At 40.2% G+C, this 288,358-nt stretch overlaps 1 protein-coding gene across 3 annotated transcripts; it reads right to left on the reverse strand.

The window, feature by feature from the left end:
• Window positions 1-23,006: 23,006 nt before the first annotated feature.
• Window positions 23,007-143,118, reverse strand: C1qtnf7 (C1q and TNF related 7). Of its 3 annotated transcripts, XM_045161370.1 has the most exons (4): window positions 142,900-143,118; window positions 35,556-36,069; window positions 30,181-30,426; window positions 23,008-24,171 (listed from the first exon to the last, which is right to left on the reverse strand). In XM_045161370.1, the coding sequence occupies exons 3-4, from the start codon at window positions 30,416-30,418 to the stop codon at window positions 23,540-23,542; spliced, it is 870 nt and encodes a 289-aa protein (XP_045017305.1). In that variant the 5' UTR covers window positions 30,419-30,426; window positions 35,556-36,069; window positions 142,900-143,118; the 3' UTR covers window positions 23,008-23,539. The 3 variants fall into 3 exon arrangements, with proteins under 3 accessions (XP_045017307.1, XP_045017305.1, XP_004656123.1); XM_045161372.1 differs by lacking the exons at window positions 35,556-36,069; window positions 142,900-143,118 and adding an exon at window positions 109,401-109,513 and having other exon boundaries at window positions 23,007-24,171; XM_004656066.2 differs by lacking the exon at window positions 35,556-36,069.
• Between the last annotated feature and the right edge of the window lie 145,240 nt (window positions 143,119-288,358).

The raw sequence follows: 288,358 nt of genomic DNA on the forward strand, positions 1-288,358 counted from the left end.
TGTGGTATCTTTAGCAATGATGACTTACCTTTTAGCTTAGGCAGCTAATCAAATGATTTGATAGAAGCCTACTTTGCTTTAGGAATCTTATAGATCTCTCTGACTAACAGCTCACTATGGGGTAAAATCCATTTTTGGTGTGGTGAGTTACAAGGCAGAGCCCGTGGTTTTAGAATTAGGCTTCTTCCCACTCTCTCCAGGGCCCTTCTGCCCACATGACCCTCCCACACTCAGATTGATGGTTATATTTTTTAGTTTTCTATCTAGGAGAAAGGCTTGTATGATACTAATTCATGTTGGCTTTAGTTTTGTGTACATCTCTCCCCATCTTACCTTCTCCTCCCTCCAAACTTTTCTCCGTATTATCTGTCCCTTGAGTTGCCTATCAGGTATGCTTATAACTCAAGCTGTTCCAGGTAAGGAACCACATGTGAGGGAGAACATGTAGTATTTGTCTTTCTGTGCTCATGTGAGTTTGCTTAGTAGGATTTTTTTCCAAGCCCATCCATTTTCCTGAAAATTTCATTCTTCGTTACTGCTGAGTAGAGTTTCATAGTGTGTTTGTACCACATCTTCATTAACCATTCATCTGTTGATGGGTATACGGGCTAATTCCAGATACTACTTATTGTGAATAGAGCAGAGATGTACATGGCTGAGCAAGTGTCTCTGTAGTAAAGAGTATGGTCTTTAGGGTATATGCCCAGCAGTGGTGTACTGGATCAAACAGTAGGTCTATTTTCAGCCTTTTGAGGAGTCTCCATATTGATTTCCATAGCAGTTGTACAAGTTTGCATTCCTACCATCAGTAGATGAGGGTTCCTCTTTCTCTGCATCCCCACCAGCATTAGTTATCAGTTAATGTTTCTCTTACCTTCCTTTCTTTCTTTCTTTCTTTTTTTTTTTTTTTTTTTGGTCTTTTGAGGTAAGGTCTCACTGCAGCCCAAGCTGACCTGGAACTCACTCTGTGATCCCAGGCTAGCCTTGATCATCCTACTTCTGCCTGCCAAGCCCTAGGATTAAATGAGTGTGCCACCATGCCTGGATTCAATTGAATTTTTGATGGTTGTCATTCTGACTGGGGTAAGATGATTGTTTTAATCTGCATGTTCATGATAGGCAGGGATGTCAAATAACTCTTAGGTGTTTATTGGCAATTTGAATTTCTTTCTTTGAGATCTTTCTGTTCAATTCCTTAAGTGCGATGCTTGGCTTTTCACTGCTTAGGTTTTTGAGCTCATAATAAATTATAGATATGAAAAATCTGTCAGATATATAGCTGACAAAGATTTTATCCCATTTTGTAGGTTGTCTATTGACTCTGTTGATGGTTGGCTTATCTGTAGAATAGCTTTTGAGTTTCATGAGATCCCAATGGTTGAGTGTTTGTCTACTGGGGTCTTGTTCAGAAAGTCCTTCCCTACACTTATATCTTGGAATGTTTTGCTTATTTACTTATTTTTTTTTTGTAGTTGTTTTAGAGTTTTAGCTCAATTTGGAGTTGATTTTTTTTTTTTTTTAAGGCAGAGTCGCATTCTAGTTCAGACTTACCTGGAATTCACTATGTAGTTTTAGGGTGGCCTCATACCTTTGCCTCCTAAATTCTGGGATTAAAGGCATGGGCCACCACACCCAGAAGTCCATTTGGAGTTGATTTTTGTGCACAGGAAGAGAAGAGGCTACTAGTTCTACCTGTGGCTATCCAGTTTTTTCAGCACCATTTGTTGAAAATGCTGACTTTACTCCAGTGTGCATTTTTGGTCTCTTTGTCAAAGATCAGGTAACTGTAGACACAACTGTGTTTTGTACATGGTATTTACAGTCCTTGCTGACTGGAACCAAGAAAGACTGAAGTCCAGTTAGCAGCCACTTTCTAATCTGGTCTGACAAGTTAAGCACAGCTAAGCCATGTGTAGCAGTTATTTTCTTGTTGCTGGGTCAAAACATCTGACCAAAAAGCAGCAGCATGTGGAAGGAAAGGGATTATTCTGGCTTATAGTCTGGAGAGGAAGTTTCTTCATGATAGCAGGGCAGAGTAGAGTATGGGCCTCATATCTTGTCACCTCAGCTAGCCAATAGGAGCACCAGTGAGTGAGCTCTGAACAGTGATTAAGCTGCACTAATAACACTCAGGGTCCAACCCCAGTCAAGGCTCCACCTTTCAAAGGCTCTGCCATCTAGGGCTTGAAAATGCAACATAGTCACAAACACATGGCACTGTGGGAGACATTTCACAAACTAACCACCATACATGGGATCCTCATTCTGAAGGATGTGACTGGATATAAAGAAAGAATCATGTAGGGAATGAGAAATTATTGCCAAAACAAAAACAAAAAAAAAGATGTCATGAACTCAAGAAAAGCCAGGAGGACCCAGGAGTGGTTGACAGTGTGGGAAAGCAGGGATCACGAAGTAGAAAAGATACATAGGAGATGAAGAAGTCAGTTGGATACTGAGATAAGCTAAATCAAACTATGGTGCAGAGTGGATGTTTATTGTTAGGGGCCAGAGTCAGTGTCTCTCATGTCTTCCACTTGAGCGACTGGTGGAGCCATCCAACTTCTATGAGGCCTGGGCAAAGCAGTATGTCAGAACCATTATGCCTGCTATGATTTGATAAAAAATAATCTCTCAGAACAGATGCTGTGCTTTGCTTTAACAGAGGATGAAAAACTAGGTATGGCCTTGCCTTTTAGAATAAATTAAAATATAAGACATTGTAAACATTCACTAGAGCTGGAAAGAAAACCCAAAGCTCATTTAATTAAGGGAAAAAAATTGATTTCCTTCCAAGAGTAGAATCTTTTTACTTATTTATTTTTTGTTTTTCTTTTTTTTAATTTATTTTATTTTATTTATTCTTATTTGTTTTTTTTTTTCGAGGTAGGGTCTCACTCTAGCCCAGGCTGACCTGGAATTCACTATGTAGTCTCAGGGTGACCTCGAACTCATGGCAATCCTCCTACCTCTGCCTCTTGAATGCTGGGATTAAAGGCGTGCGTCACCATGCCCGGCTTATTTTTTGTTTTTCAAGGTAGGGTCTCACTCTAGCTCAGGCTGACCTGAAATTCACTATGTAGTTTCAGGGTAGCCTTGAACTCATGACCATCTTCCTACCTCTGCCTCCTGATCGAGGGTAGATTCTTATTGATAGGTGGTGGTCTCCTGGAGGTTATGAGCACCCTGAATTTACCATGGACAGAGTGAGAAGGAATTCTGGGATTGACTAGCAATGTTTGCCATGAGTCCAAAGAAAGAAAGGCAGCCACATACTATCTACCTCATATCTAAAGAATGTAAATGTTTCCTCCAAAAGTCACAGAAAGGCTGGAGAGATGGCTTAGCAGTTAAGGCACTTCCTTGCGAAGCCTAAGAATGCATATTTGAATCTCCAGGCCCCACATAGCCAGACGCACAGTGATACAAGTGCACAATGTCGCATATGTGCACAAGAGGGCTCATATGTCTGGAACGTGCTTACAATGACTGAAAAGCCCTGGGATACCCATTTTCTCTGTCTCCCTGTCTTTCTCTGCCTCTTTCTCTCTCTCACTCAAAAATAAAAAAAAGTCACAGAAGGATGATTATGAAGTTTCTGGGGACTAGACCTTATATTGTCTGACTTCCTTCCCAGCTTTTGGGCCTTTAAAATGGTATCTTAAGGAAAGGTACTTCTAATTGTATTTGAAGTTATATTTACTGACCCCTTGTAGATGATTTATCATATCTTTACAGATGAGTTCTAGAGAACAGAGTTGTCATATTAGGTAATAAATAACATGGGATACCTATCTTAGATATTTGAGACATACTTATACTAAATAACTACTTGAAGTATAATCTGAAATTCAAATTTATATTTCCTGAATTTTATCTGCCAACATAAAGGGAGTCAAAAGATGTTTTGTTTGTGTCTCTTGATATATAGATGCATAGGTATTGTGATGGTTTAAATCATCTGTCTCTCATAAACTCATGTGATTTGAGTGTTTGGTCCCCAGTGGGTGGCAACTTGGGTGGTGGAGACTTGCTAGAGAAGGTCTGTTGCTGGGGGTCAACCTTGAGGTTTATTAGCCCCTAGCTTGTCAGTGTTAATCAGCTCACTCTCCTGCTTCTGTTTCTACCTGCTGTGGCACAGATGATGTCTAGTTTCTGCTCATGCTATGCTTTTCACTACCATCATGAAGCTTCCCCTCAAGACTGTATGCCAAAATTAAAAAAAAAAAAAAAAAACAGAAACATAACTTTTTCCCATCAGCTGCTTTTGGTTTGGTACTTTACCCTACATTAAAAAAAAATTGGTACCAGAGGAGTCCAACATTAAAAGACCCCATAGTTCTTTTAATCCCAGTACTGTTCTGTTCAAACATCCCTATAGTCCAAGATCTCTTTACGGCTAATAGAAGGCTAATAGAAAGATTTGGTCTTCTGGAATTGATTTGAGGGAGGAAACATTGGTCCAAGAGTTACCTTATAGTGTTTTGAGCAAAGTTTGATAGATTATTATGGTCAGAGATTGAAGATATAAATGCAGTGAGAACTATGCAGACTTGGTTTATCAGGGTAAGAGAAATTTTTCAGAGCTGGGAAGTTTGTGTGGGAGGCTTGTTGTGATCTTCCTGTGTTGTGAGAACCTGAGCATGGTTGAGTTTAGAAGAAATGAATTGCTGTAAGCAGATGGGTATGGCATAAGAAGAAAATGAAAGTTTCAAGCTGGAGACATTTTTCCATTCACGTGAAGTTGTTTGAGAGGTTACCATGATTGAGATCAGGCCAGCTGTTTTTCACTGGGATAGTGGAAAAAATATCCTGATGGCTTTGAAAGTAGGGGTCCTGAAGGCTGAAGGAATGTCCTGCTCTTCAAAATTGGCTTTATTTCCTCCTGAATTAGCAAATTTGATAGACCACCTGGTACTATAAAAGCAGAACAAATTCAGGAAATAGTCATTGGATTTGCAACAGTTATTTGAAGATACTCTCTAGGCAATGTGGACCAAGGTCACTGTTCCCAAATAAAAGCCATTGAAGACATGACATTCATGAACCATGGGTTGCACTGGAGACCCCAGGATATTTTTCCCCCATGATTTATTTTTATTGAGATGTCATGACTATGGAACAGTTGCCAAGGAGAGCTGCCAGCTTGGGATGGAGTTTCCCCAGGCTGTGGGCTATTCAGCTGGAGGGGTATATGTGGAATCCCAGAGAGTTTGTCACTAGTTACCAATGTCAGACTTGGAGGTATAGGATTTGTTGCTTGCCCTACTTTTTTTTTTAATATCTTATATTGAGTCAATGTTTTCTTCCAATGCTATCTGTTGCAGTGTGAAAATTTACTCTGTGCCATTATGTGATTTTGGTTTTACTGGATCACCGTAAAGAGATCTTGGACTATAGGGATGTTTGAACAGAACAGTACTGGGATTAAAAGAACTATGGGGTCTTTTAATGTTGGACTGAATGAATTCATTTTACAGCATGAATAGTTGGGCATTTATGGGACCAGGGACAGAAAGTGGTGATTTGATTCCAATGTCCCCCCATAAACTCATGTGTTCTGAATATTTGGTCCCAGGTGGTGGCAATTTGAGAGGTGGAGCCTTGCTGGAGGAGGTATGATATTGGAGGTGGGTTTAGGAATGTTATAACCAGAACCCCCTTGCCAGAGTTCAGCTCACTCTCCTGCTGCCATTTTTCACCTGCTGTGGCAGAAGTGATGTCCAGCCTCTGCTCATACCGTGCTTTCCCCTGCCATTAGTCAGTTCAAGACCATAGGCCAAAATACACTAACTCTGCTCCAGTTAGTTGCTTTTTATCAGGGTCTTTATTTTGTCAATGAGAAGGTAACTGCAATGGGTATGTAAGTCCTGATTGTTTCACATGCCAAACTTCTAATTATTGTTTGCCAATAGTCTGACCCACCGGAATGTGTGGGTTGGCTGCATTTGTAGTTCTGGATATAGTAAGATCTAAATATTGTCTGTAGGAAGCCTTTGGTTCCAAGTCATTCCTGTAACTGCAGAGGAGCAAAGAGTGCCAGCTTTCTCATCTGAAGCTGTAGTGGAGAAATCACAGGTAGCTTCCCTTATTGATTTCAAGGTAACATCTCTCAGATAATCTTGTAAAAGAGTGCTTCTATATGAAAAGGCAGCAATGAAATCCCTAAGAGTTTATTGGTTTCTACTTCCAGTGCTTTCACATCATTTCCTGGCATTCTGATTATAATGGGCAAGTTTTCATGTCAATAAATTCTTCCACCTCAATGATGGCATGGAGTTAATCCACAAACTCAGTAACCTTCATTCTGCAGCTCATAAATGGTTTGCCATCTGACCAATACATTTGTTCTGAGTGACTTTATACTGTGCTAACCCATTAGGTTTATAAATCCTGACCAATATAAATCCAATAAAGTTATGTCAATTCAAGAATCACTTCCTTCCCTGTTCAAGTTAGTGTTGGATCATTAAAAAGTATATATAAATTAGAATTAATTTTTCTTATTATTTCTTTGAAACATAGGCAGACATACAGGTATACCACCAGAAAACTTTATGGATGGTTTCATTTCACATTTCAACCTATAGTCTGGATACTTTATTTTTGCTTTCTTCTTAAACTATTTTCCTTTGAAAGTAAAATGATTTGCAATAACATTATTATCCAAAAGCTTATTAAAAAAAATGCTACATGGGAATGGAGAGGTGGCTCAGTGGTTGAATGTGCTTGCTTTCAAAACCTGCCAGCCTGGGCTTGACTCCTAGTACCCAAATGTAAAGCACATGGGTCTCGAGTTCATTCACATGCTTTCTTTCTCTTTCACTCTTGCTCTCTCAAATAAATAAATAAAAATATTTTAAAAAGTGGTATATAAAATAAAAACAATCAACAACCCCCCCAAAATAAATGAAATGTCTTCATTTATGAAAAATTGAAAGTAAAAATCAGAAGAGTAGAAGAATGCATTTTCATTACTTGTTTGTACTCAATTTCTTTCTATGCACATGTGGAACCACACTTTATAATAGGATAACTGCTACACATATTGTTCAGGAGACATTTAATATTTCATGATTGATGCTGTTGGCACATTCTCCTGTGATGTATAACCTATCCCCTCACAACAAGAATGGCCTGCCCAGTGCCAACATTTTGAAGTTAAGAATCTCTAACATAGAGAAAAAAGTACGTACACTTCTTCTGGAAACCATAGAATAGCATTGTGCATGAATTTCTGTTTTTACTTTTCTAAATATGTTACCTCAGATATTTAACATGTATTGCATTTGATCTTCAGATGCCACTGGGGGATAAAAAAGGAATGGGGAGAATGTAGTCCTTTCTTCTCTTGGCTTCTGTTAGGGTTAATTCTAGGACAATTGTATTGCTATATGTTTGCTTTAGAGTGGACCGACTTATGAGGAAAATGGAAAGGATTCAGACAGAATATCTGTGTTTTTAAAATCATAATGATATAATAATGTTGCTAAATGTCTTATTGGATTTTCCTTGACAGAATGAGACCTTATATTCACTAGGTCTGTACTGGCCTTTGAGGATGATGTTTTTCACTGCTGCAGAGAGAGATGGCTAGATTTTGGTTAGGTCAGTTTTACATAGTGGCATGTCCTGTATACACTGAATTTATATACATACATACATATATATGTAATATATACCTATATATGTAATATATATGTGTGTGTGTGTGTGTGTGTGTGTGTATGTATAATTTTTTGAGGTTAGCCTAACAGATTGGCCCCTTTTTTATGAGGAGTGGGAGTAAGGTGGGGAGGGGCAAGAGAGAATTGTCATGTTAGGGCCTCCAGCCACTGCGATCAAACTCCAGACGCATGTGTCACCTTGTGTGCATGTGTGACCTTGTGTGCTTGTTTTACCTTGTATATCTGGCTTACAGGGGACCCGGAGAGTCAAACATGGGTCCTCAGCCTTCACAGGGAAGCACCTTAACTGCTAAGCCATCTCTCCAGCCCCATACTAACTGCTTTGATCATGAATGAGCCAGTCCTGATGGTGACAGTCTTGATAGAGCCGAGTCATAGAAATTAATGCTAATGAGGATCAAAGTAAGAGGAATGAAGACAGGCTGTCCTGCCATAGAAGCATGATCCATCTCTGAAACTGCAGTAGAACAATGGCCTTGAGACTTGGCATGCAGGCATGTGGGCTCACACAGGGCATAGATTTACAGGTGGACAAGCAGGAGTTGGAGCCTACATGTACAAAGGGTTTGCAGTGGGCAAATGAGTAAAGAGCTGAATTCAAAGTTCCCCACATATAATAGGAAAGGAAGATCACTTAACTCATAGTGAGATGGAAATTTTTTTTTGCATGTGCATGTGTGTATTCATGGCCACATATGTGCGTGCGTGTGTGTGTGTGTGTGTGTGTGTGTGTGTGTGTATGTGTGCTAGTGGAGGCCACAGGTTGATATCAAATATATTTCTCAGTTGTTCTCCATCTTATTTTCTCAGACAAGGTCTCTCATTGAACACAGAGATCATTAATTTGGCCAGAAAACCCCAGAGATCCTTCTTTCCTTCCTCCTCACTGTAAGGATTACAGGAGCATGCCCCCATGTTGACTTTCATGTGGGAGCCAGGATCCACACTCAGGTCCTCATACATATGCGTAACAAGCTATTTGCCAATCTCTTTAGTGTCTTAAAAAGCTATTTTGTTAGAATTCTGAATCCCTGAGTGCCCCCGCAGCTGCTTGATGCATGCTTAGATAGGGGACTTTTAGGGGGATTGATGTGGTTCATCATTCAAGTTTTTGACAGCACATTCATACAATTTTCTGGTAAGTGGAGCTGGACCATTCTTGAGACCTGAAGGCTCCTTATTGCATAAGTTGTATGCAGCCTTAAGTAAGGTTGAAAAGTGTCCCCGATGCCCTTGTGAGGATAGGTTGCACTTTTTATTGTGCCTGTTCTATGGAATTTTAGAAACTTAGGTGAGTAAGAAGTGATCTAAGAGGGAATACTTGATCTGGTTAATTTCCACTCACTCCCACACACACCTGGCTCCTTGTACATTTTGTGCCCTTCTCAATTCTGGTATTTGTGTGGAAGCCCATGTCTATGTAATACATCACCAGAACTCATTTTCTCACTGCACAAAATCAACAGGGGCACAAGCAGGAAACAGAATGTAAAGGGGAGTGTGATCAGGTGCTCTTCCTTTACTTGTGTTTGGTCATAGCCGTGGGTCCCATGGTGGTCCCTATTCCAGTTGATTCTTCAGTGCTCCACACACTTGGCTCAACATCACCATTGCCTTTCAGTTCCTCTAGAGAAGACAGAGGTAGGTTCCTGCTATGGCCTGATCTTTGATATCTCAAGGTCATTACTTGGTTCTTTTCACCCTGCCTGCATATCTGAACAGTCTTTTCATTCAGGTCTCCACAGTCGAATTAGGTTGAGTATGTCTTGCTGTTTCATACTTCATGTAGCACATTTTCAGGAGAGAAGTCAGAGACCTTGATAAGCGGTCTCAAGAGACATTGAGCTCACGCAATTTCAGGAACTAGGGCTCCTAACATACCCATACTACTGTTCTTTTTATATTTATAAGGAAGAAAGTGAGAGAGAGCAGGACAGAGAATTGGTGCACCAGGACCTCTAGCCACTGTAATCAAACTCTAGATGCGTGTGCCATCTTGTGCGCATAAGTGACCTTGTACGCAGGTGTCACCTTGTGCTTCTGGTTGATGTGGGTTCTTTGGAGGCTTTTCAGGCAAGCACCTTAACCACTAACACATGTTTTCAGCCCTTTTAAATTAATTAATTTTTTAGTCATTTTTTGACAACTTCCATAATTGTAGATAATATCCCATGGTAATTCCCTCTCTCCCCCTACTTTCCCCTTTGAAACTCCACTCTCCATCATATCCCCTCCCCACTCTCAATCAGTCTCTTTTTTATTTTGATGTCATTATCTTTTCATCCTTTCATGATGGTCTTTATAGGTAGTGTCAGGCACTGTGAGGTCATGGATATCCTGACCACTTTGTGTCTGTAGGAGCATGTTGTGAGGAGTCCTACCCTTCCTTTGGCTTTTACATTATTTCCGCCACCTCTTCAGCAATGGATCCTGAGCCTTGGAAGGTGTGATAGAGATATTTCAGTGCTGAGAACTCCTCTCTCACTTCTTCTCAGCAGCATGGTGCTTTCTGAGTCATCCCAAGGCCATTGCCATCTGAAAAGAGAAGGTTCTCTAACCACAAGTGAGAGTAGCATAAATATGTGGGTATAAACATTAAGAGAAGTGCTTACTGGGCAGTTTGGTGAGCAAAGTATATATATTTGGCCAGACACCAGCAGATGTTTCACCCCTAGGGCTCATGACTACTCCTGTTGTAGGTTTTCAGTATCATGGATATCTTCCCTCCCATGGAGTGGGCTGCCAGCCCAATTAGAGAGTGGTTGGTTTCCTCCATAACAGACATACCACTGTTGTACCCATTGGCTCATTTGGCCTGGCTGGCCGAATTTAAGGCTTGCAGTGTCCACTGTTGAGTATCCCCACTGGTGATTTTTTTCTCTTTACCATTGAACTGCATGCAGCATAGCTGTTTCCAGCTTTCTATCGGCTGGACTACATGGAGGAGGTTTTAAGCTCAGCTCCAGCAGGATTTCACCCTGACCTTGCAGCCCAAGTATGTGGAGTCTTCAGCAATAGGGTCTTACCATCTATTCCTGGTGGGAAACCAAGGGCCTCAGCAATGGCCTGTAATGTTTTGGGGATATGAGGGAACTTGCTGGCCAAAAACTCACTGGAAGGTATCCCATCCCTGGCACTGAAAATTTTTTAGTAACAATCTATGTCTTCTGAGTTCAAAAAAGTAGCTTTCCATATGACTTATTTATGTCCTCTTAGATTTTGATTAGCCATCCCTCCACCATATATATATATATATATATATATATATATATATATATATATATGTAGCCATCCTGTTAAGTCCCTCCTCCTTTTCTGTTCCCTTTATATCCCCTTTCTAGCTTACTTGCCTCTGCTACTAAAGTTTATTCCTACTCACATAGAAGTCCAATTATTTGTTGCTAGGACCCACATATGAGAAAGAACATGTGATGTTTGGCTTTCTGGGCCTGGGTTATCTCATTAAGTATAATCCTTTCCAGATACTTTCATTTCCCTGCAAATTTCAAAACTTCATTTTTCTTTACCAGTGAGTAGAACTCCATTGCATAAATGTACCTCATCTTCATTATCCACTCATCAGTTGAGGGACACCTAGGCTGGTTCCATTTCCCAGCTATTATGAATAGAGTGGTAATAATCATGGTTGAGCAAGTATCTCTAAGGTAGTAAGATGAAATCTTAGGATATATGCCTCGGAGTGCTATAGCTGGGTCATATGGTAGATCTATTTTTAGCTGTATCAAGAACCTCCATGCCAATTTCCATGATAACTGGACCAGATTGCATTCCCACCAACAGTGTAGAAGGGTTCCTCTTTTTCTGCATCCTTGCCACCATTTATGGTTATTTGTTTTCATGATGGTAGTCAATCTGACAGGAGTGAGATGGAATCTCAAAGTCGTTTTAATCTGCATTTCCCTGATGATTAGGGATGTAGACCATTTTTTAGATGTTTATATGTCATCTGTATTTATTCTTGTGACAACTCTATTTAGTTCCATAGTCCGTTTTTTAATTGAGTTGATTGATTTCTCATTATATAATTTTTTTGAGTTCTTTGTATATCCTGGATTTAACCCTCTGTCAGATGTAAAGCTGACAAAGATTTTCTCCCATTCTGTAGGTTGCCTCTTTGCTCTATTCACAGTGTCCTTTGCTGTATAAAAGCTTTGTAATTTCATGAGTTCCCAGTGGTTGATCTGTGGTTTTATTTCCTGAGAAATTGGGGTTATATTCAGAAAGTCTTTGCCAATATCAATATGTTGAAGGGTTTCCCATACTTTTTCCTGCAGCAGTTTTGGAGTTTCAGGTCTGATATTAAGGTCTTTGATCCACTTGGACTTAATTCTTGTGCATGTAGGGAGATAAAGATCTATTTTCATCCTTCTACAGATACATATCCAGTTTTCCCAGCACCATTTACTGAAAAGGCTGCCTTTTCTCCAATGAGTATTTTTGGCATTTTTGTCAAAGGTCAGGTGGCTATAGCTACCTGGTCTTACATCTGGGTCCTCTATACTGTTCCATTGATCTACATGTCTGTTTTTGTGCCAGTACCATGCTGTTTTTATTATTATGGCTCTGTAGTATAGGTTAAAATCAGGTATGGTGATACCACCAGCCTTACTTTTGTTGCTCAGTATTGTTTTAGATATTTGAGGTTTTTTGTGATTCCAGATGAATTTTTGGATTGTTTTTTCTATTTCTGTGAAGAATACCTTTGGAATTTTGATGGGGATTGCATTAAATGTGTAGATTGATTTTGGTAAGATTGCCATTTTCACAATATTGATTCTTCTAATCCAGGAACAAGGGATGTTTTTCCATTTCCTAGGGTCTTCTGTAATTTCTTGCTTGAGTGTTTTAAAGTTTTCATTGTAGAGATCCTTTACTTCCTTGGTTAGGTTCATTCCAAGGTACTTTATTTTCTTTGATGCAATTGTGAATGGGGGTGATTCTCTGATTTCATCATCTGTGTGTTTGTTGTTAGCATATAGGAAGGGTATTGATTTATGTCTATTTATTTTGTATCTAGCTACATGGCTGTTGGTGTTTATCAGCTCTAGCAGTTTGCTGGTAGAGTCTTTAGGTATAGAATCATGTCACCTGCAAATAATGATAACTTGATCTCTTCCTTTAAAATTTGTATCCCTTTTATGTGTGTCTCTTGCTTTATTGCTATGGCTAAGACTTCCAGTACTATGTTAAATAAAAGTGGGGACAGTGGACAACCCTGTCTTTTTCCTGATATCAGTGGAAAAGCTTCAAATTTTTCTCCATTTAGTATTAGGTTGGCTATAGATTTGTCATAAATAGCCTTTATTATGTTGAGACATGTCCCTTCTATTCTCAGTCTCTAAAGGACTTTTATCATGAAGGAATGTTGGATTTTATTGAATGGTTTGTCTGCATCTAATGAGATGATCATGTGATTTTTGTCCTTCAGTCCATTTATGTAATATATTACATTTATCAATTTTCATATGCTGAACCATCCCTGCATGTCTGGGATAAAGCCTACTTGGTTGGGGTGAATGATCTTTCTGATATTTTCTTACATTCTGTTTGCCGATATTTTGTTGAGAATTTTTGCATCTATGTTTATGACCGAGGTTGGTCTGTAATTTTATTTTTTTTGTTGTTCTATCTTTTCTGGTTTTATTATCAGGGTGATGCTGGCTTCATAGAAGGAGTTTGGTAGGATTCCTTCCTTTCCTATTTTTTGGAAAAGTTTAAGAAGCCTTGGTGTTAGTTCTTCCCTGAAGGTCTGGTAAAATTCACCAGTGATTCCATCTGGGCCTAGACTTCTTTTACTTGAGAGATTTTTCTTAATTGTTTGGATCTCCATACTTGTTATAGGTCTATTTAAGTGGTTAATCTCATCTTAATTAAATTTTTTTAGGTCATATAAATCAAGGAAATCATCCATTTCTTTCAGATTTTCAAACTTAGTAGAGTATATATTCTTATAGTATGCCCCTATGATTTTTTTAATATATTTTTAATATATATATATTTTTTATTTGAGAGCGACAGACACAGAGAGAAAGACAGATAGAGGGAGAGAGAGAGAATGGGCACGCCAGGGCTTCCAGCCTCTGCAAACGAACTCCAGACACGTGCACCCCCTTGTGCATCTGGCTAACGTGGGACCTGGGGAACTGAGCCTCGAACCGGGGTCCTTAAGCTTCACAGGCAAGCGCTTAACCGCTAAGCCATCTCTCCAGCCCCCCTATGATTTTTTTTTGAATTTGTGTGGTATCTATTGTGATGATACCTTTTTCATCTCTAATTTTTATTAGTTTATTTATCTTTTTTCTTCTTTTGGCCAAATTTGCTAAAGGTTTATCAATCTTGTTTATCCTTTCAAAGAACCAACTCTTTGTTTCATTGATTCTTTGGATTTTTTTTTTTTTTCCAGTGCTGAGGACAGAACCTCAGTGTCTTGTGCTTGCTAGGCAAGTGCTCATCCACTGAGCTAAATGCCCAACCCTGGATTGTTTTTATGGTTTCTCTTTCATTAATTTCTTCCCAGTCTTTATTATTTCTTCCCATCTACTGATTTTTGGTTTGTCTTGATCTTATTTTTCCAAGCCCTTAAGGTGAAGAATTAAGTTGTTTACTTGTGACCTTTCTACTATCTTAATATTGGCACTTAAAAGTATAAATTCCACTCTTAGGACTGCCTTCATTGTATCCAAAATGTTTTGGTATGTTGTATTCTCACTATCATCTGACTCTATGAATTTTTTTATTTCCTTCTTGATTTCTTCATTGACCCATTTATCATTTAGTAGTGTATTGTTTAGTTTCCATGATTTTGTATATGCTCCTAGGCTTTTCTTGCTATTGATTTGTAGTTTGACTCTACTGTTATCAGATAGAGTGAAAAGAATTATTTCAAGTTTCCTGTAATTGTTAAGCTTTGCTTTGTGACCTAATATATGGTCTATTTAAGAGAATGTTCCATGTGCTGCTGAAAAGAATGTATATTCTGCAGCATTTGTCTTTCTCTTTGTTGGACTATATTAGATCAGCCAGCTGGTCTTCTAGTTTAGATATTCTGTTCTCTCCCTCATCCATTCTACTGGTGAGATTTTCTACAGTTTTTTATTTCCCTGACTTTGTTATTCATTGCTAGTATTTCTGACTGGTTTTTCTTTATTATTTATATTTCTTTATTCATGTCTTATATTGGCCTCCTTATTTCATTTTTTTATGAGAGAGAGAGTGAGAGAAACCAATGTTATTTTAGTGAGGAGGGAAGGTGGAAGCAGTACTGAATTCTTTCTAGGAGTTAGAATATGTTACTAACCTGGGTCCTTTTAAGAATAAAATAGAATAAAATAAAGATGGGACCATTTATGAAGGGTGCATCTAGTAAATAGTCTCTGCTGGCATTTCTTAGACATTTGTTTTCTTTCAAAAAACAAGGAAGAAAATCAGAGGGCAATGTAGTTCATGACCTTGGCTGGTTTTCCAGTGCAATGGCTAGGATTCACAAGCCCTTTTTAATTCTATAAAAAGACTAGTCTCCAGTAATGCTTCCCTTCTTTATATATATAACTATCAGAGATAATTGCTACAACTTTTGTGTTTGATGTAAGTAGTGAGAGGATTTGAAGGGAGAAGAAAGACAGGTGCTGAGAATAACATATTCTCTCATTAAAAGTGTCAGTTGGAGGCCAGCATTAAGAAAGACTATAGGATGGGGTCATCAAAGAGGCCAGGACAGAGAGGGTGAAATAGTCAGTTTTAACCAAATGCTATCAAACTCAGATTATCTGAAAGAAATACAATTCTAGTCACATATTTATTGTGCACCATGAACAAAGCAAATGCTTTAGCATGGAAAAAGGGGGGGGGTGGCAAGGAGGAGGGAAAAGATGGTACCAACATGTGATGCTTACATATAAAATATGTCCATATGTAATAATAAAAATAAATAAAGAGGAAAACAAATTTTAGAGAGAGTGACAGAGAGAAAGAGAGAGAAGAGAGAGAGAGAATTGGCACACAGGGTCCTCAGTCACTGCAACAGATGCTTGTACCACCTAGTGGGCATGTGTGACCTTACGCTTGCCTCGCCTTTGGCTTAATGGGAATCTGGGGAGTCAAACATGGGTCCTTAGGCTTTGCAGGCAATCCTTTAACTGATTTTTATCTTTAACTACTATGTCCAGCCTGCAAATGCATTTTGATTTTGTAAGGAAACAGTCTAGAGAAGTCTCTCTCTCTCACTCTCTCTCTCTCTCTCTCTCTCTCTCTCTGTGTGTGTGTGTGTGTGTTCATATGCATGTGTGTGCATCTGTGTGTTGAGGCCAAGGACACTTTGGGTATCGTTCCTCAGGTGCTCTCAACCTGATTTTGAGACTGGGTCTCTCACTGGTCTGGAGCTCACCAAGCAGTCTAGGCTGTCTAGTGAGCCCCATGGATCCAATGTCTCTACCTTTTTCAGCACTGGGATTACAGGTGTGTACCGCTACACCTAAATTTTATTGTTACATGGGTTCTTAGGATCAAATTTGGGTCCTCATATTTTCACTTTGCCAGCAGAACTATCTCCCTAGTCCTCACCTAGCCATCTTTCTATGGAACAAGAGGCTGCTGGAACTGAGGCCAGTACAGAGAAGAGCTGATCTAAAAGGTTGGGACAATAAAGTGTTGGTGCTAATGCCTGGATGACCAGATGTGACCCCACATTTTCTGTTATGCTGCTCCTTCTCTCTAGAGCCAGTATGCTCTGGAACCTGGAAACTGTAAGTGAAAGAAGCTGAATTAATGTACAGGGTGACTACCAGGCTGTTCTGTTGGTTCTGTCTCTCTCTTCCTCTCTTTCTGTGAAGGCGGAAGATCTTTCCATTGATTAATCATCATGTTTTCATTGAGCACATATTAAGGCAAAGGAAATTTGGGGATATAAAGATGAATGGTACAAAATCTCCGTTAGACTGATAAGTAGAGACACCATATATGTTTCCATTAGGCAGTGAATGTGACACTGGGTGGGACCCTCATGATGATGAGGAACATGAATTTTGTAACCAGACTGCTTAGGTCTACTGTGAATTTATAATATGCTTCACATATTTCTTCTGCTCTCTATTCTTCACTGTTGCAGTCAGGTTCACATGGCTGGCAGAAAACACCCAAACCAAGAGCAGCTTGTGGAAAAAGGGTTTATTTTGGCTTACAGAATTGAGGGGAAGCTCCATGATGGCAAGGGGAAATGACGGCATGAGCAGAGGGTGGTCATCACCTCCTGGCCAATATCAAGTGGACCACAGCAGCAGGAGACTGTGTTAAACACTAGCAAGAGGAAGCTGGTTATAACACTCATAAGCCTGACCTCAACAACACACTGCCTCCAGGAGGCTTTAATTCCCATATTGTCATCAACTGGGGACCTAGCATTCAGAACACCTAATTTATGGGGGACACATGGCTCAAACAACCACATTCTATCTCTGACCCCAATAAACTGATAACCATACATGATGTAAAATACAATACATTCAGTTCAACTTTAAAAGTCCCCATAGTTTGATCAATCCTGATGATGTTCAAACATCACTATACTCCAAGGTCTTTTAACTTAGAGCCATAATAACAACAGCAGCAGCAATAACAACAACAACAACAAAAACATAATGGTAGGCATACGCCTTTAATCCCAGCACTTGGGCGGCAGGGGTAGGAGGATCACTGTGAGTTCAAGGCCACCATGAGAATATAGAGTGAATTCCAGGTCATCTGGTACTAGCATGTGACCCTACCTTAAAACAACAACAACAACAACAACAAAAAACCTAAAAAACAAAGAAACAAACAAAAAACCCAAAAAAGAAATATCCATCCAATTCAAGATTTAAACAGAGCAAACATCAAACTCTGTGGCTCCAGGTCCAATAACTCTAGTCTGTGACAAATCTCCAAATATGATAATTCTAACCAGTGACAAGTTTCTGGAGTTCCAAATCTGCCCCTCCAGCAAGGCTACTCACAGTTCCAGAAAACTTCATCTGGTGCCGGAGCTCTCCTTGGCAGCCATCTTATAGTCCTGTCATCTTCACTGGGTCTCCACTGCAACCCATGGTTCATCCTAATGGCTCCATAAGGCCTTCACATAGGTAATCCAACAATCATGCTTCACACTGCCCATGGCCATTCCCAAAAAACAAAACCATGTTGCAAATTTAATGACCCTCTCTTACATTTGCTATACTTCATAATATCAGGTGAGCTACCCACTTGTTAATCCAGGGGGGGAATAAAGCAGACTTTAAAGAACAGGACAATCCTTCAAGCATTCTGGCCCCTTCAAAAGAGTCTGTATTCTTCTTCTTGTCCCAATGCAGCTCAACTGGCCCAGTCTCAAAGGTTATAAACTCTCATGCAATTACAGCTGAACAGGCAGAAGTTTTGGCCCAAATATTTCTTCTTGTGTCATATCCCTCTGTTCCCACCAGTCCATTTTTATGCAATACAACCTTGCACAAGTTCTCAGGGCATGGGCATAACAGCAAGCCTCTCTCACAAAGTACTCCTATCCCAGTACAGTCAAAGCTCTTTTTCACTCTCAATCCTCACAGTCCTTAGTTCTTACTATGTTCAGGCCTTTCAACTATGACTGGAATAGTCAACCAAGCTATATTTATAGCACTGCAAAGCATCTCTTAGGTCAAAATTTCAAATCCTTCCACATTCCTCTCAAAAATCTGTTCCAAAAGGCCAAAGATGCAGTCAGGTTTCTAACATCAGTGATCTTACTCTTCTGGTACCAATTTTACTGTTGGAGTCAGGTTCACATTGCTGGCAGTAAACACCCAACCAAGAGCAGCTTGTGGTGAAAAAGGGTTTATTTTGGCTTACACACTCGAGGGGAAGCTCCATGATGGCAGGGGAAAATGATGGGATGAGCAGTGGGTGTACATCATCTCCTAGCCAACATCAGGTAGACAATAGCAACAGGACAGTGTGCCAAACACTGGCAAGAGGAAGCTGGCTATAATACCCATAATCCAATACCCAATAATACACTGCTTCCAGGAGGCTTTAATTCCCAAATTTCCATCAGCTGGGGACCTAGCATTCAGAACACCTAATTTTTGGGGCACACCTGAATCCAACCACAACATTCAGTTTCTCCATGGGTAAAGTGAGGAGGACAATTGGGACATTAGCTCATTTAGGCTGCTATAATAAAATAACAAAAAATGAGTACATTATGAGCAATAGGATTTATTTCTTACACTTCTTAAGGTTGTGATGTCCAAGGCCAAATTTCTGTCAGCTTCAGTATTGGCTAAAGGCATTCACAGTTGGTAGCACCTTAGTTCTACCATAAGGAATGGGTGTTGAAATTCTCTGGGACTTTTTCTATGAGAGTACTAATCACATTAATGAAGGTAGAACCTTTGGCCTAGTCATCTCCCACATATCTGATCCCCTAAGGCTAGCACATTGGTGATTAGGTTTGACTATATAGATTTTAGGGAAATAGAAATATGCTTATTATAGCATGGACCCATGCTATAACATGTGAAAATGCTTAATTATTGCTGTTATGACCAGGCACTAATTCCAAGGTAGTCAGAAAGATGCATGAAATCTATATGAGTCTCCTTGAACACAGGAAGGGGAAGATTAGAGGATACAGAGTACCTTTTGAGCTTAGCCTTGAAAGATGAGCTATGCAAACATCCATGGCATCATTAACATAAAACTGTATATGGATCTGAGGCATGCAAATACAAAGCTTCCCCGACTGTATTTTCTTGGATCTTGTACTGTATGTGGGTGATAAAAATAGAGACTCAGTGTGCTATGCCAAAGGGTGTTCGTATTATTATTAAGTAGAATTATATCCTTTATTATTGTAATACAGAGAGCTAATATAAAGGAAGATTTGACTGTAGTTATGATTACATCAAGGTTCAACTAATGACGCCAAGGCCATCCCTTCTCTCCTTATCTCCATCTCTGTGCTTCCTTAGTAAGTGACTCCATTCTCAAGGTGGCAGCTGGAATTTATAATCTCATGTCCAATGAAAGAGAATAAGATTTTCTTCTATGGACATCCCAATAAAGTCCCATTCATTGGCTCTGACTAAGTCACCTGAACTAATTATTTTGGTGAGTAGAATACTATGATCTTGTTTGTCATGCCAGAGACTCATTTTCTGTAAGAGGGAGTTGTACTGAGGATCTCATAGATTTAGCATGCACAGAAGGATCATCTGTTGGATAACAGAAAAGGAATATGGAAGTCATTACTTGATAGGCAGCAATGACATTAACATATGTTTCAGACACACACATATATATATTTTGGTTTTTTGAGGTAGGGTCTCACTCTAGCTCAGGCTGACCTGGAATTCTCTATGTAGTCTCAGGGTGGCCTCAAACTCATGGTGATCCTCCTACCTCTGCCTCCCTCTGAGTACTGGGATTAAAGGAGTGCACTGCCATGCCTGGCTTCAGACATTATTTATATTTAAGTGATGACATGACCATGGCTCACTTTTAAGTTCTGTAGTGACATGAGTAGATTTGCATTTTAGAAATATATATTCAGCATAGTATAGGAGAAGGATTGGAGGGATGTGACTGGAGGCCAAGGGTCAGCTATCAACTTTTGTACTAATCCAGATTGGAGATGATGAATATATTAAGCCTTGGCTTTGGGAATGGAAAGGTGTGATGAATCAGAGATATGCATTTAAGGTATAGAATCATAAGAATGCTACACTGAGCAGTTTTTAGGGGAGAGAGGAAATGAAATTCCTAGAAAATATATTGCATTTTGGCTTTGGAAATAGCATGGGTAGTAGAGCAATGGTGGGGTGGGGGAGAGAATAGCTAATACCGATAAACTTTTATATTCATAACCTTTCTATCAAGTAGTATAGCAAGAGTATATCTAGAGTTTGTGAAATCCGTTTTATATTACAAGCAACATGATTCACAATGATGGATGCTCTGGTCATGCCCTGTGATGTGGCCCATGAGCACATAGGGGCTCAAGTCCACAGTTTTATGTTTAAATTTTACTTTTTTTGTTTGTTTGTTTTTCTATATGCTTACTTGATTCTTGTTGTAGTTTTCTTCCTGTGTCTTGAATGTCTTTCTAAAAGATTCTAAGCCTTTATGGAATGAGATAATATCTAATCAATAATATTGTTTAATACATATGCATTGCAAGGTAGTCTTTACAAGGAATGAGTGATATGAGTGACATGTGCCTCCAACTGCTTTTTAGAACAAAACCAATCTACATGTCCATAAATATGAATAAATTATACATGATAATTTTTTAAGGAATAAAAGACATGAGCATTATTGAAGATTTTATTTGGTTTTTGTTTTGAGGTAGGGTCTATCTCATTCTTAGTCCAGGCTGACCTGAAATTCACTATGTAGCATCAGGGTGGCCTCAAACTCAGGGCAATCCTCTTACCTCTGTATTTAAACTGTTTTTCATTTCTCATATCAGCTTTCTAACTCTCATTATCATTCAAAAATGTTTTCAAAGTAAATATATTTTGGGGCCAAGACCAATGAAAGAAATTTCAGTTTTAAGAGTTACTATTTTGGCCTTGTAATGAAGAAACACTTAAGAGATAAGTAAATAGTATTTTTCAAAAACACAAAGAAAAAGAAAGAAAGACATTTGTAGATTGCAGAGACAGGTGTTAACTACTCTACAAGCTTGCAGGTCAAGACAGTATGCTTAACTGACTCCTCCATTTCCACATTTCCAAGATTGGCTACTTCCACTGTCTGCTTCTTATACTTCAGAGCATGAGATTCCAGCTGTGAGTTCTCTGCTCGCAGGCGACTTTTCAAAATACCCTGATATTTTCTTCTTTATCTAATTCTTCTTGTTCTTAGTCTCTAGGGCCTCTGACATGACTTAGCAGAACATGAAGTAGGCAGAGAAGAGCTTCAGATGAATACAGTGCAAGCTAGGTAGATCAGAAAAAACAGGAGAGTGGAGCATTGCTATCAGATGCAATTGCTTGGTCATGGAAAATGCAACCTCTAATAAATGCAGCACCTACTCACCCCACAAACAGACTCCACACTTTCTCATAAATATGGTCTTCCCTCCTCAGACTAGCTGTTGAGGCCCCTACACATCTAGTCCACTGATTGCTTTCCATGGGCTGTGTTCTCATGCTCATGTTTCTGCATTCTTAATAGCCTTTTCCCTTGTCTATACTTTGGCCACTCCACATCCTACTGCTACTTAAGGACAAGAAGGAAGATTCCCCACACCACCATTATCATCCTAGAATTTGGAAGTAAACACATATTCCACTTTCATAGTGTTTGTATCTATCTCTAGTTAGCAGTTAGCATATTTTAGCCTGTTCTTTTCTAGGACATAGAAAATGGTGTATGGATGTGTATGCCATTTCTTGTATCCTTAGACTTCTGATGGAAGCTTACCTGCAATCATATTGATGTTTCTCTGTATACAGAATCCAGTAAGGTGATCCACTCCCACTCAGTATTACAAAAGAAATATATAATATAAAATAATATAAAAGAAAGAAATGCATAGAAGATACCAGAAGGGGAAAATAAAGGAGACACCATTACTATAAAGCCAGCAAATAGGAGATGGGAGAACTATGGATGAGAACACTGAAGGAATGACTGCTAAGTTATCTACAATATAGCGGTGTGGCTGAGAGAGAGGACTAATGGAGGTGTGAGACTTGGAAGCCACAGAATTGCTTCAGACATTTTGTCTCTGTCCCTCCTCCCTTGTTATTTCTCCCTTTATCTTTCTCACAGATCAGAGACTCATGTTTTGTTACATTTGAATTCTAAGAACCCACGAAAACAGTGTCCATGTGCTAAGTGGTGCTTTTATTTCTGAGAAAGCTATTGGGACAAATATTTGTCCTGGGAAACTGTAAGGTTAAAGAATAAAATACTGGTCATCTCTTTCTATTTCTATGTTCAAGTACATTTTTCCTCCAAAATCTTCCCTGTCTCTAGGCTTTTCACTCCTTAATTTAAAATGCCAATGGTGCATTATAAGTGGGATGGGGAAAGGAGATCTGATTTCTTTCTTTCGTTTGAATCCCACAGAAACACAGACCATGGCATGCCTTGTGCTTTTCCTTGTGTAAAACCTACTTTGGCTTCCAACCCAGGAGTAATGGGACCTGTGTACTACTCATTTAGAGTCAACCTACTGCCATCATGTTCATCCTACTCATTTGTGGTGGAGTGCTCTCCACATGCCAGCCCCAAGGAAAGCCAGCCTGGTCTTCCTACTCAACCTGCTTTGGCACCATGTTGGCCTATTCAGTCTCATCAAGAGTTGCTGAAGAACATAAACACACACATGAAGTAATGAATAATAGAACAACAACATTTACCACTTCACTTTAATTTCCTTGAAAATATTTAGTACCTTTTACCTTTGTATTTTGGCTCTAGAAAATTGTCAAAGACTTTCTGGGGCATTACAATTCTCTGAAAGAACAGGCTCAAATGTAATTTGGTAAAGATTTAATGAGGCACTATCACTGCCAGCTGGTTGTATCACTAAGGGCATTTAAAATTTGTTAACATTATTTTAAATTTGTTTAAATATTTATTAGTATTATTTTCAAGAAAATTCATATCTGGGGTGGGCTATTTGATTTGGTTTGGTTTCAACTGGTGGTTTGTCTTGCTTTTAGAGATTCTGCCAGGACTATCTGTCAATGCTATGGAATATGAGTAGGAGTCTCTTTGGATCCCTTTATTTCTTGCTCCATCTTCCAGCTTCTCAGATTAAAGTGTCAGCCACAGTAGTTTGGGAACATTCAGGTCTGCAGGCAGGATCACAGCTCATCATCCTCTGATATGGAATCAAGGTAATCTGTGTCAACGTAGAGGAGAAATCCAGAGAATAAGCTGTCTGCCCAACCTGGGTCTGAGAAAAGGCCATTTTGGTCATTGAAGAAGATCTCCAGCCAAACTTCATCCTCAGGCTGCAGGTAGATCACTGTGGATCCTGAAGCCACATCATGGTTCCCAGTGTTGGCATCAAAGGTCCTGATCCGATACTGGCCATTATGCACCAGCCCAATTGCCAGGTGCTTATTAGCCAATGTGATATCATAAGAAAAGTAATAGATCCCTGGGAAAGCACAGATGAACTTCCCTGTCGCAGGGTTGTAGTGCTCCCCCTCGTTGAAGAGGACCTTGTTAAATATAATGGGTAATCTTTCTTCTGGGTAGCTGGTTGTGATGCCAACGGAAAAGGCAGATTTCAGTACAATGCTTCCACATCTGCACACTCCAGGCAACCCTGGCTCCCCTTGGTCTCCTCGGTCCCCTTTTGGTCCAGGAGGCCCAGCAGGACCTACTTCTCCTTTCTCTCCCTCTGGTCCCATGGGTCCTTTCTTCCCAGTCTCTCCTTGGTCCCCTTTCTCACCAACAAGACCCAATGGTCCAGTCTTGCCTCTTAGACCTTTAAAAAGAATTAATAACTAAATTAATGCTTCCCCTAGAGAGTTACAAACAGTATTCCTACACAATTCTAGTACACCAGAACCTTATGTTTTCAGTCAACTTTCAATAGAACACTGCTAAATAATAAAGCACTTGAAAATCATTGAGGCATTAAAATGTAAATAGAAAAATTTCATCAGAAATTCACATCAATTTTCCTATATAATACTTCATTTCGGTGTTGACTAAAATATTAGCCATTATTTTGATGATGGATCATCTACTTATTTGTCACTATAGGAAGTGTTAAGGGAACAACATAAAATTATTCCCCAGAGTGTAGGAGAACCAAACAATTCTTAGAGATGATTTAGTCTCAGGCCCTATTCTATATTAACACTAGAAGTAACTGTTACTGTTGATATTGAGAAAGATCAATCAAAATTTGCCTGTATTTATCAACCATTTGCTACATACCAGGAACAATATTAAATACTTTCATTGCATGCATTATCTTATTAAAACTCTCACAGTGATTTTATGAACTAAGAATTGCTATTACTTCCATTGTAAATGAACAAATTAAGCCATAGATAAGTTGTTTTGCTCAAGAGGACGGAGTTCAGAGGACAGTGAGTGAGGGAGTTGCAATCTGAACTCAAGCCAGCATGGCTCTGGAGCCTGGCATTCCATCCTCCAGGGGTCAGTGGCTTGAGTATGAGCTGTCACATAGGATACCTTATGCTTTAGTAAGAAAAATATGATAAGCCACCACCACATACCAGGTCTTTTTGCAGAGGAAAGTTAAGTCCCAGAGAGATAAAGAAACTTGCTTCTGCATCAAGGTTAGAATCAGAATCCAAGCCTTTCTAGAACAGCAATGCCTTCCTCCCCCTCCCACCCTCCCTTTGTCAGAATGTTTCTTGTCTTGGGGCTGGACTCAGAGCCCTAATTCTGTTTGTCCCTGCTACTACCTGGTTGTATACTTTTAGGAAAGTGTCTTAATTTTACCAGTTCTCCTTATACACAGACAAAAAAAAAAAAACAAAACAAAACAAAACAAAACAAAAAAAAAAACCAAGTTGTGAAGGGATTTCAACTTTTAAGTCTCCACACAGGATTGCTATCTGTCTGTCCAGATCTTTCAATCTGCAGATAACTGCAGGCAAAACATAGAGAAGTAGAAATCGTGGTTGAAAACAACAAACAAAATTGACTTGTTTTTCTTCTTTTTAAAGATTTTTATTTTATTTATTTATTTGTAAGAAGAGAGAGAGAGAGAATGAGAATGGGCACACCAGGGCCTCTAACCACTGGAAACCACCACATTGTGCATCTTGCTTTATGTGTGTACTAGGGAATAGAACTCAGGTTATTAGGCTTTGCAGGCAAGTGCCTTAACCACTGAGTATTCTTTCCAGCCCTAACTTGTTTTCAAACTAGCAATAACTTAATATAAGAAGAATATTTTATGTAATTTTATGACTACATCCATTTCTCAAATAGTGCATATATAAGGATACATTCCCTTAAAGTATCCAAATTATTGACCATGCATAGTGCACTTTTGTACCCAAGGAAAACATACTGTTGATGCATTAATTTCATTTCCAACTATATATTTTTGTTCTTAAGAAGTTTTCTTAACAAAAGCTTTTTATAATGATCATACTTTGATGTTATATATTTGAATGTTGAACATACATCATTGTGGAAGTGTCATAACTTGAGGGTTCTTTTTCTTTTGTTTTTGGTTTTTCGAGGTATGGTCTCACTCTAGCCCAGGATTTCCTGGAATTCACTGTTGTTGCAGGATGGTCTCAAACTCATGGCAATCCTCCTACCTCTGCCTCCCAAGTACTGGGATTAAAGGCACGGGCCACCATGCCTGGCTGGGGTGTTCTTTTTCTTTTAATTGAATGAAGTGAATGTTATGGTTTGAAAGTAAAATGTTTGCTGTAGGCTCATGTGTTTCATTTGGTCCCCAAAGGTGATGCTGTTTGGGGTAGTAGTCGAACCCTCAGCCGTTGGAGCCTCATTGGAGGAAGTGGTCACTGGGATTTTACAGCCCAGCCCCACTTCCAGGTTATCGTCTTTATTTTCTGACTGGCTGCATATGACCAGCCACTTTCTGCTCTTGCTGTTAAGCCTACCCCACCATGATGGATGATACCCTCTCAAAACATAAGCCAAAATCAATTCTTCCTTTCCCAAGATGCTTTTCTCAGATATTAATATGAGTAAAGTGACTGATGAAATCAGCAATGAGGAGTCTAGAGATGCAAATCTCAGGAAAATAAAGTCAGTGTCACGCTTTCCTGTTAAGACCAGTGCTCTAAACCGTCCCGGTCATGACTCCTTGCTGAAGTGATTCTGTCAGTTGAGACTCTACCAGCCCCGCAGATCGGACTCTGATATTTATTTCTTGAAATAAGATCACAGTAGTCTCAACTGCCCACATTTGTTGTTTTTTAGTAGAAATGGGATAGACATACTATTTTCTGTTAAACTAATAATAGAGTTAAAAGACTATCAGTGCTAAATTGGTCTTTCTTTCTCTCCTCCTTCCTTCCTTCCTTCCTTTTTTTTTTTTAAACAAGCCCAAAAGACTGGCCTTTTTTTATGAGAGAGAAAGAGAGAGAGAGAGTGGGAGAGAGAATTGGCCCACCAGGGCCTCCATCCACTGCAGTTGAACCCCAGTCATGTGCACCCCACCTTGTGCTCGTGTTTGGCCTTGCACACTTGCATCACCTTGGCGTCTGGCTTATGTGGGAGCTGAGAGTCAAACATGAGTCCTTAGGCTTTGCAGTCAAGTGCCTTAACCACTAAGCCATTTCTCCAGCCTGGTATTTTATTTTCAATAGGAGTTTATAGAAATTTAAGTTTTTCTATCATCATTGGTCTTTGACACATTAATAAAACAATTTGGTCTCCATACTAATTTTAACCATAGGAATTATGAGGCAGATTAAGGGTAACAGGACTCCAAAATCTCTGCCCCTGTGGGGAATCCTTCTACCCCTTTTGAGAAGGTCTTTCCTAGCAAATTAAGATTCATAGGAAAACTAGTCCTTTTCCAGAAAACTCAACACCACCCAGATACCTGGGATCAAGAGCAAACTGAGTTTTTTCACCTGTAGAATCACATTGTTGCATATTACAAGTACTAAATATAATAATGGTGGATATTAAATAAAAAGTTCCCAACACATAATAACTTCTTGATAAATGGCTATTATAGGGGCTATTGTAATTATGTACATTGGTTTTTCCTATGCAGATGTCTGATTCTCAAGGCAAGGACAATGCTGCATTCATTTCTGCTTTCCCAGGATCTAAAACAATTTTTTAAGTACTCACAACTTTGTAGTGCCTGCCTCTACCCAAGGAACAATACTTGGAGACATCTGCGATGTCTGGAGATGTTACAATTGGAGGGAGGTATGGCACTGACATCTAGGGAAATGCTCCAATCATTCCACACAGCACACAGGAAGTCCACCCTGCAATAAATAATTTTTCTTTCTTTCTTTCTTTCTTTTTTTTTTTTTTTTTTTTTGGTTTTTTGAGGTAGGGTCTCACTCTGGTCCAGGCTGACCTGGAATTAACTCTGTAGTCTCAGGGTGGCCTTGAACTCATGGCGATCCTCCTACCTCTGCCTCCCGAGTGCTGGGATTAAAGGCATGCGCCACCACGCTCGGCTCTTTCTTTTTTTTTTTAAAAAAAGAAATTGTTTTAATAATGGAAATTTTGTTCAGACAATTTTCCCCCTTCCATATTATTTATTCGTGCCAGAAAGATAAACACATCTGGTATTTTACTTAATTTGAATTTCCACATATTTACAATTTAAAAAAATATATTTGGCTGGGCATGGTGGCACATGCCTTTAGTCCCAGAATTTAGGAAACACAGGTAGGAGGATCACTGTGAGTTCAAGGCCAGCCTGAGACTACAGAGTGAGTTCCAGGCCAGCCTGGACTAGAACAAGACCCTACCTTAATAAAAAGAAAAAAAAAGAGCCAGGTGTGGTGGCACACACCTTTGATCTCAGCACTCCGGAGGCAGAGATATGAGGATTGCCATGAGTTCAATGCCACCCTGAGACTGCATGGTGAATTCCAGGTCAGCCTGAGATAGAGTGAGACCCTACCCTCAAACAAATGAACAAACAAACAAACAAAAAAGAATTCCACTTCGTGGGATAGAGAGATGGCTTAGCAATTAAGTCACTTGCCTACAAAATCTAATGACCTGAGTTTGATTTCCCAGTACCCACATAGGGCTGGATAGATGTAGAGCCAGAATTTTTCTACACTATCATTGGTATATAGGTAAAGAAACACTGCCCCAGAATCATAGTTGATAGTAATGAATGCACAAAAATGTTTCTGAGTAAACAGCACATGAGTACATGGAGAAATAAATAGATTGGTATATATATGGGCATGCCTGACCCACTGAGTTGAGCTCTGTAGCAATTATGAACATTTGATTTAATCTGAAATAATGCTAGAACTACCTTATGAGCACATTAACCATTTTTATTTGTAATGTGTGGTTTTGGGTAGTCATAGATTTATCTAGGTAGGACCCTAATTGTAGATTAAAATGTAATAAGTAATAATGGCTACTAGTTGCCAAATATTCCACATGGCAGGTATTCTGTGGAGGGTATTTCATGTATTACTGGCATTAAACTTCATAATTACCCTGACTACTGGCATTTTACAAGTGAGCTTCAAAGAGGCTCTTTGTCTAAGAGTGTACTATGTTAAGTAACTGAAGGAGCAAAAATTAGAGCCTGTTTTTCTGACTCCACTGCTTGCTTGTTGAGGCACGACGTTATTGTTTCCAGACAGTCAACTAAAACATCAGTCATGTGCAATCCTTGTGTTACAGAATTTCAAGGATATACATAATCAAGGCTCAGTAGTTACTTGCATTAACATGAGCTACACTATAGGCAGACACCTTTGAAAAATCATGCTTAAATTTCAAGTTCAAGGTTCTTTACCTGATGTTGAACTTTTACCTGAGGTTCTTTATCTAACATTGGAAAATGTTCATACATTTGACAGTTAGTCATTTGCTCAGTATTTTCTGCACCGAATATTCAGGATGAATCATTATCCAATAATCTGTGATATCGTTTCACAGAACTCCAATAAATCACATACAATGACTAGATAGAAGCTTATTTTTTAGATTTATGAATTTTCTCTTCTTATCCTTTGTCCTTTCACACTCAGAAATTTGTTTTCAAAGATTGGTTCCAAATCCCTTCCCCTTGTAGAGTTAACACCACCTCTGTAGAATTTCAAGTTGGTTTACTCTGGAAAACGGGAGAGTCTGGCAAGCTTCACTAGTGAAATTATTTGTGGATAAAACTAGTGAGAAGTACTTAAGGACGAGAGACCCATTGCATTACTGTAAAGATGTATGAGCAAGCCACGGTCCTGCTATAATGGGAGGGAGAATGATGAGCTACTAAAGGCAAGCAACACAATGCATTGCCCTTTCCTCTATAAAAATGAATATTTAGAGGCCCTTGAGTTGTCTTTGTTTAGAATCATCAGCTCTGAGAAGGACGCTCCTGAGTGTCTGGCTTCTAATTCCTGCCTGTACTTAGTTTCAACTCCCAGCTGCCCATCTGTCTGTCTGTCTATCCTGACACTCATGCATCAGCTTTTGTCTGGAGTTGGGATAGTTTGGTAATTTCGGCATCAGGTGTTTGAGTTCAGCTCTGACATTCATGAGTCCATCTCCAGGAATCCACTTAGTCATGCCACAGTCAGTTTTCACACCTTCCCAGTATGACAGTAGCGCAGTGGAAGGAGCTGTCACTACAACCAAGTAAGATGTAAGAAAAGAGAGAAAGCTACATTTGATGCATAGTGAGGGCTTAAGAAATGACTGTGATTGCCAAGGCACATGAGATTTAAGGAGGAATTTCCATTAGAAGAAGCAATGAAGGGAGCACTTATCAGGCAGACAGAGTGTTTCTGGGGATTTCATCATCCATTACCTGCAGTGCCCTTTTCTCCTTTCTCTCCTTTCCTGCCATCTCTACCATCTCTTCCTGGGAGGCCAATGCGACCATGGGGCCCAGGGGAACCATTTGCTCCAGGAGGGCCTGGGGGTCCAGGTAAGCCAGGGATGCTGCAGATATACTTCGGGGAGTAGCTCTCTCCTTTGGGCTGATTACTCCGAGGTTGTCCACTTGCACAAATGGCAAAACTTGTGACGTACAGCAAGACAATCATCTTTGGTTCTAGAAGAGAGACAAAGGCATCAATGCACTCTCAGGGTGAGGGTTTGGTGTGGTTCACTCAGTGAACACTGGAGTAGGCGTGTATATCTCACTGCAGTGTTTGCTTTTCCTCTCATCTCAAACCATACTTTCTTCATGCTTCCAATGAAAACTGTTAACACAGTGTTGACACTGTTCTCAGTGTTCTTCCCCAATTGATGTAGATGAAGCATTTTAGTTAAAAAATACTTTGTGTTGCATTTATTCTGCAAGAATTATGAAAAAATGTCCTGTTCTTTCATTAAAAAAATTTGCACATATATACATGGGGTGGGTGGGGCACCAGGAACTCTTGAAGCTGAAACAAAACTAGATGCTTGCACCAACTTTTGAGTCCAGTTTACATGGGTGCTGGAGAATTGAACCTGAGCAGTCATGTTTTGCAAGCAGGCACCTTTACCCACTGAGCAATTTTCTTAGAAATTTGCTTTCAACACACTAATGCATAAAAAGAATGGCAGATGCAAATGACTCAGATAAATGTTGGCATTAATAATTATCCTTTGCAGTTTATTACATTTTGTCATTCTTTTTTAATTAATTAATTAATTTACTTTTATTTTTACATTTTGTCATTCTTTTTGTCTGCATTATGGACAAAAGTGATTTTGTACCTTTCCTATGTTTATTTATTTATTTTCACTTTACAATGTATTATAAGCATCTGATACCAATGATTATTTGTAACATTTATTATTGCTTTTGTCTCTACTATTTTGTGTGTATGTATAATCCCTATTACAAACATTTGTTTACAGTGTCCTAAAAACATAAAGACTATGCTAGATATCATTCTAGCAAATCTTTGCTTTCATTCATGATCATTTTCTTAGAATTCACAGATTTTTTTAAAGCAGGAGAAAAGAAGCAACATCTTCAAAAAACCATGTTTTTCATTTGCTAATCATGCATAATGCCAATTAGTGTTAATTGGAATACTGTATATGTCCTGAAGGGAATTTCAAACTTTAATTTAAAATCTTCAGAATATAATGTCATATGTCCCATTAAGCCATTAGCTCTGAGGGTCAATTAAATAGCTGTGTGAAATTAAACCTTGCATGGTGCCACATGCTCTGTTTGAAGCAGTCAGCAGGTCTCTTCAGCTCTAATCTGCAAGACTTGGAATTTCCATCCACAAAGTATAGCAGTTGGGAATATATTTTTTTTAATTTTTTATTTATTTATTTGAGAGTGACAGACACAGAGAGAAAGACAGATAGAGGGAGAGAGAGAGAATGGGTGCGCCAGGGCTTCCAGCCTCTGCAAACAAACTCCAGACGCGTGTGCCCCCTTGTGCATCTGGCTAACGTGGGACCTGGGGAACCGAGCCTCGAACCGGGGTCCTTAGGCTTCACAGGCAAGCGCTTAACCGCTAAGCCATCTCTCCAGCCCGCAGTTGGGAATATTGTTAGCATGATATCCTGGCAGATAGGCTAAGGATGGGATGTGGGAAGGGTGGCGTAGGCTGGGCATACTTGACTGCTCTTAGAATAAGCAGGTGCTTGGCTACAGATGGTTCTGTGTTTGGGTAAATAAATAAGTTTTAGATGGCTGGATCTGTGTTTTAACAAGAAATCTGCAAAGTGCTTGATCTGAACTATTCCCTCACAAGGGGAATAATAATGCAAACTTAAAAAGTGATCAAATAGAGGAGATAATTTTTGGCAGCCACATGAGAAATTTAACCAGGTACTTCACACACATACCGCTTCTATGGTACCCATGAGGATATTGAAACATAGTGGGTTTTAACTAAAAATTTTGCCAGAGCCCAAGAATGACATTTCAAATGAGATTTCAAAATAATCCTTGTTCCTAGAATATATATATATACATATAGTATATATATAAATGTAAAGCTAAAGCAATTTTTCCAAGTAGAGGCTTGACCAAATCTGTGGCGTACCACTGCAAGGGAGGAGAATGTCTGCCATCCTACTTCCGGGACTTACTATAGAACAGCATTGGCTTGTGTTTTGCTACTAGTGACATACCCAAGGCAGGCCACTCACAAAAAAAGAGGGTGTTTGGGCTGAAAATACGGACCTGAAAATGCCACACAGCACTGGATCTGGCAAGGGCCTCTTTCTGCACATCATGGCAGATGGCATGGAGGTGTGAATTGTGTGAGAGGAAGAATTCCATGGTAAGACAAGAAGCCACAGCAAGAGAGAGTGGCCTGTCTTATGACTTTCCACCAGGCTCTACCCCTTGGAGCTTCTATGTTAGTTACCACACTAAAGACCAGAGTCCTTAACACACCAAACCCTCATTGTGTATACTTAAACCATATTCAAACCAGGGTAAGCACAAATCCGCAAATCACAGATTCTATTGTTCAAATAGGATCAAGACAGTTTCTGACAAACCTCACAGATTTGAGAGATCCCAGATCTAAAAAAGCCTCAAATGAAAGAAACTGAAAGGAACATTCTATGCATATTTCTCACCATAGGACATCATCTAGTGATACATTGAATAAAATGCCAGGTCCTTGCCCCTGCAAAAAACTGAAGAGTGGGTCCCCGAGGAAGATGCAAATAAAATAAGTTCAAAGATGATACTGGATAGGAGGCTGTAGGCTGAGGCAAGAAGATGTTTCTGAGAGGAACTTGGAATCTGGAGACAAGGAGCTTTGGGCAGAGGCCGCTCAGGCAGTGTGGCAGTGTGCAAACACAATGAAGAGTAGGGAGGAAGAGCGGGTGGAGGTTCTGGCTAAGAGTGGACAGAGGAAGCAGGTAACTTAAAGATGTATTTTGGAGAATGGGCACTCTGCATTGGTGATAGCAAACAACAGATGCTCAAAAAAGAGGTCAATTAAAACAATCCCAACAGATTTCTCTCGAGCTCATCTGCTTCAAATGAAAACAGCAAATCATTTTTTTCTACTTTGTGTTTTCTCTGTTTAAAGGTATCTTAAAAATATTTTACTGTGAAACGATTTTAAGTTAAATTTATTATGTCTAGGAGGGTTTCCTCACATTAAGATATTAAAAACAATTTCACTTTTCTTTCAATTTGATCCATTAGAATTTTTCTGATGACTAAAAGTTGTGAGGTGGGAACACAACCGTATATTTCCAGCGTCTTGTGTTGTCATCAACCATTGCCCACCACTTTGTATTGAATGTGGTTATTTTGATTGGGAATGAAATACATGAATCACCACTTTATAAACACTGTAATATTTTTGACAGCTTTACAAAGTAAAATTTGAATATCATAAAATTAATGAGAATATACAGCTCAATACACACTATAATCCAACCTTAGAATATTTTGAAAATTCTCAAAAGAAAACACACCCATTAGCAGTCACTTCTCATATGATACACTTTAAAGTGTTGAATTGAATTATGCAAATTTATGTAAAATGTGTGCTGACATGCATTTTCCCCTGCTTTTATGCTTCTTTGGAGTTAGAAAATCAAAGCTCTGGAAAAGATGCTAATCTGGCGCAGGTTTGTCCTCAATGTTAAATGTAAATGACTTTCTATCCAATTTCTCTTTAGGAATAACAAAATAACAGGATTTTAGCTTTTAAACATATATTTAAAAATATGTGTGTATAACAGGACTTCCATGTTAATGTATTTTGAATCTATAAGGCAAAAAGCTAGTATATAATGCTTTGCACACTTTTAAAATCCTTTGTTCTTTTGAAACTAGCTATGAAAAACATTAGGAGAAACTCTGATTAAGCCAATGCCCAAATTGGACTTCCAGAAAGTATGTTCATAAATTGAGGTCACTTTATAAATAGCATGGTTTTTGTTCTAAAAATAAAAGATATTTACTCATATGAATGTAAAATAATGAAAACAGCATAATGATTCCTCAGAAACAATTAAATGTAGACTTCCTCAGCAACATCAGTTTTAGGAATATAACCACAAGAAAGCAGGGCTCACAGGGATATCTGCACCTCCGTATCTGCAGCAGCATTACCCACAGTAGCTAAGAGGTCAGTCAAATGTTCACCAACAAGTGAGCAAATAAACTTGAATTATACATATGATGGAGTATTAGTGAAGGAAATTTGAAGCGTGTTATAAGAGATAAACTTTCCAGGTTTAAGGTATGTGAAATAAATGAGACAGCAAATGACAGATTTTCTGATTCCTTTTATATGACTTCCCTAGACTAGTCACATTCATAGAGACAGAAATTTTACTTTTCTCCATGGACTCATCTACAAAGCTTTAAAATGAATTATCAGGATTTGAACTGAGTTCTTTTTTTTTTTCTCTAAACACTGGAGTTTTCATATCCTACTTCATCACAGAGGGCTGGATTCAATTATTATCAAAGTTGAAAATGTGCTTGGCCTGGAAATCATTAGGGAAGGGATAGGTGACCACAAGGGCCCAAACAAAACATTTCCTTGACCTCTGAATAGAGATTTCACAATGGCAGGATTTGTCCTTCTAGCTTCACTGAGCTTTGGGCACTGAGCTTTGAAAAGGGTGGATATCTCAGCTGGCCACAGCCCAGTTTTTTTTTTCCTGTGGTCAGCTACCCAGCATTTCGCTTTTGGGGTTCCCATTTCCTGTACAGAACTGATTTTCCTGTTTAAGATCTCTTCTCCTCCTACCACTTCTCAGTGCCTTCAAGGCCACACACCTGACTTATGCCTATTTGCTTGCTCGCTCCCCAGCAAAACGTAAACTCAGTGTGACACAAGTGACAGGTGTTGATCTGCAGTAGAGGCTCAACAAGGCTGTATAAAAAGATTCATATTCCAGCAATTCACAATTTATAAAGTTTTGGCTGTTTTATGTAAATTATCTTGATGGCAGAATAGTGATTAAAAGAAAACAACCCTTGGCATTTGCAAAAATGTTTATAGTCCACATCATCTATCCACAGACCCCTTTGTGGTAGCCTGCACAGGGAGCCAAGGGTCAAAGATCACTGCATGCTGAGAAGCCAGAGTCAGACCAGAGATTTGGAAACAGATCTTCATTGCCTGGGTTCTTCCTGCAGAACCATCTGTTTAACAAGCTAAAAATCCACCTCAACAAAAACAGGCCCCTGCATTTAGGTTTACCAAAGTTTTGAAAAAGAGAAAAAAAACAACACCATACCGTGCTCTGGAAGGGTGGGCCACTGCAGGATTCCCAGCGCAAAGAGTCAGGGGATGTCATGAAAGCTCCGCTGAAAACTTGCTTTGGTACCAGAAGGAAGAGCAGGTTCAAGTTCTCAAATATTTCCAAATAGTTGTGCTAAAAATATTTTTTCTCATTCAGTCCAGAGCCACAGGCCCTGGAAGTCATTTATCCAGCAAGGCTCAACTCAGAAACCAGTTAAAATTATAGTTTGGGATAAGCTTTAAGTGCTTGCTTTTGTTGACTGGTAAGTTTAGATGCTCACCATGTCTGTTGTGGTGGACATTTGTTTATTTAGCTTTTTCCTCTTCATTTGTTTTCCATTGAGTGGATAGTTCTGGGAAAAATTATTCACTGACTGGAAATTGGTTGTTAGCTTTGAGAAGAGTCATTTCTTACTTGAAAGTTTTTGAGGAAGAATCTTTAGCTTGTAGACATATGTTGTATCTGTCCTTATTCTTGGTAAATATCACAGAAAAGTTGTCCCTTTATCCTATGTCCATCAAGAAGAAAGAGGATTATGAGAGCTTATTAATGTTTTCTTTGTTCTTTGCTGAATGCATGAAATATTATTGCTTGGAAGACAAATGTATTTCTGCTCTCCTAGAGAACAGCTCATTACAACTTAAAGGGCAGACTGAGTCCTCAAAGCATAAGACTAGCCAGTTTTGATGTAATCAATGTCTTTGTTCCCATAGAATATGAGTTTCTTATATCTCCTTGGCAACAGCAATTTATAATGCATGACATTACTTATGGAATTCATATGACTAAAATAATTTCACCTTGCTTACACCCTCATTCTTCTCAATCCAAAAAAGCTCCAATTAAAAGAATGATTCCCAAAGTCTGGACCATCAAGACTGACCACAGATGTGCTTGAGTGTATTAGTGTCTTTCCATTACTATGAGCTTTGTTCTGCTTTAGGCAACCATCCTCCTGTGTAAGAAAATGGCTTTTGGAATTTGTTGACTTTCTGAATCCAAATGTCGTGATGGCATAGTAAGACAGTCTGCAGCATAGAGTCTAACCATATGCTTCCCCCTAACTTACAGTCTTATGCATATGCAGCCCTCTCATTTGTTTTCTCATCTTCAAGATAAAATAGTTGTCCTTAATTATTTTTCCATTTCCTTGCAGTTCCCAATATTCTCAAAAAAGTGCAGATATTGACTATCTGCCAATGACAAGCTTGATTTCAGGTAGCCCAGAGCTTTTTTTTTTTTTTTTTTTTTTTTTTAAGAGAGAGAAAAAGAGAGAGAGAGAGAGAAAGAGGGGCGGGGAAGAGTCAGAGAGAGGGAGAATGGGCACACCAGGACCTTCAGACTGATGTGAATGAACTCCAGAGGCATGCGCCCCTTGTGCACATGTGCAACATTGTGTGCTTGCATCACTGTGTATCTGGCTATGTGAGAGATTTGAACATGAGTTCTTAGGCTTTTCAGGCAAGCACCTTAACCACAAAAGCTGTATCTCCAGCCCCAGATTTTTAATTAATTAATTTTTGTAAGTGATGATTTTTTTTAATTCAGAGGGGGGGTAGATAGAGAATTGTCATGCCAGGGCCTCAGCTACTGCATTCAGACTCCAAACGCTTGCACCACCTAGTGGGCACATGTGACCTTGCACTTGCCTTACCTTTGTGAGTCTGGCTTATGCAGGGTCTGGAGAGTTGAATATGGGTCCTTAATCATCTCTCTAGACCATAAGTAATGATTTCTTAAATGGGCTTTGCTCCCTCCTTCTTTGGAATAGCCCAATCTTTGCTGAGAACTGGGGTGAAGTAGTTGAACAACAATAGGAGACATATGCTTTCCACTCTTGCACTTACTTGGCCTTATGATTTAATTTATACATACATACATAGATACACACACACACATATATGTGTGTGTGTGTGTGTGTGTGTGTGTGTATAATCTCTGTGTGTGTGTGTGTGGTGTCATTTACAACTGATCCAATTCATTTTTAGTGTTGTTTTAAAGATTTTATTTTATTTCAAAAACATTTTATTTATCTATTTTATTTATTTAAGAGAGAGAGAGAGAGAGAGAGAGAATGGGTGCATCAGGGCCTCCAGCCACTGCAAACAAACTCCAGATGCATGTGCCCCCATGTGCATGTGGTTTATGTGGGACCTGGAGAATCAAACCTGGGTCCTTAGGCTTCTCAGGCATATGCCTTAACCACTAAGCAATCTCTCTAGCCCAAAGATTTTATTTTTAATTAACATATATGAATTGAGCACATTAATGAGGTGCAGTGATATTTCCATATACTTTTCCTTTTCCATCCTTCCTTGCGGTCATGGTTCCAACCTCTATTAATCATAATTCTACATTTTTTTTGTTTAAATAAGACATCACACTTTTTTCAGTTATGCAACATTTGATTTTTTAATCCTTAAAAATTATTTTTCAGGGGCTAAGTAGATAGTTTAGTGGATAAAGTGCTTGATGTGCAAGAATGAGGACCAAAGTTTGGGTCTACCTTTAATACCAGCACTCACCAGCCTGAGGCAGGAGAATCCCAGGGCAAACTGGCTAGCTAGACTAGCCCAATCAATGACTTCTGGGTTCAACTGACAGACCTTACATCAGTAAATAAAGTGGAAGGCGACTAAGGCAGACTCCCAATATTAACCTCTGGACTCCATATGCACACACATGCACATGCATGTTCACCACCACACACATGCACTCATACACACATAACTGCATCCCACACACATACAAAATTATTCTTCATTCCTTTTTTTTTCTGTTCTTCATTTCTTATAACTTAATACAATCTATGTATTTCTCAATTTATTTTTCTTTTTGGAGAGAATGAACCTTTGAAATAGACTCATAGCACATTCAGACCTCAGATGTGGATAAAACCTATTAGTGTTTGTTTCATTCAGTTATTTTCACCTTTATTTCAGAAGCAGTGGTAAAAGTTATGAACAGAAAAACAGGCTGAATGGAACAGTGACTCAGAGAAAAAAATCAGATTCCATATTCACCTGTGACTTGCCCCAAGGACAAGGTCTTATTCTACTTTTCCTAGGCAGACAATTTTCTCCTCTCAGCTTGGGTTTTTGTTTTTCTCAAGTTTCTACCCACTGTTCTAATAAATTCAGTTTAACTCATTCAAATCCAGTCTGTGTTCCCAGACCGGGTAAACCAACTGTCATGAAGTTCAGAATTGTGGGTTTTCCAATTTCGTATGTGTTTCAAGTTACCAGCCTGATACTCACTGAGTGCAAAGTTGGGAGGCTGTGGACAGGATTGGCACTTGCTGGCTGGCAGGTCTAGGCTGGTTCTCTGTATCTCTCCTTCTCCCTGTGCCTCTCTCATACACACTTACACAAAATTTTGCTAGCCACTAGAGTTATTTTAAAATCATGCATTTTTTGAGGCAGGTTCTCACTCTATCCCAGGCTGGTCATGAATTCACAGTGATTCTCCTACCTCAGCCTCTGAAATACTATGATTAAAGGCATGCAGAATAATTTTTAAAAGGTGATTCTAAAGCTTTTTTATAATGTACAAGTATGGTGTGTGTGGTGGTTTGAATAGAATAGATGGCCCCCAATATTGTTTATTTGTTTGTAGTTTGCATCTTTAGCCACCTAGCTGGAGACAGTGTCACTGAGTGGATCTTAAAGTGTGGTGGTGGGTTTCAGATTTCACTCTAAAGATATGCAAACTGTGCCTAGCTGGAGTTCCTAAAGTGTGCTGTGCCCTGTGGCTCTTTTGGCTTTTGGCTTTTGGCTTGTGCTTATCTCTGTCTCTGCTTAGGCCTGCAAATGCAGGCCAGTTTCTTCTGCCATTATGGAACTTCTCCTGGATCTGTAAGCTTCAATAAAAATCCCTTCCTCCATGACTGCGCCTGGTCTGGAAGTTCATCTCAGTGAACCTGAAGCTGTCTGCTACAGTGTGCCAGCACATTCCAAGCATTTATTCCTTTATTCCTCACCATATTTTCTTTTTTTTAAATTTTTTTGTTTTTATTTTCATTTATTTATTTGAGAGTGACAGAGACAGAAAGAGGCAGAGAGAGAGAGAGAGAGAGAGAGAGAGAGAGAGAGAGAGAGAGAGAGAGAATGGGCACACCAGAGCCTCCAGTCACTGCAAACGAACTCCAGATAAGTGCACCCCCTTGTGCAACTCACTAATGTGGGACCTGGGGAATTGAGCCTTGAACCGGGATCCTTATGCTCCACAGGCAAGCGCTTAACCACTAAGCCATGTCTCCAGCCCCTCACCATATTTTCTTATTCTCCTTCTATAGATAAATAGTTCAGTTGGATCCATACATAGCATACCACAGTCTCATACATTTTTTTTTTCTCCCTAGGGATGTTGCTGATTTTATAAGATGAAGTTTCTGCACTCAGACAGGGGCATCTGCTGCTGTTTCCTCCTCCTGCTGAATGGAACAGTGGTTCTCTTAGGAATCAGATCTTTTTCTAGTCTCAGAGTTGTCTTCATGACTCTCTCTGTCCATTTACCTTCATCTTCCTCTTTCATCCATCTGCATCCCCAGAAAGTCCCCCCTGATATTCTTGCTATATATGAGACTCTCCTTGAAGTCGCCTAATGTATTATTTAGATCTCTTAAGCACTCTAGTTCACTGGTTCTTAAGTAGGCCCATGAAATTAAGTCTAAGTATTTAGTATTGTAAAAGCTCTTTGGATGATTTTGATGGGCAGCCAGGCTTTGAACCTCCTACTCTCTTGTTCAAACAATGTTCTGTTAGCCTTTCCAAACCACAGAGCTCTCTGGTGCCCTTGTTATTTACCCCCTTTTTTGTCCATTGTTCCAATATGTAGTTGTGCTGTCATTATATGGCAGGTGCTGAATGGTTGGACTTAGAGGAAACATATAGAACATTTATAGAGGCGCAGTTTAATGGAGAAGACACACAGTGAGGAACCAAAGCAGAGAAAAATGCCTGCACATCTAGGTAGGACTTCTAAAAATCAGCCAAACCTGGCACTGATCATCACCCATTTTCACACAAATGGGAAATACCAGAGAGAAATCACAGGACAGATCAGGGGTGCTGACCAGAAGAGGTCTGAGGATTTAATTTCCATTGCTTGAGGATGTTACCTGAGGTAGGATGGAGCGTCTTGCAGTGGTTGCAGGTCAGGAAAAGGTGTGAAAGAAGCTATGGGGAACTTAACCCCTGCCAAACATGCTGCTACCTTCTCTTATTACAGACATGAGGGAAGTCTTTTCAGTTTTTATCCTTTGTGTGTATATGTGTATGTATGTATATGTGCGCATGTGTGTGTGTGTATGATGCATGTGTATTTATGGGCATATTCATGTTTGTATGTGAGTGTGAGTGTGCCCACACCAGAGAGAGAATTTGTGGAGGTCAAAAGAAAACCACAGGTGTTAGTGCTTACCTCCCACCCCTGTTTTAATGACAGAATCTCTTGTTCAGCTCTGACTACACTAGTTACCTTACCTGGGAGCTTTCATAGATTCTCCAGTCTTTGCCTTCCATCACCTTGTGGGAGCAGTGGGATTACAGATGCATGTTCCATGTCTGTGAGAGTAATGGGAGTACAGATGCATGTTCCATGTCTGTGGGAGTAGTGAATACACATGCATGTTCCATGTCTGAGGGAGTAGTGGGAGTACGCATGCATGCTCCGTGTCTGTGGGAGTAGTGGGAGTACACATGCATGTTCCATGTCTGTGGGAGTAGTGGGAGTATACATGCATGTTCCATGTCTGTGGGAGTAGTGGGAATACACATGCATGTTCCATGTCTGTGGGAGTAGTGGGAGTACACATGCATGTTCCATGTCTGTGGGAGTAGTGGAAGTACGCATGCATGTTCCATGTCTGAGGGAGTAGTGGGAGTACGCATGCATGCTCCGTGTCTGTGGGAGTAGTGGGAGTACACATGCATGTTCCATGTCTGTGGGAGTAGTGGGAGTATACATGCATGTTCCATGTCTGTGGGAGTAGTGGGAATACACATGCATGTTCCATGTCTGTGGGAGTAGTGGGAGTACACATGCATGTTCCATGTCTGTGGGAGTAGTGGGAGTATACATGCATGTTCCATGTCTGTGGGAGTAGTGGGAGTATACATGCATGTTCCATGTCTGGTTGAGTAGTGGGAGTACACATGCATGTTCCATGTCTGTGGGAGTAGTGGGAGTACACATGCATGTTCCATGTCTGAGGGAGTAGTGGGAGTACAGATGCATGTTCCATGTCTGTGGGAGTAGTGGGAGTACAGATGCATGTTCCTTGTCTGTGGGTGTAGTGGGAGTACAGATGCATGTTCCATGTCTGTGGGAGTAGTGGGGGTACAGATGCATGTTCCTTGTCTGTGGGAGTAAGATGCATGTTCCCATTTCTGATTTTATGTGTGGCCTCAGTATACAGACCTAGGTGCCTATGAGTGCTTGTTAAACAGTTTATTCATTGAACCATCTCCTCAGGTGCAATACTTAGTGAGTCTGAAGGTAGAAGGTAACTGGAGGACAGAAAGAAGAACAGGTTGGTTGTGCACTGGCTAGTGTCCCAGGAAATGGCATCACAGGGAAGGCATCTGATATGCCATCCATATGTAGCCTCTTGAGCCATTAGAATATTTTCAAGAAGATGGAAAGCTTAGCTGGTATGCAGGGCATGACAGGTTTTAGCCCACAAGTGAATTCCATGTCATGAAACTATTTTAGTGCGGGGGACACAATTCATGTGGCCTATTTATCAATGTGTTCTTCAACAGTGCAAGAACTTAATTTAGGTTTGAACCTGAACATGTCTTTATTGTGAGAAAAAGGCAGGGTCAAATGATATGATGATTCTGTACTTTTAAATTTATTGTTATTTATTTATTAGAGAGAGTGAGAGAGAGCAAGAGAGAAAGAGAGAAGAAAGAGAAGAGAGAGAGAGAGAGAGAGAGAGAGAGAGAGAGAGGGAGAGAGGGAGAGAGAGAGAATGGGTACACCACGGCCTTTAGCCACTGCAAACAAACTCCAGATGCATGCGCCACAATGTGCATCTGGCTTACATGGGACCTAGGCTTTGCAGGCAAGTGCCTTAACTGATAAGTCATTTCTCTAGCCCTATCCTTTACTTTTATTATTTATTTATTCATTTATTATTATTTTTTGAAATAGGGTCTCACTCTAGCCCAGGCTGACCTAGAATTCACTATATAGTCTCACAGTGGCTTTGAATTCATGGTGATCCTCCTACCTCTATCTCCTGAGTGCTGGGATTACAGGTGTGTGCTACCACGCCCGGCTATTCTGTACTTTTAAAGAGGCAATACATCCACTTAATGACCACTTACTATGTGCAAGACATTGTCCCAATCCTTGGGAATAAACTTTGAGAGAATGCAGTTTCACACCATTACTCAAGGAAGGGTCCAATTTTCTTAGTTGATAGATGAAGTTGGGTGAAAAGTAATTTTATTCACATCCATCATGTTTCTATTCTATGACAGAACCAGAGCTCAGGTTAGAGCTTAGATCCTGCATGGTGGCAAAATCCTCTCCACGCCACACCCCCTGTCACCAGAGCTCAGATTCTTCATCGTGACAAAGGTCCTCTCCACCTATACCATGTCTCACTAGACTTTGTTCCTTATTGTGATTAGAAGTTAACAAAATAGCATTTATCTCAGATCAGAATACTTGATATTTGTTCAAAGCAACACTTTTTGAATTTGAAAATATAGGAAAATTAAAAATTTACAGAAATTTTCAAACATGTTTGAAAGTAGAGCTAAGTAGATAATAAGCTCCATGGTTCTGACACTGAACTTCAGGGTAACCAAAGGCAGTACTGTTTCATAAACACCTCCATTCTCTTAATCTATTTTTTCCTTTGCATGTATTTTGTTTATTTTTGAGCAAATTCCAGACATCTGTCATTTGGCCCAAAAATATAAATATAAAAGTGTAAGTCTTTTCATCATCTTGGGCATTAGTAGAATGGTTCAAACCGTGTAGACTCCTTGGCTCTAGAGACCTTTTAGCTAAACTAAGTCTGTATTGGACAGGTGCTTAATGTCTTAAAGAATTTTACTTAACAACTACTATTTTCATAAAGATTTTAGTTTCTGTTAACCCTCCTCCTATCCTCTCATCTCTTCTATTCCCCTCCCCACAGTGAACTTAAATCTTTCCACTCCCGTATTGCCTTCTACTCACATATTTACTTCTCCTCCTCTTTAGCCCTTCTCTCTCACTCCTGTCATGGCTTCTTTCTTGCTCCCTGACTTCTATTGACTCCAACTTACATATAAATATTTAAAAAATGAAGTTAAGATCTGCATATGGGAGAGAACATGTAGTCTTTGTCTTTCTGAGCCTCCGGGATGGTGGGGGGAGTGCTATGAAACACGGTCTTTCAAACACGAGACAACCATTACATGTATGACCTAACAGCTATTGCCATTACTCACACAATATTGGGTCCATTAGCATTTTTTTTATGGATGAGAGAAGAGGACAAAACAATGACAAAGCAGAAAATTGAAGAGATGACCAAGCTGAAAAGATGAAAGGATTCAGTGGGAAGATGACATAAAGAGTATAGAAACAGGAATGGAAGGATATTATGATCAAAATATATTTTTCACATGTATAAAAATTTTCAATAGAAAGTTTTTAAAACCCTTTACTTTGTGCACTGAAAATTTTGAAATGTGATTTTTATGTGGCTGGCAAAATTTTTCAGTGAAATTTTCTGTGTTCAGGGAGAACTCTGTTTACTTGTTATAGAAACTTCAGGAAGCCTTGGTTTCTTGACAAGCCTAGCTTTAATCTGAGGACTCTGGGAGGGTAAATGGAGTAGAATTTGTCTTCAGTTCCCCAATGCTTTGAAGATGGGTAATCTAATAAGTATCCAGGCGTTTTTTCACCCCCAAATCCTGCCAGAGCATTTCTGGGTTGTTTAGGGAACACTATGGAACCAGCCCTGCTTTTATAATGCTACATTATCCTAGAACCTCAGAATGCAAAGGCTAAGTGGTGAACTGCACTGTTTTTAGGGGATGAGGTGTAGATGGCCACACACTGGAGCATGTTAGTCCAGAGTGTCTTAGTAAGGCGGACATTGTGATTCCCATCCTCACCTCTACACACAGAAAATAAAGGCAGGATGAACACCTGTGCAGATTGACAGCCACCAGGACAGACCAAAAGAAATGACCCCCCCTTTGAATTTTCCTTACTATGTTTTCTGACTTTATTTGCTCAGTTTAGTTTTGAGAGATGCTGTCTTTGAATGACAGAAAATGAAGCATAGCTACTAGCTTAGCAGTTAAGGCACTAGCCTGCAAAGCCAATGGACCCAGATTTGATTCTCTAGGACCCATGTAACCCAGATGCAAATGGTGGCACATGTGTCTGGAGTTTGTTTGCAGCAGCTAGAGGCCTAGCATGCCCATTCTCTCTCTCCCCCTCTTTCTCTCTCTCTCTGTTAAATAAATAAATAAATACAATAGAAAGGAATTTATTGTGGGGAGAGGCTATTGTGATGGTGAACTAAATTATGTGTGTGAACTTGACTGGACCAGAGTATGACTAGATATCTGACAGAACATTATTTCTTTCAGAATTTTTTGGATGAAGTTATCATATGAATTAGTAAGCTGTTGGCAAATAACCTCCTCAGTGCAGGTGGGCATGGTTCAATCCACTGAGGACTTGAAGAAAACAGAGATGCAGCGGGAGGCTCGATTTGTTTAGTGACTGACTGATTAGGCTGGAGTGTAGTTCTGTCCTCGGAAGACTGGATTGATCTTTTGGCCAACCAATTAACTGGACCATAGATTTTTCTGCCCTTTGTGTTGCAAGATATCTTTTTATTTAACTAAATTTAATTTTAAGGGTTATACTCTTATATCCCCTCTCTCCCATCCCCATTCCACTGAGGGCCCTCTTCAGTGATGTTATTGGTATTCATTGTGGGGTCCCAAAGGCTTAGTCAGTCTCTGTGGTAGAGATGGGGGACTGGTGCCTGGAGATATTCCTTTTTAACCGTGGCTTTTACAGTCTTTCCACTCCCTCTTCTGTAAATTTCCCTGAGCCTTGATGGGTGTGTTAGAGTTCTTGTTTGGTGTTGAGTTCTCTGTAGCCTCTTTATTTCTGCTTTGATGAGTTTTAAGTGACCAGTGTCTATCATCATCTCCTTGGGACTAATAGTCAGATTAGCAGTGGTAGCACATGTCAGTGACAGCAATGTCTCTTGGTCCCTGACATATGAGGCACAGGTGACCTCTGTTGTGATAGGTAGTTGACTATCTTTTCTTGTCATATTAGTGGATCTTGGATCTCCTTAATATTCTCTGTCATCTGTGAGATAAAAAGATTATCCAACCAAAAGTGAGAGCAGCTTGGATTAAACATGAGAAGCATGGTTATTTGAGATTCTTACTCTTCTTAGTGAAAGAGTGGTGGGGACTTCTCTGTAGAGTCTGTAAGTTTCCTATCCATGGGACTCTGACTTGGTTCCCAGTAGTAGGTATGAGTGCTGTCCTACTGAGAGGGTCTTGTGTCCAGTTCAAGAACAGTTGGTACCTGCATAGGCTCTGTGCTACTATTGCACGGGTGTGTGCATCTTGTCTGGCAGGTTGATTCTGTAGCTGATTTTCAGGATCGCCTGCTTATTCATGCTGTTGCTGATCATATCTCCTAGAAGCTTTAATAGCACTTTCCAGTGATTTGAAGAGATTTGAATTCAAGTCTTGGCTATCAATGTTCTGGAGCTTATGAGTTTGAAATCACTGTCTTTCCTGAGTCTCCAATTTGAAGATGGTAGACTATGGTACTTCTAATCATCCTTAAAGACATGAACAAATTTTCTGTATCTATTATCTATCTATATATCTATCCATCCATCCATCCATCCATCCATCCATCCATCCATCCATCCATCCATCCACCTATCTATCCATCTTCATCATCATCATCATCATCATCATCAATCATCATTATCATCCTCATCTATGTATGTTTTTCCATGAACTCATGAAGATGAGGCTATAGCTTCTCTGTAAGTGATTTAAGTGAGGTGACTGATCATTAGCACTCACATTCTCTACTTTCTCAGTGCAGATGCAATGTGACATTTGCTTCTATTTTTTGAGGTATGTTCTTGCTCTAGCCCAGAATGACCTGGAATTTACTATGTAGTCTCAGGCTGGCCTCAAACTCATGGAGATCTTCCTACCTCTGCATCCCAAGTACTGAGATTAAAGGCGTGTGCTACCACACCTAGTTTGACATTTGCTTCTTGCTCCCGTCACCATGCCTTCCCTGCAGTGATGGACCATATAGCTGTGAGTTGAAATAAACCTTCCCCCCTCTCTTTTTTTTGTTTTTTATTAAGTTTTTTGAGGTAGGGTTTCACTCTAGCTCAGGCTAACCTGGAATTCACTGTGTAATTTCAGGGTGGTCTCGAACTCATGGAGATCCTCCTACCTCTGACACCCAAGTGCTGGGATTAAAGTGTGCTTCACCAATCCCAGCAACCCTTCCTCTCTTAAACTGATTTTTTTTCCAGGTATTTTGTCTCAGTACTGAGAAAGATAACTAAATGTGTGAAATTCAAGAACTACCTAAAATTTTTAGGAATCTATCTTCATGACCTTTATTTTCAATAGAAAACACAAATTAATTTTTTTTAAATTTTTATTTATTTATTTATTTGAGAGTGACAGACACAGAGAGAAAGACAGATAGAGGGAGAGAGAGAGAATGGGCGTGCCAGGGCTTCAAGCCTCTGCAAACGAACTCCAGACGCGTGCGCCCCCTTGTGCATCTGGCTAACGTGGGACCTGGGGAACTGAGCCTTGAACCGGGGTCCTTAGGCTTCACAGGCAAGTGCTTAACCGCTAAGCCATCTGGGTCCTCAAGAGATGGCTAAGCAGTTACAGTGTTTGCAGGCAAAGCCAAAGGACACAGGATCAGTTCCCTAGTACCCATGTAAGCCAGATGTACAAGATGGCACATATGCCTGCAGCTTGTTTGCAGTGGCTGGAGGCCCAGGAGCACATATTCTCTCTTGCTATCACTCTCTATCTGCCTCTCTCTCTCTTTTTCTCCAATAAATAAATGACAATAATTTAAAATGTGCTATTTGGAAGTTTAGTGCTGAATGAAAGAATAGCACTAGGAGAGAATGCATTTTCCCTGGTTTCTTTTGGTCAGGCCTGTTCTCTCACACCTGACACCTTGCAACAGCCTCCTTCCAGTGCCTCTGTTCCTGGCAATTGTTTTGTCTTCAAGTCTGTGGGAAAAGTAATTCCAACAGCAGATATTTGATTAATATTGCTTCCTTGTTTATACACAGTCTAATAATTGAAAATGCTCTGTTCTTATTTGGCCCAAAGAAAAAATAAGTCTATGATGATAAAGAATACACAATGAAAAATTGTGAGAATCTAATGTTTGTTAGGAATTTGCTTAATTTCATAAACTCATACTCTATGCACATATGGAATGCAGATCTAGTTCATAGGAGTACCTGTTAGAGCACAGCTGCAGTCGCTTTAAGAGCTGTGCTGCCCCAGCCAGGGCAATTTCAGTTGTGACGTAGTACATTCACCCAGCACGTTCTTACCCCCTGCAGTCCCCTCCCATAAGCAGGAGCAGTTAGGGGTCCTCTGATCCTCTTAGGAGTCTCCCAGACAACGGGGCCTTTTTATTGCCCACTCTTCTCCATGGCCTCTGTGACTTCTTTAACTTCGCCTGTGTCCAGACCCTCCATTTCCTCAGAAACTCATAAAAAGGGAGACTTTGTGTTATTTCTTAGATTTATAGTACTTATCTCTCTCTCTCTGTCTTCTCTCACTTTCTCTGGCTCAAACACCACCGTACTGCCTATGACATGAGCTACAACTCCCTTAATTAAATTACAGTTACAAAAAGGGCATTTCATCTCAGTGCCTCCCATCAAGGCAGCCTTCTCACACACTGTAATCTTTCTCAAAATTATCAGTGCCACGATCCAGTTTGAAAAAAAAAAAATTCAATTGTTTGAAATTTCATTTAGATTCTAAATGAATAAAATCATTCTCAATGATGATGAGTGTTGTGGTTTGATTCAGGTGTCCCCCATAAACTTAGGTGTTCTGAAAGCTAGGTTCCAAGTTGATGGAGATTTGGGAATTAATGCCTCCTAGAGGGAGTGGATTGTTGGGGGAGGGCTTATAAGTGTTATATATATAGCCAGTTTCCCCATGCCAGTGTTGGCACACTCTTCTGTTCTTGTTGTCCACCTTATGTGGGCTGGGAGTGATTTCTACCCTCTGCTCATGCCATCATTTTCCTCTGCCACCGTGGAGCTTCCCCTTAAGTCTGAAGGCAAAGTAAACCTCTTTTTCCCACAAGCTACTCTTGGTTGGGTAATTTCTACCAGCAATGCGAACCTGACTGCAACAGTAAAGAGGTACCAAGGAGTGGGGTTGCTGCTAAAACCCTGACTATGTAGCTTTGACCTTTTGGAGCTGATTTTCAGGAGGAATGTGGAAGAATTTGAAACCTTGGCCTAAGAGATATGTCTTGCAGTGTTATAAGTATAGCTTGATGGACTGTTCTGGTAAGAGTTAAAAGACCTGAATGAAGTAGGAACAATGGACTGTGAGGTTTGGCTTATAAGGGTGAGAAATAGCTTTACTTAGACTGGGCTAGCAGTTTGTGTGAGAAGCTTGCTCTTATGCTTATGTCCCGAGAATTTGTGCAGGGTTGCTTTGCATAGAAATGAACTGATATGAGCAGAGGGACATGGAACAGAAAGAAAAATCTGTGTGAATTACTGCCCATTCAGTTGCAATTAAGAAATTATAGTCTTTGAGATTGGGCTAGCTGACCTGCACTGGGGCCACAGGAAGAATGTATACTCTTTTTGAGGTGTCTGAGTGCTCAAGAAGTGTCCTGTTTTTCAAAGTCTGCTTTATCCCCACCTAGATTAACAAATTGGCACCTTCCCTGGTATTGTGGAGTATAAGAAATGCCGGAAAGAGAGGGTCATTGAGTTTGCAACATGGTGTTCTGTTTTGGAAATGGCCATGGGCAGTGTGAAGCAGGTTTGCTGGATGCCTGCATGGAGACCCCATGGGGCCATGAAGATGGACGATGAATTGCAGCCGAGACCCAGTGGCAATGCTAGTACCACAAGATGGCTTCTAAGGAAAGCTGCCAGCCCTAGATGAAGTTTTCCAGCACTGTGAGTAGCCTAGCTGGAGGGATGGAATTGAAATGCCAGAGACTTGTTGCTGGTTAGAATTAGTGGACTTGGAGATTTGTCACTGGCTAGAATTGTTGGACATGGAGCTGCATAGTTTGATGTTTGCCCTGTTTAAATCATGTATTGCTTGACTATTTCTTTGCTATGCCCAATGCCATCTTTTGCAGTGTGAATGTTTATTCTGAGCCATTATGTTTTTTGGGGGGATTTTTTGGTATTATGACTCAGTTAAAAGATCTTAGATTATGGGGATGTTTGAACATCATAGGGATTGATAAAAACTATGGAGACTTTTAAAGTTGGACTGAATGCATTGTATTTTACATAATGTATGGATATCAGTTTAGGGGGCCAGGGGCATAATGTGGTGGTTTGATTCAGGTATCCCCCATAAATGTAGGTTTTCTGAATGCCAGGTTCCCAGTTGATGGAGATTTGGGAATTAATGCTTCCTGGAGGCAGTGCATTGTTGGGGCAGACTTATGTGTGTTATACCCAGTTTTCCCATGCCCATGCCAGTGTTTGGCACACTCTCCTGTTCCTGTTGTCTACCTTAGTGGGCCAGGGTGTTAGGTCCTCCCTCTGCTTATGCCATTGTTTTTCCCTACCATTGTGGAGCTTCCCCTAGAGACTGTAATTCAAAGTAAACTTCTTTTTTTCCCCACAAGCTGCTCCTGGTTGGGTGATTTCAACAAGCAATGCGAACCTGACTGCAATAGTGAGTATTGTAATAATGTTGCTAATAAGAGGGACAGGTAATTTGTGTTTATGCTTACTATGTTCTAGGTACTGTGCTCAGAACCTTTGCTGGCAAGCTGGGCATTGGGTTTTTTTCCTAAAAGCAGGTTGAAATCAGTGTTACAACTACCTCTCATTGCTGGGACAAACACATGAGCAGAAGCAGCTTATGGAGGAAAGGGTTTACTTCAGGCTTACGGTTCCATGGAAAGCTTTATCATGGTGGAAGAAGCTGCCTCACTTTACCATCCATGCATAGCAGAGAGAGAAAAGCCAGCACCAGCAAGCATGAGCTGACTCTGAACACACGCACAGTTGTGCTCAACCCCAAGCTCTGCCCCCAGGAACTTACTTCCTCCAGCAGAGCTCTATCTCTCAAACACTCGACTAGGTATCTAAGGAGGAAACATAATCACATACACCTGTGGCTATGGTGACATTACATTCAACAGCACCAGGCAGTGTGCACATCCTAGCTCCATGGGGACAAGGAATAAGGGCTTGCTTATCAGTGCACAGATGACGGGACAAGACACTCAATAGGTGACCATCTAGTGAGTGAGTGTGACTGTTACCTCTGCACAGCTATATAAAGTACAGACAGCTTCAGGAGGGTAAGAAACTGGTCCTAAGGCTTGCAGCTGGTAATTTTTGGAACAGAGGTGTGAAGGCTTGAGTTTCAAGTGGAACATCCTAATGCCCAAAGTTTCCTCAATAATTGCTTCTCCTAAATATCCAGGTAGACTCTTAGTGGGACAGGAGCAGCCAAGAAATACTTCCGGGATTTTCATTCTGGCCAGAGCCCAGTGAGCTAATGCAAGGTGAGGCACAAAAGAAAGGAGGGCCTCTGTGTCCAGCAGGGCAAGTCTGGCTTTCAACTGGTACCTTTGGGCAATGCCCTTCATGAAGGAAATGAACGAAGCCAAAGTTGAAAGAGGGATATGGAATCCCACCTCTAGTCAGGCCAGAAAGTAGGCAGTTCCTGGCAGTCAGCTAGCAATAACCTTCGGCTTTTTAAAAATAAAAAGGGAATTGTTTGCAAGGTCTCTTATTATGTAAGGACTTGGTCAGGAAGCTAACATAAGGGAAATAGAGGTGTAAATGGGAAGAGGGATTATTTTCCAGTACATGGGTGGCATTGGGTGGAATGGTGAGGCCTACTTTACTTTTGGATTCCACAAGTACAGTAGCAGCCAGAAGTCTATGAACACTTCCATCTGGCAAGGGGCTCCTCCTCCTGTGGTGCATAGGCATGGTCACTGCAATGCCCACGTCTGGTCTCCTGGGACATTCACCAGTGCGCCAAGACAAGGAGTTCTGAAGGAATGCAGCTACAAGCCCAAAAGTCTTCAAGGGCTAGTAGTCTACACTATTGATTAGGGCTCCTAATTTGAAGGCAGCATATAATGATGACCAATTATGAAGCACTTTCATTTGTGTGGGTATGCATATGTGGTGTGTTTGCATGTGTATTCGTGTTCATGTATGTGTGAGTACATGGGTGTGCACGATATGCATGCACATGTGTGCACTTGTATGTAGAGGCTAGAAGTTGATGTCAGGTGTCTTCTTCAACAATTCTCCGCCCTACTGTTTGAGACAAATTTTCACACTGAACCTAGAGTTCACTGTTCAGTCAGGCAAGTTAGCTAGCAAGCCCTTGGGATCTTTCTGTCTCCACCTCTAATATTGAGATTATATGTACTACCATGAATAATTTTTTATTTTTTAATTCTATTTTATATATAACAGGTTATACATGTCCATCCCCTAGTCCTAGCCACCACCACCCTGGGGGTCCTTCCTCATGGTGTCATGGTCTCCACTGTGGGGCATGGAGGCCTCAGTTAGTCCCAGTGGGGTAGAAGGGGAGGAGGGACTGTGTATCAGGGTATTCCTACCCACTCTGGGGCTCTTACAATCTTTCCTCCCCCTGTTCTGCAATGTTCCCTGAGTCATGGAAGGCCATTTGAAAGTGGGTGCTGGGATCTGAACTTACAGCCTCATGCTCATGTGGAAGGCACTTTACCAATTGAGCCATTTCCCTAGCTCCATTAAGCACTTTTGGTATGTTAGCCATAGCAAATTCTGAACATTTAGCAAAATATGTTTTATTATCATCTTATTGCAAATTTGAAAACAGGCTTCTAAACGAAATTGCACAAAGTCAGGCAGGTAAGCAGTGATGGCTTTGGTACTGAAGTCACATAGTTATTCAGGGATAGATTTTGCACTGAAGTCCTGCAGATTTGCAGTGATGGATTTGGCACTGACACCCAGACTTTTTGGAAAGTCCTTAGCTTAAAACTAGGGTGAGGACCCTGTTCAGCTCCTCCTTTCTTTGTTGAAGATGATTCAGGGTCATTCACAGAAAATGGTAACCTCTGTCAGCTGATGAAGGTGTGCAGTAAGTCACAGGTGTGTACGTAGTGTCGCTTCACTGTGGCATGACAGCTGTGCCTACTGCCCCTTGCTACATGACACTATCTGTCTCATGCTCTTTGGGCTGCTCTTTTTGCTCCTGTAAACCATATAGAGGCTCAACCTCTGCTACAGGAAGCAAAAGCCTGGAAAGCAAGGACATTTGATGGTACAAACCTGCCTACCTGGAATGTGTGATGTTATACATAATTATAGTGATAGCAATACCGATATGTCACATGTATTGTTAATAGGAAAACCTACAAAGCACACTTGTTTTCAGACATGTCACATCCAGTCAACTGTTTCGTGTTTTTGATATCTGCCCAGTGAAGGGAGAGACACATGTTCCCTGCTTGATTTCTTCTGCAAGCATGTGAGTAATCCTGGAAAGGAGGGCTATGGTTAGGAGCCAGGCAGATCAAGAGCTGCCTTAGACCCAACAAAGGCAGAAACTTAGCAGCGGGTGCCATCTCTTACATAAATACCCCTTCCAACCCAAAAATATCTTCAGTAGACCATGTCATCATGGGGAGGGCTGGGAGATCCAGCAAAGACTCAGTGTGCTGAGTATCAGAACATCACAGTCTGGTACATACAGACAAAAGGAATGGGATATTTTCTCGGAGTCCAAATCAGTGGTCTCTCCATTCCTGTTTTCCCATTGACATGTCTTCATGGCAGCTAATGAAGAAAGACCTTTGACCTTAAATCAGAATCATTATTGTCCAGTCATGGGACCATGGGCAAAGGACTCTGAGCATCACTCCTCTGGAAGCCTGGTGTTCTTTTCCATCAGTTGAAGATCAAAAAATGTCTAAGCCAGTTTGAGTGTGTGTTTGTATTCCCTTTTCAGCTATAATGAACAAACTTATACCATTTTCAAAATAGTTGCAGCTAGAGATTCTCATGTGATATTTAGTGAATTAAACCAGTCTCAGAAAGGCAAAATATTTTGTATGTTTTCACTTATTTGTAGTTGCTATTTTATTTAGATATAGAAAACCATATGTAAATATATCACATGAAAGTAGAAGTGAAATGTCTAAGGGACAAAGGGTACTAATGAGAGCTGGGGACAGAAGACAGAGGACAGGCGGAGGAGGCGCTTGGGGGAATGTGGTAAATGTACAATGTTGAATGTATACTTTATGTGCTTTTGTAACACAGAACTGTGAACAATTAATGTACACAGTGAAAATTTAAAAATAGATAAATAAATATTTAAAAAGTATGGCAATGATAAATGTCCAAACCAAGTGATATGGCTATACAGGTCGGGGAGATAATGCATTTTATGGGTAGACATGTTTGTGTTACTCAGGATCTATAGGTTTCTATTGGTGGGGGAAGTAGTATCTTTAAAAAAATCCATGATGCGGGTCCAGCTCAGGGCCTTACATATGTGGGACCAGTACTCTTCCATTGAGCTGCATCCTGCTTAAGGAACAGCTTTAAGTCAGGAACCTCCATCTGTGCCTTTGCTGGGAACAGGACAGATACTCTGCTTGGGGCCTGGATGTGTGCTTGCAGAATCTTTCACCTATGCAGTCAGAAAACTCTCCACAAGAAATAACTTCTACTCAACTTTTTTGAGACCTGAAGGATGTCTATATATTTTCTAGGAAGATAGTTACTGGGTGGGATAAAGAGGGCTTTCCAGGCAGAGCTAAATAAGAGATGGACACTGATAGACAACAGGCACTTTGGCAACAGTGGGAGGAAGGTGTTGAAGTTGGAGGAGAAGGTGGGATGGAGATGCTGGAGAATGAAGACCATGACAGAAGCTGACTGTATTTGCTGAAAGTGTGTAGGGGGTCTTGGATTTGGACTAAGGGACAGTAAGAAGGCAGTGTAGGTCATGTATGAGAGTGAAGAGACCATGCATGTAGTTTTCAGTGATTTTGGGGGGGGGGAGGGATTGCCATTTGGTGCAGGAACTAGAGGAAGCAAGGATGATGGCCATGCTTCTCATTTAACATAACTCTTACAGGCCATTTGCCAGATTGATTTCTCTCTCTCTCTCTCCTCTCTCATTCTCTTTCTTTCTCTCTCTCTCTCTCTGTGTGTTACTCCTCATATTATTAGCACAAAGTTTTTTGTGTCTAGCATGTATATGTGGTATGTTTACATCCACATGCATTCACCTAATGCATACAGTTATGGAGGCCACAAGTGGATGCTGGGTATTGTCCACTATCATCTTCTGATTAATTTCCTTGGGAATAAATCACTCACTGAGCCCGGAGCTCACATAGTCAGGGAGATTCAGGAATTCTCCTGCCTCTATCTTGACTCAGGGGTAGGATGCAGGCATATGTGGCCATATCTGGCATTTTATGTGGGTGCTGGGGATCAAACTAAATTCCTTATGCTCGCAGAGCAAGTGCTCATTACCCACTGAGCTATCTCCCCAACTCCATATTATTACATACTACGTATGCTGCCCTTTACCTCAACATTTAACTTTTGTGCTCTACAAGCCCAGAAAAATTGTCATGGGGAATTGTTCATATTTTAGTTTGAGTGTATGATCATCAAAGAAAAAAAAAATTGTTTTTTTTGAGATAGGGTCTCACGCTAGTCCAGGCTGATCTGGAACTCACTATATAGACTCAGGGTGGCCTTGAACTCTCAGTGATCTTCCTACCTCTGCCTCCTGAGAGCTGGGATTAAAGGCGTGTGCCACCATGCCCAGCTATCAAAGAAAAATTTTAAGGTAAATATGGAGGAAGGGGAGGAAGGGTTACTTGACAAGCAAGTTGAGAGGCAGAAAAATGAAAAAAGTTAAAGAAAGATTACAGGGGGGTATTGTAGACTGCTTTACATTGCTGGGATGAACATCTAAACCAGATAGTATTTGGGAGAAAGGGATTTATTTCAAGCTTACAGATCCAGAGTAAGTTCCATCAAATGAAAGAAAGTGGCTCCCTTTCTTAAGTCCAAGCAGAGAGACACCACCAAATAGCCAGCATTGAAAGCAAGCGCAGCCAGAGCTCAAAACTTCTTGTATGCCTTTAGGCTGTAATTTAGATCTGCTCCCATTGACACATTGCCCCTTTCCCACCAGCAGGAGCCTATTGTCTGCTAGAGGCTGAAGCTGTAAGCTCAATTTTAATAAAGTACCTGAGGCTATGGGTTACTACTACAGGGGTATTTTAGGGGGAGGTTGGTAGGGGAAAGGGAGGATGGGGGAATTACACAAACTAATGACATGAATCAGTACAATAGAAACCTTCCTCTCGGATAGCATTCTACAAGATATTACCTCAATAAGGGGACAGGGGACCTGGACAGAAGTGCCCCATAGTGTTGGGTCTTGAGAAGCCCGGGTGTGAGGCCTAGTGGAACTTCTTAGTGGAACTTCCTGAGCCTAGCCTCAGACCAGCTACACCTCATGGCTTCTGGCCTGCTACTTCTGCAGAGGAGTTGGAATTCCCGCGGGCTTAGGACCAATCATCTCAAAGGTCGCGGTTTACTATTGGCCTTTACCTCCCCCCACACTGCCCTAAAATCCCCGCCTTCATTCTCAACATTATATAGGCAACTGCTTGTAACAATAAAGCAAGTTCCTGCTTCAACAAGACTCCTGACTCAAGTGTGTTTTTCTCCGGTGACTAGGAGAGGTTCTGAGTCCCCCACATTCATCCCTTCTTCCTCAACCCCTTGGGAGGAACCAGCGGGCCTGGACCTTCCCCAGCACTACCTACCCACCGGGGAGGAGCCCGTCACCATAGAAGACGGAGAAAGCTTAACACTAAAACCACAGGCTCTGGCTTGTAAATCCCACTGCCAGAATTGGGTTACCCTCTTCACATGGGAGATACACAAAATTTTCAAAGTAATGCAGGTCATTGTCAAAGCATTTAGTTACCTGCCATAGATAAAAGGTTAAGACCCCATTGCTAAAGACACCACAAACTGCATTCACAAGACATTGAAGTACCAGCTGGATCTGGGAGGAAAAAAGATTGTAAGAGCCACATCGCGGGTAGGGTTAGCTTGAGGCAGGGTGTCCCTTCCACAGACTGACTGTGAGGCCTTCAGCACCCCGTGGTGAATAGCAATAACCCCACTGAGGATGGCCCTCCATGGATGGGGTGAAGGAAAGGGGATATAAATGTATAACCTTTAAAAAATACTATTTACTGGGCTGGAGAGATGGCTTAGCAGTTAAGCGCTTGCCTGTGAAGACAAATGACACTGGTTCAAGGCTCAATTCCCGAGGACCCACATTAGCCAGATGCACAAGGGGGCGCACGCGTCTGGAGTTCGTTTGCAGTGGCTGGAAGCCCTGGCATGCCCATTCTTTCTCGCTCCCTCTATCTGTCTTTCTTTCTGTGTCTGTCGCTCTTAAATAAATAATTTAAAAATGGACAAAAAATATTAAAAAATACTATTTATTAATTTTTTAGTAAGACAAGGTGAAAAATATAAGTAAAATTATTTCCAATTCTTTCAGATAACTCCTTTTAATTTCTCTCTGTTAGTTTTGTTGTGTATGCACACATTTTTTTATTCAAAGACTACACTGTTACTGGTACACTGTCACTACTTGTCATTTCTTTGAACTAATATTAAGTCATAAGCATCCCTGTGATAATTTTGAGCTATTAATGTCCAAACAATATCCATAAGGTAGTTGCTCTATAATTCATTTAATTTCTTCTCCTTCTATTTTTTTTTTTTTTTTACAATTAAGCTGTTTCTATTTTTTTCCTATCATAAATAAGGTTGCGTTGAATGTTTTTGTTCTCAAGTCCTTATCCCTATATAGGATTATTTCCTTAGGATAGAGTGACAGAAGTGGAATGACTGGATCAAAGATTTGTATGTTCCATGTCTGTCCTTGTATGCACTGCCAATCTGCTTTCCAAAAGGTTGTGTGAAATTTATACTGCCCCATTCCTGTATAAAAAAAGAATTTAGGGAATGTAAGCTCCTTAGCAGTCAACCTTTTGTCTCTGGAACATAGAGCCATAGAATCTTAGATTTAGAAGACTTTAAAGACCAGTGACGCTAATCTCCACTGTGCAGAGAACATCTGAGCTTGTTCCACATTGCTTTTGGCAATTGTACCTTCTCTGGGTTGGGTGACATCTCACACATCACTTTTCACAAATGTCCCAAATTCCCAACAACCTCAGCCACGGGCCAAACCATGTTCATTTGTAATCTTGTGGGGCTCTGACCCTGCCTATTTCATTACAGAATTGGTCATAGAAGAAGACACAGTGCTTGGGTGCCATTATCACCTCTTACTTTGCACAAATCACAGCTCTGCAGGGAGAGCACCAGTCAGAACAGCCACCCTCTGATGAGGCCCTGGCTCAGGGGAACTTAGTGTAGGGATCCCCTTATATGTTGATTTAAATTTTTGTGTAGTTTGAAGAAGTTGTGTACAAGTATGCAATGTACATTGAGTGTACCCTTTCCCATTCTTCCCCACCTGACCTTTCCCCTTCTCCCTGTTTTTCCCCTTCATCCCACTAGACAAATTCAATTTTACTTTTATTTTACATATACACACATGGTTTTATGTGATTGCAACATCTAAAAATAATAAGAGCTTTTTGCATGTGTGTTTGCATGTTCATGTGTGTGTGGACAGATGTGTATATGTGTGGTGTGCATATGTGAATGCATATCATCTGTGTGTAGACACATGTGTGTATATGTGTGCATATGTTTGGTGTGCATGTGTGTGAGCACATGTGTATGTGTACATATGTGTGGTGTAGGTACATGTATGTTGAACATATGTGTATAGCTGCATGTGTGTATGTGTGTATCTGTGTAGTGTACATATGTGTGTAAGTGCATGCATGTGCATATGAATATGCAATTGTGTGCATGTGTGTGTGTGGAGGACAGTGGTTGATATTAGGTGTCTTCCTCAGTTGCTCTGCACCTTGTTTCTTGAGACAGGTTATCTCACAGAACCCAGAGCTGACTGATTCAGATAGACTAGCTAGCCATAGACCCCAGAAACTCCATCTCTGCCTTGACACTGCTGGCATTCCAGAGGCAGCAACCCATTCCTCAGCATTTATGTGGGTGTTGGGGATCTGCTCCCAGGTCCTTGTCTTGCACAGTAAATGCTTTTGCTGTTGACCCATATTCCTAGTTCCCATTTGCTTTTCTGAGACCACCTTAACTTGATTATTATTATTGCCTCCAGCTGCATCCATTTTCCTACAAATGATAAAACTTCATTCTTTATGGCTGAAAAAAAAATTGATTGTGTGCATGTACCACTGTGTTTTCATCTATTCCTCTTTTGGTATACTCCTAGGTTAGGGTTATTGAATCAGGGGACATGCGATCTTCCTTGGAGCTTGTAGCTGTACAAACTGATGAGAAGCAGGTGTGACAAAGAAGAATAGAGGTTAGTGGCAGAGATTGGAAGAGAAAAACCTTCAGTTTGCAAGTACAGTGATGCTCATTGTAAGGAAAGCTCATTTAAGCAGATATCCCAATGTGACTTCATCTTTCTTTGACTTTGTCTCTTCTGAAAGAAGCTCCAACCTTGGGGCAGAAGATACTAGGAATCCTGGAACACAAGAGACAGAGGGCTGGAGCTTCTTTCTAGAAGAGACAAGTCAAAGAAATAGACAAAGTTACATTGTTCTAGGGCTTCAGGAGTTGGGTTTTTGCCTGAAGAATGACAGGAGCCATAGAAGGTCATCAAGCAGTGGAGGCCCATGTTCTTGTTTCTGACTGCTCTGTGGAGGTGGAATTTCAGAGGATGAGGAGAAGAGGATGTCCAGGGAGGAGGTTGATGTAGCTAGGCCAGCAAAGATGACCATATCTGGGAATGCAGAACTAAATGTTTTTCTTAGGTCCTGATGAGTCAGCTATACTGCCTTTTAGGAAGTCTCTCCCTTTCTCACCTACTGTGACTAGAACTGCAGCCTTGCCCTCTGCTCCCATCGTATCCCATCCCAGTGCCTCATGGCTGAAAAACTGTACATCGTTTAATCTGCTTCATGTCAGGACCATGAGCTTATTCACTTGTTTGTCTGGTTAGTTAGCTTCTGTGTTCTTCCCCTGCAGTGGGGGTCGCCATGTGGTAGGTGCTTGTTTTCAAATGTGTTGCATGATCATGAACTGTGGACAGCTCACCACAGATTTTTTTTCTAAATGTGTGCATAATCTCCTCTACTATGCTCAAACTCCATGTGAATCGTTTCTATTCCATCTCCATTTACAAATGAGGAAGACAAAAGCATAACAAGGCCAGTTGTGCTCAACACACTCATGTGACTATGTAATGCTACAATAATGGCTTAACCCAAGGAGTACTGGTGACAAGAACCTCATGAGTAAGAACCTGGCTGTTCTACATAATTCCTGTGCTGCCTGCTAAGTTTATACATTAGGGGAGAAGGGTCCTTGCTTGTATTTTCACTGGTTAAAACCAGAGCATCAGGCAGCTCAGCAAAGCTCAGGATATTATTGTGGAATGTGAGCAAGCCTCAAAAAAGAATGATTACTAATACACACTGCAGCATGGATGATTTTCAAAACTCAGTACCAAGTGAAAGACATGAAAGTTCCCATACTGGATGAGTCCACTGATATGGAGTGTCCACAATAGGTAAGTCCAAAGACTGAAAGTGAGTAACGAGCTACCCAGGGCTGGATGGAGTGGGGCACAGGGAGTATTGCTTAGTAGGTATGAGTTTGTGCTAGGCAGAAAGAACATATCTTCAAGCTTGACAGATGGTGCTGTACAACATGGTCAATGTAGCAAATGCCAAAGGACTATTCAGTTTAACATAGTTCATTTTACATTATGTGATTCACCTCAGGAAAAATTAATAATTAAAAAGAGCACATAGGAATGAACTGCTATGGCTTAAGGCTAAGGGTTGCCTCAGGGTCATGGAATGGATAGGAGCTTAGTAGAACCTATAATTTTTTATTCTCACTCTCTGCTTTTGTTTCTCTCTCTCTCTCTCTTTTTCTTCCTTTCTTTTTTGACTTCCTCTCTGCCTTCCTCCCACTTTTTTTGTGTGTGGTTTTTGAGGTAGGGTGTCACTCTAGCCCAGGCTGACCTGGAATTCACTATGGAGTCTCAGGGTGGACTTGAACTCATGGCAATCCTCCTACTTCTGTCTCCTGAGTGCTAGGATTAAAGGTGTGCATCACCATGCCCGGCCCACTGCTTTTTGAAATATTTTATTATTTTGAATGAGATGAGTGAGAGAAATAAAAAAAAAAGCAATGAGAGAGAGAGAGAGAGAGAGAGAGAGAGCATGCCAGAGCCTCTAGTCACTGCAAACAAACTCCAAATGCATGCCACCTTGTATATCTGGCTTTATGTGGGTCCTGGGGAATTGAGCCTGGGTCCTTAGGCTTTAAAGGCAAGTAAATACCTTAACCACTGACCCATTTCTCCAGCCATTGCCTCCCCACTTCTTTCTTTTCTTTCTTTCTCTTATTTTTGATATGGTCTCCAGTGTAGCCAAGCCTGGCCTTGAACTTGTGATCATTCTATTTTAGTCTCCCAAATAGTAGAATTAGAGTCATGTGTTACAATTACAAGCTCAAATAAAACAATATTTAATAGCTTATTAGTTTAGTAGACAAAAAGTCTAAAAATTGTGCAAGTCGTTTATCCTGACATTTCTACTCATAGAATTTAATTTCTAAAGAACAATAAAAATAGCCAAAGTTGTTTGTATTAGAGTGTTGACCACAGTGAAATGTTATTTTATTCTTACTGTTGTAAGTTGTATCTTCCACAATTAGAAAATAAGTCAGTGATACATTAACACATAGACTATTTTGTAGCCATCAAACTATGTTCTGTCAGCACATTTAATGGCAGAGCAAATATTTATAATAAGGCACTTAATGGAAAATATTTGTTATAAATAGTTTGGAACATTCATTTTGGTTTAAAATACTATGAACATTACATAAAAAGATGAGAAAGCCCAGTAATAAAATATGACCATGGCTCTGTAGCCCTGTGATAGTCTATGGAAGATTTATGTTTTCTATGCTAATTTCTATTATATTTTCCACAAGAGGCAATGAGCATATTCCTTAGAAACAAGCCAGTAAATGCTACATAAAGATAGAATAAATCCATTATACTCACTCAGCGGAACATGTACTGTATGAAAAGAAATAAATGGTAATATAACAGCCATTTGGAGGATATTTCTTAGTGTTTTTCCTTTTCTACCTCTTTTTTGCCCTACCCACGCAGTACCCACTTTTTTTTTTCTGGTCCTTCAACGAACAACTCTAGTGCTTTTAGTGCCTTTTTTTGGCTGGTGCTGAACACTTGGTTAAAGTCCCAAATTCTTTTCTTTCATATGCTTTCTCATTGAGGAATTTGAAAGCAAAGAGTCTTGGGTTGTGGACATCTGGGAATGGAATTGCTTTGTGAAAAGATGTATTTGTTCAGTCAAACAAGTGTGAAACAAATGCTTTCAACATGTCAATTAATCTCAGCAACCCGAGTGATGTAAGGTTCTCTTCCTTATGTTTTATGATGTTTGGTTTCAAGGCATTGGCCCCTGTTCTTTGTTGACTAGAAACAAATTTGGAGTATGGAAGGTATGTTGAATTTTGTCCCAAGCCTAGCTTGATTTTAATCATCAACTGGAACTTTATAATAGCTGAGTAAAACATTTTGTGAGTTCATGAAAACATTTATTTTAGTAGAAAAAAAATAGTGAACTTGAATCAGAGTGACTGACACTTTGTTTTGTAATGGAGTCTTGCTGGACCCTCGGAGGGGTTTGGTGATAAGTTTAGAAGAAAGTGTTTGCTGATCACAGTGAGGGGGACTGGAAAGACTATACTTAGGGAACAGGTACAAAATACAAAGGAAACAAAATAAAAGGATTTCCTAGCTGGGGAACCTCAGCCAGATTTGTCACAGCTGGATGCAAGCAGAATTTTCTTTTGATCACACCATAGTTGAAATTAATAATGTTCTCAATGAAGCCATAGAAAGCATACTAGAACATCCTTTGGCTATAATCAAGCTTTGGGAGTATGGACCATCATGGGGTAATGCTTATGGTGCAAAAGTTCTGGCCTGGCATGAAATATATGCATGTAATTTTGTAAGGGGAAAATAAAATAACTCCACTTATATAGAGGAAACAAATAAAGAGCAGAGATGAATATGGCAAAATGTTATTTGCTTTGTTGTAATTTTGGATCTATGTCTGTTGCTTTTCCTTTACCTCTATTTTCTGAACTTCTTACAATCATACATTATTCCCACATAGAGCTATTAATCATCAAGTTTAGAGATCTGGAAATGTTAAGTTACCTGTCTGTCCTGAAAAAGCTTGCACTCTAGGAGAGAAAAAAGAAGGCTGAAACAAATTGGTGCCATGAGATAGCTCTGCCTGAGTTCAAGTGTGCATGACACAGGCAGTGACCACTATTGGGTGCAGAGTTAAATATGAAAATTAATTCAATGTCCATTCCTGTTATAACAGCATTCCATATACATAACCAAAGACTATCATCTCTTAAACCAATGGGTTGGTTTTGTTAGTTACATGTGTGTTTGAAAGAATAGGCCCTAAAATCTGGCCCATCCACTTTGTTGGGACTGAGTGGGAGTATATAACATTAGGATTGTGAATTTATAGCTTGTTAATTTGAGAAATAAATGGAATCATCTCTGAATGATGATCTCTGTATATAGGATGAAACTTGATGCATCTCTTGAATTCTATTGTACTGATGTACCTTGCTTCCCCATCCGTCCTGTTAATTTTAATTCAGGCTCACTTGAACTGAACTTGAACTAAGTTTAACAGTTAACTTTAACTGAAGCATATCTCTTAAAGAGGAACTGAGCTGTGAAAAGCTCAACAAATGGGCTAGAAATCAATTTTTAAAGAGAGAGCACAGGTTTTGGATTAGGTCTGCAAGGATTATTCCAAAGAAATTATGCATTTGCTTGGACTCAGAGCTGTTTATTTTGGCTGTTAAGAAGTTGTTTTTGAGAGTGTTTGTTAGCTTTTAGCATCCATCCTATTTATGATGCAATGACTGGGTTTGCTCATATTGGTTGTTCCTGGGGTCAAGAGTGGTTTTTTTTTTTTTTTAGTGTTTTTCAAGGTAGGATCTCACTCTAGTTTAGGCTGACCTGGAATTTTCTATGTAGTCTCAGGGTGGCCTCGAATTCTTGGTGATCCTCCTACTTCTACCTCCCCAGTGCTGGGATTAAAGGTGTGTGCCACCATGCCCAGCTAAGGGTGTGTTTTTTATTTATTCCACAAACATTTACTTAGTGCCTACTACAGAGTTTGTATGACAACAGTCAGCACAGAATGAGACCCTTTCCTTTTGTGGTAAGGGGGTTAAAGAACAGGCAGGTAGCTTTAGTGGTGACTGGGAGAAATGTGTGAAGCAAGCAGCCTCTTGTGCTGTAGATCTCCTGCCTGCTTGGCTTGGTGTATTTCCCATGACCTTCTGGTCTCCACCTTCCCAATGTTAGGAATACAGGCTCTAATCACCATGCTAGTTACTTGGTGTTTCTCCAAGATGTTTAGATTGTATTTGGTGTCAGTTGTCTCAAAAGGTGGACAGTGCCTGAGCTGCCCGGGCCCTAATCACAGGCTGCGGTGCCCTTGAGAAAGCTACTTCACTAACCAGAGCCTTAGCTTTCTCATCCCTGTTTTGGGGACAAGGCTGCTCTCTGTTTGTGTTGTCATGACAACAAAATGGGTTAAGGTAAGTGATACATGTGGAGCTGTTAGGAACTTCAAAGCCAAGAGGGTTGACCCATGTCCTTCTTGTGCTTCCTCGGGCTTCTGCTGCTGGCTCTGCTGGGATTGGGAGCATTCTGAATGGCATAGTTTTCCCATCCTGAAGAATCTCTAGAAAAGCAGTTCTGCAGGGACTGTCTTCTCAAGTCATCATTTAGCTTTATTCACTCCTCAGCAGTGCTAACTTGAATAATGGCCTCCAAAAATGCCCACCTCCTAGAGGCAGCACCTCTCACAGACAGACTTTATGGCAAAGGTGACTTGGCAGGCTTGCCTATGTTAAGGGTCATGGGAAGGGGAGGTTAACTTGGATTGTCTGGGTGTTCCAAGTGATTTGGTCATAAAGGTCCTTCTCTAATGGAGGCTAGATGGTCAGAACTGTAGAGAGAAAATGATGTGAGGACAGGAGCAAAGAGAAGGGATAAGAGGGAAAATTCTGTATGGAAGGCTTTGGGAACATTGGAAGCAACCATGTACCAAGGACCACAGGCAGCCCCTAGAAGATAGAAAAGACAGATGCCAGCTTCTGCTCTAGAGTTTCCAACAGTAGCATAACTCTGGGAACCACCCAGACCCTGACTTAGATAATGACTGTGCCACTTTCAGACAGTAAACTGTGATTTTTTTGGGTGTGTGTACTGTATGAACGTTTATGAAGATACATGAGCCGAATGTGCAACTGTACAGAGGCCAGAGGAAGATGTGTGTGTCTTCTTCTATTGTTCTTCTGCCTTGTTTCCCTAAGATAGAGTCTGTCACTGAACATGAAGCTCCCTACTTTTAGGTTAGACAGGCTGACTAGGAAGCCCCAGGGTTCCCTCTAGTCTCTGCTCCCTTTAGTACAGGGGCTATAGGAGTATCTGACTATGTCTGGCTTTTGGTTGGGTACTGGCAATAGAACTTGGGTCCTCATGCTTATGCAGCAAGTTCTCTTACCTACTGCACCATCCCTCTGACACTGATAATCTTGTTTTTGAGATAGGGCCCAGGTTGGACTGGAACTCACTATAAAACCCAGGGTGTATTAACCTTGCAGTAATCAATCGCTCTGCTTTAGCTTCCCAAGTGCTGAGATCAAAGACACAAGTCAGCATGTGTGGCTTAATTTGTTATAGAAGCCAAAGAAAACTAATGTTAGGCAAAACTTAGAAAGCATGAGAATTTGCCTCAGTTGTAGACAGCAAGAATACAATTGCTGGGATTCGTTGAGAATTGGGTGTGTGTGTGCGCGCATGTGTGCATTGCTAGAGATTCAGATCCTTAAGAATGCTAAGCAAGCACTATACTCCTGAGCTCTAGCTCCACCAAAGATAATGATTTCTGAAACCATCATATATGGGTTTGAAGACCCATTCCAAATCCTATTGGCTGTGTGATTGTGAGGAAAGAACATGCTTTCTGGGCCTCAGTGTGCCCAGAGATGGGATGGAAGTGAGTGTGCATGTGGGAGTTGTAAGAGCACTGCTGCACTGCAGGTATTCCATAAATGCCTGCAGCTACCAGTGTCAGTGACTGCTCATCACGCGGCTCACCTCACCCTGGAATAATGGAAAATAAATGAGGGATTGCTACTAAAGCAGGGTAGAAATCATTAAATAGTTGCTGACACACATCAAAGGGTCATCTTGTTTATATGCATGTTCAGCTTTTTTTTTTCTTTCAATGGGGAACAATGGTAATTTAATTTCCTTCCTCTTTGTGTATGGAATGAGAGATTCAATTTGGATGACAGGGAATGAGGCTTTCCACACCTCCGTTTTGTCTTTTGGTTATAATTAACCATTGGTGTTGGAGTTTTAGCAACCAAATACATGGTACCCTCTGACTCTTTGCAGCTCTGTCTCTGGTGGCTCTCAGACTGCCCTGGGACTGCTTTGTGAGACATTCTTCTTCACTGTTCTGAAAGTCAGGGATGAAGCATATTCACATGAAATATTTGTATCTTTTCTAAGTTTAATTAGTTTCAGAAATACTTTTTGTTAGTGTATCTCTAAAAAAGACTTGCCACTTGTGTGAATCTAGGCTAAGGAATTAATTCTTAATTATCTACATAGAAGTTCATTGCAGCACTATTAGAAATATAAAACCTCTGGAAGAGATCAAATTGCTAGACCACAGTAGAATTGTTAAATATCTGATGTTAGAGTCACTCAATGAAGCATTATGTAACTATTTATGGTTAAAATGACTGCCATAATAAGAAAAATATTTGCTATATATCATTAAGAGGAATATTGGAAAACAAAATTGTGTTCACTGTGATTTTAATAGTTATATCTCACATATTAACAGATTAGCAGATATCTACTGTGTGGAAGTGGCAGAATTATTTTTGCCTCTCTTTATTTCCTAATATTTAATAATATAGTTATTTACATCTCTAAGGGAAATTAGCTAAATGAAAACATAAAGCAATAAGTCAAAGCTTCAGAATTGGAAGACATCCAAGAAAATTATGAGTGTGCACATTTATAGCTCTAAATTAATATGCTTGTGGCATTTTAAGTCTTTAATCAGTTCAGATGGCAGGGAAGCTAGGGGAGAAATTCTGGTCATTAGCACTCAGTACAGCATGTGGAAATGGTTTTAGTGAATATATTTCCTGCCTTTCAGTCAACCAATTTGGTTTCATGTGACATAAAAAAGTTGAGCTTTTCCAAATCATTCAGTTCTGATCACTCAATAACCTCTATTCTAGCACAAAGGCATCTGTGTGTTCTCTCTTTTCCATGCTCTATGTGGAATATTTACATACAAAATATTCTCATACAATAAGATTTTGAATGTTTGCATCTTAGCTGGTGGTGTAATTTTGTGGAAACTGTAGAGCTAGGACCTTGCCAGAGGAAGCAGGTCACTGGATGTGGGTACTTAGTGGTATATGATTGCTGTATGCTATCCTTTTTACTTCTGGCTTCCTGCCTGGCTGCCAGGATGTGAGCAGCAGCCTCCAGTCAGGAAAAAAAATAACTAATACAGATCAATGCTATCAAGAGCAAGCCCTTGTATGATGAAGCTGCCCAGTGTAGGTTTTAGGCCTTTGGAGCTGGCTTGTGGGAGGAAAGTGGAAGATTATGAAGGTACAAACTGTATTGCTGTAAGAACAGCTTAATGGGCCATTCTTGTGAGAAATTTGGAGACCAGGATTCTAACATAAATATTGATAATAGACTGTAGTACAAAGTTTCAGATGGGAACAAAGACATTATCAGTAATTGAGCCAGAGGCTATTTTTGTTATATTCTGGCAAACACACTGGCCATGTGCTAAAAATCTGCCTGAGGCTGAATTCAATAGTAAAAACTAATTAATTTGCTGGAGGAAATTTCAAGACAGAACAGAATTTAACTTGTGGCTACTGCTGGCTGCTTTTAGCAAAGTTTATAGTGAGAATTCAGATTAAAAAAACAGAGCAGAGCCAGGAGTGGTGGTGCATGCCTTTAATCCCGGCACTCGGCGAAGCATAGGTAAAAGGATCACTGTGAGTACGAGGCCACCCTGAGACTCCACAGTGAATTCCAGGTCAGCCTGGGCTAGAGTGAGACCCTACCTTGAAAAACAAAACAAAACAAAACCAAAAAACAGAGCAGAAAATTTGAAAAATATGAAGTTTTGTTATGAAAGGAGTAAGACCCAATTTAAAGTTACCGACAAAGAATGTTCTGCAGAGAAAGTGGTAATGACTGTGAAAAAGATAAGCATCGTTAAAGTGAAATTAGAGCACTTTGCATCAGGGACAGTCAGAATGGTGCCATAATGGTGAAACTTTACTCATTAAGGTCTTTGGAGTGTAAAAAGGCAAATCTATTGTTTTTGAACTTTGATTGAAAATAGAATACTTAAAAAGGTAGGGTAAGTGACAAATGCCAGTAATTTCACCACTTGGAAGTTATAGGATCAGCACTTTGAGACTATCTTCAGCTACTTAGTGAGTGTAAGGCCTTCCAGGGCTACATGAGACCCTGTATCAAGCAAGAACAACCATGAGAGTTCATGAAAAGACAGACAGAGCTACAGGTATGCCCTCCTTAAAAACATCTCCCATCTTCCCGTCTCTTTCTGGTCACTCTGGCACGCTGATGACACTACAGCCATGGTCACAGGGGGCTTGACTATATGCTGAGCTGTCAATAGAACTTAGCACTGTCCAAGACTATGGCACCGGCTTTGGTTTTACATACATACAGAATGGAAGATTTATGGGATCAGAGGCATTGCATCAACATTCCAGATAAAAAACTATGAATCCAGGTGATGTGTATAAAAGGGTCAGATTCCCTGGATGGAACTCCTGAAAAAGCTTCATGTAAAACTAAAGAAGAAGCTTAAGCTGCGATGGAGACCACAATATGTTGGAGATGCCAGGAGTGTGGATTATCTGCTGAAGAAAACTGCTGGCACTAAGCAGAGAAAGCTGGAGAGAAGCTGTGTAAATTTCAAATAAAGTGGGCTGCTCAAGCACAGGATGCTAGAATGGAGTGATAGGCTTTAAGGCCTATCACTTTAAGGCAAGAAGTTTTGGTTTACTTTGGTCCATCTTTCCTTGATGTCTTCCTACTCATCCATTTTGGAATGGAAATGTCTCCCTCTTCCCTTGTACATTGAAAGTATATAACTTGTTTCTGTGATTTTTCAGGGATTCTCACTCAGAGAAGATTTTGCCTTTTGTCTGAGTAGCAACTTTGAAACTTGGACTTTTGACAATTATGGATTTTGTTAAGACTGGGTACTTTTGAAGTTGGATTGAATGCATCTTGTGTGATGAGATGCATGAAACTTTGTGGGCAGGCGTGGAATCTTATGGTTTGAATCTGAAACATCTTCCACAGGCTCAAGTTTTGAATGCTTGGTCTCCATCTAGTGGCCCTGTTTTGGAGACTGTGGCAAGTTTAGACAGTGGGACCTAGCAGGAAGAAGTATGATGGGACTCTGGGGGCGTAGTGTTCATGGCGGCTTCCTGTTTTATCACTGTTTTCTGGCTGTTGTCTTGATGTGACCAGCATCAGCTCACCCTTCTGTTGTCTGGATGGAGCTACTCCATCCACCATCCCTCCCCCTTTTTTGACTGGAAGCTCTTATTTATTTATTTTATTAGTTAGTTGCCAGCCTCCTTCCTGTCCTCCTCCCTCTTTCCCAGGATAAACTATAGCTTCTGAAACTCTGAGCCAAAAAACAGTTTTTTCCTTTAAGTTGCTTTTGTCAGATATTTTGTCATAGTGCTGAGAAAAACAATATCGTAGGTTTGATGGCTAAATTTTGTTGTTAAACTAATCTGCTTAGGAATCCACAGACATTCCTCTTGGGTGGGTCTTGAGGTTGTATCCAGGAAGGATTGACTGAAGGAAGAAGTCCTTTCCCCAGAGTGGACATCCCCTCTCTGAGGGGGTGATTCATCTAAGGAAGCTCTGGGAGAAAAAAAAAAATCCCTTCGTCCCACCTGGCTGCTAGTTCAGCTTGCTGTCTTCCGGCATGGACTGAAGACCAGTGTGGACTCCAGGAAGCCCTCAGGCCTTCAGTGCTGGATTGAGACTGCTGAGGCATCCAGTCAGGTGGACTGAACAGCTACCAGGTTCTTTGATTCTTGGACCTGAAACTGCTATTGTTAGACTGCCTTAAGCTAACCCAATAAATCCCCTTTATAATACAATTCATTCTTTTGGTTCTGTTCCCCTAAAGACCCCTGACTAATATAATAGATCTTATTGTATACATTTTATAGATGGAATATTCAGGAAAGGGAATAAAACACTCACAAGGTCATGTGCTGCCTGAGGCAGAAGCAGTCAGCCCCTGGAATGTCATGATTGGCAACACACACTCACTTAGGAAATATAACTGTGTAGACTTCTGCAGGCCACAAGTTGATTATATGCAGTGTCTTGTTATTGAAAGGTCATAAGGTCATATAGTGCATCACTTGATTCAGAGTTCCCTACTACACTATATACACAATGATTTTAGAAATTTTCAATGCACATGAGTGAAAATAACTCATTTCTCATCTCCCATTTTTCCTTTCTTGAGAATATCACTGTAAATGGGGAGCAACAAATAAATACATAAAGTTATTAGGGATACACTATGGTGGTTTGAATCAGATGCCCTCATAAACTCTTGTGTTCTGAATGTTTGGTACCCAGGTGGTGACAACTGGGAGACGGGCTTGCTATGATGTTGTGGGATGGAATTTGCAGTGTTATGTATACTTAGTTTCCGCTTTTGCAGAGTTAAGCTCACTCTCTTGCTGCTATTTTCCACCTGCAAGATTGTAATGTCCAGCCTCTGCTCATGCCATGCTTCCCTGCCATCATGAAGCTTCCCTCAAGGTTAAGCCAAAACACTTCCCTCCAGGCTATCAGCTGCTTTTGTCAGATGTTTTGTCCCAGCAACACAAAGGTAACTTAAATACTCATTCACAAGATTTAATGACTTAAGAGTTGTCTGTATCTGTCCATGAAGTTTCCCAGATAATTTTGATACAAAACTTGACACTGAAGACTAATGCTGCAGTGAGAGAGTGATACCCCAAAGAATAAAACAAATAACCTGTTGTTTGATTCAGGTGTCCCCCATAAACTTAGGTGTTCTGAATGCTAGGTGAGATTTGGGAAGTAACACCTGATGGAGATTTGGGAATTAATGCCTCTTGGAGGCAGTGTAGTATTGGGGCCAGGCTTATGGGTATTATAGCCAGTTTTTCCTTGCCAGTCTTTGGCACACTCTCCCATTGCTATTGTCCACCTTATGTTGGTCAGGGGTGATGTCCACCCTCTGCTCATGCCATCAATTTTCCCTGCCACAATTGAGCTTGCCCTCGAGTCTGTAAGCCAAAGCTCCCTCCCACTTTTTTTTTCTCCAAAGTTGCTCTTGGTTGGGTGATTTCTGCCAGCAATGTAAACCTGCCTAACTTGACACAAAAGGAAAATTTCAACAGTATTATATTTGTATGCAGCCTTTTAGGGATAGAGATGCTTGATAAAAGAAGGTAAATTTGTTGTTATTGTTTTTGCCAAATCTAGCAATTTTGGAGAATGGTACCTTGTAATTGGATTAAAATTGAGCTGGGAAATCCATCTGGAGGTGGTATTGTCCTCAGGGACATTGCACATCTTAGTGAGTTCATTCTACCAAAACCAAATGCCATGGCGTCGGTGGTATGAACACAGAAAAACTTCTCATAGTTTTGTAAGCTAGAAGTACAAGATGAAGGTGCTGCCAACTCAGCCTCAGGACAAGCGTCCTATTCTTGCCTTTCAGACAGTTGCTTTCTTACTGTGCACTCCTGGACTTACAGAGAGAGAGAGAGAGAGTAAGTGAGGGAGAGAGAGGAAGAGTGAGCACAAGTATATTAGACAACTCCATATTTCTGGGATTAGCATACAAATCAGACACAGATTATGGGAGGAAGGGATTTATTTCAGGCACATAGATCAAGGGGAAGTTCCATCAATGGTGGAAGAAGCTGGCTTCCTATTAGAAATCTAAGTACGGGGAGAAAAACCACAATTATCCAGTGAACACCAAGAAAGCAGCAAACACAAAAACAACAGCAAGCAGGACCCCAGAGGTCAGACTTTTCTGCACACCTGCCTGAAATTCAGACCTGCCCCCAAACCACACCTTTGGGCTAGATTCCAGGATCCATTTCCAGTAATACTTTCTCTAGCCGGGCAGTCAGAGACCCATGTTACGAGCTTTTATAAAACACCTGAGTCTATGGGGAATATACATATTCAAACTACCACAGCAAGTGTCATATGTATATATGTGTGTGTGTGTGTGTGTGTGTGTGTGTATTTTTATGAAGTCACTAAGTCTGTCCTGGGAGCCCTATCCTCAGGATCCCATCTAATCTGAATAACCTTCTAAGTTCTCCATTTCCCAATTCCATCTTCTTGAGGATGGAGGCTTAAACATATAAATGCTGATGAAAAACAAACATTCACCTTATAACACTGGGCTTCTGTTCCACTTTGCTGATGACTCTTGAAGTGTGCCCTTCTTACCTGACTATCAGGTAAACAGATCACCTCAGTGGTATCTCCAGTGCTCCCAGAATCTAGAATCTTCTTTGGGCCTGATATGGAAGGGGTGTTTGTGATTGGATAGGTGCCCAACACCTCCAACATTACCCAACAGCAGCTCCTTTATCTTATATTTTATGTGTCTCTATATATACATGTTTGTATTCATATTTGTAGTAATTATTAAAGCCCAGACCATTCACATTTCACTAGATTTTCTATAACTGCTCATTCATATATTACAGTACATTTAATATCTTATTTAATTTTTTTGTTAAATCATAGCTATTTTATTTATTTATTTATTTTATTAGTTTTCTATTCAGCATCTTATTTAATTTTGCCTCTGCTTGAGGCCTTCATTTAAAGTAATGGCTTAAGAATAACATTAAAGGGAAATGTCTGATAACCACTAGATTAGCTGTTCACTAAGTGTCTAACACACATACAGGCTCAAGGCCAACATTATGTAAAGTAATGAACTATAGCGCAGGTGGACAGACAAGGTCTTTGGAATCAAGCAGAGTCTTCTACTCCCTATAAACAATCAGATAAGTCTCTTGGCATCCCTGAATTTCAGAATACTTGTCCCTAAAATGGATGAATCATACCAAGTTTGTAAGTTTTGAGGATAACTCTAAGGAACATACTAGCTACAGTGGGTTTTTCTTAGGTCCATAAGGTGTTCTTGTCCCTCAAGTTAAAGGCTATTTGTGATTGTACTGTTAGTAAAATCCCCACACCCAGCTGAATCTCTTGAACATCTCTGTGTGTATGAAATACTTAAGAGCAATTCTCTCTTTGCAGAGAAATACTCAGCGATATTTAGCACTCTGATAATGTTAAGATTGAACTTAAAACGTTGACCTTAACTTAGTTTTCCTAAATTGAGGAAAGCTTTCTCAATTGAAACATTAATTAGAGAAAAAATGGAGTATAAAGATAATAAAGGGAGATAATTGAAATCAGCTGTAATCAGACCACCCAGAAAGAACTTATTATCAGTTGAAGATCTACAGCTGGAAAGATATATATTCCCTCTTGCCCATGCATACTTTTTGTGTATCAAATTGCCCCTTGCTAATCTAATCAATTTTCTTGTAATAAAATGTAATTTTGGAAACATAACTTTAAAATTATATCATATGGATATATTGGAATTGTTTTCACTGTTTCCTGTCTTGGATGGTTGGCTGTTGTTGATTTTGTTGTTGACAATGACACTGCAATGAGCATCCTGCTGGTGAAATACTTGCACCATTTTCTAATTAGGGCGTTTGAAGCTGGCAGCTGTCATACTCAGCCCTGCCCTCTTTTCCTCTCACTTCCTTTTATAGAATCTCTTGCTCTACACATGCATGTCTTCCTGGGTGGACAATAAGCAAGTCTGAGGCAGCAAGCAGCTGTGCTTCATCTTCATTTCCTCTGTACTTCCCAGCACTGTGGTGAGCGCTCAGTGTTTCCATTCTCAGACTATCACACTGTGCTTGTGTCTGATGCTGGCTCTCCTTGGGTGTTTTTCATGTGGGCTCTTGGCTCTGTTCTCCCTCCCTCTTTCAGCTGAGCACTTTTCATGTGAAAAGGGCATCCAGAAAAACAGTAAAAAAAAAAAAGAAAAAAAAATAGGACAAATGAAAGTCCTGCCTTCAGAGAGTAGCATTCTGCAGTAACAGATAGACATCAGCCAAGTGACAATTTCAAAAAGCATCAGTGATGCAAAGACTAAACTGACTCGGACAGCATGTGGTAGGGAGGGGATGGACAGTTAGTGTAGGAGGGTACCACAGAGGAGGAAACCATCTAAATCAAGCAAGTGTGTGACCAGTGAATATGGGGTTGAAAGGTCTCTGTAGAAGCTAACAGGTGGATGTATAGCAGGAACAATTACAGCAGGAGACACAGACAATAGAGGAGAGAGCATTGGAGGGGATGTCAGAGACCAGAAGGACTGAATATGGACCAAGTTATTAGAATCTTTTGAAGGCTCTTGTGCGTTTAAATTTATGGGATCATTGTGAATGAAGCAGGAGAGGGCGATGGCTGCCTTTACATTTAAAAATATATTTTATTTTTATTTGTTTAAGAGAGAGAGAGAGAGAAAGAAAGGGCGAGAGAGGAGAATGTGCACACCAGGGCCTCCAGCCCTGCAAAGGAACTCCAGACACATGCTCCACCTTGTATGTCTGGCTTATATAGGTGTGGCGGAATTGAACCTGGCTCCTTTGGCTTTACAGACAAGTGCCTTAACTGCTAGACCATCTCTCCAGCCCTGCCTGTACATTTTTAAGAGATCACTCACTATTCAATTTTTAATTTCAACTCAACTACAGTCATCTTTATTTTTAAAGAAAATGTTGTTCAATGATTTACTTATTATTTTATTAATTGAGAACTTAATTATGTGAACATATTGCATATTGGTTATATTCCTATTGGATTATACTGTATTGTTTCCTCTTCCCCACCCCCCTCCACTGAGGGCCCTTCTAAGTGGTGGTGTTAGCATTTACTGTGAGGTCATAAATGTACCAGTCTCTGTGGTGGGGATAATGCATCAGAGTATGCCTTTCCACCCAGTGGCTCTTAAATTCCTTATTCTTCAATGTTTCCAGAGCCTTTTATTTTCAACTCATTACCAATATTGAGCACAAAACATGACAAGGCTTCACAAGTCACTGATGAGAAGGAAGCAATAGGACTTCCTGCACTGGAGTTTTCTGAGCCTTCCAGGTCTCTTTTTGTGCCATATAATGTTAAGTTGATATTACTTTACCAACTACCTTTGTCACCAGAACCTTGCACTCGTGAAACTATATCTTGGGAGGCACTTAATAGACCTACCTCTAATCAATAGGGTATGAGAAGGTACCTCATGGGGAATTCTGAAGGGCCAAAAACAGTGTCAATTGGCAAATCCCTATTTCTGTCTGTCTTTAGACATGTGCTATCTAAAACGCAGAGCCAGTTTGCTTTCACTTGATAAGAAGCACAAGCCTGAAACCTAATACTCTGAGGATGAAATGGTGGGAATAGAGAGGCAGCTTAGGTCTCTAGTGGTTTTAATGAGCAGCTGAACCAATGTTGGTGACCACTCACCTTCCTGTTATGTGGAAAGATGGAAATGTCCCCATCATTTAGGTATGTTGGAGCATCCCCAACTTATCCACTCATCAATGTGGACATGTGATAGCCCAATCCTTTAGAAATTCCTTGAAAAATTATGTAAATTGTTGAAGTTTGAGTACCTCTATGCATATTAAAATTGAAACAATTGCTGAGCCTAATGGAAAATGCTGTGTGCCATGGAATAGTGGTCTTGATCTCAAATTCTGTGCAGTGTGTCATTACATTGTCACCTGATGTAGGAATGGTTTCCACCATGCTGTGCAGACATCGTTTGCCAGATAAGAGCCATGATAAAGGCTTTTGTGCAAAGATAATTGGACCAGTCCCCCAGATTGGTTCCCATGATCTTGGTTCTTATTAAGAATGAAATGACCACCCAACTATAGTCAGTTCCACTACCACCATGTTATGTTTACGTCTCTAGCACACATCAAAAATCAAAGAACACATGGTATAAGTGATATGTTCACTGACTAATGCAATTGCATTTTGTTTTTGCTTTCTTTTTTTAGAGTAAGCTCACTGAAGCAGGTCTCTCTGGAATAATCTTTCTGGGTTATACTTTATAATGCTAGAATAATAAATATCTGCTATATTTTAGAGTCCTTATGAAGCAATTTGTAGACATTATTTCTATACCTCATTTTATATTCACCCAGCTTTACACTAGAGATTCTTTTATGGTGAAAATACAAGGCTCAGAAAAGTAAAGACAGTTTTCCAATGTCATATACTAAAGCAATAATTGATGCTCTATAGTAACTTTTCTCTGTCTCTCTCTCTCTCTTTTTTTTTTTTTTAGTTTTTCAAGGTAGTAGGTCTCACTCTAGCCCAGGATGACCTGGAATTCACTATGTAGTGTCAGGGTGGCCTCAAACTCTCAGTGATCCTCCTACTTCTGCTTCCCAAGTCCTGGGATTAAAGGCATGCACCACCATGCCCAGCTTATATTAACTGTTTTTTTTTTTTTTTTTACTACTATGACCAAATATTTGAAAGAATCAAGTAATAGAGGAGTGATTTTTGGCTCTTAGTTTGAGAAGACATAGTCCATCATGGTGGAGGCAGCATGGAGGAGCTCATGGTGGTGAAAGCACCCTTCTGTTGACTCTCTACGTCTCAGCATACAAGCAGAAAGCTTGGGCCAGGATCAGAGCTAGCTTTTAACCACTAAGCTCCACTTCTATGACCCTACATCTTACATCTATATCTCAAGTCCAAAACGTTTCACAACCTTCCAAAACAAGTCGAGGAACTAGGGACCCACTGCTCAAACACATGAGCCTAGAAGACATTCCAAATTCAAACCATCATGCAGATATACCAGGTTTTAGACATACCTGTGTTCTTCTGGGATCCTTGGGCCTTGGGATTGTGTGAAACTTTCACCATATAGATAGTTCTCTGAGCCAATGACTTCTTCAAAGCAGAAACTCACAGTTTTGGTTTTTATACCACTTAGGAAACTCTTGTGACGGGTGGGATGATTGCCTTCCAAATGACATGTCCACCTCAAGGCTGTTGACATGCTCTTCTTTAGAAATAGGGTTTACATAGAGTAAATTAAGGACCCATTCACTCTAAACCTGTGGATGTGACCTTTACTAATAGGGTTCATGAAGAACATTGGATGTTGAGATGGGATAGTCACAGATAAGGACACTGGCTAAATCCATATGTGTCCTAAGAACAGGAGAAAACTAACATGGAGTAGGGCACCTACAATATAAGACCACCACAAGTGCTGGTAGCCACCTTAAGCTGGAGGAAAAAAAAAAGTGAGGGATGGATTCTTCTTCTCAGCCTCAGAGGGAACTAGGTCCAGTCCTTGAGTTTGGACTTCTGGCCTCAAGAACTTCTGCTGCAGTAAATTGTTGCAGCAGCTCTAGGACATTCCTACATGTGTCAGGGGTTGATAGGATGAGGACACCACTCAGGGTTTGGGATGAGAAACCCAGAGCTGACGACACTGCTCTGCAAGATGAAGAAGACCTGGGCATGTGTCCTCTGGGAAGAGCAGGCTACTATTTCTGTATCAGATTTTGTGGAATGGGGACGGGAAGTTTTCTAGAGTATGACAGTATCTGTAGGAGAATATCTGCAGAAATGTAACTTCTCATAAAACTTTCAGGGTTTCAGAAAAAAATAAACAAAGAAAAATAAACTTCCTCCTCTCAGAAATGCCTTTGCCATCATTTTATGACTGTTTTAGATTCTCCCTAGATATATAGGTAACCTTGATAGGTATTCATCTTACAAAGTAGTTCACATTGTCCACACTACTTTGTCAACGTTACCAAGCCTATGTCTACTTGAATTTACCAGAAGAAAAGTACACGTTAGAATCAACTTAAAGGCATTACTTTCAGGTAAATATTTGTGTTGGGATTTTTTGTTCTCCTAGTTCAAGAGACTTGAATGTAAGTCTTAGGCTGGTCTCTATTTAGAACACCACTTTGAGAATGTCAGCCTCTGTTTTCTTGCTTGTATCATCTGTCATCATTTTATCCCCTTGTTCCTTTCTCTTTCATTTTGTGTTTTTTTCAAGCAAGATGTGTGTGTTCAGAGGCACTTATTTATTTTCTGGTAGTCTACTATTTTTTGGTATAAGCCAGAAAATAGTAGACTTGACAGTTGTCTCTGTAATTATTTTTCTTTTATCTTCAATTGATTTTTCTGAGCTCTGCCAGCACAAATTTTCAACTGGTATTCATCTTATTTCTCCTTTGATCATATTTGCTTTTTCTAAGAACTTACTTTTCCCCTGTAAAACTGTGTTGCTAATTCATTTCAACCTGATGAGAACTAAGCTCTATTGTCTGGTGGTAGATCAATTATGGTAGGAATAAGTTTTTACCTATCTACTGTATTTATGTTACTTCCCATGCAACCATTTTGTAATATCCAAGCTAGGACCTTTGTCTGGCTGCTATCTTGGTGTAACTCAAGCAGGATGAGGTGCATCCAGTTGTTTTATCAACAGTAGTGTGGAGATGAGAACTTGGAATGGACCAGTTGCCTTCTCATTGTTGGGATAAAATACCTGACCAGAAGCAGCTTATAGAAGGAAAGGATTAGTTTTGGATTAGTTTAGGGGTGGGAGAGATGGCTCAGCTTGACTTGCAGTTTCAAGGGCAAGTTTCATCATGGTGGAGAAAGCATGGCAGGCGCGATAGTAAGACACATCTTCATGTAAGCATGAAGAAAACTGAGAGACCTAGCTTAGTGCAGCAAGGCCTGCCCCCATGATACAGCTCTTTCAGCAAGGCTCCAACTCCCAGAGTTTCTACAACTCTTCTGGAACAGTGCCACCAGCTGTGAATTAAGCATTAAAACACATGAATGGAGAAACTGTGGGGGATAACTTACATTCAAAGCACCACAGAGGGCATTGTTGACCAGGTCCAAGTTAGGTTTGTAGTTACTTCCTGCTCTTTCTCCTCAACCAACCCTGGTGAAATGCCTCTTTCATCTTTGGTTTTGGCTGTCAGGAAGCCAGCTTGACATACAAGAAAGCCCTCAGAGACACAATTTGTGACGTGATGCTAGGCCCATGCCGCCCCACCATCTTCTTCCCTTCTCCACCCTAGGTAGGCACTTTCAAGCACAGACAATTCCTAAGTGACAAATTCCACATAATTTTTCTGATTTCTTCTCATGCATCTGTCCCTTCTTTCTCCTCTATAGTCTACAATATGGAAATGGACTTTTATAGGAATATTTTGACTATTTGTATGGATACTACACAGCTCTGTATACTGTCCTGCATTTGTCCTCTTCAGGGGTACTTGGAAGGGTAAGTGATTATTATTCTCCAAAGTTTGGTAGGCCTGGCCTGGTCCCATGAGTTTCTTGGGTATAAAGCTGTGTGTAGAAGTACCATGTATCACAAACATGCTGTCTGCCCCTCCCGCGATGGGCTCTAAAGCCTCGGCTGAGGCAGTGACAGTAATACAGTAAAGGTGATGAGTTTCTGAGAGCCTGCGATAAACACAGGTCCAAGGTGGGTCACTATGAGAATACAGCACCATCAGGACACAAAACTCTGTTTCATGAAGCTAGTGTCTGCTAAATAGACTCCTGACCTCTGCAGAAGAGAAGAAACGATTTCTCCAGCAAATATGAGAGAGCTTGGGAATGGAGGTGACCATGAGGAGAGTGATAATCCACGACAGACTTGCTCCAAAGGTTTCCTCCAGTGTTGGAGGGGACATGGAGAAATTCTGAAGTTAAGGTCCTCTATTACAGAGAGTATCAGATTTCTCGTCTTCACCAGAAAAGAAACCAATGGAACCTAATCCTTTTCTGTGTCTTTTGATTCCTCTCCTATACATAGATCTTCCTATGCACTGAATTGAGAGCTGCTGACATTGTTTACTCTCCCCAAGCACAGTTGGCTGATTAATGATAGATTACCCTGATCATCTATGTCTCTCAAGGAGCCATGGAAGATGCTGCCTTCCAGTCATTGCAATTTATAGTCTGTAAATGTTTTCACCATGTTCTTTTTGCAGTCGTTTTTTTTTTTTATCCTTACAATATAAGAAATGTGAGTTCAGCCCAAAAGTTTTTGAAAAATTAAACCTTCCATCTCTGAATTATTGTTGAACCTAGTGATAATGGAAGATGTCTTAGTGCTTGAATCATTTTCTTAAAATCCAGCCTGCTCATCAGAGGCAATGGAACATGTATCATCATCATACAGCCCCTTTTGAAAATCACATTGGTCACTTAAATCACTAATGGTGTGGTGCTGGAAAAGTCACATAGACTTCCTCACCAATAAAAACATGAAATTATGGGCTGGAGATGTGGCTCAGTGGGTGAGACTGCTTGCTGTGCAAACATGAGGACCAGAGTTCAATCATCAGTACTCATTAAAAAATTTTTTTTTGTTATGAGAGAGACAGAGAGGGAGAGTGAGAAAGAGAATTGGCATGCCAGGGCCTCCAGCCTCTGCAGTGGAACTCCAGATGCATGTGCTATCTTGTGCACTTGTGTCATCTTCTGTGTCTGGCCTACGTGGGATCTAGAGAGTTGAACATGGGTCCTTAAGATTCACAGGCAAGTACCTTAATCACTAAGCCATCTCTCCCGCCCAGTACTCACTTAAAAAAAAAAACAGGGGATGGGAACGGTTAGAGCGATGGCTCAACAGTAAAGGCACTTGCCTGTAAAGCCTAATGACATGGCATTTTACTTCCCAGTACCCACATAAAGCCAGATGCACATTCACAAAGTGGCACATGCATTTGAAATTAGTTTGCAGTGGTTGGAGGCCCTGGTGGGCTCATTATCTCTCTTCTTTCTATCTCTCTTTGCTTATAAATAAATAAAAAATATATATTTAAAACAACTGGACACAGCTATGAACCCCTGGAACCTCAGTGCTGAGGATAGCAGAGACAGAAGAGAAACCCACCTTAACTGTGGGTGATACCATTCCATGGGCTGGTCATCCTTCATACTTTATAAAAAGGAGAAGTTAGCTGAGCAGTGTCATTCATTATTCTCTTCTTCCTCATTGTGGACTGAATGTGAATAGGCCTGTGTTGGGTGGTAATGCTCTTACATCTTGTAGTCCTCAAAACTACCTTGTGAAATAAGTATGTCTAATTCCCATTAAAGTTGAGGAAATGGCCTCAGAGAGGTGATCTGTCTTGTCCCAGAGCATACAGCAAGGAAGTGTCCTTGAGTGGTGCTTTGAAACCCAATTGTCCTCAGAGTTTCCAGAGATGCTGTCCTCTCTTTTCAGAATTAAGAGCTTGGGATGTGGGGCTCAGGAATATGCATTCAACTGCCTCTCAGGTGATTCTGAAAAGTATCTGGGCTGGGAAGTTCTGGTCAAGAATATTTCAGTTTTATGGGCTGGAGAGATGGCTTAGTGGTTAAGCGCTTGCCTGTGAAGCCTAAGGACCCTGGTTCAAGGCTCGTTTCCCCAGGATCCATATTAGCCTGATGCACAAGGGGGCACACGCGTTGGGAGTTTGTTTGCAGTGGCTGGAGGCCCTGGCCTGCCCATTCTCTCCCTATATCTATCTGCCTTTCTTGCTCTGTCTGTCACTCTCAAATAAATAAATAAAAAATGAACAAAAAAAATTTAAAAAAAGAATATTTCAGTTTTAGCTTTCCTATGGGTTTGTTGGCTTTCCTGGTAAGATCTAGCAACAGAATGGCCTCTGGGAGAGTGCTGGGTGCAGCTGCTCCCAGTCAGTGAGTGAAGTGCTTCTCTGGTCTTTGTCTCCAGGTATTCACTGCAAGTGATGTCAGACTCCTTTTTTGGGAGATCACCCATAGCTTAGCCTTCACCTATATTTCTGTTACTCTCTTTTCTCCCATGGTCTCTTTCATATTCTTCTTGGGCTCTTTTTTGTTGTTGTTTTGAGGTAAACTTGGCATTTCCCTCTTTTTAATGCAAGAAAGCAAAAGCAAAAGAGAGAGAATTGGTGAGCCAGGGCTTCCAGGTACTACAATCAAACTCCAGATGCATGGCTCACCTTGTGTGCATGTCTAATCTTGCATGCTTGCATCACCTTGTGCATCTGGTTTACAGGGGATCTGGAGAATTAAACATGAGTTCTTAGGCTTTGCAGGCAAGTGCCTTAACCTACTAAGCCATCTCCCCAGTCCTTGCGATCTTTTTATTTTTTAATTTTTTGTTTATTTTTATTTACCTATTTGAGAGTGGCAAACAGAGAGAAAGAGGCAGATAGAGAGAGAGAGAGAGAGAGAGAGAGAGAGAGAGAGAGAGAGAGAGAATGGGCGTGCCAGGGCCTCCAGCCTCTGCAAACGAACTCCAGATGCGTGCACCCCCCGCCCCCCTGCATCTGGCTAACGTGAGCCCTGGGGAATCGAACCTTGAAGTGGGATCCTCAGGCTTCACAGGCAAGCGCTTAACCGCTAAACGCTCTCTCCAGCCACCACCCCCCCCCCCGGGCTCTTTTTAAATTGCAGTTATTGTAGGCAATGGAGAGGTCAAGAGGTCCACCATAGGCAGAGCTACTGATGTCCTGCTATACCACCCAGCTCCTTGGCGTGCTGAGCTTTGTGGCAGCACTCTGTGAGATGCAGGGCTGCATCTAGCCGCTCTGCAGCAGCTGAGCTGGGAGCTCGTCGGATGAGACTATAACCAAGGATTTAAGAAATGTGCGAGTTGGGCCTAATGTCATTGGGGCACTCATCTCTGCGCAGTAGGGTTCTGTGATGGGCAGGAGGGTCACTTGGTTTGGGGAGAAGGGCTTGGCTCACACAGTAGGTGTCTGTAGCTATATTGTGCCTGGGATGGGGAGCTGAGCTGATGCTCAGGGTGTGGAGGGAAATGAACAAAGGGAAATATGCTAGTGCCTCTAAGATGTGCACAGGTGTGGGTCATGCATCAAACTCATGTGAATTTCATCCCACTTGTAAGAGATGGAGTGTGTTTGCATTGTGAGAGAGAATATTGAAGTTCAGCTTGGTATCTATGGCACAGTGCTAAAATGTTCAGTTCTCTTTGTCCTCCCTAAAATATTGTCTAAGAAATCCATCCAAATTATTGTCATTAAATCCAAGGTTGAAGGAATATTCTAGAACACCTATTTAAGTCCTTCTGAAAGTCTAAGCTAAAGACTTGGACATTCATATAGGTTTCTTTTATGTGTGTGTGGGGGGGGTATTTATATGTGTGGGAACGTGCTTGAACATATGTGCATATGCATGTAGAGGTTAGAGATTAATGTTGAGTGTCTTTGTCAATTTCTCTCCACCTTTTTATTTGAAATAGGGTCTTGTGGATCTAGAGCTTACTGAATTAGGTAGGCTAGCTAGCTGGTGAACCTCACGAAGCCCCTCTCTGCCTTCCCTCACTTAGGATCACAGGCACAGGCACTGCATCCATAATTCTAGGTGGGAGTTGGGGGATCAAATTCAGGCCCTCATGCTGGCACAGCAAGCATTGTCCCCATGGAGTCATCTCCTCAGACCCTTCTTGCAGGCTTTGTCATGCTCCCCTCCTCTTCCTTCCCTCCTGCCTGCACTCACGGCGCTGCAATGCCGGCGGACATCCCACGGGTTCTAGAATCAGATCTGGTTTCAAATTCTATGTTGTCTACTTAATTCCTTATGCATCAGGATTTTTCCGTGTGTGTGTGTGTGTGTGTGTGTGTGTGTGTGTGTGTATGTGTAAGCATATGAAAGCTAACAGACAGCCTTGTTCACCTTTGTTGAGACATGTTTTCTCAAAGGCCTGCAGTTCACCAGGTAGCTTGGATAGGCTGGCCAGCAAGCCCCAGGGATCTACTGTCTCTGTCTTTTGTCTCTCCAGTGCCGGCATTACAACTCTGTGCTGCTACATCATCTGGTTTTTAAAAAGAAAAGCAAACAACAACAACAACAAAAAAGACATGAATTCTGGGGATATAACTCAGGTCCTCATGTTTGAAAGGCAACACTTTACCAACTGAGTTGTCTCCCCAGCTTTGCACCAGTTTTTTAACACAAAACATGTTATTAAGAATCTTTCTTGCTCAGTTGGTTTTGTGACACATTTTATGTTTATTGAACTTTAGATTATGCCCAGAGATTTATCTACATAACACTATAATCCAATGAAGAAGGTCATATTATTCTAGCACCTTACAGAAGGGAAACTGAGGCAACCATAGACTAACCCAGTTTCTCAATGTCACACAACAAGAAAGGAACAAGCCACAGCTCTCAGTGCTGGTAAGTCAGCTCACCCTCACAAAGGGTCATGGGCATTGGGCATCAGCAAAACAGAGCCAATGTCTTCTTACCTTTGGAGTCCACTGCCCATGTAGTAACATTTCTTCATTCGTTCCTTCCTTATTATTATTAACAACATATTTCATATGGTTACGTCATACCCTCTATTCCCTTGTCCCTGCTCCTTCCTTCCTAATTCCCCTATTCAGCCCAAAGTCCCATCCTATCCATAAAGCTTTCATCAGACCTTATTTGTATACCAAGTTTATTGTCCATCAGGTGTATTCAAATGTGTTATCTCCCTTAATTAAAATTTTCATTTACTTATTTAAGAGATAAAGAAATAAGCAGATACATAGAGAGAATGGGTATGCCAGAACCTTCAGCCACTGCAAACTCCAGACACAAGCTCTCCCTCGTGCATCAAACTTATGTGGGTCCTGGGGAATTGAACCTGGGTCCTTTGGCATTGCAGGCAAGTGTCTTAACTGCTAAGCCATATATCTAGCCATATCTGCTTTAATTTAATTTTTAACAACACTTACGTTAGTTGTGAGACACAGTGAGGGGTTATTACCCCTGCTCCATGATGGCAAACAGCCCACAGTTAGGACTGGAGACTATATGCAATTCTCATTTATCTTCTGACTTACACTAGTTTCTGGGACCCAAGTTGTCAAGTCCATGTGCTTGAGACTAGCTCTTGTCATTTACCTAATGCCCTGATCCCCACCCCTTTCTGGAAGAGCTTGTTAGTTTTCTTTTGGTTACCTCTCCTTCACCTTTTCTTATACCCTATGTTTTCATCTTCACAAGCTCCAGGCTACTCCCTTGCTTCAGCCATAGTGATGAGTTTTGGAGGGCAAGTGATTGAGGCAGTCCATTGAGACTCAGCTCTGCAAGTTACTAAACCCTGAGAGCCAGGAGTCTTCAGGATTGAAATGGCTAAGCTACAAGAATGTAGACCTGCAGTTGCGGGAGTCTCTCCATCTCACACTGTAGGGAGAGAGCTGGGGAATAGTGATGATGTCTCAGTTAATTAACCCAAGAGTCAAGGGAGGACAATCTTCAGAGCGCACGTGTGGGTGCCTGGATTCAATGCAGTCAGATCTACCTGCTCTTTCATCCTGTCTGATAGGAAGTCCCACCCCTGCCTGGTTTTGAGGCACTTGTGTTAGGTGCTCTGTCACATTCAAGGGAAACAATGCTAACCAGAGGAAGTTCCCAAGTAGATTTTCTTCTGTGCAGGGGTTGTAGGAATTGATAATGTTTTTTCCTTTTCTCTTTTTTTCTCCTTTTCTTCCTTCCTTCCCTCCCTCCTTTCTTTCTTTCTTTCTTTCTTTCTTTCTTTCTTTCTTTCTTTCTTTCTTTCTTTCTTTCTTTCTTCCTTCCTTCCTTCCTTCCTTCCTTCCTTCCTTCCTTCCTTCCTTCTCTCTCTCTCTCTCTCTCTCTCTCTCTCTCTCTCTCTCTCTCTTTCTTTTCTTCCTTTCTTTCTTTCCTGAGTGTTGGGTATGAACTAGGTGCCCATAAATACTTGCCAACTTCTTAATTATAAATTCCATGGAAGATTGAATATGGAATTTCGAGCTATTACTTAAAAATCTTTATATACTAGACAAATAATTCTTTTCCTGAGATGTCCTAGGGAATTTGGAATAACTTTTCTCTGGGGTTCTACCCAGTTTGCTTTATTTTCCACTGAGAACAACTCTAATTCACGTGGATTTGCAATGGAGAAAGTCATATTTTATTTTTAGTACTGTTTGTTCAAATTCTTTTCTAAGACTGCTCACCACTTAAGCATGTAGTTGTAATCTTTCTGCACTGTAAGATGGTCCTTCTCACACTTCCCCCTTTCATGCCTTGTAGGCTCCTCCCTGCTCATGAAAAGAGTTCCCAGCAGTGGATCTAGAGGCTTTAGGGATACCACTGATGTCATGGTCTGTTTTATATATTTTCTTGGACAGATTTAAGTCTCCAGTTATTCATCAAACCCTCATCTAGATTTTGCTGGGAAGAAGATATTTTATTTGTGTGATTCAATTACGTAATCTGTTAACTTTAAGTAAAATTTCCTAAACAATCCACATGGAATGATTGCATCAGTGGAAAGGACTTAAGAATAAAGCCAAGGTGTTCCTGATAAAGAACTCCTATAGTACCAGCTTTTGCCTGATAGTTCCAGCCAATCCCTTTTATTTTTTATTTATTTATTTATTTTTTAATTTAATTTATTAGTTTTCTTTTCAGCAAATACAGGCAGTTTGGTACCATTGTTTAGGCTCATCTATGATCTACCCCCTCCCATTGGACCCTCCTTGTTGATGTAAATGGGTCGTGCATTGTGGAGTTAGCCCCCAGTTATTGGTAGGATAAATGTCTCTGCAAATCATGACCCAACATGTGACTCTGACATTCTTTCCGCCCCCTCTTCCGCAAAATTTCCCTGAGCCATGTTGGGTTCATTTTTGGTCTGCTTCAGTGCTGAGGTGTTGGGGGCCTCTGAGGCTCTGGCTCTCTGATTTGGTAGGAGTTGATTTTTCTCTGCATTGGTCTCCTTCCCCTTTGTGCTGGTATCCAGTTCACAGGAAAACATCACCCTTGCTTGTTTCGCCAATTGTCCTTAGTTTCAGTTGGGCCCCTTTTGAGGTATGTTGGCAGCCAATCCTTTTTTAGAGGTCTCCCCTCTCACTTGAAAATTTCTAGCTGACCCCCATATTTGTAGAATCCACATGCCTGTAGTACAACTCACATATCTATCTATCTCCTGCTGGTCCCTATTCTGTTGTGTAGAAGGTGTCATAGACAAAAGACCAAGCTTCATCTCCCTGACATTGTAAGCAGAATGGAAGTGTAGGAAATAATTCCTATATAAATGGGAGGGAAATGGCCATAATCTGGACTGGAGAGATAGTTCAGTGGTTAAGTGTGCTTCCTGTGCAAGCATGAAGGCCCTAGTTTGAATCTCCAGATCCCATGTAAACAGCTGGGTGTGGCCACATATACCTGTAACAAAGAGTAGAAGAGACCAGGGAATTACCTGGGTTCATGAAAAACAGCAAGCACTGGTATTAGTAAGAGACTGATTAAAAATAAGAAATGGTGCACGAGTGATAGAGCAGTACACCCAATGTTCAACTTAGGGTATCCCAAGGATCATACCCCAAGTGTGCGTACATGTATACCCACATCACATGTGCACACACCCCTGCACACATTCTGCTTTCCCTTGGTTACTAAAAATCCACTACTGGTGCTTCTATCCAAAGCCACCCTTTTACCTGCAATTCAGAGCTTATATCTTTTCCCCTGTACTCAATAGTATCACATCAGCAATTCTCCCTTCTGTCTTGCATACATTGTTTTCTCTTGAAAGGAATGGTTATATATGAATCAATATTCATCAATATATACCAATAAAGATGTATAAAGATATGTAAGAATGTAAATGTATATAACATTACTATATAATAACATATACTTTATATATAAACAATATATGTAGTATTAATGCATTTTCATTACATATTATTATTTCTCTCTGGAGAAGTGCCTCATTTGTCTGCTCCTACTTATAGTAAAATCTCCTTAAATAAATGACCTTGTCTCAATACATACAGTTTTATTCCTCTCATTTTCTCCTAACTTCTGCTCAACCATTGCACTGGAATCACTATTGCCATAGTTGCCAACAACTGCCAGTGTTTCACGTCACTGTCAATTCTCAGGTTCTGTGACTTGCCAGTCTCCTTTTCCTCTCTCTCTTGCATGTGTTGTCTTTGCTTCCTTGGTTCACTTCACTTTTTTATCTGCACTTCCCCCACCTCCTTCAGGGCATCCAGTCACATAACTAAAAAGATCCATTTTTAGCCTAGCCTTCCTGTACACTAGACTCACATTTGCCCATGCTCCTGTGATCTCCATACATATACCTAATAAACACAAACCTCACAGTCTATTTCCAGCTCCTGATCTCATTTCATTTATAGACTACACTTCCTGGTCACAAGTGTTACTAGAAAGTTCTTTCAGAAGCCCCTTGATTCTCTTGTTTTGACGATCTCACATTAGTAATGCTCTTGGTTCCCCTGAAACTGGTACTCAAATATCTTTCCATTTTCCACCATCTCCATTATTGTCACCTTTGTCCTTTTCAACATTATCTTCCTATCTGGTTACTCACTTCTTTTGTATCATCTGTCATCTTTAAAATGGAAGTTCTATGAAGGCTTGTGTTTTGTTGCTGAGTTCTGAGTACCTAAAATGAGCTTGAGTACACACTAAGGATGTGTATAAACAAAAGGCTAATAAACAACATCTGGTTGATCGAGACCCCTCACCATAAGGTCTCCCATTGAATAGCTTCTATATCAGCCCCTCCACATGGTCTTAAGAAGCTCCTTGCATAAGCAACAGTGAGGCAGAAAAACTTTTTATTTTTTTGGTTTTTCGAGGTAGGGTCTTACTCTAGCCAAGGCTGACCTGGAATTCACTATGGAGTCTCAGGGTGGCCTCAAACTCATGGCAATCCTACTACCTCTGCATCTAATTCCTCAATCTTCTGCTACTGCCCAGGATGAAGCACCCATGTTGACTTGCATAGGTGGATTTCAGTTGTCATGAATAGCATTCCCTATTACAAATCTAGTCCTCTGAGTCTGATTTTGAACATACCTGTCTGGTATCTGAGCGTTCTTGTAGAAATGAGATGAAAATAGTCACAAGTCAAATTAAGTTCATTTTATTACCATCCTATGGTATAGCTTGTAAGTCCTCAAGCTGAGCAATATAATGTATATTAGCTGGAAGTTTGATGGTTTCATCCTTTTATGTATGTCCATTTGTTTTTGGTTTATGAATTTTCCATGCACAAGCCTGAAGCCTACTGTGAGTAAAGGCAGGATGATGGCTTCCTCAGCCTCATCTTCCAAACAGTAGTCAGATTGGACTTTCAGAACTCAGGCCCTAACCTGTTAGTCACTCTTCCACTTGAGACCCTGCACTAACTTTCCACCTGGCTGCAGATGGATGTTCAAGGAAGTGCAAGGTTGTAGATGATCTCCTTCCATTTCCTTCTGACCTCACGTCTCTGCTCAGGTGATCCATTCCAGCTATTGCTATTCCTGGAACAAACTCAGCACAGCCCATTGTGCCTCCTTCTCTCCTGCTGTTGCTCCTCAGCCCACAGCATTGCTTACTTGATAAACTCAGAGCACTCACTGCTGCGTCCCAGCCCATCCTATCTTGACAGCCACTTTTTCATGGTCCTTCGGTCTTTCATGTTATGTTAAGCTACTCCTCAACTAGACCCTAAGAGCCTGGAGGAAGGTTGCTTATTTACTTGTGTTTTTTTTTTGGGGGGGGGGAGGGAGAGCACATATGTGCACATGTGTGTGGAGATCAGATGAAGACCTTGTATATCATAACTCAGCAGCCATCCACCTTTTCTGAGACAGGTTCTACCATTGGCCTAGATCTTGCAAAGTAAGCTAAACTGGCTGGACAGCTAGGCCCAGGGATCCACCTGTTTCTGCCTCTCCAGAACCGGGATTACAAGTGTGTACCAAGCACTGACTTTGAACTCAGGTCCTCATGTTTGCACAACAAGCATTTTACCAACTGAGTTGTGTATTTCCTCACCCTTTGGTTACTGGTTTTGATCGCAGCTCTGTACCAATACCTATACCTGTGCCAGCACAGGTACTTCATAAGTATTTAGTCCTGGCTTCCTGTTGTTATTGTAGTCATGTGGACAGCTAGAAGTTCTAGAAGATAATACAAAGGGATCCCTTCTTACAAGAAAAGAGGAGACAAATATGAATTCATTATAGAAAGCCAAAGCCCCTCATCCCTTGTTCTCACAAGTGAACTCCCTTCCTCTGATGCCTGAAAGCTGATTGAAACAGGACCTAGCCCATCTTCATTCTTGCCTCTCCCCTTTGTGGTTGGGAGTGGGGTTGTAGGACAAACTGAAGGAGAATCCTGATACTAGAGGACACTAACTTCTGTATTCAGATTGCCAGCTGTCCTCAAGGCTAAGTGGGAAACTTCCCCAACAGCCTGGTGATTTCAACAATCCAGGAAAGACAGAGCCAATCTGAAGCATTTGAAGCCAAGAACCTGATTTGGCTCATGCTTGCTAAAATCTTCAAAGGCCAAACATCAAAATAGTTGATGTTTTAGATTACCTTCCTCTTGCTTGTCACGTCTGGAATCATTTTCACAGTGTTTAACAAAAAAGTTCCAGAGCTTAGTCTGCTTTCTACCCACACCTATTGCAGCCAAGGTTCCAGAACTTTCCAGGCATGTGGGTTAGAAAAGAGTATGTGTGGCCAAGGGACTTCCCTGAGAGTCTACACTTGAGCCAAGTTATTTTCAAAATCAAGATTAGTTTAGAGACATTGTTATGGTTCAGGGTCTAAGAATGAAAGTTTTAAGAGGCTCTTGTGTTTCACTTAAAGGGCAAAATATGTGAGTGGTGTCTTGTGCTATTTTTATATATGGTCATTTGTATACGTCCTATAAATTTTGTTTATACCCTTGCTATAAATTAGATTAAGAGGTAAGAAGTAAATCCACTCCGCTTTTCTGGTGCTTACTTTAGGACAGACATTGGACTGGTTACTCTCACTGCACACCGAGTCAGCTTACTGTCCTGATCTCAAACAGTGATCCTACTATCAGCCTCCTTAGAAAAACAGAGCATCATCATGGCTCCTCAAGTCACCTACTATGTGCTGAATGTAGTTAAAATGTATGTCTCCTGTAGCCTGAGGTGTTCTTTTTATTAAACTTATAACTTGAGTTTCTAGCAGCCTGCTGGAGGAGGTGTCACTGGGGACAGATCTTGTAGTCCAGTCCTAAGGTGTGTTCAGAGCAGATGGAATTCTGGCTGTTTGTGTTTGTTGGCTATTGGTACTTGCTGCTTGATATAGCTGTTTCTCTGTGCTGTGGATCTATGGAAGTAAGCCAGCTGCTTTCACCATTGCCAGTGCTTCTCCTGGACTCTTCCTCCCATAAGCTAGGTCTGGTTGAGTGTTTGTCCAGCAATGTGAAAGTAACTACAACACCCACTTTATCCTCAATGCTTCTCTCCTGTCTATGTTGGACTTGGGTTGACACAGGTATTATTCAGAGTTTATGCTTGTTCAACATCAAACTGTCCACATGGGTGGTCATTCCAGCCCATATTTTCATCATTTTATTATTTTACATATGAATATGTGTACATACACATGTCTGTGCACATGCAGTGTGAATCCATGTGAACATGCATGTGGGTCATGTGAGTATGAGTATGTGTGTGCATATACATGTAGTGTCCAGAGAATGACACTGAATGTCTTCCTTAGCTACTTTCCACTTTATTTACTGGAACAAGGACTCTCAGTTGATCTTAGACATCACTGGTTGTGTTAGTCTAGCTAGATTGCTCTAATGATCGCCCGTCTCTGCCTCCCCAGTGCTGGGATTATGGATGGTGTCCACATCTACCTGGCATTTATATGGTTGCTGGGGATCTGAACTCTGGAACTAATACAAGTGATTTAACCTCTAATCCATCTCTCTAGCCCCTCAGTCCTCCTCTTTGTCTCTCCTAGACCACCTTGATCACTTACCTTCCCTGATTCTCTGATAATGCCCAGTAATTTTCAAATCAGCCAGGAGAAATGGGTGGGATACATATATTCATTCTTTAATTTCAGGTAAGAAGAAAATCAGTAAGGTTGAATGATAGCTTGTTAAAGGTATAGAACTTATCCATGAACAAGAACTTCTCATGACTTTGAATTGTGTTTTAGAATTTTTGTGTACTTTACCATATTGAAAAAAATGAGGCTTTGGTGAATTGAACTTAGAGTATATACATATGTGGGCTATTTCTGGTTTGTTTCTCTACTTCCAAAATCTTCAATAGAGGCTATAAGTGATAAGTCTTAAGTACCCATCTCTGACTAGAATGATTGGACTGACATGGGGAGATAGTTAGAATGGAAAGAGACCTAAATGAATGCCTGTAATGTGGGCTAAATTGAGGATTACACATTGCTACAGCCTTCATGAAGGCATCTTTCCATCCTACAACACTGAACAAACTGTACAAATTCTAGACATTAGATTCCTTGGTGATAAACACTGAAGTTACTTTTTTTTTGGAGGCAAGCTTAACAGGCTGGCCTTTTTATGTGTGAGAGAGTGAGAGTGAAAGCAAGAGAGAGAAAGAGAGAGAGAGAGAGAGAGAGAGAGAGAGAGAGAATTGGCATGGCAGGGCCTCCAGACACTGCATTTGAACTGCAGACATGTGTATCACCTTGTGCATGTTTGCGTCACTTTGTGCATCTGGCTTACATGGGATCTGGAAGGCCTGACATGGGTCCTTAGGCTTTGTAAGCAAGTGCCTTAAGTATTAAGCCATCTCTCCAGCCCTGAAGTCACTTTTTAAAATGTCACCAAATGATTTTGTTGACTATGTTGTCACAGACAGATGACACTTTGAAGAATACAATGTATCTTAGAAAACAAAATTGCTTTGACAATTTTTGTCTAATTTGCTAAGATAAAGTGATGAGGCCCCACATGAAAGAATCTTGGTGTGTCCTTATGAAGAAGGCTGGGCGCCCTTCATCTGATTCCCTTCAGCTTCTTGTGCAGAGTAGATTCTTTTGGTGTCTACTCTGAGCAGGTTTCCGACAGGTTCTCAGACTTACTGAAGATCATGTGCAAAGCAAGCGAGAAAAGAACAGTTTTCTGAATACATACTGAAATGGGATGTTAGGGGATCAGGAAAGGAGAAAACAAGACTGAGAAGGATAGTTATTAAATTATTATATTTATTGAGGTAAGTATAGAACTAAGGGAAGGAAAATGAATATACCCATGTAGTTAAAGAGACCACATGGTAGACTGGAATAACCATAAAATGAGAGTTAAAGAGGAAGGAAAAGAAATTACAAAGAGTGCCTACCATGTTGAAGGCAGGATGGGATAAACAGCCCATGTGGGAAATGGGGGCCAAGGGGTTCAAGACTAAGAGAAACTCACCAGAACTTGGAGATTCATGAGTTGTCAGGCAGTCCAGAGGGAGATTGTCTTCCCCTGATAGAACATATTTATAACCTAATGGTGGTGGGATACACCTTCTGGCTCAGGTGAGACAGATAGACAGCTGATTGGTGTGTGGTAGAAGCTGACTCAGGAAGAGGCTAGCCACGATGCCAAGTTCTAGGGTCTAAGCTTGGCCGACCACAATATCAAGATTTTAGAAAAAAACCTCCCTCCCATAGAGGGGTTCAGGTATGGAAAAACAAGTCTAGGGAATTAGGCAAAAGATAAGAAGTCAGACCATCCTTTGATATAGATAATATAGATTGTGAATGTTCCTGCTTTTTCACTTTCAGGCTACCCTGACTGTCTAACAAAGCTACCTGATTTGCTCTCACCACCATCTGATCATGTGGCATACAAATTTATGTAACATACAAAGTGATTTTACAGCTATTGCCACCCTAATTTCCATATCAAAATGTAGGAAGTTGGAGCAAGAGCCAACAGAGATAAGAAAGTTAGAAAAGAGTCATAAGGGGGATGAGGGCTTAAGGGAAGGGGATAGAAAACATTTAATTAGAATACTGGGGATTTGTAGCTTTAAATGGAGTCAGGGATTGCAAAGAGTGGGTAAAAACATTATGAAAAAGTCATAAGGAAACCTACTCCTTTGTTAGCTAATTAAGTAATATATAATTTTAAAAGAAAGTTGGGCACAATTCCACTATAAGAATGAATAATGCTGCTCTCAGAAGCCATAGATTATTACAAGTAACCCTTTGTTCCATGGGTGGAATATTTTCCTATGAGGCTCTTAATTCCCCTTTCCCCTTAAGATTATTGTCAGTGCTTTTGGTTGTCCACCAAAGCTAGATGTTAAGATGTTATTGCTGAAGATATCACATGCTTTGGTTGCATGGCACCAAGAAATAAAGCTGGAACTGAGCTGGAAACCTCCTCCCTGCTGGATTGCTGTCACCGTGCTGGGAAGTGCTGGCAGGCTGCTGGGAGAGAACAGCCACCAACAGTCTTAACCAGCCATGGATCCACCTTGCATATTACACAACTGACCACTGGTGGAATCGTGGTAAGACTGGTTTGGGGGTAATCAACTGCTCTCTGGCTGGATTTGAGACCTGCTCTATGGGATATAATTCATGCTCATTACTGTAATTTAGTCAAAAGCCTGTGATTGGGAAAGTTATAGAACCCATAGGAGAAGCTATTACTTTAGCTAAGCGAGTATATGTGCACCTAAAATTGCCCTCAAATATTTATGTTCATATCCATAGATTAGTGCTACTCTCACCTTTGGTTAGGGAAGCTTTCTTTTTTTCTTTTCTTTTGTGGTGACTACTGGGAGACTCAAAACTCATCAAAGTGTGAGAGTAAGTAGACGCCGAGGGCCTAGTTCTAACTGAAATGTTTCTGCCACACTTTCTAAGACTCAGAGAACATTGCCAAGAGGGAGCAGAAAGAATGTACGAGGCAGAGGCAGAGGAGGAGTGCTTTGGAACACTATCTTCCAGACATGTGAAGTAGTCATTGAATTCGTGACTTCACAATGGCTATTATATTCTGTTCAAGACATGCAAAATATTGGCCCCATCATCATGTCATCATGGATGATGGAGAAAGATAAAAAGGGACATCAATATAGAAGGAGGGACTAATTCGAAGGAAGGGGTTCAGGCAAAAGAGGAAGGAGGAGGTAGTGGGAGGGGGTTATGATAAATACATTATGTACCTCTATGAAAGTAATCAATTAAAAAGTTGAGAAGAAATTGAACCCCAGAGGCACCCCCATATAGGAAGGCATACATCTGGAATTTAGATCTTAACCTGAAACCCAAAGCCATATATTTCTGCCTTACTGATGTCATAAGATTCTGTCCAATTCAACTTTATTACTTGCTGTGAAGTATTTTAAGGTTCACAAGAATTGTTAAATATTAAAGTAGATATGATCAGTAAATATTTATGTAATACAGTTTCATTTATGTGTCAAATTCTAAGTTTTCAGATTTCAGAAATAGAAATATAAAGTATATTTTGACAATTAATCATTCAAAACCCAATTCATTTGACATCTCCCTTCTTTTTCTTACATCAGAATAGAAAGCAAAATATACAGAGTTCAATATTCCTTTATAACTAGAGATGGCCAAGTTACAAACACTTATTGATCAGTAATTTACACAAACATGACTTATAAGAGAGTTTCTTAAACAAAATTAAAAGGTAAGTTTTGATAAAGCAAGGCCTTTGCTTTCCTGCATAAAATATGAACATAGCACTGGAGCTGAGCAGCTATATTGTCACCACAAAGAACTGAGCCAAATGCAAACATTTATGATGCAAGAATAGACAAGTAGATAGTTTTTCTGATAATATTATCTTTTATTTTATTTTTTAAAAGATTTTTTTTTTGGATTTTTCGAGGTAGGGTCTCACTCTGGCCCAGGCTTGACCTGGAATTCACTATGCAGCCTCAGGGTGGCCTTGAACTCATGGCTTTCCTCCTAGCTCTGCCTCTCAAGTGCTGGGGTTAAAGGTATATGCCACCACACCTGGCCCAAAATATTTTATTTTTATTTATTTATTTGTGAGAGAGAAAGAAGAAGAAGAAAGAGAGAGAGAGAGAGAGAGAGAGAGAGAGAGAGAGAGAGAGAATGAGAATGGGCATTCCAGGGCCTCCAGCCACTCTATGTGCCACCTTGTGCATTTGGCTTATGTGAGTACTGGGGAATTGAACTGAGGTCCTTTGGCTTTGCAAGTAAGTGCCTTAACCACTATGCAATCTCTCCAGCCCATAATGATACTCTTACTAAATATACCATCCTTCGACCACTTATATCTGAGCTTCTTGTTATGGGAATAAGATAAAGCTCTTAGTTGCTAAAGGAACTGGGTTTTCTGATACTTAGAGACAATTACAACCCTAATACCCATAATAGAATTTTAAGAGACATTCCTGTTTTCTAACATAGTTCTATTTTTCATGCCAATGATTGTCTCAATTTATATTTCTAAAACATTAGAAATTTAATAATAGACACTTGGAGATGGTGTTCATTTGGTTGGGCACAGATTGGGACAGAGTTGGGCACTCTCCCTGGTTGTGGGGGAAGGATCAGCATTATTGTGGTCCAAGAGACTCTGATCCTTCCAGACAATCTGAGTGCTGCTACAGCCAAAGGCATCAGCATGGGGAGAGGAGACTCTGAGGCTGCAGGATGCCACATGTCACCATCATTTTGCTTTGCATGGATACATATTTGGCCTTTGATTGGAAAGATGAGGAAGAAACCATAGGAATCACTTTGCCTGTCTTTTCACCTTGGGGAAGGACCACATGGAAGTCATACCAGATTATACAAGAAAAGCAGTCTGGTTTTAATAGACCTCCAAGAAAGATACATCATCATCCTCTTCCCCAGGAGGCCAATTCAACATTTACAAACTTGCAAAAAACTCTCATTTGATTTATGTAGATGTGTATTCTCATGTGGTAAAATAAAAATACTCTTGCTTTGTCTAAGGCAGAGTGGTAGAGCAGAAAGTTAGTGGTTGTAGAGTCTGGTAGTACTAAGTTAAGTTGTAGTTCTGTTACTTTACCTGCCAGTGAACTTTCCTGTACCCTAATTTGAGTGAACTGGAGTGGAATAGCTTTTCTCCATTCCCCAGAATAATGGAAAGCAGTGGATGTATAGAAAATGCTGGAAATATTTGCCACAGAAATTATTAGTAGCAGTTGCAGTCCCTTCCCTTTCCTTTGGACAGTGTCTCACCCACCAGTGTCACCTTGGCAGTGCCGCACAGCCCTGTGCCACACCATGGAGTTGCTCTTCAGCTTCCCCTGCTTATTCTCTTTGCTTGCTCTTTTCAGTCCTTAATTCTTAACTTGGGAACTCATAATTTGGGTAATTGCAATTTTATAAAGTAATCCACTTTTTTTGTTTTTGTTTTTGTTTTTTGAGGTAGGGTCTCACTCTAGCCCAGGCTGACCTGGAATTCACTATGGAGTTTCAGGGTGGCCTTGAACTCATGGCGATCCTCCTACCTCTGCCTCCTGAGGGCTGGGATTAAAGGTGTGCACCACCACGCCCGGTTTAAGCCACTTTTTTTAAAACCAGCACCTGAAAACTGATCTGTATATTTGATGTTGCCATGTACCCACAATTTCCACTCTAGGTTTTAGATCCAGGAGATTTACACTCTGAAGACAAAGGCAAAATGTAACAATGAGACATTCTTCTGGATCCCTTTAGCCAGGAATATTCTGGCCACAATTGCTTGGTTAATTGAAAGACAAATAATGCTCTCATGTAAGTTCTCTGCCTTGTAACCCTCATTTGTGGTAGATGCTGTCTCAGACCCAAATGAGGTCTGATGTATCATTTTCAGAAAGGAAATATTCTAGACTATAGTTTTTCTTTTTTAAAGCATGCACATGACTTGGCAATAAGTGTTGGATCAGCTGACTTCTGGCAATGGTGAAAGTTGGCTTCACTAACATATGTACAATTTCAGAGTTGAAGCCACACAGGGAGTTGTTGTGAAGCCTCATAATCCATTCCTAAAAGTCTCCCATACTGTGGTTCTTGTCTTCTCCAACAGTGGAATCCTTTGAAATTGTGATGATTAAAGCTTCCCAAAAATCATTAATTAATCTTTATTCACTTTAGGTCCACTAATTATATTTGACGAGGAAGACTTTTTAAAAGGCCAACAATATAATGAAGAAGAGAAAGACTACTGCAGCAGAACTTGGTCCGAAGACTTGTTTTTTCTTCTTTTCACAAAATTGTTCATAGCACATGTTTAAAAAGAGAAAGCAAATTCCAAAGTAGGGTTTCAAGGATAAAATAATCCCCATGGACATACCTCAGCCCTGTAGTTTATGGGTCATGAAACAGGTCTAAAACATGTTCTGATGACTTATTTACTGTCACATGGTTAACTTGTAGCTTACATGGTTTTGCAGTGGTATGATATTTTAAAAGTATTTTTATGAAGCCGGGTGTGGTGGTGCACACCTTTAATCCCAGCACTCGGGAGGCAGAGTTAGGAGGATTGCCATGAGTTCAAGGCCACCCTGAGACTACAGAGTTAATTCCAGGTCAGCCTGGACCAGAGTGAGACCCTACCTTGAAAAACCAAAAAAAAAAAAAAAATTTATGTATTTATTTATGAGAGAGAGAGGGAGGGAGGGAGAGAGAGAGAGAAAGAGAGAGAGAGGGAGACAATGGGCATGCCATGGCCTCCAGCCACTGTAAATGAACTCCAGATGCATGTGCCCCCTTGTGCATCTGGCTTATGTGGGTCCTGGGGAATTGAACCAAGGTCCCACTAACCCATCTCTCCAGTGCCCAGTATGTTTTTATTATGCTTCAAGTTTGTGCTCAGTGCCTTATCTTCAGTGGGGGGGGGGGGGGCTCTAAGAACTCTCACTAGGAGATGCCCTTTTCTGGCACCTGCTAGTCACTACATTTCATTCTTTACAGGCTCTGAAGGTCATTGTCGTTTATGATTTTATCATTTGCCATTTCCTCATGAGTGAAAACTCCATAAAGGGAGGAGCTTTGTTTCTTGCTAATTATTCTCTCTATAAGAATGATTGGCCCATGGTAAATGTTCAATAAATTCTGTGGATTGAGTGGACCAGAGCTAAAGAGGAAATGAAGTCTTGGTAAGCACCTCTCATGGGCTAAGTTGCTTATGTCTATGTATGTTACAAAAATTTAAAAGGTAACTGATATGTTTAGAGTCTTAAAGGTAAAAAGTGATGAAGAGAAAATTCTAAGTCATTTATATTTCCCTTAAGCCCCAACATTGTCCACTATAGGAAATTATTTCTAATGTGAAAAGATTCACATTCCACAACACCCTCCATGACCTCTTTCCCAGGTGTCTGAAATTCCCAGATTGTAAGCATCCATTTTAGCATCTTCCATGCTTAAAAAAAAAAAATGTGTGCCATGGTAGTTTGTAGAGACAGCAGCGTGAATGTATTTTATACAGCACACTAAGTAGTATAAAAATGTATAACCAGTAAATTTCTCATATTATAGATATTACATCTTACTGCCAATTTGTTGACAAAATTTACTGACTTACATTGAGGTGCAGCAGACAACTCAGATGAGAGAGAAATATACAGAGATGCTGTTCCCTGAAGCCTGATGAAGTCAAAAGGCATGGCAACAAAAAGATCAGAAGGCTTAGAAGGTGACATGTGCCAAAAGATGAAGAAAGTTATAGAACATAAACAAGACGTTAAATAACCCTGGAATAGTAGTGATTCTGCACGTAGGATGCTCCATAAATTCATATGAAGAGAAAATGACAAATCTCTGTGGTGATGAAGAGAACTTATCATCATCTACAGATGAGGGTCATGTTGCATGCATATATTCACTTTTTCTAATATCATAGAACTGGCTGAGGAGGGTAACTGGTGAACTCTTGTGCACACCTGAATCATAGGGAGAATTTACTAACAAAGGAGCATGGGTACCTACTTTTGTTAACAAGGCACTGTGCCAGGCATAGAGGTAGGGTGACCATTCGTCTCACTTGTCCCTGCAAGGCAGGTCTGGCCCTGATACCTTCACAGCTTGTCAAGAGAAGGAAAGAATGTTTAGTTGTGAAAAGAACACAGAATGTGAAACCTGAGAACACATTTGGGGGCTGGAGAAATAGCTCAGCACAAAGCCTAACTGTTTTGGTTTGATTCCCCAGTATGCACATAAAACCAGATGCAAAAAGTGGCAATGCATCTGGAGTTTGTTTACAGCAGCTAGAGGTTCTGGCATGCCCATTCTCTCCATCCTGTCTATGTCAAATAAATAAATAAATAAAACCACCTGTTTAGATCCTAGCCTTGTTAATTTCTAGGTGTGTAATGAGGTACAGAGGAGTTATCTGAATAGTCTAGTATCACATAGAGGATAGTCTGGTATGTGTCCCAGGCACTCTGGCTCTTCCCTCCCACTCTACAGAGCAGGTGTGACAGACAGGTAGGGGCCAGAAAATTGCAAATCCTCAGTAAATATCTCCCAATACTTGAGTAATTTCCTTCTATATTCTAAACTTGTATTCCTCTGTTTTACGATGCATGTCCTACAATCACCATCTAATTTCCTTTGCAATTGCCCATGGAAATAAAAGTTTGATTCTGTTGTATTACCACCACACATTTTTATCCTAGAAGAACTCACATTGGGTTAATACCACTGTTAGGATGTCAAGCTCTGGTGTCTACTTCAGGTAAAAGTGAAAGGGTACAGATCACCACAGGCTCAAAGTCAAGAGGATTTGCTTATTGAAGATTTGTGTGGGACCTGGACTGTTAGGATTTCCTAACAACTAAGAGCCCTTTCCATCTGCAGCCTCTGACCTTGAAAGCCCCTTAAGTGTCAGCTGATAATAACTGACACTCAGAATGAGATTGGTCTCATCAACAGAGGATGATGTCATATGAGCCAAAATTACTCAGAGGCAGAGGGAAGGCATTATCAAGTAGACTTAACATCAACTATTCTTGTTAATTTGGGTGCATTTGAAGAATTCATGGTCACATAATATAGGAAAGTGTCTTATTACTTAAATGAGGCACATTGAGAGATGCCCAGTCTGATAATGGACAGAGGGTTAGGACACATGTCGCATGCAGCCATGGACTCATGATGGGGGACTCTGAAGAAAGGAGACTAGATTTCTGGTAAAGAGTGGGGTCTGATATAACAAAGGCTGATGGAAACAGAAAGATTTCCTTGAACTTTGTTGTGCCCCTATGGTGACCTTTCCTCCAAGTCATTAGCCACTAGTGTATTTAAAATACTTGTAAAAGAAACACTTGCTATTATAGTGCATCATTTATAAATTCATGCAATAAGATCCCATGACTTTATCAAAAAGTTTTTAAATCCTTCTGTTCCTATGTTGAATTATCCCTGAGACTATGGAATGGTGAGCACATTTGCTTAATCACAAAATAGTCTGTAAATAAATCAGCATGCTTAACCTAAAGTAAATGGATTACAGGATTTATACCACTAAAAAGAACAATATTGGCTATAGTATGACCTCCACTAAAATCTTACAGTATATCAAAATAAAGCAAACATCTTAAACTTGGGTCATACAGGCTTGGATTCAGAGATAAATCTGTTTTTCAGGGGGATGACAGAGAGCAATTCTGTTTGCTCTCATGGTGTCTGTGTCATTTTCCTCTTGAGCTTAGACCCTTAGCTAGAGACAGGTGCTGAGGGCTTTTCAAAACTAACCCAAGCAAAGCAGTGCCTGATGGCTTTTACTTTCCCTTTTCATTTCAGCAGAAGTATCTCCCAGAGATGTTCCATCTACTAAATCTCAGTTGGCAAACACTCCCCATTATCAGAGAAGTTCATGGAGCACCAATAGCAGCTAACAGACCCTTCTCAACAAACTCATCTCTAAGAAGAAAAACACCCATGGATGAGAGCAAGAACTGTTTTCTTACAGTGCTTGCAAAGACTTTCTAACAGCTGCATGAGTTAACCTTGGTGTGCACAGATGTGAAGTTTGTGCTTGAAGTCCCTTCCTTTTGGCAGCAAGAAGCACTCATAGTTCTTTGGCTTTGGACTGATAAGAAGTTTCCTGATTTGCTTTCAAAAATGTACTCCAGGCTTAAGTGATGAGAACATGCAAGGCCAGGAAGTACAATGGCATAGTGGCCACTTCAGACCTTCTAATCAAAAATAAAATTGTCTATATCTGTTGATTAAGTCACTGTATCATATTTGGGAGGTAGTACAAAGAGCCAAAAATCTCCTGATAGTGTCATGTTCAAATTGAATGATCAGCTTTCATTTCAGGAAGCCAGGGCCCTCTGATAGGTCTTCCAAGACCAGTTGCTTACCAGCCACTTAAAGTCATGAAGTGGTGACCATAAAGGAAGCCTCTTCAGCTGGCAAGGGAGGAAACTGCTGGAAGAATTGGAGCCAAGAGCCTTTTGCTTCTCAAGCTCAGTACTCTGTCTGCTAGGGGAGGTAGAGGCAGATGCAAGGGTTTGGACCAAGACCTTTAGCATACATGTCACTGGAGAATGGCCATTATATTTCTGAGTTGCAGTCCTTTTTATTTTATTTGTTTACTTATTAATTTGCAAGGAGAGAGTGAGTGAGAGAGAGCGAGAGAGAGAGAGAGAGAGAGAGAGACCTCTTGCCACTGCAAGTGAACTTCAGATGCATGCACCACTTTTTGCAGCTGGATTTATGTGGGTATTAAGTATGAACAGTGTTAAATATGACTTTGCAAACAAGGGTCTTTGAGCACTGAGCCATCTCTCCAACCCATGAGTTAAAGTTCTGACAGCTGCAAAATGAGGTGGATAATATTAGTGACCCTTGATAAGAATGAAAGCAATTGTACCATGGGGAGCTTCATCGGTATAGCCCCGTTTGCATGCTTCTTTACTTCTATTTTTATATTCCTTTTGATGTTATTTTCTGTGATGGAAGAATTCACCAAGTGACTTTGCAGTAGAAAAACTGAGTATGAGACAAGGAATGAGATTGGGTATAGAGTAAACTTTGACCAGATTAAAAGGTATATAACATATCTAAATATGTTCTTAGAAAGAATACTGGATCTGGAAACAAAAATCAAGGTTTTTGCCACTAATGAATACTTTCAGTCAAAGAACCCCCAGGGAGTTGGTTTGGGATGAAGAGATGACAGTGGCGCTTTATTTTTTATTTTATTTTGTATTATAAAGACAAATTCATACTCCATTTTATAGAAAGTAATCTGCACATACATATTAATATCTTAGGATCCACACACTGTGAACGGTTTGTTTGTTTTGAGTTAGTCCCATCCCTACCTTAGCACAGATTCCCCTGTGGAGCACAGGTTATCCTGGCAGAGAATAACCAGACCCAGCATTTCAAGAAGTACCTGAACCCAGGCATGCAGAGAATGAGGAAAGAGTAAAAGAGCTTTTGATGAGAGAGGCAGAGAGGGCACAAGTCTCATCTATATCACATATCATCTGGCCAGATGAGCAAGACTGAGCTCTGAAATGACTACCTTTGTTTCCACCCTAGTTCTACCCCACTCCCTATGAAGCCTGTCAGCTTGAGATGAGCTGTAGGATAGTTTTTTTTTTTTTTTTTTTTTTTTTTTTGTGGTGTTAACCTGACATCTTTTCAGATTACTCACTCTCTGAATAAAAAACAACTTAAATGTTAAATTCTTCTGTCTGCTTATTGGCCTTTGTGGTGCCAGGCAACACTGGCTCTGGCATTCCTGTTATAGTCTCTTAACTATCCTCACCAGGGACATACTAATTTTCATTTTGCTTTGGTGAAGACCTTCTGGAAATGACTAGGTCATGATGATGGAACCCACATGAATGAGATTAATGACTTTATAAAAACACTTATAAAGTCCTTTTTATCCTCCAGCTATGTGAGGATCTGGGATGCGGCAACAAGATGAAATCTTTGAAACAAAGCATGGGTCGTTACCAGTTGTGGACCCAGCTTTTCCCTAGAGTTTGAAGTTTCCAGTGTCCAGAACTATAAGGAATAAGTCTATATGGTCTATAAATTATTCAATTCATGACATTTTGCTACAATATTACTATTGGACTAGGACAGTGATCGTTTTCAGTATCCAAAACTGAGAAAATATCATAAATGGGATGGTAACACTTCCACTTCTGATTTTGTCTACAGTTCTTGTCCCTAATGCCAGGGTGCTTATGTTTTCATTTTCTTTTAAGAAGCACATTCCTTTTCCTTTGTCACTGTCCTCTTGGTACACAAGCCCCCGTGTTTTCCACTATTGTTTTCTGACAGAGCTCAAATTGTGTTTCCATTTTCATGGAACAGACAGGATGAAAGATAGCAAGAAGCCATTTGATTAACAACATAGAAAAGCATCCACAGAGGCTTGATGAAGGTAGAGCCATCCTTATCCTGGGAATAGCCACACATGCCAAATGAGTCATGACCAGCTTCCCCTTTGAAAATGTTCAAGTACCAGATCTAACTTATACTTAATTATTCCATTCACTCCTATTGCCTTTCATAAATTTAATTCTTAAATGCCATTTCAGTTAATATTTGCATCCTCTCTTTGGTAAGAGCAATTTTCTTATTAAGCCTTGTGTCAGTAAGCTTGGATAGGCACATGAATTTTAAGGGTACAGCATTCAATCTATAATCAAAGCTGGAAAAAGAAAGAAAAGAGAACTGACATTCATGAAGCCAGCTTACTTTTTTCTCATTAAGTCCTTTAAAACAACTTTGAGAAGATAGTAGTAATGTTTGTTTTCAAGGTCACAAAGGTCACAGGTGGAAGTATTAAGATGTAACCCATGATGGCCAGAATCCTCCCTGATCTTTCCATGAAGCACTTGACCCTCATCATTTCTGTACCCCAAGATTCTTGGCTATGGTTTTCTATTTAGCCTTTCCATTACTCCCCAAATTCATTTGTCTTGAGGAATACATTGTTTTTGTTTAATTTTTTTTGTTCATTATTTATTTATTTATTTATTTGAAAGTGACAGAGAGAGAGAGAGAGAGAGAGAGAGAGAGAGAGAAAGAAAGAGACAGATAGAGAGGGAATGGGCGAGCCAGGGCTTCCAGCCACTGCAAATGAACTCCAGATGCGTGTGCCCCCTTGTGCATCTGGCTAACGTGGGTCCTGGGGAAACGAGCCTCGAACCGGGGTCCTTAGGCTTCACAGGCAAGCGCTTAACCACTAAGGCATCTCTCCAGCCCTTGAGGAATACATTGTTAATTCAGGGTATATGAGAAGGAAATAGGTTCAGGCAAAAGCTCGTTCCCTCAGGGTAACCACTGATCTGAAGATGATACAGTGGAGAGATACTAGAGTCTTGCTTCTTCCCTACTTCCTTTACTGTGATAAATCTTTATACTCAGCTCCCATGCTCCTTCTCTCTGAGCTTCCTTTGATTTACCCTCATTTGTCCTTGCTGTCTTCTCTTATAACATCCTATAGTTCTCCTTCAGAAAATTTCCTCTAACAAACTGGGCATGGTGGCTCATACCTTTAATCCTAGCATTCACAAGACAAAAGTAGGAGGATCGCTGTGAGTTTGAGACCAACCTGGCGTTAGGTTCAGACAGGCTCTGAAACTGAAGTTACTGTGGTCAGCAGAATGGTGACAGAGGCATAGGAAAGTGGATTATCCACATTTCTCAAGAAACTGCCCAGTCATTATCCCTTCCTTACCTAACAATGCCCCAGGTCATGGTTTCCTGCCCCCTGCCTATCTGCCTATCTCATAAGTCACATGGTCACTCTTCTGGTGCCACAACCTAGCTATTTTAAACGATTAATGTAATGATCTCCCCTAAAGGAACTTTTGTATTCAACTTAACAAATGAGTTTTTTTTTCTTCTTCACCTACCCCCAACTGAAAAATCCCTATAAAGCCCACTACCTGAAAACTCAGGTTGGCTGTGCTCCTCTCTTGTGAATCAGCCCTGGCAGCTTATGCTTTTCCCCAATAAAAGCTTTCATCTTTGCTTCAGAGTGGTTTGCTTGGTCTTGGTCAGTCCCATACCTTACATCTGGTGCCCTGACTTGGATAGGAGGCTTCCAGTTGCTCTCTTGGGCAGCCAGACCTCCTTTCCCCTGACCAGGCCACTGAGCTGCAACTGACCCTCTGAGTGCTTTGGCCCATCTCTGCCTGAAACCAGCATTCACACCCACCACAATTCAGCCTTGATCTTCTTCTCTTCTTCATCTCCTCCCTCCTTCTTGGTAAGTGTACCTCTTGGGTTGTCCTGCTTTCAGGTTTAATCCCTCTCGGAAGCTGTGCTGGCACAACAGGCTACACCACTCACCCACTTTTGGACCCCAACCCCAGGTCTTGAGAAGATGCACTCTTGGCTCCTTGAGAGTCTTTCACTTTCCAGTCTACCGCACTCTAAAGAGTGCCTTTTGACTTGATCTTGGAACACTCTCCTCTTTCCTCCTCTCCTTCCATCTCCTGAGGTCTCATCTTTCACTGCCAGCTGCCTAATCCATCGGGAGCCTAGTCGCCTGCCTTGCCCACTAACAGGCTGAACAGCCGATAATTGTGACCTGTATGACCTCTGCCCATGTGTGAGGTGTATGCCCCATTTACCCTAATGGGTCAGGGGGTCATATTGGTGTTCTGTGTAGACCTAGTTTCTTTCTCCCATCCTTGCTTTCCTCTTTCTCTTATCTTTTTACTGGCCTTTTATTTTCTTTATTTTTTTTTTTTTATTTTTACTGTACTAACCTCTAAACCAATTTCTACTACATCCCTGGCCTATCTCCTTAAGAACTTAAAGTATCTACAACTCTTGGATGACATCAAACCTCACTGTCTGATCTTTCTGTGCAACTCTGCCTGGCCACAATATTAGCTGGACAATGGATCCAAATGGTCTGAAAATGGTACTTGTGATTTCCAAATTCTTACTGATTTAGAAAACTTCTGCCAATGTACAGGTGAGTGGTCTGAAATACCCTAGGTTCAGGCACTTTTCACACTGCATGCACAGCCTTCTGCCTTCTCTCTGCTTTACTTGCTCTTCTCACCAGGTCCTTCTGGCCAGGGTTTCAGAAATGCTAACTCAACCCCTCCCCCATACTCGTTCTCATCCTCTGCTTTAAACCCAGATGCCATAGATGACCTGGCCCCAGCAGTTTCATCTGTCTCCTGTCCTGCCTCCATGCTTCCACCACCACCTCCCATGTCCTCTCCTCTTTCCCCTTCTGCCCAAATTATTCATTCTCACAGAGACAGAATGTGCCCTTTACATGAGGTCACAGGGGCTGAGGGGATTGTTTGCCTTTATGTTCATTTTTCCATGTCTGATTTATCCTATATTAAGAAATGTCTAGGGTCTTTCTCTACTGATCCAGCACACTATGCTAAAAAATTTCACTACGTCACCCATACATATGACCTAGCCAGACATCATCTCTTTATAGTTCTTTCCTCCACTCTTACTCCTGATGAATGAGAACATGTCTGGATGGTTGCTCAGGTCCATGTGATGAGGCTCACTTGTTAGTTTATGGGACACCTAACTGAGGCACTCACCCAATACACTCAACTTAACCCCTCTTCCCAAGAGGGCATGATAAATCTCAATACCCATTTCCTATCCCAATCTGCCCCTAAGATCAGGAAAAAACTTAAATGCCTAAAAAAGGGGCCCTCAAATCCCAAGGGAGACCTGTTTGACCTGGCATTTAAAGTTTTTAATAACTGAAAGGACCATAAATGGACTAAAAGGGTGTCCAGAAACAGACAGAAGTTCCAGTTCCCCGCTGCAACCCTAAGACCTCCTCCAAAGAATATGGTGGGGACACTACACTCACCACCAGAACTCTGCTTCAAGTGTGGCCATACCAGTCACTGGGAAAAAGCCTGCTGCAACCTGCGCCTGCCACCAGGACCCAGCCCCTACTGCAGACTAGCTGAATACTGGAAGGTCGACTTTCCTTTTCCTGGACAAGGTAGGCCAACACCTTTCCCCTCATTCCACATAAGAGCCAATTGCTGATCTTCTGGATGGCGGCCAAAGATTGAAAGTGCTGTGGAACCTTAACCCCCACCAACATTCTTCATAAAACAATGGAGAAGCCCAGGGTCACAGTCCAGCTGGCAGGAAGGCCTGTCTCATTTATTAGAAAGGTCAGTCAGTCAGTCAGTCATGCCATCCTACTCTCGTAAGATTTTTCCCTTGTAGATCTCTGTGTTGGTATTGACAGCCTATCCCACTCCCCACACATCACCCCCCATCCCGTAGTCTGGAACACCCCCCTCTCTCATTCATTTATCACAATATCCTCTTGTCCTGTTCCTCTTCTTGGTTGTGATATTATACAAAAAGTTTCTGACTCTCTGACTTACCACTCACACTTTGTATTCCTCCTTGTGCCAGCCCCCTCCCTTACAAGTTTTCCAAGTTTTCTCCTCTCTGTCTTCGGGGTTGGTCCCAGGGTGTGGGACGCTTCCTTGCCAGCACTAGTCTCTTATCACATGCTTGTCCTCATCATACTCAAAGACCCCATGTCTTTTCCCTGCCATCCTCAATTCCCAATCTCACTTAAACAAACAATTTAAACCTACCATTTCTCACTTGCTATAAGCCAGCCTCCTTCACCCCATTCATTCCCCTTGCAATACTCCAATCTTGCCTATTATCAAACCTGATGGGACCTACAGATTAGTCCAAGACTTGCGCTTATAGTCAATGCTATTGTTATGATCATTCATCCAGTAGTCCCCAACCCCCATACTCTCCTCTCTCACATCCCTTCCTCCACTACTCATTTATCAGTTCTTGACCCCAAAGATGCCTTCTTCTCCATCCCCTTCTACCCCAATTCCTACAATCTTTTCATCTTCACCTGGAGGACCCCAATACTCATCCTCCCTCTCAACTCATCTGGCCTGTCCTTCCCCAGGATTTTAGAGACAGCCCCCACCTACTTGGTCAAGCTCTCTCTACTGACCTGTCTCTGGATCTGTTGCCCAGCACACTTTTAAATATATGTAGATGATCTTTTTCTCTGCTCACCCTCTCTTTCTCTATCCTAAACTACATGCCAAGAAACTTCTTAACTGTCTTGGATCTAAGGGATTGAGTTCCCCACCCCCAAAAGCTCAACTTTCTTTAACCCAAGTGAGGTATCTGGGGTTTCCCCTTACCCCCCTTTCACAACAAATCACCCTAGATCACAAACAACATCTGCACTTCCTCTCCCCACTTACCTATAAGGGAGAAATCCTCTCTTTGCTTGGCTTTGTTGGGTTCCTTAGAATGTGTATTCCAAATTTTGCCCTCCTGGTAAGGCTCCTTTACGACATAGCTACGGGAAACCCTCATGAACCCCTAGACCCAGTCAGAGACAGACACTGCCTTCTCCTAACTTCTCTTGGAAACTCCAGCCCTTGCACTTCCAGATCTTCAGCAGCCTTTTCTTCTTTATTTCACAGCAAAAGGGGGTATGACATTGGGAGTTCTGGGCCAAATGAAGGCTTCATTCTTTGCCACTGTAGCTTTTCTTTCTAAACAACTGAAACGCTGCCCAGTGTTGGCAATGGTGCCTACATGCTCTTGCTGCAGCTGCTCTCCTAGCCTAAGAGGTGCAGTAATTCACTTTTGGGCAATAAGGCATTGTCCTCTTCCCCCACGGACTTAAAGAGCAAATTCTATTCTCAAAACTTATCTGTCTAAACTCACTTCTGAACTTCACCTTTCTTGGACCCAGCTCCTCCCACTTGCCTTAGCTCGAATCAGAGGTATTCCTTGGGCGTCCTCCTTCCTTAGCCCTTTTTGACTTATGTATGGATGCTCTTTCCTGTTAAGCAACCCTCCCCACTACCAGAACCTTCTCTCCATAGGTACTTACCAAGTTTCACTTGTCTGAAACCTTCGGGAACGTGCTAACTGCCTTCTACCCCCACCACCAGAGGCAGCCACAACTCTTTCACTTAACTCTAGAGATCAAGTCTACCTTAAACAGTCTTGCCCACAGGACCTCAAGTCACTCTGGACCAGACCTCATCTGGTGATCCTAACCATTCCTATGGCCACAAAGCTTCAGGGCATCCCTAGTTGTATCCACCTATCACAGCTTAAGAGGGTCCTTCCTACCCTACCTCAACCAGGGATAAGTACACCCACCCCAATGGTCCCTTTTAAACTTAAACTCTCTTGTGTTCCTACTCTTCCCCATCCCAAAATGTTCCCCTGGAATATACCGATGTCTCTCTGCCTCCTCTCTCTTGACCCAAACCCTCTATTCCTCTCCTATGAGTGGTCATTCCCCCACCCCTTGTGCCTGGCATTTTGATGCCATAGCTGTTGACAAGAATAACAAGCTTCTTAATTCTTCCTTCTGTCCTCTCATGGGGTGTGTGGAGCCCATCTCCCTCACCTTGTCTATAACAGATGTTGCTAGCAACTGTCCTGAAGGCAGCTCAATAGAGGAAAGGTACAAGAGAAGTCTCTGTTTTGCTCAGGACCAAGTCATAACAGCATGCTACACTGGTACTGTCAGAGGGTGCTCACTATGAATCTCACCACTCTGCCATTTATAGCCACCATGAAACTGTCTCCCCATCACCTGTCCTGAAGTGAGACTGACCCATCAGCCACATTATCCAGTTTCTTCCATAAGAACTCATCATCCCTATGGTCAGCATGAAGACATTACAGAAAAGAGATCACTGTCCATTATCATTAACAAATGCTAGAATGTTAGGTCAGGATGGGTCCCCCAAATGGAGTCACCATGGTCAGCAGAATGGTGACAGAGGAATAGGAAAGTGGATTATCTACATTCCCCAAGAAACCACCCAGTTCTTATCCCCTCCTTGCCTAACAATGCCCCAGGTCATGGTTTCCTGCCCCCTTATCTCCTAAGTCACATGGTCACTGTTCTGGTGTCGCACCCTAGCTATTTTAAATGGTTAATGTAATGATCTCCCCTAAAAGATCTGTTCTGTTCAACTTAATAAATAAGTTTTTTTTTCCTTACTCACCTTCCCCCAATAAAAAGCCCTATAAAGCTGACTATGTGAAAACTCAGGATGGCTGTGCTCTTGTTTTGTGAGTCAGCCCTGGAAGCTCATGTTTTCCCTGAAAGCTTTCATCTTTGCCTCAGAGTGGTTTGTGTGGTGTTGAGCACTCTCAACCCTTACACTTCAGACTACAGAGAGAGCTCCAGCACAGCCTGGGGTAAAGTTAGACACTGCCTTGAAAAAAAAAATTACCTTTTATAAACTTTCATAAATGTTGCTTCATCATTGAAATAGTTATAAAATGCACTTAAGTATTTCCAAGATAAATTACCCAACATTCAACTGCTTCATGGGTCTGCAAGCTCCCTGAAAGGTACAATGTCTTGTTTACTAAGTTTCTCCATCCATTAGAACACTAACATGAGGACCTATAGAGGAAAAAGGGAGGGTTGAATAAGAGCAAACCAGAAAAGGTAAATTGTAGGAAGGTACTGTGGGATTAACTGCAGCAGCAGGACTAGCAAACAAACCTCAGAGCATGGTCTGATTGAGCCTCTTTATTAATTCTCTATGTATCCTCTATTGGATTTTTCTTATCCTACCATAGCATGGGAGTGCTAGAATTCACTGATGCATTTCTTAGAGTAAAGACAGGCAATTAAGGAGTAGCTCTTTGTCCTTCTCTTCTGGCCTACTGGTCAACATATGGCCTCCTGAGAGGGTAAACCAGTCTAGCTACTGTGCAATGGGACTACCTATTTATATCTCATCAGCATCAGTCTTTTTATAGGAAAAGAAGAAGCAAGGCTTTGATGGAATGAATTGTGAAGAGGTACAGAATACTTCCAGGAGAAATTTCTATCAGGGAAAGGTTTTAAGCTGAATAAACTGTGTGTGAAAGCACATGGAATGACAGCATGTTGGGCTTAGAGAGCTGAGGAGCATAGATTTTTTGTGCATGTGTGTGTTTGTGTGTATGGGGGGGGGGTCTTTAGGGAAATGAGTTAATAGAAGTAAAAGTACCACACATATATGAAGGGTTTTAATGAGTATTTGTTTCTTAGTGTTGTCTAGAGGGCCAATGAGAAACTACATGTGGAATTGTTTTATAAATTGAGGATAATTCTTTAAACTATTTTATTGTAAATTCTTCTGGATAAGCATAACTAGAATATTAGACTAAAAAGCCATTCTGGGAATTGGATTATTTATGCTTCTTTAATTTATAAACTAAAAAGTTTGATTAATTTTCTTGTGATCTCTTTTCAAAGCTTAGATAATAAATCTTCAGAATCTGTTAAGTATCAGTGAGTTGGGGGTCATTTTTCAACTCTGTATCATCCCTTGTGCTTTTTCTCTCTCTGTCTCCTTCCTTCCCCTCTTTCCTTTTCCCCAATTTATTCTTTTCCTCCTCCTTGTTCCCCCTTATCCTTCTTATTCATGTTCATTCTCTACTTTCTTCTCTCTTTCTACCTTCCTTCCTCTCTCCTTGACTGGTATTGTTAACCTGGGACTATATTTCCTGGAATCCTAAGAACTTAAAGCACAGTCCTCAGGTAGTCAACTAATATGTTTGCATGACTTCAGCATGGGATTCCTAAATCATCAGTTAAGTGCAGGTGTTCAGTAATTCTATGCTTTTGGGTTTGTAGCAAAACAACATTACTTTTCTTCAGCAGCTCTTCACAGGCCATTTAAGAAATTTTTATTTAGAAACAATTTACAGACCTTGAGGAAATTATAGAAACAAAATCAAACAGCAACAAAAGCTAAGCTACCTTCCCATAATGATGGCATCTTTCATAAACAACAAAACTGGAAACTGACAGATTAAATAGTAAGTGGGTTGCATATCTTACTCAGTCTTTCCCAGTTTTATATAGACTCATTTGTATGTTATACAGTTCAATACCATCTCATCCATGTATAGATTCTGGTCTTTCAGTGGGTTTCAAAGGTTTTGATTCCTTGTCTTCAATCCCTACCTCGAGCAATGCTTATTTTCCTAACTGAATTCTATTTGATAGGGTTAGTGATTTCCTGACATGTGTCACATTTGAAGCCTTTTAACCAAGTTTTGTTACTTGTACTCTATTATGCTGATTCACTCATTTAACTAAAATATTGCTCATTGAAGCTTCTTTACCCCACCCCCATCTTTTTCTGTCTGGACATCATCGCATTATAAATAAATTTCTACAGCAGAGTTTTAGCATTTGTTGAGCTTTTATTTGCTTCAATCTCCAAGTCATCTCTTACAGTTTAAGTATGGTTTTTGTCCATAGAAGCTCCCCTAATCTTGGGTATCTACTGTGTCAGGTTAAGTAGTGGTTATATCATGAAGAGGGTTTAGGGTCTTTATGGTAGGATTGAATTATTTACTTCCTTTCTTTACAAAGTAAGTTCATCCCTGGTCACTTCCATACTAGCTCACTTGCCATATTAGGAAGCCAGATGAAGTGCTTGCCAGATGGTGCTGCCATTTTGGCCTGCCCTGTAGAACTGTAAATCTAAATAAATTTCTTTCTTTTATAATTTCTTAATTTTATGTCTTTTGTTATAATATGAGGAAATGGACTAAACTATCACCCTAGCCATGTAAACTAAAAATGAAATACTATTTTTGTATTTCTAAATAATGCTAACATATTTATAGTGGATAAGGTAGACAAAAATAACTGGTATAGAGATTAAATTGAAGAAGGCAAAATTACCAGTATGGACATTTAATACAATTTTATATTTAAGTAATGCATGGATTTATTTTCAGGATTGGAAGGTAAGAACTCTTGCCATTGGGATGCATCCTCAGTCCAAAGTGAGAAAATTTAGGAATTTAGCTATTAGAAATAATATATGTTTGAGAAGAAACAAAAATGATTCTATCAATATCAGGGATAATCTTATCAACTTGACAGAAACTGTAAACACACAAAATAATAGCTTTCCTATGTAGCAACAATGCAAAGAATGTTAAAGAAACAAAGAGCATGGATAATCTCAGACAACGCAGGTTTCTGAAGAGGAAGATAAACTCTCCCTAAGCCCTTTTCTGTCTTTTACGGATCCCATAGATGGCTCAGTGGCTAAAGGTATTTGCTTGCAAAGACTGACAGCTCAGGTTCAATTCCTCAATACCCATGTGAAGCCAAATGCACAAGATGGCACATCTGGCATTTATTTGTAGTGGCAAGATGCCTGGCATGCCCATTCCCTCTTTCTCATTCTCTCTGTTATTCTTATTCTCTCTGCCTGCAAATAAATTTTTAGAAAATTAAAAGAGAAATTCAGACTTGTTTTCCCTTCTCATTCTTCCAACTGATTCACAAGTTGCCTTTGTCCTTTTCTAAAGAAGACATGTCTCCTTTTGTGGAGAGATGCCCCCTGGCTCTAACTTACTTAGTTTTTTCATATTATTTCTACCAAGGCCATATAACAACTTGAAGTCACATATTTCAGAAAGTATTTCTGGCTATACATTTACCATGTAGTTGCCTTCCATAAAGAACTAGAGAAACTTCCTTCTTTCAACCAATGGGACTAATAAGAAAAGCATGGTCTAGATTTGCTGTGTGCTAATACAGTTCATTGATTCTTCAGGAAATTATCTTAGTAAATCCTCACTTAGTGTAGGTGACAATATATTTCTTCCTAATAAAAATTAATAAGCTTTAGGGTCTGAGGATCAACCCGGGCCACCTGGCCACAATGTGAGTGAGCCCCAGTGGCAGCCCTGGTTGCTTCAGCTTAGGTTGTCTGTCTCATTAACATTGTGACTGAATGGTGTCAGTGGTGCTATATCATGACCAAAAGTTGTGAAAAGGATGGGGATGCTGGTTTGCATGTGACCCCAGCTTGTTGGAAACCATGTTTTAAGTGAGCCTTAGGATTATGAGGGTTTTTTGTTTGAACTTTATACATTAATTAAGGCAACAAAATTAACATCATTCTTAAGAGTATGATTTAGAGGTTTTTTTTCCCTACTCCTTTTTCTAATTTTGAAATTGAAGATATTTAAACATAGGCATGGCTTCAGCATAGTTTATGATCAAAGAAAACATTTCTCATTTTAATTGCTTATTTTGCTTTATTAACCTATGATTTCCATGTCAACACTTAAACCAAGATGCTCCTTAAAAATTCCAATCTCAAACCCTTCCATTTTCCATTTCTTTGTTTCTGCACCAATATCATCTTACCCCTTTTACTTTCTTAATCTTCACACTCAGCATCTATCTCACTGTCTTAGCAAATGCACAATAACTATACACATAAGCCTTATTTGAATCAACAAATTCAAAATCAAAAAATTGAGTTTCCATTTATGCCATAGATTATTTGAAATAAGTGTGTTTATTGAGGTCTGACTTGTTTTTGTTAAGCAACATGTAATGGCTACTTGGAAGATTCAAACAAAAAACCTAAATCATATATTATTTGAAAGATAATATAGTCGAAAGGAAAATATAAGAGAAAGGAAAAATATCAAGGAAGGGGTGAATTGAAGAAAGGAAGTAAAGAAGGAATGAGATAAAGGAAACAGAAAAAGAGAATAAAGGAGAAAAGAAAGGGAAATGGTCCTGGGGGCATGGGAGGAAATATAAAGGCAGACCCTGAAGCTCTGAGTGAGCCATGGTGTATCCATTTCCTGCATGGAATTGTGCAGGATCAGATACCTGCAACCTTACATGCTTTTATGAGTGCAGTAGCCAAGAAAACAACTAAGTCCTCAACTGTCATTAAGATTTACATTGCTAAGTACCAGATTTGGGCAGGATGCCCAGCTGTACTGATTTTCTTGGAACTGAGGGGGCTTCTGAAATGTAGGTCTTTTGTGTTAAAACTAGATTATTTAGCCAATTTGCTTGACTTTTTCTGAGACTGAGGATTTTTCTAAGGCATGTGACTTTGAGTGATAAAATCAGGAAAGTCTCTAGAACATTGGAGAAAGTTGGTTACCTTTGAGCACAACAGGAAATTTTATCTCATGTATCATGTCCTTTGAATACTGTGCAGGAAACTCTTTACTGTTACCCCACGTTCACGAGCTGGGGCCTGGGTTGTGGTGTTTTTGCTGTCATAGGAACCTTTTTTTCTATTTGTCTAGCATCCTATTATGATTTTGGTATCCTCTTTCCACTGTAATTCAAGCTGGGTTGCTGGGTATAGTGGCCTTCATATCTGTTGCCTTCTTCAGGGTGAGTTAGTGACCCTGGTTGGCCTAGTCAAGGCAAGCTACTGGACACTTCTGGTAACAATGATTAGTAGAGAATGTAACTCGAAAAGCACAGCCTTTGGGGGACAGACATTCCTTTAGATTCTAATGAGGAATTTCTTTCATTGGTCATCTTCACAATGCATGACAATCATCAGGCACAGAAGAAGCAGAGGAGTCAGGGGTGATGGAAGAAAGAAAGGTAGAGAGATATCTAAAGCCTAGTTGAGCTCCAGGAACCTGCCATGCCTGCAAGTAACATTATTCCAAGGTTTCCCAGTTACATGAACTAATTCATTTCCTTGTTTTCTTAAAGCTTCTCTGAGCTAGTGATCTGCCATATGACTGGCAGACATACATGAACTGTATCATGCTGGACTCAGTCCTGCCAGAGACATGTAGGTTGAACAATGTGTCACATGAAATTGCCAACATTCTACGTCCTTTAAGTACAGAACTTTCATTTTGCTCAATTCAACTGTCATTCTTTACATTTTCTCAGACAAGGAAGGACCTGTGGTGATAGTAACAGGTCTGAGCAGGCCAATTCCTTATTAGGACACCAAGTGGTCAAATTCAGGTTTTCATTCTAGGGCAAAGAAACATATTTATATTATTTATACTACCTCAAGATAAATCTTTTGAGATATCCTAGCTGGCATTAGGTTTTGACTCACACCCAGTTTGCAGGCATGTATGGGACAAACACCTGCTTATTTATGTCCAGGATCCCTATGCCACAGGGTATTTTGGGGAAAGAAGAAAAATGAGTATGAGATAGAACATGCTTTCAGGAATCCCCATGTCACAGGGTATTTTAGGAAGGGAAGACAGATAAATGAGTGTAAGACAGAAACTGATTTTTTGTTCTCATGTGATTATATTTTGGCAGAAGGGAGCTCCAGGCGCTGCTGGGTCAGACTTCCAAATTCACGCCAGCTTAGTTTTTCATTGACAATCAGGAGGTGCGATTCTTGCCCACAAAGGAGAGATTCTTTACCCATTCTACAGCTGCACAGCGACTGTTTTTAACTGTTTCCCATAACTCATGCATAATGTATTTATGTTGCAGCTGGGTCAGTGTGATAAGCATTCTGGGAATTTTCTTTTATCATCATCATGCCATATGCTTGTCTACTATGTAATAGAAGAATGCTTGCCCAGGAAATAGTTATTTTCCATAGTATTGCTCGGTACATGCTATAAAAGTCAAAACTGCCATGATTTGAGGAAGTTTATGGGTTATGTTTTTAGTATTTTTAGTATATGAAGTTATTTCAATACAGCATTGTCTATTAATTTTTTAAAAATATTTTTATTTCTTTCAAAGAGAAAGAGAGAGAGGTGAGGAGAGACAGAGAAAGAGAGAGACACAAAGAGTGAGTATGAGTGTGCCAGGGCCTCCTGCCACTTCAAACAAATTCCAGATGCATGTGCCACTTTGTGCACCTGGCTCTCCATGGGCATTGGGGAATTGAACCTGTGCCTTCAGGCTTTGTAGGCAAGCACCTTTACCTGCTGAGCCACCTCTCCAGCTACTTATCTGTTAATTTTGACTAATGCTGGAGAGATGACATACCTTGTTACTCTATGGATAAAACTGCATTAAAATTTCCTTGGCATAATTTGCTAAGCATTACTTTTTTCCATGAATTTTTTGCTGGCTACATGGTAGCAGACTTGAGTTTAGCAATCACCATGGCAGGATGAACAACTCTGAAAAATTCCAGCTGCTTATGACAACGTTTCTTTTTTTCCCTCACCTATTGGAGGTTATGAAACTTGCCCAAGACTGGGCAGCTAGCCAGTGAGGAAGCTGAGATTCACTCCACATATACCATGAGCACCCACCAACTGCCTAATGTGGTGAATAGACTGATTCCTCACACACACAAAAAATATTACTGAGGTGTCACTGAAGGTGCTTGAAAGTTCATACAATATCATTAGTATTCTAGAGCCAGCCAAGAGAGAACATAGCAGGCAGGAAAGAATTGAGTGCTCCCACAAGTCCTCGGTGCGTGCCTGTGAGCGTTAGGGGATATGGACAACACTGGCCAGAACAGTAGCCATAGTTGGTTCACAAGATTAATTAGGCAATGTAAATATAAAGACATTCCACGTGAAAACCAGTGTTCTCCAATTTCACTTGAGAGAGAGAAGAAACAAGGGAAAATATGAAACCAGTTTTGGATGTCTACTCTGTGCCAGGTATTCATTCTTTTATGAAAAAAAATTCTACACGGCAACCTCCAAAGAAGAGTACATCTTATTTCCATCAACCCTTGTCTGCACATGTTACATATCATTTGATATTACTGTTTCAGTGTCTAGTTCAAGATTGCTCTTTCTTTATTAGCACAGTTATGAGTTGTTCCTATAACACCGCAGATCTTCAGTGAATGTCAGTTCTCCCAGTAAATCTATGAGTTGTTACTCCATATTCATCTCCTTTTCTTATCACAGAGTTCTTGTTTATTTGGAGAGGCAATGCAATCAGACTAATACACATCTTTCCAGGCTCCCTTGTGGCCAGTGAAGACCATGTTACTCACTCACTGGACACTACAGGTGAGCAGAAGATTAATGAATGGGGTTGCCGGGAAAACAGACTCAGTTGCAGCTTTCTGTTCAGATATTGTTTCTTATAGCTTGTCATGGATCCAGAATGTAGTCACAAGACTGAGATAACATAGATGGCACAGGAGAGAATTTTAGGTCTCTAATGGCAGTATAGAGTTACCAGGGACAGAATGTTTGTGTGCTCCCAGTTTATATGTTGGAATTCTAATTCTTAATTTGATAATAATTGAAGGTAAGCCTTCAGGAGGTATTTAAGTCATGAGGATGGATCCCCCATGATTAGGGTTAGTTCCCTTATAAGAAGAGACCACAAAGCCAGGCATTGTGGTGCACACCCTTAATCCCAGCACTTTGGGAGGCACAGGTAGGAGAATCACTATGAGTTTGAGGCCACCCTAAAACTACATAGTAAATTCCAGGTCATCCTGGGCTAGAGAGAGACCCTACCTCAGAAAATAAAAACAAAAACAAAACAAAAAAGAAGAAACCTAATGACCTCTCTGCCATGTAGGCTGCAAGAAGGTGACCTTCTGCCACAAAGAGGCACACTGACACTAGACAGGAGAACTGACTGTCTCTTGGTCACCAAGTCCTCACTCTCCAAACCTGAGAATTAAATGTTTGTGGTTTAAGTCGCCAATTGATGGTTAACATCTATAATTGCTCAGACTACAACAGAAGCCATTTCTCCAGCCTTTGACTGCATTTCTGCTCTCCATGTTTATTGCTTTTTAGGTGAGAAACTGTTTGGCCAAGGCACTGAGGTTGATTTCTATTGAACAAAATCAATCACGTTCCTTAACTTCACAGCTCCCCTTCATATTTCCATCTAAAACTCCTTAAAGAATGCTTTCAGAGTGTGTATGATGCTTCATCATTGCAAAAGATTTGGCTTCTTTTTCAGCAAATTTCTTGGACAAGTTTAGTTTTCCTTTTAGATGAAGCATCATTTGGCTACAGTATGACAATATTCTGCTTGGTCAAAATGCCAATTAAACACATCTCTTTCTCTCCAATTTGCAATCATAGCCTGTGGAAACAGCCCCACCTGGCTGAAAGACTGGGCTGTGCTTGAACTTGCCAACCATAGAAATATCAGACAAAGAAAAAAAAAAAAAAATCAGAACTCTATATCAACAAATAACATCCGAGAGAAGAAATATGACCAAAGATTACTGATGATTCTGTAAGGTCCACATGTTTAGTCTTGTAACTATAGCAATAAAGTTTGGTAGAAAAAGTATAAATTTCAAGACAAAATACTCAGTTTCAAATTTCTACTAAATCCCCTATTAGGTGAATAATTTGGGGCAAATATTTTCCTCTTCTCAGGATTTAGTTGTCATACTGCCCCATGATGATGAAGATGGTGATAATGTCATTTACTGACATAGAGTTGATGTAAAGAGTAAGCACAGTGTATATGAAAGCACTCTGTGTAATGAAATAGTATATACATTGTTTTATCACTGAAGTGAAAAGGTATACATGAAGCCATCGGGAAGGGACACATGGTCTAGAGGTGTGAGCTGAGCTGCTAAAGGATATACTGGTTGTAAATGCTTCCTTGAAGTTTAGTAAGGAAGACCTGTCATAGCTAAATTATTTCTTGTAAGCACAAGTGCCAATCGTTAAGGGCCTTTGTGTTAAGAAAGAAGAAAAGCATTACTTTTCATTTTTATTATTATCATCGTGTTTGTGTTTTATTACATTAATAGGAGATGTGAAGCTTTATCCACAAATCCTGTGAGTATATTACGTTTATATTTTTGTCTCTGCATGCCAAGTTGGTAGGATGGTATATTGGAGGCATATCAGACCAGGAATGCTGATGAGGGTAAAGGGAGTGATGGTGTGGCCCGGTTTAGGAGAGGTCTACAATGTGAAGTTAGCTCATTAGTCATTCACAAAAATGTGCAAGTCTTTGTAAAGAAATGTTAAGGAGACCTAGGTCTGTTCATCTGAAGAGAGGAAAAGGGTAGGGACCTAGCCACTGAGGGCTTCCTACGGCACACACAGGTAGTAAATATTGTGCCCCATGCTAGCAGCACTATAACATGTAGGTGCTGTGTCCAGATGAGCACAATGGGGAGAAGAGAGGTCAAGAGACTTGCACAAAGCCATCCAGCTGGATCAGAACCCAAGTATTCTGGCTTCTATTCTCTGTACTTTACCATGATGTTGTTGTCCCTTGAGGGAAGGAAACGTGCAGAGCCTGTGTCAGGCAGCTGGTTTGTGATTTTTGAGAGCTCAAAGAGTTCGTGCATTTTCTTGGGAGAAGCCTAAAGCACTGCTGAGGATCTTTTTGGCTTTCAGGGAATTAAACACAACTATTTATTCATACACAGCAATGTCTCTTTTTGGTCTAATGTGAGATTTAGGGATTTGGTATGACATCTGGAACTTATTTATGCCATTTGGGCTTTGCAACTCAATATTAAATTCTTACAATGAAACAGGCAAGGAAGTCCGAGTAGACCATATTCCTGAAATCTGACTACCCAGGGCATGTGCCTGAGAACTGGGCTTTTAATGTCTGACTGAAATATTGCTTGGAATAGCCTGAGTTATTCTAACCCCCAAACACAACTCATATCTGGAATCAGTTTCACCCTCTACACATGGCAGTGGAAGGAGCTATATTTCAGGTTATCCCCCCTCCCAGGTAATTTGTTAGCCTATGCTGAGATTGTTTCACAAAGATGGCTAGAAGAGCATCACCCTGGTATTTCTTTTTCTCTTTCTTTCTTTCTTTCTTTCTTTCTTTCTTTCTTTCTTTCTTTCTTTCTTTCTTCTTTCTTTCTTTCTTTTTTTTTCAAGGTAGGGTCTCACTCTAGCTCAGGCTGACCTGGAATTCACTCTAGTCTTAGGGTGGCCTCTAACAGCAATCCTCCTACCTCTGCCTCCCAAGTGCTGGGATTAAAGTTGTGAGCCATCACACCTGGCCTTTTTTTTTTTTTTTTTAATATATTTATTTATTTGACAGAGAAAGAGGGAGGGGGAGAGAGAGAGAGAGAGAATATGAGCGTGCCAGGGCCTCCAGCCACTGCAAAGGAACTCCAGGCTTGTGTGCCCCCTTTGTGCAGCTGGCTAATGTGGTTCCTGGGGAATCGAACCTGAGTCCTTTGGCTTTGCAGGCAAATGCCTTAACTGCTAAGCCGTCCCTCCAGTCCTGCCCTGGCATTGTACAATTCTGATACTTGGGACAGCCTCATTGTAATAAACTGGCTTTTCTCCTTTAAACTCTTTTTCTAAGATATTTGTTAAAGTGAAGAAAGTGGCTAACAGAGAGATACTTTTAGTTTGTGAGGAATATTTTTCTCTATAATCAGTTTATACTTGCTCTTCACCCACCTTTTCTATAATACTAAAAACACCCATATAAACTAAAATAGATCTTTTGACATTAAATTGTTTTCAAAATATTTCATTTATTTATTTGAGAGAGAGAGTGGAGAAAGATGGAGAAAGAGAGAGAGAGGGAGGGAGAGAGAGAGAGAGAGAGAGGAAGAGGGAGAATGGGTTCACCACAGTCTCTAGGAGCATACTCCACCTTGTGCATCTGGCTTATGTGGGTACTGGGGATTAGAACCTGGGTCCTTTGGCTCCAGAGGCAAGCACCTTGATCACTAAGCCATCTCTCCAGCCTGACATTATAATTTTTTTTTTTTTTTTGGTTTTTCAAGGTAGGGTCTCACTTTAGCCCAGGCTGACCCGGAACTCACTATGTAGTCTCAGGGTGGCCTTGAACTCATGACAATCCTTCTACCTCTGCCTCCCGAGTGCTGGGATTAAAGGCATGCACCACCACACCCAGCTGACATTATAATTTTTAATGGCTGTAGTCATTGCATTTAGTGGCTCTATGTGTGTGCCATAATTTCTTTAGTGCTGCTCTAATTTTTGATATTTAAATTGTTTCCACATGTTAGAGTAATAAAATGACTTGTAATACACATTCTTGTAGTGAAATTTCTGTGCATGTATGTGATTATTTCTTTAGGGTAAATTTTAAGACATGTAAAGAGATGAATTTTGTTTTAAAGAGTTTCATATATATTTCCAAATTTAGTTCCAGGAAAGTTGTAATAATAAACTGTCTTTCCTACAGAATTTGAATCTCCTCATTCTATTCTAGAGCCTGAGCATGAGATGGCAGTGAGTGGTGACAGATCATGTCCAAAGAACATGAGCAAGATGTTGGAACTGAGGGCATAATGGGGAACAATCAAAATAGGGCTTAAACGTGGTAAATTGCTGTTGTAAAGGGGAATTAACCGTATCTTCATATGCTTTAAAGACTGCCCTGTGGAAGGTGGGTGACTGTATTCTGTGTTGTGGCCAAGGATAGAACTAAGATCAATTTTTAGATGTTCCAGAAAGTCTGAGTTACATGGGTGACTTGTTCTGCTAAATGAAATCAGCCAGAAGCAGAGAGACAAATGCTACTTGTTCTCAATCATAAATAGAGGTAGGAAAGCTGATATCATGAACATGGAAAGTCGAGTCATACTTAACAGCAGCTGGGACAGGAAGAGAGGAGAGGGAACTGAGGGAGGTTGATAATCGGTAAAAATGGATAGGCTAATTCTAGCACTCTATAGAGGACAGTAGAGTGAATGTAGCTAACAGTGTATTGTGTACTCCAGAGTAGCTAGAAAAAACTTTTTTTTTTTTTGTTCTCTCCATGTTTTCTCTCATAGAGAGATGAATGCTGCTGCTCAGCTTGGTTTCTCCCTTTTATTCAGTCCAGACACCCAGTCTGTGCAATGCCACCTACAGTTAGGGTAGGTTTTCCTACCTTAGTTAACCTAATCCAGAACCTCCCTCACAAACATGCCCAGAGATTTGTTTCCATGGTGATTTGTTCCTGTTGTCTCACAACTGGTGATGTGGGGTTACTATTACATATAATTCCTTTGGGCAATTAGGGTACTGGGTAGGACTATGTAGCCACTGTTTTGGGGTATGTGTGGAGACACATGACTCTGATTTCTCAAGTCTTCATCTAGTCCACTGTATTCATTTGAATCTCCTGTCTGGCTCTACATTGCTTAATGACCCCAGTCACTTCTGTGTTAATTCCCTGCTTTGAGTAAATGTTATAACCCACCATTTCCATGAATCCTTATATTTCTGTTACTATTCCAACATAATTGAGGTCACATGGCTAAGAAGTAACCAGAGTTTTTATTTGGGCTCCTTAGTGAAAACTTCTTGAATTTCTATAACCTCTAAGCCTCTATGAACGTTACCGTCCTAAAAACAAGTCCTGGCTAAGATATTCCTAATGTATTAATCTTTATAGGCTTCTCTGATAACTACAACATCCAGTGGGGATTAATGTGCATATATGACTTGATATAGGATAAGGAAAAAAATTGCCTGAAGAAAATCATTCCTTAAGTATTAGCACCATTCCAGTGAGCCCTTCACATATTATGGTTTCTACTTTGGGGTCCATAATTTAAATTTATGTCTTGCCACATTGGGAAAATATCTCATTTTTCTTTTACTATCTTTATTCCCTCCTCAACATCTTCCTGAGGTCACATTTGTGTAGAGTGCAGCCTCCTTTATTGCGTGTTCTCTCCTGGAAGATTTCCTGGAATCCATTCAATGTCCTGATGCCATTTCCACATCAAAGGACATGGGGATTTAGTTCCCTCCACATGAGGCAGAGCCAGGCAGCCCAAAGTCACTGCTTCATATTCATAGCTTTCCCATATCCAGGACAGAGCACAACACAGCTCAAATGACACTCAGAGCCTCCCAACAGCCTTGACCTTAGAGAGCCATGGAATGCTGAAGGAAGGCCCCCATCTGGCCTCCTCTTTCCAGCCCCTCCCCCACACTGCAGTGGCTGGCTTGATCTTCCTCAACTCTGCTTCCCACATGTCTCTCCTTCATGCTGAAGCCTTTGATGGCTTCCAATTTCTTTCAGAATAAAGTCAGAATTGCATCCCTTGTATTTTCAACTTTTCACCAATTGAATCCTTATCTAATTTCTGTCTGTCTCTCTAACACACACACACACACACACACACACACACGTTTATCTCAATACTTCCAGAACATTTCTTTCAGACCAAACAATGCTACTTGGTTTCCATCAGAGATTACATGGGCAAGTCTTTCCTTCCCTGCTCCTGATGATCTCTGTGAGTCCTTTTGTTCCTTTACAGCTCTTCTCTCCTATGAAGTCTGACACCCTGGAGCTTCATTTTCCTCCAGTTGTAAAGCAAATTTTGATGAGCAGTGGATGTATACAGCAGCCTTCCACCAACGTCCCTTCCACAACCAGTATGGAGGAGGCCATGGTGCCTCTTATCAAATCTGCAAGAATCACGGTATGCCTAAAAGAAGTTTTGAACTCACATGAAAGACCTGTTTCTACTTTCCTAGGGTTTGAATGAATCAGGGCTTATATAATCACTGTGTAGTCTTTTTGCTGTTGTTACCTTTTAAGATTTATTTATTCAGAGATTCAAACACATTTGGGGCAAATAAGAATTTCAATTTGCTATACCAACTCTGGTCTTAACCCCTATGCTGGCCATATCTACTTATTTCATCTTCTTCAGCATCTTTTTTTTTTTTTTTTTTTTTTTTTGTAAGAAAGACACCAGTCTTGAAAGGGTAACATGATCCAATGTAGCCCAGCACCCAGTTAGAATTAGGACACCAAGGACCAGGCTCATCAGATGCCTGCATTTCCTTTTCTCTGATGACTTTGGTAATCAAGTAGGAACGTCATGGACAGCAACCTTGGCCAAATTACCACAATTTGGTCTGCACCATGAGCTCTACCTGAGATGGTTGTGTTTTGTGGGTGTGACACATGACTTCTCTTAATTTTTTAAAAAATATTTTATTTTTGTTTATTTTTGCTTATGAGAGAGAGAGAGAGAGAGAGAGAACGGGTGTGCCAGGGCCTCCAGCTACTACAAATGAACTCCAGGTGCATGCGATCCCGGTACATTTGGTGTCCTGGGGAATTAAACAAGAGCTTTTTGGCTTTACAGGCAAATGTCTTAACTGCTAAACCATCCTTCCAGCCCAACTTCTCTTAAATTTTTGTTAGAATTATTTTTGAAGAAAAATTAAAAATATGAGCTGAAAAAGAAGTGATTGGGCTGGAGAGATTGCTTAGTGGTTAAGGGGCTTGCTTGCAAAGCCAAAGGACCCAGGATCAATTCTAGACTATCCATGTAAAGCCAGATGCACAAGGTGGCACATGTGTTTGGAGTTCATTTGCAGTGGCTAGAGGCCTGGTGCACCCATTCTCTCTCTCTCAAATAAATAAATAAGGTATTAAAAAAGAAGTAATTATCCTCTAGCAGTTTCAGAGTTTCTGGTCTGATGTTAAGGTCTTTAATCCATTTGGACTTAATTCTTGTGCATGGAGAGAGAGAAGAATCTATTTTCATCCTTCTGCAGATATATATCCAGTTTTCAAAACACCATTTGCTGAAGAGGCTGTCTCTTTTCCAATGAGTATTTTTGGCATTTTTATCGAATATCAGGTGGCTATAGCTACTTGGGCTTACATCTGGGTCCTCTATTCTGTTCCACTGATCTACATGTCTGTTTTTGTGCCAGTACCATGCTGTTTTTGTTACTATGGCTCTGTAGTATAGGTTAAAATCAGGTATGGTGATACCACCAGCCTCTTTTTTGTTGCTCAGTATTATTTTAGATATTCGAGTTTTTTTGTGATTCCAAGTGAATTTTTGGATTGTTTTTTCTATTTCCATGAAGAAAGCCTTTGGAATTTTGATAGGGATTGCATTAAATGTGTAGATTGCTTTAGGTAAGATTGCCATTTTCACAATATTGATTCTTCCAATCCAGGAACAAGGGATGTTTCTCCACTTTCTAGTGTCTTCTGCAATTTCTCGCTTGAGTGTTTTAAAGTTCTCATTGTATAGATTCTTTACTTCCTTGGTTAGGTTTATTCCAAGGTACTTTATTTTTTCTGATGCAATTGTGAATGGGAGTGATTCTCTGATTTCATCCTCTGTGTGTTTGTTGTTAGCATATATGAAGGTTACTGATTTCTGTGTATTTATTTTGTATCCTGCTACATTGCTGTAGGTTTTGATCAGCTCTAACAGCTTGCTAGTAGAGTCTTTAGGGTCCTTTATGTATAGAATCATGTCATCTGCAAATAATGATAACTTGATTTCTTAGGAAAAAGTAGGGGAAACCCTTCAACATATTGGTCTTGGCAAAGACTTTCTGAATACAACCCCAATTGCTCAAGCAATAAAACCACAGATTAACCACTGGGACCTAATGAAATTACAAAGATTTTGCACCGCAAAGGACACAGTGAAAAAAGCAAAGAGGCAACCTACAGAATGGGAAAAAATCTTCGCCAGCTATATATCTGATAAAGGATTAATATCTAAGATATACAAAAAACTCAAAAAGTTAAATAATAAGGAATCAAACAAGCCAATCAAAAAATGGGCTATGGAGCTAAATAGAGAGTTCTCAAAGGAAGAAATACGAATGTCATATAAGCATCTAAAAAAATGTTCTACGTTACTAGTCACCAGGGAAATGCAGATTAAAACTACATTGAGATTCCATCTCACTCCTGTCAGACTGGCCACCATCATGAAAACAAATGATCATAAATGTTGGCGGGATGTGGAAAAACAGGAACCCTTCTGCACTGCTGGTGGGAATGCAATCTGGTCCAGCCATTGTGGAAAACAGTGTGGAGGTTCCTAAAACAGCTAGAGATTGATCTGACCCAGCTATAGCACTCCTAGGCATATATCCAAAGGACTCATCTCATTTCCTTAGAAGTACGTGCTCAACCATGTTTATTGCTGCTCAATTTATAATAGCTGGGAAATGGAACCAGCCTAGATGTCCCTCAACAGATGAGTGGATAATGAAGATGTGGCACATTTATACAATGGAGTTCTACTCAGCGGTAAAGAAAAATGAAGTTATGAAATTTGCAGAAAAATGGATGGATCTGGAAAGTATTATACTAAGTGAGGTAACCCAGACCCAGAAAGCCAAGCGCCACATGTTCTCTCTCATATGTGGATCCTAGCTACAGATGACTGGGCTTCTGCATGAGAATGAAAATACTTAGTAGCCAGTAAGTTGAAAAGGAGACATAAAGGGTAGAGAAAGGAAGGGAGGAGGATACTTAATAGGTTGATATTGTATATATGTAATTACAATGATTGTAATGGGGAGGTAATATGATGGAGAATGGAATTTCAAATGGGAAAGTGTGGGGGTGGGGAGGGAGGGAATTACCATGGGATATATTGTATAATCATGGAAAATGTTAATAAAAATTAAAAAAAAGAAGTAATTAACCAATATTCCATTTTATGGGCATGTTGGCATTTTTTCTGTCCAAAATAAACAGTATTATGGTCTTTCCAAAATTATTTTCAAAGAACATAACTTTGTTCTGAAATGAAGTTGTACTCCAGATTTTTCTAAATATAGCCTGAAAATATTTTTTTTTTTAATTTAAAAGACAACATAAAATGCCACCCATTTTTTTTTTTCCAAGAGAACATTGATTCAGCAATTTCCAGGATTTGAAGCTTTTCTATTGGAAACAAAGTGATACTTTGCTCACTGCCCTCTCAATGCTAATGCTAATCCATACTCATCTCTATACTCTAGGCCAAATGGAGATGGTTTCACTGATACAGCTCAAACAGATATAGGACCACTGACACACTCAAAATGGAGCTGCAACTATTTGGAGCTAATACTGCATTTTTATTAGATTTAATATTTCTCTGTGTTGATATTTCGAAAATCAAAGCAGCCCTCCAAATCATATACACTGGGAGACGGTAGGAGGAAAATATAGCTTGCAAATGGACACAAATCAGTTTTCAGAGCAACCAGCAGCTACGGAGATTTGGTTTCCACAAGAAGGCCAAATGAGCTGGCACATGGGATGCTCCAGCAGGCAGAAGTTAGCAGGGACCACATGTCCAGGGAGGAAGAAGTGGGTAGATGGTGGATGTGAAGGATGCTTAGAGAAGTGAAATCTGCCAAACTCCAACTGCCCAGACCTCAGGACTCTGTATTGCATTGTTTCTGACCTGGGTTAGTTCTGAGAAGTCCCAGTTCTGGCTTCCCCTGCATCACCCTCCTGGGCATCTGTGTCCCTGATAGCAAGGACCTTACACCCTTCTACTTCTCTCTGTAATGATTTTTGTCTTTGCTCAAGTCCTCCCTTCTGTAACCTAAAGAGAGAGCTACAAACTCAGATACTTCATCTCCTCATTCAGAGGTCCTTGTGCTTGGCATGTCTTTCAGGGCACTGTTTTTGAGATTTTCAGGTTATAAAAGGAAGCTCATAGATTTCCAAGGATTGAGTTGTGCTTTACACCCACAGTGGCAGAATTAAGAGACTGTGGGCTTTGTGGGTCATATAAACACACGCTTGAGTCCTAGTTTTGCTATTTATTGTCTTTAGGCAAATGCCTGCACTCTCTGAGTATCATTTACTCATCTGAAAATTTTCTCTGTGCGTAAAATGGAAGGTAGCCATTTCATGGGGGTTTAGTGAGGAGGAGGAGAAATAATCCATGATGCATTTGAGCCAGAAGAAAATTTAATAAACGCTAATTAAAGTGAAATACAACATGAGATGAAGTATAGGACACATTCGGTTAAGTACCTCTGATGAATCTATTGAAGTAAAGCAAACATTATTACCATTTTTAAAAATTTAAATTGCAAACTTAAGAGTTTTTAAAACTTGTTTTGGCTGAAACATGCTGAATCTCCAATGTTCTAAGAGTTGGTCATAGTCTAAAAATAAATTATGTTGTTTTTGCTAATTCCTTAAGCTCTCTTCTCTTGGCCCCATGGTTCCATGTTTGTTGAAGGAATAAGCCACCCTTGCTGTAGACCTTTCCTAGCCACCCACTCCTTCCTTTCACAGTATGACTTGTATTTTTTCAAATCTAAAAGGACTCTGCTGAGGCTTGAATGTAACTGTGTACCTCATACCTTGGGCACAGCATGCACCCTTGGGAACTCTGCAGCTTTCCACATCATTGGCAGTCATTTCCTCTAAAATAGCAGTTCTCCCAGTTGGCCTTATATTAGAATTATACCCTGAGGCAGGTTCTCCAATACCCCATAGAGACTGACTGAGGCCTTTAGAACCCCACAGTGGCTACCATAATCCCACTGAGGAGGGCTTCTAGGGCAACAGGAGCTTGGGTAAGGGAACAATAGTATATAACCTCTGTGTGTGTGTATATAAATAATATATATATATATATATATGAAATGCATATATACATATATTTATATATATATATGTAGAGAGAGAGAGTTTAATTTAAAAATTAAATTTAAATTTGAAATAGGGGTGGTGGTGCATATGCCTTTAATTCCAGCACTTGGAAGGCAGAGGCAGGTGGATTACCATGAGTTTGAGGCCACCCTCAGACTACATAGTGAATTTCAGGTCAGCCTGGGCTACAGTGAAACCCTAGCTCAAAAACCAAATAAATAAATAGATATAAAAATAAATTTAAATTAAAAATATAAATAACTAAGAACTCTATCCCCCCCACCCCAAATACCATATGTCTGTCTCCCACACTGCAGAGGTTCTGATGTAATGGTAGGAGGATACAGCCTGTACTTTGAAGCTTTTCCAGACTTCCTTGCTGATTTTTGAGTCTCAGTTGGGATTCAGACTGCAATTGAAATGCCCATCCCCTTCAATTATATGATATTGTCACACACTGTTTCACTCTTTGCCAAACACGTCTGTATCTGTTTCACGATTGCACTCTAACCTTGTTTTGAATATTGTTTTGTTGTAGCAAAGAAAAGCCCTTAAGTTAGTTTATTCTTGGAATTGTTGCTGTGGTATTGCATAAGGGACCTGCAAAACATTGTCAACTAGTGCCCTTATTGAAGCATGTCCACAGTGATGGCACTGGAGGGAGAGGAGATGATAGGAAGAAGAAAGAAAATCTGATGCTCTATGATTCAACTATCACTCTGCATATTTGATAACTTCTCTTCAATTCCATTTTGATAGTAGGAACAGAAAATTAGGGCTGGAGGGACGGTTTAGCCATTAGGGCACTTGCCTAAAAAACCAAATGACCCAGCTTCAATCCCCCAGGGCCCATGTAAGCCGGATGCACAAGGTGGCATATGTGTCTGGAGTTTGTTTGCAGTGGCTACAGGCCCTGGTGCACCCATTTTTTTCTCTCCCTTTTTCTCTCTACCCACCTCTTTCTCTCAAATAAATAAATAAAAAGATAAAATTAAAAATATTTTATTCTTCTGTCTATGTGTATGTGAGTGTATGTGTATGATATGCATGTTTTCATGTGCCACCAAGTACATAGCGAGGTCAGAGGACAACCTTGGGGTGTTGGTCCTCTCCTTCCACCTGTTTAAGATTGGTTGTCTCTTGCTTGCTACTGGGAAAGCCAAACTAGGTGGTCTATAAGCTTCTGGTTTCTCCTAACTCTGCCTCAAATTACTGGACTCCATTGCCGTACATGCCTTGGGATTGCAGGTGTCTGCCACTTTGTGCCTGGCTTTACACAAGTGTGGTGCGAATATCCAAACTAGAAAAGTTAAGAGCTGACATTTCCCCTCAGGTTGAGAGGTGCTTCAAGGCCAGCCTTACTTGTGATGCCTTTCTGGATTAAAATCCTAAGTAGTTTACTTCTGAAGAACAGATATCAGGCTACAGTGTCTCAGAGGGAAGGGGAGAGGCTGGAGTAGGGCAATGAAGGGCCAAACAAGTCAGCATCTTTGGGGTAAATTGGGAAAGAATTGAGAAGAGCCTTTCCCTCCTTCCTGTACTTGTTCTGTCCTCCTGGAAACCACCCAGTGGCAGCAAGAACCTACAAGCAGTGAGCTTTCTGATTAACCAAGGCTTACAGATTTTCTTTAGTGATACCATGGCAACCGCTTCAACATAAATTACCCTTGTTTTACGACTTGTATTCTTTGCCACATAAAACCACTCTTTAAATATAGGATCTGAGAAAGGTTCTAATACAACACAGCACGGGGTATTCAAGGAGAGATTACTGGACTGCTGGAAATAAAACTGAGATGTGGGGACAGGATCTGGTGAGGGCAAAAGGAAAGAAATTCATTTCCTTTCCTTTTCATTTCCTTTCCTTTGGCCCTTCACCCCAGCACACCACAGAACACACAGATCACTTCCGGTCTGAAAAGGCTCATGTTTGGCTGCCAAGAAGTGAAATCTCACCCTCATTTTAACCAGGTTCATTCTTGCAGTTCACATATTTTGTTCCTCTTCCTCTTAATGGACCTCATCTTAAGTTTCTTTCAATTGTCTATTTTGTTTGTTTCTTTCAAACTGCCTGAAATAATATGTAGGAGCCAGTTAGCCTTCATGGAGTTTCCAGGCCCTTCAGTTAGCCGAGATTTAGCATAAGTACAAACAAACAAACAAAGGTCAAGTTCAGACTAGAGTGGGAGGCACTGAGGAGATGGGAGAAGGGGAAAGAGTGAGAAAAACAGAAGAAAGTGTGAAGAAAGAGTTACCAGAAAGCAAGAACATATGGCATGAAAGGCACATAGTTCAATGGATGGGGGAGAGAGGAGGCGATGGCTGAATGAGGTGGGAAGTCAAGTGAGAAATGGATGGAATTACAGACTGGAAAAGGGGGAACTGCAAGAGAGCCCAATTTTCTTCAGAAGGGGTATAAGGATATTGAGACTAAAGTTGCCAAGAGAGGGTAGTAAAATCATCATTAGTTCACCTGGCTGTCTACTTCTGAGGGAAAGAGACAGGCATTTATAATTTATTTGCAAGCAGAAATACAGAGAGAGAGAGAAGAGAATATGGATGTGCTAGGGCCTCTAGCCACTGAAAACTAACTCCAGACATATGAGCTACTTTGTGCATCTGTCTTATATGGGTACTGTGAAATTGAACCCTCGGTTGTTAGGCTCTGGAAGCAAATGACTTAATAGCTAAACAATCTTTCCAGCCCCAATAATATATATTTTAAACTTTGCCCTTTGTTTTTCTATAGCCAAAGACATAGGATACCAGCTCCCCTGGCCAGCAGATATAGACTCATGGGGCTGGCCCTTCTATCTTGAGGCTTTAGGTCTCATAGAGCACCAGGCTAACCATGTGCTGTGGAGCTTTGCAGACAGCTGTTCCTTCGGTGGGGGATGTTTACATGCATGTGTCTGCAGCTTTAGTTAGATTTGCTGTGTAGCAACAGCTCTTGGAATTTCTCACACAGAAAGAAAATGGAAAGTCATTTTTATCTCTCTAGATAATGGTAAATTGAACCTTATAAAGTTTCATTTCTGTAGGCCAAACACAGAGTATTTTATACTTTTTTGAAGCAAGATCTCATTCTTCTAGCCCATGATGACATGAAACTCACTCTGAAGCCCAGACTGGCCTCAAATTTACAGTGATCATCCTATATAAGTATTTTTAAGTAGGGATATGTTTTATAAAAAGTTGAATTGAAAATCTGAATATCTGGCGCTGCTGAGCTATCCCCATTCAGGCAAAACATGGCTTCTCAGCCCTCTGATGTCTCTCCACACAGAATATTCCTATGCAGCTTCTGTTAGCCTTGTAGACTTAGGACTGTACCTCCTAACTTAGTGGGTGGCTAATGCTTTAATGATAAAATACCCCTGAGAAATAGTTGCAATTTCTTTCATGATCCAAAGCATGAGGGCAACAATATTGAACCGTGTATCCAAATGAAAAACTTCAACCCTTCTAAACTAAGTAGTCAGGGACACTTCTGTCTAAGTCTGTGACCTCCACTGGACACCCAAAACCATAATATTGACTTCACTCTATATTTTTATTTCCTATACATACATTCCTATCATCATGCTCAATTTATAAGCTAGGCACAGTAATAGAAAAGCAAGAGACTAATAACAACTTGTGAAATAGAAAAATTATACTACAATAAAAATTTGTACTTTGAAATGAATGTTGAATACAATAAGGGTAACTTGAATATCTACAGTGTAAAATGAGAACACTTTCTCTGATAGCTGGATGGGCTACCAAATGACTTACATACTGGTAGAGTATACAGAATGTATACTCTAGACAAAGGAACAATTCCCAACCCAGGCAGGAGAGCAGAACACTGTGAGGTTTCATTACATTATTCATACTGCTATACAATTTTAAGCTTATTATTTCCTTATGGGATTTAATATTTTTTGTGCTTTTTTGAGGTAGGGTATCACTCTAGCTCGGGCAGACCTGGAAATCACTCTGTAGTCTCAGGGTGGCCTCGAACTCATGGCAATCCTCCTACTTCTGCATCCCGAGTGCTGGGATTAAAGGTGTGAGCCACCACGCCTGGTGGAATTTAATCTTTTCAGACCAGAGAAGACTACAGAATGTGGGTGGCTTGCAGTGAAGCTTCCCATAAGGCTGCATGGCTGCAGTCCAAGTCAGCCAGGGAGAGCCACTTTGGATTTGGCTTGTCATGCTGACAATGGCTTAGGTGTATGTTCACTTTGGCTACAGCTCTTTTCTTGGCATGCTTGAATTCTCATGCAGGTCCATTCACTGATTCCTAGTATGTTTACTTTCCTCTTGGTTGTACTTTCATTTTAAATCTCAAATTAGGTGTTAATTTGTCTAGAGAGAAGAAATCCCTAGGGAAAAAGAGGCCAAGGTGAAGACTGGCCAGCCTAAAGGATGAGGCTCCAATCAACAACTACCATCTGTCCTTCCCCTTCCAGACTAATTTCATTGTGTGATTCTATGTCTCAGTACTTTCAATAAACAAGTAGAATAGATATACAGCAGTACCATTCTCAAGGCTGAATAAACAGATCAGAGTTCAAATTACACTCATCATTACACAACCAGAAACAGTTAGGCTGAGGCTAACATACAAAAAGATCAAGATCCCAGGATCCTAAGTTTTTTCATGTTGTGTGTTTAACATTAACTAAGAAAAGACAGAGTCATGACATGGTTAAAAACAATTCTATAAACACGTTTAAGGATTAATCTGTATGATTTAGTTGATTTATATACTAGATGGGCCTATTTGTTCAAACTTAGCATCAGCAGGATAGGGCCTTTAAGTCATAGAGTCCAACAGTTTCCTTGTACTGCGTACATTTGATTTTCCTTGAGAGGCCATTGACCATTGTGTTCTTTTTTTCATTTTTTGTTTTATTTTCATTTATTTCAGAGTGAGAGAGAGAGGGAGAGAGAGATTGAAGAAGAGAGAAAGAGAGAGAGAGAATGGGTGCGCCAGAGCCTCCAGCCACTGCAAAGGAACTCCAGATGCATGAGCCCCCTTGTGCATCTGGCTAATGTGGGTCCTGGGGAATAGAGCCTTGAACCAGGGTCCTTAGACTTCACAGGCAAGAATTTAGCTGCTAAGCCATCTCTCCAGTCCAGACCATTGTGTTCTTTATGCTGATGGGGTTCACTTCTTTCTCAGTGCAGAGTTCATTGGTAGCAACTCTCTAGGCCAGGACAGAGAGGTGGATTTGGGATCTGGAGGTGCAGGCTGGATGTCTGGCTAAGGTGCATATACTCAGCCCAGATGAGCCAGGGCATTGGGATGCATCCTTCCAATAAGTAATCAGAGATCCTGGGAGAGGTAGGGAAGGCCAATGATGACATAGGGAAGAGGGCTTTCTCTTGCTACATCTAAAAGCAAAGCAAGGACTAATCATGAGTTGTGAATGACCATATTCTGGGATAATTAAAAGCTGTCTAGTGACCAGTGATGTTTTGTGAAAGGGGTGGTTTATCAAGTTTTGTTGCTGCTGCCATTAGAGCTGAAAGTAAGGCCTCTAGCTTGGATCCCTTTTAGATACCAGCACACCTCAGACTCAAGGTCAAATTGAGGGTAAATAGTCCTTGTTGTTAGAGATAAGAACCTGGTGTATAATGTGCCTTCAAGATACAAAAGTTTTTCCTTGCATCTCTAGATTACGTTGGAATCACAATGTTGTCATTATGTGGTAATGAGATATTTGAGACTTAATAATTTTATATGGTTTGATATAATACATAAAAGATAAGGTAATGGATTCAGATTCTTTAGACTTATGCCTAGTAGAAGCAAAGACTGTTCTAGAAACTGAGGTGTTGGCTATGCACAATAACAGATATGGAGCAAAACAGAAGGAATTAAGATGGCAAATAAGAAGGCAAGAGATAGATGCTCAAGGTTTCCCTGCTTACTCTGTTTTGCACTTTAGGACTAATGTTAAGTCCAGTGTTAAGTCTATGACAGAACACTAGAGACAGGGCCATTTACAGACAGACATTAAGTTCTGAAGGCCAAAAAGCCTCAGATCAAGAGGCCATGTTTGGAAAGGACAATCTGTGAGTTTATTTTATTATTTTATTTTAGAGAGAGAGAGAGAGAAAGAAGGGAAGATAGAGAGAATGTGCGTGTTGGGTCCTTCAGCTGCTGCGTATGAACTCTAGATGCATGTGCCACCTTGTGTATCTCGTATGCGTGGGTCCTGGGGAATTGAACCTGGGTTCTTTGGCTTTGCAGGCAAATGCCTTAACTACTAAGCCATCTGTCCAGCCCAAGGACAATCTTTATTGTGGAAGAAATGCTAGTGATGCTGAAAGTTGATAATTTAGCTGTTTTATCTCATGAGAGAAAGCAACAGAGTGTAAGCGCATGTACACACACACACATACAGAGTTCACCACATCAAGTCCCTATACAGTAGGGGTTAACACATTCACAATAGTGGAGCCCATGGCCTAAATGCCTCATATTAGACTTCACTTCCCAACACTGTTGTATTGTTTCTAACACCTGCTTTTGGGGGACACACGGAAACTACACCACCCTCTAAAAGCATATCAGAAACACAATCTTTGTTGTGTAAGAAATGAAGACATGCTAGTGACCCTGGAAGTTGATAATATTCTATGGTGAATGGGTTGATGATTCTAATATATCCCAACATCTTTTTCCTGAGATTCCACTGATGTCAAACTGTATTTTATAATGGAATAAGATAGAAAGTACTTCAAAAAAAATAAATTATTGTTGCAAGCAAATATACTTTAAAAAAAAGTCAATGAGAATAAGCTGTTTGCGGATATTAGCTATGAGTGAGGCAAATAGTGTTTTAATGAAAGCTATCTAATTTTGTCTGAAAACATCTGTTAGGGAAACTACCTCAGCTTTACGTTATTGGTAGAATATGAGGGCCTAAAATGGCATCTATTTGAGCTGTTATATAATTAGCCTTTTTAGTTAAGAGCAACTTCCCTCTCTTGAGTTAGAGGTAGAAAACAGACAAGTGTGGGCTGTAGTGTCAGCTCTACTGCCTCTGTGCACGTCCTTCGCCTTGCTGTCAGGATTGAATATCCCATGCTGCCACCTCACAGAGGAGTTATGAGGCGGAGGAGGGGGCTTTTGGGTGGTGGTTGGCTTATTTCTATATCCAGTAGAATCAGACTATGTTTACTTTGAAAAAGAATCTCCATTTAAAGTACAATTTCCTTGGAGGTGGTCACTGAAGAATTGACTAGTAAAAGCAGAACTCTGAATTGCTAGACACAAAAGAAATCCTTTCTGGGATGCTGAGTGCAGTGTTGAAAGGGTATAGGCTCTGGAGGCAGGCAGAATTTGAGACTAAATCTTGTGTCTCTTACGATTTTAAGATCATTTAAAAAAGCTGCTCAATTCTCTTGTCTAAAAAGAAGGAGGTGGTGTTAATTGAGACAATGTATATTTGTCCCTGGCACATAGCAGGCACTTAATAGAAGGACATCATTACTGTGGACATAATCAATACCACCTTGAGTACAAGCTGAGTTACTGGGAAGGAGCTGCATGGTTGTCTAGTGGTATGCATTTTCCTGATGATTACCGAACACTTAGAAGGAGTCTGACAGAGTTGGTCACTCAAAAGTTAATTCATGTGGTAATTTCATCCCCAACCTATCATTTCAAAGCCTGGCCCCTAGTATTCTCTGTTTTAAAGCTTTTACAGAGCAGGGAGAGAAGTCTAGCACTTGGGAGGCAAAGGTAGGAGGATCAGCACGAGTTCGAGACCTCCCCGCGACTCCATAGTGAATTCCAGGTCAGCCTGGACTACAGTGTGACTCTACCTTGGAAAACCAAAATAATAATAACAAAAATAATTCTTTTAAAATATTTTATTTATTTATGAGGAGAGAAAGAGTTGGAGAGAGAAAAGGAAAGAGTCAGAGAGAGACTATCGGTGCATCAGAACATCTTGTTATTGCAACTGAACTCCAAATGAATGCACCACTTTTTGCATCTGGCTTTATGTGGATACTAGGGAATCAAGCCTGGGCTGGCTGGCTTTGCAAGGAAGTGTCTTTAATAGCTGAGCCATCTCTGCAGGCCCTTGAAAACAATAAATCTGCCATTCCTTTAAAAGAGCCTCAACTCACAAGTGTGAAGTGGGGAACTACTTTTGATGGGAAATTTCCCCATATATGGAACTAGAGCATCCATGAAAAGTGTTCAGATTAACTCGCATGGCGGCATGACTTCATGACAGGGCTGCCTGGTTATGATCAGACACCAGGTTTCCACTCTTAGTGTTTTACAGTCCCCAACCAGGGTGTGAAAGCAGAATCCATAGGCTCAACAGGTCAGTGAATTGATGAGGGGACATGATCTACAGGAAAGGGGACCTACTGGGATCCTTACCTGCTAGGCAGCATCAATAATTGCTGAGATCAAAATTCTGGCATGAATTCTTGGAATAAGATTTAAGTTAAAGAAGATAAGAAAATTTGAATTATTTTTTGTTTTGAGTGTATTTCCGTGTGTGTGTGTGTGTGAAGGTGCACATGTGTGCATTCAGAGGGCCAGAGGACACCTCTGGTGTCATTCATCAGGTGCTATCCACTTTTCTTTTTCTTTTTAATTTATTTACATATGTTGAGGGCAAGACAGTCAGGTTCTCTGAGTTTTGCAAATGAATGCCCATCTGTCTTTAGGTGCATGGCTGAAAAGTTGAACTGGTGCCGTTAAACTTTATAAGCAAACCTCACCCTGCCCCACCACTCATTTTGTGACAAGGTCTCTCACTTGCCTGGAACTTGCCAAATAGGCTTGACTAAGTTTGAGACCTCATATTTTCACTTAGGGTATCATGCACTCCAGATAAGAACTGAGTTTCTCTGGGGCTCAATTTTCTTATTTATGGAATGAGTCAATCTATTATCCTGATACCTGCTTATAAGATACAGAAGAGCTGATCATACTGTGCATGCTTTAGCAGGATTCCTTGTTTCTGTCAGATGTCAAAGAATATCTTGATAAGTCTGATGATTGAAACTTTCTTTGAATTTCCATTTATTTGGAGTCTCTCTTACATTTTATATTATATCTAATTTTACATCTCATAATTGGTGCACATTTTATTTCCTGTCTCAATTGATAAATATTTGCAAGAAAAATAGTGATTTCTGCTAGCTTCTTGATTTTGCAATACATTTTACTCAGTAGGCCCTCAGGAGGCTGACCTTCTAAGTGCGAAACTACCAACAAAATTGACTTTGCTGGCTCCTCTACATCCAGTAGTTGAAAATGGGGCTAAAAAGTCAATATTCTGGGATATGAGAATCCCAGTTAGCCTTATGAAGAAGGCAATTTGTGACCTAGATGTTGAAGATGGGTGCGTTAAATCTTGGGAAACCTTATGCCCCTTAAAGACATTTGCTCTCAACTCACCAGGCAGCTCAGTGTCACTATTTCATGCACCAATTGGCTGTGGCGCTTCTTAGAAAAACAGTTTCCTGTCTAATGAGCTGGAAAACATTAGGCTCTAAGGACCCTCTCAAGGAGAGTCAGAGGACACATTAACCAACTAATATGCACAAGGTTCTGCAGCAAAAGGAACAGTGCTGAGTAGTTGGCAAAACCTGACATTTATCAAGCTTTCATGCCAAGCACTTTTAGAGTAGGCACTGATATAGATTCTCTGATGCAACCCTTACTCGTCCAGTGATGATGGATATATTTGCTATCCTCATCTAATGAATGAAAAAAAAACCTAGTATTTTAATGGGTTTAATCTCATGAAACAGTAAACAGTAGAAACAGTTAGAAGCTAGGATTTTATATCAGACATTTGTGAAGCCAGAAGCAGGGTCCTGGTCTGCTACAGTGTATATCTTTCCAGTTCCTAGATTTGTTTGCCCAGGAAACACTTTGGGCTATTCTCTTGTTAAGATCCACGAAACCTGTGCGCCATGGAACTCACCTGGGAAACAGAGGCCTGCCATTTCCACATTATTTGGTTTTTAAGAGCAACAGAGATTTTTACCCCCTGTGTCTTTGTCTGCTAGCCTGTTACTTCTTCAGTGGGACACCCTTAGCGCTCTCATGGTAAGTGGCTCATCCTCCACCGTCTAGTTCAAATGCAACTCTTTGGGAAGCTTCCTTTGATTTAAGAAGACTGGTTTGCAGTGCATTTCTTGGCATTCCTACTGCTGTTAATGTCTGGTATGTCTTTGTTAATAGTGCTCTTCTAAACACTCTGCTAAAGTGTCTGGCACACAATGGACTCTCAGTCAAGACTTATTGAATAAAACTGTGTCCCTTTCCTTGCCTCAGGGCCATTTATCCTAAAGCTTGCCAAATCCAGTCCACTGACTTGTGGCCTGTGCCTGTAGCCCAAAACCTTGAGTAAGGCTGGTGCACACCCAAAGGCCTTCAGACAAATCGCCCAGTCCTCCTGGCAGTTCAGCAGTTAACTCTCCTAGCTCAGTCCCTGGAAGAGGCTGCTACTCTCTCTCAGCCTCTCTGCAGCAAGGACGCACAATTAGCTCACACCTCTCACCGGCACCATTCTTGGGACAACCCTGACCTGAGCTTTCCAAGGAGCTGCCCAGGTTTCATTACAAAGTGCACCCCCTCCCCAATCACACTGCGCCTCCGATGAGTCATCTGGCTTGGGGTTTCGTTAACAACTCTGATCATCTTTTGTTTTTGTCTTCATCAGAGGCCTTCTTGGGCTCTGGGGTGGAGCCTGGCGGGTTTTACTTCCATAGATGCCGCCAGCCTCAGTGGGAGCCTGTGATGGGAAACCACGTCATGCCCCGCTGCGCATTTCTAGGCCACACCCGTCCCAAGGGCTCACTCAGGCGCCATGCAAATGCTGGCCATCCAGTTCTCTGGCTGTCTGTGATGAGGTCATGGGTGGGGCCCCAGAGACCCCCCTCTAGATAGGGTGGGGGCTTCCCCAGCTGGCCCTGAAGTGGGCCCATGGTGATAGTCTTGCCTGTCCAACCCAGTGCTCACTTATAGTGTTCTTCGGGCTGGCGTGGATAGAGTGGGGAAGAGGAGCTAGGAGTACGAATTGGTGGTTGTGAGTCACTTACTTCGCTAGCAGTTTTGTGTGAAGGGAGGAAACTGACATGACCACCTTGTTGCCATGAGGTGACCCACGTGCCTTCATATTTTTCTTTTCCTTTTTCCCTCCCTCTCTCCCTCCCTCCCTCCCTCCCTCTCTCCCTCTCTCCCTCTCTCTCTCTCTCTTTCTTTCCTTCTTTCTTTCCTTCCTTCCTTCCTTCCTTCCTTCCTTCCTTCCTTCCTTCCTTCCTTCCTTCCTTCCTTCCTTCCTTCCTTCCTTCCTTCCTTCCTTCCTTCCTTCCTTCCTTCCTTCCTTCCTCCCTCCCTCCCTCCCTTCCTTCTTTCTTTCTTCTTCTTCTATAATAATGTCCTCCCTCTGACTTTTGTCAAGAGACCACAACGCAGAGAAGCCAGGATAATCCCTCCTTACATAACTAGACTTCAACACAGAAGGAAAAGTTCACTTCTAGAAACAGCGACAGCTAGCACAGAAGGGTAGAACCTGTCTTAGCTCAAGAGCAGCGATTAGGCAACACCTCCCTTCACTCCCACCCCAACTAGGCTTAACTGCCTTCATTACTGCTACTTATATACCAGTGGACTTTGCCGACTGAGGTCACCTCTATGTCTCAAACCACCCAAGCTCAGTCAAACCTGCACTTTTTCTAAACTCTGCTTTGAGCCTGCTCTGTGCATGGAGGAATGAATGCAAGGTTCAGTTCACAATCTTAGCCTGCAGGAAAATTTTTCAGATCTCAGTGGATACATTTTTATTATTATTATTTTCAGCTGGAATTATGCCTTGGAAAGATAGAAATGCTGATAGCAAGTTTTCAGGTACATTAAAAAGATGCACTGAGCATCCCTAACCACACTATACTTCTCATGTGACCACAGCAAGAACACCAAGGAAGCATTTCAGGGTCCTGATCCTTAACTGTTTACAAGGCACAATTGAGAAGTCAAAGCCACCCTACTCAGATAGGGACTTCTTAGCCAACTGACTTGAGTTAATTAATATTGAGTTTAACTGCGTTTTACCTCTAAGGAGATGTATCTTTAACATTCTCCCACATTATTACAGAAAATCAAATGATTTATTTACCTTTAGAAAATATACTCTATAGAACAAATTCAAAATAAGTTACAATAGCCATTGTTGAGTGTACTTTAGGATAATACTAAGACACACGAGAAAGTTTTCTGACTTTGAAGGATTGTAGCCCTGGAAGCTGTATTGCATATAACAAGATAAGAGAACAGAGATGCCCAGACTTTGACAACAAATTAGTCCGTTATCGCATAGGAAAATGCTAGTTTCATCAGATTGGAGAGTTTTAAAGACCCCTGCATGTTTTCTAAGAGAAATAGCACTTTTCATCCTGTCAGAAATATTTCAGAGGTGCATGCGTGCAGGCGAGCTCTACTGCAGAGGTTCCCAGCCTCTGATTTATCATTTGTTGACATTCTTTTTACAAGTGCCCCCATTTCTTTACAAGTGGCTTTCTTAAGTTCTTGCAGGAAATATTTTGACAAGTTTCAAATAGGTAGGACAAAGAGGAAAACTATAGTGAAAATAGGAACTTACCTTCTCTAGGCATTGCTGGATTCAGACTTTCCCCCAAAACATGAAACTCTGTTGCTCTGGTTCTCCCATGAATTAAGAAATCATTAAAATATTCAAAACAAAAATATGTTTATTATCCAAGTATGCTCCCAAACAATGTAAAAGCTATCTTGATGAAAAGTAAAGTGCTCGTCTGAGAATGAAAATGCGTTTGAAGCTTGGAGCTCATGCTGTGGTACGAAGTTTTGCAACTGTCTTTTTCGGTTTAAACAGCCTCCCACTCCTTCTCTCAAACACTTGCCAACTTCTATAATTTAAAGCAACTGTGATCCTTCCCATAATACTCACATTTCAAAGAGCTTAATATATACACTCGTTAGGAACGAGGAGGAGTGGACAGTGGGCTTCTGCAAACCTCAGACAGACAAATGAAAAGCAAGGCTCTCAGGTATCCAAAGGAGTCTTTCTCTCTCGTAGCCATTGTGCTTAGCACCATGTTGTGCAAGTTGCTTTTGCTTTTTAAAGTGATACCTAAAGAACAAATGGCATCATTTCCCTGGAAGCAATAAAAGCACCTAGCAAGTTTATGCCTCATCTTAGAAAGGGGATACTAGAGGAATTGACTTGTCTCTAACTTATCTGTTTGGAAAATTCAAATAATTGTACATAGTGTTTTCATAAAACAGAGAAATACTTAAAATGATATTCCTTGCATTAGTTTTGTTTAAGCTTTATTCCACATGTTAATCACAAATTCCAAGAAGGGCAAGTATTTTCAAATCTTATGTATCTAAATAAAACTTTTGACATTTTAGCCCGTACTCAGAATAAAACTTCTGACATTTTAATGTTGTATATTACTATAATTTACTATATTCATCCTTTCCCCAAAGGTCACTGCACACACACACACACACACACACACACATACAATTGTGTTTCAAATTATTCTAAAATGTAGTCAACAGAAAATGTTGAATTAGAAAATGATTTTATAGCATATCTCAAAACAGGTCTTGCTTGGTACCCACTGGTAATATGTGTTCAGTAATTATTAAGATAATAGAACACTTCTTATGTTTAATATATGCTCCTATTCAAATTGATTAACATATCAAAGTTAGCATAGAAATAAATATAGGGCAATGTATAGCTTTGACAGACTTAATGAATAGCTACATAGTAAAGTCCAGGGAACCACAGAAAACATTAGCTATACAAATAAACAAACCACTCAAGAGAGAGTTGATGTGTTGGCATGGACACAAAACATTACATATGCTCAGTGCACAAAATTATGCACATAACTTCTTTTTTTTTAATTTTTTTGTTCATTTTTATTTATTTATTTGAGAGCAACAGAGAGAGAGAGTGGAGAGAGAGAGGGAGGGAGAGAAAGGGCGTGCCAGGGCCTCCGGCCACTGCAAATGAACTCCAAATGCATGCACCCCCTTGTACATCTGGCTAACGTGGGTCCTGGGGAATCGAGCCTCGAACCAGGGTCCTTAGGCTTCACAGGCAAGTGCTTGTCCACTAAGCCATTTCTCCAGACAGCAAGTAACTTCTAAGACAAAAGATTTATTATTTCAAAAGTTGTAGATTTTTCTCCACTGTATTTTTGTCATCTTAGGTAACTATTTTGAAATAGAGGACAATAACTATGAAATAATGCAAAGAGATAAATGAGTAAACCTATGCAGAAATATACAAAACTTAGGTTTTCTATGGTAAGAATGCCAAGGAAAAATGCAATACATTTTTGTTGGGTCCCAGAAAGGGCTATGGGCATAGTTTAATGTAATGTCATGACCTGGACTCAGGTCCTGGATCCATATTTCACTATGTGACCTGGAATGTGTTACTTCATTTACTCAAATGTCATTGTGAAGGTTTTGTTTATAAAATCTTTGTTTATTTGAAAATATTAGATAGGCACCTCTGTACATACTGGGTACTTATTAGGAACTATTTATGAGTCAATGAGATAACCTGCCTATCATGACTAATGCTAAAACTGGTAATGAACACGGATGCTGCTGTATGTAAACCTTACTTCAGTGGCATTAGCACAAAAAACAGTAGATACTGGAGGCTTGAAAGGAGTCATTTCATGGGCAAAACATTTGGTGATCTTGACAGCTATGACAACTTGGAAGACAATATGTGTTAAGTATCCTTGCAGCTCAAGGGGAAAGGGTGGGGAGGAAACATGAGTTGTATGCATTGGCCACTTTTGGCTGCACTTGGCAAGGTATTTCAAGAATGAGATCAACCCAGGGAAGAAATGGCTAAATTATAAGCAGAAATAAAAGCATATAGGGAGGGAAGACACCCATTTGATGGTTTGCAGGTGCCTACCAATTTCTTGAAGGGCTTCCCAAGAACCAGGGAGGGGAAGAGGAATAAGGTGGCCTCTCAAAAGGTAGTGCTGGTAGCAGCAGAAAGCAGTGGACAAAGAGATTTCTCCTTGAGTAGAGCCCAAGCCCCCTTCTGCCCATGAGGGGTGAGGTCTTACTAATGTCTGGCCCAAGTAGGTATCAGGGCTCCAGGCTCTGATTTCAGCCTTTTCTGAATGAAAATTTTTATTGTTGTTATCTTATTTCTGAAAAGCCATTTAATTATTTGTACAATGTGTGTGTATGCACACATGGGTACGTGTGTGGATGTGAGACAAGCACAGAGGCAGAGGCAGAGAGATGGGGGTGGCAAGTCAGTTTTAGTTCACAGGTTGCTTGGTCAGGAGATGGCCCAATACAGACCTATGAAGAAAATGACACATGCCTGACAGGATGGTGTTTAAGCAGAATGCAACGAACACATAGAATTCCAGGTTGATTCTGGGAGCTAGGGGAGAGCTAGGGGTGCACTGTGTTTGAAAGAGAGAAGTATGTGGCCACTTGGTGGCCAGGGGATAAACTATGGTAGATGGTTTCATGGTTTGCTGAAAGCTACCCATTGTATACATTTTCTACCCCAACTTGAAGCAACGTTGATTGAAGGTAAATTCTAACCAAGGGGATGTGAGCAGAAGTAATGAGGAGACTTTGGGACCTCCATAGCCAAGAGCTGCCATGGCTTCTTTCTACTCTAGGAGGCAGGAAAGAAAAGACTGAAATGTAATATAGAGGGAACCTTACTCTGAGGTATCCCTTAGAAGACTGCTGCTAGGAGAGCCATTTGCCTGAATTATCTACTGAGTATGGGGCCACGTTTTTCAGAGTTAGCTAACACCAATTGCTTTTTCTAATAGAAATATTGTTTAAAAATATTTTATTATTTATTTATTTGAAAGAGAGACAGAGAGAGAGAGAGAGAGAATGAATGGGGGCACCAGGGCCTATAACCACTGCAAATGAACTCCAAACACATGCGCCACCTTGTGCATCTGGTTTATGTGGGTACTGAGAAATCTAACCTGGGTCCTTAGGCTTTGAAGGCAAACGCTTAACTATTAAACTATCTCTGAGCCTAGTAGCGCATTCTTGAAAGACGATAAATATACACACATATATCTCAATATACGTAAAGCAGTATCCAATGCAACTGTATTCAAAACATAATGGCTATTTTTAAAGTCTACCTTATTGTAGTGTGAATAACATGCAAAGAGTTACATATATTTGATGTTTGCAACTTGATGGGTTTGAAAGAGTATGCATTTCTGTGCGGCCATACCATGTTCTATACAATTAAAGTATGCATCTCATCCAAAACTTTTCTCTTGTCCTATCTATCATTGATCTATCTATCTATCTATCTATCTATCTATCTATCTATCTATCTGGCTATCTATCTGGCTATCATCTGTCATCATCTATCTATCTGTCATCTACCAATCATTTTGTGATAAGAATACTTGACATATACTTTGTAGTCTTAGCAAAATGCTAAGAATATGGTATTGTTAACAATGGGCACTGTGCTATAGGCACTCTACAGTTGAAACCTAAGACTTGCTCACCTTGGATTGCTATTTTTATGATAAATGTAAATCTCTATTTTCTCAGTCTTGTAAAGAAAATGCAGCTAAGTTCCAGCTGCAAATAGTGGTGGTGTAAGCTTAGAGTTTATTATTTACTAGTGGGCTAAGCAAGTTGAAAACTATGAAAAGATTAATGAGGGCTGGAGAGATGGCTTAGTGGTTAAGTTCTTGCCTGTGAAGCCTAAGGATCCCAGTTTAAGGCTTGATTCCCCAGGACCCATGTTAGCCAGATGCGCAAGAGGGTGCATACATCTGGAGTTCGTTTGTGGTGGCTGGAGGCTCTGGTGCACCCATTCTTTCTCTTTCTCTCTCTATCTGCCTCTTTTTCTCTGTTTGTCAATCTCAAATAAATAAATAAAAATGAACAAAAAGAAAAAGAAAAAAATAATAAAAAGAGGAGTTGTCAAAAGTATATGTGTGCATTAAGAAAGTCAGCCAATGAATCACTGTCATACCAAAGCAAGAGAGAAAGGAAGCTATAAGCTGCAAGTTACAAGTTAAGCCCTCCTCTTACCATTTAACTATTGTAAACTTACTTTGCTAAACAGGGGTGTGCTGTGTCTGTATGCATGGTTACAGGGCTGCTCTCAGTGCAGTGAATGCTGCATTAATGCGGGCTGAGAGATCATTTTCTAAAGCTTGCTGTAACTCAGACCACATGTTTTTCCTAGTGGGTTTGAGATCTGAACAGAGGCACAGAACTTCTACTAGGAAGGTGGATTTTTACATCTCAGAACCCCTATTTATTTATTTATTTGGAAGAGACAAAGTCAGATGACAGAGAAAGAGAGAGAGAGAGAATGGGTGTGCCAGGGCCTCCAGGCACTGAAAATGAAGTATAGACGCATGCACCACCTCCACAACCCCTTCTAAGAAGTTTGGACTCCTTTATTTTATTTCTACTTTTGTTTTTGAGATGGAGTCTTGCTCTGGCCCATGCTGACCTTGAATTTGCTCTGTAGTCTCAAACTCACAGCTATCATCCTACCTCTACCTCCTGATTGCTGGTATTAAAGGTGTGCTCCACCATGTCTGGCTCTACTGTCTATTATTTTTTGCATGTGAGTGTGTTGTAGTTGTGATCTGGCATGTGAGTATATGGTGTATGCATATTATCTGTGCAAATGCAGTGCCCCATGTTCTGGTGGAGGTCAGAGGGGGATGTCAGGTATCAACTCCAAGCTCTAAACCCATTACTCATCTTGTTTCTTTGACACAGAGTCTCTTCACTGATTCCAGAGCTTGCCGTTTTTACCAGCCCTAGTGACTCTCTGGTCAGTGCTTCCCATAGGATTGTGGTTACAGATGAGAATGGCCACAGCCAGCTACTTACAAGCATTCTTAGGAGCCAACTACAGCAGTCTTCGGGCCATCTGGCCTTGTGCTTATGTCAAAAGTGCTTCAAATTGCTGAGCCATCTCTCTAGCAGCTCCTCTTCAACTATTTTGAAGCAACTTCTAACAGTCATTAAAAGTTACTTCTTAATCAGGCATTGTTTTAGGCATACTATAAATATGCTAACTTACTATATCATCTCAATAGTCCTAAGTGCTAATATTATCCTTATTTTACAGATAAACAACTTGAAGCACAGAGAGGTTGAGTTACTAACTCATGATAACAAAGGTAGTAGGATGTCAATCTTAGACTTGAACTGAGGCTGTATAGTCCAACTAATCCAATCTGAGCTCTTATATGTTGCTAAAACTTAGTCTACAGGGAGATTGAAGAAAATATGCATAAACTATGTCTGGTCCTTGCTTGATTGCTGTGTGGATATTTGAGATAAATACAGATATCTTTTGAAATATATTCTGAGGTAGATCAGGTTGTTATTCTTGGAAAGCATACACATCTCTGAATGTAATAATAATGTTTGAACAGTTTTCATGTGTTCAACTTTGTGCTCTCATGGTTAACTTTGCTTCTCTGCTTGAAGACTGCAGCCAAGTTTCAAATTGTATCTTGAAACTCAGGTGGCTTCATTTGGAACTTATAGTAAAACTGCTGAATTCTATCAAATATGTGAAACAACACAGAAGAGACTAAAGAAAAATGAAGCTTGTGAACAAACTCCATTGTCCTTTGGGAAGACATTAAAGTTTGGGGACCAGAGTTCATGGACATGATCTTTCTTCAGAGTGTTGGAGAAGAGAGCAGTCCCAATGTCAAGGTGGAAGCACCCAGGAGGTGTGGTCTCTTTTCCATGCCAGATGACATGCAGAAGTGTCCAGGGTGCTGCTTTGGGGATTGAAGACTGAAGGGCAGGAATCATTTTTTGTGAATTTGCTGAGCATCTCACTTTGCCCTTGAGGATTCTGGTCATGGTGAGTGCTGTAGTTTGGACCTGGAATGTCTGTCTCCCAGAGGCTCATGTGTACTCAGCATGCCCTCAGTGCCCAGGTGTTCAGTATCTTTGATTCCTTGGGGATATGCCCCTAACAGGAACTGTAAGGTCCCAGATGTTTCCTCTTTCTTTTTTTCTTCACTTCTTGGCCACAAGGTAGCTTTGCTCTTCTGTAATATCTGCCATGCTGTGCTGCCTCGCAAGTTCCCTGCCCCCTTCCTGCTCCCTAATGGGATCAACTGATCATGGATTGAAGTTTTTAAAACTGAGCCACAATAAAATTTTCTTTTCATAAAATTATAATTTAAGGTATTTTCTTATAGAAATGGTCAACTGACTGATATAGCAAGTCAATATGAAGGTACCTTTTCATCATGTTGGTGATTTAGAGTATCAGGACAACTTATTATGGAGTAGCAACCAGAAGAGGAGCCTAGAAGAGACCTGTTTGTGGACTATAAGGTTATAGACTTGGAAGAGAACTTAAGAATGTGATAGAGATATTTCAGTGCTTAGAATTCCTCTGTCACTTTTTCTCAGCACCATGGTGCCTTCTGAGTCATCCTAAGATCACCACCATCTGAAAAGAGAAGGTTCTCTAACCACGAGTGAGAGTAGCATTAATATATGGGCATGAACATTAAGAGAAGCACTTACTGGGTAGTTTGGTGAGCATAGTATATACATTTAGCCAGACACCAGCAGATGTTACACCCTTAGGGCTCATGACTACCCCTGTTGTAGGTTTTCAGTATCAGGGATGTATTTCTTCCCATGGAGCAGGCCTTCAGTCCAATTAGAAAGCAGTTGGTTTCCCTCATAACAGACATGGCACCATTGTCCCAGTTGACTCATTTGGCCTGGCTGGCCAAATTTAAGGCTTGCAGTGTCTACTGTTGATTATCTCCACTTGTGACTTCTCTCCAGAAATCTGCTGGAAGAGATGTTTCATTGGGAGTGGATCTTGAGACCAGCCGTACTAAGTATGTTCTGAGTCAGTGTGCACTCTGGCTGTTGTGCTTGCCGGTGTTGACTTTTTTCTCTGCTGTTGACATATGATGTGATTCTTCTGCCATGATGAAGCTTCTCTTGGAATATGGAAGCCTGAAATAAACTCTTTCCTAACAATAAGAAAGTAACTGCAATTCAGAATGTAAGAGCATCAGGGTGTGGAGGAGTACTTTGGGGTGCTATGCTGCAGACATAAAATTATTGGTGTATTTATGACCTCACAGTAGATGTTGTTACCTCCATAAGACCTGCACAGTATTGATCCCATCAATATTATAATATAGGTGGGGAAGGAGGACAAGGAGAATGAAACATCAAAACAGACAAAGGACTACTTGGAAAAAGGAAGGTGTCAGTAGCATAAGGGTGTAGGAGGCAGGACAAAAGTGGGTAATACAAGAGGCTTATGATCCAATTCCATGTGCTAATGCATTAAGTTTTGTTGCTATAACACATTATTTATGGTTGGGTACGTTTTAAGATAAAAATTGTTTATTTGAGTCATGGTTCTGGTGGCTATCGTGTTCTGATAAGGTCTCCCAGCTACATCGCAGCATGGTCGAGGAACAAAAGGGAACAAGCATGGACGAGAGTCAACTGTTTGTGATGGGCTTGATTTATAATAGCCTACTCTCATGAAGCACAACTGCAGTCCCATGAGACCTACATCAATCTCTTCAGAGGGTGTGATATTCTCAGTACATGATTACCTTCTGTTAGGCCCCACCTCTTAAAAGTTTTGCCACCACAACATTATCACATTGGTAGCAAGCTTTCAGAATATGGCCTCTAAAGGACACATTCAAATAATACAGCATAGAATAATAGGAAGAATATGTTTAGTTTTCTAGTCGGAGGTAGGATTTTCCAAATGTCTAAAGAAATAATTGAATTCTACTTTAAAAATTATTTTTATTGTTTTCTTTTCAAGGAGAGAGAGAGAGAGAAAGAGAGAGGAGAGGATGGGCTTGCTAGGGCCTCTTGCCACTGTAAATGAACTCCAGATGCATGTGCCACTTTGTGCATCTGGCTTTGGGTAGGTACTAGGTAATCAAAACCAGGCTGACAGCCTTTGCAAGTAAGCTCCTTTAGTTGTCCAGGCATCTCTCTAACCCCAAACAAGTACTTGAATCAAACAATACTTAGTTTTTGAAGCTCATTGTGTTTGTGTAAAGCAGATTTAGGAAGAGGCTGTAATGAATTGATGGAAGAATGGCCCACCTCTCTTTCAGCTCATCTTCAGCCCCTGAAAAAAAGAGGTAATGTGACTTCTTCCCCTTGTCATAATTATTTTTTACTTACTTGTCTACTTTTCTCCTAACATAAAAAGGATAAAATTTACTGGCTACAAGGAGTGTCACAGCCCCAAAGCTCATAGTTCACTGCATGAATTCTCTTTCTTCTCTGTGGCAGACCAAGGAATTTTGTGCATTTTCAGGGGCAGAACAATATTCTTATCTATCTTGTCCTCTTTGTTTCTAGGGGAGGTAGAGTGTTAGCTTCCCAGAGGATGAGTCCTTTATTCTTTTACTCTTTTGTAGGTCTTTGATCTACATATTGGCTAAGGAACTGGGCTTGTATTGGCTTTTCTGATTTTTGTCGGGAAGATAAGGAGTGCCAATGCTTATCCTTCCCCCTAGGCAGAGGGTGGTATTAACAGGCACTTGCTTAGCTGTTCATGAAAGCATGACTTTATTTCTTACTTGGCTACTCATTATTGCTTGCATAGCTCTCTTGGCAGAGTAAAGCACTGCTCACAAGGACACTCAATTCTTTCAAGCTGTGGTCATTTATCTCATTCACAGGGTACTTACCACTTTCTGCCTTATGTCATAGCTCTTCATGCATGGACTTTTTTCTCTGTACTAAAGTATATATTTTTCAAGGGCTGGGGCAGGTTTTAAACTTCTTTACAACCTTCTAATAACCATGATACCTCATATACTATTGCATGTATATTCACTATAAGTATCTACTTAAAATTGTCATACAAAGCCACATTAGGATGAAACCATGTGAAAGGTTATACTGTGTAGATGTGGTCAGACTTGTGAGGTAAATATAAGGTCTTCATGTTATTTTATCCATTTTTAAACAATCACTAAGTGCTACCAGATATGAGGCCTGGGACAGGAAGTACATTATGAATACTGACAAGGAAAGAGATAGATGGTGAGATATTGAAATGATTACATTCTGATGGTAGTCTATTGCCAGAACAAAAAAGGAAGTGGGAAGAAAGTCAAGAAAATATTTATTCTTGGATTTAGTTTCAAGAATGAACAAAATCCTTGGCTCAACTTTTATTTTGCCTTCATGTATAAACTTATTTCTGATTATGAAGTGTGAATCTTCTTAGTTCACAAAGGGTCAAAAACAAATGTTATACAATCTTGTCAAAAAGAAATGTTCAAATTTGTCTTAGAATAAGTCAAAACAATACATTTCATCAATATTAGTAGCTTTCAAATTTGTATCATGTTTTATGGTATAGGATTTGTTCTTAAAAACCAAAATACTAGGTTCAAGAGTATAAATTATATGGTAGTTTATGTTAATGTCATTAAAACTCACAATTGTAGCATACATGTTTTGATGCCTTCTTAGACACATGCTACTCTTGGGATTCATCAGTATAAATCCAGACTCAAACAGTGACAAGGAAGGAAGACAGGGGAAGAGTGTGTCCCACACTGTCCAACAGTGACGAGGAAGGAAGAAGGGGAGGAGGGTGTCCCACACTGTCAAACAGTGAGGAGGAAGGAAGACAGAGGAGGAGTGTGTCCCACACTGTCAAACAGTGATGAGGAAGGAAGACAGAGGAGGAGTGTGTCCCACACTGTCAAACAGTGATGAGGAAGGAAGAAGGGGAGGAGTGTGTCCCACACTGTCAAACAGTGATGAGGAAGGAAGACAGAGGAGGAGTGTGTCCCACACTGTCAAACAGTGAGGAGGAAGGAAGAAGGGGAGGAGGGTGTCCCACACTGTCAAACAGTGATGAGGAAGGAAGACAGAGGAGTGTGTCTCACACTGTCAAACAGTGAGGAGGAAGGAAGAAGGGGAGGAGTGTGTCCCACACTGTCAAAACAGTGAGGAGGAAGGAAGAAGGGGAGGAGTGTGTCCCACACTGTCAAACAGTGAGGAGGAAGGAAGACAGGGGAGGAGTGTGTCCCACACTGTCAAAACAGTGAGGAGGAAGGAAGAAGGGGAGGAGTGTGTCCCACACTGTCAAACAGTGAGGAGGAAGGAAGACAGGAGAGGAGTGTGTCCCACACTGTCAAAACAGTGAGGAGGAAGGAAGAAGGGGAGGAGTGTGTCCCACACTGTCAAACAGTGAGGAGGAAGGAAGAAGGGGAGGAGTGTGTCCCACACTGTCAAACAGTGAGGAGGAAGGAAGAAGGGGAGGAGTGTGTCCCACACTGTCAAACAGTGAGGAGGAAGGAAGACAGGGGAGGAGTGTGTCCCACACTGTCAAAACAGTGAGGAGGAAGGAAGAAGGGGAGGAGTGTGTCCCACACTGTCAAACAGTGAGGAGGAAGGAAGAAGGGGAGGAGTGTGTCCCACACTGTCAAACAGTGAGGAGGAAGGAAGAAGGGGAGGAGTGTGTCCCACACTGTCAAACAGTGAGGAGGAAGGAAGACAGAGGAGTGTGTCTCACACTGTCAAACAGTGAGGAGGAAGGAAGAAGGGGAGGAGTGTGTCCCACACTGTCAAACAGTGAGGAGGAAGGAAGACAGAGGAGTGTGTCTCACACTGTCAAACAGTGAGGAGGAAGGAAGAAGGGGAGGAGTGTGTCCCACACTGTCTAACAGTGACGAGGAAGGAAGACAGGGGAGGAGTGTGTCCCACACTGTCAAACAGTGAGGAGGCAGGAAGACAGGGGAAGAGTGTGTCTCACACTGTCAAACAGTGAGGAGGAAGGAAGAAGGGGAGGAGTGTGTCCCACACTGTCAAACAGTGAGGAGGAAGGAAGACAGAGGAGGAGTGTGTCCCACACTGTCAAACAGTGAGGAGGAAGGAAGAAGGGGAGGAGTGTGTCCCACACTGTCAAACAGTGAGGAGGAAGGAAGAAGGGGAGGAGTGTGTCCCACACTGTCAAACAGTGAGGAGGAAGGAAGAAGGGGAGGAGTGTGTCCCACACTGTCAAACAGTGAGGAGGAAGGAAGACAGAGGAGGAGTGTGTCCCACACTGTCAAACAGTGAGGAGGAAGGAAGACAGGGGAGGAGTGTGTCTCACACTGTCAAACAGTGACGAGGAAGGAAGACAGAGGAGGAGTGTGTCCCACACTGTCAAACAGTGAGGAGGAAGGAAGACAGAGGAGGAGTGTGTCCCACACTGTCAAACAGTGAGGAGGAAGGAAGAAGGGGAGGAGTGTGTCCCACACTGTCAAACAGTGAGGAGGAAGGAAGACAGAGGAGGAGTGTGTCCCACACTGTCAAACAGTGAGGAGGAAGGAAGACAGAGGAGGAGTGTGTCCCACACTGTCAAACAGTGAGGAGGAAGGAAGAAGGGGAGGAGTGTGTCCCACACTGTCAAACAGTGACGAGGAAGGAAGACAGGGGAGGAGTGTGTCCCACACTGTCAAACAGTGAGGAGGAAGGAAGACAGAGGAGGAGTGTGTCCCACACTGTCAAAACAGTGAGGAGGCAGGAAGACAGGGGAAGAGTGTGTCTCACACTGTCAAACAGTGAGGAGGAAGGAAGAAGGGGAAGAGTGTGTCTCACACTGTCAAACAGTGAGGAGGAAGGAAGACAGAGGAGGAGTGTGTCCCACACTGTCAAAACAGTGAGGAGGCAGGAAGACAGGGGAAGAGTGTGTCTCACACTGTCAAACAGTGAGGAGGAAGGAAGACAGAGGAGGAGTGTGTCCCACACTGTCAAACAGTGAGGAGGAAGGAAGACAGAGGAGGAGTGTGTCCCACACTGTCAAACAGTGAGGAGGAAGGAAGACAGAGGAGGAGTGTGTCCCACACTGTCTAACAGTGACGAGGAAGGAAGACAGAGGAGGAGTGTGTCCCACACTGTCAAACAGTGAGGAGGAAGGAAGACAGAGGAGGAGTGTGTCCCACACTGTCAAACAGTGAGGAGGAAGGAAGACAGAGGAGGAGTGTGTCTCACACTGTCAAACAGTGAGGAGGAAGGAAGACAGAGGAGGAGTGTGTCTCACACTGTCAAACAGTGAGGAGGAAGGAAGAAGGGGAGGAGTGTGTCCCACACTGTCAAACAGTGAGGAGGAAGGAAGAAGGGGAGGAGTGTGTCCCACACTGTCAAACAGTGAGGAGGAAGGAAGAAGGGGAGGAGTGTGTCTCACACTGTCAAACAGTGAGGAGGAAGGAAGACAGGGGAGGAGTGTGTCCCACACTGTCAAACAGTGAGGAGGAAGGAAGACAGAGGGAGAGTGTGTCCCACACTGTCAAACAGTGAGGAGGAAGGAAGACAGAGGAGGAGTGTGTCCCACACTGTCAAACAGTGAGGAGGAAGGAAGACAGGGGAGGAGTGTGTCTCACACTGTCAAACAGTGATGAGGAAGGAAGACAGAGGAGGAGTGTGTCCCACACTGTCAAACAGTGAGGAGGAAGGAAGACAGGGGAGGAGTGTGTCCCACACTGTCAAACAGTGAGGAGGCAGGAAGACAGGGGAGGAGTGTGTCCCACACTGTCTAACAGTGACGAGGAAGGAAGACAGAGGAGGAGTGTGTCCCACACTGTCAAACAGTGAGGAGGAAGGAAGACAGAGGAGGAGTGTGTCCCACACTGTCAAACAGTGAGGAGGAAGGAAGACAGGGGAGGAGTGTGTCTCACACTGTCAAACAGTGAGGAGGAAGGAAGACAGAGGAGGAGTGTGTCTCACACTGTCAAACAGTGAGGAGGAAGGAAGAAGGGGAGGAGTGTGTCCCACACTGTCAAACAGTGAGGAGGAAGGAAGAAGGGGAGGAGTGTGTCCCACACTGTCAAACAGTGAGGAGGAAGGAAGAAGGGGAGGAGTGTGTCCCACACTGTCAAAACAGTGAGGAGGAAGGAAGAAGGGGAGGAGTGTGTCCCACACTGTCAAACAGTGAGGAGGAAGGAAGACAGAGGAGGAGTGTGTCCCACACTGTCAAACAGTGAGGAGGAAGGAAGACAGAGGAGGAGTGTGTCCCACACTGTCAAACAGTGAGGAGGAAGGAAGACAGAGGAGTGTGTCTCACACTGTCAAACAGTGATGAGGAAGGAAGACAGAGGAGGAGTGTGTCCCACACTGTCAAACAGTGAGGAGGAAGGAAGACAGGGGAGGAGTGTGTCCCACACTGTCAAACAGTGAGGAGGAAGGAAGAAGGGGAGGAGTGTGTCCCACACTGTCAAACAGTGAGGAGGAAGGAAGACAGAGGAGGAGTGTGTCCCACACTGTCAAACAGTGACGAGGAAGGAAGACAGGAGAGGAGTGTGTCCCACACTGTCAAAACAGTGAGGAGGCAGGAAGACAGGGGAGGAGTGTGTCCCACACTGTCAAAACAGTGAGGAGGAAGGAAGACAGAGGAGGAGTGTGTCCCACACTGTCAAACAGTGAGGAGGAAGGAAGAAGGGGAGGAGTGTGTCCCACACTGTCAAACAGTGAGGAGGAAGGAAGACAGAGGAGGAGTGTGTCCCACACTGTCAAACAGTGACGAGGAAGGAAGACAGGAGAGGAGTGTGTCCCACACTGTCAAAACAGTGAGGAGGCAGGAAGACAGGGGAGGAGTGTGTCCCACACTGTCAAAACAGTGAGGAGGAAGGAAGACAGAGGAGGAGTGTGTCCCACACTGTCAAACAGTGAGGAGGAAGGAAGAAGGGGAGGAGGGTGTCCCACACTGTCAAACAGTGAGGAGGAAGGAAGAAGGGGAGGAGGGTGTCCCACACTGTCATGGGATGGATATGGTTTGTGTGGCCTTCCAGTGTGCAGTCTGAGAGGCTTTGCTCCTAGAGTGGTAATATGTGGAGGTGGGATCCGTGAGAACTCCTTGGTTGGTTAGGGGGTATGCCTTCATAAAGGATCAAAGTAGTTTTGTGAAATCCCTCAGTATTTCTTGAGAGAGGGGCTACTAAAGATAGAATATCTTGGGCTGGAGAGATAGCTTAGTGGTTAAGGTGCATACCTATGAAGCCTAAAGATCCAGGTTTGATTCTCCAGGTCCCACGTAACCAGATGCATATAGTGACACATGCATCTGGAGTTCCTTTGCAGTGGTTAGAAGCCCTGGCATAACCATTTTCATTCTCTCTCTCTCTCTCTCTCTTTCTCTCTCTCTCTCTCTCCCTCTCTGTGTCTCAAATAAATAAATAAAAATAAAATCTTAAAAGAAAGAAGTAAATAGAGTCAGGCATGGCAGCACATGCCTTTAAAACAAATAGCTCACCTGGCTGCCACTCCTGTCTTCTCTTTGCCTCCATACGATCTTTCCGCCCATACACATCCCACCATCAACTATGAGGTCCTCACCGGAACCAAGCTGTCACTCCACCCATGAGCCTTTCAAATTGTGAACTAGGGAAACTGTTTTTCTTTTCATAAGTTAGTCTGCCATGGGCATTGTGCTTTGAGAATAAAAATATGACTATTGCACACTAAATATTTAGATTTAGAATGAGTAAACCTCGAACATAATTTCTGTAATTGTCTTGAGACTGTCTCAGAAATGCTTAAAGTCTTGAAATGAACTACAGTTTGATGGCTGTTTTGGATTATTACTTGTGAAATGGTTTCATGTATTCACTGTATTATTTCATTTTTGGGGTTTATTTTAATTTATTAAGTTATCTAGGCATAAAGTCCTAAACTTAAAGTTCCAAAACTTTTCTAGTTCTAATTACCCTGCCGTTGGGAGGCTGGCCGGCTCACCTTTGCCCTTGGTTCATAACTCTTCCATCATTTGAGGTTTAAATGCCACACAACAGAGTACAAGTAACTGCACATCAACTTTGGTGAGGACTGGCCATTCAATTATCCCCAGCCTAAGCTTCCAACATAACTCTGAGGGTGGAGATTGGCATCTGGTGACCAGCTGCTCAGGCTCCATTGAAAAGAAAAGACTTTAAAAAGCTTTCACATGAAACAAAGTATGCAGGTGGCATGATTTAACTTGATGATTTGGCTCAGCAGACTTCAGAAAATGGGTCCTTAAGAATTTACATTTGAGCTGGTTAATGTCTAGGAGAATGTAGCTGACAGTAAACCAAGAGCTGCTCCAGTGTTTCCAGCAGGACACAGGTCATGTAACTAGGTTGTGGCCAGTCCATTATTAGATCCAGTTACCCTCCAGTTGTAAGGTAGGACATGTACAAAGTAGAAAACACAGAGTTCCTCCAGGCTGCCTTTTCTTGGACCACAATGATGCCCCCTACTTTCCTGGCTTTTGCTTGAGGATTAGATACAGCAATCCATGGGTTCTGTGGCATGACAGCGGAGCCTTGGGTCACAAACGCTGAAGATTGTGGCTGGTACCAGATTTTCCTTTACTGAGTTAAGCCCAGAGATAGTATGTGATATCCCCATGGACAGGTCTAGTACCTGTGTTTCCCTGCCTTTGAGGATGTCCTCATTGCCCCAGGTCTAGATCTAGTACTTAGGTTTCCCTGCCTTTGAGAATGCCCTTACTGCCCAGAGATGGGGTTGAGCATTTCAGAGGAAAGACCCCTGGTCCAAGAAAGTCTTCTTAAAAGTTATTTAAATGCTTTCTGTTCATTTTTACTTCTGAAAACTGCAAACAGCTCTGGAAAGTTTCCCAAAACCCCCAGACCTTTTCTAGATACCCTGTGCTGCCAGCTCCTGCAGGGCCCAGCTGCTGTGTGGCTGTTGACATGCCACCCCAGTGAAGAGAGCAATTTTAGTTGGCCGCCGTCCACGGCGAGCAAGCCTGTCACACAGCAGTGAGTCCTCCTAAACAATTACTGAACCGATGAATGAGTCATCCTCTCAGGATCTTGCACTTCAGTAAAACATGAGCCCAGTTATAGAGATGCTATCCTAGCAATCTGCTCAACTGGTGCCTTGAGTATGTCGAAGTGCTGTTTAGTAGCAAAGAAGGAGATATGCTTTGCTTTGATTTGGGAGTTTAGGCTCAAATTCTAGCTACTCTATTCCCTTGCTGTGTAACCCTTGGCATGACATGGATCTATGAGCTTCAGTTTTTCATCCTCAAAAGCAACTACTTCCCATCTCACCTAAGCAACTCAGAGAATTTAATGGGACATTGCACAGGCAAGCGTGACCCTAAATGAGTTCTGTTTGTTGAGCAACTTGTCATACCTTTCTGTGTCACCTATTTTTTAAGAACAGTGTGTGCCAATCCACAGTCCCAAACACTGTCAAATGATGCTTATTGGGAGTTGCTGGTATGATAAGCAGAATTCAAAGATGGCCTTCTGGATTTCCACGTATGTCCCATTTTAATCCTGGGAGCCTTTCATGTGCTAGCATGTCACTGTGCTGATGTGCTATAGTATGACACTGTGTACTTCTGCAGGGAAGTGATCTAGAGTGTGGATGATGGCATCAATGAGCCCTAAGGAGCACACAGCCTCTTCCAGTTGGTAGCAGTACAAGGTGTCAGAAAGATTGGTGAGTAGATGAAGATGGGAAGCAAGTATACTCAGTATACATTATGATTTTTTTTTTCTGTCAACAATATCCGATTTAGGAAATAAGGCAAATCTTGTTAGCCCTTTTTCCTGAAAGTTTTTTTTCTAGTTTCCCTGGAATTTTTTTATAGTTTTCCTATTTTCCAAAATGAAGTTATCTTTCCAGAACATTCTGTGAACAAGTGAAAAGAGCAAGTTTGTTGCCTGTCATTTGGGGCTAAAGTCCAGGAATTTCAACTCCCCCATGCTAATAGGCCCATGAAGGTCTTCTTCACAGGATGTGGGAAGTTTTATATGTCAACTTGGCTAGACTTTGAGGCCTTAGTCTAGATGTTGGGAAAGTATTGTGTAGATAGGATCACCCATCTATGGTCAGTTGACTCAATAAAGCAGAAAGCTTTGTGAGTGACTTTTCACTCAATCTGTCAAAAGCCTTTATGAGAAGAACATATTTCTCTTTTAAAGAAGGAATTCTTTCTCAAGATATTGATATAAAAGTCCTGTTCTAGTTTCTAGCCTGAAGGCTTGCCCAGTGAAATTTGAACTTGTTAGCCCAAAATGACATGAGCCAATCCTTTAAAATAAGCTCTGTTTCTCTTCCTCCATGCCTCCTCCTTTGGCTCTGTTTCTGTGAAGCTTCTGACTGGCAACAAACTATGGTACCAACATGTCTGTATACACACTGTGTACCTAACTAATAAAAATTCTTTTACAAAAAGTTGAAGAAAGCTGGGCGTGGTGGTGCATGCCTTTAATCCCAGCACTCAGGAGGCAGAGATGGGAAGATTGCTGTGAGCTTGAGGCCACCCTGAGACTACATAGTGAATTCCAGGTCATCCTGGGCTGGGATGAGACACGACCTTGAAAAATAAAAAAGCTGAAGGAAATAGTGAACATTGGGATTATATTTTAAATATTATGAAGTGATTAGGATAAGAAATATGTGACTCAAATCTAAATGCAAAACTCATTTCATGTAAGTATACATAGCCTGAAAATAAATTCTGTACAACATTCTTAGTGTGCCTTCCTTTTAAGTATGACTTGTCACATGAAGTCAAGGAAGGAGTTTTCCATGTTCACCATCACATCTATACTCAGAACATCTCCATCTTTGGGCTTTGTGGATGAAAGGCGCTCATCCTCTGTTAATAAACGTCTGTTAACTATGTTAGCTGGTGTTGCTCCATGTTACAGTAAAATGGATTAAGGTGTGTGTGAGAGGAAGAAATCATTGTGGATTCTAAACAAAAGGGGAATCCCTTTTGTGGTTATATCTGTTGGTGATGTACCAAATTGTCTTTCCTATTTACTGTGTTTGATGATGTGGATATGGCAGGTATCAATAATTATAGATAATGGAGATGACTTTCTTTAATATAAGTAGCTATATGGTGGAGCAGATTATAATCACCTAATAAAGGAAGCCTGAAAGTGCCCTTGAGGGAGAAGATGGGCAGGAAGGAAATACTCCTCCTGAAGTGATGCTGTCTGCCTTTTGAAGTCATTGCAGATCATCCACATGTGCTCTTCAATGCTTGGTGTGTAAACAGCTTCATGTTGCTGGGATGAACACCCAAACCAGACGCAGTTGATGAGAGGAAGGGGGTTATTTCAAGCTTACAGATCCAGGGGGAAGTTCCATCAGTAGTGGAAGAAGCTGCTTCCACACATCCAAGCAGAGAGCAAAACTGCAGCAAGCCAAACACCAGCCCCAGCCCCAACACAAACCTGCCCAAGCTCAGACTTCTCTGCATACCTCTGGTTGGAAGTCAGATCTGCCTCCAAACACACCTTAGGGCTGGACCCCATGATCTGCCCCCACTCCCAGTGACAACTCCTTCCTGAGTCTATGGGAGGGGGCATACATTCAAACAACCACACATAAAAACCAAAGAAACTAAGTGACACCAGCAATTCTGGATATAGGTAGGATGATCAGTTCCTGTGGGAAATGTAGGTGTGCTGACTAGAAAGGAGAAGCAGCTATGTACATTCAGAGCTTTTGTGATATGAGAATGGTTTATTTCCACTAACCTGTTTATCTTAACAGTCAGATATTACCATCTCCATTCACAAAGAGCACATGTGAACACCAAAACTTGGCCTTTCTTTGTGTAATTTCACGCAGAAAGACAAACATAGACCTTAGGTTGAACCCAGTTATGCCTGGTTGTGGTTACAGGCCCTTCTACTCTGCAGCAGACATCTCTCTATGCTTTCTGTATGCTCTGGAATGCTGCCACAATCCCTGGTACCTGGAGGAAACAGAAATATTTCTCTGGTCTTCCTTCCAGGGAAAGAAGAGAGACAGCAGGATTAGTTAGAAAGTTGTGGGAACTGGGGGCTTTTGAGGTTGGATCATTGTGTTTTGATCAAGACAGGAAGGAAGGGTGGACTTGGTGAAGAGGATGAAGACCGTACATGCACTTAGAAGGATCAGGTTATTAGTACTCCAGAAATTAGGTCAGTTAAGTTTTAAGAGGAGGCTTATGAATATGTAATATAGTGCAGGCAAGAATTTTCAGACATTAATTCTTTTGTTGAGATATATTAACATACCATGGAGAAGCTCAGATTCTAGTGTTTGGTGTGTGTGTTGGGTAGGGACAAGCTTGCTAGCTTGTGTATAGTCAAGGCCAGGCTAGAGAATTGAAGGGTTTGACTAAACTAGCATCTACACGTCAAGTTTGTAAGAATATTACTTGCCTATCCTTATTTCCAGTCAAATAATAAAAATACAATTAAAAAATGTTATGTCCTCTCCAGTCAAAAGGCAAGAATTAATGTTCCCTGTACTTACGGAATTGGAAGTTAGGGCCTGAACTCCCTTCTTAAGGAGGAAGGGAGCCAAGTCTACAGAAGCTCACTGCTACACAGGTTTACCCAACACAAGCAGAGATGCTGTGGCCTCTCATCATCTACATGGTACTACAGAGTGAAATAGCTTACCAACCTAAAGACTCAAAATGTGTGTGTGACTCTCTTATTTTTGCTTTTTAAAAATATTTATTTATTTATTTATTATTTATTTATTTATTTATTTGAGAGCGACATACACAGAGAGAAAGATAGATAAAGGGAGAGAGAGAATGTGCGCGCCAGGGCTTCCAGCCTCTGCAAACGAACTCCAGACGCGTGCGCCCCCTAGTGCATCTGGCTAATGTGGGTCCTGGGGAACCGAGCCTCAAACTGGGGTCCTTAGGCTTCACAGGCAAGCGCTTAACCACTAAGCCATCTCTCCAGCCCTTATTTTTGCTTTTAAGGAAGTTCTTTGTTTTCAAAAGTGTTATTGATGGGATTTGAGTGTTTGAGAAATTGGGTTCTCAACTTGCATTTTTTTCCACCCTAAGAATAACTTCCTTCCATTTGTCTACAGTCCCATGGGTTCTTAGAGGAGTATATGTGCAAATGCTGATGAGAGGGTTAGAGTGCTCATCCAAGAGGGAAGAAGGCTCAGTTTCAATATCTGTGGACAAACTGCCAGAAGAAGTCCCATTTTCATTAATCAAGAGACATGAAATGCCAGACAGTTTTCTAAGAGCTGGGGGTTTGGCAGTGATTAGAGTATCTGCTTGGGCCTTGTCTTCCTGGGGTGGTGGTGGATGGGAGTCAGCAGCCTGTGGGTTGAATCAGTGAATGCATATGGAGTTCTACTTACATGTTGGAGAGAGCAGTATGTTACACTGAACTTTCAATAGAAGGTTAGAATTCTTTACATAATTGATAAATCAGGAATCCCTTTGAACTTCTAAATGAATCTGGTTACTTATTTGTCTTCTTGCTATTTGGAAAGCAGTTTCCACTTGTAAAGTATGAGAAAAGACGATTCTAGGCACCAGATACAGTGATATGAAAGACTCTGCCCTTGCTTTCTTGTCACCAGAGGATGTTCCAGGGGAGGGAGAAAGGGAAGGAAGAGAGAGCATTTCAACAGTTCATACATGTAAAACTTTCAATTTGGGTCAGTTGAACTGTTGCCTAAAACCACACTTGTATGAAGCTGGAAACTGCAAGATTGTTTCAGCTTCAGTCCTTTTATATATAGAAGACAGAACTTGTGATTGCAGGATTTGAGAAAAGTATGTGATACCTCAGATAAAACTTTTGAATCAGAGAAGTGTAAAGTGTGTTTTTTTTTTTCTGTAACTTTGGTTGCTTAAATTTAATTGTGAGTATAAAATGGCTCCAAAGCAATAACTTTTGCAACTAAAAAGTCCAAAAAGATAGGAACATTGTAAATTGTGACTTCATTTAATGTGACTTTAGGGCTGGATGCCAGATAAAGTACAGAGCATTCAGGTATATATGAATGCAAGATAGTGAATACTTTCTAAAAAGTATGAGTATATCTTAAGTATTATTTCTGAAATATTTATACTATAATACTGCTTTTGGCTGAAATTCAACTATGCATTCCTGCATTTTTATTTGCAATATATGCCAGATATATGATCGTGATGAAAGTACAAAGATATCTAGGTGTGATGTTCATATCCTTGGTCCAAGATGGGAAAATATCAGGATTCAATGCCAGCCCTATATGTATATATTTAGTATTGGTTAAGTAGTTAAGTTCAATATTAAAGTGGAAAACTTTAGGGGAACAATATTCAAATTGTACAAGAGGAAAATTGAAGAAGAAAAATAAAGATTAATGAAATCTATGCCAGGGTAGGAAATCAACCTAGGCATACTGCAGTTAAGTCTTTCTGTGAAGGAATATATGCACATACTCATAATGCTCACAGTGGAGTATTATTGATCTTAAAAAGAATGATATTTTGATACATGCTACAATATAGAGGAAGTTTCAGGCTAATAAGCCTGACAAAAAAGGAATGTTGATTATACACTATTATGTGATACTTGAAACATTCAAGTTCATAGAGATGGAAAGTAGAATGGTAGCTGTGGGTAGTTGCAGGTAGAGAGGGGAGTCAATGTGGAGTGGACAAAGAGTTTCCTAGTGCTGACGAAAAGTTCTGGAGATGGTTGGTGGTCATGATTGCACAGAAGTGTGATATCTATATCTATTTCATCTATATCTATATATCACACACTATATATAAATAATTTATATATATATATATTTATTTGTAGCAAAAAAAGATTCAATCTTCATCCTTGAATTCCTTCATTCCTCAGTTTTTCAGGATTCCCACTAAAATGAAAGCACAGGCCGGGCGTGGTGGTGCACGCCTTTAATCCCAGTACTTGGGAGGCAGAGGTAAGAGGGTCGCTATGAGTTCAAGGCCACCCTGAGATAACAGAGTGAATTCCAGGTCAGCCTGGACTAGTGTGAGACCCTACCTCGAAAAACTAAAAAAAAAAAAAAAAAAAAAAAACCTAAAAAATAAATAAATAAATAAAATGAAAGCACAGGACTGTAATTGAGTCAGTGGTCCAGTAAGAAAAAAGATTGGGTTAGTGTTCAGGATTTCCTGTCTGCGATCTGAGAATCTTAGTTCTTCTCCTATTCCTACCTGCAATCGGGTCTCTAGTTCAGTGGATCCAAAAATGGTCAGAGTCTGTAGTTTGAATAACTGTCTTGGGTGCAAAGTCACTCACCAGAAGACTTCTGAACTTTGACCATGACTGCCAGAGCTAAATAACCAATGAAGAAGCTTAGGCAATACCTGCATTTATACCAGCTCCTTCTGGAAGTAATGACCTCAGTTGTTCAGGCAGGGGGTGGAGGAGTTCAAGCCCATTAAAATTCAATTCAAACAGAAAATCAAAGGCTTAAATATAATATGGCTAGGTTGATTTTCTGCTCTGGCATAGATTTTAGTTAATCCATTTTTTTTCTTTTTAATCTCTCAACTTTCTTCTTATATACTTTGCATATTTTCCTCCAGTGTTTCTCACTTTTACTTTGAACTTAGTTCTTTGAAACACCAATGCATATAACATTGATATATGTCTTATTTGTCCCTTTTATCAGGGAAAGAATATAATTTCCCACTAGGTGTCAATCTGTGGATTAACAAGGATTTCCCATTATCTTCAGAGAAATGGTCTAGAATATTCATTACTTGGAGAAAAAACAAACATCAAAATTTCAGACATACAAAATTACTTTTCAGAAACAAAGAAAAAAATATGTCTGTGTACATTTCAGAACTCCCAAATTGTCCTACTGTTCTGTGTTAATATACTTAGCACAAAGCACTTCTAATTATTTCCATCCAAAATGGGTAATCAAAGATGCTGCTACCCTCTAGGCCTTCTTTCCTTGCTTTACCACACCCTGCCTGGTCTTTCTGGGCACCCTGTACATCTAATGGGGTCAGTCTGGGAGTGAAAATTTAGGAGGTACTGCCAATTCACTCATTTGTCACAGTAAAACTCAGGAAAATCCATTTGTTAAGAGCTTTAGTGACTCTGGGGAACAAGCCTGAGATATAATTGTTGATGCTAGTCATTTTCTATAAAATAAATTTTTCTCAAGGGTGAGTGGTTGAGGGAACTGCAGGACATTTGGGGCAAATCAGAGTATCAAATGTGGACAGAGATTTTCCACAAATTATGGCTCCTTCTTCACTAAGTGTAAATGTACTCTATCAAGGGACCAACAGAATTCCTCAACTCGCTATTCGAGACAGATGATTGTTTAATTTGCTCTGGACTTGGGTCTAGAAGCACAAAGGGTGGATAATATTCCTGACAATGATGATACCACCAAGGCTACTACTACTACTCAATAATAATAGTAGTAAAAGTAATACTATGTTTTAACTGCAAATTCTATGTTAATCTGTGCTCAGTGCTAAGTAGTGTTTCATATTTAATAATTGAATTTTCCTTATAGCTCTTATATTAGGAGAAATAAGTAGTCTCACTGTAAATAGAAGCTTCCTGGAGATACAGATTTGCTTCATATTCTATTTTCTTCAATGCTTGAAAAAACTTTTTATATATCTTGTATCCTTCATAATTAATAGGAAACCTCAACCCCAACAATAGTGCCTAGTACCCAGTAAGGAATGAATAAAGCTTATTGAACAAATGTATGCTTCCTATCCAATAAAGTACCAGTCTCATATGAGATGGCCAGTTGGGCCAGCCACACCCTCTAAATGTCTATGATGTTCTGCTTCTCTGGTGTTTATTATCTTATCATGTACCATGAATAGGACTAAGTGTTTTAAATTTATCAACTCATTTCATCCTCACTGTAATTCTGCCCAAATGGTGCCATTGCTAATCTTATTTTTCAGATGTGGATACTGAAGCCTAGAGAAATTCTTACTTACCCAGGATCATACTGCTCAGCAGAGGTTCAGCCAGGACACACAATCATATCTGCTTAGTCTATATACTCCTGATTATGGACTTCATAGTGGGGATAAAGAGATGAATAAAATATTAACCTTGTGGTCTATGTGCTTAGAGCTACTGTGTAAACATTGGCTCCATAATGAACTTTAAAAATAATCTAAAAAATTAAATTTGGAAAAAAATTAAAAGACACAGAAGAAAGCCCTATTTATATGCCACAATAGATTCTGCAAATGAGATTTATCTCATGAATCTTCAAGTAGGACTGTACTTTAAAAACACACACTGAGAAAGAACCCACTAACTCTAAGAATGGTTGGATCAAAACCACCCAGGGAAATTTCCTGCTTCCTCACTCTGCTAATTGCATGTGTAATTATAGGAAGAGGGAAATTGCATTCAGAGTCAATCCTTGTAAGATATTAAGTTATATTCTTTCCTTTCCATCTGAACCTCCCATCTCAACATTTATCATACATCTATGCATTCATACATCTATCTATTCATCCACTCACCTTATCTCTCTACCCATGTGTTAATTTATCCATCAATTTTTCTATTATTTTATAAATAATTTTATAAATCAGGAAAATGAAGCCAGAAAAACGGAAACAAATACTGCTTGACCTATAGTGAATATATTTTGAACTTTGGCTATCATTCTTTACTTCTTTGGTATCTTAGCTCATGGAGACTGCTTTGTTAAAAGATAGACTAGGCCGATTATAAATGATAGAAATGTATTGATCACAGTTTTGGAGGCTGAGAAGCTCAAGGTCAAGGTGTCAGCAGGCTTTCTGTTTTATCAAGGCTCATTTTTTTTTTTTTTTTTTTTTTGCTTCATGTATAGATAGAACCTCAAATGGTGGAGGCAGAAATGTATCTCCTCCAATAGATTTAATCTCTTTGATAAGTGTTTCTATGTAGGCTGCATTCATCATTTCTCTTTGCTGTCACCAAATACCCAGCCAGAATTAACTTCAGGAAGGAACAGTTTATTTCTACTTGCAGCTCTACGTTGCTGTCCCAAGGAAAGCATGGTATGATGGGACCTTGAGGCAGCTGGGCACATTCAGGCCACAGTGAGGAAGTAGAGAATGATGAATGCTGTTGTTCAACTTACTTTCTTCATGATTATTTGGTGGGGGTGGGTATTGACAGTCCATGTAATTGTACCACCCATAGTTAGGGTGGGTCCTTATCTCAACTAATTTGTTATGATTACTTTTGTTTAACTGGAACAAAACACCCATTCCAAAGCAGCTGGTAGGAGGTAAGAGTTCATTTTGTCTTACAGTCTTTTGAGAGAAGTTTCATCATGGCAGGGGAAGGATGATAGAGCAGAGGCTGGACATCACATCTTGTCATAGCAGCCAGGAGGAAGCAGTAAGACAGTGAGCTGAGCTACTAGCGACCCGAAAGGGTGAGCTGGCTATAACCCCCCTAAGCCCAATCCCAGCAACATAGCTCCTCCAGCAAGGATCCACTCCCCAAATTGCTACCAGATAAGGACCAAGTGTTCAAGGTACACAGGAAATTTCACACTGAAACCCGCTCACTCATCTAAAAAACCCTTTATAGGCATTTTCAGAGATATTTCCATAGGAATTCTAAATCACAAAGGTGAAAACCTTATGATTTGTCACCTCCCAAGGCACCCCACCATCTTATTGAGTGTTAAGGTTCAACATATCAGTGTTTGGGAAGATACCAGTATTCATTTAGTTAGCATTTACTGAGCACTGCTGGTAATTGTGATAAGCCCTGGGGATACAAATCTCTCCCAGAGCTGAGAAGGCAGACATAGAAACAAGTTATTGTTGTAAGAATGACAAACATGACAGAAAGCATTTGCATGTACATTAATAAAAGGTAATCAGATAACATCAAACCTTTCAGCTTCCAGGAGATAGCTGACCTTTTGTTTTCAAATAATACCACTAGAAAAGTTTTAATAGAAATGAGTCAGGTTTTGGAGCCAGGAACATCAACCCTACAACAGAAGTAAGTTCTAACCAAAGGATTTAGGCTTTGGGGTCAGGATGATCACCCTCATTATTTATTGTCCCCTGACCTCCATTTCCTCTCTAAAATGGAGATTGTATCACACCACTAAAGTAACTGGACTCTTCTGAAGTTTATTGTCAACTAACTGACAAGGATTGCAAACATATCCTGGAGTACAGCTTATTAAACTGTGGGTGATAACCCCATACAAGGTTTTAAAAAAACTGAATGTGGAGCTGAGAAAAAATTGCAATAAGTGTTTCTGATGCAATGACCAAAAATCAACTCAAAATGAATGTATAATCCAAGGAGTTGCTGGCAGCGCTCACCTGTGATCCATAGTGCACCTTCATTGAGCCTTAGTCCTGAACATATATGTGCACTTCACATGCTGTTACCCCAGGCAATGCCAGAAAACATTGCCTGAAATACCTCAGGCCAGAAAAAAGCTACTGCATGTTATAACTTGCAGGGTTTTTTTTTTTAAATGTATTTATCACAATTTTCTGCTTTTATAGGAGCATAATGATTTTACTACAGAAAGCAATGACAGAATTTTCCTACCATCATTCCTCAGTATAGAAGTACAAATTATACTATCTTGTGGTTATGTTGTGTTAGAAAGTATGTGATTAAAAATTATTGTTTGTGGTGCTAGAGAGATGGTTCAGCAGTTAAAATACATGCCTGCAAAGTCTAATGACTCGACTTCATTCCCAGTATCCATGTAAAGCTAGAAGCACAAAGTTGCAAATGCAACTGGAGTTCACTTGCAATGGCAGGAGGTCCTGGCACACATATCCTCTCTGTCTCTTCTTCTCTCTATCTCTCTTTGCTTGCACATAAATATACAAAAATTTAAAAATATGTTGTTTGAGTTGCCTACTTGATTTTTTTTTCAGTTATGTCTGTTTTGATCTCCTTTTTCATTTCTTTTTTTTTTGTATTTTATTAATTAGCTTTGTATTCAGCACATACAGGCAGTTTGGTACCATTATTAGGCTCATCCATTACCTATACCCTCCCCATTGTGGAGTTAGCCCACAGTTATTGGTAAGATAAATGGCTCTGCATATCATGACCCAACATGTGGCTCTGACATTCTTTCCACCCTCTCTTCAGTAAAATTTCCCTGAGACATATTGGGTTCATTTTTGGCTGCTTCAGTGATGAGGTGTTGGGGGCCTGTGAGGCTCTGGATCTCTGATTTGGTAGGAGTTGATTTTTCTCTGTGTTGGTCTCCTTCCCCCTTGTACTGGTATCTGGTTCATCAGGAAAACAGAACCCTTGCTTATTTCACCAATTTTCCTTAGTTTCAGCTGGGGCCCATTTGAGGTATGATGGGGTGGCTCTCTCCTTAGAATCTGCATCTATCTGATAGAGAAGCAGATTGTCCAATGGAGAGTAAGTTAGCATCAGGACAAATGAAATAACCATTACTTTTTTTTTTATAGAGAATTTAATAGGTGTAGGCCCTATTGTAGCCCATGATTGATGGTAGCTTGATATTGGAGAGTGGGCTTATGTTTGGATATGGTTCTGACTTGTTACCCAGCTCCAGCTATGGGTCCCGAACCACTGAGGGGATCAGTTAGCCAAATCAAGAGCAGTTGGTTCCCCACCATGGCTGTGTGCCACTATTGCACTTGTGTGGGCATCACAACAGTTTATTTGATGCTAAGTAGGTTATATCATGAGTTGCTTGGACAGATATTGGTCATTTACCTCAGTCGCACATGTAGCACCTTCGGGCACTAGACACACTGACTGTCTAGGGACTGACTCTCTCCTGGCTTCCAGCCATGCCATTCCATTTTACCTGTTAGCTGTATATGGTGTCCTCAGCAACAGGGTCTTACCACTAACCTTTGGTGGGTCATCAAGTACTCTGACAGAAATCTGTCATTCTTTTAGGAAAACTTGTAGGTTTCTCTGATCAAAAGCTCATTGTGGATGATAGCCCCATGCTGGTACTGGGAGTTACAGGTCAGTGCCCACTAAGAAAATGAGGAAAAGATAACTAAAATACAAGAGTTAGAGAGATGAGAGAGAGAGGGAGAGGGAGGGAGGGAAGATGTAGAATATTTAGGTTAGACTTGATCCTACCCTCCCCAATATGTTGTGGTTCAGGTGTTTCCTATAAGGGCTTGGTGAAGGTTCAACCATTTGGTCTGCCTTTTAGGAAGTAGAATTTTATGGTACCATTGCTGTTTGGGTCTAGATTAGTGTTTCCCACCCCTTCCATGCCCTCCCCTCCCTCCTCATACACCCTAGTGTCTAGTCCATGAGATGCTTGCTGGGTATGTAAGGTATCTTGGGTAGATTCAGGTTAGGTGCTGTAGATGAGAGAGACTATGTGGCGATATTTTTTCTATGATTGGGTAAGTTCACTGAGAATGATCTATTCCAGGTTCAACCATTTTTCCTCAAATTTCTTTGTGTCGTTTTTTCTTACTGCTGTATAGAATTCCATTGTGTAGATATACCACATCTTAGTTATCCATTCTTCTAGTGATGGTCATCTGGGTTGATTCCAGCTCTTAGCTATTACGAATTGAGCCACTATAAAAATTGTTGAGCAAATCTCTCTGGCCTGTGGTTGGAAAGTTTTAGGGTATATGTCCAGTAAGGGAATAACTGGGTCTGTTGGTATCTCTATAGTCAGCTTTTTCAGGAGTCTCCATATTGCTTTCCAAAGTGGTTGTACCATCTTACATTCTCAACAACAATGGATGAGTGTTCCTACTTCTCCACATCCTCACCAGCATTTATTTTCATTTGATTTTTTTTTTTTTTGTTTTTGGAGGTAGGGTCTCAATCTGGTCCAGGCTGACCTGGAATTAACTCTGTAGTCTCAGGGTGGCCTCGAACTCACGGTGATTCTCCTACCTCTGCCTCCCAAGTGCTGGGATTAAAGGCGTGCGCCACCACGCCCGGCCTCATTTGATTTTTTTGATGTTTGTTATCCTTATTAGGGTCAGGTGGAATCTCATAGTTGTTTTAATTTGCATTTCTCTGATGATTAGGGATGATGAACCTTTTCTTAAGTGTGTGTTTGCCATTTGTATTTTTCCCCTGTGAACTGTCTGTTGAGCTCTTTGCCCCATTTTGTGAGTGGGGTGTTTGACTTCTTACTGTTTATATTTTTGAGTTCTTTGTAGATTCTAGAGATTAGGCCTCTATCAGTTGGATAACCCACAAATATTTTCTCCCATTCTGTGGGTAATCTATTGGCTTTGCTTATTGTATGCTTGTCTGTAAAGAAAGTCTTCAGCTTCATGTGATCCCATTGGTTGAGTGAATGTTTAAGATCGTGAGCTACTGAAAGCAATACAACATGAATTTTCACTTAGGATTGGAACAGAATTTTCAAAACAATTTATAAAGTGGCTCTAAACATGCTTATTCCATTATCTATATGTTTATGTGAAGCAGTATTCTTGGTATACATGATTTTAAAAATCAAAAGTCTCAATCACCTCTGAAAAACATTGAAGATACTCTATAGCCTACAGTGTCAAATTTTTACCAAAAGTTTAATTCTTTATATGAAAATAAGCACATTCATTTGGCTAGTATACACATTTGCTTTTCTCTTTAGTAAATGGACAATTGTATATATATATCAAAGACTGCTTCTGGTGTGGTGACTTTAGACATCTCAGAAGAGTATGGTAGAACTAACTAAGACAACCACCAAGTGCATCTGGTTGCTAAGGATCCCAGGGGGGTAAAAAAAAATCAGAGCTCACTACCCAAATATAAGTTTCCCAATACTGCCACAAAGGTGTTGACATAGAGATGTGACCTGAGTGTGTTGCAGAGTTGGCTGCAGATGGCTTTCTTATAGTAGTCATTTTGGCCCTCAGTCCACTCTTCCTAGCAAGTGTTACACTGTCCTGAAAATTGTCCAAGATGATTGAAGCTGGGGGAAAGAACAAAATAAGAGTCAAAAGTGTCAAGAAATATTGCTAAAGCTAAATAACTGAAAAAGGATTAAGTTGATGAATAGATAGTCTGCAATCAGAGAAAAGTTACTTGAAAAATTATGCAGCTTTAGGACTCACTGAGGGGTTTCATTTGATTTCATAATATTATCTAGTAACTTAAATTTGACCACATGGAATCATGTTCTGACTTAATAATATTAGGCTTGGGTAGAATTTTGTTGTCACCTAGTGACATTTACTATAAATTTGTATTTGTTATATGGGTAGAGCATCTCTAACTTGAAAATCCAAGCCCAAAGTGTTGCAAAATTGGAAATTTATGCGCAGACATGATGCCATTCACGAAATGTTGCATATCTGATTTTGTGAAGGGTTGCAATTAAATACAGATGCTATAAAAATATAAAATTATCTCAATTGAAATAAACCATAAGTGAATTTTGTGTTTAGAGTTGGAAACATCAATAGGCTGTTATGCAAATATTCTGTAGTCTCAAAAAATTCTAAAATATTATTTGTCCCAAGCATTTTCATTGAGGAATGTTCAACCTGTAGAATATCATCTTTATGACTGTCACTTGCTATTTTGAAGCTTAGGCAATCAAGTGAAGATAAATGGTTTTATGATTATGAATTTTACTTATGTAGTGGTTTAAAATAGCATTTTATTCTGGACAGAGGTTGCTATGACTATAAAAGAATTACCTTCTGAGGTAAAATTTTACTTTGGCTTAAAATGGATACAGCTTATTAACCACAACTTTAGAATCAGAATCAGTATTGTACATTTCTTGACATGGAAACCTTTCTGACTTTCTCAAAGGAAAATGATACTCATAACTATACCTATTTTTTTTGTATTTTTATTGCCCTTGGAGACAACTGATAATTATCAAGACATTATACATTTTAACCTAATTTCATAAAGAATTTTCTTATTATCTTGACCTTAGACTGAGTTGTTGTGAGAAAAGCAATGGACAAAATGACAAGAGATGTGAATACCTCTGAATGAGTTTGTCTTTTGCTAACTAGAACAGTGAAACAGTCAACTTACCTTATCAGATAACTTGTTCATCATATTGATGTCAGTTTTGTTTTTATTACATTCTATTTTTAGCTCATGTGGTAGTGGTGCCTTGCACTTGTTTAGTCAATCAGGTTCAAAATGAAGAGTACAGTTGAAATATCTTTTAAAGAAATCTGTATTAAACAGTTAAGTCATATTTCATATGTAATAAAGAAAAATTTAAAATTTAGGAAAATTCTGATTGGCATAGTAATGGTCACACAAACTAGATAAATGATGTCTAAATGAGAATAGAATGTGCTATAATTTAAAGCACAGAGCTAAAGTTTAGTAAAACTTGATCTTGTGACTGTTAAATGTGGTTTTTCTAAGTGCATAGTCTAGTAACTTCACCCACTGTAGTATTTAATAGCTAATTCATGTTTTCTGCACCACTGACAATGAATTTTAAGCTGTAGTAATCATCCAGTAATCCTACAATTAGATATTAAAACAAATTTGAGACTTTAAAAAACATGCTTTAATATAAATTTCTTTCTGGTTTATTAGCAGTAAATATTTTACTTGTATGCTTGTATTATTTATATACCTACATGCCCAGAGAAATATAAAATATCTCAGAGAAAAAGGTAAATGGAAAACATATGAGACACACTGTATTAAGAATCATGGCCACTGGGTGTAGTGGTGCATGCTTTTTATCTCAGCACTTAGGAGGCAGAGGTAGGAGGATCACCATCAGTTCGAGGCAACTCTAAGACTACATAGTGAATTCCAAGTCAGCCTGAGCTTGAGTGCAACTCTACCTCAGAAAATAAAACAAAACAAAACAAAAACATACACACACACAAAAGAATCATGGCCAAAAATAAGTAGATACTCAATAAAGGCTACCTCCCTCTTTTCAGTAAACCTAACACAATTCTTTCATCTTCAGAGGAATTGGTCATAGAGGAGAGTCTATGTTGGTCAGCAGTCACTGTTGCATATGCAATATATAGCAAGGATAATTTTCATTATTTTTAAAGCTGGTAATATTGCCCTCTCCTGCCAAATTCAAGCCCTTCTAGAAATGTGTGGTTTCAGCAGAAGCCCAGGCTGCACTGGGTGAGAGCAACTTCAAGGGAACAGTTATGTGGATAATAAACTTTGAAGAACAGAAAAGTTGAGCTTAGCCAAGGTGCTACCAAAGAATTCCAGGTGACTTTGGAGGGGCAGCAGAATCTTGACAGGGAGTTCAGCCTTATAGAGAGATTCTTTTTTCTCTTTCTGTTTTCAGTGCGTGTGTGTGTGTGTGTGTGTGTGTGTGTGTGTGTGTGTGTGTGTTTAGAGGCTAAGGGGAAAACCTTAGGTGCCATTCCTCAGAAACACCATCTGCATCAAATTGTTTGAGACAGGGTCTGACATTGGTCTAGAGTTTGCCAGTGAAGCTGGACTGGCTAATCAGCAAGTCCCAGGGACTTACCTGTCTCCATTTCCCCAATGCAGTTATTACAGGCATGTACAAACATATCTGGCATTTTTACATGGGTTCTATGTTTTGAACTCAGGTCCTCATGCTTGCAAATCAAGTACTTTACCAACTGAGGCATCTCCTTATCTCCAACAGCCTCTTTCTTAAGAGGAAACACTCATGTCCTTGTGCAAAAGCGGCCATGTGTCTTAACAAACTACCATGTAGGGAAGCTTTTGTACTTCTAGACCCACCCTTGCCAATTTAATACACACACACACACACACACACACACACACACACACACACACACACACATATATCCCAATCAAATCCCTTCTTCTTTCCACATCCCAGTTTTCCTATGTATGACAAAAAATATTTAACTTAAAGTCTATTTTCAAACTGAGAGAGAGAGACCGTTAAAGGCTAGTAGTAGGTGGAAGGGACAGGTGATTTTCTTTAGACCCATGCACTCCTTCTAACTGGAAAGCTCTACTCTCATATTTCTGTTCGTTGGGCTTCTGCAAATGTCTCTTCAAATTGGGTTATTCTGGTGACCATGTTGAGATTTTTTAAGTTGTTACTTAGCCCTTGTCTTGACCATTCTCTTCTAAGAATAAACAGATGTAAATTCCCTATAGCACATCTGACTATAATATGAGGTGGAATTATCTGCAGATTTTACCAGTATGCTGATTCCCAATCAGTAGGCTTCTCATGTCTTATTCTAAGATCCTGGATGCTGCTCCTAGGGATAATGCAGGCTTAAGAGACAGAAGACTGTGTTAGGACACTTGCCAGAAGAATTTTAGTAGTCTTTTCTGGCCAACCTTTAGTTAATCAAAATAGTACTTGAGTTTCTTTTTCTGGAGAATTTTTCTTAACCTAGACTACATCTTAGCACCCCTGAGAGACTTACTGAGGGAGTGAATGGGTTTCCATCACTATGGTTAGGAGATTACAACAAGCACAGTGGTCCAAACAATGTAAATATATTATTCTGTAGTTATACAGGTCAGCAATTCTACACATGCCTCAGTGGGGTGAAAATCAAGGTTTCTCAGTCCTAATTTCTGTTCTGCAAACTCTAGAAGGCAGCTCACTCCTTTGATCTCTCTGACTATTAGATTGTCTGTTCCTTCCTTGACTTATGACCACATCTCTCCTTCAGCATCAATATCCAGCATGAGCTTGATCCAGGACTATCTTGGTCCAGAACCCCTATGATTATACTAGGTTAAAGCAGAGCATCCAGTACTATGTTCCCATTATTAATTATAACTTCAGTATCTCTTACCATGCAAGGTAGCAAACTCAGAAGTGTATAGATTAGGACATGGAGTTCTCTGGGTGTGAGGGAGGCATTATTTTGACTGCCCCTCTGATGTGTTATATGTATATGGTACATACATGTGGTATGTAATGAAATTCTATAAGGACACATTGCAAGGAAGTGGAGAATATCTGAGTATGAGAGGAAATAGTGCTCAGTGAGGGTGAAAGCCGAGGGCTCTAATGTTTATGTCAGAAAGTGCTGTCCAGGGTGAGGGGAATCCAAGCCAGAGAGTAAGGCTTGGGATGGACTAGGTGAGGGGAGAGATCAGAAGAATGACAGACTACATGGAGTGGGCTGAGAAAGTGGTTGTAAGTATGAGGAGAAAGAGACTGGGGAGGAACACAGCTGTTTAGTTCAACAATGTGAATTTAATGGCTTTGTTCAAGATAAAGGGTCCCCTCCCCCTTTTCCATCAGCAGGAATGTAGGGCCCAGCTAGTGAGTCATAATAACTGAAGTGAAAAATGAGAGAGGCATCCTTAGAAAAGAAGGCATTAAAATTTAAAACTAATGATAGAAATAGAGGATGAAATGCACAAATCAGAATATGTAAATAAAATGCATTTAACATGAAATTGCAAATAGGAGGCTAAGCAAACAGACCTTCCTTTGAGCTGACAGAAGAGGAAGAACCTAAGTCTGGGCTTCATGGAGACCCTTAAAGGACTAGGCCCTTTCATTCTCTTGTTGGTTTAACTGTTACAGTGTGGCTATTGTGCCATGTAGTGACCTGAGCAGCCAAGTGCTATGGGGTCAGTACTTCATCTTCAGATCCTTTCATCACCAGCTATGTAAACTCCCTTTAATGATTGAATCTCTTAGAATCTTAGCTGCTGATTAAAAAAGAGAGCATCATTTCTTACACACAGGGGCTATTAAGATTAATGAATCTAAATGAGAAATCAAAGAACATATCAAATTATTTGACATGCAGTATAACACCAGTGAAGTGACACATAATCTGTATTGTGACCCTCTTTCCTGTATTATGTGATCACTTTTACATTTCTTCTGAATTCCTCCATCTTGTGCTTAATCTAGTGATAGATTCTGGTAGCAGGTTTCTATAACCTTGTGTAATGCAGTTTATGCCAGTGTAATTCATAACCCCTCTCCTCACCACCTAGAGTAACTCAGAGTCACTGATTGAAGATCATCAGAGGGTCCTGTTTCCTTTTGGATAGAAATCTAAACTATACACCTGCTGTCCATGGTCTTATATGTTAGATTATAAAATTCTTTGCCAACTCATGGTTATTTAAACATGAAATTTTGATTCTAGCCCAGTGAATAAATTCCATTTATGCCTCCAAAGAGCTTCTTACCCTTAAATAAGACAGTTCCCATGTTCTGTCATGCCTTGTCCACTGTATGGAATGTCTCCTCTCTTCTAAGTCATCCCATCTTTGATGTGGGTTTGAATAAGGGGAGAAGACAAGAGGAGAGCTAGTGATGGAGCCACTGCCCACAGGGAAATGTTATCTTTATGGTCAGGTGTGAGGTGGGGAGATGGATAGGGTATGTGTTAGCATAGAAGAGACAGGAAGCAGGAAGTTTGAATCCTGAAGTCAGCTCAGAATGCCTTCTTATTAGAAGATAGATGTCTACTGGAAATAGAGAGGGATGAGTGTATGAGGTGGAGATGGGAAGGCAGGCAGCTATGTAGGACTGTGTGGCTATGGACAGTCAAGATGATGGAAACCAATTCCAGACAAATTGTGGAAGAGTTGCTGTGAAATCCATCCACTGATTTTTCTCCTACCACAACAATGTTAGAAACTTATCCTCACACAAAGAGAAATGTTGAACTGTCAAAGGGAGTGTAGTCAAGGCAGATGGTTATCCATATTCCTCTACATACCATTGTCTCACACTGTTGGGCTTGGAGGTTGCTTGTTGTTGCAGCATACCTGAGCTTCCACTGCCAAGTATGTGAGCGAAAAGCTCAGAGCTGCTAGCACCCTTAAGATGGATAATTTAATTTCACCCAAAAAGGAAGAGAAGGAAAGTGTCAAGGAGTGTCACAACAGAGTGCGGGGTAACCCCAGCATTTACAAATGAGGTAGTGGGTGAGATGCTGCTATGACAGAGTAAATATTTAGGTAAAATATGTTCACACATAACATTTTCTCTCATCATACATGATAATGGCTGGTGATTTTCAACCGAATAGAGCTGCCCCTCAGGGAAGCAGCTGCCATGTTTGGGTTTTCCTGGATCACTTCATACCCTTAATCTAAATTTACTGAGGAATTAGGGAGATGTACAGACCCATGCTTACACAAACCAAGCCAGGTTATGGTGCAGATGCATAAATCACAGCATCTTTTTATGCACACAGAGGCATCCACAGAACTGAGGAAAGGGCCAGAACACAATGTTCATTCTGGTTCTTTTCATCTTTTCTATGTTTTCTTGTGTTTTCCCTGTAAGTTGCTGGGATAATCAGGCTGTATCTGCCGTATCCTCTTGCCTCTGGAGGTAGGAAATGTTTCTGGATATATGTGATATCTGATTTAAAGCTCAGGAGGCCAGGAGTGTGAAGATTGACTTTGTTTCCTGTGTCATTAATTATAGAAACCATTTGCCTCCCATCTTCAGAGATGTGCTAAGCCTGTTTGGATTGCAGACCTTTCTCCTGCAGTGGATGTCTGTGGAATGTAATTGTTGTTGGCATGTAGTCTGATCTTATGATCCTCCTAGGCTTGGGGAGCGGCTTCCAGAATTGCAAACTAGGCCACTTTCCTAGGTGGCGTGCATGCTGACCTTCTTCCTGTTCAGTGTCTTAGCATGGCTAAATTCTGTTCTAAGAAACAGCACACAGGGGTATGGAAGTGCTCAAATTTGGACCACTTAAGTTTAGCTCTGCCAAGATAGGCCTTTATTTCATGTCAAACTCCATATCAAATGCAGATGGCAAGGGGTGATGACACTCTAGGGATAGACCTTACACCCTCACCACTAACTTCCAGAGTTATAAACAAATCTGGAGGAGTTGGCTCTGCATTTGTAATTAGACTGCTCTCTTGTGGGCAATGAACTTCAGTTCCAATTTTTAAACTTCAAGATCATTCAACTGTCTTTGACCTGTGTGGAGAGGAGGACAGCATTATCCTGTACATACTCTTGAGGAGAACTCTGCACTGCACTTTCTGGCTGTCCTGCTTTTCAATCAGAACATCCTCCAGTGATGTACCTAGTGATCCTTGCTTTCTCTTTAACATTCATCCCCTATGCTCCCTCCTTCAGAAAGCATGCTGGATGCCTCCTTTGCACCCTATGATCAAGGTGCCTGTCCTCTGGGCTTGTATGGCACTTCAGCTTTCCTACTTTTGTGTCATTTTCTACCCTGTTCTGTAAGTACCCAATAGGAGCTGTTAACATGTGTGGCATTCTATTCAGAACTCCGTGAATAGCATCTAATCCGAAGCCCACACAATAGCTCAGAAAGGTGAGTGCTATTGGTCTAAGGTCAGTGCCATTTGTAGATGAGGATGAGGAAATAGAAAGTTGCATTAAGTAACTTGCTTAAGGTTATAGTTGGCAAATGACATTTTAAACTCCAATCAAGACAACTTGCAGTAGGCGTGTGTCTCTTCAACCCCTGAATTCATATAGTTGCAATCCAGTTTGTGTCCTGAGCACCCAATGCAATGCTTGACACGTGGTAGTACAGCAGAGCCGATGGGTAGATCTACCAATAACATGACCCGGCCACAGATATTGTCTTGTGAGGCCAAGAATTGTTCAAGAGTAGGGGCATAACATTTCTGAAATTGTTCTAGCATAGAACAACTTAAAAGCCAGGCATGTGGCGCACCTTTTTAATCCCAGCACTTGGGAAGCAGAGAGGTGGGAGGATTGCTGTGAATTTGAAGCTTGCATAGCCTGGAACTATTAAGTGAGTTACAGGTCAGCCTGTGCTAGAGTGAGACCCTACCTCAAAAGAAAAACACCCAAAATAAAATAAACTGCAAAAATGAATAAAGACTACAAAGTGAACTTGTTTACCTTGTACCCAGCAGTGTAGAAGCACATTGTAGCCATGAAAGTTTTTAATGTTAATAACAAGTCTATGACAAGTTCTCTCATACCAATATTTTATAGTCTCACACATTGTTCAAAGAGACGTACCTAGAAGTTTACAGATCTATGTATTACCCCAGCCAGTTTGTAGGTAGTAAATGCTTATTGTGATTGTCATAGGAAATGGAATAATGATTTTATGTGTGGTAGCTTGAGTGTAAAATGCCCTCTATAGCCTCATGTACACATTTTAAACCTCACTCACTCCTTAGCTGGTGACTTTGCAGGTACAGTCATTCTCGAGGAGGTATGTTACTGGGGCTGGGCCTTGAGGTTTATTAGTCACGCCCCACTGGGTTGGCTGGCTCTGGGTTGGCTGGCTCACTCTCTCTGCTTCCTCCTTGCTGACATGTGAAGTTGCGATGCTTTCCCCACCATAATGAAACTGCTCTTTGAAACTGCAAGCCAAAATAAACTTCCTTCCATAAGGTTGCTGTTTCTTGTCAAGTGTTTTGTCCCAGCAATGAGACAATACCTATTACATACAGTGTGACTTAACTTCCTTCTATTCTCTAAAACATGCTAGCAGCAGAAACAACTGATATGACCCTTTTCCCACTGTGTCATCCATCATCTCAAGTTTCTATGTGGGTACATGTGAAGACAAGATGGCTATTTGGTCCCTTCTTAAGCCTTTATGCCAATAGAGGTAGCATTATGGCAGGACATTTGTCCCTGTGGAGAGACAAGAATAAGAACAGAAACGGGAAGAAAATATATTACCAATGACACTGACCACAGAATAACGGCAGTCGCCTTTCTGGGCTGTTGTGTGGGCTTTGGATTAGATGCTATTCATGGAGTCTCAGAACAGAACAGCACACAAGTTTACTGCACTTGCAGCTCCCACAGGGTACTTACATGCTAAGACCTCGTCACAGCTTCTATCTTGTGTGGGGAAGATTAAATAAACGGTGCAACTCACAGAAATCTCAGTGATTGCCCTGCTCTACCACCTCTTTATGAAGAAGGGCCGTGAAGCCTGGGGGCTTGTTGACATCACATGCTACATTGATCTGTCTTATCTGTAACAGGCCAGTTTTTCTCAGACCACTGTGATGAAAAAAAAAAAAAAAGCTTGCATAGCCATGTCTATTATCCTCTCATACTGTGAAAATCCACCTGAGAAATATTATCGAAGGAGGAAAAAGTCATTCAAGCTCTCCAGCTCATGGTTTCAAAGGTTTCAGTCCAGGTCAGTTGACTCTGCCATTTGTAAGCCAGTGGCAAGAAAGAACAAGCATGGAATAGGAAAGCTGATGGCTTCATGGCAGTCAGGAAGCAGACAGAATGACAGGAAGGGATGGAGGCAAAGACACATCTCCAGCCTCTACTCAACCAATCCCCATCTCCTAGATATTACCATATACCATCATGCCACCAAATTATGGATCCGTTACTGAATTAGTCTAAAAATATCAGGGTCTTAATGATCTAATAACCTCTACCATTATTATATCTAGCAGCCGGTGACTAAGCCAGGTCCTGGATATGCACTAACTTTGGTTGATACTTCATATCCAAACCATAATAATGCAGAAGAAAAACAGATGTAACTTTTCTTATGCCTTATACATGTGCCAAGCACTGCATTAAATCCTATGTATATCTATTCACTTAATCCTCAAGCCTACAAGATCTGAAAGATTACATTTTTGAGGAAGTGTTTCACACTCTGAGGTTTGTTTGCCTGAGCTTATGCAGTCAATATAAATTTGAAGCAAGGGCATTTGAATATATCTATAATGTCTAGTGGTTTCTAAATGTCCAAGGTAGAACAATTATTTGGCTTGAAACCAACTGCTCAGCCATTACTTTAGCCAAAATAAATTGAATAAACTGAATTAGTGCTGCTATGATGATAAGGAGGAGCCCTCCACTTCCTGCCTTCTCTTTCTTTCTCAGTATTACTGTTAAAGTCTAAACACATTGACTGATTCCATTTCACAATTATCATTCTCCACTCAATCTGGATGTTGTATTCATCTCATATATAGATGGGAGGAAGTGAATAGAGCATGGCCCAGGAAAACACATCCCACAATTTAATAATGCCTAAGAACTCTCAGGAAGTATTCTCTCTGAATTTGGAGATGCCCAGTGTTCCAAAAGATCCAGAAGAAAATTCAGCAGGTGATTCAGCCATGGCCACTTCAGCATAGATGACTGACCCTTTTAGAAGATCCCTTTCACTCTTTTGGAGAAGGCAAGGTATGACAGGTCGAGACTGGCATTAATATTTGATGCCTTTCTTCACAGATCCTGTGGCCCTTTCCCTCCAGTTGCTTATGACTGGCCCTGGCTTTGGCATCAAGGAGAGGTCCAAACCTGCTGCAGGTCCTATGTGACCAGTGCTGCAGAAATGAGGCTGAAAGACTCAACAGAATCAGGGGGCTCCTGGCTATACCACACAGGACTTCCAAAGCTATCATCTTGCAAAGCTTTCATTAGGATATCTCAGTGTATAGAGTTCATGGCTTACACAATACAGAGCAAGGCTTTGGGCAACAACTTTCCTTTATCAAATATAGAAAAAGCATAGAAAAAAAGAAAAAGCATGGAAATGAGGGACATAATTGGATAATGTAGAAATAAGACACCTGCAGACTGTTTTTCTGTGCATACTGTCTTTTGCACAAGGTCAGGCGCACACAAACAGTCCAAGAGGAAGAAGTAAGGAGAGGTTGTGCCCCACTCTGATCTCTGCTGGTTCAGCTGGAGGTAGACATAGCTGTGTGGATGTGAATGGCTTCTACTGGCTGAGGCTCTCTATGTCTCCCTCATCTTTAGTTCTTAGATGCAAGAGATGGAGATCAATTGCTAATCTAGTGGTAGGTCCTCAAACTCATTAATATCTCACCAAAAAACATCAATACATTATTGGTAGCAACAGTACAAGTCCTAACATTACTGGAGTTTGGGGGCTCTGTGTCAATGCCAACAAACCAATAAATTTAGGGTATCCAAGATCCTCATTTCATGAATTTAAGGAGTTAAATCTATAAACCAGAGGATAAAGCTTAAAGAAATTTTATTAGGTTAAGATAAGAAAAACAGAGAGCTGCTGCCACGTGGAAGGTGGCGGGGGGATAGAGAGCACATGTAGGAGTAGGGGTCCGCCCCCCAAGATGTGGAGGATGACCAGAGCAGGAACCTGGAAGTTAAGTAAGGAAAGCTGAAAAGCCAAAAATGAAGCCTTTTTTATCTGGTAAAACTCTACAATCTGATTGTAGTGGGCTTTACCCTCAGGCTCAGGTGTGCCTAAGGAAAAGAGCTGTTTGGATGAGACTGAATCAAACAATAAATTCTGGTTTTGTTGAAGCAGGCAGGTGATGGTGTTACATTTTTTCCATTCTGTCTCCTGGGCCCAATCCTAATGAAATCCCCCCATACTTCCTTCTCTCTTGAGAAGACATTCGAATGATTTTTAGAGGAAAGAGAATAATGACTGGTTAGTCTTTACTTTCATCAGAGTGGGGTCATAGAATACGGCAGTTAGAGTCTCTCCCAGAAGAGAGGGGAGCCACCTAAAGGCCCAAGGGAGAAATCTTTGAGTAAGTCATTTTATTGTCATCTGTATGTAGATATTTTGACCTGGTATAAAATAATTGTAAGTATTAGTGACAAAAGTTTGGAGCCTATCTCAGAGACTAGGAAGTTTAACATTGGTGGTCTTGCTAGAATTGGTGACTGATAATTTTTAATGGGTGATCAAGGGGGCTTGTATATATGGAGTTAGATTGTAGTATGACCATCTGAGTATGAGTTACCTGTAAATGAGCAGAGATAAAATTAAAACAACTTATAAGTTTCAAAAAGCAATAGAATAACCATAAAGAATATAATAGGTATAATCTTTTTCATCACGAAAAACTCGAGATCCATTTATAGAACCATTTACTGGCACATTAGTGTCTAACATGGTCTGAATCTGTTTCTATAAATCTTTCAAAGTAAAGTAGAGGAGCCATTAGTAACATCACCAGGAATATATATTTAACCTTGACAATGATACTTGTATCACCCTGGGCTGTTGTAGGAATATCCAAAGCCATATGAGTTTGTATAATTGTCTGTTTTTTTTTCTAGGCTACAACCCAGACTTGAGTCCCCTGGTTCTGTTGAGTCTCTCAAGTCTCAGCCTCACTTCCTTGGCACCAGTCACTCAGGACCTGCACTAGGTTCAGGTGGTGCCAATAAGGTCCATATTCTGTGCCTGGCCTGATAGGCTATATTTCCCCAAAATGGCCAGACCTACTTAACTACACCAAACAACCCACAATAGGTCTTTTTAAATATATATATATATATATATATATATATATATATACACGTATACACACACACACACATTATATATATATATACACACACATATATATATATAGTTAAAATAATAGTCAAAATACATATATATATATGTATTTATGTATTAAATAAAAGTGCATACACACAAATGTGAAATAAAAGAGCATACACACACACACACACACACACACACACACTCCCTTTGCCCCTGCCTGTTCCCATTTCCTTGGGGGGCCCCTCAGTGGGGTTACAGTATTCACTGTGGGTTCATGAAGACCTCAGTCAGCTTCTCCACCATAAGTCTTCTATCAGGACTACAAGCATCTGAGCAGAAGGCACAGGCAGGCAGAGGAGGATTTAGTTATTCTAGAAAGAACCAGTGACAGTTGTCCTGAATATTATCCCTAATCAGTAAGCCCAAGAGACAGGCTTGCTCCAGATCCTGGTTTGAATGTAAAAATTCCCAATGCCATTGCTACACTATAGTGTGTCCTGTAGAAACAACCAGAGAAGTTGAGTACTCTCTGAAAGGGAAGCAGGAAGTTAGAGATGGGTTTTCTCTTCACTTCATCCATGATTTATTGAATGTTATCTTTGCAAATCACTTAGCTTCTTCATTTGACAGATCCTGTAATACAAAGAGGGAAGTATTTGCTAAGATCTCTTGAACACCTACAGGATGTTCTCAAAGATCAAGCCTAAAAATATCCTGTGGTTTTAGGACACTGCATTATATGTTAAAATTATATTTTCACATCCTTATTTTATATAAGTTATATATATATATATACATACACACATATATATATAAATATATATATATATACATATATATATCCTTATTTTATATAAGATATATATATATATATATATATATATATATATATATATATATGGATATATATATTATATATATGTATCTTATATAAAATAAGGATTTTGAAAATATAATTTTAGAGCCAGGCGTGGTGGCGCACGCCTTTAATCCCAGCACTTGGGAGGCAGAGGTAAGAGGATTGCTGTGAGTTCGAGGCCACCCTGAGACTACATAGTGAATTCCAGGTCAGCCTGGGCTACAGTAAGACCCTACCTCAAAAAATCAAAAAAAAAAACAAAAAAAAAGAAAATATAATTTTAAGTATATATATATATATATATATATATATATATATATATATATATATATATATATATATATATATACATATACACATATACATACACATATGGTACTTTTCAGGTGCAGGGACTTATTCTATGTGTTGAATCATCACTGTTATTTCATGTATTTAAATTTTCTTTATATCTTTAAACATGTCCAGTTCAACCTGCTCTCTGGCGCTTACTTGTTAATGGGAATTCAGGACCCTGAATGATGCCATCACTGCCCCTAACTTCCGTTCAATTACAATGCCAGCCTGAGTAATACAAAATCCCTTCTAAGCCATCAGTCATAGCTGACAGCTGGGCAAATTTTCTGAACTTCATTTTATCAGGGTATGAAAGCATCATGAGAAAGTTAATTGTTGACTACTAACTGATGATAAAGCTAGACACACACACACACACACACACACACACTCCCTTCTCCCTGTCCTGACCTTTTGTTCTAGGAGGATGGTCTCAGGGCACCATCCGTGCATGTGCATGCTATGAAAAGGGACTTCCATGGCACACTGCTACCCCCTCCTGCCCACATATCAGTAAACTTTTAAGTGTGCTCATGGATAATGGCAATCTGGTGGCTCAGTGATTGTATAACCTTCCACAACCTTAGAACCCAGCTGTACCAACTGAGTGCTACAGTGCTCTTTAGAACACTGCTCATCACCGTATATGCTTTCTTCCATTGGCTTTAGAACTGTAAGGCTACTTAAATTACCACTCAGTCCACTGGTGAAATAATAACTGGAGCTGGATGGGTGAAGAAGTTATCAAACTTATTATACCTAACATTCAAGAACTAAAAACTCTATTGAGAAAGGGGGGGCTTCTAAAGTCCTAGGCATGTACAGGATCTTCTCTACCAGGTTATGAGTTCTAAAGCCAATGGAAGAAAGCATATACGGTGAGTTTAAGTCTTTACAACTGACCTCAGCAAACAACAGTCCAAGATTGAGATGTTGATGCCAAGGACTCAAAAGCTCAGAGATAGCAATTGTTCACTCACTGAAGGCTATTTGGAAGGAAATAATTTATGAGAGGAAAGAAACTCTACATGTTATTTTCTTTTTCCCCTCTCTCCCACCTCATTCCACTGAGGACCTTCCTTTTTTCCAGGTAGTCTTTCCTCTGTTTTGTTGTCTCATTCTTTTTTTTTTAATTCTAAGTCCTCTGTGTCAAAATATTTATGGTTTTTAAATTACATGCAAGAGCATTCCAGCTAATAGTATTTGAATTCAGTTCACAAACTCACTTGAACATAATCACAGTGTACGAATGGGCAGTCAAACAGTTGGTTATATTTTCAGAAAGGCTGGGAGTGGAATGTCAAGACTGCAAGAGAGGGCTTATACCTCAAATAAGTCTATACTAAAGTGTGATATGCACACACACCCATGCACACACACACACACACACACACACAACCTGAACATTGAAGATTACATGAAAATGTGGTCACCCATAACACGTGGCAGAACCAGATCTCTCGCTTCTTTTTTTTTCATAAAAGTTATTTATTTACTTGACAGAGAAAGAAAGAGAGACAGATAGAGAGAATGGTCTCTCCAGGGCTTCCAGCCACTGCAAACAAACTACAGATGTGTGCACCCCTTGTGCATCTGGCTAACAGGGGTCCTGGAGAATTGAACCGGGGTCCTTTGGCTTTGCAGGCAAATGCCTTAACCACTAAGCCATCCCTCCAGCCCTCTTGCTCCTTTTTAAAGTAACTCTCTCTCTTTTGTTAAGCGATATGAATACAGATGAAGGAGAAGAAACATACTATGTGCAGCTTCCTGGTTTAAGAACCAACTACACAATGTAGTGACTGACTTTTCCCTTAGAAATATTGACTGTGAATACTGAGATGCCCAGAGTCCTCAATAAAACAGGAGTATGTTCAGGAGATGATTTAAGACAGTGCAAAGTTTATTTATTTTCTTTTTGGGCAGATAAAGAAGGCCACTTTATACTCATCAAAATAACACCTCAACAAAAGGGTATTACAGTATTAAACATACATGCATCAAACACAGGTGCACAAAATTTTATAAAGCAAAATTTATTAGACATTAAATCAGACATAAGTTGTAACAAAACAATAGTGGATGACTTTAATACTCCACCATTGTCAATACACACATCATCTAACAGAAGTAAACAGAAAAACAATGGAGCAAAATGACATCATAAATAGAATGGGCTTAGCAGACATCTACAGAATATTTTGCTCCAACTCTAGAGAATACACATTCCTTTCAGTACATCATAGAACACTTCTTGGCCCTGCCTTGGAACCTACAACCTCACACTTAGCTAGCCTACCCGCCTACCACTGAGCTATATGTTTTACATACTAGATTCAGGGTTTACCTGCCTTTAGCGGGATTTATCACATCTTAAATAATTACATCTGCTCTCCTTGCCTCTCCTACTTGATTTTCAGCTGGGTCAAGTTGAAGCCTATCTCTGCTGAGACAACAGTTTGACTTGCTTTTCTCTTACTCCAGTCGGCTTTTCTCAGTCCATGGTGCATGGAGTGGTCCAGCATGCTATGAAAGAGTCATGCTAGAGATGAGACATTTTTATCAAAAGTAGGATCTTGAGACGTGCCTTCATGTCAGAGAGGAGATTATTTTGCTTTTACAAGTTGTTGGGCTGGTAACCTAGTACTGGCTTCCCTGCAGATGCCTCTAATACAGAGACAGGAAATGTCATCAGGAAAGTGCATGCCTGGCCACTGAACTTTTTGTGCTGCAAGAGTGGAAGTCAATACTGATTCTGCTGAAACCTAACAGTGTAATAATAACTGCGGCACATGAAAATGGACAGCAAAGTCAAGTTCGTATGGAATGACCATTGCAGTACCCTGGACTCTGTGAGGGAGAAAATGGCAATAACCTCACCCATTGGGGGAAACAGATTATTCTGGAAGAGGGGTCTTAGTGGCAGAGGGCCTCTGTGTTTGCAAATGATACAAGTCTTCCTCACAACACAAGCAAACTGTGCTAAAGGGAGTGCGAGACACTTCCAGTCTGTGTTTATCAGTGAGCTTGGGTTCCTGTTCTATGGCATTTGGCTGCTTAATTTATTTGAAGATACTCTTGTGTTTTCTTGTATTTTTCTAATAAATCCCCTTATGAATCCATTCACCATGTGCTGCTGTCTCCTGAAATTATAATTCCTGACTGGCACTTCGGATGCTTTAAACTAATTTTTGGTACATCTCAGCATTCCAGCAAGATAAATACATGTGCTTTTTATATGAGAAATGCTGAGCTAAAATCACCATATTAAAAAGTCTTTTTTATGTTGCAACATCATTCTGCCTCTGTAATGACTTTTGAACATCAGTTTGTATAAGTAAGTAGCACAGCAATAGAGAACCCAGTTCATCAGCAGTTAAGATGGTGAATAATCTTGAAACCTACTGCAGCAAGTCAGTCATTTATTAAAAACCAGTTATTTTAAGTACTAAATCCTATCTTGAATCCTATCTCTGCTATACATCCTAGCTGTTACTGAACCTGGAACAGATCATTCTCAGTGAACTTGCCCAATCACAGAAAGATAATTGCCACATAGTCTCACTCATCTATAGCACCTAATCTGAATCTACCCAAGATGTCAACATATCCTACCCTGATTTGTTCCTCAAAAGATCTTGCCCATTTCTCCCTGTCCCCCTGAAACCTTGCCAGATCTCCAAACCTGAATCCTGAATCCTTTCTCAGTTTAAATTCTATTCAGTCTGTCTTCTGCCACTGTTGATCATGGTATGACTACCTATAAGTCAGATCAGAAAAGCCTTTGTTAGAGAACACCTAATGGCTCCCTAACATTTGAAACTAGAGTCTAAGGTGTATTTGTGTGCATTTCCATGACTACCAGCCTATCTAACCCTCAAAACATGTAAAAAGCACCTGTATTTCCTGATCTAAATACACTCAAAGCTCCGATTTTTTAAAATAAAATTTAGCTTGTGTGTGTGTGTGTGTGTGTGTGTGTGTGTGTGTGTGTGTGTGTGTGTGTTGTGGGGTATGTGATGTATGCACATATATGTACTCTTTTTTATAGTTGATTAAATGAAGACTTCCTTCCTTTCTTTTTTTTTTTTATTAATTACCTTTGTACTCAGTGAATACAGTCAATTTGGTACCATTATTAGGCTCATTCATTACCTAAATCCTCCCCTTGGCCCCTCCTTGTTGAGGTATATGGGTCATGCATTCTGGAGTCAGCCCCCAGTTATAGGTAGGATAAATGTCTGAAGATCATGACCCAACATGTGGCTCTGACATTCTTTCCACCAACTCTTCCACAAAATTTTCCTGAGCCATGTTGGATTCATTTTGGTCTTCTTCAGTAATGAGGTGTTGGGGGCCTCTGGGTGTCTAGATCTCTGATTTGGTAGGAGTTGATTTTTCTCTGTGTTGATCTCCTTCACCCTTGTGCTGGTACCTGCTTCACCAAAAGAACAGCACCCTTGCTTATTTCGCCAATTTTCTTAGTTTCAGCCGGGGCCCTTTTGAGGTCTGATGGGGTGGCTTTCACTTTAGGATCTACATCTATCTGAAAAAGAGAAGCAGATTCTCCAATGGAGAGTAAGTTAGCACCAGGACAAATGAGATAACCCTTACTTTTTTTCATAGAGAATTTAATAGGTATAGGCCCTCTTGTAGCCCACGATTGGTGGTAGCTTGATAATGGAGAGCAATCCTATGTTTGGATATGGTTCTGACTTGTTTTCCAGCTACAGCTATGGGTTCCATACCACTGAGGGCATCAGTTAGCCAAATCAAGAGCAGTTGGTTTTCCATCATGACTGTGTGCCACTATGGCACTTGTGTGAGCATCACTACAGGTTATTTGCTGCTAAATAGGTGAGACCATGTGTTGCTTGGACAGATATTGGTCATTTTCCCCCAGTCACCCATGTAGCACCTTCTGGCACTAGACGTACTGACTGTCTGGGGACTTACTCTCTTCTAGCTTCCAGCCATGCCATTCCATTTTATGTGTCAACCACATAAAGTGTCTTCAGCAGTAGGGTCTTACCACTAACCTTTGGTGGGTCATCAAGTACTCTGACAGAAATCTGTTTTTCTCTTAGGAAACCTTTAGGTCTCTCTGATCAAAAGCTCATTGTGGATGATAGCCACATACTGGTATTGGGAGTTACAGGTTTGCGCACACTAAGAAAAGGAAGAAAATGGTAAATAATATAAAGGAGACAGAGAAGAGAGAGAGGGGAAGGGAGAGAGAGAGGCTGTAGAAGATTAAGGTCAGTCTTCATTATACCCTCTCCAGTGTCTTGTGGGTCAGGTATTCCCTCTAAGGGCCTGGTGGATGTTCAGACATTTTGTCTGCCTTTCAGGATGTAGAATTTTATGGTATCATTGCCATTTGGGTGTAGATTTGTGTTTACCACCCCCTCTGTAGCCCTCCCCTCCCTCCCCACCCATCTTATTGACTAGCCCATGAGATGCTTTCTGGGAATGTAAGCCATCGTGGGTAGATTCAGGTTAGGTGCTATAGATGCGTGAGTCTATATGGCGATATTTTTTCTTTTCTGTGATTGGGTAAGTTCCCTGAGAATGATCTGTTCCAGGTTCAACCATTTTTCCTCAAATTTCATTGTGTCATTTTTTCTTACTGCTGTATAGAATTCCATTGTATAGATATACCACATCTTAGTTATCCATTCTTCTAGTGATGGACATCTGGGTTGATTCCAGCTCTGAGCTACTATGAATTGAGCCTCTACAAACATGGTTGAGCAAATCTCTCGGGCTTGTGGTTTAAAGGTTTTAGGGTAGATACCTACTAAGGGAATAGCTGGGTCTGTTGGTATCTCTATAGTCAGCTTTTTCAGGAGTCTCCATATTGCTTTCCAAAGTGGTTGTACCATCTTACATTCCCACCAACATTGGATGAGTGTTGCTACTTCTCCACATCCTCGCCAGCATTTATTTTTATTTGAGTTTTTGATGTTTGCTATCCTTATTGGGGTAAGGTGGAATCTCATTGTTGTTTTAAGTTGCATTTCTCTGATGATTAGGGATGGTGAACCTTTTCCTAAGTGTGTGTTTGCCGTTTGTATTTTTCCTCTGTGAATTGCCTGTTGAGCTCTTTGCCCCATTTTGTGAGTGGGGTGTTTGACTTCTTACTGTTTAGATTCTTGAGTTCTTTGTAGATTCTAGAGATTAGGCCTCTGTCAAATATTTTCTCCCATTCTGTGGGTTATCTATTGGCTTTGCTTATTGTATGCTTGTCTGTAAAGAAACTCCTCAGCTTCATGTGATCCGTTGGTTGAGTGACTGTTTAAGATCATGAGCTACTGGGATTTTGTTCAGGAAGTCTTTTTCCATTCCTGTATCATGGAAAATACTTCCTATATTTTCTTCCATTAGTAGTCGAGTTTCTGGTCTTATATTGATGTCTTTGATCCATTTGGACTTGAGTGTAGTGCATGGCAAATTGTGTGGATCAAGTTTAAATTTCCTGCATATGGTTATCCACTTTGTCCAGCACCATTTGTTGAAGATGCTGTCTTTTTTCCAGCTTATATTGTTAGGTCCTTTTTCGAATATCAAGTAGCTATAGTTGCTTGACCTAAAGTCCGTGTTCTCAAGTCTATTCAATTGGTCTATGCTCCTGTTTTTATGCCAGTACCATGCTGTTTTTATTACTATAGCTTTGTAATATAGCTTTAGATCAGGTAAGGTGATGCCTCCAGATGTGTTTCTTTTGCTGAGGATATGTTTGGATATGCCAGGCCTTCTGCTTTCCCATATGACATATATGTACTCTTATGGTGCTCCATGCAATGGCCTGTAGTGGCCAGAGCAGAATATTAGGTGTTATCTACATTGCTCTCCCACCAGTTCTTATTTGAACCAGAACATCTTCCTGATGGAAGAGCTTGCTGCTTGTCAAGCCAGAATGTTGCCTGGTCTCTTTTTTCTGTGGGACAGGGATTACAGGTGTGTGTGGTTACAACCAGCCACCATGCATGTTCTGGAGTAGAGGTTAACCCCCATTCTGGACCTCACGTTTGCATAGAAAGCACACTTGACCACTGGTCCATCTCTCTAGTCCTGCTCTAACCTTTGTGTGATTCCCAAGATGAAAGAAGCTATTATTTTCTCAGCATCCTCTTTGTTTTTATTCTTTTGTAAAACCAGTCTTTGGTAAGGAATACGAGAACACTACTAACTCAGTCCTGAACGTGATTTCCATGTGTAAAAACAAATAACATCCACTATCATAAAGAAGTCAGCGAAGAAGTGGCCTGTATGGAGAAGCTGGACACACACATGTGCAGGTGTGCATGTACACACACAAACACACACAGACACTCATCAAACCCATACAATATAAAATACTTAATACATTTTTATCTTCCCTAGTAGCCTTTTCAAGTGCATAGTGGTATTGATTACATTTGTTTCCTTCTTGATTTTCAATCAAAGTTCCTAGAAATCTTTGGATAATCTTGAGGATGAACCTTAAAACTTAAGACATTTCTCACCTGGGAAATAGACATAAGTAGAAACCTTGTTTCTTCAAATCTTCTTGAGGCATAAAACACTTCTGTGCTTGTATGCTGATTGATAATGGTGCCTAGCTAATGTTCAAGAGAAAATTCTTGCTAACAAAGTCCAGTCATCATAGTTGGTGAGAGCAACATGGCTAAATTGTCCTTTTTTGACCATTCCAATGCTGGATGTCTTGTCTTGCCTTTTCCTCATTGACAGCCATTCCAACACTGTTCATCTATTTTTCTCACTTATCACACAACAGCTGGACACATAATGCTCACATTGATGGGAGAGGAAACCATAGAATATCTTCTGTTATTATTTATTTCCACAAAACAATACCATGCTGCTAGTACTTCTGGTGTAAAGTATTAATGACATTATATGATAAAATTTTACTTTTTTGGTTCATATACTAAGGAAACTTTTCTTGGGCAAAATCAAACTCAGGCTGGAGAGATAGATTAGTGGTTAAGGAACTTGCCTGTGAAGCCTAAGGACCCAGGTTCAATTCCCTAGTACCCATGTAGGCCAGATGCACAAGGTGGTGCATGCACATAAAGTTCACTTGCAGTGGCTAGAGGCCCTGGCATGCTCATTCTGACTTTCTTTCTCTAGCTGCTTCTTTCTCTCTCTCTTTCTCAAATAAATAAAAAAAAATCAATTAAAACATTTCTCAATGCTACCTTTACAAGCTCACCTCTTTCCTATCCCCTTTACGCATGCTTGAATCTATACCCATCTGAGTTCTTCATGCTTATGTACCTTTTGCACGTCATGCTCTCCATTACTGAAATGCATCACAGACATCTCCTACATAGTGATACTCTGTGTTCAATGTGATAGTCTTAGTGACATTCTCTTGTTGGAGAGTTAGGAAACTTGATAATTACTATGCTGTGTATTAGGTATTTGGAGCTTATTTATTTTGCATAATTAAAAATATATCCTTTGACTAATAGATCCCTTCTCTTCTCTTCTCAGTGACTACTTTACTCAGTTTTCTATGTGTTTTCCTATTTTAAATTCCACATATGAAATTATATAGTATTTAATTTCTTGAGTCTCACTTTTATAACCTGTATTCTTCAAACTCATCCACCTTACCCAGCGTTACCCTTCTTTTTAAGGCTGAATAGTATCCCATGGCACTTATACACACCATTTTCTTTATCTATTCATCCAGTGATGGGTGGTTACATTTTTAAAATATTTTAAATTTTATTTATTTGAGAGAGAGAGAGGTAGATAGAGACAGAGAAAGAATGGGCATGCAAGGACTTGCAGCTGCTGCAAACAAACTCCAGACACATGTGCCATCTTGTGGGTCTTGGGGAATGGAACCTGGGCCCTTTAGCTTTTCAGGTAGCACCATAATGGCTAAACCATCTGTCCAGCCCATGTTATGTTGTTTTGATATTTTGGTTATCATACACGATGATGAAAAGAACCTAGGAATGCAGATATATCTTTGAGATGGTGGTTATATTTCCTTTGGATATATTTTAAGAAGTTATATTTGAGGATCACATGATAGCTCTACTTTTAACCTTTGAGGGTGCTCTGTAAAATTTTTCCAGCAATTTACATTTCACTGAAGCATAAAAGGGTCCTATTGTTTTAATAATATATATCCTAATGAATATGCGGTGATTTCTCATCTTGGTTTTGATTAGCATTTTACATGATTTACTAAGGTAATGTTTAAAATATACCTGTAGACCATTCATATGTCTTGAGAAATGTCTATTTATTCCTTTGCTGGTTTTTTTGTGGTGTATGTGTGGCATGTATTTTGTATGCGTAGTGTTTGCACATGTGTGTGCCATATGTGCACTGGTGCAGAGGCTGAAGGAGGACACAGGAGGACTTTAGATGCCCTCTTCTATTGCCCTTTTGCCTTATTTCACCAAGAGAGAGCCTTTCACTGAAATTGGAACTCCTCTTTTTGGTTAGTCTGGCTGACCAGGGAGCCTCAGCAGTCTCCCTCCTCCATTCCCCTCAGTGCTGAGGTTATAGGCATGAATGGCCATGTCTAGTTTTTTGTTTTTTTTTTTTCTTTTGCGTGGGTGCTGGGAATTCAATTTCAGTTCTCATGCCTGTTTTTAGGATTGTATTTTTGGTGAAGTTTAGCCTCACAACAAAATTGAGAGAAAGGTACAACAATTTCCAATGCTACTTGACCAATATATGTAAGATCTTCATTATGTTCACTATCTGAGTTTACTACAGAGTAATATATTTGTTATACTGTATGAATCTACATTGACCTATCATTGTCACTCCAAATTCATGGTATACTTTATGTTTTATTTGAAAAAATGTATAATCATATGAGTATATAACTTTATAATACAATATATTTTCCTTTCCTTAAAAATTCTCTGGCTTCACTGACTCATCCTTCTGCCTTGAAAACTTGTAACTACCAAACTTATTACCATATTCACAGTTTTTTCTTTCCCTCAATATTATATAGTTGGACACATCCAATCTATATACTTCTTAGGTTGACTGCTTTTACTTGCTAATATGTTATCAAGACTGCAGGATTTGTATGGATAAATAGCTCATTTGTTTTGGTGATGACTGTCTGGATGTGCGGTAGTTTATTTATTTGCTTGCCTCTTGCCTTTATGTCCAAGTTTTGGCAATTAGAAATAAAGCCGATATAAGCATCTATGTGTAGGTTCTTGTCTAAGCATATGTCTATAATTTTGTGGGCTGAATATGAAGAAGCATAATTTCAGGACTATCTGGCAAGAATACATTTGGTTTTCAAAGTAGCTCTCTAACTATTCCCAAAGTGTATTATTTTGAAGTCCAACCTGCAGTGAATAAAAGTGCCTGTTCATTAACCTCATCAATATTTGGTATTGTCAGTGCTTTGGAACTTAGCCATTATACAAACTGTGCAGAGTTATCCCATTGGTGTTTTATTTTGTATTTTCCTGTTGATAAATGATGTAGACATATTTACACAAGCTAACTTCTCATCTGCACATTTTCTTAGGCTATCTGTCAAAATATTTGGCTTTTTTTTTCTTTTTTATTTCTATTTTATTTTATTTTATTTCTAGTCTAACTTTTTAAAAGCTTTTAAAAACCTTTATTATATAAGGTTATGGGAAGGCATTTTAAATAAGTATATTATTAAATTATATATTTACATAAATTATATAATTATATTATATATAATTATAATATTGAGCATATTGCCATGAATGCTCTTCTACCCTCCTCTTCCATGCCCTTCTTCATCCCATTAAGTCCAATTTGTTCTCCTAGAGGTTTTCTTTAGATTTTCATTTCATACCCTCTCTCTTTCTCTCTCTCTACATACATATATTTTTTTGAATCTATGAAGTCTAGAAGGACTCATGTATAGGAGAGATCATGGAATTTTTATCTTTCTGAGATTGACTTAATTTCATTAATATGATCATCTCTAGTTGTTTCAATTTTCCTGCAAATAGCAATACTTCATTGTTTTTTATAGCTGAAAACTCCCATTGTGTATACAAGCCACATATCTTTACTCACTCCTGTGTTTATGGACACCCAAGTTGATCCCAAGCATATACTAGTGATGCAATAAACACGGATGCCCAAGTATCTCTGTGCTATATTGAGTTGAGTTTGAGTAAATTTTCAAGAGTAGCTGGATAATGTGATATGTGTAATCTTAGGTTTTGAGGAGCCTCCGTACTGATTTTCATAGTGGCTGGACTAAGTTTACATTGCCACTGACAGTATATAAGGGATCCTTTTTGTCTTCATCTTCACCAACATTTGTTATCTGCTTCTTTGATGGCTGCCGTTCTTCAAAGGTAAGACAGAATCATAATGTTGTCTTGACTTGTTAATGAGGTTAAACAGTTTCCATATGTCCACTGGCTCTTTATACTTCATTTAAAAATTTTATTTTTATTTGACAGAGAGAAAGAGAGAGAGAAGGGGAGAGAGAGAAAGAGAATGGGCACCCCTGGGCCTCCAGCCACTGCAAAAGAACTCCAGAGGCGTGTGCCACCTTGTGCGTCTGGCTTACGTGGATCCTGGGGAATTGAACCTGGGTTCTTTGGCTTTGCAGGCAAACACCTTAACCACTTAGCCTTCCCTCCACCCCTTATGCTTCTTTTATGAAAGCTGTCTCTATCATTTCATCAGCCTATTTATTTTTCATTTTTTAAAAATTCATTTTTTTATTAATAACTTCCATGATTGTAAACAATATCCCATGGTAATTCCCACCCTCCCCCCACTTTCCCCTTTGAAACTCCACTCTCCATCATATCTACTCCCCCTCTCAGTCTCCCTTTTATTTTGATCTCATGATCTTTTCCTCCTGTTATGCTGGTCTTATATAGGTAGTGCCAGGCACTGTGAAGTCATGGATATCCAGGACAGTTTTGGTCTGTAGGAGCATGTTGTAAGGAGTCCTACCCTTACTTTGGCTCTTACATTCTTCCTGCCACCTCTTTTGCAATGGACCATGAGCTTTGGAAGGTGTGATAGAGATATTACAGTGCTGAGCACTCCTGTCACTTCTTCCCAGCACCATGATGCCTTCTGAGTCATCCTAAGGTCACTGCCATCTGAAAGGAGAAGGTTCCCTACCAAAAGTGAGAGTAGCATTAATATAAGGTTATGAACATTAAGAGAAGTGCTTACTGGCCAGTTTGATGAACATAGTATATACATTTAGCCAGACAGCAGCAGACATTACACCCGTAGGTCTCATGACTACCCCTGTTTTAGGTTTTCAGTATCAGGGATGTATTCTCTTCCATGGAACGGTCGTCCAGTCCAATTAGAGAGCAGTTGGTTTCCACCAAGACAGATATGCCACTATTGCACCCATTGGCTCATTTGGCCTGGATGGTCAAATATAAGGATTGCAGTGTCCACTGTTGAGTAGCTTCACTGGTAATTTCTCTCTCTCCCATTGAATTGCATGCAGAATGGATTCTTCCAGCTTTCTGTCAGCTGGTCTACATGGAGGAGGTTATCAACTCAGTTCCAACAGGATTTCTCAGTGTCAGCCTATTTATTGATGATATTGTTTGCTTTTTGTTGGTGTTTAGTTTTATAAGTTCCTTGCAATTCTGGGCACTAATCCTCTATTAGGTGATCTTCTTCCATTGGGTAGATTATCTCTTCACTTGATCAGTTAATTGTTTCTTTTGTAGGGCAGAAACTTTTTAATAGCGTGAAATCTCATTTGTTAATTGGAGTTACTTCCTGAGTGACTGGAGTCCTATTCAGAAAGTGATCACTTATGCTGATATCTTGAATGGTTTTGCCCATTTTCCCCTATATTAGTGTAGTTTTAGAGTTTTGGGTCTTACATTAAGGTCTCAGAGTGTATTTTCATTCAAAGTGTGAGAGACAGAGATATAGATTCATTCTTCCACATGTGAATATTTGTTAGCACCATTTGCTGAGGACGCTGTCTTTTTCCCATGTACATTTTTGTTACATTTGACAAAATCAGGAAATTGTTTGGGTTTACATCTGGGTCTTCTCTTCTGTTCCATTAATATATGTGTCTGTTTTGAGCCAGGACCATATTGTTTTGATTACTATGGCTCTGGACAGCTTACAGGCAGTTATGGCAAAACACAATGTTGTTCTTTGTGCTCAGGATTGCTTTGGCTGTCTGAGAGATTTTGTGTGCATTTATGAATTTTAAGATCTTTTTTTTTTTCTATTTTTGTGAAGAATCACATTTTATTTTGATAAGGATGGCATTATATCTGTAGAAAACTTTTGGTAGTATAATCACTTTCACATTAATTCCTCCGATCCATGACCATGGAAGTTTTTCCATCTTCTTCAATTTCTTTCTTCCAGTGCTTTAAAGTTTTCACTGAAGAGGTTTTTCATTTCCTTATTTAGGTTTATTCCTAGGTATTTTAAAAAAATTATCTTTGTGTTTGTGTGTGTTCATGTTTGGATATGCATGTGGAGGTCAGAGGACAATCTCAGCTGTCAGTCCCTGAGCGCCCCCCTGTTTGAGATGGGCTCTGCTGTTCACTGCTGTATGTGCCAGGCTGCCCAGCCCATGAGTTTGAAGAGATTCTTCTGTCTCTGCCTCCCACCTTACTGCAGAGGCACAGGAAATACAGATGCAAGCTACAATGTCTGGCTTCACGTGAGCTTTGGTGGAAACAGGTTCTCATGCTTGAACAGCAAGTACGTTACCCACTGAGCCCTCTCTCCAGCCCTTATTTGTGGGTACTTTAAAGGCAACTGTGAGTGGGATTATTTCCCTGATTTCTTTCTTAGCATTTTTTGTTATTGGTTTATAGGAGGCTACTAATTTCATATGCTAATGTCGGATCCTATCACTTTCATTAAAGGATCTATCATATCTAAGAGTTTCAGAGTTTCCTGATGAAGTCTTTAGGGGTTTTTGTATATATAATCATATCATCTGCAAATAAGGATACCTTGATTCCTTGATTTCTTCCTTTCCCACTTTCATGTCATGTTAATCTCCAAGTGGCAGTGACAGAACTACTTTTTTTTTTTTCTTTTTTCTTTTAGGTTTTCAAGGTAGGGTCTCACTCTAGCTCAGGCTGACCTGGAATTCACTCTGTAGTCTCAGGGTAGTGGCCATGAACTCTTGGTGATCCTCCTACCTCTGCCTCCTGAGTGCTGGCATTAAATGTGTGCACCACCACACCTGCCTGAGAACTACCTTTAACTGACCAGTTAATTTTTTGTTATGCACAACAAGCTACTTTCACCACTTCATAGCATCTTTATGAAGTGGGAGTGTGGTTGTTTGATTCAGGTGTCCCCCATGAACTTAGGTATTCTAAATGCTAGTCTCTCCAGCTGATGGCAATTGGAAATTAAAGTTTCCTGGAGGTGGAGGTGGTATATTATTGGATGCAGGCTTATGGGTATTATAGCCAGTTTCCCTTTGCCAGTGTTTGGCACACTCTTTTTGGTTATTGTCCACCTGATGTTGGCCAGGGGATGATACCCACCCTCTGCTCATGTCATTGTTTACCCCTGTCATTATGGAGCTTCCTCTAGAGTCTGTAAGCCAAAATAAACCTCTTTTCCCCACAAGCTGCTCTTGGTTGGGTGATTTCTACCAGCAATGTGAACCTCACTGCAACAGTAATGATGGTACCAAGGAGTGGTGTCATTTGCTGCTAGACACCTGATTGTGTGGCTTTGGCTTTTTTGAGCTGATTTTCAAGAGAAATATGGAAAGATTTGAAACATTGGCCTAGGAGACACCTTGCAGTGCTGTAAGTACAGCTTGATGGACTATTCTGGTCAGAGTTGAAAGGCCTAAATGCAGTAAAAACTATGGACTGTGAGGTCTGGCTTATGAGGGTGAGAAACAGCTTTGCTTGGACTGGGTTAGAATCAGTTTGTGTGAGAGGCTTGCTGTTATGTCTGTGTCCTAAGAAGTTGTGCAGAATTGATTTGTGTAGAAACAGACTGTGTGTGCAGATGGATATGAAAGAGAAAGAAATCTTTCAGTCAAAACTGCTACCTGTTCAGCTGCAATTGAGAGATTACAACGTCTGTGATTGGGCTAGCTGACCTGCACTCAGGTAACAGAAAGAATGTAGACTCTTTTGGAGGGGTCTGAGTGCTCACAGAATGTCCTGTTCTTCAGAGTCTGATTTATTCCCTCCTGGATTAACAAATTGTCACTGTACCTAGTATTGTGAAGTATAAGAAATCCAGGAAAGTGAAGGTGAGTTTGCAACATGGTCTTGTGTTTTGGATTGGCAGTGTGTAGCAGGTTTGCTGAATGCCTGCATGGAGACCCAATGGATCTGTGAGGATGAACTGTGGGGTGCAAAGGAGACCCAGTGGAGATGCTAGGACTATGCGACTAAGGAAAGCTGAAGGCCCTGGATGAGGTTTTCCAGGATTGTGAGTAGCCTAGCTGGAGGGGCATAACTGTAACTCCAGAGACTTGTTGTTGGTTAAAATTCCTAGATGTGGATACTTGTCACTGGCTAGAGTTGGACTAGGTGTTAAAGAGTTTGATATTTGCCCTGTTTAAATCTTGTATTGGCTGAATATTTCTTTGCTGTGCCCAATGCCATCTTTTGCAGTGTGAGTGTTTATTCTGTGCCACTATGGGTTTCTTGGAGATGTTTTAGTATTGTGGCTCAGTTAAAAGACGTTGGGCTATGGGAATATTTGAACATCATTAGTATTGATAAAAACTATGGGGACTTTAAAAGCTGGACTGAATATATTGCATTTAACATTATGAATTGTTATTGTTTTATGGGGGCCAGGGGCAGAATGTGGTGGTTTGATTCAGGTGTCCTCCATGAAGTTAGGTTTTCTGAATGCTAGTCTCCCCAGCTGAAATTCAAGCCTCCTGGAGGTGTTGTATTATTGGGGGTAAGCTTATGGATATTATAGCCAGTTTCTTCTGGCAAGTGTTTGGCATACTCTGCTGTTGCTATTGTCCACCTGATTTTGGCCAGGGTGTAATGTCTACCCTCTGCTCATGCCATTGTGTTTCCCTGCTCTCATGGTGCTTCCTCAAGTCTGTAAGCTACAATAAACATCTTTTACCCCACAAGCTGGTCTTTTTTTTGGGTAACGCAAACCTCACTGTAACAAGGAGTCACAAAGTCTTAGGTAGGCAATTATCCAATGGCATTGGCATTGCAATTAGCCAATGCCAATGTGTATGGCTAAACATCAAGCCCAGTCTTTTCTTCTGAAAGCCCATGCTTTTCATGGAAGCAAAATATCTGTGGCAAAATGGAGTAAAGTTAGAAGAGACATTGTTTAGAAACACAGGGGACATCCAAAGGGAAAAAAAAGAGAACAACAAATAGAACAGGAACGCTTACCACTATCCCAGCTCCCCCAGGGGATGGAAGCATCGGTTGGGAATGAGCAAGGATAGGTTTTGGCAGCAGTAGTGATCCAGATGAATTTGCCTATAGTGAGCTGCCATCTTAATATGGTTTAGAATTATTTCTTACCTTGGAACCAGGAATCCGGTAGCTGGTTGCATCAGTGGTAGATTTGTTCTTCAAGGAATAAGAAATTTTCTAAGAGCAATCAGAAATGCAACAGAAATCTCTATTCTCAGGGCGTTTAACTTAAAATAGAACATAGGCATATATAACCATAGTCCCATACAATGTAGTATGATCTATAGCACATATATACAGTTAATTCTTAATATTGTGTTTTCCATGTTTGTGAAGTCATTAACTTGCTAAAATTGATTTGGAATTTCAAAATCAATATTTATAGAACTTTTTGCAGCCATTCATGAATATGCACAGAGAAGCAAAGTATTTGAGTCACTGAGTGCTCTTATGCCTAGGTACAGGTAAATCACAGAAAATATGTGTATTAAATAAGCATCATTCAAACATATAATATTCAGTGTTAATAAATCAACAATATACATCAGGCAAGATAAATTTGAACAAAAAACTCAGTTTATATATTGACTAGATGACAAAATTGCACCAGATACTGCAGAAACAACATACTCTTTTTTCTGTCTAGGAGCAATGGCTCAGTGTTAACTAAGCATTTGGTGATGATTTTATAGAAGATAACTAGTGAAACTGGCTGTGAAAATTCCCCAATGACTAAAGCACTGGCCTTGCACATGTGAGCACTTGAGTCCAAGAACCCACATAAAAAAAAATCAAACACTGTAAAAAAAATAAATAATAAAAATAAAAAATAAATCAAATACTGAGGCAGATGTCTACAATCCCAGCACATAACAGCAAGGTGGGAGATGAAGGCAGGCGATAGATGGGAAGTTTTCTGAGCCAGCCATTCTGGTGAACAGAGCAGTGAACAAGCAGACACCTTGCCTCAGATAAGGTGGAAGGAAGAGACTGACATTCAAGATTGACCCTCTGACCATGTACTATGGCATGCATGTGTGTGTGTGTGTGTGTGGGATATGTGCATGTGCACACCCATACAAACACCACCCCTCACACACCTACACAAAAGATAAGAAAGCAAATAACCTGCAAGAACAGAGAAACAATCCAAAAAATGGAAACAGATAAGGAGAAAGTGATCAATTCTGTTTTGGAAAGGTTGTCATAAGGTGGTATGTTTTCTAAGAGATGTCAAGAAGTTTATTTAAAAACTTGATCCAATTTGCTCAGTAGAAGAAAAGAAATGACTAACATCCTAACATTCCATTTTTACGGTAACTTCTTTGTCACATGCAAACTGTTTAAATCATAGCCCAAACTTGCCCAGCATTGAAAACACATGTGTTACTCTATTACATATACATTGTTAATATTTGAGGGAGCTGTTGAAAAGCTGGGGAGCTTGGAAAGTCTACTCTTGCTTTGTTTTGACAGCTCAGCCCTCACAGAAAAGACTTCAAAAGTGTCTTGGGAAGCATCCTCTCAATCTACTTGCTTTTAACCCTCTTTTATCAGAAGTTCTGAGTTTCCATAAAGTGTAAGATATTAAGGTAGCCTCAAAATGGCACTCCGTGGTAATTTTCACCTCAATTTGAAAGGAAACTATGGTCTTATTTTTAAAAATTGTGCTCTCCTTTTCTGAGACAGAGTTTCATGCAGCCTACGATGACATGCTCATATAAATGATTAAAGAATATTACTTTATTAATACTTATGATTGACATTTTATAATAGCTTCCATTTTCCAGGATAATTTGCACCATAGCTATCATGAAGAGAAGCAATATAACTTCTAACATTCTTAGATGATAATCCAAGGCTGAGATGTTAAGTGAATGTAGTGGTTGGTACATGCAATCATCTGGCTTCAGGGGTCATGCTATGCCTGATGGTTAGGTTTTTTCTAGTTGGCTTTGAGGATGCTCCTCGTCTGTGCTGAGATGTCTCAAAAGCTGAGGAGACAGTGATGATGGTCAAGTGTTTTTGTCTGCAGACTTTCAGTGCTGACCTAGGATTAGATTTATTTTTATTTTTTTATCAAGCTATGTATTCAGAGATTTACAAGTTTGTACATATTTGTACATAAACTTTTACTTCATTAATATTTTTAATTATTTATTCAAGAGAGAGACTAGCACAGACACACACACACAGAGAGACAGAGAGAAAGAGAGAGATAGAGAGAGAGAGTATTGGTACCCTACAGCCTCCTGCCACTGCAAATGAACTCCAGACACATGCCCCACTTTGTGTATCTGGCTTTAGTGGGAACTGGGGAATTGAACCTGGGCCGTATGGCCTTTCATGCAAGCATCTTAACCATTAAGCCATTTCTTCAGCCCAACTTTTTTTTTAAAGAACAATTTTCTGTCCTCTTTAGAGTTCACAACATAGATCCACAACAATGAAGGAGTGCAAAAGCCATAGAGTTGGGGCTGGAGAGATGGATTAGTGGTTAAGAATCTTGTCAACAAAACTAAAAGACCCAGGTTTGATTGCCCAGGACCCATGTAAGCCAGGTGCACAAGGTGGCACATGTGTCTGGAATTCACCTGGCAGGACCATTCTTTCTCTTTCTCTCTTTCCCTCCTTCTTTTTCTCTCTCAAATAAATAAATAAATAAATATATAAAAACTTGTTAAGATCAGAGAGGTGTGTGTGTGTGTGTGTGTGTGTGTGTGTAACACTATATGGCCCATTTCCTTGGTGAGGCAGACAGATAGAGAGCAAAGGGTCCTCGGAAGATGGCTATATTGTAACCTAAGATGGTGCTCTCAGATGGTGAATACAGTGATTCCACTTCCTCCTTCTTCCTGGCCTAAGTGAATTTTTCCACTGACAGGCTGGCTTGGGGGGCTTTCTGGGACCCTTGCATTACTGCATGCTTCATGAACCAACCAGCACCTTCATGTTTGTTTAAGTTGCCCAATCATGGACTCTGGAAGGGTGAGCTTCCCTCCCACCATAAAAATTCAGCTCCCACTGGAATGGGCAGATTTTGCCAGTCTGTGGAGTATACACTATAAGGAGTCTATATTCTCTGCTTTTTTTTTCTTCTTTACTTTGAATAGTCTTTATTGCTGTAAAAACTTTCTTGTCTTTTAGATCTTTAATTGGCAGAGAAAACAAACCCAACACCCCTAGATGGTAGTGTGTGTGTGTGTGTGTGTGTGTGTGTGTGTGTGTGTGTGTTTATAAGATTGAGCACATGCTCTCACACATGCTAAAAGCAAATCTGCCACTGAGCTACATTCCATCCCTGACCTCTGATTTTGTAGAAATGTCTTGTTTTAGTCTAAGCACCTGACTTTGCAGATGTGAAAACCAAGAGCAAGGTGGGAAGGTAAGAGCTGTCTAGTCCATACTTACTCAAAGATGGAACATTCGTTTTCTGTGTGGCAGCCTGGGATAGAAGTGGGCCAAGACCTAGAGGCCAAAAGTCCTGGGGTCAGTTCCACCTGTGTGGCTCACTCTCTGTTCCTCTGGGCAATTTGCGTCACTGAATTTCAGATTCTCTATGTATAAACAGGGGTGGAAATACCTATTGTTAGGGATTAAGAGGAACCAAGAAGTAACATTTTTGCCATTTTCAATGCATGTGGATCCTCTTGAAAGATAGCTACAAGAATCACATGAAATATGAAATATTTATGAATATGAAATATTCTCCTTCATTACTAATAAGACAGAGTTGAAGAAAGGTCATCGTGAGTCTTCAGCTGCCCAAATCCCTACGATGTTTCCATTGAACTCCATTCCTATGCTGGCTTTGGAAACACTTTCCTAGAGGAAGTGGAAAGTAAGCTCACCAAATTGAGGATCAAAGACACTCTGTCAATGGGGACAATGAAGCTATTGCTAAATTCTTTCTCCCAACACCACCCAATAGTGAAGTACTTCTTCCTCCCTTTTGGTGGAAGAGATGGCATGATTCCCCTTGGGTAATGCCCACTGCATTACATGTTCAGCATCAATAGGTAATACAGTATTGACAGAAGCAAGCCTATAAACCCTAACTCTTAGACTTGGCTTCTTTTCTCTGTGATGAGGTAAATCTGCATATTACATGGGAATGCCTGTATTTAGCATGGGTTAGACCTATGTTTCCAAATCCATTTTTGTAATGTAAGACCTGGAAGAAATTTGAGACCAAACAACAGTTAATATATACACAGGACTTCCTTGACTTGCCCATGAAATGTGATGTCAAAACTTAGTGATGACATGTCTATGTGTGTGTTTAAGCTAGGGAGATGAGAGAGAGGGAGAGGGAAGGGGAGAGAGAGAGAGAGAATATGAATCTGAGGAGCAATTATAGGGTAGCCCAGTAACATAAACATAAGACTCTGTAGAAGCAATTGGCCAAGTGCATAGTACACACAGGGCACTGTAGCCCAGAACACTATATACCGTGTCTTTAAGTCATCATGCTAAGACTGCAAAATAAATATTGTTCTTGTTTTTGAAAATAAAGAAACACGTAGAAGTGAGTTTTTAAATCAGATCTTCTTGTCCTGGATCCTTACCCCTTATAAACTATGGATTGCCAAACTGTTTGTCTTTTTCTTGCTTGCAGGAGCACGTGTACAGACAGAGAATACATTATTCTATGGATTTAATTAAAAAAACAGCAGAGAGTCTACCTACCTAGAAAGCCCATCCAGGCAAGAAAGACCCTGCATAACAATAACTTCTTGGAGGAAGAGTGGACCCTGGAGGGAAGGGCAGCAAAGTCCAGCGCCCACTTTCAGATGGCTTTCTTCACTTCTGGAAATAACCAATCCTGCGCATAGGCTTCAAGGCACTACCATGCTTAATGACTTGGTGAGGGAAAATAGGTACATGTGAGAAATTACATGGACCCAAAGTTTCAGTAGGAAAAAATACCAAAACCATCTCTGCCAACTTTGCAGTGGTTTGGCTGATGGCAGCAGACCAGAGCAAAAGAGCAAAAGTCTGTTACTGCCCTCATAGTCTGGTTCTACAGTGGAATAATTTCTGTCATCACTCACTTTCATCAATATTTTTGTATGGAAATGTTTTCCATAGACCCATTTCAAGTATGACAGGCCTTCTGCTCTCCCCATAAGCCTGTCCTCCTTTTCTCAATGGTCAGTACCAGATACTCAGATCACAGCAGCAAGAAGCAGGTTGAACCTGTCCCCAAATCCAGGTTTTCAGACATTAACATTCTCCTTCATGGTAATCACAGTTGGGAAGAAGAAGGGAGTGGGTGGAAGAGCAGAGGAAGCAAACATGGTCAAAACACTATATATATATATATATATATATATATATATATATATATATATATATATACACATATATATACATATATGAAATCATTAAAAATAAAATACAAAAAGAAAAAATCAGACTTAAAATTTGCCTTGCTAAGAAAGTATCATAGGTATGTATGAGTTTCCAAGGCATAGACATATTCTAGTATCACTAAAAGTAAAACCCAAATGAATCTGTAGCTTCTATTGCCTCTTGCACCCCTAGCAAGAATGCAGTCAGCTCCGACATCTAGCCAAATGGAGTTCTGTCTTCCTCCTTGCGCCAGTTAGTTCTTATCTTGTCTCAAGACTGCCTGGCTGTGGAAAAGCATAACAATTTATCGAGAACTGGGAGGAAGGTTTTATCTGACTTTTGCTAATTAAAGGCCTATTGGGATTAAATTCAGTTGGGTGGGTGGGGGGTGGGAAAGAAACCAGTTTTCCAGCTGTCCTGTGAGCAGGACAGCTGTGTCATCACAGACAGTGCTCTGCTTTCTGTCTGGGCTGTCCTCTGCATGCCTCCTGATCATTGTCTCTCCTCAGACTGAATGGCAAGCAACCTTTGAGGTTTTATAGGAACCTCAAAAGTTCTTGATTTATGTTCTAACATGCTATATTCCTAACTTTTGTTTATTCCATAGAGTCTTTCCTCTAAGGCTCACATCTTCACGCTGAATGTGGCTGACCTAGCTTAACTCAACCATGCTCCAAGACGAATCACATGATTAGGTCTACTATCATCAAGGCTTCAAACATGAGGTACTTGATTCATTAGCTGTCTTTGGACCTAGAAAATAATTTGACACATTTCTGGTCAATGAAAAATTAGTTTAAAATCTATGTTCCCTTTTTTCTTCTTTAAATGATTTTTTTGGTTGCTGTTTTCTAGACCTGAAACTATCGCCTTTTCATCATGAGTAGGCAAACATAGGAAAAAATCAAGAGAATATCAAAGTCCAGTTCTCATACTGATATGAGATTTTTGAAGTTCATGGAGGGATAGTTCCGTGAAGATGCAGGAGACACCAGGCGCACGCACCCCAACTTTTGGGTCCTTATTGATGTTATCAAAGAATTGAAAACTCAGACTCAGAGAAGGGGAAAGTATGAATTATGAGATTTATTTTAGGTGGAGTTAGGATCCATAGGAAGGGCTATCCAGGAAGCCCAAGCCAAAAGGGAGACAGAGAAAATCTCCCCTCAGATTTCTGGAGTAGAAGCTCCTCTGGGAGGACACCCCCCCACACACACCACAAAGCCAAACAGGAGAGACCATGCCAAAAGATCCCCCTGACATCGTGAGACAAAGGAGACTTAGAAGAGTAAGGGGCTCAGAGCTTAAAGCAGGATCACATGTGTAGCAAAGCAGAAGAGCACCCGGAGTAAAAAGAACTCCTGTTCCATCCCAGCCAGGCTAGGAAGGGGAAGAAGAAACCAAGAACTTACCAAAGGGGGCCAAGAAGGAAGGACCAGGAGAGTCAGAGGCAGACAGAGAAAGACAGAGAGAGAGATTCATTTTTGTGTTTCATGACACTTATATGGATCAAACAGCCAATTAGGAAGAACCTTGTCATCAGACTCAGGTATGTAAAGGAGAAACCTGGTTGATTAGTAGGCTCAAGAAGCAAAAAAGGCCAGCCCACAGGTGTGCTAAGTTCAGAACACATAAAGAAGTAAGCATTGCTGAGAAGTTGCTTGCAGTCGTATTGGATGAGACTGGACCAGTTGTAGGTTCTAGTCCTGCTGGGCAGGCAGGTGATACTCATATTTTCCTTGGGCCTCTCTCCCTAGCTGACTACCTATAAAAAAGATACCTTGCTCCCATTGTTTATCACTGAGTTGTCATGAGTAAAATAGGGACAGTAACATCTATCTATCATTAGCTACACTGACAGCGACATGGACTACTCCACACACTCATTCACTAAGCTGCTAATGTATTACACATAAATTTACTAAGTGCTCCATGTGTGGAGGACACTGATAGGGTCTGAGGAAAAAGGAATGATTCAGTTAATTTTATTGAGAGTTAAGCTTGAAAATTCTGCAAGCATTGTGTTCTTTTAAAATAAATGTTTCCTATGTGTAATTCCAGGATATGGAATACTAAATGGATAGCCACTCTGGTTGATGAATGTTGGTAGGTCTGTATTCCAATGAAGTCTGGGTCTCCTTGAGTCCAAGGGATGCTCCTGAGTCACTTCTCATCCTCTGAGAGGCATGGAACACCTGTGGAACCACCTCACCACAGTGCAAGCTGCTGCTAACTCCAACACCCTAAATCTATGCTCACTCATGAAACAGGTCAGATCCTAATCATGTTGGAGTAAATACATGTTTTTAGAGGAAGTTAGAATGTCAATGAACATCTATCACTCTCCATCCCATGAAAATCTATGTGTGCTTAGTACAGAGAATTGGCCTTGGTTTTTACACTTAGCAGTCCACCCAGAACATGGATGCTCTGTGCACACATGGATGCTCTGTGCATATTCATTGAATAAATAAGCAGGTTCTACCACCACAGCTTTTCTGACAGCCATGGAGCAGTCTGCCATGGTGGTGATGAGAATGGGCTTACAGATGTCCATCCAATGTCTCCTCAGCTGCTGGACTTTGAGTGTCACTGTGTTGCTGACACCAGGGCTGTGTCTTTAATAAGCAGCTCTGGTCAATGACCAAACCCAGCAGGAATATCGAACATGCTAAGGATGAATCTTCTGATGGATGCTTTAATCTCAGCCTCACTCACAGCTTTACTGCAGGTAAGCTGTGATACTTTTCTTTGACCTATTCATCCTGTCTCCTTTCCTGATGTCAGACTCTCATCATATCCTATGATCACACAGGACTAGCACCACATCTAAAAGTAAATGACCTCACCAGTCCAGTAGTTCAGAAGGAAGGAGAAGAGAAATGTAACACAAAGCACATCAACAAGCACATAGGAAAGTATACTGGTTCACCTTCATTGTCAACTTGACAAGATTTAGAATCACCATGGAAACAAATGTCTGGGTATAACTGCAAGGAATTTTATAGATTAGGCTAATTGAGGAGGGAAGATCCACCTTCACTGTGGGCAGCCCATTCAATAGGTTAGGGGTCTTTGACTGAATCGAAAGGGGAAAGCGAGCTTATCACAAAAATCCATGTTGCTCTGCTCTCTGACTGTATTTAGTATGACCAGCTGCTTCAGGCATCTGCTGCCAAGCCTTCCCCAGCATACCTATGTGCCCTTTAACTGAAATAAACTCTTTCTCCTGGAGTCACCTCTGAGCACGTATTTGGTCACACAGGAGCTATGGGAGTTGATATCAAAGGACCAGACTGTGGGTTAGCAACACATGCTTCCTGACCAACCTTGTCCTTCCCTGACTGAAAGGAAGCAGGTGCCCCACAGGTTTTCAAATATAACCTTGGGATTATAGTAGATGAGAGGCCACAGACTGAGGTGAAAAGTCTTGACTAGTTATGTTTATATTGTAAGCTAGCATTGCCAGTTACTAGCTGGGAGGTGTTGGGCACATTTCAATTGGCCCTTTCATAAAAAGAAGCTAGTACTCTAAGTATCATAGTTATGGTGAGGTTACAAATAATGCAGTATATGGTACATGGTGAGGTTACATATAATGTATTAATACAGACCCTAATGCAGCATCTGGTACATGGCGAGGTTACATATAATGTAGGAATACAGACCCTAATGCAGCATCTGGTACACGGCGAGGTTACATATAATGTATTAATACATTCATTCAATCACTCCTCAGGGTTATGTTCATTCAATCACTCCTCAGGGTTATGTTCATTAGAAACTGAAGCAAAACTTTCTGGGAGGGCAGGAAAGAAGATCCCGAGACTTAGACAGTTAACAAGTCTGGGAAAGGGGTGTAAGACCCTGTCTTGAGGCTAGACACAGGCAGAATATCTTCTTAGAGAAGAAAGACTCTCTGTTTGTGACCAGCTGAGCTAGCTGCCTGCAGGTTGTGCAGCTAGCTCCAGAGACGCAGCTTCCGTGAGTTCTCACCTGTGCTGAGGCGGGTCCTCTGCTGACGCAGCTGCCTTTGAGTAGAAGCAGCTTTGGGAAGGTCGTCACCCAGGATGGGATGAGACTTCTTGTGGTGAGGCTGCATTTGAGTCTTCTATTGCTCTTGGAAGCAAACCCTTACCCTGCTCTGTAAGTAACCCCAATAAACTCATTGGTTCACCAAAACTGGTTTTGGTGTGATTGTCCACTGGTCTGTCTTCTGTGTCCTATCTGGGGGAGAAGAGGTGTTTTTACATCTCCCCAGGGAAATGGTTTTCTGTGACAATTGTACATTGTAAGGTCACATATGGTGTGAATATAGACCCTACTGCAACACATGGTACATGTTCAGATTGTGTGACTGTTATAAATTCCAGAAATCAGATATTTGTCAAACTAGGTAATAAATACGTAGCCCTAGAGCTCTGAACATTTGGTAGTGTGTCATTCAGAGCCTCTTTTCTGCCCTTTATGCTCATGTGGAAGAAGACTAATTCTACTGTTAAAGATTCAACCACTTGAAAGCCATTCCTTCTATGATTCAAAATGAGCTCAAATGGCTTGCATCAAAAATAAGGAATTTATGATACCTGACACCTAGGAAGTTCAAGGTCTCCAGTCCTCAGAGACTGGACCAAGTGCTCACATAATACTCTGTAGCCCATTTCTCTTTTCCTCAGGGTTGATGGGTTATAGGTCAGTTTTCTCTATCTATGAGAAGTTCAGAGTCTCCTGGCTTCAGGACTAGACCAACTACTCACATCATACTCTGTAGCCTGTCTCTCTTTTCCCTGGAGTTGACTGACTGTAGATCAGTTTTTTTTCTCTGAGGAGGCAAGATGTCCCATAATCCTCTTTGTGTACACATCATCTACCCATAAAAAAAAAAACAAAAAAAAAACAGGACTTCTATTCCCATATAATTTTAGCAAAACATTTGAGAAAGCCTAATTTGGCCTTTCCTAGTTCCAGTGTATTTCAGCAAGCCAGTCACATGGCCAGAGACCTAAGTATCTCTGGATGTTTTGGCCTGGTTTGTGTACTCTTTAGAGCTGAGGGTAAGGACAGGGAAGGAATGTTTCTAGAAACTCCTGTGATACAAAAGTCTCTGCTAAGTACATCTGCTCATAGTGCATTTTCTGCTGAGTTATATTTTATTTTTGTGGAAGAATTAACTTTAGAATTTGGTATTTTTTTATTTTTTGTTTATTTTTATTTATTTATTTGAGAGTGACAGAGAGAGAGAGAGGGAGGGAGGGAGGCAGAGAGGGAGAGAGAGAATGGGCATGCCAGGGCTTCCAGCCACTGCAAAGGAACTCCAGACAGGTGTACCCCCTTGTGCATCTGGCTAACATGGATCCTGGAGACTCGATCCTCGAACCAGGGTCCTTAGGCTTCACAGGCAAGTGCTTAACTGCTAAGCCATCTCTCCAGCCCTGCTATCTTTAAATTGACCTAATTTTAGAAAATTCTCCACAAATCAAATTAAGTCATATAGATAAAACTTAGGAGGTTATAAACCAAAATATTAAAGTTGTGGGGTATGAAAGAGGAAAATTGAAGAATCCTTTCCCCCCACTTCATTACTACACAGGTCACATTTTCTCATTTCAAGAGGGTGACATCTCTTTCCAGAACTGGAAATGTTCTTATGATGAAGATTGTTCCAATTTGGTGTCATGTGGGGAAACATTTGAAAATATAGTAAATTCAGAAAAAAGCACAATCCAGACGGTCCTCTTAGAGATAGACATTGGAGACAAAGTTACGCTTATACATTTACCCCTGATAAAGAATTTAGGAACTCGAGTGTGCAAAGTGACTTAATTCATGCCTGTTCAAGGCTCCCAAGAGTGTCCATAGATGATGGGGGGGGGTCTTTTGCTCCTCCCACCCTCTGTGTATTTCTTACCCTGCCCTCATTGACATGTGTAAGGAATAGTCTGGGTTCTCAGGATCCAACTTCTCCTGGTGGTGATTAGCTTGCTTCCAACAAGAAGGATGATGGGGACCATCTGTGCTATGTCAGGCAGTGACACATTGGCATGAGAGAAATATTCCAGATGATGCAAATGTGGCTGGCTGCCATAGTTCACTGCTTCTGGTTCCAATTCATCCCAAAAAACAGATTATGTAACACCTCATTTATTTATTTATAGTCAGACATATTAATTTTTTAAAACTAAGAAAAAAATTAGGGTTTATAAGAAGAAGATAATGAAACCTATGCCACTCAAAATTTTACTACTCATATACCTAAAAAACATATTCCATAAATTAAATATTTTTTCATTAGTGATTTTATCAGTATAATTACATTTAACTTGAGGAACGAACTTCTAAAATTAGTTCACCTTATTTCGAAGTAGTTAACATTAGGATTGATTGGATTTTTTATAGGAGTTAAATATGAAGTAGCAGAGGATGAAGTCACTAACCCTTACACTGGAGGACACCTTTTAATGTTATCTTATAGATAAGTCTCCAGAACCTTTTCCTCAAGGTTTGCATTAGCCATTCTTGATTTCCTTTCATTCACTTCACATTCCATTATGCATACCCTAGTGTTTTATTCTGGGGGCCTTGTTCATAACACCTAAATAAGTAAAGGAGTTGTTGTATTCTATGTTTTTAAGAAAGAATTGATGCCTAATTGCAGCTATTATTCAATTCCAACATGGTTCAAATTTTAAGAAAGATGTTTCCCATTCTAGTACCATGTCTTAATGAACATTTGGTTGATTTCTTGGAGATATAAAAGTAGAAAGAATTGGAAGACTCAAAAATCCGACTAACCATGTGATTGCCCTGGAATTGTGCACTCTCCACCTTGTAGAGAGTGACATGGCTCCCAGGAAGGGAGTATTCCTGGCCAGCAGCCATGGGGCTCAGTGAAGGCATAAACAGAACTCAATAGGTACTTATGCCCCTAGATTTAAATTTCTTTGAAACCTGTCAGTTATTGGAAAGTGGCACTACTTTCCTTGTGGCTATGACAAAATGTTTGAGAATTGACCTCTATCAGCTGCTTGCCTAGTTCTCCTGATGTGCCTTCTGGATCAGGTCTGTGGATGGGAATGCAGGTTGGGACTTGAGGCCAAGAGAAGAGACAGGTCCATTTTTAGCTTCTGCCTCCTTCTCAGGCAAATCCCCAGGTGGCAGGGTTTGAGTGCATAGGATCTTCCTATCAAAAGCTAAAGTTTCTGTCTGGGCTTGCTACTGGAGATGCCTACTCTCTCCTCTTTGTAGGGCCCAGCATCTTAAACAGTAACTCTTGATCCCTTACAGGGTAAAACACTGAATGTGGGTGGTCACAACGAGTTTTCAGCAGTGAGAGGTTTCTAAATGCCCAAGGTTGACAATGTTCACTCATGTTGTCCATGCAGCTTCACTACAGCCTGCTTTGCACATACAGCGTGCGTATTGCACTGCACACAGTGCCCACACCAGCCACCTGCAGCGTGCTCACTGCGCTGCACACAGTGCCCACATCAGCCACTTGCAGAGTGTGCACTGCACTGCATACAGTGCCCACACCAGCCACCTGCAGCGTGTGCACTGTGCTGCACACAGTGCCCACATCAGCCACTTGCAGAGTGTGCACTGCACTGTCACATGATGCCCACACCAACCACTGCTTCCTAAAATGTCTTGGCTCAGATTCAGAAGTACTGCACTATGATATGCAGTGGTTCTACTGTATAAACAGTTTCTACTTTTATACAAGCATAATAGTTTTTAAAAAACAAGCTTTCTACCATCATGCCATAGAACTGATATATCAAATAAGTATATCTTAAGATTGTATTCTATTAGAATGTTGGCTTTAAAATTTTCTGCTTGAGTTACTGACTCAAACACAATAAAAATACATTAAATTATTTTAAAGTATTTTTTAAATTTATTTATTTATTTGCATGAAGATAGGGAGAGAGAATGGATCTGCCAGGACCTCCAGTTGCTGCAAACAAACTCCAAATGCATGTGCCACTTTGTGTATCTGGATTTACATAGGTATTGGGGAATCAAAACCAGGTCATTAGGCTTAGCAGGTGAGCACCTTAAATGCTGAGCTATCTCCATAGTCCTCATTAAATGATATTTGACTTGGGACTAGGACAAAATTTCAAACAATTTCTAAAGTGAATCCAAATATACTTTTTCCATTTTACTATGTATTAATGCAAAGTGTTATTCTCAGATTGTATGGTTATAAAATAGAAATATTGATCAACTGAAAAATATCAAAGATGCTCAGTATCCTGGAGTGTCAAATATTTGGTCAAGATCTAATTCTTCATGTAAAAGTGAACAAACACATTCATCTTATTAGTATGCAAATTTGTTTTCATTTTTTTTTAATTTTTATTAACATTTTTCATGATTATAAAATATATCCCATGGTAATTCCCTCCCTCCCCACCCCCACACTTTCCTGTTTGAAATTCCATTCTCCATCATATTACCTCCCCATTACAATCATTGTAGTTACATATATACAATATCAACCTATTAAGTATCCTCCTCCCTTCCTTTCTCCACCCTTTATGTCTCCTTTTCAACTTACTGGCCTCTGCTACTAAGTATTCTCATTCTCACGCAGAAGCCCAGTCATCTGTAGCTAGGATCCACATATGAGAGAGAACATGTGGCGCTTGGCTTTCTGGGCCTGGGTTACCTGACTTAACAAGTGTTGAAATTATATGTATTCTAAAGAATTATTTGAAATAGATTTCTTTAGGATTTACTAGGAGTAAAGTTTTGATTTACATACCTATTTTATATGCCTCTTTACTCAGGATTACATAAGAATTCCTTGGATCAAAAGGCCACAAGCAGATACAATTTAAGAAGATTGTAGAGGTAGTAGTGACTTCTCTTTGTGACTCACACTGGTTAATGCACCACAATTTACTCTTACTTTAGTCCTACCTCAACCTGTGGAGATACCTTTATTAAATATTCTTAAGGTCCAGCCAAATGTGCTCTCTTTGTCTTACAGATACTCTAATGGCTATAGTAGTTGCTTAATAAGTTTAAAATGAACATATTCAAATGAACATATTATAAAACATATTATAAAATGAACATATTAAAATTAAAATATAAAAGGATCAAATGCCCTCTCAAAGATCTCCAGAGAGGAAAATTCAATTCACTGGGAAGAAACATCAGCGAGTGAGAAGCAGTGACAGGCAAGACAAGCCCATTACCCAGAAAAGAGAAAAGTTCTTAGAAGTGCGAGTACAGTAATGTCTGTTAATACAACAGTTTTAACCATTACCACACTACATGGATGTTACATGAAGGGAAGCACACCAAATTTCCTGAACTTGATAGGAAAGTACATTTTGAGGTTCATCTGTACATGGTCCTATGGGGATTGCTACTTCACAGATTCCCTTTCTCCTGCTGCACAAAGCCAGACTAATTGATTTAGAAGATTTCCTTCAACTTTAAAATTTTCTGGTTCATGGTTCTATGATGTGGGGCAACTGTCGGGTAACTTTGGGAGTTTTATATAGGAAGAAAACATGATTTGAGAGTCTACAGAGATTGCTCAGCAGTTGAAGTACTTTTCTTCAAAGCCTAACACATTAAGTTCAATTCCCCAGTACCCACATAACATATATGCACAAGGTGATACATGTATCTAGAGTTCATTTGCAATGGCTAGAGAACCATTCATAGTCTCTCTATCACCCTCCTTGCAAATAAATAAAAATACTTTTTTAAAATAAACTTTTACCACTCCCTTGTCCTTGAACTTTCAGTCAAACTCACCCACACACCATGTGGTGGGTATCCACCTCAAGAGAAGTCAGAACATTTGGAGGTAGGGATGGACTTTCCTTAATCATCTGATTCACCAGCATGGAAACTGGTACACCGGGTACTCAATGTAGACTGGAGATGGGAGGAAGTCGGTGGTCTTGCAGAAGCTTCCTGCTGTTCCTGGTCATAGTCTTTGTGTTTAGATTCCGTATTTCCAGGCTCCTGGTCCCTCTTGACTAAACACTCTGCTCCTAGCTACAAAATTTCTCCATGGAACTAAAATGACTTTGGCTTCCCCAGACCTGGGTCTTCTTCTCCCTCTGTAGTTTACACCATACCCTGCATCTCCAGACTATAGAAAACCCCACCCTTTTATATAATCTCCAAGTAAGTAAGCAAAATTGCATTTTTTTTTTTTTACCCTCATTGGCACTTAGGTGTCCATGGGACTAAGGGCTGTTGATTGGACTTTGCACATAAAGGGGGCCACTACCATTTCTTCTCTCTAGAAACCTTCCACGCTATTACCTGTCTTTCTATCATCTGTCAATCTCTGTATATCTGTCACATACCATCCATTTCTATCTATCATCTATCTATCATCTATCGTCTTTTACTATTTGTATTTGGATGTCATGTGTCATCCAGTGACTTATGCTTTCAAGCACAGGGAACTCAATAAAGTAGTCCAAAGCCCCAAAACAGCAGAGTCCCAGGTGGCAGGCATGGGGTGGGGAGCCTGGATTCTTTAATGCAATAGAGAATATCTATCTGTGGACCGTCATGAGCATGTAACATTAACAAGAAATAAGTTGTTTTTGTGTCTAGCTACCATGGCTTGAGGGCTGTATGTTACAGTAGCTGGCCTCCTCTGACTAATACAAATAACATGCTGCCCCATTCCATGTCTTCTCACCAGGCTCCTAGATTCTCTAAACTGATGCTTCTCACAGAAACAAATTCACAAATTGTAAAACAAAATTCTTCCCAGGATTATGTATTTAAACAGAAGTACCTGCCTTTAATATTTTTCCAGTGGGGTGTATGTATATATTTAGGGTTCAAGAAGATTGTGTGTGTGTGTGTGTGTGTGTGTGTGTGTGTGTGTGTGTCCCTTGCATATCAGGTGTCCTTTTTCACTGTTGTACCTTATTTCTCCTAGACAGAGTGTTCCACTGAACCTGGGGTTCACTGTTTTTCAGTTAGATTGGCTGAATCTAATGATCTTTCTGTCTGCGGATCCTCCATGCTGGCTACGCCCTGTTGTTTTGTGGGCGCTGGGAATTGAACTCAGGTACTCATGCTATGCAGCAACCCATGGAGAGACCTTTGCAGCCCTGAAAGAGATTTATTTTTTCAGTAAAGGGAGAAGATTAATTTGGGCACTTATATAACTGGGCACTTATTCTTAAGAGTAAAAATGACTCAAATAGGGCTGGAGAGATAGGTTAGCATTTAAGACACTTGCCTGCAAAGCAAAAGGAACCAGCAGGTTCAATTCTCCTGGTCTCATGTAAGCCAGATGAACATGGTGGCACATGCATCTGGAGTTTGTTTGCAGTGGCTAGAGGCCCTGGCGTGCCCCTTCTCACACACATACTCTCTCTATCTCTCAAATAAATACATAAATGTATAAGGTCAGTCTTTAAAAAACAACTCAAATAGAAAATTAGTAATGTAGGTAACGGGAAAGGAATTGTCCTGCACTCCCATGGCCAATGAACATTGAGACAAAGCTTTCGTCCTTCTCGGCCTGTGCTATCTTTGGCAGAAACTCCAACATATGACCTTTCTAAATTAAGTTTTTCCCCTGGACAAGGATTTTATGAGAGGAATTTAACAGCTAGGGAAGAACAGATCTGTTTCTGTCCTAAAGTGTGGGTCAAAGATGTTCTATCCAAAGCCTAGGACTGGGGCCCTTCCCCTGATGAGCCACAGCTACACACATTTCAGCAGCTCTGTTCTTTTCAACCTGTCAGCTATTGCCAGGAAATGGGAAGGAGGGAAACATCAAGCTGATTCTAGCTATTGTGGTAATTTCTCCAGGAGACATCATCAAAATAGAAAAGGAGAAAAGTCAAGGCTGGAAGGCATCACCTTGCTTGTGTGCAGGTGTGTGTGTTGTGTTGTATTTTGTTGTGTGTGTTGTGTTGTGTTTGTTTTGCTTAGATTAATATATGCCTTTTATCCCTGCCAAATTCAATAGACTGGCCAATGTTTCTACAACTGGGATATGGAAAACCCATTGTGTCTGAGGAGATTTCCAAAGGCAATTTGAAGTTATTTACCAAAGGGTTTATTCCTAAATGATTTATTGCTCTATAAAACCAATATAGCTAAATTGAATTTTAAATTAGTCCATGGCAAAAGGTTGCGAAGTAGCTTTTTATTTGCTTCCCATTCAAGAATTCACAATGAGATTGAGAAAGAAAGTGTTTGATTGTATAAGTAGCGGGTTTTTGCTGTGAGTCTTTCATAGACCAAAAGTTCTTGACCTTAGAAGGAGCATTACTCTGGGATCTTAGGATCATCTGGATAGGAACGTGTGGTGCTCAGGCAGACAGACATAAATGTGGATTGGGCCACACTCAGTCAATGTGACTCTGGGAAGGCCATGCCAGCTGCTCTACTCCTCAGTTTCCATGCTTGAAAACTAGTGATAAGGATACTCACATCAAGGGTTAAGAAAGCTTAAACGAGAGAACTGGTGGTCAGTGCCTGACACTTAGTAGGTGTTAAATACATACATACATACATACATACATACATACATATATATGCATATGCATATACATATACATACATACATACATATATATATATATATATATATATATATATATTTAGAGAAAAAGAGAGATTTGGCGTTTTTGGGCCTCAGCCACTGCAATTGAATGCTGATGCTTGCTCCACCTAGTGGAGCATGTATGACCTTGCGCTTGCCTCACCTTTGTGTATCTGGCTTATGTGGGACCTGGGGAGTCAAACATGGGTCCTTAGACTTTGCAGGCAAGTGTTTTAACCACTAAGCCATCTCTCCAGTCCACCTTTAGAAATTTTTCATTGAGACCCTATAATTAAAGTTACTCTCCTCCACAAAATCTAGGTAAAATGTGTGCACAAATACAAGTGTGTGTATGTATATGTGTGCACGTGCATATATAATGATCATCTATGGAATGGCCACTACACTAGAGAATAGTCAGATGTCTTAAAGAAGGTGACATTTGAATTATATACCCCTCTGAAGAGGAATTTCAGGCTGAAAGAGGAAAAGAAACAATCTACTCCTCTGTCACCTCTTACACCATGAGATTCCTCTACAGCATGTTTTACTGAGCACATACTAGGTGACAGGCCTTTATAATTTTCCTGGGAAAAAGGCTTCTAAATCCTCCCATTTTACAGACACTGAGACTCACAGATGCAAAATTCCTTCACCACTCCTCCTACTGCACACAGCAGGGCAGGTGTGTGAGACACGCCCCTGGTTATTGGGCTCTCCAGCCTTTGTTCAGCATGTCTCTGGAATGAGACTCCAAAAATTACCATAAGACCCAGTTTCAGAGGTCAGAAAACATGCAATTTGCACTCAAGCTATTGGTATTAGCAAGCCAAGCCTTTTCTCCGATTTGCTTTGTTCCAGATGTAATGTTCAGTCATCAAGAACATCCTCAGCCAGCAAAAGACCCACTTCCTGCCTGTCCTTTTAGACTGCCTCTTCAGGTGATGTTATGGGCTTAGAGCCCAGATTTGTTTGACAGGATAATAGAGAAAGCTAGCTTCATTTCCTCAAACACCCCTTCCAAGGAGCTCTGAGGTAACTTCAGTTCACTATCCCGTTTAGACTGAGATGCCCAAGCTTCAGAGTCTGCCTACATGCAGCTGAGCCAGCGTTTCAGTCCCTCATGGAAGGGTAGACTAGGAAGTCTTGCCCATACCTCTGTTGTTTCTCTCCTGCCCAGTGAATGGACGTCTTACAAGCTCTATGTGAGCAGCTGCTGCAGTTTAGAAAGAACTTAGCAGGTGACACAAAATGAATGAGGTAAAAGGCCTGTGGAAGTTAATATTCCTTGCAAGCCAGGCAGCTTTTGCACTATAACCATTTCTTCTTTCTGTCTTGCTTTAGGCCTATTTACTTTCTAACAAAGGGGATTCTTGTTTGAACATACAACTTTATCTTGTAGAATAAACCATGCACATAAATGGAGCCAGCTGGTGCACCCGATTTGACCTTGTGCCAGGGACTCCTCAGCTTTGAGTTTCTATTTTCTGCAAGGAAATAAAACGTAGGATTGAAACAGATCGTGGCTTTGCAATTTCTTACTGATTTGGCCTTAGACAAACAGCTTGTCTTTTCTTGACCTCAAGGTCCACTTTGGCAAGCAATAGGAATGATGAATCCCTTTATTTCAAGGACTGGCAGAGAATTAATTAAACTTACTAATAAACATGAAATCCTCAGAAAAATACTAAATTCAGTCAAGTACATACTGGTACAATTCATGTTATTATTGTGTGCAAAATGTGGACAATTTCAGAGCATGCATGGGACTGTGGTGAAGAACGAGTGACTGGATGGCAGGAAGGACTTAGCACATAGAAGGCGACAGGACCAGAATACTAAGTCTCATTCGTAAAAGATGGCCAGACACACCTCCAAATGGGAAATGCTGAATATAGATGGCCAAGTTTTGTCTCTGCCCTTGACCAAGTGAGTAGCTCAGATCATGAACTGATGTGGGTTATTGCTCAGAAGAGGATACTGAAGGGATAGCGGGAGCCAGTGGACAGCAGCAAACAGTGATTGGGAGTCAAGAGTCTGAGCTTACATCCCTGACTCTGCCATTGAGCTTTTGTAGCCTTGAGCAAGCATTTTCTCCCATCTGTTTCCATTCCTTCTTCTATAAAAGGGGAATCCAGGTGATGTCTCAAGCTCACTTTTAGTGCTAATATCAAATAATTGTATGTTCTTTTAGGGCATCAAGAAATGTAAAATGCTAAAATTATCCTAGTTGCTACAGCGTTCATGCCCCAACAAGTTTATGCTTCTTCCTCCAACAAATAGTTACTGAGTTCTTGCTATGCTCTGGGAGCTGGGAATATACCAATGAGCAGACAAAAACCCAGCTGTCAAGGCGCTTATATGCTAATAGAATACACAAACCCAAGATAATGTGAATGGTAATAGTAGAAGTATGAGCACTGTGCTTTGGGGTAGGTGTGCTTGTCTCTGATGATTCCTTACTGGCCAGCAGTCTGACCTTGTCCCAGTGCAGTGCCCAGCCCATAGTGGAATGCCTGGGTGAATAGACACTGATTCAGATGCACCTGTGAGTAGTCAGTAAGTTGTCATCTGAGATGAAGTGTCTCTGACAGCTCTCAGAGACCTGAGATGACTGCATTATTTGAAAGCTGAGAAGCACATGGGGAATGAGAGCCCTACACAGCCAAGCAGAGCCTGCGGGAGTTATTTGAGCATTGCGCCCCCTAGTGGTACGATTAAATATAGCCACAACTCCAAACTACCTGTAGGATTAAAAACATTACATCAGTGGGCACCGAATTCTATTTCTGCAGTAGTGACGTTACACTATTTCGTATGTCATGAATTCATGAAATCTGTCCTAGATCCTTATATATTTGATCCCAAATACTTGGTCTCCCCCAAATTCATATGTTTAAGCCTAATCCGCAGTGTGAGGTATTAGGAGTTGGCAAGGCTATCGGGGAGACCCTAAGGTCATGGAGACAAAGTGCCCGGATGAGACTGGCGCCCCTTTAAAAGACTGAAGGAGGTCCTGTTCCTTTCTGCCAGTCAGAAATCATAAGAAGGCACCACCCACAATCGAAGAAGAGTCCTCTCTGAATACCAAATCTGCTAGCGACTTGCCCTGCACTTCCCAGCCACCCAGACTGTGAGGAAAAAGTGCTATTTAGAGGCCACTCAGTTTAGAATATTTTGTGAAGGTCTCCAGAACAGACTATGCTCCATTCGTCTAGTAGAATCAATTGCTTTTCTTACTTTGCATAAATTTTACAGTTCTTGTTTTATTACTAAAACAGCAATACATGATTATCATAAATAAACTTGAAATAAAAAAGATAATTAGCCCACAGTCCCAACCTTCTTTTAAAAGTTTGGCATGCTATACTATTCTCTTTATTTAGTGAATTCATCAACATGAAGGTGAGTGTTTTAACAAAAAAATGGGATTGTACTAATATATTCTGTAATTTGATTTATTGATTTTTTTGTTTGTTTGTTTGTTTTTGTTTTTGAAGTAGAGTTTCACTCTTGCCCAGCCTGACCTGGCACTCAGTCTGTAGTCTCAAGCTGGCCCTGAACTCATGGTGATCTTCCTTCCTCTGGCTCCCAAGTGAGTGTTGGGATTAGAGGTGTGCACCACCACTCCTGGCTTGATTTATTTTTAACCTGCTGTTGCAGTCAGGTTTACATTGCTGGTAGAAATTACCCAACCAAGAGCAGCTTGTGGGAAAAAAGAGGTTTATTATGTCTTGTAGGCTCAAGAGGGAAGTTATATGATGGTAGGGAAAACGATGGCAAGAGCGGAGGGTAGACATCAACCCCTGGCCAACATAAGGTGGACCATAGCAACAAGAGAGTGTGCCAAACACTGGCATGGGGAAACTGGCTATAACACCCATAAGCCTGCCCCCAAAAGTACACTGCTTCCAGAAAGCATTAATTCCCCAAACTCCATTAGCTGGGAACATAGCATTAAGAACAGCTAAGTTTATGGGGGACACTTGAATGAAACCACCACATTCTGCCCCTGGCCCCCATAACTGATAACCATACATGATTTAAAATGCAATTTATTCAGTCCAACTTTAAAAGTCCCCATAGTTCTTAATCAATCCCATTGATGTTCAAACATCCCTGTAATCTAAGATCTTTTAGCTGAGTCATAATACCAAAAACTCCCCCCTCCAAAAAACCTATAATGGCACAGAATAAACATTCACACTGCAAAAGATGGCATTGGGCATAGCAAAGAAATATTCAACCAATACAAGATTTAAGACAACCAGGGCAAACCAGGGAAGCTATATGATGGCAGGGAAAACGATGGCAAGGGTAGAGGGTGGACACCACCCCTGGCCAACATAAGGTGGACCATAGCAAATTTTGCAGCTTCAAGTCCAACAACTCTAGTCAGTGACAACTCTCCAAGTCTGATTAATTCTAACCAGCAACAAGTATCTGGTATTCCAATTCCACCCCTCCAGCTAGGCTACTCACAGTCCTGGAAAACTTCATTGAGGCCACAGCTTTCCTTAGCAGCCATGTTGTGGTCTCGGCATCTCCACTGGGTCTCCACTACAACCTGTGGTTCATCCTCATGGTCCCATGGGGTCTTCATGCAGGCATCCAGCAAACCTGCTTCACATTGCCCATGGCCATTTCCAAAACACAAGACCTTGTTGCAAACTCAAAGATCCTCTCTTTCCTGAATTTCTTACACTCCACAATACCAGGTAGGGTGCCAATTTGTTAATCCTGGGGGGAATAAAGCAGACTTTGAAGAACAGGATGCCTCTTGAGCACTCAGGCCCCTCCAAAAGAGTCTAGATTCTTCTTGTTGCCCCAGTGCAGGTCAGCTAGCCCAGTCTCAAAGGTTGTAATCTCTCAATTGCAGCTGAACAGACAACAGTTCATCCAACGACTTTTCTTTCTGTGCCATATTCCTGTGCTCACACCAGTTCATTTCTATGCAAAGCAACCCTGCAACAACTCAGGACGCAGGCATAAGAGCAAGCTTGTCACACTAGTTTCCAGCCCAGTCCAAGCAAAGCTCTTTCTCACCCTCATAAACCAAACCTCACAGTCCATAGTTCTTACTGCATTCAGGTCTTTCAACTGTGACCAGAATAGATGGCTTAGTGCTTAAGGGGCTTACCTGTGAAGCCTAAAAACTCATGTTCAAATCTCCAGGTCCCATATAAGCCAGATGCACAGTGATGCAAGTGTGCAATGTCACATGCATCTGGAGTTTGTTTGCAGTAGCTGAAGGTCCTGGTGTGCCTATTTTCTCTCTCTTTCTCTCAAAATAAACAAAGAAATAAAATGTTGGGTGAGATTAATGTTAATGTCATTGAATTGTAGCCTCTTACCTTTCCGTAATAGACTATAAATTTCACTTTGAACACAGTTTGTCCACATTCACTAAATTATGATACACCATACTTGGTTTTATTTATTCCAAAGTACTTTTAAATTCCCATTTTCTTAACTTATGAATTGAAGATTATACAAGTAAATAAATGTATTTTTTAGTTTAAATACAAGTTATTTCTAGTTATGTTTTTCTTATTAATTTCTAGGTTAGTTCTACCACAGTCATATAGTCTGTATAATTTTAGTATTAAAAAGTTTAAACTTCTTTTTAAAAATACTGATAAATATCTCAAAGTACACCTGGGAACATGCACATTATTGTTAGATATGGTGTTTTAAGTAAATTAATATGTCCAAACTGTCATCAAGTCTGTTATAGCTGGGATGTTTTTGTCTACTTGTAGTATTTACAATGACAGCTATGTTAAGATCCCTCCACTGTGAGTGTGGATTTGCAAACTTTTTGGATAGCTCTGTTAATTATTACTATTTTAGATATCTTGTTAAAAACATATGTATTTATAGAAATTATATATCCATATGAAGAAGTAAACCTTTTAATCTAATTATTTTATTTTTAGTACAATTTATTGAAATATAATTACATACAATAAAACATCCTTTATAAGTTTAATGAGTTTTGTCAAATTTACACAACTATGTAAGCAATTCCATGACTATGATAGATGTTGCTTCCTTTACTCCACTATCTTCCTTCTGGTGCCTTTGTGGTCAATACTATACAACTGCTTCTCTATCATATTAGGTGTCCCTTTTTTTCGGATGTGTTCTTCTTTATTATTTAAGGCCTTCTTAAATACCTTGTTATAATGTATTTTCTGTCTTTTAATTTATTGTGTTTTATATTATCTTTGCTTTAAAAACATACATACCTGATCTAGAGTGAGAACCTACCTCAGAAAACCAATAAAAGAAAGAAAGAAAGACAGAAAGAAAAAACATACATACTTGGCTATTTTAAAATGTATAAATTACTATTATAGTTTTTAACATATTTTTTATTTATTTTAGAGAGGAAGGGGAGAGAGGGGGCGCGGGAGGGAGAGGGAGAGGGAGAATGGGCATACCAAGGCCTCCAGCCATTGCAAATGAACTCCAGATGAATGTGCCCCCTGTGCATCTGGCTTAAGTGGATCCTGGAGAATATAACCAGGGTCCTTCAGTTTTGCAGGCAAAGGCCTTAACCGTCAGGCCATCTCTCCAGCCCACTATTATAGCTTTTGAAACAGGTTTACAAATAGTTCGGATTGATTTCAAACTCATTACAGAACCAGACACCTGATATTCTTACCTTTACCTCTAAGTGCCAGGATTATAAGCATGTTCTATCATGCCAAACTTAAAAAGAAATACATTTGGACATGTTTCTTTGCTGGTCATCCAGGGTTTACAATCTCTTTTTCTTGTTAAATGCTTTACTCATGTCCTTGTCTCTGCAAGGGTGATGGAACTCCTTAACCCCATTTGTCTACTCACTACATATTATTATTAGTTATTTAAGTTTTCCTTGTATTTCAAGCTACATAAGAATTTTTATAAAGCATAGACAGTACTAAGATTTATACATGTTAATTGTTGCTCCTTCTATGAACTTTTATCTGTCACATTTTTGTCTCTCTGATATTCATTTTAGTCTGTTGATGACACTTTTCTCCATTTTGCCTGAAATATTGCGTGTATGTGTGTGTGTGTGTGTGTGTGTGTGTGTGTGTGTGATCATGTGGATGAGTGTGGGTGTATTCATGTCATGTTGCTCATGTGGATGTCCAAGCGTAACTTCTGGTGTCTGCCCTTGCCTTCCACTTCATTTGGATATTTAATTGGTTTTGTATTTTTAGCACACAGGATGCTGCATGTATTTATGCTTATGTTAACTTACATGATTAGACTTATGCTTTGTGTAGAAGTGAATTAGTATGAGCAGAGGGATATGGCACAGGAAAAAAAAAAAATCTTTGGGTGAACTGCTTCCTGTTCAGCTGCAATTGAGAGATTACAACCTTTGAGATTGGGCCATCTGACCTGCACTGGGGCAACAGGAAGAATATAGACTCTTTTGAAGGAGCTTGAGTGTTCAAGATGTGTTCTGTTCTTCAAAGTCTGCTTTATTCAACCCCAGATTAACAAATTGGCACCCTACCTGCTATTGTGGAGTACAAGAGATGCAGGAAAGAGAGGGTCATTGACTTTGGAACATGGCTTTGTATTTTAGAAATGGCCATGTATAGTTTGTAGCAGGTTTGCAGGATGCCTGAGTGGAGACCCAATGGAGCCATGAGGATGGACTATGGGTTGCAGTGGAGACCCAGTAGAGATGTTGGGACCATGAGATGGCTGCTAAGGAAAGCTGCCAGGCCTGGATGAAGTTATCTAGGACTGTGAGTAGCCTAGCTGGAGGGGTGAAACTGGAACTCCAGAAACTTGTTGCTGGTTAGAATTATCATACTTGGGGACTTTTCACTGACTAAAGTTATTGAACATGGAACTACAGAATTTGATGTTTAAATCTTGTATCGGTTGAATATTTCTTGCTATGCCCAGTGCCATCTTTTGCAGTATGAGTGTTTATTCTGTGCCATTATGATTTTTTGAGTGGGGATTTTTTTTTTTTTTGGTATTATGGCTCAGTTAAAAAACCTTGTATTATGCAGTTATTGTAACATCAAGAGGATTGATAAGAAATATGGGGACATTTGCAGTTAGACTGAGTACATTGTATTTTACATCATGGTTGGGGAATTTGATGGCTTGATTCTGGGTCTCCCATGAAGTTGCATGTTCTGAATGCTGGGTTCACAGTTGATGGAGATTTGGGAATTGATCCCTCCTGGAGGCAGTGTATTGTTGGGAGTGGGTTTATGAGTGTTATAGAAAGCTTCCCCTTGCCAATGTTTGGCACACTCTCCTGTTGCTATTTTCCACCATATGTTGGCCAGAGGGTGATGTCCATCCTCTGCTCATGCCATCATTTCCCCCTGCCATCTTAGAGCTTCCCCTCAAGTCTGTAAGCTAAAATAAACCTTTTTTTCCCCGAAAGATTTCTCTTGGTTGGGCGATTTCTGCCAGCAATGAGAACTTGACTGCAACAAACAGCAAACTGGACCATGCCAGAGTTCAGGTTGCTCTCCACACCTTTGGACTGGAGTCAGATCCCCTCCCAAACATACCTTTGGGCTGGACACCGGGATTGAATCTCAGTGACAACTCCGTCTTCCAGGTGGCTGGAAACCCAAGTTACAAGTTTAATAACACATCTGGGTCAATGGGGGACATACATTCAGACCACCACAGCCCCTTTTTTTCAATCTTTTTGTTGTACCTTATCTTGAGTTCATTAGATACCTCTTGTGGGGGAAGGGTTTGTCTCTCAGTCTAGGAGGAATAAGGCTGGCAAAAAGTCTTAACATTTATCATAAGCACTTTACTTAGTGCCCATGTTTTATATGGCACTCTGTGTTCTAGGCATCATAACCTTTCATTTTACCATCTTCAGAGATCCTACTTCCCTTGTATGCCAGTTAGATGACAAAGAATGAGGCCTTAAACAAGATTTCAGTAAGTCCTCTTAGCCCATCTTTCCCTGGCCTTTCTTAGGGCATGGTAGTATCTATTTTTGGCATTTTACCTTCTATTCAATGTGAATTTGTCTGCTTATTGCCTCTCCCCATTGATTTGTTAGTTTTAAGTTTTGAACTTTTGAAAGCTAAATTGATGTTGTTCTTTTCCCATCTCCTAATAACTTCTTATGCTTATGTTCTTAAAAGTTTTAGGCTTTTTTGTCATTTTTATGAGAGAGTAAGAGCAAGAGAGGGAGAAAGAGAGAAAATTGGCATGCCAGGGCCTCCAGTAATTGTAATCGGACTCCAGATGTGTGCACTGTCTTATACACATGTGCCATCTTGTACACTTGTGTTAACTTTTGCATCTGGCTTACGTGGAATCTGGAGAGTCAAACATTGGTCCTTAGGTTTCATAGGCAAATGCCTTAACTGCTAAGCCATATCTCTACCCCATTTTTTAGTTTTTTAAAAGTGGATTTTAGGGTTGGAGAGATGGCTTAGCGGTTAAACGCTTGCCTGTGAAGCCTAAGGACCCTGGTTCGAGGCTCGGTTCCCCAGGTCCCACGTTAGCCAGATGCACAAGGGGGCACACGCGTCTGGAGTTCGTTTGCAGAGGCTGGAAGCCCTGGCGTGCCCATTCTTTCTCTCTCCCTCTATCTGTCTTTCTCCCTGTGTCTGTCTCTCTCAAATAAATAAAGAACAATATTTAAAAAAAAAAGGTGGATTTTAAAGGAGCCAAGGTATCAACCCAACCATCTCTAAACAGAGTGCTTGATGGTACTACACTCTTCCCTGGTGATCTCACTTTGAAAAGTTTTAGTTTTTACGTATTAATGAGACATAAATTATGAGAACATTTGTGGGCAGAAAATAATTTAAGATGCTTTATTTTATTTAAAAATTTCAATTTAGTTTATTATTTTTCTTTTTGATCAACACATATGACATTTGGTATACAAAGAGATCATTTGATACTTGTGGAGTGGTCAAGTTAGGATGGTTAGAATTTCCATATCCTTATACCTTATATATTTACCATTTTATTGTGTTTGTCATTTTTAAACTCTTCTAATTTTTCATAAGATATGTAATAGTATTGTAAACTATAGTCTTTCATATATATGTGTATATATATATATATCTACTTACATACATACACATGTAATCACTATAACACTAAAGCTTATTCTTCCTATCTAGCCATATTGTGGTGCCCTTACCAATATCCTCTATCCTCCTTCTTCCCCTTCTTAGCCTTTAGTAATTACTGTTGATTTAAAGTAAAAGGAAAAATACCCATACATGTACCCTAACAGAGGACTTAAACCCTTTCATGAACACATATTTACTCATTTGTTTATTAGCAACTTAATTCTACATTATTTGGTCCCTAGTTAAAGTTTTCTTGATATGAAGCTCATACCTTGATATGAAGGGCGTGGTCTTCAGTACTGACCCCGATATAATTGGTCTTTTCCTTCTATTAGAAACTGTTCAGAGAACTGGGGGTCTTGACTCTGTCTTTGTGTAGCTGTTAATTTCAGTGGATTGTTAGTTCTTCTCAAGGCTTGCTTCTCCACACCTGATGAGGGCCTTGTCCTTACAGCAAGCTTTCAACATTAAGTAATTCTTCTTGCTGTACTCACAGGGTCATGGCCACAAGCAATGGAGCCATTTACATTTTCTTTCCCACATTCTTCATATTTAGCAAATTACTAGGCACTGTAGAGGTAACTCACAGATAACCACTGAACTGAAGTGTCCTTGACAAGAGAAACCAACTCATCTCAGCCCACTGAAGAATTAAATTATATGATGCTATCAAAACATCATGGTTGCCTCATTTCTGAATTTTCCACATGAGAAAAAGTAATTGGATGGAAATCTTGATATCTAGCATGATGAGAATGGGTAACTGATTGTTTAAGCAAAATAGAATTAGTGTACATAAGGATTCACATAGAAAATGAACTCCTCAGTTATTCATTTAATTTAATCTAGCATATGTACATATCTATTCAGTCACCTTTTATGCAGGGCTCATACCTTTTCTTTGAGTTTGAGTCTAGCTGAACTAGACTGACTTTCTTTTATACATATGATGATTAATCAACTTGCCCATGCCACAGAATATGCTGATTAAACACTGTTGGTGGGTGTGTCTTTTCAAATGAGGCTAGCATGTGAATCTCTGGACCCAGCAAAATTGATTGGCTTCCACAATGATGACAAGCACCATATATTGTACGAATTGAATACAACAAAACTTAGAAGAGGAAGCATTTTTCTCTTTGCTTCTGCCTGCTTAATTGGGCTGAGACTTATCATCACCAGCTCTAAGTCTGGGATTTATATTACTGGCTTCTTCATTGTCAGACCTGCAGACTTTGAATTATATTTTTAGTTTTCCTGGGTCTCCAGTTTGTAGGTATCAAATTGTGAGACTTCTCCACTTCTATAATTACATAACCAGTTCCTCATAATAAACAATATTGGTATATATGATTATATAAGATTTATGATTTATTGCAAGGAAGCATGATATATGTAGAATATATTATATATATATGTGTGTGTGTATGTATATGTATATATGTATGTATGTATAGGCTCACTGGGGCCTCTATCCACTACAAATGAACTCCAGATGCATGTGCCACTTATGTATCTGGCTTATGTGGGTACTCAGAAATTGAACCTGGGAACCTGGGTCCTTAGATTTTGCAGGCAAGCACATTAATGGTTTATCCATCTCTCTAGCCCCTTGAAGATTTTATTAACATGATGAGAGTCCTGAGTGGGCTAAGAACTTTACTCGTTATAGGACTTCTCAATCTAGGAATCTATATAGGTTTCCCATTGAGAGTCATTGGACTTGTGACCTAAACCATATTAACAATGGAAGAACTTGTAGATTTTTGTTTCCCTGTTGACTCCTCTTTGGAGCAGCTTAAGATGTTTATGCAATGTGTTTGCAATTACTAGTAGCTTCAGAGTTTTTGTTTTGTGTGTAGTTTCCCAGTGCAAAATGACATATCATCTACTGAGTCTTGTTCAAGCCTTTTTTTTTTTTTTCAGTTGAGGATTCCAGAATTATCAAGCAAGAATTGGGTAGAAATTAGGGATCATCACATCTAACTTCATACCCTGTATAAGAATTCCTTCTGCTATATGTCATGTGTTACAGAGACTCTTAAACTAGTATCTCAAGAATAAATGTATTCTATTCCACCTCTAGGCAACACAAAGATGTTTCTGAAACAAGTTCAGAACACTGACTCTTATACAGTATATATTGACAATTATAATTTTACTCTGCCTATAACTTATGCTTATCAATTTTATTAAAGTTTCTATTGTTATATTCTGACTGAGTGTGTACGTGTGCTGTAATATGTGAAAGACAAAGATGGGACAAATGTCAGTACTGGTTGAGCACCTACTAAGCTGATTTCATGTCTCACTAATGAGTTCCAGTTTTCAGTTTACAAACAGAGCTGATAGAAATCCTAGCAGGTATTGGTCATTCAATCTTCATTTGATGGTTATAGCATTGAGAAGTCTGGTATGTTCTGGACAGATATGTAAAGTATTTTTTAAATTAAAATGATAGTTGAAAAAAAGATTATAGATTCAATATGTATAATATCACAATTAGATATGTATATGTATTATATAATAGTGCGATTCAGAATTAAACTTCAAAATATTATTTATTTGAGAGAGAGAAATAGACAGATAGAGAGAGAGAATGGGCAGACCAGGGGCTCTAGCCACTGAAAACCAATTTCACATGCTGGGTGTCTGGATTTATGTGGGTACTGGGGACTCAAACCTGGGTCCTTAGGCTTTTCAGGTAAGTCACTGAACTGCTGAGCCATATTGCCAGTCCCCAAATTAAACTTTTAACCTACCCTGCACCTGCCTTGCATACATAGTGCTAATTCCCAGAAGTAGATACATTTTATTAATCTTTTTTATATTTTTATTGATAACTTTCATACTTACAACAAACCATGGTATTTCCCTCCCCTCTCCTTCCCTCTCCTCCCCGACTTTCTCCTGCATAGCTCTGCTCTCCATCATATGCCCTCCTCTCCATTAGCCTCTCTTTTAATTGAATGTCATCATCTTTTCTCCTATTATGAGGGTGTTGTGTGGGTATTGCTAAGCACTGCAAGGTCTTGGATATTGAGGCCAAATTCTGTCTGCACAGCTGTATATAGGGAGTGGTACCCTTCCTTTGGCTTACATTCTTTCTGCCACCTCTCCTGAAATGGACACTGAGCCTTGGAGGGTAGGGTATGAGTTGTTTCAGTTCTGGACACTCCTCTGTCCCTTCTTCTCAGCACTAGGTTGCCTTTTGGGCCATCCCAGTGGTCATTGCCATCTGAAAAGAGAAGCTTCACTAACCAGAAGTGAGAGTAACATTAATATATGACTATTTCCATTAAGTATAGTGCTTTCAGGGCAATTTGGTGAGAGTAATATATGCATTTATCCAGATAAGAGCAGGCTTTATACCCTTAAAGCTCATGACCTCTCCTGCCATAGGCTTTTGATTAGGTTTTCAGTACCAGGCATGTATTACCCCCTATAGAGTGGGCCTTCAGTCCAATTAGACAGCAGTTGGTTTCCCCAGACCAGACATGCCACTATTGCACTCATTCAGACATTTGGCCTGTCTGGCCAAACTTGAAGCATCCAGTGTCCACTGTTTTCACTGCTGATGACTTCTGTCTCCCATAAGACTGTATTCAGTGCAGCTTTTTCCAGCTTTCAGTTGGCTGGGCTATAGGGAAAAGGTTTCTGCTCAGCACCAACTTGATTTCTCAGTGACATTGCCACTCAGGCATGTGATGTCTTCAGCAATAGGGTCTTACCATCTCTTTCTCACAGGTAACCAAGGGCAATAGCTTGTAATGTTTTGGAGGCAACATAGACCTCCCTGGCCAATGACACACTGGGAGGTATCCCATCCCAGGCACTGAAAATTTGCTAGGACAATGTATGGCTTCTGGTTGTGCCATTATTTAAAACAGTAGATTTTCATATGTCTTATTCAGAATATCTTGAAATTTGATTGACCCTCCTCTCCCCATCTTTCTTTTATACAATCTCTTCCCCTGACCTCGTTTAGGCCTTTCCTGTCCCTGTAATCTGTTCTTCTACTTACATATATACAATACCGTCCACCTAAGACCTTCCCTGTCCTCCCTCCCTGATAGCCCTTTTTCTAGATTATGGGCCTCTTCTACTGATTATTGGTTCCAGACCACACACAGCTCTGTATTTTTAGCTAGGATCCACATATCAGAGAGAACATGTGACATTTGGCATTCTGGACCTGGGTTACCTCACTTAGTAGAATCCTTTCCAGATCCAGCCATTTCCCTGCAAATTACATAATTTCATTTTTTTCTTTACTGCTGAATAGAACTCCATTGTGTAGATGTACCACATCTTTATTATCCATTCATCTGTGGTGGACATCTAGGCTGGTTCCATTTCCTAGCTATTGTGAATAGAGTAGCAATAAACATAGTTGTACATGTACCTCTAAGGTACTGAAAAGAGTCATTAGGATATATGCCTAGGAGTGCTATAGCTGGATCTTATGGCAAATCTATTTTTACCTGTCTCAAAACCTCCACACTGATTTCCACAATAGCTGTACCATATTGCATTCCCACCAATAGTGCAGAAGGGTTCCCCTTTTACCACAACCTTGCCAACATTTATTGTCATTTGTTTTCTTGATGGTAGCCATTCTGATGGGAGAGAGATGGAATCTCAAGATAGTTTTAATTTGCATTTTCCTGATGGCTAAGGATGTAGAACACTTTTTTAGATGTTTATATGCCATCTGTATTTCTTCTGGTGAGAACTCTCTATTTAGTTCCATAGCCTATTTCTTGATTGGGTTGGTTGATTTCTTATTGTTCTGTTTTTTGAGTTCTTTGTATATTCTGGAATTAATCTTCTGTCAGATGTCTAACTAGCAAAGATTTTCTCCCATTCTGCAGGTTGTTTCTTTGCTCTATTCACAGTGTCCTTTGCTGTACAAAAGCATTGTAATTTCATGAGATCCCAGTAGTTGATTACGGGTTTTGTTTTCTGAACAATTGTGGTTATATTCAGAAAGTGCCAATATGTTGAAGGGTATCCCTACCTTTTTCTGTAGCAGTTTCAGAGTTGCAGGTTGTTATTAAGGTACCTGATCCACTTGTATTTGATTCTTGTGCATGGGGAAATACAAGGATCTATTTTCATCTTTCTGCATATAGATATCCAGTTTCTCCAGGACCACTTGTTAAAGAGGCTGTCTTTGCTCCAATGAATATTTTTGGCATTTTAGTCAAAAATCATATGGCTGTAGCTGCCTGAACTAACATCTGGGTCCTCTATTCTATTCCATTGTTCTACATGTCTGTCTTTGTGCCAATACCATACTGTTTTTCTTACTATGGCATTATAATATAGCTTAAAATCAGGTATGGTGATACTACCAGCCTTATTTTTTTTGAGAGACCATAAATCATTTATTGTATACCTAATATATTAATGAAATTTCACATTTGAGAATATTAGATATGATATCTTAGATAGTATTTTTCACTGTTAGTATGAAAACCACCTGACACTTTAAATTTAACAAAGAGCATACTGCTGCATTCACTATCACCTTTGCATTTATTGCCTGATCCTGTCATAGTTTTCAGCTGAAAATCTTTACTAGAACTTTCTTTTAAAAAAATGCTAAATATAATCACTGCTCCTGGAGTTGCATCTGACTACTCTTACTGAGGTAGGAATCAAAGGCCCTTAGACAGAGACACTGCTAATGTAATCTTTACTTAAAATTAATGCAATTTTACCACTTGTGCTGTTTGTTTTATAGGCAGAAACACAACTGTTAGCCTCTATGTCATTAGTTTATCATTTTTAAAAATTTATTTATTAACATACAAACAGGTAGGTTTCATCATGGTGTCTTATTTTAGTGAAACACTAACATAGTTGCAGCTTGACTTTAAAATTCTGTAGTTTCTCTGACCACGGCACAGCCTCCCACCTTCCTGGGATCACAGATGTGGTTTCTCTGCTGCCATTGCTAGCAGGGTTTCCTCCTTGCATTTGTTTCAAAGACTCATCTGAAAAGCTATGAACACATTGTAGTATGTTGCTAACCCTCCCACAAAGATGCTTCTTGGAGAACGTTCTTTAAATGTGAAACTTTCCTTTAAATATAATTGTTTGCTATCTACTTACCTTTTTAAGTTTTTTTCCCTTTTTTTTTTATTAATTAGTTTTGTATCCAGCAAATACAGTCAGTTTGGTACCATTATTAGGCTCATCTGTGACTTATCCCCTCCCCTTGGCACCTCCTTGTTGAGGTATATGGGTCATGCATTGGGGAGTTAGCCCTCAGTTATGGGTAGGATAAATGTCTCTGCATATCATGACCCAACATGTGGCTCTGACATTCTTTCTGCTCCCACTTCCACAAAATTTCCCTGAGCCATGTTGGGTTCATTTTTGGTCTGCTTCAGTGATGAGGTGTTGGGGGCCTCTGGGTGTCTGGATCTCTGATTTGATAGGAGTTAATTTTTCTCTGTGTTGGTCTCCTTCACCCTTGTCCTGGTATCTGGTTCACCAGGAAAACAGCACCCTTGCTTGTTTTGCCAATTTTTCTTAGTTTCAGCTGGGGACCTTTTGAGGTATGATGGGGTGGCTCTCTCCTTAGGATCTACATCTATCTGAAAAAGAGAAGCAGATTCTCCAACGGAGAGTAAGTTAGCACGAGGACAAATGAGATAACCCTGACATTTTATATAGAGAATTTAATAGGTGTAGGCCCTCTTGTAGCCCATGATTGTTGGTAGCCTGATAGTGGAGAGCGAACCTATGTTTGGATACGGTTCTGACTTGTTTCCCAGCTCCAGCTATGGGTATCATACAACTGAGGGGATCAGTCAGCTGAATCAAGAGCAGTTGGTTCCCCACCATGGCTGTGTGCCACTATTACACTTGTGTGGGTATCACAACAGGTTATTTGCTGCTAAGTAGGTTAGATGCTTGAACAGATATTGGTCATTTTCCCCCTGTTGCCCATGTAGCACCGTCTGGCACTAGAAGTGCTGACTGTCTGGGAACTGACTCTCTTCCAGCTTCCAGCCATGCCATTCTATTTTATGTGTCTACCACATACAGTGTCTTCAGCAGAAGAGTCTTACCACTAACCTTTGGTGGGTCATCAAGTACTCCCACAGAAATCTGTCTTTAATTTAGGAAACCTTGTAGGTCTCTCTGATCAAAAGCTTATTGTGGATGATAGCCACATGCTGGTACTGGGAATTACAGGTCAGTGCCCACTAAGAAAAGGAAGAAAAAGATAACTAATATATGGGAATTAGAGAGAAGAGAGAGAGGGGGAGGAGAGGGAGGGAAAGAAGCTGTAGAAGATTAAGGTTGGTCTTCATCATACACTCTCCAGTATTTTGTGGCTCAGGTGTTCCCTTTAAGGGCTGGGTGAAAGTTCAGCCATTTGGTCTGCCTTTTAGGAAGTAGAATTTTATGATACCATTACCATTTGGGTCTAGATTTGTGTTTCCCATTCCTCCATTGCCTTCCTCCCCCTCCCTACTCATCCTATTGTTTAGTCCACGAGATGCTTGCTGGGTATGTAAGGCATCTTGGGTAGATTCAGGTTAGGTGCTGTAGATGAGTGAGACTATATGGCAATTTTTTTCCTGTACTTGGGTAAGTTCACTGAGAATGATCTGTTCCAGGTTCAACCATTTTACCTCAAATTTCATTGTGTCATTTTTTTCTTACTGCTATATAGAATTCCATTGTGTAGATATGCCACATCTTAGTTATCCATTCTTCTAATGATGGACATCTGGGTTGATTCCAGCTTTTAGCTATTATGAATTGAGCTGCTACAAACATGGTTGAGCAAATCTCTCTGGCCTGTGGTTTGAAAGTTTTAGGGTAGATGCCCAGTAAGGGAATAACTAGGTCTATTAGTATCTCTATAGTCAGCATTTTCAGGAGTCTCCATATTGCTTTCCAAAGTGGTTGTACCATCCTACATTCCCACCAACAGTGAATGAGTGTTCCTACTTCTCCACATCCTTGCCAGCATTTATTTTCATTTGATTTTTTGATGTTTGCTATCCTTACTGGGGTTAGGTGGAATCTCATTGTTGCTTTAAGTTGCATTTCCCTGATGATTAGGGAAGAAGAACATATTCTTAAGTGTGTGTTCGCCATTTGTATTTCTTCCTCTGTGAACTGCCTGTTTAGCTCCTTGCCCCATTTTGTGAGTGTGGCATTTGACTTTTTACTGTTTAGATTTTTGAGTTCTTTGTAGATTCTGGAGATAAGGCCTCTGTCAGTTGAATAACCCATAAATATTTTCTCCCATTCTGTGGGTAATCTATTGGATTTGTTTATTGTATGCTTGTCTGTAAAGAAATTCTTCAGCTTCATGTGATCCCATTGGTTGAGTGACTGTTTAAGATCATGAGCTACTGGGGTTTTGTTCAGGAAGTCTTTTTCCATTCCTATATCATGGAAGGTACTTCCTAAATTTTTTTCCAGTACTAGTCGAGTTTCTGGTCTTATATTGAGGTCTTTGATCCATTTGGACTTGAGTGTAGTACATAGTGCAATGTGTGGATCAAGTTTCAGTTTCCTGCATATGGTCATCCAGTTGGTCCAGCACCATTTGTTGAAGATGGTGCCTTTTTTCCTGCCTATATTTTTAGGGCCTTTGTCGAATATCAAGTAGCTATACTTGCTTGACCCAAAGTCCGGGACCTCAAGTCTATTCCATTGGTCTATACTCCTGTTTTTATGCCAGAACCATGCTGCTTTTATTACTATGGCTTTGTAATATAGCTTTAGATCAGGTATGGTGATGCCTCCAGATGTATTTCTTTTGCTGAGGATATGTTTGGATATATGAGGCCTTCTTCCTTTCCATATGAAATTTGAGTTCATTTTTTCTATCTCTGTGAAGAACACTGTAGGTATTTTAATTGGAATTACATTAAATCTATGTATTGCCTTTGGTAGGATTGTCATCTTCACAATGTTAATTCTGCCTACCCAGGAGCATGGGAGGTCTTTCCATTTTCTCAAGTTCTCCTCAATTTCAGTTTTTTCTTTACTAAAGTTCTGCAAGGGTATGGAAAACTCATTTAGTTTTGTTTACCTTTGTCACTCAGCAGCATGTTCAGAGCTACACAGATAGCCAGACTGCTGGCCAAGTTCAGCAGCATACTTCTTGGGTTCCTGTGAAGTATACGTACCAGTCAGTATAGCACAAATGGATCATTCCCAAGCCTGAGGAGGATCTCAGCTTCAGGGTTCCATATCACACTTCTGCCTGGTCTCTAAAACTAGACACTGTGGTGATGTGTCTCCAGCCAAGGAGCACCCAGCTTATGGTTATGTCTCTGTAGCCCAGTAAGTCTCCCTCCAGCTTGCAGTTCCTGATGTGTCCTTTCTAGGAGGTGAGAACACCTTGCTGCATGTAATGTTGCTAAGCACTGGTTGAAAGGTTCTAGCTGGTTTTCTGAGGAGATTTTCTTCAGGCTTACTTCCTTTCCCTCAACTCTTTCTCAACTAGAAATAGAATCTTCTGTGGTTTTTCTCGTGTCAATTCTTTTCTTCTCTTAGTTGCACAGAGGTTTGCTTCAATTTTGTTTGCCTAGTGTATGTTTTAATTGGCATGACCAATAATTCTGAAGAACACATTAGGGCACACAAAAATAATTTACATATGAGCCCTGTGTATGATACACAGACATGCAACTCATTCATAAATTGCTTAATACTAAGTAGTTTTCTCTTGCCACAAATTTATTAACTTCAAACTATACAAGTATATGGTCTCACAAGTTATTTAGGACTGACATACAGGTTCAGTGTACCTGTATTCTCTGCTCAGATTCTAATCAAGTATATCGAATGGTATCAGTCAGGACTACAAATCTCATTTGGGGTCTAGGATTCTCTTCCAAACTAATTAGTCTCTTTGATTGTTAACACATTCATTTCCTTCCTTTACTTTCCTTCCAGATTTTATAATGTGACCCCTCTCAGCATTATAGGCTGAGCACAGTTCCTGATTCTGTAGTTTAGGGAGAAGCTCAACAATATGGATGTTGATTCTCTTTCAAACCAGCTGGGGGAGTGGTTGTATCGCCAGGTCTTTCTTCTGCAGCCAGCCAGAGAAAACTCTACTTTTTACATGCTATTTTAGTTAGGGTAACATGTACTTCCTAATCACCATGCTGGTAACTGGTTTTAAAACTTAATTACCTCCATGAAAATCCTTTGTAGCAGGACTCAGTTATTGTTTGAATGCATATTTGGAAGATGTATAGAACAGGGTTATGAAGCTTGCAGGGGGCGTGCTCTTTGTTATTCTAACAAGGACATTATTACATACCTGTGCCTTACAAGGACAGAGATTCTGATACTAGTATGACTTTCTTTGTTATAATTGTATGTGTTGTGTTATCATATGTAATGGTTATTGATCTGTCTGATATATGTTCCAAGACCACTGGTGAATTACTGAAACCACAAATAGTTGAAAAATAAATTATAAAATATTGAAAAATACCATGTTTGCCTATATACATGTCTATAATTAATAGCAACTGATAACAAAGGCCCTATATATATGGTAGTGCCAAAGGCAACAATATTTAACCCCCAAATACAGGTTATTTGAAAATGGTAAAGCCAACCAAGAATATATGCCATATATCCTGCCCTGACAAGGAAACAGAGGTTAGCTCTTGCAGCACTATGTACCTTCTTTTTTGTTGTTGCTGTTTTTGTTTGTTTGTTTGTTTTTTATCCATCAGCATAGTTACCTTTTTGGGTGGCTTCCAATCTCACCAATGCTGAGTGTCCACCTGGATCCCTCCATGTTGAGCTGTGCAGCTGTATCTCTGATCTGCTTTGCTGGCTATGCTGCCTCTGGGGTCTTGTGCTGGAGGTTTGCAGTTCTGATGGTGGGTGATGGGAGAGTTCTCACTTCTAGAGTTTCTCACACTTTTAGTAGCTCTTTAGTTGATCTCAGCTATCTTTCCTTCATATTTCTTTACTTTGCAAGATTGCTGATGGAGTTGAAAAATCTATTGCTAGGTCTCTGCTGTTTTTGCTGCTGCTGCTGCTGCTGCCGCTGCCTGGTGAGCCTGGTGGGACTGCCCAAGACAGGCACACGCAGATCATGGGCCATGATCGACTCAGTGGGACTGTGGCAATTTTCCTCCTTTCTGGTGGGTCTTGGTGTCTCCAGCTCCTCTGCTGTGTCTAAGAATAACCTATACTTCTTCACTTTTCAGAAGAAGTGTATTTTGCTGGGGTTTTGTTTAAGTAGCTCCCTAGGGTGGTTCAGTGTGGCTCCTAAGCCACCATCTTACCCAGAAGTCTCCATTTTATTAATCTTATATACTGTCTCCATATATTCTATGGTGCTCTGTTTTCTTCTGAAGCAACCATACCAATATCAGCCACCTTACTAATAAGATCATTATGCCATTACTGTATGCAGCATTAGCAACTCTAACTCTTCTCTGCCCTTTCCCTAAATAGGATAAGTTCAATTCTCTCCCACAAGTGTACATTCCACTGATGATCAGCCTTAATAAACAATCCCCAGGTGTGCTCTTTAAGTTTCTTAATTAGTCACTAACTACTTGAACTTTTTACCTATAATTTCTTGAGAGTAAACAGATGTACTTTTGTTAATAATAAGATGAGATTCTTGTTCAGCTGTGCATATCTGTAGTCAGAGTTCACCCTGTGAGGGCACTCAGCACAAACTCTGCTTGAGATAGTGTTTTTATGTCACTGTCCCATAAATCGCCCTGGATAGATGTCAAGAGTGCCTCTTCTATAGTGTAATGATAACCACAGTGCAGTTAGTTAATACATTATCACCTCTCAGGGCCTATATTATACTTAGAATGTGTTTATCATCTAACTATGAGTTTATGCCCTTGGTGACATATCCAGATTTTTTTCCACTTGAAGCCACTGTTGGCATACCCCAGTGAGAACCACTTTCTTTTCCTCCATTTCTGTGAGCTTTATGTGTGTATTAGGTACATTTTTGTTGCTGTGACAAAATACCTGACAAGAAGCAACTTAAAAGAGGAAAGTTTTCTTTAAGCTTGCAGTTTGAGATTACAGTAGATCGTGAAGCAGAAGCTTGAGGTGGCTGGTCACATTCAGTCCACAATGAGGAAGCAGAGAGTGATGAACGCTGCTGCTCCACTTGATTTCTACTTTATATTCAGTCTGAGATGCCAGAACATAAAATATTGCTGCCAACAGCTAGGGGAGGTCTTCCTGTCTCAATTCAATGAATTTAGAAAATACCTCCTAGATTTTTCCCAGTGATTCACTACCATAGTGATTCTAAAACTGGCCAAGTTGACAACAGAGATTAACCATCACAAGTCCATCCATTGTCAACTTGACAGTCAAATATAATACTTTTATTTTATTTTTAAAATATTTTTATTTGCAAGGAGAGAGAGAGAGAGAGAGAATGGGAATGATAGGGCCTCTTGCCACTGTGAATGAATTCCAGGTACATGTACCACTTGTGTATATGCCTTTACATGATACTGAGGAATCAAACTCAGACCATCAGGCTTTACAAGGAAGGGCTTTTACCCACTAAGTCATCTTTCCAATCCAAATATAACCCTTTTAAACCATAATCTTTCAACCTTTGTCTCTATAGGCTCATGGTATCTCATAATTCAAAATTCATTCCATCCAAATGCAAAGTTCCTCATAGTCTTAAATGTCTACAACACTATTCAAAAATTTAGGACTAAAGTCTCTTCTGAGATTCAGGCAACCTCTTAAGTGAGCTCCTATAACAAAACAAACAAAATCTAGCTACATGCTTCTAACAAAGAATGGCATAGAGAAAACTTTCCCAATTCTAAAGAGAGGAATGGGGGAATCTATTAAGGAATAAAGATTATACCAAAGCAAGTTCAAAACCATCAGGGCAAGCTCTCCATTTTGAATTCCATGTCCAGAATCTGGAGCTTGAGATGAAACCCTCTGGGATGCAGAGGGCTTCAGTAGTTCTACCACTCTACCTCTGCTGCCTGCAGCACTAAGAGTCTTTTTCATTGGCTAGCTCTACTTTCCTTGGCAAGCATCCTATGGTTCTCACATCCCCAACATCTTGAGCCTCCATTGTAATTTAGGCTCCTGCAGTGGCATCTCAGTGCCTCCTTAGAGGGACTCTAACCATACACAATTGCTTGACCCCAGGAGCTCTCTCTTACCATGGTGAACACAGCATGGCTCTCTCAATCTTACATCTTTCATGATTTTAAAACCATTATCTCATGGACAATACTGCCAAGTTCCACTGTCATTTTAGGATGAAGCCTACTGCCTTTGGACCATACCTGTAGAGGCTTCTGTATGTCTTCCATGCTAACCTTGGAGAAACATTTCTCTATGTTGCAGTCAGGTTGGCATTACTGGCAGAAACCACCCTATCAAGAGCAGCTTGTGGGAAAAATCTTGTGGCTTACAGAATTGAGGAGAAGCTCCATGGTGGCAGGGAAAAATGATAGCATGAGCAGGGATTGGACATCACCTCCTGGCCAACATTAGGTAGACAACAGGAACAGGAGAGTGTGGCAAGGGGATACTGGCTATAATACCCATAAGCCTACCTCAAGCAATACACTGCCTCCAGGAGGCATTAATTCCCAAATCTCCATTAGCTAGGAACCTAGCATTCAGAACGCCTAAGTTTATAGGGGTCACCTGAATCAAACCACCACTTTTTGAACAAAAAAGTCCCTCATTTTAAGCATTCTTCATGCATGTTGCATGTGCATTTTGATTTTCACAAAATAGGTTCTCCAGTATATGTTTTTTTTTTTTTTTTGTCACAAGACAACTTTCCTAATATCTTGTGCAGTCTAGAAGGTTTCTCTTCAATAGTGTTGACTTCTTTAACAAGTACAAGCCTGAGAGCCATCCATAGCAACTGAGGCTTGAAGAACATGGACAGAATACAGCAAGTTTCTTTGGCAACATGGAACATGAATTGCCTGTAGCTCAGTTTCTGACAGAGTTCTTGTTTTCCTCTGTAACCTCATTTTTTTCTGTTATCATATTTCATGAAAGAACTTTATTCAACTCTTTAACTCATGTTTTGTTCATCAGATGTCAGAAGAGGTTTATTCTTTTATGTCACTGAAATAAAATGTCCTGGGCAAATCAGCTTCACTGCCATTGAAGGCATTTATGATTTAAAGTGTTTTGGACACATGCCACTTCCACTGTAAACATTTACGTGTTTTCATGTTTTACTGTGTATTGCACAGGCTTGATTTTTGACATTTTCATAGATATATATTACATTTACATAACATGTACCGCATGCTATCTTCCCACATTTCCCTGTGTCTCACTGCATGGTGAAAGAGAGAGGACCCACCACAGTGTTGAGCTGTCACTAATTCACTCTGCTCTCTCTCCTCTCCACCCTCCTTATCTTTATCCTCTGTTATCTAGAACATAATGTTCACTTAGCTCCATCATGTGCAAGGCTTATGTACACAACCCTCATTCCAAGTCATTAATATTCACTTTCATGTTTTTTAATTCTTGATGATATAATATTTATATGAAAACCATTACTAAAATGATTTTATATTCATTTGATTGACATATAATTTGCTTACCACATAACAGATACATTTATTATGAGAATGGTTTAAATATAATTGCTGAGGTAGAAGGTCTAGATGGGACTCAATCTTTACCACTCAAAAAAGAAACTTCCGGGCTGGAGAGATGGCTTAGCAGTTAAGTGCTTGCCTGTGAAGCCTAAGGACCCCGGTTTGAGGCTCAATTCCCCAGACCCATGTTAGCCAGATGCACAAGGGGGCGCATGCATCTGGAGTTCGTTTTCAGTGGCTAGAGGCCCTGGTGCGCCCATTCTCTCTCTCTCTCTCTTTCTCTCTCTCTATATCTATCTATCTGCCTCTTTCTCTGTTACTCTCAAATAAACAAATTTTTTTTTGAAAAAAGAAACTTCCTACTAATTACCAGTCATTCCAGTGTGCTAGTTCCTCTCAAATCCTTAACCCTACACACATATTTATCTGCTTTCTGCCTCCATGGATTTGCCTATTCTGGGTACTTCATAGAAATGTATTTGCACATGTATTTTGGGATTGACTTTGTTCATTTAACATTACTTTATAAAATTTATTCATGTTACAGCATGTATCAGTATTGCATTTCTGTTTATGTAAATTTGTCTTAAAAATCTTTACACAGGCCAGGCATGGTGGCACATGCCTTTAATCCCAGCACTCTGGGGGCAGAGGTAGGAGGATTGCTGTAAGTTCAAGGCCACCCTGAGACACCATAGTGAATTCCAGGTCAGCCTGGGCTAGAGTGAGACCCTGCCTCAAAAAAACAATAAATAAATAAATAAATAAATAAATAAATAAATAAATAAATCTTTATACAGTGTTGGAAACAATGACAAGTGCCTCTATATGGATTATCACCTCAGTCCAAAAAATCAGCAATAAATTAATGCTAAATCCCCACTTTTCTTTTAAAAACTCAATGCTATCAAGTGACCTGTAGGATATTAAAGACCAACATTGAGCCATTTCAGTCTAAAGTGTCTTGGCAAATAGTTCTTTCTTCCAAATAGAGCAATAATAAGGACTCCTATTAATATGAGAATTGTCAGCAAGCACTCTATCTTTTGTGCATCTCTGTCAGTCCAATTTCACACAATCTCTACTCCATGATCTGGATGTGCTGCTATAAATTCATGTTAACAATTAGTTGTCAATGTGATCATATTGGTAGGGAAGGAGTTTAAGAGACAATGAAATCTTCATGTTGGGATATCATGGATAGACAGGATCAAGGCTTTATAAAGGGGCTTGAGAACTTCCTGTCTCTCTTCTGTTCATCTACTATGTGTGGAAACAGCCCTTACCTCAATTTCCTTCTGCCACCAGCCATGTGAAGATTCAACAAGAGGGTCTTGCTTATACTGAACCTTCCAGGTTTGTTACTTTGGACTAACGAGCATCAAAGACAATTAGAAAATAAATATCTGTTCTTTATAAATCATACAGCCTCAAGTATTTTGTTATAGCAACATATATGCACTAAGATATTTACTAGAACACTCAAAAATTCCATGTCTCCACATGTTTTGAAGTGTGGTATTGACATATTCTTAAGCAGAAACAGAAAGGCTGACTATAAATCCCTCAAGTTATGCTACATTACCCAGCCTTCCTTGTCCTAAGTTAGAACCTTATTATTCATTCTACCCAAATGGCTATGGATGTGTTACTTCTGGAAGGAAACAGTAACAGTTGGTGTGAATTTCTAAATGCTCTTTTGTTTCTAAGTGCTCAGAAGTTAGGGGCTAAGGAGATGAAGTACTTCCCTATCATCATATATACCTGTTAGAGGAAGGGAAATGGCCTGCCTCTCTAAACTGTACTAGACATGTGGTATGAACAAGAAATATTTGGTTTCCTTTTCTCATGCTCACCCTCAAGAGTATCTTGAAGACATGACTATGCACATCTAAGACTATGATATTGATTCAGGAAAACACCTAAGGAAAAGTTCACCTCTGAAGAGAGTTGGCAACTTTGAAAAAGAAGCAAACTGTAGCAGAGAGCAAGGATGGTGAGAAAGAAAGTAAGCAGATATGGAGGACACAGAACATCCAGGCCTTCTGTAGACATGGGGCACACAAACCGTCCATTTTTTCTGCCTAGACTTCCCATGTCCTATTTCAATGCTAATACAACTTGTAAAGCATTAAGTATGAACACTTCTATACAGCTGGCAGCATTGACATTTATGTTTTAGTTACTTTTCTCATTGTTATGACAGATTATTCCAAAACCCACTGAAGCATGGATGATGATATTTTTGGCACACAGTTTGTACATTCTGTCCTTCGTGGTTAGGAAGTCATGGCAGCAGGAGTGTGAGATGGCAGTTCATATTGCCTCATGAAGCTAACAGATGCTGGTGCTCTGTTCATTTCTCCTTGAATGGAGGATGTATGTGTAGAGGATATATGGTGATTTATATGGTGTGACGTGTGTGGTGTCTGTCCATTTGTGTGCAAATTTCTGTCCCTTGTGCACACTTGTGCAGAGGCCAGAGAACATTCAGTGTACTTGTCTATCACTCTTCTAATTGTTTCCATAAGGCAGAATCTCTTGCTAAACCCACAGCTATAGTTTTTCATCATACTGATACAGGAATTCTGGGGTTCTTTTGCCAATGTACTGATATGCACCAAGGCCTCAATAATCTGCGGGTGTTCCCAGACTCTTATGAATTCAAAAAAGTAAATCCGGGCTGGAGAGATGACTTAGTGGTTAAGCACTTGCTTGTGAAGCCTAAGGACCCTGGTTCAAGGCTCGGTTCCCCAGGACCCATGTTAGCCAGATGCACAAGGGGGCACGTGCATCTGGAGTTTGTTTGCAGTGGCTGGAAGCCCTGGTGTGCCCATTCTCAATCTCTCTCTCTGTCTCTTTCTCTCTCTCTCTGTCACTCTCAAATAAATAAATAAATACATAAATAATGAACAAAATAAATTAAAAAAGTAAATCCAATGACCAGATGATAAGGGCCAGAACTATCTTATAATGGCTTAGTGCTTTTAGGAAGGAGAGCATTAAGACAAGGGGAGCTTAAGGAAAGAAAGGAAGACAGAGCCTTTGCCCAAGGAACAAAGATGGAGTTTGTGAAGCACACCTCGAGACTCATGTTGTGTTTTTTATGAGTGCATGGATGAGTGGCTGGTTAATCCAGTTTAATCGTGACACTTGGTGTCTGAAGTCAGCAATTTTGGAAAAGGACAATCATCTCAGAATCTTAATATCTTAGTAAGGGCCTTCACAGAAGGGAATAGAAGGCAAGTGATAAGAAAAGGCCAGATATTTTTCATGTTTCTGACCTGTAGTAAAGTGTAATAATCTAAATTTCCCCCTACTGTCCAAGGATATTTCATGCATTTAGCCAGAAGAAAGCTATTCACTTTGTGAGACCTGTTACCCTAAATTGCCTAGCCAATTTCTATCTCTTACTCAAACTGGATGACCAGTAATCCCAGCTATAGTGTAGTTTCAACAAGGATGAGAATAACAGATAAGATTGGCCATGCCCAGCTGTTTACATGGGTACTGGGTAATCAAATTCCAGTGGATTCAGGCCCTCTCAAGTCCTCATGCTTGCATAGAAAGTGCTCTTAACTGCTAAGCCATGTGCCCAGTCCCTCTTTCTCCTTAGTGTTCATTCTGAGACTGTAGCCAATGGGGAGGTGGCTACTCATATCCAGAGTGAGTCTCCCTGCCTCTGTTGAATATCGGGAAAAGGGCTGGAGAGATGGTATAGTGGTTAAGCTGCTTCCCTGAGTTGTCTTAGGACCCAGGTTCTGTTTCCCAGTACCCACGTCAGCCAGATGCGCAAGGTGGCACATGTGTCTAAAGTTAGTTTACAGTGACTGGAAGCCCTGGCACACCTATTCATTCTCTCTCTTTCTCTCTTTTTCACCCTCTCTCTGTCTCATAAATAAATAATATATTTTTAAAAAATTAAAATAAAATATCTGGAAAAGCCTAGAGGTATGTTTCTAGATGATTATAAATTATATCAAGCTGATAATCAATATTAACCTCACAGGGACTAGAGAGATCGCTTAATGGTTAAAGCACTTGACTGTGAAGCCTAAGTACCCAAATTTGATTCCCCCATGTCCATGTAAGCCAGATGAACAAGGTGACACATGTGTCTGAAATTTACAGTTACTGGAGGTCCTGGTGCACCCATTCTCTCTCTCTCTTTGTGTGTGTCTTTCTAACTCTCTCTCTCTTTCTCAAATAAACTTATAAATAAAATATTTTTTTAAAAGATTAACTATCACAGGAATAGAGAGATTATTCAGTGGTTAAGGTACTTGCCTGCAAAGAGCAAGCACCATGGTTTAATTGCCCAGAACACATGTAAAAGCAGATGTACAAGGTGGCACATGCATCTGGAGTTCATTTTCAGTAGCTAGAGGCCCTGCCACACCCATTCTCTCTCTTTTTCAAATAAATAAGTCAAATACTTTTAACAAGAGTAACCACCACAGCTTAAATATGGGAAATATGTTCTATTTACTCAAGGCTAAATAGTTCATACGTGCAGAGCTAGGGTTTGGGCCCTATTTATGTTACTCAGTATCTTCTCAGTTCCACTCAGTGAAAAAAAGAAGTGGCTAGAAAAAAATGCCAGAGAGTTCCTTCCTAAAAGGATTCATTTTCCAGAAGACAACCAAAAAGGAGACCTTGCAAGGAGAGTAGGCTGAGCTTTGAGAAGCAGCTTAGGTAAATTAACTTAATCTTTCTGGGCAAGCAGCCCCTCCCAGTTCACACGTTTTTTTATTTTTTTAAATTATTTATTTATTTATTTATTTGAGAGCGACAGACACAGAAAGAAAGACAGATAGAGGGAGAGAGAGAGAGAATGGGCGCGCCAGGGCTTCCAGCCTCTGCAAACGAACTCCAGACGCGTGCGCCCCCTTGGGCATCTGGCTAATGTGGGACCTGGGGAACCGAGCCTCGAACCGGGGTCCTTAGGCTTCACAGGTAAGCGCTTAACCGCTAAGCCATCTCTCCAGCCCCACACAGTTTTTTTTTTTTAAATGCTTTGCCACTTTAATAGGCAAAAACCATAGCTTATATTTTAATTTTTTTTAATTTTTATTAACATTTTCCATGATTATAAAATATATCCCATGGTAATTCCCTCCTTCCCCACCCCCACACTTTCCCGTTTGAAATTCCATTCTCCATCATATTACCTCCCCATTACAATCATTGTAATTACATGTATACAATATCAACCTATTAAGTATCCTCCTCCCTTCCTTTCTCCACCCTTTATGTCTCCTTTTCAACTTACTGGCCTCTGCTACTAAGTATTTTCATTCTCACGCAGAAGCCCAGTCATCTGTAGCTAGGATCCACATATGAGAGAGAACATGTGGCGCTTGGCTTTCTGGGCCTGGGTTACCTCACTTAGTATAATACTTTCCAGGTCCATCCATTTTTCTGCAAATTTCATAACTTCATTTTTCTTTATTGCTGAGTAGAACTCCATTGTATAAATGTACCACATCTTCATTATCCACTCATCTGTTGAGGGACATCTAGGCTGGTTCCATTTCCCAGCTATTATAAATTGAGCAGCAATAAACATGGTTGAGCATGTACTTCTAAGGAAATGAGATGAGTCCTTTGGATATATGCCTAGGAGCGCTATAGCTGGGTCATATGGTAGATCAATCTCTAGCTGCTTTAGGAACCTCCACACTGTTTTCCACAATGGCTGGACCAGATTGCATTCCCACCAGCAGTGCAGAAGGGTTCCTTTTTTTCCACATCCCCGCCAACATTTATGATCATTTGTTTTCATGATGGTGGCCAATCTGACAGGAGTGAGATGGAATCTCAATGTAGTTTTAATCTGCATTTCCCTGATGACTAGTGACGTAGAACATTTTTTTAGATGCTTATATGCCATTCGTATTTCTTCCTTTGAGAACTCTATGTAGCTCCATAGCCCATTTTTTGATTGGCGTGTTTGATTTCTTATTATTTAACTTTTTGAGTTCTTTGTATATCCTAGATATTAATCCTCTATCAGATATATAGCTGGCGAAGATTTTTTCCCATTCTGTAGGTTGCCTCTTTGCTTTTTTCACTGTGTCCTTTGCGGTGCAAAATCTTTGTAATTTCATTAGGTCCCAGTGGTTAATCTGTGGTTTTATTGCCTGAGCAATTGGGGTTGTATTCAGAAAGTCTTTGCCAAGACCAATATGTTGAAGGGTTTCCCCTACTTTTTCCTCTAGCCGTTTCAAAGTTTCCGGTCTGATGTTAAGGTCTCTAATCCATTTGGACTTAATTAATTACCATTTGGCACCATTCTTCTTGACAGTCAAAGATTATATGTTGGTCTTGACTGAGTTTCTGTCAAGGAGGATTCATTGCAATTTTGAAGATGGCTATTAAAAGAGATAGCTTAAGGGCTGGAGAGATGGCATAGTGGTTAAAAGAGATAGCTGCTTTGCATTTATTTATTTATTTTGGTTTTCAGTCCTAAAAATATGTCAGGTTTGATTTACAAAATCACCTTGTATAAATTTCTTGCTTCTCTTTCTCCTCTTTGGACTTTCAGCCTCCTTTGCAAACCACTCCTCAATGAACCCAGCCTTCCCCCCACCTCCCGCTTTTTGCAGAACTCCTGCATTTTGTCTTCTCATGAGCTGTCATGTGATTTGGTGACTGGGGAACCAATGCCTGTATTCCCGAATTATGAGGGTTTGGGTCCTAGTAACATGATTTTGGGGAAGTAGCTCTTCTCAAGATGTCTGCTTAGTTTTGAGAGGTCACAAACTGTTCTTTTACCTGGATTTCCTGTGTTGTCTCTGTCTCCTTTTTGCTTCCTTTGCTTTTAATTGTTATGGGCAGGGCTACCCATCTGGGAACAGTAGCTAGTAATTCATTATTTACTCAGAAGATGCTGGCATTGCTGTTCCTTTGGCTTCCTATCTGAAGGTGGGACAAGAGCACTAGATGCCCAACAAGCTGTGGTAGCAACTGCTTACTGATGCTATTGTTGTGGACCCTTGTCCATAAGTAGCACAAAAACAAATAGAAAGAGCTGAGTTCCAGTGAACTTTATTTACAAAGCAAGTAGTGAATCAAATTTAGCTCCTAGCTCCTGACTTGTCAGCCCTGTCCTGCATTATGGGATCCCAGTTCCTCAGGTTAGCATACAGGGTCTTTTACTCCCTGGATTCTCTACCTCTGTAGCTCCATATACCATTTGTCTTCCCTGTTACTTTATTTAGAATTCAGAGATTTCACTACTTAAATTACCCACCCCCAAACATGCACATATACACAAAAACTCATCCACACAGATGCTTTGCTCTTTCATGATGCTGTGGTTTTATATTTCTGTTTCTTCCTATTCAGCATACTTCCCCACATTCTTCTTTTTGAGAGATGTCCTCATTCTCCAGCACCCAATTCTTGAGTGACCATCCCTCAAAGACTTGTATTAGTTATCCATGATTGGGCTGGGTAACTCTTGATTTCCACTTACTTACTGCATTAAGAAAGACTATTTCCATTTCTGAATCTGTCTTACATGACCATCAGGGAGCACCTGGAGCTACTTAGTCTCATTAACTAAGTTTCTCTGGGGCAGATCATGGAATCCAGCATGCATCAGCTGCTAACTTTGTACATGGCTAAATCTAGGAAGTCATAATGATTAAGATCAAAAGGATCAGGTTGCTGAGAGCTATTGAGGGTCAGGAGTACTATAACCAACAGAATTATGAACATGTGGATAAGCCTAGAAGACACTATAATTAAGAATGTTACATGGTATAGAAATACTATTTTTCATAATAGAACATGAGGAATAGATTAGCAGCTATTATATTCTTTCATATTTGCATGAATTCAAGGACAAAAGGCATAGTTTCCATGTTCTACAACTCACACTGAAGTAGGCAGGATAAGATCTCAGACTATGAAACAACCATGGCATGCGAGCGTGACATCCCTGCTGGGCTACATCGGTCAGAGCATGTTTAGACGATAAAACAACAACAACAAAAGAAACAGTCAAAAAGCCGAAATGCTTCCAAGAAAAACAGCTTTTGGGAGGGGTGATAGGGAAATATCAAAGTATTATGATTTTTCAGTTTTTTTACTTAAGACATTTTTGTTGAGCTTAAAAATATTCACCCTGAAATTATACATCATAAACACAGGTGAATTAATGATCACAAAAACACCTTCTTGTAATTAAGTCGCAAATTAAGGAACAGATGAGTACTAGTATCTAGAAAGTCCTCATGTATTTCATTATTGAAGTTATACCTGAAAAGCATTACTTTGCCTCTATGTGAACTTTGTATAAGTAACACACAATACATATGCTTTTGTACCTCTTTTTTTGTTTGACATGATATTTTGAAATTTATCTACATTATGTATGACAGTAGTTGGTTCATTCTTCCTGCTGCTCAGAACACTATTATATGAATATGCCACATTTATTTATCCTTATGGTGATGGGAACTTTTGAATAGTGCCATTTTCTTATACATATCATGCAAAGACATGCATACATTTCTGTTGTGTAGATTCTTGTTTCTCAACTCACAATGAAGTTACATCTTGGTTGAAATATCCTAACTAGAAATTATATTCAACATCCCTAACAAACCTAACATCATAGCTTAGCCTCACCCACCTTATTTGTGCTCAGAATATTCATATTAGCCTACAGATGAAAAAAATGAATACAATATCTCACAATAAAGTGTTGAATAACTCATATAATTTTTCAAATACTGTATTGAAAGTAGTAATCAGATTGGTGGTTTTGGATATGCTTTAATAAGAGCAAAGTATTGAAAAATCTTTAACTGAACCAGCATAAATTGGTATATATTCAGCTTTCAAAGGTAATATCAAACCATTTTCCACATTTATTGTACCATTTTATACTCTCATCTGTGGTGTGGAAAAGTCTCAGGTATTCCACATCCTCTCGAGCTCTTGGCCTCATTAGCTCTTCTAGTGTTCTTTGTAGTTCTAATTTGCATTTACTTGATGGCAAATGAAGCACAGTAACTTTCTATGAACACTATTTGCACATTTCTTTTAATTAAAATATTTTTGTCTTTGGAGTATTTTGCTTTTGTGCATTGATATGTTGGGTTCTTCATAGATTAGCTATTTGTATTGTCAGAGATAATCACTGAAATCTCACTAATATTCTTAATGAATAAATTTATTTCCTATAATTTCTAAATTTCTCTTGGACTCTTAGATCCTTACCTCCTAGTTTGTAACTCATTGGACTACAAGTTCCCTTTTCATTGCTATTTGTTATGTCCAGTTGGAAACTATAGAAAGTTTGAAAACTCTATTCCCTTGTGTTTTATTTTTTCTTTTGTGAAGCCACAGATCAAAGAGGATGGGTGGTTTTCTCCTGGTCACAAAGCTAGTGAGTAGTTAAATCAAAATTTGAGCCCATGGCTATTGTCTTATACCCCAGGTGGTCTTCATACAGGTACAGTCACAGTCACAGTCACAGTCACAGTCACAGTCACAGTCACAGCTTTATGGACTTGAAGTTCCATAAACAGTCTCTAAGAGGAGGGACATACTGTTGCACTGGTCTGCATGAGGAAGCACTTTGTCAGCTGCAGAGCAGGAAGATTAGGGGAGTAGATGATCCTTCTGTTCCTATTCCTTCCACCCTGTGAAGAAGGCAGAGCAGGGCACACTTAGAATGCTCTCCATGCACATTTCTAAGCCCTCAAGGCTGGGCTCAACTTGATAGATACTTCTCCATTCTAAAAATAGGGATTATTATGTTGGCAATATTTATGTTGGCAAAAAGCTCAGACTAACAGAGATTGTGGGTTGAATTCTACCACAGTTTTTACTCTTGTAAGTAATCATGCTCTAGCAGAAATCCTGCTTGCCCAAAGTGGTTGGGAAATTATAGTCAAAGCAACCATTCATCTCATCTTAAGGAACCAATAAAATTATCTGTCAGTACCAAATCCCTTCGTGCTGGGGCTAAGTGTATGTGCTGAGGGAGCACTGTGTCTGGGAAGGGACTGGAGGGAAATAGTCTGATGGGCAGGCTTCTGGTTCCAAAAGAACCATATGGAAACCGACAGAAAGGCACAGGTCCCTCTCAAGGGCAATGGACATTAGTGTTTCCCCCATGTCAGTGAGCACTGCTCATTGTCCTTGTCCTCTCTGGGATGCTGTGTCCCTTCCTTCGCTGTCTCTGGAATTCAGGCTGCCTTTAAATGAAATCTGATGTGGCCAGAACCAGAGTCATGTTCTTATTTCAAGTCAGAATCAGCTTTCACATGTATCCAGTGTGTTGGAAGGATCTCCCAAGGTGTAGCCCTGGAGGACATTGTTTTACAGAATTTTTATTTTAAAATCTGATTATTTTAAAAATTCTGTTATATTATAAAATAGTACAAATATACTATTATGAATATGTGGGTACAGTAGTAGTATCACTATATGAAAACTTACTGGCTCTGAAAGGTTAAAACTGACCAAATAGAATCAATGTCAAATGGCTCAATGCCATGCAATATTTAAATCTTCTTGTGGTATTTTTAATAATAAAGACTTTTATATGCCATTGCTATTTGAAAATAAAATAATGCCAATACCTACCATTTATTAATTTGTTTTGCTCATAGACCCTCTACTCTGCATGAAATTTTCATTTTATTTTTTATTTATTTGCAAGGAGAGAGAAACAGCATGAGAATAAATGGGCATGTCATGGCCTCTTGCTTCTCTGCAAAGGAACTCTGGGTCCATGCACCACTTTTTGCATCTATCCTTACTTGGGTATTTGGGGGTACCCAACCACTGAGACATCTCCCTAGGTCCAATGTTAATAATAATAATAATATTATTAAATAAAAATGAGTTATTTAATCTTCATATCAATGCTATAAGATGGGTACCTTAAAAAGTTCATCATATATATGAAAAATCTCCATTTCATAGAACTCAAACTACAGTGAATCAATTCCTTCACTCAGAAGGGCAATTCAGGTTTCAGAGCCCAAAGCCCTCACTCCTGACATTACTCCACACAGGCAGATTTGTCTCCTTTAAGTGAAACTCTGTGTCTCAGGATTGAAGCAACCCTCCTGGTAGTGAGGTCTGGATTTGAGAGTACAATTGAACCTGACTCTTATGCTTCCCCATAGCACATGCTCAAAAAGGGTTTGCTTAGCACACACAGCTGTTAGAGCATACAAAACAAAGGGACTAACACTTTTCTCTGTCCCTAGCTTTCTAGAATGTCACTGGTTCAGAACTAACTCCTGGTTTCTGTAAATTCTTGTTTTTCACTTCTTATTCTATTACCTTCTTCCCTGGAGCAGCCAACACTCACTCAAATCTAAAGAAAGTATGAGTGTTGACCATGACCAGCAGAGGGAGAGCCAACACCAGCCTCCTCCATAGCTCATACAAGCTCTTCCCTTGGGAAAGTTATCTCTGTTTCTCTCTGACCTGTTCTGGAACACTCCCTGGGACTGTCATGTTTCTGGAGACAGTAATGTCACTGTAAGAATAAGGCCAGCACTTGCTTATGGAGCACCTACTGTGTGATAGCATTATTGTTAGATGTTTCACATATACCAGAATTGAAAACTAGATGGAGCCAAGTAATGCTTAACACTGGGCAATTATATGTAGTTCACATTTGTGAGGGAAAGCAGGGCTGCTTCTGTATGTACAACTGTGTGTACACAACTGTATGTCCTTTTAAATTTTATATTTTATTGACAACTTTATAAATGTATATAATGTATTTATCCCCTTCTATCACCTTCTCTTGTACCATTCCCCCATCCACTTCCACGGAACCCCTTCTCCAAACTAGTCCTTCCTATACTTTGATATGTTATTTTTTTCTTTTGCATTTGTGTGACTTATTGAGTTTACTTGGGGTTGATTGCATGAACATGGATGGGGAATTACTATAACATGAGCAACTTGCCAGTGGCTACACCACTGCAGAAAATGTCTCTTGTACCCTCAGCAACTGTTGACTGCCCACAAATCTTCAAAGAGTGAATAAGGAAGGGCCATGTTCTCCTCCATCATCCATAACAGGAATGTTGATAGAACTAGTATTGTGTAGGTTTCCTGCAAGTAATGGCAGTGCTATGAGGTCATGAATGCAATGGCCAGTGCATGCTCAGAAGGCAGCATTCCATAGCACCCCTCTCCATCCTATGGCTCTTATACTCTTTCTGTCCTTCAAATTCATTGTTCCCTGAACTTTGGGGAAGGGTGCTACAGGTGTCACATTTAGTCATTCTCAGCACTTTGAAGAGTTTGGAGACTATCTGGTAGTCACTGCCAACTGTAAAAAGGTTATCTAACCAAAAGTGAGAGCAGCATTAATCTATGGACATAAGCATATTTAGAAGAAAGTTTGACAGGTATAACATATCCATTTAGCTGAACAGTAACATATCATCTTCCCTACTAAGGCCTATGACCTCATCAGCAATAGGCTTTTGACTAGGTTTTCAGTACTAGGCAGGCATTTCCTTCCATAGACTGGGCCTCGAATCCAATCAGAGAGCAGTTGAGTATGATATTTAAATCAGATGATTCCCATAGAAACCATTTCTAAATATGTGTTCTCTAGATGATGGAAATTTTGGAGATGGAGCCTTACCAGAGGAAGTGTAATATTGGGGGCAGGCTTTGGAATGTTTCAGCCCAATTCCCCTTGCCAGAATTTAGCTCACTCTCCAGCTGCTTTTCTTCGCAGCAATCTGAATAGCACCTTCCAGTTCTGTGATAGATAAGCACCAGGGAAGAAATTTCTAGCTTAGCTCCAGCTTGATTTCTCAGCATCTTGCAACCCAATTAAGTGGTATCTTAATCAGCAGGTCTTATCATCTAGTTCTTGTTTTTATTTTATTTTATTTTATTTATTTATTTGAGAGCAAAAGACAGAGAGAAAGAGGCAGATAGAGAGAGAGAATGGGCACACCTGGGCCTCCAGCCACTGCAAATAAACTCCAGACATGTGTGCCCCCTCGTGCATCTGGCTAATCTGGGGAATTGAGCCTCTAACAGGGGTTCTTTGGCATCACAGTCAAGTGCTTAACCACTAAACCATCTTTTCAGCTCTTATCATCTAGTTCTTATGGGCCACCAGGATCAGTGACAGTAGCCTGTACTATCTCAGGGACCTCTGGAAGGTATTCTACCTCTGGTACTGGTATTTTCCTTCAACAACTAGCAATCCATGGCTTCTGGGAGTAACACTACCCACCCAGTCAGGGTACTCAGTTCAAATTATTTTTAAAAATTATATTTTAAGATTATAAGCTAAAGGTATTTTTATTTCTTCTTGAGGAGAGGGAAATTTCAAAGATTCTCAAAGGAATGAATGATCTAGTATGATTTAGTCACCTCTTTGAGAAGATAGGGTTAAGGAAAGGCTGCCCTGAAATGAGGGAGTCCTGAGAACCCTCATTGTTCTTAAACTGCTGGATTTACAGGTGAATGGGATAGGGCTCAGGCAAGTGTGGAACATTTAAGGACATTGATCAGTGAAGGATGAATTACAGACTCTTAAATCTATGTTACCTAAGCTATGTTGGAATAGAAGGTATATCCTCTGCAGGAAAAACTATGAAACCAATTTTGTAATCAGATCAGGACTTCTGTAACAGCATGAAGGTGGAGGAGGGGATAGTGGTGAGGCCAATGTGTGCATTTGTTTCAGCAGAAGCAGAGCAGGTAAGCAGGGAGAATGTTCAAATTTATCCAAGAAGCACAGTTCATTGTGTGGATGGCACTTAACAGTTTCTACTCTAAAAATCTTCTGACGTCTGTAAGGTCAAGAAGACATACTACCATCTATGATGAAACTAAAACACAGAAAGGAGAAGTTAACTATCCAGAGTGACACAGTTTACAAAGAATCACAGTCTTGTATAAACTAGCTGGGTAAATGTTTGACTCTAGTAGACAAGAACATTTTAGTAAGAATGAGTTTTATTGCCAAATTGGGATTTAAAAAAGTAATACATGATCTTGACCTCAAATGTACTAACTATGAAAAAGATTTGGCTTAATGAATAAGAGCTCTAGAATTAGATCACCTGTGTAAATTCCATTGTCACACCTAAAGAGACAATGCAGACTATGTAACAAATGAACAATTACTATCCCTAGAATGACACTCACACAGGAAGGGACAGGAATTGTAGTTAAATATCCTATGTCTCATGTTCCTTAGTAATATAATTTTGAACTGAGCTCCACACATTTTCCCAGAAAGCCCAAGAAGAATCTTTGAACATGGCAGCCAACAGAGGCAGCCACACTAAATTACTGACTTCCTTTCCTTTCTTCTCTTCTCCCTGACGTTTCACTGTGCTTCCTGGGATTTCTTTAGGTGTGACTTGGATGCTCCAAGAGGGAATTGCCAAGATAGCATTGGCTGTGTAAAGGGACTTATTGTTAGCATAGGGATTGCTACAGGAGTCTTTAGCTTGGATTCTAGTGTAACCCTTGGGAAGAAGGTGGAGGGAACAAGTGAGTTGAAGAATTGAAGGCTACAGTGCAGTGTTAAGAATGCTCTCAATAGGCTGCTAGAGAGTCACTGAGCTAGTCATTCAGTAACTGGAGGACTCCTGTGTCACATGGAAAGGGTGTGAGTTGGTACATTTGTATTCAACCACAGGCTCATGAGAAGCAAATCCTCACTATGGATGTGTAAATATGATGTTGCTTGTTCTTAGTTTCAGCTGGGGCACTTTTGAGGTATGATGGGGTGGCTATCTCCTTAGGATCTGCATGTATCTGAAAAGAGAAGCAGATTCTCCAATGGAAAGTAAGTTAGTTCCAGGACAAATGAAATAACCCTTACTTTTTTAAAAAATTTTAATAGAGAGTTTAATAGGTATAGGCCCTCTTGTAACCCGTGATTGATGGTAGCTTGATATTGCCCTAATTTTTTTTGGAAATCTTTTTTTTAAATTTTATTTATTTATTTGAGAGCAACAGACAGAGAGAGAAAGAGGCAGATAGAGAGAGAGAGAGAGAATGGGCATGCCAGGGCCTCCAGCCATTGAAAACGAACTCCAGATGTGTGCGCCCCCTTGTGCATCTGGCTAACATGGGAATCAAGCCTTGAACCGGGATCCTTAGGCTACACAGGCAAGTGCTTAACCGCGAAGCCATTTCTCAAACCCTGGAAATCCTTTTTTAGGTAAGAACATTCCTCTGGTTAGTATCATATATAAATCCAAGATGTTTTTATTGTAGTTTTATAATATAACTAACTGATTTTTAAACATGGGAACCAAATATTTTGGTTCTCATGTTCTAGACATTTAATTTTAGATATTTTAGGTGAATTTTATAGCATACATTCCATCTTTATATTATTCACTCCCCTTTTAACAAATCACTTGCTTACTAGACCTCATTTCAGAGTCTAATTCTGAGAAAGCCATAAATGATCAAGGACCCCTTGTCAAGAACTGTCTCCAAATGTTAAATGAGAATACAGTGGTCGCCAAAAAGGGTGGTACTGACTTCTTTCAGTCTGGAAGAAACAGAAGGAAAGTAACATCAGTGCAATCTGCTTGCATAGGCAGCATAGATGGACTATTGGAAGCAGCACCCAGGTCTCAGGTTTGGAATACCCAGAAACAATGGCAACTGGGGACCAGAGTTTGCTGGTTTAGAATTTCCTTAGCTATGTAGCCAACAAGTTTGGTTCTGTGATCTCTCTAGAAACCCTGTATCACTAGCATGCTTTCCAGCAGCTGGTTTCCTACTTAGGCCTCCCAGAGTCATCGTGCATGAAGAACCCCGAGGATGCATAACCAATACCAAAGGCTAAGGAATTCCTGAAGCAGCAGAAACACAGCAACCAGGTGAAGCAGGCCAGTCAGTAGCTTTAAGTGTGAGAGCGATGTCTAGTGAAATTGACATTGTCTGTGCCACTGAACTCTGTACCAGAAAGTCTAAGATTATGTGACTGTGTGATTGTTTCTCCTGGAGGTGGGTAGCTCAAAGAAACTGCATATTAAAATATTGAACACACAGTCCTAAACTGCAGGCTTAATATAAAGTCCTAAATTCACTGCTTGTTCACACAGCTGGTGACTTCTTATCCCTTGCAGCTCAGTAATGTTTCCCAGCACCATGACAGCAAGCCAGCAGGGACTTGGCTTCCATCTCCATTCCAGTTTGACTGCTCAACATGCTGCTACCACAATCTGTGGTGTCATCATAAATAGGGTCTTACCATCTAGTTCTGGTGAGTAATCAAGCCTGTATTGTTTTGGGGGTCTCATGGACATCCCTGACCACCAGCTCACTGTGTGTGTTGTGGTAGGAGGGTGACAAAATTCTGGTCCTGGGAATGACCAGCCTATGGATTTATGTTGAAGCTTCTCTACCCCCAGGTACTTCTGCCAAACTCACTCATGTCTTTTCTCTCTCTGTCTCCCTCTCTCATTACATCCCTTTAAAAAGGTTTTTTAAAGGTAGGGTCGTACTCTAGTGCAGGCTGACCTGGACCTCACCCTGTAGTTCCAGACGGGCCTTGAACTCACAGTGATCCTCCCATCTCTGCCTCCCAAATTCTGGGATTAAATGTGTGTACCACTATGCCCAGCTAGAGTTATATATTTTAGCTAACAAAAAAGGAGATTTCTTTAGTGCTAATTCATAAATATAAAGAGGGGAACAAAAATAAATATACAGAGTATTTAAAAATAAGGTGAAGTCAAAATACTCATTGTAGTGCCGGGCGTGGTGGCGCACGCCTTTAATCCCAGCACTTGGGAGGCAGAGGTAGGAGGAACGCCGTGAATTCGAGGCCACCCTGAGACTACATAGTTAATTCCAGGTCAGACTGAGCTAGAGTGAGACTCTACCTTGAAAAAACAACAACAACAACAACAACCCCCCCCCCCAAAAAAAAAACTCATTGTAGAGAGAAAGGGAGGAGGATACTCTGGGGCAAAAAGCGATTGAAGGAGCTAGGTTAGAAGCCTATGGCCTGTAAGGTCATAGACACTAGAGGAAAACCTCCACTGTTCTTTGGCCAAAAAGACAAAATGTTTGGCCCATCCAAAAGTCTTCTAAATTCTGTTTATCCCTGCTGATCCATGTTGCCCTCACTCTTGGCTATAGACTACTTTTTATAGATGGTGGCAAATACAGGGAGACATGACACCCATCAGAATGACAAGATAGTCGACTGCTTACCATGGGACAAGTCATCTCCATCACACCTACTGAAGCCCAGAAAACATTACAGAGGAAGTGGTGGATTAAATATGAGTGCTACTCTACTGTTAGCCTGAAAACCTCTTCCAGAGACATGATAGTATACACTGAGGAGAGTCAAAACTCATCAAAGAAGAAATTCAGAGGACTACTACCATTCCCTCTAAGGTTCTGGATCATTGTGGGAGAGGTAATGGAATGAATGTAGGAAAGCTCACTGTGAGGCATTGTCTTCCCATAGGATCCAACTAGTGCATCATGATCTCACAGTGATTACCTATACATCCACCTGAAAGAGTCTTTAACAGGATGGGGGCTGGAGAGAGGACAAAAGAGGATAACTCAATGGGAATATAACCAGGTTGCTCTATGATCATATATTAAAGTTCCCAATAAAAATATTTAAAAAGTAAAAAAAAAATAAATAAAGTCCTAAAACCAGGGACTTTCATTGGCTGGGCTAAAGATTCATATATCCTTTGAGACTTGAGGGCTGAAACAGCCCAAGCTCAACCCTGATCTTCTTGCATAATGGCCGAGGTCAGGATTGTCTCCTAGATGTAGAGACTGTCAGTGACACATTTCTATTAGCCTTCAGACAGGCTGTCTATTCACGTTGATCTTCATTGTCTTACTACAGTGACAAAACTCCTGGCTGGAGCAACATCTGGAGGGAAGGGAGGCAAGGTTTGTTTTGGTAAGTGTTCACTTTTCTCTGTGAGGAAGGGGAGGTGGCTAGAGCATAAAGCTGCTGTTTCTCCCATCACGGCAAGGCAAAAAACAGAGGAAGAGCCAGAAGCAGGGGCAGGATTATCCTCAAATTCTGTCCTATGTCCTAATGGTTCTACCATCTCCTCATACATCACTACCACTGGACCAAGTATTCAAACGCATGAGCCTGTGAGGGACATTTTAAGACTCAAAACAGCAATATCTACTCTTGGAACCCCCAGAATAGTCAAAGGTCTCAGCATGGAAAATTGTTTTGATTAATGTCATGGGCTGATAAACAGAGCAGTTAGGTGACTTACCTGTGTTCACATATCCATGAGAAGCAAGACATCCGTCCCATGCCACTGTCAGCTCTGTGCCAACATTCTATTCATCTTACCCCGCATGTGATCTAGTGATTTGGATCCTTCACCACATGAAGAGAATTGTATCACCCACTTCAGCAGATCTGTCTGAGATATGCCTCCCTATGAGGGCTGTTCAGTAATGTAATCTGCTGCCTAGACATGCCACTGACAAGACAGGGCAAAGAAATTTCACACTCAAAAAACATGTCAATATATTTAGAAAACACAGAAGAGTAACTTTTATATTATAGTTCTCAAAGAATATTAAAGAAATCTCACATGCTACCAGACTTTTCAAAGGTCCTTTTATTCCTATGTGTATCCTAAACTTACTGGGGAACATTTTGTTTCTCTCTAGTTTCCATCACCCACACTGAGACAGTTACGGTGACTGGGCCCTGAAAATAAACAGCAGCAGTGTTTTTGGGTCTGCCCTTACAGTCTCTACTTTGCTAGAAATCAGAGAAGAATCTGACTCCTTCTTCTTAGCTCTTGCCTAATCTGTTTTTCTGCAAATAACTGAGTTCTTCTCTGCAAAGGATTTTACCTTTCCTTAAATTAAGGTTTATATGTGATCCTGGAATTCTGGTTGGTCAAGCTCATCACTAAACTTGACATCATTGGTGGCCTCTTCTTGAGCTAGCCCCTGGCCCAGATCAATCAGCCCTCTCTGAGGCTCACTTTAGCCTGAAGGTAAAGCCCACCACCATAAGGTTCTAAATGGATCCTTACCAGGTAGGCAAGCCTTCTTGGCTTTGCACCTCTCCTGAGCTTTCAGGTCCCTGTTCTGGTGAGCCTTCCTCCTCTCAGCCTGGTTGGGCTGAGATGTGGGCGGAGAGTCCCCTAACCCTAATTTTATCTCCTCCTGCCTTCCACATGCTCTCTGTACTTTTCTACTGCAAAGCAAAAGTCCATTTTCACATTTTTTTTTCCCCCTCAATGGGCGGAGAGTCCCCTAACCCTAATTTTATCTCCTCCTGCCTTCCACATGCTCTCTGTACTTTTCTACTGCAAAGCAAAAGTCCATTTTCACATTTTTTTTTCCCCCTCAAACATATGCTCAACTCTCACATGGGCTCTCAGACCATGTGGGTGTATACATTTTCCCTTCCTAGGTTCCCAAACTCTCCCCTTCACTCTGTATCTTTGATACTCCTGAATAAACATGTAATAATTTAATAATTATTCTTCTCAGTCATGTTTTATTCCAATTCTTTGGTAAAAACAACAGACACAAACTCAGGACTTGGAGTTTAAGAACTCTTCCTGAACTCCAGAAACCCCATTACATCACCACAATTCACATACAACACCCAGCTTTTCCACCCTTCTGGAAATCTTAGCTCTACAGAGGTAGAAAACTAACCGATTCTTCTACTTCTCACCATAAATAATTAGTTTCTCCAAACTATAAAAAAGGCTGCACAATGAGGGCAAACCATGGATTTTATCTGATTTTATCTCTTAACGGGCTGGGTCTGTGAAGGTGCTATTGCTCTCCTCTATTTGCTTCCCAGCTCCCGAGGGGGTGAACAGACCTCCCAGTGTGCACTCCTGACGGCTGTACTAGAGAGACAAGGCCAAGTGACCATGCACTGAAACCTCTGACACCAGGAGCTCAAATAAACCTTTTCCCCTCTTAAGTTTATTATCTCCTGTATTTTGTCACAGAGATAGAAAGCTGACTGACGCAGAGGAATAAGAGGAGAGGGTCATTCCTAGTGAGTATTGCCAAGTTTACCTGCATGAGGAATAGGATGTGAGGAGGGAATGATAATTTTGGGACCTTCAACACTTAGTATAAAAATGCTTAGCAGATGACTTCCCTTCCTTACCTGAAGGTGGCTTCAGCTTTCCTGGCTTGGGGAGGAGTCACCGCCAGCAGTGAAGCTCTTTGTGGAGCACAGTGTGACAGTTTAAGTGTCACACCCCGCCTACATTTCCTCTTGGCGGTGACTTGTGTTTGGAGCTGTAATGGATTTTGAAGTGCATGGTTTAGATAATCATGATGATCAGCTGCTGACTAAACAAAAAGCACACCCCTCTTGATTTTTTAAAACTTGTAGCATCTTTGTAGCACTGTAATTGTATTTTATGCCTGCTTTTTATTTAAAAAATTAAATAAAAAATGTTTATCAAGAGTGAATTTTGTTATGACACAATTTCACTAAGTCCCAGTTGTTTCTTCACTATAATGGATATACTTAAACTTCCATTCATATTGGTTTAAAACATGAGACGATATATGTAAGTAATGTGTTCAGCCTAGTATTTAACTCCAGGCCAACAGATAAGGACTATATAATGGAAAGCTAAATATCCAACCAGTCCTTCTCCTAAGAAGTAGAAACTAAGCCCTACTTTATGCAAGTGTTGACTGAATATGCATTCAAGTTTCACAATATTTAACCTGAAATATGGTCAAACATTCCAAGATGTTTAAAATTACAGTGAATAACCAGTATACCTACCACATGTAGAGTCTACAATTAACATTTTGTTATATTTATTTTATTACTTATTCATTCCTTCGTCCATCCTCCTGCTAACCATCTATCAACTTGGTTTGTTTTTGACACTTTTCAAAGTAAATTGCTAACATCATTAACTTCATCTAGATACTTCATCATGTATGCTGTGTTTTTAAAATGGTCTCTGAGAAGGACATTGTAAATTAACCTTTTGTGTTTGATAGGAGTGCTGGAATGTCTCCTTTCATTTGCCAAAATGTAGGTCAACCTCTATTTCACTTTTCCTAACTTCAAAGCACCATTCCTCTGGAGTATATATCATAGAACTCTCAGAGAGCTACACAAGGAAGAACAGTATTTGGCCAAAATGCTTGAAAGTCTGGATTAAATAAAGCTTTGAAACATCATTGTGAAGCCTTTGTAATGACTATATAATCAAAGGGGATATATTCAACTCAACTTGGGTGTTGGTCCTCTCATCTACTTTGTTTGACATAGGTTTCTTGTCATTCATTTTGTATACACCAGGCTATCTGGCTCTAGAACTCCTGGGGATTCTCCTTTCTCCGTCTCCCATCTTTCCTTAGGAGCTCTGGGATTGCAGATGTGTGTAACCCCATCCAGCATTACATGAGATCTGGGGATCCAAAGTTGGGTTCTCGCACCTATGTGGCAAGTGCTTTATCCACTGACTCATCTTCCCAGCCTGAGACTCCAATTTTCTTCTGAGAACCTCATCAATTTCATAGAGTACAAGGACAGGGATACCTATAACCTAAGTTCCATCTTCTCCTACCCTTCCTCTTCTCACACATATCATGTTTTCCACTTCTTAGTCCCATCGCTGTTTTGCTCTCCAGGAAATCATCTTTGGTATCAATGACAGAAGGTCAGATCATAAGTTAATTTATATTTTTCACCTCTTATGTGAAATTTCATTTAACCTTGAGATCTGGCTGGGACCACACTTGATTCCCCTAAGCTCTGTCTTACATACCAGCTATTTATTCAGAAGATCATAGGTGAAAAATTCTAAGACTGTGTAACAAATTAGAAAAGTATAATAAATTAAAAAGTGTGTTTCTATTGTCGTTACTGTTACAGAAGCAGAATAATAGGGTCTGAGTGACCTTGAGTCTTATGTTACAGCAGGACTGTGTGGGAAGGGATAGAGCTGATTTTCTAATTTCTCTCAGGAAGGGTATTGCTTTCAGGTCTCCTTAGTAACCTGCCATGACATTGAAAATGCATCTTTACTGTCCTCAGAAGACACAAAGTAAGTTCTAAATATTGGCATTCCTTTAGCATTTGATGAAATGTTTTGATTATGAACCAGGAAAAAGGAAGTATGGGCCAATCTTTGGGACAGGGACCAGAGGTCTCACTTGCAAAACCACATCATGAGATTGAGCAAGTATAGGTCTGAGTTTCTGGAAACAATCCACATCAGAAAGGGGCCATGTGATGGCGAAGTGAATAGAGACAAAGCAAAGGTCAAGTGTGTGGCCACTGGGAGGCCCGTGTCTAAAATACAGAGGAAAGGGGGAAGCTTTAACACCATTGGTGTTGCAGCCTTACTCTCCCTCATCTGTACATCCAGATGCATCAGTAGAGGTGTCAAGCACAAGTAGCATAAGAAAACATGTAATATATTCATTAATGCTAAATTTACATTTGTATGTTAATCTGATCCATCTAAACTGAATGGAACTAATTAAAACAAATTGTTATTTATGATTATTTCAAGATTATGTCTAACAAGAAGAGAGATTTGAGAAGATTAGAACCTGTTCACTTATGGATATTATATATATGTAAATATCACAATACATAATGTTACAATATTCAATTTGTTTTGAGTCTCCCCAGTAGTTACTGTCATCTAGGAAAAGAAGTTTATAAGATCAAAAGTGAGAGCAGTATTACTGTATAAACATGAACATTTAGAGGGCAATTTGATGGGCACATATGAGAGTTTGAATAAATGCCCCACAGTAGATTCAGGAGTTTATTATAACTTCTTGGATTTCCAGCCACCTGGCTGGAAGAGGTGTCACTGGGTGGTAGAGCCCTAAGGTGTGCTGGTGGATTTGACATTCCAGTCTAAAGATATACAAAGTGCATGAGTTCCTCCTGGAGTTCTTGACGTGTGCTGGGTGGTTTTGCTTTTAGCTTTTAGCTTTTTCTCTTTTTGCCTGATCCTTTAAGAGAGGGCCAGCCTCTTCTACTGTTATAGAACTTCCCCTGGATCTGTAAGCTTCAACAAATATCCCTTCCTCCATAACTGTGCCTGGTTTGGAAATTCACCTCAGCAAACCTAAAGCTGTCTACCACCACAACATATCCATTTAGCTAAACAACAGTAGTACCTTTCCCCCTAGAGCCTATGACATCCTCAGCAATAGGCATGTGAGGAGATTTTTCAGTACTAGTAATACATTCCCTTCTATGCACTGGAGTAGGCCTCCAATCCAATCAGTAAACAGCTGATTACCCCCATAACTTAAATGTCACTGGAGGGACAATCTTGCCTGGCTGGTCAATTGTGTAGCTCACAGGGTCCATTCATTGCTTGTTAAGACTGTTGATTACTTGCTTTCCCAGATGCATCGCATTTTCTCCAACTGCATGAATGTGGTGTGGATGTTGGTGGCTATTCTCTCAAACAATGGACATATGAGATTGATGTCCCCATAGAGAATTTAACTTTGAGCACAGTGAGATACCTTTTTGCTTAATCAAGGAGGATGTAATATAAGCCTGGATTACCTTTAAAGCCAGCTAACAACTCACTTTTCACCATCTTTTTCCTGCTTGGCCTTTCTGTCGAGTGGCACCTTTGCTGTGAGAGAACTGTGTCATTTAGAAGAAGTCAGGACAGACTAAACAGTTAGGTATTGGCCTTGCTTCCAGCTGTAGTGATAAACAGTAGACTTAAGACATGGGATCTTCCTGTGCACTACAAAAATGGTGAAAGGATAAACAAACTTTAAAGACAGATATACCCAAAGGAATGCTTTTCCTCATTTTTTAACTTAGGAAGAGAATCTACAAAATCAGGCTGTGAATAGTACCTGAAACCTGTCTAGCTTTATTTAAGCTTTGACTTTGCAGGATTTTTTTTTTTTTTTTTGAGATGACTTGATTTCAAAGCACTCCATTTCTCAGTGTGACTTCTCTGTCAAAACACTCAACATCAACCTTGATATTTCCATCTGAATTTCTACAGGAACAAAAAGGATCACCACAAACTTCCCCTGAGTAAAATGTGAATGCAACAAAATTGAAAAGCTCATTGGTGCACTTTCTCCTGAACCATTTTCAGGGAGTGGAGCCTCAGAAGAGTAGACAGATTCTGGGTACTCTTTGCTAACTTGCCTCTTGCCTCTAATTTTCTGTGTCAACCTTGGAATTTGGGAACCAGTTCTCAGAGATGAAATTCTGTGTGGTCTGAGCTTTGGTCATGTCATCACACACTGAGGGTATGGCCATCATTAATTTTCTGAATTTCTCAGTAGGTCAGTGCTAGTGAAACCCTTAGTCAAACTTGTGAAGGATGCTGAGATCCATGAACCTGTCACTGACTTATGTCCATCCTCCTACTTCATCTGCAGATGTGTCCAAGCTCCAAACCTCAATAGCATGCACAATGCCTCTGTCTTGTTTTTGTTGTTGTTTCTTAAGGTTTGCTTTGCATCCACTGATCCTCCCCATCTGAAGCTCCCATTCTCCTCCTGAAAATTGTCCCTCATAACTCAGTGGGGCAACTTATTCGCTCTCTGAATTTTTACATCCTTTCATGTTTACCATTCTTTGGATTTTCTTTTGATCCATTACACCATTTCTGTTCATATCAAGACCCTCATACAGTTAATGCTGTATAAAACAGTCTAAACTCTAAATTCATGATCATATCTTAAATTTTTGTGTAGTTAAAGAAATATTGACTTGTAATATTGTGCATATTCTTAAGTACCATGTGATATTTTGATGATATTAACTTGGATATTGATCACTTCAGGCCAATTAGCATTTTTTTTGATGAGTCCATCCAGATTTGTTTCTTTGGGCTATTTTCAAATACAAAATGCATTATTATTATTGCATTATTAAAATATAATGATTATAATTATAACAAAATTCACCCTGTTGTTTTTTTATCCTCTCAAACAATAACACTGTAGCCATTGATCAACTTATTTCTCCCCTCTGCATGTTCATCTATCTTATATGAGAGTAATTTTTCAGGAAATGAGTTTTATATTTATTTATTTTATTTATTTATTTATTTTTATTTATTTATTTATTTTTTTTTTTCTTAGCAAGGTATAACTAAGTCACCCAGTGTGGTGGTTTAAGTCAGGTGTTCCATAAACTCATGTGTTTTGAATGCTACATCGCCAGCTGGGGGGAAATTGGGAATTGGAGCCTTGTCAAGGAGGTGTGTTGTTGGGGGTGGGCTTAGTGGGTGTTACAGCCAGCTTCACCTTTCCAGGGTTTGGCACACTTGCCTGCTGCTGTTGTTCACCTGATATTGAGGAAGGTAAAGTCCACCCTGTCCCCCTGCCAACATGGAGCTTCCTCTTGAGTCTGTAAGCCAAAATAAACCTTTTCCTCCCATGAGCTGTTTTTGGTTGGGTGCTTTGTCTCAAATGCGCAGCAATGAGCAGGTAACTGCAACACTCCATGTGGCCTGGAATTTTTTATGTATGTAGCCTGAGCTAGTCTCAAACTTGTAATTCTCCTGCCTCAGCTTCCAAAGAATTGGGATTATAGGCATGAGTCACCATGCCCAGCCAAGATCATTTCTTTTAGCATCATGCCTTGTCCATTATTAAGTTGTCATTAAACTATGTTTTGTCTAAGGTAATATTGTTTTAGAAAATAAATTTCAAAATTACAATGGATACAACATGGTGAAGTTTGTTTCTTATTTTGAACCATCTAGAAAATGTTGCTTCAATCAGTAGGCAACTCTTCTCTATGAGTAAGATCAAGAACCTCAGGCTCTGATCATGTGCGCTTCCAGGGTCTTTGTTCATGGCTTTTGAATTCACATGTGTTCTATTTCCACACAGCTAGCTGGGAAGAGGAGCATGGAAGATCATGTGGACCTGGAATTGTTGTCTTCCTTCACAGTCCGCAGGTTAGAATTCAGTTACATGGCCAACTGCCACTGCAAAGGGATTGGAAATACTGCTTAATTACAAGCCCAGAAAAAGTGCTTGGAACCTGAGTCATTGTCTCTATATAACAATTTCTGTGATCCAAAGGAGTACATTCATTCAGCAGTTGTGAGCTTTAATTGTCTGATTTTTTTAATCATACAGAAAATGATGACAGTCTTCAAAAGCTAATTGTAAATATCACCTTGCATGACAATGATAAAACCTTTTCTTTTACATCTGAAAAGTGGGAAGTGGAACTAAATGCACCCCAGATTCCTTTCATTGTAAGTAGAAGCATTCAGTTCTGCTCATTTCCTGTTCTGACAAGGCAAAAATGAGGAACAAGTGTATTTTAGGGAAAACACACACACACACACGCACACACACACACACACACACACACACACACACACAAGAATGTGTTCTTTGTTAATTTACTTACTAAGAAAATTCAGTTGTCAATATCATCTCATTCTCATCAATTTGATTAATGATTGGTAGAGATTGTATTGAACCACTTATTATTTGCTGAAAAAATGTACATTGTAAATGTAATTGTAAAATGCTAGTTGGGGTTACTGCCTTTCAAAATCCCCATAGATCAAAAGTCTCAGAGATCTATCTCACTGTCAGCCTACATAAAAAAGTTCATTATAAAAATAACTTCTTCCTTGGCCAAGACCACCATCTGATCACTTCTTTAGTATGAAACAAGCTGTAAATTCAAGTTTGAAGAGTGAATTAGATGAAGCCCCAAATAGGTGGAGTCTTCTATATGACACACTTCAAATTCAAGTTTTGATTATTCTCTGAAAAATAAATTGAGGTAAATCCATCCATGACAATAGCATGGACACACACTTAGGAATAAGATAAACCATTTAATTGTGTTTATATAAATGAAAAACTGAATTTCTTATGGCTGTAATAGTGATAAGCATGTTTATAAAAGGCCTTTTTGTATACTTAGTAGACAATATTTCATTTAATCTTCATAAAACAACAACCTTAGGAGAGGGACATTTTGTCATGTTTTACAGATGGCAAACCTGAAGTGTGAGTCCACAAGTTCATTCAGTTAGGAAAAAGCAACACTAAGACTTAACATGATTTCCCACTGCATAGATAAGTTGTCGGTCCCTAGAGAAACTTCTGTCTAATGGTGATTGGGGGCACTATTCAAGGTTTAGCCTTCCAAACTCACCTCCTCTGAGAATTCTGTGGACAGCCACTTCTCCCATCTTCAGTCACTTGCGCATGCCGCTGGGAGCTCCCATGCGATGTCCTGAATTACACTGACTGCACCTTTGTATAGAAGTATCACTCAGGTACTTATTTACTAATACAAATCGTGTTTTAGTTTATGGTTGTAACAATCCCCACATCTTAGTGACATAAAACTACAAAGTTTTGCTGATGGTTCTTGTCCTAGGGATAGTTAAGTCAGTGGTAGACTGTAGACAGGCTGGAATGGGAGCAGCTCTGCTCCATGTAATAATTTGGGGGCTAGAGTACTTTCCTCACAAATTTTCACTCCTTCTCTACAAGACCTGGAGCCCCCAGTGGCTCCCCGAAGTCCAATCAAATGGTAAATGAAAAGTCAGTCGATACAGTCCACAAAATTTAACCTTGGGCCAGGGATGATGACTCCCACTTACTTTCTGTAGTGAGAACCTGTCATGTTCTCCATCCAAAGGCAGAGAATGAGACTAGTAATGAGCAAATCACTTGATAATTCTGAAAATCATTTTATTCATCTATTAAAAGGAAATAACAGGGCAGTTGTGAAGACAGAACATAGGCTGTGCTTTAAAAATGTTTGCTTCTGGGGCTAGAGAGATAGCTTAATGGTTAAGGTGCTTGTTTGCAAAGCCAAAAGACCCAAGTTTGATTTCCCAGGACCCATGTAAGCCAGATGTACAAGGTGGTGCATGCGTCTGGAGTTCATTTGCAGGACTAGAGACCCTGGCATGCCCATTCTCATTCTCTCTCTACCTGCTTCTCTCTCTCTTTCTGTAATAAATAAGTCAAATAAAAAATTTTAAAAAATTTAAAATGTTTGCTTCTGAACTTCAGTTTATTTTATATAATAAGAAATGTGTATTAGTCTCTGAGTTACATTGAAAGACTAATAAAAGGCTTTTTAGAAAGTCAAAGAAAAGTTGTAAAGAAAAGTGAAAAAATGGGAAAATAAGAAAAGGTGAGAGATATGGCTCACAAAAAGTCTTGGTGACATCCACTTTCTATCTGGTCGCTCCTGGTGCCTTATCTGAGGAAGGCTTGGAATGACAAAAGCTTGCTGCTCAAAATTCCCACGATGAGTCACAAAGAAAGGTGGGGCTAGAAATCATGTTGATGCTCGTGTATTCTGCAGGTAATTAAATGAGAGACCAAGTTGAGAACATGTGCCAGGCATACAGGAAGACACTCACACTGTTAATTTTTTGTTTTACAAGAACAGTAACACAGATTGCCATTGAGCTTTACCCTCCCCAGACGCAGCCCTGACCCAGTTTCCCACATGAATCACTATCTTTGAAGGCAGCCTCAGCTCTGGGGAAACTCAGGACCTGCTCTCTGCTGCTTTGGTTTCAGCTTTCGTCACATTTTACCCTCCCAGCGTAAGGACGAGCTTTGATTCCTGGGAAGGCTGTGTTCTCCCACTCTGGATTCACATGTGCTGTGTCTGTAGTTCTTTCTCCTTTTACTCTGGTTTTTCCTCTAAAGTTCAGCATAGAGATAACCTGCTCCGTGAGCCTTCACAGTGTGCAGGGATGCCTGCCCATTGTGTTTTCCTGGTTGCTACTTCACACTTCTCTCAGAGCTCATGTCACAGTGGCTGGCGGTTTCCCTTGTATGTGGTGGGTTTATTCAGGATAGGAAGTTCATCTATATTTGCACATTTCTAATATACAGCACATAAGACACATTCACAACACTTCTCAAATAACAACTATCATTTATACAGCTTTTTAAATATACTGATTTCATTTACTACTCACAATAACTCAAAAATGTTAGAACTAAAATGAGTATATTTATGTATATCTTAGTCTATATTTTAAATATAAGATATATTTTCATAAAATATTTATGAAATCAATTATGTACATTATCTGTTTGCATGTACACATGAAATATACTTACATATAATTATCACTATAATTAAAATGAGGAAACAGAGATTTGGGTAGCTGCTCACTGAGAAGTATAAAACTTGAGTTTCAAAGTGATATCTGTTTAGTTCCAAGGTCCATCTATTAACTTTAGCAAATATGAGATATGTGAATATCAAGAACAATTTGAATGAAGATTTCCTCAAAAAAAGAGACATTATATAGGCTAGGTATGGTGATGGGCACCTGTAATCCAAGCATTAATGATGCTGAGAAAGGCAGATCAAGAATTTCAGGCCATGGAACTGGGGCAGTGTCTCAATTGTTAAAATAATTGCCATGCAATCATAAGAACCTGAGTTTGGATCCTAGGGGCCCTTATAAAAAGCTGCTCTCAGTGATAATCTCTGCTGAAACTAGATGACCACCATCATAGTCACAGAATCCCCTCTGTTGTAAGCCAGATGGTAACCCCCAAATTTCATAAGTTGAAATCCCCAAACTCAATACTGAGCATAAGATTATATTTGTATACAGAGCTCATTCAAGCAAAAAGGTAGTTAGAATGGATCCTTTCCCAATATGATGAATGTTATTAAAAGGAGGGAACCCATTCTCTCCCTTCCTCCCTCCCCTTCTCTCTATCTCTCTCCTTGCAAATAAATAAATAAAGTTTTTTTTTTTTAATTAGGGGTGGAGATATGGCTCAAACATTAAGGCTCTTGTTGGCAAGGTGAAGTACCCAGGTATGATTACCCAGTACCCACGTATGCCAGGTGCACAAGGTGACACATGTGTCTGGAGTTCTTTTGCAGTGGCTGGAGACCCTGGCATGTCCATTCTCGCCTTCCCTCTCTCCCTCTCTCTCTCTCCTTGCAAATAATTTTTTTAATTAGGGCTGGACATATGGATCAGAGGTTAAGACCCTTGCTGGCAAAGCTGAATGACCCAGGTATGATTCCCCAGTACCCACATAAGCCAGGTAAAAAAATGGCTAGAGGCTCTGGTGTGCCCATTCTTTTCCACCCCCACTCTTCTCTCTTCTCTCTCTCTCTCTTTCTCTCCCCGCAAATAAAGTTTTTTAAAAGGAGGGAAGGTTAATATATGGTCATTTTGAGAGGTCAGATAATAGAAGGACATAAGTAGAAGATGGCCACGTACAAGCCACCTCAAAGGAGAAAGGCCCCGGAACACACTATTTCTCTGATACCTTGATCTAGAATTCTTTCTTCAGAAAGGAAAAATGAAGTTTTGTAAGTTTTATCATTTAAGTCACCTAGTCACTAGCACATTGTTTTCACAGCCTTAAACTTATAGACACTCCTTCATCCTTCAGCACCATTCCAACAAGAGAGTTAAGAGCTCACAAAAGTGGCCAACCCAGTTTGTCTCTAGAATGAAACCATGAAGCTTAGATTCTATCCTGATGGGATTCTTAGACACTAACTGACTTATCCTACAAAGGATTTTGACTCCATGGCTGAGAACAGCAGTAGAAATTTGTTGGACCGTGGGATCACTACTGCCCTTTGTTTCTGTCATCTGTAAAGAAAGATAGTGGCATGAAACTGACATCAAAACATCATGACTATTATTGGACAAGACAAATCAACAGAACATATCACCTGACACACTAAAAAGTATTGTGTAAGCAATGTTGGGCTGAGTGTCTTCTCTGTCCCTTCCTTCAGCCTCAGGTTGGCAGGAGCAAAATAGACTGTAACAGCCTGAAGATAGGAGTCATTCCAGAAAAGAACAGGCACTGGCATTTCTACAGTTAGGACTTGTATGTTTAGACCTTTCCTCTCTGTTTTAAAACTGAGGACATTTCTAAAACACATATATTCAACAGTATTTCCAAGATAAACTGTTAAAAATCCAGTGATTTTTCAGTGCCATTATATAATTTAATTGTAACATTACTTACTCATGTACAGATAAATTTGATGTATACCCTTGTGCTTATAGTTCTTATACAACTATGAATCAAGAAAAGATTTACGGGCTGGAGAGATGGCTTAGCGGTTAAGTGCTTGCCTGTGAAGCCTAAGGACCTGGTTCGAGGCTTGATTCCCCAGGACCCACGTTAGCCAGATGCACAAGGGGTCACACGTATCTAGAATTCGTTTCCAGTGGCTGGAAACCCTGGTGTGGCCATTCTGTCTCTCTCTCCTTATCTGCCTCTTTACAAGTTAATTTTAGGATATGAGATGGTATTAAGGTGGTAAATGAAGCAGATTCTAAAATTTCCTACTCCAAAAACATGGAATAAATTTATTCATAATAGAGATAGAAAATGAAGACTGCTCTACACAGCACATAATTAAAAAGGATTTTGGAGAGGCTTGGAACAGATGGCACCTGTAGAAAGATGGCTTGTAGCCTAAGTGTATCCAGGAGGCTCCTGCTTCCACCATGGTCAGCTTCAGACATAGGTCTCATGCTCAGGACTGGATACTGGAGGAGGAAGACAGTCTCAAGAGACTTCCATAGTCAAGGTGACTTCTTCAATGCCAGAATAGGAAAATCAGATGGCTTATGTCCTCCTTCACTCTCATCCAAAGGTATCCCTCAGTAGCAGGCAGTAGCAGAAGAGTCTGCCCATAGACAGGGCAGTAAGTGGAAGTAATGAGGGGCAGAATAACCTCTGGTAGGACTCAGACAAACAAGAAATCTCCATGGGCAGAATACGAACTACTGACTGACACCACACCACAATGGTTAGCCCATTCCACCTTACATGTGTCATCACTGGCAATAGCCATAACATTCTACCTTTCAAGTCAGCAGGCAAACACACAAGGTTACAAAAAGCACTATAAAATGAAGACTTTAGATTTTTAAGAAAGCCCATCAAATAACATAAGATGGAAAATACATCTTGATAATTTTTTTTTTTGGTTGGTACTTAGAAAACTAAGAAAATGGAATGCATGGACCAAGTATAGAGAAATAAGAGAGGGCACTGCATCCAAAAGAAAAGAATTAACCAGAGGACATATGTGTATATAGATAATTGTTGAAATAAGAAGGAAAATTAAGCCGGGTGTGGTGGCGCACGCCTTTAATCCCAGCACTTGGGAGGCAGAGGTAGGAGGATCGCCGTGAGTTCGAGGCCACCCTGAGACACCATAGTGAATTCCAGGTCAGCCTGGGCTAGAGTGAGACCCTACCTCGAAAAACCAAAAAAACAAAGAAGGAAAATTATAGTAATTATAGTTCTGAATGTGAGAATGCATAGAAATAGAGAGGGAAATAGAAGCTGGAGATATATTTAAGAATGTTTCTAAGAACACAAAGGAAAATGGAAGACTTAATAAACTAGAAGAGATCAGAAGTCCTGAGAGGAGATAGGAAAGAAAGAACATGGACCAAGTATTAAGAATAGAAGAAAAATAAAGTCTAAAGAAAAGTGAGTTTTCAGATTTTCAAAAAAGAGCTACTAGATAGTTGCAGGACAAATTTAAAATGTTCAATATTTACACATACTATGGGAAATTTCAGAGCACCAAGCAAGAAAAATTTTACTGTTTGCTTACAAGGAATAAGAATCATATTAACATAAATCTTATCACTCATAATATTGAATTCAAGAAGAAAATTTAATAATCTTATCAGAATTTTATACTTATGCAAACTATTGTTCAATCTAGCATAGGAGGACAGACACATATCACCAACTTGGACAATTGAAAGATTTAATAGAAATGCTACTTAGAAATCCAATCCAAAGTAAATCTAAGATAAAACAGTACAACAAATAAAGAAAGAGAATATAGTAAAATATCTTGTTAAAACAATGATTAGTTCATTGGAAAATAAATCACAGATTCTCTCCACATAGTAGCTGAAAGTGGGCCAAAGAAAAAGGGGGAAATTAAAATGTGTTTAGGTTTTCCTTGATTGTGGAACATGTTATAGACCAGAATTATTTGTATTGATTTTTAACAACAAATGCTTGATATAAAAACATGTATTGTCATTCAGGTAGAGAGTCCTTATCTGAACTCTGTGCTGAGAAATTTTACCAACATTTCTGCCAAGCTTCTACCTGCACTAGGCCACATCGCAGAGATGCTCTCAGTCCACAGAAACACTATGCTGTCAAATCTGAAAATGCACATTTTCCCCCACCCATATCAACAAACCATTCTTAACATTTATTTACCCCTGTGATGGGTCATCTCTGGTTGTCAACTTGATAGTGTTGAGAATCACCATGGGAACAAACCTCTAGTCATGTCTGTGAGGGATTTCTTAGATGAGGATAGAAAGACTCACCTTAATGATGGTGGCATCATTCCATGGGCTGGGATCCTGGACTTCATGAAGAGATAAAAGCTAGCTGAGAATTTAACATTCACCTTCTCTTCTTCCTCCCTACTAATACCATGATATGGTACCAGTTTTGTACCATGACCATGCTTTTCTTCTCCATGGTGGAGTCAACCCTCTGGAACTATAAGCCACAACAAACACTTTCCTTCCATAAGGTGCTTCTGGTCAGTATTTAATCCCAGCAATGAAAAAATAACATACACCTCTTTTATAATTAAATGGGACTGTGTGGAAGTCAGCTAGCTCTTCTGCTTCTGAAAGTTTTTGTACAGGACTTCCTGTTTCCCTTGATCGAACAAAGTGGAATCAAATAACATTTAACTCAGTGGGATTAGATTTTCTGGGAAGAAAGAAGTGCAAGTTGTTGTGATTGCTATATTTCCTTAGGAGAAAAACTGAATGGTATGGGTGACTGGGTCATTGGATGGGGGCCTGGGAAACAGATCTCTCTCTCCTTGGCATCCAGCTGCCATGCATTCACATGGTGAAACATTTTCTGACTCACCCCAAAGACTTGGTCCTTTCCTTCTTTTTACTTTTTTAAAAATCTATTTTATTTACATATTTGAGACAGAGAGGAGAGCGAGAATTGGCAAACCAGCTACTGCAAACAATCTCTAGGTACATGTGCATCTGGCTTTTGTGAGACCTGGAGAATCGAACCTGGGTCCTTAGGCTTTGTAAGCAAACACCTTAACCACTAAGCCATCTCTCTAGCCCCTTTTTACTTTTTTGATTAGATGAGATTGAGGGGGCCAGGCCATACTTCCTAACCCAGAGATTCTTGACAAGTCAGATTACCACAGCAGTGGTAGCCAGGATGCATAATCCATTTTAATGTTAATTAATCTCAGTGGACATTGTATGTTTGCACCCAAAAGTTTGGCTCTAGCCTCATGAAATTCTTCTGTGCTTGGTGGTCATATGAAGTTTGTGTTAATACTGCTGTCAAATGGGATATTATTGGCTATAATTGAATCAATAATGAAATTATTGCCTAGACAATAGGATTTTCTTTATTGGTTAAAAAAATCATTGAAATCCTTATGCCTTGTGAGGAAACAAAGACAATGGAAAGAAAGGAGATGATGGTGGCTCTGAATATCGTCTCATTAGCTCTGTAGCAGGGCGAGCTTTGGTGCTAGTGCAGGTGACTGTACTTGAAACAGAGAAGAGGGTATCGACTCAGGTTTAAAGAAGAATGGATTCCTCTTCATTTCAAGATTCCTTATAATGTTCTTCAAAGAAAATACATAGGAACAACAGAAGAACAAAGGAAGCTACATGACTATGCTTTCTGTGTTGCTAGGAAACAAAGATATCACAGCCTCTGATTTGCTTATAGGTAGAAAAAAAGTTGAATTCCTGCAAAGTCCCTGTCAATGCATAAGAGAGTACAAAGAATGGAGTTTATACAATCCCAGAGAAGAACAGAGGCAGAGGGCAGCAGAGAAGATTAAGCATAAACATAAAAGAGCCCCAAATAACCCAAGATTAAAATGCTGAAATATGGACTGCAAATAGTGATTTGTATGTCCATAGCCTTGGGTACAGGATAGAATCTTGTCTGTGTGATGAATTTTGAGTCTCCCAGTAGTCATCGCTATCTGTAAAAAAAAATGCATCTCTGACAAAAAGTGAGAGTAATGCTAATTTATAGGCATAAATATAGGGTAATTTGATGGACATATATCCAGTTCTACAAACAACAGCAGTAGCATACCCCTGGGACCTATGACCTTTCCAGCCATAGACTTTTTTTTTTTTTTTTTTTTTTTTTTTTGGTTTTTCAAGGTAGGGTCTCACTCTAGCCCAGGCTAACCTGGAATTCACTATGTAGTCTCAGGGTGGCCTCAAACTCATGGCGATCCACCTACCTCTGCCTCCCAAGTGCTGGGATTAAAGGTGTGTGCCACCATGCCTGGCACCATAGACTTTTTTATTGACAACTTCCATAATTGTAAACAATATCCCATGGTAATTACCTCCCTCCCCCCACTATCCCCTTTGAAACTGCACTCTCCATCATGTCCTCTCCCTCTCTTAATCAGTCTCTTTTATTTTGATGTCGTGATCTTTTCTTCCTATTAAGATGGTCTTGTGTAGGTAGTGTCAGGCACTGTGAGGTCATGGATTTCTAGGCCATTTTGTGTCTGGAGGAATATGTTGTAAGGAGTCCTACCCTTCCTTTGGCCCTTACATTCTTTCTTCCACCTCTTCTGCAATGGACTGTGAGCCTTGGAAGGTGTGATAGAGATATTTCAGTGCTGAGTACTCCTCTGTCACTTCTTCTCAGCACCATGGTGCCTTCTGAGTCATCTCAAGGTCTCTACCATCTGAAAAGAGAAGGTTCTCTAACCAAAAGTGAGAGTAGCATTAATATATGGGTATGATCATTAAGGGAAGTGCTTATTGGGCAGTTTGGTGAGCATAGTATAAACATTTAGCCAGACAGCAGCAGACATTGAACCTCTAGCACTCATAACTACCCCTGTTGTAGGTTTTAGTAACAGGGATGTATTCTCTCCCATGGAGTGGGCCTCCAGTCAAATTAGAGGGCAGTTGATTTCCTCCATAATAGACATGCCACTATTGTACCCATTGGCTCATTTGGGCTATCTGGCCAAATACAAGGCTTGCAATGTCCACTGTTGGGGATCTTCACTGGTGATTTCTCTCCCATTTAACTGCATGCAGCGTGGCTTTTTCCAGCTTTTGGTGAGCTTCTGCTGGCCTACATGGCGGAGGTTTTCAGCTCAGCTCCAGCACGTTTTTTCACTGACCTTGCAGCCCAAGTATGTGGAGTCTTCAGCAATAGGGTCTTACCATCTATTCCTGGTGGGAATCTAAGGGCGTTGGCAATGACCTGTAATGTTTTGGGGGTATCAGGGACCTTCCTGGCCAGCAACTCACTGGAAGGTATCCCATCCCTGGCACTGAAAATTTTCTAGTAACAATCTGTAGCTCCTGTGTGTTCCATTGTCCAAAAAAGTAGGTTTCCATATAACTTATTTATACCCTCTTAGATTTTTATTAGCCCTTCTTTTCACCTTTCCTTTACTCAATCTCTTCTCCCCTGACCTCTCATAGGCCTTGTCACCCCCATTAATCTGTTCTTCTATTTACATATAAACAGTACGATCCCCCCTCCCTCCCTTTCTATTTCATTTCTATTTCCTTCCTAGCTTACTGGCCTCTGCTACTGTGTTGTCTTCCTACTCACATAGAAATCCAATCATTTGTAGCTATGCTCCACATATGAGAGAGAACATGCAACATTTGGCTTTCTGGGCCTGCCTGGGTCACCTCACTTACTATAATCCTTTCCAGATCCATCCATATTTCTGCAAATTTCACTACTTTATTTTTCTTTACTGCTGAGTAGAACTCCGTTGTGTAAATGTGCCACATTTTCATTATCCACTCATCAATTGAGGTACATCTAGACTGTTTCCATTTCCCAGATATTGTGAATACAGCAGCAATAAACATGGTTGAGCAAGTATCTCTAAGGTAATGAGACAAGTCCTAGGAGTGGTATAGCTAGGTCGCAGATCGATTTTTAGCTGTTTCAGGAACCTCCACACTTATTTCCACAATGGCTAGGCCAGATTGCATTCCCACCAACAGTATAGAAGGGTTCCTCTTTTTCTGCATCCTCGCTAGTATTTATGGTCATTTGTTTTCATGATGGTAGCCAATCTGACATAAGTGAGATGGAATCTCAACATAGTTTTTAATTTTTTTGGTTATTTATACGTATTTATTTGAGAGTGATAGACATAGAGAGAAAGAGAGAGAGAGAGAGAGGGAAAGAATGGGTGTGCCAGGGCTTCCAGCCACTGCAAACGAACTCCAGACGCATGCGCCCCATTGTGCATCTGGCTAACGTGGGTCCTGGGGAATCGAACCTTGAACCAGGGTCCTTAGGCTTCACAGGCAAGTGCTTAATTCTAAGCCTTCTCTCCAGCTCCTCAATGTAGTTTTAATCTGCATTTCCCTGATTACTAAGGATATAGAACATTTTTCTTAGATGTTTATATGCCATCTGTATTTCTTTCTTTGAGTTCCATAGCCTATTTTTTTATTAATTACTTTTGTACTCAGCAAATGCAGTCAATTTGGTATCATTATTAGGCTCATCCATGACCTACCCCCTCCCCTTAGCCCCTCCTTGTTGAGGTATATGGGTCATGCATTCTGGAGGTAGCCCACCATAGCCTTGACTTTGTATTATTTAATCTTTTGAGTTCTTTGCATATCCTAGATCTTAATCCTCTATCAAATGTGTAGCTGGCAAAGATTTTCTTCCATTCTGTAGGTTACCTTTTAGGTGGGATTTTACTACCAGGCATGAATTCCCTTTCATGGAGTGTGTCTCAAATCCAACCAGAGACTAGTTGGTTACCCCCAGAAGACATGCTTCTATTATTCCCGTGTGACATCCATGCCCTTTGTTTCACTGGCTATGTGCATAGTTAATATTCTATTCCACCATCTTATCTTAGTTTTTTATAATGTGTCTACTCTCCGAACCATACACAGGTCTCAGTTTCCATGGGTTGTAGGGAAGCCTAATAAGAAATTAGATGGAGACTTCTACAGCTTTTACTCAGGCCCACCCCAATAGGGGAAGACTTACAAGCTCCATATTTCATCATATTTTCTCATCACCGCCTCTCTGGTCTCCACTTCTCACACAAATACCAAAAACCAGCCAGAATTCTTGGTTCAAATTGACATCTAGGTAAATCTGGATTCATTGAGCTTCCAATTTAGGAGACAATCTGTCATTGTGGAGAAGCAGATTTGATCTGTGCTTGTTCATACAACCTATCACTCTTGTAGAACTGGGAGAATCACCCAGATATGCCAGAGTCATAGAGTAGAGGCTGTTACCAGTACCAGCTAACAAAATGTTTTTATATAGCATTCAGGCCTCTAGTATATTTACCATTCATCTAATCCAAAGGGCACTGCTTACTTCTCTGTGGAGAAGATAACTATACACGCATACACTTACTTGAAAGTTAGCTGTCTATGCAGATATAACTGTGACATGCTCAATGTGAGGGAGATATTGAGGCTTCCTGACACCCACTTGAATCTTCTGCTTCTGCTTTGGGTACTGAAAATATTGATAAAGCAAAAATACTCTTATGACAAAAGCCTGGACAAACAGCAAAGGTTGAATAGAACCTTAAAAGAAAAATGAATGAACTAACCATATCTGAAAAATCCAGTTGCTACTGCTATTATTTAGTTTGCCAGAAGATGGGGCCACATGTACTTTTCTACATTCTATTGCAGACTACAGATGTTGAAGGGGAAATCTTATATTTGTCCAATGTAGGAAATGCTCCTTTCTTTCTTTCTTTCTTGTTTGCTTGCTTGCTTTCTTGTCCTTTCTTTTCTTTTTTCTCTCTTCCTTCCTCTCTTCTTCCCTCCCTCACCTTTTCTCTTTTTATTTCTTTATTTTTTTTTTCTGTTTCTTACTAACCCTGTGTTTTTCAGAAATAACTGGAGAATCTCTCTTGTTTTTCCTTTTATTTATATTTATTTATTTATTTTTGTTTTCTGAGGTAGGGTCTCGCTCTAGCTCAGAGCTGACCTGGAATTCACTATGTGGTCTCAGAATGGCCTTGAACTCACAGCAGTCCTCCTACCTCTGCCTCCCAAGTGCTGGGATTAAAGGGGTGCGCCACCACACCCAGCTCCTTTTATTTTTAAATAAACACAATGACAACCTCTCAAGCTTGTCTTTGAAATGAATAAAGCAGAAGCAATGTCCCTTCCACTAGGGTGTCACTGCCTCCAGTTTTTCCATCCACAAAAATAGAAGCTTCATTTCTGCTATACATATTTGGAAGAGCCTTATTTTAAGCCACTGAAAGGCTCAGAAGAGGTGAAACACAGGCCTACAAAGAGGTATTATCTATTTTCAAGGGCAGACCTGGGAAATTTCATTATCACCCCACTCCCACATGAGGGAGGTAAAATAACAGAAGGTAGGGAGCTGGGACCATTTGTAAGTGGGCAAAAGGACTTCTAAAGTATGTGCCAGAGGCAGAAAAAAAAATGAGAAAGACCAGGAATAATTACATGTTTTATTTTCTTAAGCTTTAAAATTTACTGTATTCTCTTCTGTAATGCTCTATTATGTATGTGTTTTCTTCCCTTATTAAATCCCTGATTTCCCCTTTATTCAACTCCTCTGCCTTAGTTTAAAAAATTGATTGCTATAAAGTACAGTGATAATTTCCATGACAATATCAAGAGTTTTAAAATCAAGCTCACAACTTCTGAGTGAAATTATATCTTGGCTTCAAGAAAATCAGCCTCACAGAATAGATTCCACTGAATCCTTGGCTGATTCTTAATCAGGGTCTAGCACACATGGGACTTTGCCAGCAAAGGGAGGAATCTTTGATGAGCCCCATTGACAAAAGGACCATCTTCTCTCAGATATCTTGGCCACACTGTGTATGGGGAATTTACAGATTTTGTGATACAATTTAGTTTCTGTTTAAGGTTCTAAGCAAATATGGCTGTGAGTCAGTTTTGCTTATCATGAAACTATTCTCAAGAAATGTCTTGTTTGGTATTTATTTATTTATCTACCTATCTATCTATCTGAGAGAGGGAGAGAGAGAGAATTGGTCCTCCGTGGCACCCAGCCAATATAAACAAACTCTAGACGCATGTGTCACCACTGCATCTGGTTTACATGGGTCTGGGGGAATCAAACCTGGGTCCTTTGGATTTGCAGAAAAATACCTTAACCACTAAGCCATCTCTCCAGCCCCTTTTGTTTTATATTTTGGTTTGTATTTATTTATTTATATTCTCAGGAAATATCTTAGATAACTACTCTGATGAAAATTGCCAGTGAGACTCTTGTCTGGTGTGTCTTGATATGTATGCTGTCTTAGAGTAGGTTCTTTTGAATTTAATCCAATACTGAGTTTTGAAAATGCTATGGTCTGGTCAGTAGAACAGTGGTGTTTCCAGGAATGCTAAAGCCTGGGATGGCCAGGTTTAGTCAAATCCTGATAAATCCCAGTTTTCTGCCAGCCTCCATCCAGCAGCCAAAAGAAATAAGAGCACCTACCCGGCCATGCACGTTGCAAATATCCCTGTCTAAGCTTGCAGATGAGATGAAGGTGTACCAGCTGGCTGAGGATCCTCAATAGAACAATTCTGCAAAGGTCACAATGCCCTATTTTTCCATTTGCATTGTCTTCTCATCAAGTAGGCAAAAAGGGCAGAAGTGGAGAACATTCCAAATGCTAACTATCCTCCCTAAACACAACAAAAAGGAAATGTAGTAGGCAGGTTATAGTGACCTCAATTCACTTTTCAACTCCATTGATGACTTCCAAGTAATGCGCCTTTCATACAAGCCTGTACCTTCCCTATAAACTGGTAGTAATCAGAGCATCTGCAGTTAGCACAGTGCCTGTTATTCCCTTCATCTTCATTAGTACATGCTATCTATCATTCTCTTCATCATCATCAGCAAACTAAAACATGGACAACTGGAAAACACATCAGAAATAAGCTATTCCAATAATTTTCAAATATTTTAAGGCCATAGAAAGTATCCTGCAGAAATGCAGTTGTAGGCAGAAGCATAAATCTGTTGAATAGACCCAAAACAAGGATTTTTGCACAAGGTAAAAGGACCCAAAGATGACAGATCCTGCCTGCTTAGGTCCGCCTCCTTTTCCACTGTCTTCAAATGATTCTGAGATTTCCAGAACCTTGGGAATTACAAGGTTGGTAGTCTGACAATCAGCCCAAGCTCATCTTTTAAAACAACAGTTTGAGAGAAGAATAGAGACTCATACATAATCATGTTAATACAGAAAACCATAGCCAGATTTAACATGGTCTGTGACATACTTTGTACATGAGAGAGAAGCTGAGATAAAGAGGTCAGTATATACCCTGTTTTCTGGTGCTAACATCAGGGTGCAGCATCTTACTACAAGCACTATTTTCATTCAAAGATGTTTGGAAAATCTGAGATGCTTGATAAACAGTTAATCTGTCTGCTGAGTTTATAAGCCAGCAGCTGAGAGAAGACATCTTCATACGAACTATTAATAAAGCGTCCTTGGCTTTGAAGCAAATGTGTGGTCCAGACAACTTAAGAGGCTTCAGAAAGTGATAATAATTTGGGAAGATTCATAAGGTAGCCTCCTTGGAGGATATTGTACTCTTTATATTATCATTGTTTATTTGTGTACAAACCTTTATATGTGCATAATGTGGGTGGACTTACACAGGTGGAGGTCACAGGACAATCTAGTGGGGTTCCTCTTATCCTTTCACCTTCTTTTAAGACCAGGTTTGTCTCATTGTTTTTGCTGCTGCTGCTTGCAAGCTTCCATGTTCTGTTGGCTCTGCCTCTGCTTGGTTGGGATTTAGCCATGTGTGGCACATTTCATCCAGCTTTACATGGTTGCTGAGGAGGTTCAAACCCCAGCCAGTGGGTTTGCAAGCAAGCACCTTTAACTGCTGAGCCATCTCCCCAGCCCCAGATACTGTACTCTTCACAAAAGCATAGATTATTCACAGAGAGAGAGAGATAAAGGTCATTTACTAGAGGGACCTCTGAGGGAAGGAATCTGTGGAAATCTGAAGAAATTCACTTCCCTATCAGTTTGTCAGAAAACATCTCTAAGGACCACACTAAGTCCTTAACAGTTCTAGCAGAAGAATCCAGGAGATGGCATTGACATTGGTAATATGGGGGAAAGAGATGGCCATCATGAAATGGGGAACTCCTAGAGACTGAGTGCATTGAGAAGCTGATGTTAGCTGGGTGTGGTGCTATACACCTTTAATTCCAGCACTCAGGAGGCAGAGGTAGGAGGATTGCCATGAGTTCGAGGCCACTGGAGACTACCCAATGAATTCCATGTCAGCCTGGGCTATAGTGAGATTCTACCTCCAAACACCAAAAATCAAAAAATAAATAAATAAAAAAAAATAAAGCTGGCAAAAAGAAGGAAAACCTGGTCTTTATAACCCTGCTCTATGAAGATAAGTGAATCCTAAACAAAAGATTCAGAATGAAGCCAGAGGAATTAATTGTCAGGGAATTACAAGGTCATGAGGCCTAGACTCAGTGTTGGCAGTAAAGCTGGAACTTAATAAGGAGGAAGGAAAGAAGGGAGGGAGGAAATGAGAGAGGGGAAAGGATCAGTTATGAAGGGCAACTCAAAGGAAGAAACATCAAACTTTGATGACTCAGGGAATGGTGAGGGAGTGAAGAAGAAGTTAGGGGGAAGGGAAGATGTGGAGGCTGGGCAGCTGGAAAAAAAGGTGATATTGGAATTCAGAAGATAAGCATATGGGAAGAACTAGCTAGACTTTTGGCTGGCTGAACATGTAGGAATTGTGGGATATTAAGTAGATACAGAGAGTGCCATGTGCAGGCCACCTCCAGGATCTATCAATTCCATGAGCCTTCACTGTATGACT

Source organism: Jaculus jaculus, chromosome 11 (genome assembly GCF_020740685.1).
Source record: "Jaculus jaculus isolate mJacJac1 chromosome 11, mJacJac1.mat.Y.cur, whole genome shotgun sequence".
NCBI classification, from domain to species: Eukaryota; Metazoa; Chordata; class Mammalia; order Rodentia; family Dipodidae; genus Jaculus; species Jaculus jaculus.

What these genes read in the sequence shown, in the direction of transcription:
- C1qtnf7 (XM_004656066.2), bottom strand. An exon ending in AGGAGAAAAGGGCACTGCAG is followed by an intron (nt 24,172 to 30,180) that starts GTAATGGATGAT and finishes TTCTTTTTAAAG; the next exon opens with GTCTAAGAGGCAAGACTGGA.